The sequence below is a fragment of the Sus scrofa genome, chromosome X, assembly GCF_000003025.6.
Source record: "Sus scrofa isolate TJ Tabasco breed Duroc chromosome X, Sscrofa11.1, whole genome shotgun sequence".
Classification (NCBI taxonomy): Eukaryota; Metazoa; Chordata; class Mammalia; order Artiodactyla; family Suidae; genus Sus; species Sus scrofa.
In genome coordinates, this window is record NC_010461.5 from 90091859 (window position 1) to 90304091 (window position 212233).

Here is a 212233-nt window from a genome sequence, read left to right on the forward strand (position 1 = left end):
AATTGTAGAGACTGTGCTCCTGTCCACAGATGAGTCCTCCAGACCTAGTTGGTCATGTTGCAAGAACAAACCACAGGTCCTTTCAAACTCTGGGCAAGAGACAGAGTGGCGTGGAGTTTAGCTGGTCAGACTCTGCATTTATTTATTTATTTTATTTACTTTTATTTTGGCTTTTTAGGGCTGCACCCACAGCATATGGAAGTTCACAATCAGAGCGACAGCTGCCACCTACACTGCAGCTCACAGTGACACTGGATCCTTCACCCACTGAGCGAGGCCAGGGATCAAACTCGCATCCTCATGGATACTAGGCAGGTTCGTTACCACTGAGCCATGACGAGGCTCTGCATTTAGACAGATCTGGCTTGGAAACGCCCTTCTCCTCACTACCAGTGGAACCTTAAGCAAATCCCTTATCCTTTCTCTCTTTCTCTCTTTCTCTCTCTAAGCCTCGGTTTCCCTAAAGGGCTGAGATAATTCAGCACCTAAGCACTCAATAAATGATAGCTGTTATTACTGTTATCATCACCAATAACGTTATAATTCTCAGGTGTAGACTGGGATCTAAGTGTAAATTTAGAAGTTGATTGCTACTGTCACGCTTCCCCTCAAGAACTCTCGGAAGAGATGCAGATTCACCTGGCCCTGGACACTGTTTAACCTGCTCCAAGAGGGGATATTATTATCAGTACTGCTTAGATTTCATTGGACTTGAAATTAGTGTCGCTTCTCCTCAATCTGACTCCATTGCTGGAGCAATGTTCAAAGCTCTTGGGTCTCCCCATGAGGGACGGAATGGCTTTATCATCTTTTCTGTAACAGGGAGGGAGGCGCTGATGCCCTGAATGCTTATCTTACAAAGAGAGGACCAGGTTAGGGTAGAAGGCTTGCATAGAGCTAGGATGGATGCAACAACAGCTCTCAGAATCCCCCAGGGGTTCCCGAGCTAGCTTTCCAAAACTGCTTTTAGCATATTGATTTCTGACAGCGTTGCACTTCAGGAAAAGAGCAACTACAAACTGCCAGCTTGCCCACATCTCAAAATCAATTGCACATGTACCAGATGCTTAGTTTTCTTTCCTTCTTTCTTCTTCCTCCTCCCCTGCAGCAAAGTGTGTGGTTTCTAATAACACTCCCGCAATGTTATGGTGGGACAGGATGTCAGTTCCACCTGAGGTTACAGAAGTAAAAGGTTATTCTCTTCCACAGAAAATCAGCCCGCTTGACCCACTTGGGGTAGATCTGATTTCTGCTTTAGGATTAAAAGATGAATATCTGGAATTGGAAAGGAGGCAAATCCCTAAAGCAAACAGATACTGAGTGGCTTCCTTGCCAGACGGATGCTAGCTACTTTCCATATATATTACCTCATTGATCCTCACAACCACCCTGCAAGGTGGATACTTAGGTGGATACTTTGAATAGCATAACATACATGAGGAAAAAGCCTCCAAGAGGTTCAGTCACTTGCCTGGGGTTGCAAAAGCTCATCGATGGCAAGGAATGGAACCCGCGTCTCTCTGATTTCAGGTCTGATTTGTTTGTTTACTTTGTTACTCAAATATTGATTCAGGAAATAAAGCCACTACTTATTTTTATGTTACGTTCAGCATCAGGGACTTCAAATTTTTCTTGCACTGTTGGACTTCTGCAAAAACAAGAGAGGTGTGCTTATACACTCTAATGCTCGAAATATACGTTGCCCATGACATTTTCGTTATGAAATACCTGCTTGTACAGATTACCTGGTACAGAGTAGCCCTCAAGACATGCTTCCTGAAAAGAACCATAACGAAGGATGTGAGGAAATACAGCCGGCAGAAATGCTCCGCCCTCAGGAAGGTACTGGGTCGGGCGTCTTGCATGCACCTGTGACTAACTTAGCCTGGAACACATCAGCTTATGTCTCTGTTCAGTGGGGCAATTTCTTTATTACTGCATCGCAGAATAGTAATGATAGAGACACATGAACTAGATATCCAGGATTCCAAACTGAAGCTACATTTGGAAGGCCAGTGTTTTCACACCAACATTCCTGATTATTTTCAAGGACTATCAAAGCTAGAAGAGGATTTCAAGATGAGCAAGGGACTGGAATCCTTTTGGATTCCAAAAGAGAAAGCAGAAGCCCAAAGAAAGGGAGTGACTAGCCCAAGCTGATCAAATCCAACCCACGTGTCCTGGCTGCCACTTCTTTCTTGTGCTTTGACTCGTGTGACATTTGGCCCGGCCAGGCTTCCCCAGACCACGTCTGCCCAGTATGCCACAGCAAGTTTTTGGCTCTGCCTGAGCCTGTGACATTTGACCACAAACCTTACTTGGAACCCTTGGAAAAAAGACAAGCACCTGATTGGTTCAGGATTTAAATACCCAAATAATGCCAAATTGAATTTCTGATGACAGAGTAGGTGGTAACTTAAGACTTCAAGCCAAGAAAGCATTTCTCCACTAATAGCCTATTAGTGGAATGAAGGGAAAGTTTAAACTTGGAAGCTTAAGGAGTAATTTGTTAGTTCTTGAACTTTTTCTTCAACTTGGCTTGGGTTTTCTAGATCATAAAAAAAAAAAAGGTTTCATAATGTCAGTTCTGTTCAGTTAGATTACCCCAAAGCAAACACCTTATTTTTTTATGCTGTAGCTGAAGTTTTTCCTATCTTTTTTTTTTTTTTTTTTTTTTGTCTTTTTTTTTAGGACCACACCCGAGGCATATGGAGGTTCCCAGGCTAGGGGTCCAATTGGAGCTGTAGCTGCAGCTACACCACAGCCACAGCAACGCAGGATCCAAGCCGCGTCTGCAAGCTACACCACAGCTCACGGCAACGCTGGATCCTTAACCCACTGAGCAAGGCCAGGGATCGAATCCACAACCTCATGGTTCATTCGTTTCTGCTGTGTCACGATGGGAACTCCAAGTTTTTCTTTTCTTGGTGTGTACCTGATATAAAGGTACTTCTAGGTGTCTTCCCTTATGAAAGCATGACGTTCCCATTATTTTAGATTTAATGATGGCAATCATCTTTTGAATTTATATAGCAGCCAAATTGCAGAGAGCCTCAGGTGTATATTCTTATCTGTGCTGGGCATGTGTTTGTGAAGCAAGGAGAGGTCGGGATTTGTACCTTTCTGCCAAATATGAGAAAACTAAAGGGTGAAGTTGGTTGGGCAGCAAGTCAAGGGCCCGCGGCAAGAGCCTGGGTGCTTTTTTTTTTTTTATCTCTGAATACAGTGTTTTTCTCAACTAGTGGGTCAGGATCCAGTGGAGAGCAAGTAAAAATTGCTACTACAGGGATCAAGTAGGTTAGAAGTTAGGGAGCGAAACAACAAAACAAGCAAGCAAACAAAAAAAAAAATCCATCAGAAAACAAACAAACAAAAAAGAAAAAAAAATCCATCAGGGAGTTCCCTGGTGGTCTAGCAGTTAAGGATTCAGTGCTATCACTGCTGTGGCTCAGGTTTGATACCTGGCCCAGGAACTTCTGTGTGGCATAGGCGTGGCCAAACAAACACACACACACACACCCCAAAAACCAACAAACCATCAGATATTATGGAACCATATGGAAAAGTTAGCTTAATGTCTAGAGATTCCTGGAAACTGACAAATAAGGTCCAAATGTCAAAGTTCAAGGTTACAGACAGGAAACACTTAAAGCTAAGGAAAAGAGCACAATGATTATGATTCTCTGCCTCTCATGACTCTGATGAAAACACTCTATGCATGGTGAGAAGTTGGAGTTATTTTCGCCTCATGCTGGAGGCCCTGCATGCAGAGAGAGTAAAGCTGGGTCCATAGGACTAAAGCCATTCAGAATCATTTCTGGTTTCTGCCAGCCATGAGGAGAAGAGCTAGAACATAGCAATGGACTTAGAAAATCTAGAAATTTGGAATTATCTACAACAATAATGGACCTGAACACAAGAGGGTGGCATTAACTTGGGGTAGGAAAGATGAGGGGGGGAGGGGGAGAGTAGCTATGTCCAGTTTGTATTATTTGGGGGTCAGCCATGGTATTCTGGGGCTCAGCTCTGATGGGGAGTCGAGAGGAAGATGAGATCTTTATCAGACTTTCCTAAAGTGGGGTTGCACCAGAAATAGCCTCCCCATCTCCCACCAAATATTCATTGGGTTCTTTGTGACCTTTCTGAAACTGGGAGGACAGGAATTCTTCCTGGGGCTTCTGGAGCCCAGAGGCCAGGTTCATGGCAACATGCACCTCTCTCTGACTCCAGGAAGCTGGCTTCTGCTGCTTCTCAGATTGTATACGGTTAATATGTCCTGAACAATTCAGGAGAAATACAACATTGTTAATATCAGCAGTGAGAGCACAGCTGGAATTACAGTGGCAGGGGTGAAGGGCTTCCCAGTGACAAAAGTTCCCAACTCGGCAATGAAAGCTCTGAACCCTGATGGGTCCCAAGTGTGATGGGTTTAGCATCACCTGTACCCCAAGCATTCATTTCTCACCTAAGAAGTGATCTGATGAACCTCACAGTCAGATGGGTGAGCAAAATAAGGCAGAAACAATAAAAAGTACAGGTTGTATGATTCCATTTATATGGCATTCAAGATTAAGTAAAACGAATCCATGACGATAGAAATCACAGCGATGGTTGCCTCCGGGGGTGTGGATTGACTGGGGGGAGGGGCATGAAGCTCGGAGTGGTGATAACAGGGGTGTAAACATTTGTCAAATCCATGGAGCTGTATACTTAAGACGAATAATGCACCTTATTGTATGTACGTTAAGTCTCCATAAAAAAAGAATGTTTAAAAAGCAGTGATCTCCAGAGTTCCCATCATGGCTCAGTGGTTAACAAACCCGACTAGGATCCATGAGGATGCCGGGTCGATCCCTGGCCTTGCTCAGTGGGTTAAGGATCTGGTGTTGGTGTTGCTGTGAGCTGTGGCGTAGGTTGCAGATGTGTCTCGGATTTCACGTTGCCGTGGCTGTGGCATATGCCAGCAGCTGTAGCTCTGATTTGACCCCTAGCCTAGGAACTTCCATATGCCACGGGTGTGGTCCTAAAAAGCAAAAAAAAGAAAAACAAAAAAAACTCCCCCAAAAACAGCAGTGAGGACTTCCCGTCATGGCTCAGTGGTTAATGAAACCGACTAGGAACCATGAGGTTGTGGGTTCGATCCCTGGCCTCGCTCAGTGGGTTAAGGATCCGGCGTTGCTGTGAGCTGTGGTGTAGGTCGCAGACGAGGCTCAGATCCCGAGTTGCTGTGGCTCTGGCGTAGGCCGGTGGCTACAGCTCCAATGAGACCCCTAGCCTGGGAACCTCCATATGCTGTGGGTGTGGCCCTAAAAAGCATAAAAACAAAGACAAAAAATATGTAAAAAAAAAAAAGCAGTGATCTCTTTATCATCTCTCAGGAGCATCATCAGCCTATGCTTCACTAGCGGCATGGTTAGCTGACAGGCTATATGTGTATGTGCTCAGGCTTTAGAGTGAACCGATCTAGGATGAAGTCCAGCTTTGACACTTATGGTCAGCATGACTTGAGCCTCTATTTTCTCATCTGTAAAATGAGGATCCCAGCAAAAGTACCTAGCTCTCAGCGTTGTTTATCATGAGGCTTAAATGAGATGCCACTTAATGCTGTTTGATCAGCCTTAGATTTCCTTGCCGTAGTGACCAGAACCATAGTAGTTCTCAACCTTGGTTAAAAAACCGGAGTTCCCATTGTGGCGCAGCGGAAACATATCCGACCAGGAACCATATGGTGGCAGGTTCCATCCCTGGCCTCGCTCAGAGGGTTAAGGATCTGGCATTGCTGTGAGTTGTGGTGTAGGTCTCAGACGTGGCTCGGATCCGGTGTTGCTGTGGCTCTGGCGCAGGCCAGCGGCTACAGCTCTGATTGGACCCCTAGCCTGGGAACCTCCATATGCCGGAGGCGCAGCCTTGAAAAAAAAAAAAAAAAAGTACTAAGGCCCTACTTTTAGAGCATGTGTTGGTCTGGGGTGGGCCCTAAGAATCAGTATTTTTAGAAAGCTACTCAATTGATTCTGAAGGGTAGTTCTTAGCAAACAAGTTCCTGTGCCCCATACACAGTGAGGCCAAACCAACCCAAACTTCAGAGTTTGGAGCAGAGAAATGTTTATTGCAAGGCCAAGCAAGGAGAACAGAGGGGTGGCTCATGCTCAAAAACCTTGAACTCCCTGATCATTTTTCGGGGGGACGTTTTATAGACAAAATTTGGGGTGAGGGCTACAGGGTGTGTGCCTTTCTTCTGATTGGCTGGTGGTGAGGTAAGAGGGCAGTGCTCTTGGAATCTTGTGCTCAGCCTGAAGTTACCATCTTTCACCTGGGCGGGGGCCTTAGTTCCTGTAGAAGAATTCAAAGATATTGTTATGCATATCCATTAGGACCCTGCTTTAATCACTGTGCTATAGTTTCTTGATTGTTCTTCCTTTGTTTCAGCATTCCCTTTACTTCCCTGACTGGCAACTGTTTGCGTCTGCCCTTTGGTATTTCGAGAAGGTCTAGGAGGCTGAAGTCTTTTTCCTGCAAACGAGAAACTGGGGACCCAGAAAGGCTTTTATGGGGAGGGCCCCACAGGGTCCTGCTCAATCTCTCAGCCAAAGCTGACAACCACTGGCCCAGAGTCATTCACTTCTCCAATCAACTACCACCTCTTCCTTCATGAAGCAGTTCCTGGCAGTTCCTCCTCCAGGTATTTTCTTTTTTTCCTTTTTAGGGCCGCACCTCTAGCACATGGACGTTCCTGGGCTAGGCGGCAAATCGGAGTTGCATCTGAGACCTACGCCACAGCCACAGCCACGCCAGATCCGAGCCGCATCTGCGACCTATGCCACATCTCATGGCAATGACGGATCCTTAACCCACTGAGCAAAGCCAGGGATTGAACCCTCATCCTCACGGATACTAGTTGAGTTCTTAACCTGCTGAGCCACAGCAGGAGCTCCTCCTCCAGGTATTTTCTCTCTTCTCTGATCTTAAAAAAAAAAAAAAGGAGGTAGAACTGGATGCGGTAATGTGCAAAACCTTCAAGCACAGGGCTCTGTGAATGTTTACATACGTGGTTATCCATGTAACAGCACCCAGATCATGAGACAAGTATTGCCTGCACTCCAGAAGTCTTCCTTCAGAACTTCCTGGTCAGTACCCCCCCCCCCGCCCCCTCCCCCCGCCGCCGCAGGGTAACTGCTGTAGGAAAGGAAAAATAATGCTCCCTCTACTTTTCTAGGTTCTTGGCTGAGACTCCCTTGCAATAAAAGATTAACAGGAGAAAAACAAACAGACATTTAATAACATGTATACCTCCTGTATATGTTTCCAGACCGGACTTTGGCCAGCATTTTTTTTTTTCTTGTCTTTTCTAGGGCCTCACCCGAGGCATATGGAGGTTCCCAGGCTAGGGGTCTAATCCGAGCTACAGCTGCCAGCCCAAGCCACAGCCACAGCCACGCCAGATCCGAGCCGTGTCTGCAACCTACACCACAGTTCACGGCAACGCCAGATCCTTAACCCACTGAGCAAGGCCAGGGATCGAACCCGCCACCTCATGGTTCCTAGTCGGATTTGTTCACCACTGAGCCACAATGGGAACTCCCGGGGAAGGGTTTTTAAAGGCAACATTTGGATGAAAGACTGTAGGGTGCATAGCTTTCTTCTAATTGGCTGGTGGAGGTAATAGGATGATGTTTCTGGAATCTTAATCATCAACCTCCAGTTCCCACCAGTCTGGGTTTACGAACTTGGGTTCAGCAAGAAGTCACCATCCTCCACCTGAATGGGTGGAGGTTCCTGAAGAAAACTCAAAGATATATGTTAGCTTGTGAGGTGAGGTATATCCCTTGAGGAGGAAGTAGGGCTTTGTTTTATTCCTGAACTATTGTCATTACTTTTTAAAAAACAACTTTCGGCCGCACCCAGCCCAGTATGCGGAAGTTGGCATGCAGAAGTTCCCTGGCCAGGGATCGAACTCACGCCACAGCTGTATCCAGAACCACAGCAGTGACAAGGCCGGATTCTTAACCTGCTAAGCCACAAGGGAAGTCCAGGCATTACTTTTCTTGTGTAACTGCTTTTCCTCTGTTTCTGCATGCCCTCATTGAAACCAAGCAGGAGCCCTGGAGTCTCTCCTGGGTGCAAGTTCTTTCTGTTTTTTTCAGCCTCCTAGACCTTCCTGAGAACCAAAGGGCAGGTTCAAATAGTTGCTAATCCGGGAGGCAAGGGAATGCAGAAACAAAGGAGGAACTATAAAGAAACTAGGAGTTCTGGAGTTCCCGTTGTGGCACAGTGGTTAACGAATCCGACTAGGAACCATGAAGTTGATCCCTGCCCTTGCTCAGTGGGTTAAGGATCTGGCATTTCCGTGAGCTGTGGTGTAGGTTGCAGATGCGGCTTGGACCCCGCGTTGCTGTGGCTCTGGCGTAGGCCAGGGGCTACAGCTCCGATTCGACCCCTAGCCTGGGAACCTCCATATGCTGTGGGAGCGGCCCTAGAAGAGACAAAACAAAACAAAACAAAACAAAAAAAACCCAAAAAACTAGGAGTTCCTGCTGTAGTGCAATGGGGCCGTTGGTGTCTCTGCAGCTCTAGGACAAATGTTCGATTCCCGGCCCAGCGCAGGGGGTTAATGGAGCCAGTATTGTCCCAACAGCAGCATAGGTCTCAACTGTGGCTTGGATCTGATCCTTGGCCTGGGAACTCCATATACCTCAAGGAAGCCAGAAAAGAAAGAAAAAGAAACTGTAGAGCAGTGATTAAAGCAGAGTCCTAGAGTTCCCTGGTGGCCTAGTGGGTTAGGGACTTAGCGTTGTCAATGCTGAGGCTCAAGTTGCTGCTGTGGCTTGGGTTTGATCCCTGGCTTGGAGATTGTAACATGCTGCAGTCACGGCCCCTCCAAAAAAAAAAAAAAAATAGACGAAGAAGAAAAAGCAAGGTCCTGATTGCTCCTCAAGGGATACATAACATCTTTGAGTCTTTCTGCAGGAACTTAGGAACTAAGGCCCCCACCCAGGAGGAGGATGGTAACTTGAGGCTGAGCACTAGATTCCTAGAGTACCGCCTTCTTGCCTCACCACCAGCCAATCAGAAGAAAGGCATACATCCTGCAGCCCTCACCCCAAATTTTGCCTATAAAACTCCCCCCAAACCATTGGGGAGTTCGGGGTTTTTGAGCACCTACTGCCTGACCTGTTTTCCTGGCTTGGTCCTGCAATAAGCCTTTCTCGGCCCTAAACTCTGAGGTTTCACTTTGGCCCTGCTGTGTGAGGGGCACACGAAGTTGGGTAACATTACTTCCCTAATTAGTAACTGCTTGGCCTGCTCTATGTAACTTGGGGGAAGGCCTGGGAGACTAAGGGCTTTTTCTACAAACAAGAAATGGGGGAGGTCCCGTCGTGGCACAGTGGAAACAAATCCAACTAGGAACCATGAGGTGGCGGGTTCGATCCCTGGCCTCCCCCAGTGGGTTAAGGATCTGGCGTGGCCGTGAGCTGTGGTGTAGGTTGCAGACGCAGCTCGGATCTAGCATTGTTGTGGCTGTGGTGGAGGCCGGCAGCTGTAGCTCGGATTAGACCCCTAGCCTGGGAACCTCCATATGCCGTGAGTGCGGCCCTAAAAAAAACAAACAAAAAGAAATGGGGGACATGGAGAGGCTTTTGTAACAGGGAGAGCCCCTTAGGGTCCTGCTCGGTTTCAGTTTCCCCATTTCATTGATACTTTTCCATCCTGAGGGGAACAGGGGAGGGACAAGAAAGGGAATATAGTTTTAGATCAAGAGGTTCATGGTAAATGCGGCATGGAAACTCAGTTTTATGGGGACTCAATACATGGGAGAGCCAGGAAAACTGAGTGACTGCCTAATGTGGCACAAGCCATCACCTTCAATACCATCTCATAAAGACCAAAGATGTTGAGGGTGGAGGGAGCCAGTTATGCAAGCTGACCAGGAAAACCACAGTAAACAAGGGTTAGCTTGTTATGCAGAGTTAAAGTGTAGCCTTCTCCTTCGATAAGCATCTCTAGAGATTTGGAGTCATCCTTTTCTTCCTGGTACCAAGACTGAGACACCCCTACAAATGGAGATTTCCTTGCAAGTAAATATTCCCCTATACCTGTAACTTTTCCTATGTCTGCTGTTTGTTAAAAACAATCAGCCTAAGACAATCCGCATGCCAAAGAGGCATATATATATATATATATATATATATATTTTTTTTTTTTTTTTTGTCTTTTTGCCTCTTCTAGGACAGCTCCCACGGCATATGGAGGTTCCCAGGCTAGGGGTCGAAATCAGAGCTATAGCCTCCGGCCTACACCAGAACCACAGCCACGCGGGATCTGAGCCGTGTCTGCGACTTAGACCACAGCTCATGGCAACGCTGGATCCTTAACCCACTGAGCAATGCCAGGAACCCTCAACCTCATGGTTCCTAGTCGGATTTGTTAACCACTGTGCCACCAAGGGTACTCCAGAAGAGGCATCTTTTGGAGTGACAGATTTGGTTTCCTTTCACAGCCATGCTGACCTGTTCCCCCACAGATGAGTTTTGCCTGGTGTTGAACTACTGAATTGCTTTACCTCATTGCCCATGAGGCTCACTTGAAATATGCAAGATGGGCTCTGGTGGCAGCAGCTCTTACCCACTGGGTTTGTGTTTGTACCTCCTTCACTGTATAACCTCCCTCCCTCCCAACTTCCTTGTTTGTTCCTCTTGTCTCCCTGGCTAGATTTGAAGCTCCCTGAAGGCAGAGATTGCCTCCATATCTGGTATATTCCTATACACATAATAGAAGCTCAGGAAATAATTGCGCAATGAATGCTGGCGTTGAAAGAATGGGGGGGGGGCAGCAGTAAGCAGATAGATCAAGACAAAAAGGCTTCTCTCTTTATTCCCCTCCATACACCTGCAGCATATTTTGACTGACGGCACTTCTTATCAGGATCATACACTGTTTTTTGCTAATGGGTGATCATGCATGCTTTTGATTTTCAGGTTAGACTGAGTGGATTCAAAGAATATAAAGTGGAGGAGGAGAAGAGTCAAGATGGTCAAGTCAGTGAGCAAGCTTGCTCCGACCCATGCTTGTTGAAGCCCCGATTCTAGCCCTGGCTCTGCTACAAGCCTGTGTGATCTTAGGCGAGTCACTTCACCTTTCTGCACCTGCTAGTCCATGATATGACAGAGGTAATGCTTTCTGACTCTTTGCCCTCCAGAGGAGGTCAGCTGAGTTCACAGCTGGAAAGGGACGTTGGACAAAAGAATTTAGGGTAGTGTCTCAACAGGCAGAGAGGTAGCTCGGATCACCTAGCCAGTTAGATCAGCTTTCTGCCTTACAGTTCAAACCTGACTTGGATGAAAGGCAGGAAGGCTGAGTTCCTGGAGTCATGGACTCCTAGAGCCAGCAGGCAGCTTAGAAACAGTTCTAGTTCACTGCCCCCCGCCTCATTTTACCTGAGCACACAGAAGCCCGGAAAAAAATGCCTTTCCCCAGAGGTGACTTTCCCCACTGTCCACGTTCCCTTTTCACTGCCCTTCAAGCTTCTACTTAAAAAAAGCCGAGTTCGTTTGCTCTTGTTACTGTTTGGAGACAAGACGCCTTTGGCCTGTGTCCCAGCAAGGAAATGATCAGGACCTCTGCCTGAAGCTTTTTTTGAGTTTCCAAAATCCGACCCACCATTTCAGCTCAGTTTTTATTTGCCTTTTACCTATGGGGAGGGACAACATTCCCCTAGTCTCTGCTGAGTGCCTTATTGTTTGCCACTCTGCTAGGTGCCGAGATGGGGTTTAGAAAAGATGAAGACCCGTCCCTGCTGTCAAAGATCTGAGTGTGGGAGACAGAACTAACAATGAGAGAACAATGGAAGGCAGTATGTGATTCAGAATAAAATGAGTAGTGCAGGCAATAACGGCTGTTGAGGTTCAGAGGAGGGAGAGAGCTCTTGGGAGCTGGGGGTGGGGGTTGCGGAGAGTGCAATTTCACGTGGGCTCCGAAGCCTGGGTAGGCTTGTTTATGCAGATGTGGGGGAAGGCACTGAATGTGAGAGTGTTTGCACGTGTGCGGGCTTGCCTGCACCGATGTGGAACTGGATGAGGAGAACGGGGAGCATTTATTGAGCACTTTTTATGCACCAGACACTGCAGAGTGTGCTACCTAATTCAACTCATTTAAATGTGCATAATCCTAGGAATCAGATACTAGATAACTGACGACCCTTCAGCTGATAGATGGAAACTGAGGCCCCAAAGAGGTCAGTTGCCCAACTGGGAAGTAAGAGGAATTGAATCCTGGGTGGTTCAACACTTGGCTTATTCTACTTTTGGAAGAGAGGATTTTGTGCCTCAGGTGAGGAAGTTGGCCTGGCTCCAGTTACTAAAGAGGGTCATTTTGCAAACACAGGACCCTCCAGGCCAAAATCCCAAGGGAAGTTCAGCGGTAAGGAAGCCTTTTACTGAGTTATAACCTCATTGCTCCTTCCTTGAAGAGAGGAACCTAAGATCTCAGGCTGCAGTCAATGCCAGGAGCTCCACAGCTTTATTATCCTTAATGTTACGCTGCAGAGGATTTAACAAAACACCTATGAAAAATGAATTCAGTGGAGTGAGCTGCTAAACCAATTTTTTTTTTTTTTTTTTTTTTTTTAGGGCTGCATCCATGGCACATGGAGATTCCCAGGCTAGGGGTCGAATTGGAGCTACAGCTGCCGGCCTACGCCACAGCCATGCCAGATCCGAGCTGCATCTTCGGCCTACACCACAGCTCTCGGCAATGCAGGATCCTTAATCCACTGAGCAAGGCCAGGGATCGAACCCGCAACCTCATGGTTCCTAGCGGAATTCATTTCTGCTGAGCCACGACAGGACTCTGCCGCTGAATCAGTCTTGTTTGTCCTTGTTCTTTATTAATTAGCGTTTGAAGAGCATCAGGCCTATGGTAGATGCTGTACAAAGCTTGGAATTAGACAAGGCTACCTGGCTCTGCAGCTCTACTTGTGGGGAAAACCACACTTGTAAAGGATGGGAGGACAATAGCCTGATAACACATTAGACTGTATTTTATGTTTTGAGTCTGGCTTGCAGCCAATACCAGAAAGTGTTTCCCAGGCAAGGTGCCTAACCATGTTTTTCTGGATATTCTCCTAATTCTTTGTGAGTCTTCAATAAATATTAAATCAACACGAGGTCGATTCTATAAAGGTCTTTTTCCTGTTTCCTGCCCAAAGAAAAGTAAACCACAGTCTACGGGTAAAAGGCAGCAGGGAAGGGGGGCCCTGTTTCAATCAGCAGCCCTTATCCAATTCTTGGCCCCCACCCACACTGTCCTGGCCGGCCTTTCAGAGGCAGGACTCTTGGCCAAGTGCAGGTTGGGAAACAGCTGCTCCGTTGCAGGGAGGGGGGCAGGGAAAGAGGTCAGGGGAAGCTTCTTTTCCTTCAGCTCCAGTACGGTTGAGCAGGAAGGTGTGGCAGGCGGAGGTTAGAGGGAGAAACACCGGAGCAGAGCTGGAAGGGGAAGAGCCTAGCAAAGTAAGATGCCTCGTCCTAGGACTGGAGTGGAGGGTACGGCTGTGTCTAGAAAGGTGAGAGAAGATGCCTTCCTGGCCCTGCCCAAGTCGGCTGTTTTCCGAGTGGACCGGAGGAGAGGCGAGGAGTAGAAGATCCCACCCAACAAACCTCCCAAAGCCAAGCCTGCCCAGCCGCTCATCACTAGCAACGGCTCGTCCATTCCCCAAGAACTTGGCGAGGGCCGGCTAAGCGCCTACTAGGTGCAGGGCGTACAAAGATGTGTCCTGGGGAACCGGGTCATAGGAGGTGGAGTCGGTCAAAACGGCTTCGCGGAGGAGGCGAATTCCGTAGACCATGGTGCAGGAAGGTGGCCGTGCACGCGTGCTGGCTCGGCAAGTGCAGAACGCGAGGCAGGCCGGGGAGGAGGGGAAGGAGGCGGGGACTGAGCCCGGGGGAGGGAGGGGAGGGAGCGGAGAAAAGAGGGAGGGTGGGAGGTGTGAAGGGTGGGAGCGAATGTGGGGGGGAGGCCGGAGAGGGGGGAGGAGGCGCGGCGGGGTGGCCGCGGCTCGAGGGCGCGAGGGGGCCCGGGGCCAAGCCGGACGGGAGCGGGGAGGCGGTGGCGGCGGCGAGGGGGAGGAGAGAGGGAGGGGAAGAAGGAGGAAGCGAGCGCGGCTGCTGCAGGGGAGGAAGACCGGGAGGAGGAGCCGAGTGCGGCGGCCGCTGCGGCCGCCGGGGGAGCCGAGAGCCGGGGCGCGGGGAGCGCGGGGAGCCGAGTGGGCGCCCGAGCCGGGGCCGCGGGCCGAGCTGCCGGTGAGTGGAGCCCCGAGGGGCGCGGCGGCCCGTCCCCGGGGCCGGGCGGGAGGCGCGGGAGGTGCGGCGCCGGGGCGGAGGGAGCGGGCCGGCCGGAGCCCAGCCCCCGGCTGGCCCGGCCTCCCGCCCGCCTTCCCTCCCTCCCTCCCCGCTTCCTCCCGCCGCTGCCCGCGCGAGGGGGCAGGTCCCGGGCGGGCCGCGGGCTGGGGGAGGTGCTGCCTGGAGGGCGGGCGTCTGGGGCCGGGGGTGGAGCTGGGGGCTCGGGGGTGTACCCGGGGGCGGGAGGCTGGACCGGGACGGCTCTAAATTGGCTCGGAGGGGCCGGTCGGCGGCGAAGTTGCTCGCTGGGGGCAGAGACGGCCACGCGGTTGCAGGAGTAAGCGATCCCCTGTGGCGAGTGCGTGAGACGAGGAGTCCGGCGCCCCCGCCAGCCCTGTCGCCCTCCCCGCCTGCCCTGCCCCGCCAGCTCCCCTCCTGGCCTCCGCGTGTCCCTTCGCCGTCGCCCCCCGGTTCGCTCCCGCCGCGCTGCTGGGTCCCCTCGGCCCTCGCTCTGACCCTCCCGGCCTCCGACTTCCCCTGACCCCTCCCTGCTTGCTTCGCCACTGCCCCTGTTCCCCTTTTCCTCCCTCGCTAGTTACCCCTCCCCGCTTCGTAATTCCCGATGCAATTGCCTCTTTGAGACCTTTTTTTTTTTTCCTCTCCTTCCTTTTAGATTGGCCAACGGCTCGTTTCCACCCTGCCTCGTTGGTGGCCACTGGAGAAGCGCGGGGGGCTCCCCAGACAGCCGTGGGGACAAGTTAGAGCCAGCACTTTGCCCCGGGCCTCGCGTGTAGTTTCCCCGTCCCCTGCTCTCGGCGCCCCGGTGTCCAGAGGGGGTGCGGGTGCGGGGGTGTGCCCTCCGTACATGTCCCACCTCCAGGGCCACCCTCCGGGCTTGTGTTCCATCTCGCTCTTGCTTCCTGCACGGTGGTCGCGGGGAACCACCTTGCATCATGTCCCGGTATAGCTACCAAAGTCTCCTGGACTGGCTCTATGGGGGCGTGGACCCCAGCTTTGCAGGCAATGGGGGCCCCGACTGTGCTGCCTTCCTCTCTTGGCAGCAGCGGCTGCTGGAAAGTGTGGTGGTCCTGACCCTGGCCCTGTTGGAGATCCTGGTGGCCCTGCGGCACATCCTGAGGCAGACGAAGGAGGACGGTAGGGGTGGCCGTGGCTGCCAGCCAGAGCAGGTGACCCAGCGGCCAGAGGAAGGCAAAGAGAGCCTGAGCAAGAATCTGCTCTTAGTAGCCCTGTGCCTGACCTTCGGGGTGGAGGTGGGCTTTAAGTTCGCCACCAAGACCGTCATCTACCTGCTCAACCCCTGTCACCTGGTCACCATGATGCATGTGAGTCTGTTGACTTTTTCCCCGGGGCAGCCTCAGCCATCAGAGTCAGTTGTGTGCTCAGGACCCTTGGCGGTGTAGAACCCCTCATCCGTGTGGGAAGTGGGAGCCTTAAAAATAATTTGCCAACGAGGGGCTGTTTCGGTGCGGATTTTAGATCTGGCTTTCTACCACCTCTGCACCAGCCCCCCAGTGGAGGTGAGCCCAAGGAAAGACTGGCCCTCAGGCCGGCAGCCCCTCCCCTCCTAGGCCTGCCCTGGCCTTCCAGAAGCAGGAAGTCCAGCCCCAGCCAGGTGCCCTTTCTCAGTCACATCTAGGGACCACGGCCCAGGCACCCCCCCCTCCGCCGGCCCCTCTGCCACAGTTAATTTCCCAGCGGCCTAGTTGCATTCTTTCCTGGAGGTGGTCACAGAAGGTTCCCAGTCTCCACTGTGGTACTTTGGCGAAATACAGGTTTCTCTTAAGGACTCTTTCCTTGGGGAGTTCATGCTCTTAGGGTGAGGTCTGCCTTTGAGTTCTGAGGTGTGGGAGCAGCGCCAAGCTCCGACTCACTGCACTCTGAAACAGACCCCAGGCGGGCCCGTCAACTTTTTTCTCTGTCTGTGGCGAGAGGGTATTTATTTCCTGCAAACCTCTCCCATCTTCCCACTGAAATCTCCCCAGGACATGGTCCAGGGGTGCCCAGAGAGCGGATTTCTTTACCTCCCATTAGCAGTGCTAAGAAAAACAAATGAGATTGAAAAGGAAAGTTGCCAGATACATAAAAATAAACTGGGTGAGGACCAAGAGCGAGACTGCCTTTCTGTACTCAGCCTGTGCAGAGAGATATTCTAAAACTATAAAATCGTGGAGGAGGAGGAAGAGGAGAAAGGGGGAGAAACAATCTTTTGAAAATTTCCGACCGCGGAAAACCTGGTGTGTTTTATTCAGGGACAGTTTTGTAGCCTGTCACGAGCCTCCTTGTTGCTTTTATATTTGTAGGTTATTCTCAGGTGATTTGAACCGGACCCCGGTGTAGGGCAGGAGGTGGAGGTGATCTCCATTTCACAGGCCTGGAGGGGCCCCGGGATGGGAGGTCACTTGCCTGCGGCCAAAAGATGAATTCGCTTTCGGGTTTGGAAAGCTAACCCACCCTCTTTGGGATTGCGAGCTGTCAGCGGAATGGCAGGGCCGGCTCTGTGGGGAGGCTGATGCTGATCAGCAGGGCGCCGCCTCCTTGTGGCGGGGATGCTTGCGAGCTCTGTTCTAGGAACTCCTCTCTGATGGCAGGTTCTTTGGCGTCAGTTTCCCAATCTGTAAAATGTGCCCGATGGCCACAAGCCCAGTCTTGCAGATGTGGCAAGGAGGTATAGATAGATAGCTTTGGAATAAAGAAGTTCCTATGGACGGAATGGCTATAAGCATCCAGCAGGTCTGGAGTGTGTGGCAGGTTTTTTTTTTTTTTTTTTTTGCCACACACGAAGCATGTGGATGTTGGATGTTCCAGGCCAGGGATCGAACCCGAGTCGCAGTTGTGACCTGTGCCAACAGCTGCGGCAATGCCCACTCCGTACCCCTCTGCGCCACACGAGAACTAGGAGTGGGTAGCATTTTTTAAGAGGGCCTCTTGGGAAGCGATGCCATTCACAGGAAGCCCAGGGCTCTCCCAGTGAGACCTTCTGTGTAAATTTGAGCCTGTCCTCTTTCTTTCTTTCTTTTTTTGTCATGAATGGGCTTTTTGTTAATGAAAGGAAACAACGCATCTCAGCCACTGCTGTGTGAGGCTCTTGGGACAGGAGTGCTTTTTTTGGATGGCAGGTGGTGAGGGTCAGAGGGTGCCTCTTCTACAAAGGGGTCTTGAGGCCTCTGACAACCGCATGTCTAGAAGGTCAACAAAGAACTAAATTCAGCCTGACTGAGGCTGCTGCTGGGGTGATGACGTCAAATCTGGCAGCACCATGGTTCCTAGTGGAAAGGTTTTTAGAGGCTTTTAGAAGACTCTGGAGACTTCGTTCTGGCATTAATTAGTTGGGTGACTTTGGGAAAAGTATTTTTCCTGGGTCTCAGTTTGCCCAGCTGCAAAATGAGGCAGAGTGGTATTCCTAGCTCTTGACAACCTATGTTCTGTGATTCTTTTCTCCGTTAAGTACTGGCCGGGGGAGAAAGAGCCACAGAGAGCTCGTCTAGAAATGCTTTTGACCTCCTTACTGACTTCCAGTGGCCTTGTTCATCTTTTTTCATCCTTGGATCTTTTGCTCCCCATGTCTTTGCAGTAAAGTAAACCTGACCAGGTCCACCCTTAGGGGCATGTATGGATGTTGTTGGCACTTGGAGGCTGACGGCTGCAGAGAGATGGATGTTTGGGGGACTCTGAACTGACTTCTGTCACCTGTGCTTTTTCTCTTGGCCTGTGTGCTTAGCTTAAACTCTGAAGCTAGAAGGTGGCGCCGAAGAATAGAGTCATGCCGAGGAATTCTTGAGGCCAAGCAGCATTGTACTCCTTTGTCATTTACTCCTAAATCATTGCTTTGTGCCTTTTTTTTTTTTTCCACACCCATGGCATATGGAAATTCCTGGGCCAGGGATCAAACTTGTGCCGCAGCAGCGACCTGAGCCACTGCAGTGACAACACCAGTTCTTAATGCCAGTTCCTTAACTCTGCCACCAGGGAACTCCTGCTTTGTGTCATTTAAAGAGTAACGTCTGGCCTACTGGGAGACCTAGCCTCCGATGAACCCAGCATTCCATACCTTACCTATGGCTCTTCCTGGGAAGCGAGGAGGTATATGGGTTTTTAAAAATTGCTGTGAGTCCTTAAAAGAAATCTTAATAACAGATGGCTGGGAACAGTTTTCTGACTTGGTTATAGCAATGACTAATGATAGTAAGTATGGTTAGTAATACTCTACATTTATCTAGCACTTAACTGTTTATAAGACACTTTTCACATGCTTTATCTCCTCTGGGTTACGCTAGATAAGCTCGGGCCGGAGAGGGAGATGTTAAAATGTTCCCTGTGACTGTGTGTATTGCAAAGGGGAGATGTGTCGAGTACAAAGAAAAGCTTTGGCAAGTGAATTAGCTGAGTTAGGCTATATTACGGCAGTAAATTCTGTGGAGGTCAGAGGTCCTGATAAGGAAAGGGAGACATTAGCTGAAAAGAAAGCAGGAGCTTAGCAGAGACATTGCTGCTGTGTGTCTCTCAACTGCATGACTCAATTATGGCTTTATGGAAGGGCCTTGTTCCTCACAGTCAGTGTACGTTTGTAACAAGGACAGTATTGCTTTAGGCCAGCGAATGGAAGAGTTGGAGGGATATTGGTTAGTCTCCTTCCCTCCCATTATTCAGTCTGTAAACAGTTTATTCCCAAGGCCTGGATACACAGACCCTCGTCAGAGCCATACTGCCTTTGGGTGACTGCCGGCTTTAGAAGCGTAAGGAAAGGACAGTTCTTCCGTCTGGGCTCCGGCTCTTTTTTTTTTTTTTTTTTTTTTTTTGTCTTTCTAGGGCTGCACCTACAGCACATGGAGGTTCCCAGGCTAGGGGTCGAATTGGAGCTATAGCCGCCAGCCTACACCACAGCCACAGCCACGCGGGATCCGAGCCGCGTCTGCGACCTACACCAGAGCTCACGGCAACGCCGGATCCTCAACCCACTGAGCGAGGCCAGGGATTGAACCCGCAACCTCGTGGTTCCTAGTCATATTCGTTAACTTCTGAGCCACGATGGGAACTCCCGGGCTCCGTTCTTGATTAGTATTCCTGCGGTTGGCTTTCTTGCTATCTCAACTCAAGCTGGTGATGCTTGAGGGGTCTCAGGATCAGCAAGCACCAGGGTTAACCCACCACTGTTAACCCACTTGCTGGGTATCAGTGGGTGCTTGCACCGATAAGTATTTTTTCAAGCATGGCTGGTCTCTTCGTGCGTATTATTTTGGTAGGTATGGGTGACAGGGAATGAATGAATGTACTCACTTTTTGCTATTTACCCCCCAAATCACCCTGCAAGTCAGTGGCAGAGGCGGCTTTAGAACCGACCTGCCACAGTGGGAATTGGGGTTTTAGCAGGAAGAGATTCTCATAGCTATTAAGTCCTCAAATCTATAATTTCTTAGCAGAAGGGTTAAAATGCCAGATACTTTGATCATGTCCATAAAGACCAGTAGTCTTAGATTGCTGGCCTTTTTATCCCCTTAACGTCCAGTTTTAATATTGTCTCTGACTTGGGAACTTCTAAAAAGATCGAATTTTGGATGTCTAATTGGCCACTGCCGATTGGTTCTGTCTGTGTCTGTGAATATCTCCTGCTTGGGCACTGAACTTCGAGGGGCACGATGCATGCCTTTTAGCCCTCTGTGCGTCTCTGCCTAAGGCAGGCTGGATCTTGGTTGCGCATTTGGCAAAGTAATTGATACTGTTAACCCGGAGCCCCAAACCTCTGGTTATTAGCCTGTAATAGCGAGTGAGCCCCCATTCGTTTTCAGAGTTGCCATTGCTGTTTGATTTCTCTGTCTTTACAATATCTTAGAAGGCTGATTTCCGCCAAGTGTGGCTAGCCTGCTTTTGGTTCCCTGTTTGTTTTCTTCCTTCCCTCTTCGCTGGAAGTGTGGCATGGCACAGATTCACAAGGATCCTGAGTTTTTTGTGATACCTTTTGCAACTCCATTTGCTCTGTGATGAATTTGTTTTAGAGAAAACCTGAGAGGTGGGAGAACTAGGCTTTTTGGCCCCCGCCTCCTTGACTTCAGCCCAACCACACCTCCTCATCCCCATCTGTTGTCTGGAGCCCTGATAACTGCTCCTGCTTGCGATTGACGTCGGTGAGTAGTGGGTACAATGAGGGATCCAGCCATCTGCTGACGCCTTTTCAGATGGCCTGTGTCATCAGTCCAGGGGGCCACCAGGGGGATGATGTTTATATGGGTCTCAGCAGTGAGGCATGACATTCCTTTTTGGTTTGTCTTCTTTTTGCCCCCCAAGGAAATTTGCAGAGAATTTTTCCATCTTTCGTTGTTACAGTCTTTTTTGGGGGGGGCGTCCATTAGAAAGAGAAGTGTCGTGGATTGGTGGATTAAACAATCTGCAGACAGCCCTGGGATTTAAAAGGAGGATGCTAGTTTTGCCTAGCGGCTTACTAGGGAACCTGAGCAAATGATTTAACCTTTTCCTGTCTCCATCTTCTCCATGAACTGTGCCACAGGGAACCAGAGCATTTTCATCCTCTGCAGTAACTCTGTGGTCACTTAAACAGAAGCTGAGCACAGCTGACCAGAGCTGGCAGATGACCAATAGATTGTTCACCTCAGACTCAGAAACCGACAAACCTCAACTCCTTGTCACCTTTCTTGACAGCTTTCAGAATCCATTCCTCTAATCATTTCTGCTGCTTTTCTCTGGATCCTTGCCGTACCTGCACACCCTTCTCACATACAGCCTGTACCCCTGGATGCTGTGACCAGAGGTCCAGCCCACACCCAGCAGAGGGGAAAGATGCCCTTCCCAGCCTTTTCTGGCCAGGCACCTGTTAAAGCAACGCAGCGTGCAGCTTGCTGTTAGGTAACAGTATGCGGCTGGCTTTGGCTCAGGGGGTGACCCGCAGGCTCCCTAGATGTTTGTCCCTTTGCCATGGGTGTGCCTCCTTCGTTGCTCTCTTCCCGGGATCTGTCGTGAGTTCCTCCGTCTGTAGCTCCTGAAGATGATTCTCCTCTGAAACTTTCCAGATGACCTTGACTCCACAGTCATTCCACTCATTCCAGTAACAGCTTTTGTCCTGCTTTCCCAACCCTCTGAACACTCTGCAGAATGTTCCACTCTTTGACCTACACCTTTGTGTTCATGTAGGGGTAATTCTGTGAGTGTTTGACGGGGTTGCTTGTTTTTATGTGTTCGTTCATCTCTATCATTAGAGTGGACCCCTACCTTTAAGGACAGGAGTGGCGTGTTTTTTTTTTTCTCTATAACTCCCTGCAGAGCTTAATACAATACTGTACGTGCACACTAATTATTCAATGTGTGCCTGGATCATGCTGGCTGACTGACTGACCGACAGAGCTGAGTTTTTTCTTCTCTTTTTTTTTCTTTTGCCCGCTGGTGCCTCTCTGTTCCCTTGAGGTCTCTTGAGCCCTGTTCCTAGGTCTCCTGTGCCCATTAAGAGAATCTCCTGGTTTTTTTTTGAAATCACCAGAGGAGAGAGGTGGTTTCACCTCCAGCTTATACATCTTTTTGTTGAATTTCCATCACAAAGAGCTGGTTATTAGGAACTGTAGCCCACTGTCTGCCCATAGTATCTGCCCTCTTTCACGGCAATGAGGAAATTATGCTGTTGGATCTTGGTCTTAAACCCCTTGGTTAGACATCTGGCAAGGTCTGCTTTCTTCTTTTCCTTCTTTAATATCAGACACATTAAAAAGAATGTTATTAGAATGTCTTTCTCCCCTTTTGTGTTTTTTCAATGGGTATCTCGCTGTCATCCTGCCTCATTGAAATACCCTCTGCAAGAAAGAAGAGCCAGGCTTCTCAACTTCTGTTCTTTCATATCTTCTTTTTTTTTTTTACTTTTTTCATTTTACAAAGTATAATTGACAAGAGAATTGTAGGATATTTGAAGTGTGCACAACGTGGTGTTCCCATCGTGGCTCAACGGAAACGAATCCAACTAGGAACCATGAGGTTGTGGGTTCAATCCCTGGCCTCGCTCAGTGGGTTAAGGATCCGGCATTGCCATGGGCTGTGGTGTAGGTCGGCAGCTGTAGCTCCGATTGGACCCTTCGCCTGGGAACCTCCATATGCCGCAGGTGTGGCCCTAAAAAGACAAAAAGACAAAAAAAGTCCACAATGTGATTTGATGTACACATACAAACATTGTGAAAGCATTCCCCCCCCCCCGAGTTCATTAACACATCCATGGTCTTTCATATCTTTTGTTAAATTGAGAGCATCTTCTGCCAGTAACTGGCTGAGTGGACCTGAAGTGACTGTGGGTGTGGAGAGCAGTGATTCTTGGACTTTTCTTAGTGGAAGTTTCCCTTGGAAGCCTGTTCTAATGCAGATACTTAGTTTTCTACTCAGGGAGTCTGAGTAGGTCTAGGGCCTGGAGGATGAGGGCGGGAATCTGCATCTATTACAAGCTCCCGAGTGGGTCTGATGCCCGTGAGCACTGGACCCCACTTTGAGAGACATTACCTAGTGGCTAAAGTATGAGATAGGGAGGTCTCATCGTGGCTTGGTGGAAAACGAATCTGACTAGCATCCATGAAGAGTCAGGTTCGATCCTTGGCCTCACTCAGTGGGTTAAGGATCCGGTGTTGCCATGAGCTGTGGTGTAGGTCGCAGCCATGGCTCGGATCTGGCATTGCTGTGGCTGTGGTGTAGGCCGGCGGCTACAGCTCAGATTCGACCCTTAGCCTGGGAAACTCCATGTGCCATGGGTGCAGCCCCCAAAAAAACCAAAAAAAAAAAAAAAAAGTACGAGGTGGGAAGTTGGGTCAAATGCTCTCCTAACTGGCAGGAACCTGGTGGCCTGTGGGTGGGGCATTTAGTTTCCTGGCAGTACCTCAGTATTTTTGTGGGTGTGAAATAATGTGGCTGAAGTTAGAGGTTGAAGGCCCCGAATTTTTGTGAGATAGATTTTAAGGAGGCTTTAGGGTTCCAGTGACTTGTTGGGCACCTAGGAGCTTTGTCAGTGGAGGATTTTGGCCAGGCCTCCTTTGTCACCTTCTCATCCTTCCAGTCTCTGAGATCTTCGGGAACTAACAAGAGGAAATATTGACAGAGAGTTCTTGCATGCTAACTCTGCTGGCAAGACTCTTGTTTTAAACGTTCAGAGGAATGTATTCATTCTTGCATCCATTCAGCAAACATTTATCCAACGTGTATTGCGTGTCAGGCACTGTGCCAGGCACTGAAGGTTCAAAGATAAACAAGAAACATTCTTTGCCCTCATGTTGCTCACAGTTGAGATGAGACAGGCAAGCAAAAAGATCAACTAAGTTACAGCATGTATGGTAACAGATTTGAACACAGCAGAGAGGACAGAGGGTCTTTTTTTATTTTCCCTAGTGCAGTGAAGGAAATCTTCCTAGAAGAGGTGACATTTAAGTCACGAAGGAGACATGTTAGCTCCCTGAGAGCAGGGACCATCAGTTGTCTTGTTTTCTATTCCGGTGCCTCTAACGGGGTCCACCTCACTGTAGGTACTCAATAAACCTTTGTGACTGAGTAGGCGTTTGCTGGGAGTTGCAGGAAGGAAGGGAATCTAGGCATAGGAGACATACATGCAAAGGCATAGAGTTGCTTCCTCTTTGACAGGAAAGCTTTGCAACTGTTACCTGGAGTCATCATTTGTGTGTGATTCTCAGGGGCAGATTTTTTTTTTTTTGTATTTCTCCCTTGGCAAACCAAGTGAAGGTCAAGGAATGCTCAGTCATTTCTGGCTTGCTGATAAGACAGTTGCAGTTGCCCATGAATCCTCGAGATGGAGAATTGTGTTCTCTGTGCTGTCGCAAGGAGGGCCCACACTGTCAAGCACACGGATGAGAAGGAGTAGGCATTAAATGTGGGAAGTGAGGGAGTTCCCATCGTGGCTCCGTGGTTAACGAATCCCCCTAGGAACCATGAGGTTGCAGGTTTGATCCCTGGCCTCACTCAGTGGGTTAAGGATCCGGCGTTGCCGTGAGCTGTGGTGTAGGTCGCAGATGTGGCTTGGATCCCGTGTTGCTGTGGCTGTGGTGTAGGCTGGTGGCTACAGCTCCGATTGGACCCCTAGCCTGGGAACCTCCATATGCTGCGAGAGCAGCCCAAAAAATGGCAAAAAGACAAAAAAAAAAAATATATATATATATATATATATGGGAAGTGAGATAGCAGGCATCCCACCGTGGCCAGAAGATGGTTTTTAGTGGCTGGTGGGGTTGCTGCTCCCCGCCCCTCCTGAAGGTCCACAGCAGAACTGATGAAATGCGATGCTGTCCTCCTGCCACCTTTCTCTTTTCTATTCCTTGTCCCTGCTTCCAAGTCTTTCCCCCGCTGAGTCACCCCGGTCCAAGTTTGCCTCCTTCCAGAGTATTCCATGCTCCAAATCAGCCCCATCTCCATTTTCAAAATGCCTGTTCCATCAGAGGAAGTCATATCCCTGAGGAAATCAGGAAGAAAGCATTTCCATTTGGGAGGTTCATACCGAAGTATGACTGGCTGAGTCTCAACTGGGGCGGGGAGAGCAGGAGTTTTTATTTTTTTGTCTTTTGTCCTTTTAGGGCCACACCTGTGGCACATGGAGGTTCCCAGGCTAGGGGTCCAATCGGAGCTACAGCTGCAGGTCTACACCACAGCCACAGCAACGTCAGCCAAGCAGCGTCTGCAACCTCCACCACAGCTCACGGCAACGCTGGATCCTTCACCCACTGAGCGAGGCCATGGATCCAACCTGCCTCCTCATGGTTGCTAATCAGATTCATATCCACTGAGCCATGACGGGAACTCCAGGGCAGGAGCTTTTAAAAGGCCCTCGGACCCTTACTTGATCTCTCATTGCTGGGGTGTGTCCCAGTGTTTTTGAGCAGGTGGCCTTTCCCCATGTCCCTTAACCCACGGTTTTGGCCTCCCTCCCGCTCCACCCCGCCTCCTCCAAGAACTGGGGTTATCGGTATCTTGCTACGGTATTTGCTGGGACCCTCCCGCCCCGCCAGGGTAAGTCTCCCAGGCGCTGGGCTGCAGCGGTTAAATCCGAAGGCCTGTGGAGGACTCCTCCTCTTCTGGGCACTGTCGTCTCTGTTTACTCAGCTCTTTCCCAGGGAAAGCGCTGCCAGCTAAACAGGGCATGGCTTGCACATCTGTCAGTGTGTGGTGTGTCAAGGGACTCAGACCTGTTGCCAGGCTGAGATCCTGAAGGGGAGGGTTGGGGGCAGGTCTCCCCGTTGGCTGTGGTTCCTTAACAGCAGCTGTGGGAGGAAGAGTAGGATGAGTCTTATCCCGGGCCAGGTGCCTCTGAGGAAAGGGAATAGATGGCCAGAGAGAGGAGGGTTCGAGAGGCTTGGCCTGTTGGGGCAGAAACAGCCCAAGCCCTGTCCCATGGGCAGGTGTTCAGGTGGGTAGAGGAGGAAGAAATGAGATTATGTGGAGGGGAGAAAGGAAGCACGAGTCCCTTCTCGTTCCAGCCCAATGCCTCCAGTCTCCCTATCTCCATCACACCTCAGTGGTGGTATAAACTTGGGGTGTATTTTGCCTGGGAATTGAATCGCCTTTGCCAATCGACCAGCTGTGTTTGCAGAAAGACTCTGACTGTGCTCAGGCTGTTGCTAGCAAAGAGACATTTCATTCAGGTGCTGATTAAATAAGGCGCAGAGCCAGATTGCACATTAAGGCCCTTAACTATGGCTCTGGGAGCCCTGGGTAAACACTTATTAGATGTTCTGGGCAGAGTATTAGCAGAGGCTGCTGGATGGGAGGTGCTTTCTTCAGAAATCAGTTTAAGGGAAGATGGCTGGGAGAGACTTTGAGAAAGGGTCTTGGTTCCCTTTTCCTAGGTTTGTGAGCTCCAAGCTGCGGAAATGTACCTGAAGGGCTTCACACACAGGCTTCCTCATTGGCATTAACTTGTGAAATTCACCAGGACCCTGTAGGTTTGGATTGGGACACGGGAGAGCCTGGCTGAGTTAAGTCGGACAAGAGAAAAGCCTCCTTTTCCTTTTTTTTTTTTTTTTTTTGTCTTTTTGCTGTTTCTTGGGCCGCTCCCTCGACATACGGAGGTTCCTGGGCTAGGGGTTGAATCGGAGCTGTAGCCGTCGGCCTACGCCAGAGCCACGGCAACACGGGATCCGAGCCGCATCTGCAACCTACACCACAGCTCATGGTAATGCCGGATCCTTAACCCACTGAGTGAGGCCAGGGATCGAACCTATAACCTCATGGTTCCTAGTGGGACTCGTTAACCACGGAGCCACGGCGGGAATTCCAACCCTCCTTTTCTTAATGCAAGTCGAACTTAATGGATTGAGCTTTTGGACCATGTTTCCTGGGTTTGTATTTGAGCTCTATCACCATGCTACTTATTTGCTATCAACTTCAGTTTCACCCATCTGTAAAATGGGAATAATAATAGTACCTACCTAATAGGGCTGTTGTAAGGATTATATGAAATAATTTAAATCACGCGTATAACAGAAGTTCTGGCTCATTGCCCGCACTCAGTGTTAGCAGTTTTTCGTAGTACAGTTGGTTCCTCTGAAACTGGGTACAAGTTCTGCAGATTCCACCAATCAGGGACCGCAAATAGGGAAAAAGATTCCAGAAAGTTTGCAAATGCCAAACTTGAATTTGCTCTGCACTGGCAACTAGTTACATTGAGTTTACATTGTATTTCCAACTATTTACATAGCATTTACATTGTATTAGGTATTTTAAGTAATCCTGAGATGATTTAATTAAAGTACACCAGAGGATATGCATAGGTTACATGCAAATACTACACTATTTTATTTTATTTTTATTTTTTCCCTTTTCATTATGTACTTTTCTTTTTATTTAACATTTTTTTTCATTTATAATTTTTATTTTTTTCCATTATAGCTGGTTTACAGTGTTCTGTCAATTTTCCACTGTACAGCATGGTGACCCAGTTATACATACATGCATACATTCTATTTTCTCACATTATCATGCTCCTTCCTAAGGGACTAGACATATTTCCTAGTGCTATACAGCAGTATCTCATTGCTAATCCATTCCAAAGGCAATAGTTTGCATCTATTAACTCCAGACTCCCAGTCCCTCCCTCTCGGCAACCACAAGTCTATTTTCCAAGTCCATGATTTTCATTTCTGTGGAAAGGTTCATGTGTGCCGTATATTAGATTCCAGATATAAGTGATATCATATGGTATTGGTCTGTCTCTTTCTGACTGACTTCACTCAGGGTGAGAGTCTCTAGTTCCATCACTACACTATTTTATATAAGAGACTTGAGCATCCACAGATTTTGGTATCGGAGGATGCTGGAACCAGTGCCTGGTGGATACTGAAGGATGACTGTAGTAGTAGTACTATATGGTTCAGGGCATACCGGGTAAAAGCAGACTTGGGTAATAAAGGACTGGGTTCAAATCCTACCACTAGCTGTGTAGTTCCAGGCAAGTTACTTAACCTCTCTGATCCCTAGTTTCCACATTTGTAAAATGGAATAATAATTATTCCTACTCTGCAGGGCTGTTGTAAGGATTAAATGAGAAGAATACTAATAAAGTACTATCTAAGGTAGTAAATAGTCAATAAATTGTAGCAGCGATATGGTGATGATAATGAGCTTTCTTATCCTTATTATGGCTGCTGCTGCTGCTGCTGCAAGCTTGAAGAGCTGATGCAGGGATAAGATGATAAGGGATTAGATTCAGGAAGACAGCTTTAAGAATCTCACTCAAGAGAAGCTTCCCTGGCATCTTTGTTTCGTGTAGTGGGCAAGAAGATTGATTTTATGCAATTGGCACTCACATCTTTACAGGGTGGGTTTGCTTGGCTGTTCAAGGCCTAAGGACAGCTTTTCGGGGAATTCGAAAGTTAAGCTTAAATTACCCAGTCCGTCTGTCTGTCCTTCCTTCCTTCCTTTCTTCCCTCCCTCCTTTTTTTTTCTTTTTTTTTTTTCTTTTTAGGGCCATACCCATGGCATATGGAATTTCCCAGGCTAAGGTTCGAATAGGAGCTCTAGTTGCTGGCCTACACCACAGCCACAGCAACATGGGATCTGAGCCACATTTGCAACCTACACCACAGCTTACAGCAACGCTGGGCCCCCAACCCACTGAACGAAACCAGGGATTGACCCCTCATCCTCATGGATACTAGTCAGGTTCGTTACCACTGAGCCTCAACGGGAACTTCCAAGTCCTTTCTGAAGAATGTGGAGGCTGGCTTTTCAGGGACCTCTGGACTTAATTATTGCTGCTCTTCATCAATGGGCTGGCTCTCTGGTAATAGCAAGCTTGAGATCGGTAGCCTGGGGAACCAATGAGTACTTGACAAAAGCAGGAAAGGGGTGGTTTGAGGGTGGACAGAGACAGGTGCATGGACTTAGTTTTTAACTTTTGCATTAATTTCTTTGGACTGAGGGGAGTGCAGCTTTCTCAAGTGCTGCCTGTTCTCAAGGTTAGGAAATTATTGAAGGAGAAAAGGCCGTTGCCAGAGCTCCTGGGAGAAAGGCAAGTTAAGTGTAGATCAGTACTTTCCTGACATGTCAGCAAATGTATAAGAAAACAAACAAACAAAAAGACAATTCTTCCAATATATCCAGGATATGGGAAACCTCTCATTTTCAAGACCAGTTACGCATTCAGAGCTGGGGCCTCAGCTGCCAGTCAGTAAAGGGAGAGCCCCCTTTAATTAAGCACAGCTTTCTGGGGCCCAGGCCTGGGTCACATGATCTCATAGCCTTGGGTGCCCCATCCAGCAAGGCCACTGGAAGGCCCCCAGGCAAATTCCCATGCTCTGTGGGTAAATAGTTCCTTAGTCTTGGAGTTGAGCGCACTGAGAAGGCTAAGGTCATGTTTTCTGTCATAACCCTGGTTCCGTGGGAGGAGCTGGCGTGAAGGGCATTCCTCAAACAGACCGCAGCCCTTAGAAATTTGGGGAGGCCGTAACAAAGGGTCCTCTTCCTTCCTATCGCCCCTTGTTCCTTGTCACTTCGCTTTTGTCAAGCGTTTCCTTTTTTAAGTTCCAGGCACTTGAGTGTGTGCGGCCGTCTGTTGGCTGCACATTATTCCCGGAGCCCCGCAGGAATGTGGCTGAGAGTCATGTGCCTAAGTGCCTTGTTATCTTCAGCGCTTGTACACTTGGCCCCTTGGGCTGCTGCTGCTGCTGCTGCTGCTGCTGCTGCTGCTGCTGCTTTTACATGGACTTTGCTCCCTATTTCCTGGGCCCCCAGTCCCAGGAGGACTCTTGGGGCACTTTGGGGAAAGGGGCTGTTTTTTACCTTTGGATCACCGATCCCCACGCAGCAGCTCACTGGCCTTGACAGGTCAGCTCTCCTCAGAATAGCCCTGCCAGCCAGCACCAAGCCAAGGTCACGTTTCCCTGGTCGGCTGGTGGAGTTTCTGGCCAGTGAGCCAAGAGAACAGGTTGACCCCCAGCCCTGTGGCCGTCCTCCCTGGGCAGGGCTCTCAGGGCAGGTAGTGTCTTGGGCCTGGGAAGTCAGGGGTGACCTTTAGGCCGAGGCTGCATTCGATTTGTGGAGATGAATGAGAAGCCCTCCGGGTCACGGGGTCTCCTGCCTGGCTGAGTGACAGTCGGGCCATGCCTCATAGCGGTGCCGTGTTTGCTCAGATGGCCACATGTGGAAACCAGGCTGGGATCATCTTGCCACCTTTCTTCCTCCCCGCTTTGGGTCCGAAGTGGACAAACCGTTTGCAGAGTCCACTCTAGTCTGCACCTGTATTTCGTATCCCCCTTTCCATGGTCAGTTTGCAAGGAACGGAGGGTTAATCCTGGCTTCTCCCACCTACGATTTCTCTTTAGTTCCCCTTCGGGTTGGTTTCTCACTTGCCAGTCGTCACTGTCTATCGACATTAAGGACAGTTGGTGCCGCTGCTCCCTCAGGGTCCACCTCACACCTTTCCAACCCCGTCAAGCCGGATTAGGGTTGGACAAAAAGGAGTTAAGTTTCAGAGAAAGCGCTCATTACAATTTTTGGTGATCTCTGTACACTCTGAAAGTCAGGAATAGTAGTAATAATAATGCCTGTAACGTTTTCCAGCATGAATTATGCTCCAGGCACGTGCTTAAGTCTACTGCCTATATATTACCTGATTTGCAGCCTTCCGCAAAGGTCATTTTTGTTTTATCTAATTCCTCGTTCCTCCGGTTCTAGCCGATTTCTCCTTTGGCTGACTTATACATACTGGGAAAGTATTCTAGCAATACTTTTCTGGGTTGTTGAAATGGCCGAGTGACGCCAAGTGTCACAGCTGCAAAGAAACCTCGGCGATCATCTCCTCCCTTGTTTTTTTCTAGATGAGCACCCTGAGACCCAGAGAGGTGAAGGGACTTGCCCTAAGTCACCCAGCTAAACAGAAGCAGAGCTGGAACTCCCAACTCCTGGGTCACTCCCTCCTTCTATCCCTAACCGTTCCAAAATCAAAGGAGCTGGACTTTTATTCTCGCCCACTTGTAGAGAACCAGAAATCTTCTGGTTTTTTGAGCATCATTGTTACAGCCTTGAAAGCGAGGACCTCCCGGCCGCAGGCCACCTTTCTACCTGACTGCTATAGCAACTGCTTTTGCAGTGTGTGTTTCTGCCCTTGCTTCCTCTCTTCCGCAGGGGAACCAGGCCGTAGTGCCACCGTTGCTTGCCGCTTGACCTGGCCAGGTAGGCCAGGGAGTCGTGTACGCTCAGTGAGCCTGTCTCTAAAGCCAGTTGTGATTTGCTGTGAGATATTGGTTGTTTGGAAAGGGGACCCATTCAGCTGGGAATATAACTGAGGTCATCGTCCCCCCCCACCCCCTCCAAATAGAGGCCTGTGTGAACAGTTGTATGAGGCCCCACGGCAGGGGAGTGTCAGAACCCAGAAGCTTTGTCTAGCAGAAGTGACAAAGGTCAAAATAATCTGCCAGCCTAGTGGGAGAGGTCAATTCATCTTGGTAAACAATGTAGGGTAATAGAGCATGGGATTAAGTATTAGCCAGGCCTGGGCCTTGGCTGTAGGTGTCGTATGTAAATGGTTGGCAGAACCTAGTAGTTCTGGCTAGTCAGGTAGCCTCCGGCGTTGCCGTGAGCTGCGGTGTAGGTCGCAGACACGGCTCGGATCTGGTCTTGCTGTGGCTGTGGGGTAGGCTGGCGGCTACAGCTCCGATTCGACCCCTAGCCTGGGAACCTCCATATGCTGTGGGGGCGGCCCTAAAAAGATGGGAAAAAAAAAAAAAAGAAAGAAACAGGTTCTGAAGTCAGACTGGCCCTGTTCAAATCCCAACTCCGCTGCTCTCGCTGTGTTACTTTGGGCAAGTTATTTGACATCTCTGGGCCTATTTCCTCTGGAAAATGGGGACAGTAGTGTCTACTTTGTGCTTTTCTTGTGAGGATTCAACACACTGCCACCTGTCTTTAGATCACTGGTCAGTGCATAGCAAGGACCGAGTACGTATGCGTCATGGCTGTTGTCGCTGTAAGATAGGGATGAACTTTGCCCTTCCTACCTCAGAAAGTAAGTATGACAAGGGAAATGAAATATGTGAACATGTCTCAGGACTACCAAGCGCCATCTAAATAGGAAGAATCATCTTTTGAGAGCATGCACATTCAAAAGTTTATTAGCCCGTTGTTTTTAGGACGCGCTGTTGATGGATATTTCCTTGGCGATCTGTTAAGAGGAAGAACAGTACGTTTTATATGTAGGGTTATATAAATGCTGGGACCATCAAGCATAGCGTGTCCTGCTTTGTCCCTCCTAGTGTGCTTAAGGGTGCTTAAAAGCCAAGTAAAGTGGTCGGAGGATTTGGAGTAAAAAGCAAGGATTATGATACTCTTCCCTCAGGGCTCCCATCTTAGTTAATGGCACTGCAGTCCATCAGGGAGCCAGGTTAAGTCCCCTGAAACCTTGACACATTTCCGTTCCTCTCTTCCATCATCGTAGTCTGAGTCATTTTGATTCTTTCACTTTTTTCCCCCCATCTGTCTCTTCCTTTTCTTCTTTGATTGCTTTGCCCTAATTCATCTGGAGGTTTATCATCATCATCATCATCACCACTGCCACCACCACCACCAGATGGCTTATCACAGCAGCCTCCTGACTGATCTTCTCTTTTCTAGGCTGGGGGCGGGGGTCCTTTTCTGCTCTGCCCATCCTTTGCACCGCTGCCAGAAATGATACAAGGAAAATTACCTGTGGGGTCCCGTCATTCCCTTGCTCCAAAGCCTTCAGTAGCTCCCTATTGCTTTCAGCAAGGGTAGCAGACATCTAGACACATACACTTTAGGGTGCCCCAAGCTGACTTTGCTAATCAAAACACGAACATACTGGAGTTCCCGTTGTGGCTCAGTGGTTAATGAATCCGACTAGGAAACACGAGGTTGCGTGGTGGATCCCTGGCCTCGCTCAGTGGGTTGAGGATCCAGTATTGCCGTGAGCTGTGGTGTAGGTCACAGACACGGCTCGGATCTGGCGTGGCTGTGGCTGTGGCTGTGGTGTAGGCAGGCAGCTGTAGCTCTGATTAGACCCCTAGCCTGGGAAGCTCCATATGCCGCAGGTGCGGCCCCAGAAAAGACAAAAAAAAAAAAAGAGACAAAAAACATGAAATGCTTTCCCAATATGAGTCTCCATGTAGATTCAGAGTCATCTTTGGCATAGCATTTTCTTTTTTTCTTTTTTCTCACCTTTATTGAGGTACAATTGACAAATTTATAAGATATTTAACACAAACATCATAGTGATTTGAGATATATATACATTATAAACGATTCTCAATGCCGCAGGAGCGGCCCAAGAAATAGCAACAACAACAACAAAAGACAAAAGACAAAAAGACAAAAAAAAAAAAAAAAAAAAAAAACCGATTCTCACTGTCTAGTTAACACATCCATTACTACATTCAGGCATTCTATTTTTATTTTTTATATTTTTAATTTTTTTTAGGGCTGCTCCTTCGGCATGTGGAAGTTCTCAGGCTAGGGGTGAACTGGAGCCACAGCTGCCAGCCTATACCACAGCCACAGCAACGCTAGATCCGAGTTGTGTCTTTGACCTACACCACAGCTCACGGCAACACCAGATCCTTAACCCACTGAGCGAGGCCAGGGATCGAACCCACATCCTCATGGATGCTAGTTGGATTCGTTTCCGCTGCACCACAACAGGAATTCGTGGACATGTTTTTTTTCCTTTTTAATTTTTATTTTTTTTTATCTCTTGGCTGTATCCATGGGCATGTATGTGCTGTGAAATAGGGTTACAACTTTATTCTTTGGCATGCAGACCTTACAACATTTGAACCCTATTTGTCGCCCTCAACTTATGCTTATGTTGTCATGTGTTTTAGTTCTGTAATTATTTTAGCTTTTCTTTTCAAAATACAAGACATTATTTTATGTAAAAACATTCATTTAGACTTACCTACATAATTACCACTTTTTAAAAAGTTATTTTTATTTTTTGTCTTTTTAGGGCTGCACCCTCGGCATATGGAGGTTCCCAGGCTAGGGGTCGAATTGGATCTACACCGCAGCTACAGCAACGCCAGATCTGAGCCGCGTCTGCGACCCACACCACAGCTCATGGCAATGCTGGATCCTTAACCCACTGAGTGAGGCCCCTTATCCTCATGGATCCTAGTTGGGTTCTTTAACCGCTGAGCCATGAAGGGAACTCTATTTTATTGTATTTTTATTTACTTTAATTTGGCCACAGCATGCAGTTGCTTGATGTAGGATCTCAATTCCCAGAGCAGGGATAAAACCTGGGCCACTAGGGAATTCCCTTTAGCGTAGCATTTGGGGCAACTACCATCACTCAGTCAGTCAGCACATAGACCAGGTGTGGCAAATAGATAAAACCCTTTAATGAAAGCCTGAAGTCCTTAATGATAGGATTCAGGATCTTCTATGATCTTGGTTTCACCCTTTCGTCCAGCTTCGTCCTCTAGAACATTCTTCCGTATGTGCTCCGATGCAGCCACATGGACCATGAGCTTCCATGCTGCTCTGGGTTGATACTTTGTCATGTTGTACCCTCAGTCAGAAATACTTTTCTCTTCCTGTCCAGACGTCAGTCAGCATTCAAGGCTCAGCCTAAACATCCTCTCTTGTGAAGCTTTCTTCAAACCTTCATGCCAGATTTAGCCATTCTTGTCTATTTTAGCATTTTCTCCTGCCTCGTATTACATAATTGTTTATGTCTGTCCCCCACTCCTTAGTTTGTGTGTTCCGTGGATGCAAGGCCTATGTTTTATTAAGTTTTCTATCACTCAGCATCTAGTACGTACTAGACACCTAATTAAAAAAAATTGAGTCTAGTTCATTCCCTTTGTTTCTCAGATGAGGAAACAGAGGCCTGAAGGAAAGGGTCAGGCATTCATTTGGGGATTTGTTGAGACAGATGTTTGAGGCTGGAATGATGAACAGCAGGCAATTGAGATGTGGTTGGGCTGGCAACGGATTTAGGAAGCATTCACTGAGAAAAGGTGGAGGGGGAGAAGACGCAAACACGCAAGCCAGGAGAGAGAAAGAAGAAAAAGAGTCTGAAACCGCCTGCTTTTGGGGGCAGAGGAAAAGACTCAGTGAAGCAGAGGTGCAGACACTCAAGAGAGGACGGAGTTTCAGGAAGCAGGTCCTCTGTGTCACGTGAGATAAACAGGTTGAGACCAAGGCACAGTGAGAAAAGCCAGTTGGAATCAGTGAGTACAGGCTGGTCCTGTGAAGCCGTCCACCCACTTCTAGTCACCCTTGAAATGTTCCTGTGTGAAGGGTTGTGTGCAGGGATATGAGGCTTCCGAGAACATTGGGAAATGGCCCACCAGTGGCAGAATGGTCAGTCTGGCCAGTGGAGTGTTGTGCACCTCTTAAAAGGGAGTTTGGGGAGTTCTTACTGTGGCGCAGTGGAAATGAATCTGACTAGTATGCATGAGGATGCGAGTTCTATCCCTGGCCTCCCTCAGTGGGTTAAGGATCTGGTGTTGCCGTGAGCCGTGGTGTAGGTTGCAGACACAGCTCGAATCCCGCATTGCTGTGGCTGTGGTGTAGGATGGCAGCTGTAGCTCTGATTAGACCCTAACCTGGGAATCTCCATATGCCGAGGGTGCAGCCCTTAAAAAAAAAAAAAAAAAAGCAGAAAAAGGCAACAAAATAAATAAAAGGGAGGCTGATCTCTGTATTCCCTTTGCAAGATTTTTTTTTTTGCTATTTATTTTTTAGTGTATAGTTTATATATTTTTTGAATGATTTTTATTTTTTCCATGATAGTTGGTTTACCCCTTGAGGGATATCCATAATATATTGTTAACAATAAAAAAGATAAGCTGCAGAACAGTATGTATGCTAGGAACCCATTTCCTAAGAAAACAGAGAAGCCCTTTTATATGTGCGTGTTTATGAGCATGCTGTAACAGGCTCGAAGGTGCGCCAAATACTGTTTACTCCTAAGGGATTAGGGAGAAGGTGGACACCCTCATTTTATACTTAACCCATTTCTGTATTGTTTAAATTTGATGTAAGTACACATATCTTTAGTAATTAAGAAGAAATATTTTTGTAAGGAAACAAAGGAGGTGATTGGCAGCCTGGGAGAACAGTTTCAGTAGAAAAGAGTCAGTGGATGGGGAGTTCCGGTCGTGGCACAGTGGTTAACGAATCCCACTAGAAACTATGAGGTTGCAGGTTCAATCCCTGCCCTTGCTCAGTGGGCTAAGGATCCGGCGTTTCCGTGAGCTGTGGTGTAGGTTGCAGATATGGCTCGGATCCCGCATTGCTGTGGCTCTGGTGTAGGCTACAGCTCCAATTGGACCCCTAACCTGGGGACCTCCATATGCCATGGGAGCGGCCCTAGAGAAGGCAAAAAAAAAAAAAAAAAAAAAGACAAAAAAGAGTCAATGAATGAAGGAAGCCATCTCTGGCAACTGAGAAAACATCATGTGTTTGGGAGACTGTGCCCACAAGGCCCTTGCTGCCCATGCGGCTGGTGGGGGTGAGGCAGGGGCACCGAGAGATGGATGCTAGAACGAGGCAGCTACCCCACGGCCAGGAGGTTCAGCTGAAAGGGGAAGGATTAAGTAGCAGAGTAGCAAGGTGGCCAAGAGGCAGGCAGAGGCTGATTAAGAAGGAATTACAAAAGCAAAGAGGGTGTGTGTTTCTATGAGAGGGACTGAACCACAGAGGGAGTGGAGAACACTCACAGCTCTAAGGAAACATCCGTATGAGGCAGAGAGTAACGCAGTTGAGATGGGACAAATGAAACATCGATTTATTTATTTATTTATGGCCATGCCTGCAGCATGCGGAAATTCCCCAGGCCTGGGAGCAAACCTGCATCACAGCAGTAACCTGAGCCACAGCAGTGACAAGGCCAGGCCCTTAACCCACTGAGCCACCAGGGAACTCCCAAGCATCACTTTTAGGAGTAGAGGAGCTTCCCCCCAAAGGGTGACATCTCAGGCCTGTTAAGCCCCCGATAAAGAGAATGGGTGGGGCAGAGGCTGGACCAGCTAATTGCCATCTCCGACTAGCTGAGGGTTAAGTAAGCCCCGCTTTGTTTAAGTTTGGGTTGCCAAACATGTTTTGCCAGTGGCAGAGTTATCTTAATGGCCTCTGAGTTATCTCGGGACCTATCAGTAAGTTTGGGACCGGAGGTGGGGGTGAAGAAGGCAGGAGTCCTCAACCTGCAGCATTTAAAAAATACCAATACCGGTTCCCCTCACCTCATTCTTATCTCATTGGCTGGGCTGGGGCCTGGGCATCACCATTCTTTCAGGTTCCTCAAGTGGTTCTGATCTGCAACTAGGATTAGAAACCCCTAGCGTCGGAGACTGGATAAATTTAAGTGTTCTGAGCCGAAACTGGCCCTTGTAAGCTTGTGTGCGTGTGTGTTTAACAATATTTCACTACGCATATTTCCTCCTGTGTATTCATTCCCAAAGCCTATGGGTACGCAGTAAAGTGCCCATCCTGTTGTGTGCTAGTTAATTGTTAGCCTATCAGGAGAGACCGAAGATGTAAGATATAGGGAGTTCCTCAATAATAATAGTAGCTGCACTTACTGGGCCTTGCAAGGGGCTGGTTAACTGACTTGCCCTGAGTCATAAACCTGGTAGGACAGGTGCCAGCCACAGACCGAGGTCTGCCCCTTTTCCAGAGCAGAGCGCCTGGCACCTAGGTGTTCAATCCTTGTCACATGAAGTGACAAGGAGCTTTGTTTTCTTGTGCAATGTGCTTTATTAAAAGCCTGGGACTGCTAAAATCTGACATACTCGAAAAGTCTGCAGGGAGAGAGACTTGCGGAGAACTGGCATGTGAAAAGCTTATGACATGCCAGGCACTGTGTGGCGAATCTCTATCACTGGACATTTGTTATGCAGTTGCTCTGAGCTGACCATCATAGTTGGGACTGTGAGATACACAAGAAATATCAGAGATGGTTTCTCCTCCCCCAGGGAGCTTATTGTCAAGGCTCGTTTATAGTCTAATTATTGCATTTTTTTATGTGGAGAACTTAGAACAGGAAAATGCTAGAGGTCAGAGGGCCTTTCGAATTCCTGTAGTTCAAGGCCTTCATATCGCAGCTACAGAAAGAAGCCCGGAGCAGGAAGCTATTTGCCCAAGGTCAGACCACTTGGCGGGCTGGGCTGCATCCCTTTGAAGTCCTGTTACACTGTTCTGTTGATCAGTTGAAGGACAAGTGGACCTGATGGCCCACATCTCAAAACTTTAACAGGAATTCCACTTTGTGCTTTTTGCTCCCGGCTTCCTTCTTCTTTTTTTTTTTTTTAACTTTTTTATTATAGTTGATTCACATGTTCTGTCAATTTACACTGTACAGCAGTGACCAAGTTATTTATATATATGTGTATATATATATATACACATATACACATTTTTCCCCCCAACCAGCTTCCTTCTGATTGAGGGAGGGGGGTGGTATATTTTAGTCTTTCTTAAAACCTAGCCTGGGGAGGACCAGCACTGGTTACCACAGGTCCAAGAGGCCTAAAGGTGCGTAATTTCCTGTTACTGAAACAGTCACTGACTCTAACCCCTCGCTGTCTAATTATGGCACTTTTTCTACTTTTAGTAAGGGATTTCTCATGCTTAGTGTGCTTATGTCTCTTCTGCCTCAGTCACTCCATAGCCAGTTTCTTCTTTTTTTTTCTTTTTTTTTTTGCTTTTTTGGGGCTGCATCTGTGACATGTGGAAGTTCCCAGGCTAGGAGTCGAATTGGAGCTGCAGCTGCTGGCCTATGCTACAGCTCATGGCAACACCAGATCCTTAACCCACTGATTGAAGCCAGGGATTGAACCCACATCCTCCCGGATACTACTTGGGTTTGTTTCTGCTGAGCCACAACGGGAACTCCCAGTGGTTTCTTCTTTTAAACTTTTGTGAAACTTATTTCAGAGGTAGGAGGTACCCAGAGTTAGAGATGGGCCTGAGAAGGAGTGCGGTGGGCCAGGTTCCCAGTGGTGCCAGCATCAGGCTGGTTCTTTGAGAAATTCAGTTGCAAGTCTGCGGCTTTCTCTGAAAAGGCAGGTGTAATTCAAGGTAGAGATTCTGGGTTGCTCTTCCATGAGCCCCTTTGCCCCACAGACAGGATTTAGGGAGCTGTGACAGCCTTCTGGTATGCCAGGTTGTGGTAATAGCCACACCTAATATTTCTTGAACACCTAACCATGTGCCAGGCACCCTGTGTGCCTTCAGTGCTGTTACGGACATTCCCATTTTACAGATGATCATAACAAGATTCAGAGAGGTTATGTAACACGCCCACGGTCACACAGCTAGAAAGTGGCCATGCTGATAATGACAGCTAGGTCTGGCTGACTCCAAGGCTGGTGTTGTTAACTTTTAGGCGAATAGAGCTTGTCACTTCAAGAGATTACTCATTATATTCTTTGTAAGTGAATCGGCATTGAAGATGAAGAACAGTCTGCCCATTTCCTGCAAGCCCATTTAAAGATCTAGTCAGAAGGGAAGGGTCCTGGAGTTCTCTTCGTGGCTCATTGGTTAACGAATCCCACCTAGTATACATGAGGACGCAGGTTCCATCCCTGGCCTCGCTCAGTGGGTTAAGGATCCAGTGTTGCCGTGAGCTGTGGTATAGGTCACAGACACGGCTCAGATCCTGCGTAGGCCAGCAGCTACAGTTCTGATTCTACCCCTAGCCTGGGAACCTCCGTATGCCGTGGGTGTGGCCCTGAAAAGCAAAAAATAAAAAAAAGAAGGGAAGAGTACTGCGTAGACTTTGTTCCACTGTGGGACAGACTGTATTGGAAGACTGGCCAGTCACCAGCAATGCAGGGTCAAGTAAGTCACCTCCCTTCTCTGGGATTCACTTCCCGCACCTGTAAATGAGACAGTTGGATCAGATGATGTCTAAGATCCCTCCCTCCCAGTGGAGACACTGGTGACTCTTTGGTTCATTTCTCACTTCCTGGCAGAATGGAAAAAAGTCAAGGGACTGGATAAGGGACAAAATGCATCAGAAACGTGGGGAGAATCGATCGCATGGCACTCCCAGGAGCTTCCTGGATGGGTCAGCTCACCTCACATGGCTTGAGCATGCTTAGGCTCTGTTTTTCCTCAGAAATTTAGAAAGAAAACCTTTCAGTACAGTTAGCTCCTTACCACATCAAGAGAACTAGCTTTCAGGACTTCCCCAGTGGTGCAGTGGGTTAAGGATCCATTGTTGTTGCTGCGGTGGCTCTGGTCACTGCTGTGGTGTGGGTTTGATCCCTGGCCAGGGAACTTCCACATGCCATGGGCATGGCCAAAAAACCCCCCAGCTTTCTTAAAGTGGCTATATTTAATTTCAGGCCTTAATAGTCTCTAAAAGTATTTCTAAAGATCAAATAAAGATGGAACGATTACAGGGCACTTAAATATAGGGTGCTCATATTTTATTGCTCTGTGTTTGAATGACTAGAATTTGAGTTCTGGTTTGCAAGAAAGCTTTGGGAGACAGTAGTTTCTAGAAGAGAAGCCATCTAAACAGCAAGTTGTACATGTAACTTTTATCTCCCTTCAGAGTTTAAGAGCAGGTAGATATATAACTAGGTCTAATGTAATTGACCTTTCATTTATCTGCTTTGTCCTCAAAAATCATCTTGTATTCAAGAACCCTTAAGGTTAATAATCAATAAAACCTATGTAATGCTGCATATGAATGGTAGCTTTGATCTGAAAAGTATTCTTAGGTTACTGTTGGGGTGTGTTGGCCTGTGTGTTCTTGAACTTGGAGGCTCTCATTTTGGATCAGACAGGGCGCTGAGGGGCTGCCCCCAAAGCCAGGCTCTTGTCTCCTCTTTTGCCCGTTCACGTTAGATACTGCCATTAGGAAGAACAAAAGCATTTCCATGAAGACAGGAAGGAGAAGCCCTGACAGTTGGGCTATGATGACAGTGGTGCTTGGTGCATGGTCAGAGCAGCACAAATGTTAGTCTTTTGCTCACTGGTCCCAGGTCAAAGACCTTGGGATATTTATCACTTGTGGACATCAAGTCTGTTAGCCTGGCGGTGTCGCCATCCAGGAGTTGGCATCCAAACCCAAGCTGTAAGCACATCCTGTTCTTTAGCCACCAACCCGATTTTACCTTGTTCTCATGTAGGTCTGCATAAGCTCATAGGAGTGTATGTTCCGGCCATGAATATCCTGGTTTTCAGAACAAAAAGTGGGTGAAATGAGGCCACCCAGTGGCAGTATTTCTGTGGGTTTTTTTTTTTTTTTTTTTTTTAAATATTGCTTAGTCATGCCACGAAATGGCAGCACCATTTTCTCTGGCTACATCATAAACACTGACTTGGATACCCTGCTGGTTTGCTGATTTTCAGTCTTCTGATCACATAATGTGTGTTCGCATTCCCATTGAGTTTTGGCCTCTGGTCTCAGAAGGACAATTGAAGTCCATAGCTTCATACACATGGTACCCTCTTCTCTCCTTTATTTCTTCCTCTTCTAACCTGGGATAGGACTTTGCAGACAAATCGGGGTTTGAAGCTAATTTCTGTCACTCATGAACTCTGTGCTTGAAGTCGCCTAATCACTGTCGCATTTGTCAAATGGGGCTACGAATTCTATCTGTGTCATCCAGTTATAGAGAGAATTCGAATGAGTGAATCTTGCTGAAGCCCTGAGAAAAGCACGTGGAACGCTATAGGTGCTCAGAACAATATGAGTGACTCTCTTCCTCCTTGCCTCCAAGAAGTGGAACCAGTCACAAACCACAGCCTTTCTCCACATATCTCTAGAAGCTCTCCTGGCATTAGTCCACCCTAAGGGGCTGATGTTTGCCTAGTCCTTTGATGTTGAAGAGTGGCCGTCAAGAACTCTGGCGTTCCTCCTCCCACGAAGCTTGGAGTTGTTGACTTTCACTGCCAGTTAAAGACGTGGTGAGACTGGGGCGGAAATCTCCAGAGAAAAGATGTGTGCCTTTGCTAATTGTGCTGTAGGCAGCAGGGTGTGTGGTAATGAGCCACGCGTTGGATGTGGGAGTTGGCCGCCCATCCTAAGGGAGAACATGGGTGAGTTTCATTGGCTCCTGGAACAGGTGGCTCCCTGAGTTTTTACCCTTGAGAGGTCTTGGAGTCCAATAGTTTGAACCTCGGGGCTCTTGATAATAGGCCTCTTAACTGCTTCTTCACAGTAATAGTAATGGCTCCCATTTATTTAGCTCTTACTTTGTTCCAGGCACCCGGTCTAAGTGCTTTACCTGTATTAACTCATTTAATCCTCATAAGAATTCTAGAAGGTCGGGCACAGAACAACTACATAGCTTGCCAATAGTCTCACAGCTGGTGGTGGAGCTGGGTTTAGAAGCCAGGGAGTCTGACACCAGATCCAGGGCCTTTACCCTGCAAAGTCTCTGCAGTTTTTTTCCCTCTCTATTTTTCAACTTAGAGGTTGTAATTAATTGACAGTTGCTGTCCAGAAATACAGTTGATTTTTTTTTGTTCCTTATTTTTGTACCCAGCAACATTGCTAAATGCTTTAAAATTAATTACAATTAACGTTTTCTGAAGATTCTTTAGGGTTTTCTCTCTGTTAATCATAAATCCGTTAACTAATGAGACTTTCGTCTCTTCCTTTGCAGTTCTTTTATTTTTAATATCATTTTCTTGCCATACTGTTCTGGTGAAGGCCTCTATAGTATTTAATAGAAGTGGTAATAGTGGCTGCCCTTGTGTTGTTCCCTATCTGAATGGTATGTCACCATTAAGTATGATGTTTGCTGTAAATTTCCTGGTCGATATCTTGTTATCAGACTGTAGACGTTTCCTTTCAATTCTGAGTTTAAGGTGCTTTTTGTTTAGTCGTGAGTGGCTGTTCTTTTTAAAATTTTTTATTAAAGCATAGTTGATTTACGGCGTTGTGCCAGTTGGCTGTTGCTTTTTATCAAAGGCTTTTTCATCTGTTGAGATGATCATATTGCTTTTGTTCTTTAATCTTTCAAGGCACCAAATTACATTTATTTTCTAATATGAAACCAACTTTGCATTCCTGAAATCAAATCACCTTGATTATGATGTATTATTATCTTTCTTATTCCTGGGTATGGTTTGCTAGTAGTTGATTTTTCCAGCTGTGTTCATGAATGAATCTGGCTCTGATTTTCCTTTCTCATACTTTCCCTGTCAAGTTTTGTTATTTCTTTCTTTCTTTCTTTTTCTTTTTTTTTTTGATCTTTTGTCCTTTTAGGGCCGCACACACGGCATATGGAGGTTCCCAGGCTAGGGCTCTAATCAGAGCTGTAGCCACCAGCCTACCCAGAGCCACAGCAACTCGGGATCTGAGCTGCATCTGTGACCTACACCACAGCTCACAGCAACGCCAAATCCTTAACCCGCTGAGCGAGGCCAGGGATCGAACCCGCAACCTCATGGTTCCTAGTCGGATTCGTTAACCACTGTGCCACGACGGGAACTCCAAGTTTTGGTATTTCTGCTAGCTTCCTCAAGTGGATTGGAATAGTTGGCATGCGTTTGGAGTTATTTGTTGCTCGAATGCTTGCTGGAACTTGTCAGGGCTTTGGTATCTTCCTGTGGGAAGATTTTGGACTACTGATTCAATTTCTTTCGTTATAGGAATTTTCAAGTATTCCATTTCTTCACCGTTGGTAGTTTGTTTTTTATAGGAGTATGACCATTAGGTCTGAATTTGCATGTTTATTGGTTTAAAATTGTTAATAGCCCCTTAACTATGGAAACTCAAGATATTAGATGATAACTCTGGAGTTCCTTGGTGACTCAGTGGCCTAAGGATCTGGTGTTGACCCTGCTGTGGCTCAGATTGCTTCTGTGGCATGGGTTTGATCCCTAGCCTGGGGATTTCTGCATGCTATGGGTGCGGCCAAAAAAGGTAAATAAAGATAACCTCCTTTTCATTCATGATATTACTTGTTTACAAAAAAAATCAGTCTCACCAAAAGTGTATAAGTTTTATTTATTTCGCCATGCCCTTGGCATGCAGGGGTTCCTGGGCCAGGGAATCAAGCCTGAGCCACAGCAGTGACAATGCCGAGTTCTTAACCACTAGGCCACCAAGGAACTCCTATTTATCTTTTATAGGAAACAATCTGGGCTTTGTTAATCCTTTCTTTACTATGTTAGTCTTCTATTTTGTTAATTTTTGCTCATTAAAAAAAAATTGCTGGAGTTCCCGTTGTGGCTCAGTGGGTTAAGAAACTGACACAGTGTCCCTGAGGATGTGAGTTCAATCCCTGGCCTCCCTCAGTGAGCTAAGGATCTGGCATTGCTGTGAACTGTGGTGTAGGTTGCAGGTGCAGCTCGGATCCCGTGTTGCTGTGGCTCTGGCGTAGGCCGGAGGCTACAGCTCTGATTAGACCCCTAGCCTTGGAAGCTCCATATGCTGAGGGTGCAGCCCTAAAATAGCAAAAAAAAAAAAGGGGGGGGTTCTAAACATTTCAAAAGTTATGTTGTTGTTGATGTCTAGCTTAACAACACTGTGATCAGAGAATGTGATCTCTGTGGTCTGTTTCTTTGAAATTTGTTGAGACTTGCCTCATGGCCCAGCATGAGGCCAGTATCCAGTAGATCGACCTTGTTAATTTGCTGCTCTTGGAAAATCTTACCCAATTTTTCCTGTTTGTTATTTGTTGGGAGAGTTGTTAAAATTTACTGCCACAAAAGTGGTTTATCTATTTCTTCTTTTAGTTCTGTCAACTTTTACTTTATATATTTTGAAGCGATGTTATTGGGGTTAGTAAGTTACTTTCTGCATTTCTTTGTTATGCGCATTGATCGAATGCTCAATATAGGCGTTCCCATTGCAACTTAGCCTGTAGATAGATTAATAAGGGTGACTTGGTGAAAGCAAAAGCATCCCTCTAGGTGGGCTGGGTAAATTGGATTTTGAGCTCCCGGGAAGAAACACATTTAAAATCAGAATGGCACCTTCCCAGTGATAGCATTAAATTCTTAAAGCAATTTGACTTTGCCAAACAAAATTAACACCCTCGTATCCTCAAGTGCCAGAGGCTTCTGTCATCATTAAAACAGTTTTGAAAGCTGTATTCCTTTCGGGTTGGGCGAGAGGTTGGGAAGGAGAGCTTTAGTTCTCCTCTTGGGCCTTATAGGTATTACTATTGGTTGGTCAGACATGTTTCAGGCCCTTAGGCACAGTACTTCTTATTGCCTAGCATTTTCTGTGGGACCTGGCTCCAATCCCGTTCCCTCTCTGCCTTTTAGTGTCAGTGGCTATAATTATGTGGGTAGTATTTATCCACCTTCCACCTGACAGGGGTGAGGTGTGCAGAAATTGAGATAATAGTTGCATAGGGATTCTAAATAATTAATCAGCTCCTCCGCTCACTCTGCAGACAGAAAATAAAGTCTGTGGGAGGCAAGTGCTCACGAGGACCAAGCGACAGAAATGATGGCAGCGACTACACCTTTTATTAGATTTTTCGAGTAGAATCAGACCACATGAAGCTGGAAGTCGTACAGAGAGACAAATTACATTTGGTCACATTTCGGTGGGAATGGAACTTTTCAGCTCCAGCTCTCGAGCCGGTGTGGTTCTGTGAAATCTCATTTTCAGGCTCTGTTAGGGCAGCCCCTGATTCTGAATATTTTCGAAATAGGCACTCTGAACTGGTCCTCTTCGCGAACGCCTCTTTCCCTCCCAGAGCATTTCAAAGAAAGGCGAGCAGGTGAGCCAGTTAGGACCAGCTTTTATTATTATTATTATTATTATTATTTTTATGGCAGCACCTGCAGCATATGGAAGTTCCCGGGCCAGAGACTGAATCTGAGCCACAGCTGTGACCTGCCTTGCAGCTGCGGCAACACCGGATCCTTGACCCAGTGTGCCAGGCCAGGGATTGAACCTGTGCCTCTGCATCAGTCTGAGTCATTGCAGTTGGATCCTTAACCCTCTGTGCCACAGTGGGAACCCCCTATTATTATTTTTTGATTATTGAAGTAACGTGCTTGCAAATAAAAAAAACCTTAAAAATAGAGGGATATGTAAAGAAAAAGTGAAATTTCCTGGATGTCCATGTCCTCAACCCCATACTTTTCTTTTTAAAAGACTTTGGCTAATGTCAAAGAATCTCTCCTCCCTACCCTCTGGCTCTTGCCAATTTGCTTTTGTTACTGAAGTTTAGTGCAAAAGAAATTCCAACCTAATGGGGGGCTCTAGCTTCTATAGAATACAACCGCATGAAAGAAAGGTCAGGGTTTGAAAGAACTGGATTTGGAAACACCAGTTATTCATTTTTATTGAAAAAGGGATAGGAGTTCTCGTTGCGGTTCAGTGGTTAATGAACCTGACTAGTATCCATGAGGATGCCAGTTCAATTCCTGGCCCCACTCAGTGGGTTAAGGATCCAGCATTGCCGTGAGCTGTGGTGTAGGTCGCAGATGCAGCTTGGGTCTGGCGTTGCTGTGGCTCTGGGTGTAGGCCGGCAGCTGAGGTCAGATTCGACCCCTAGCCTGGGAACCTCCATATGCCGTGGGTGTGGCCCTAAAAAGATTAAAAGAAAAAAGGGGGGGGTAGAGAAGCGGAACTTCACCTTGGAGAGATCAGAACAAGTGTAACTTACTACCAATGTGCACAGTTAAGTAACCTGTTCTATGTAAGGAATTGAAGAACCATATAAGTAAGCATCATCTAGCACTGCCTCATACAATAAAGTGGGTGACAGCACTGTATAAACTGTAAAGCTGGGTAATAATGCAAAGGATCATTGTCATCATGACTGGGGAGATGGGCTGTCACCCAGTGACTTAGCCGTGATATGCTTCCAGGCAATTCCACAAGGGTCCTATAAGCCCCTTTCCTGTACAGGTGCTAGAAAGTGCCATAGAAATCTAGTCTCCTGATGACTGTAAAAGCCAGGCAGCTAAATGTAATAAGACATTTGTCAAGAAGATGGAAGATAATGACCAATTTTTGGTAGACAGATAGTTGTCTGTAGAAACAAAGCCTGTATTGAACTATTTTGGAGTGGGAAGAAGCATTGCTATGACAACAAATTACTTATATTTGATTTAGAAGGAGGAGAGCAGTTCGGCTTAATGGTTCAGAAAGCTCATGAGAACAATTGTTGGCACTGGGTATAAGTTAAAATATAAAATGTTAAGTATGATCCGTTAAATACTTGAGCACCTCAGTGCCTTCTATGTCTTCTCTCTCTTGAACCAATAAAATACAACACAAATCAATTTTGCTAAAACAGCTAGAAGAGTTACATGCAAATTGTTCTGTTTTATAAGGTGCCCCCAATGAAATTCACAGCTTTAATTCACTGAAATCCAAAAAAGTATCACGAGTCTAAAAGGAAAAAAAAAAAACAAACAAAAAACCCCCCAAAAAAACCCAAACCCAAACCCAAACCCAGAGACCTATTTGCCGTGTTTTCATTCCATCCAGACCTGAAATTATGGTAGTTTGGAGTTTCTCGTTCTGTAGATGATTAATCTTTGTGACTGGTAGTGTGTTTATTTGAAACAAACAAACAAACTAGACTTCAGACCATTTGCATCCATTTACTGTGCTCATTCCTGAGAGAATGAGTAAACAGTGGTGTGTATGAACTGGTTGCTTGCAGTGCAGCTGGGGAAGTGGGCCTGAGGCAGGTGGTTGAAGGCGTGGGGAACCTGGAGAAGGCCTGTGAACAGGAGACTGTCTCTTTGAGAAACAGCTCTTTCTTCTTTTGAAGGATAAAACCACATGGACTGTATTCCCTGGAGTTAGGATTGAGGGCCTTAACCAGATTCTAAGGGTGGATAGATGTAGGGACTCCTCGAGAGCTCTTGGGACAGAAGCATCTAATAATTGATTGCAGTGATAATTCTCTGTTCTCACCTTTTGCCCCTTTCCCTGCCCCTCCTCCCCCTTGACCCAATGTCATCTCCCTATGCCCTCCTAGAATCGAAAAGTAGGAGACCGCCAAAACACTTGCAAGGTGAAGGACTGACATCATGAAGACAGGATTGCCCCCCTAAACAGCCTCTCCAGGCCAGAGTCACACATTTGCACATGACTTCCCCTTTCTTTGGAGGAAAAAATTTAATTGGTCATTACTACAGGGAGGAGACCATTTCATAGGGTTTATTCCAAGGAGGAAGTTTGAAAACAGTAACATAAGTTAACCTTCCCCTTCCAATGAGTGTCCCAGAGACATAGCTGTTGATGAGTCACAAACTTTGCCTGGCATGCACTTTAAATTCCATCCTCTTAAGTGATCTGATGTTCTGTTCACAGAACTAGTCGACATCATGTCGGATCATGTCCCATCCTTCTCAGAAACTTCTAGTACCCCCAATTCCTTCGAGAATAAAATCTCAAGTTGTGGGAATTCCCTTGTGGTGCAGCAGGTTAAGGATCCAGCGTTGTTGCTGCTGTGGCTTGGGTCGCTGCTGTGGCCCAGGTTTCAATCCCTGGCCCAGGAACTTCCACATACCATGGGTGTGGCCAAAAAAAAAAAAAAATTGTTAGCTGGCTTCTGGTGGCCTTTCATGATGTGGAAATAGACCTTTTAGAAAAAGATTTACAAAATAATACATGTTCTTTATATAGAAGATTTGGAAAATAGAAGGATTGGCAACCTTTTTATGTAAAGGGCCAGAGAGTAAATAATTTTGTCTTTGTCACTGTTGCTCAACTCTGCCATCACAGCACAGAATCAGTCTCAGGGACAGTACAGAAATGAACATGTGTGTTTGTGTTCTGATAAAATTTTATATAGAAATTTGTGGGTCAGATTTGGTTTATAGGCCATAGTTTGCTGAGCCCTGGTATAGAGAAGAAAAATCACCCATAATCAGAGTGTTAACATTTTTGCTTATTTCCCATTTTTATTAATATTTCACATGGTTGTGACTATATATTGTATCCAACCAAACTCATATCCTGATTCTTTTTCACATTAGATTCACATAAACATTTTCCATGTCATTGAAAACTTGTCAGAAGTATAATTCTTAATGGCTATATAATACTCCATCTTATAACTAGGTCATAATTTACCTAATCATCCTCTTACTTTCTGTTATAAATAATATTGCAGAAAACTGCTTTGTGCATAAATCTCCATATTTCAGATTATTTTGTAGGCCACTTTCCTTGAAGTGGAATCATTGGGTCAGGGGATATGAATGTTTTTAAAGAGCTTAATATGGGCTTTTCAAAAAAGTAGTACCTATTTACATTCCCACCAGCAGGGTCAAAGAGAATCTGTTCCATCTCGTTTTAGCCAAATCGTATTCTCACTAAAGCAAAATCTGTGACAATGGCGTCTAAGTTAATGTATTCTTTGATTATTAGGGTGCTGGGGAAAATTTTAAAAGATCATTGATTAGCCGTCATATTTCTTTCTTTTTTTTTTTTTCTTTTTTTCTTTTTAGGGCTACACCCTCGGCACACAGAAGTTCCCAGGATAGGGGTCGAGTTGGAGCTGTAGCCGCTGGCCACAGCCACAGGCACAGCCTCAGCAACACAGGGATTCTTAACCCAATGAGCGAGGCCAGGGATCGAACCCACATCCTCATGGGTACCAGTTGGGTTTGTTACTGCTGAGCCACAACGGGAACTCCCTAGCTGTCATGTTCCTTATTTGCCTCGCTCAGTCGTTAAAAACACCCTGGGCCCTAATTTGCTCCCCTTTTCACTTACAGTTTTCACCTTTCATCCTTTGAGTTCCTTGTCAAATTCTACTCATCCTTTAGGGCCCGATCCAGATCTGAAATCATCTCCCTGTCCATGCAGTCCTCCTTGTTCCTCCCACTCATTTGATCTCTGTCCCATAGCCCCTCTCTGATGGCCTTTATCCGTTTCTGCCTCGTTCTGTAGTTTTATGTAAATAGACTTTCTCTCCAGGGTAGGGACTGGGTCATGTTCTCCATGGTGGCTCCCAGAACCTAGCAAAGAGCTCGGTATACAGAGGCCTGACTAATCCTTCGTGGAAGGGCTCCTGAAGTCTGCTGCATATGACAGAAAATGAGATATTGTCATTACTTGTGCTGTTTATGGGGCTTGTTGGGATCTGTGATAAGAATGCTTTCCTGGTTACTTAAGATGGGCTGTATCTATAAGTCCAGTGTATTCCCTTTTGTCAAATCTGGCTCTTCATGTTTTCTAAGTGATGGTAAATAGCAACTTTAGCACACATTAGGCTGCTCCTCTCTTGCATGTGTAGTGTAGTACAGCACTATCCAGTGGAAGTTTCTATGATGATGGAAATGTTTTCTATTTCTACTTGTTACCAGAAGGTTAACAAATAGGCACTAGCCGCATGTGGCTACTGTGCACTTGACATGTGGTTACTGCATTTGAGGAACTGATCTTTTTCATTTTCTTTTATTTTATTTTTGGCCACAACCACGGCATGTGGAAGTTCACGGGCCAGGGATCAAATCTGAGCCACAGCTGCGGCAACGCCGGATCCTTAACCTGCTGTTCTGGGCCAGGGATCAAACCCACGCTGCCACAGAGACAAGCCAGATCCTTAATCCATTGCACCACAGGGGGAACTCCCATTTTACTTAATTTTAAATAACTTGACATTGCAGTAGCCATGTGTAGTAGTGGCTATCATAAGGGCCAGTGCAGGATCATACAGAATATTTAAAGGTGCAGTCCCCCTTTTTTTGTATGGCTAAGAGAAGCTCGGTATTTAGAGTCATCGACACTAACGTTGACATTGTGGCTGCCTAGAGTTTTGGAGAGGCAGCTCAGATCCGGGTAGTACTGTGGAGAGAGAGGAGGCTGTGAGTTTGGTTCAACATGGAAATTGCCTACAAGTGGGAAATCTTGCATTGGGAGAGAAGAGGGAGGTAGTGTCAGATTGGTACATTGGAGTCAGAGCGCAACCAGCAGGATTATCCAGAGGAGACATTTGGATTTGTTGAGGGTCAGTGATAGGGATCCATTAACAATTCATGAGCAGACAGAGAGACGGAAGAGAGACGCGCAAGCTACTGGGAGAGGATGTGAGTGAGCAGCCCCTCCTTTAAGGGCTAGGGCTGGGCAGTTGTGATTCATCAGCTCCATCAAGACCCAGCCCCATCAGAAAACACAAATGATTTATTTTTGCATTAGCTTCCAGTTATTGTGTGCCTTCCTGTGGCTCAGATCCACGCCAGCGTCAAGCGCCGAAGGCTCAGAGTTGGGAAGTGGGAGAGAGAGGCTGCCTGGGTGAGGGGTAACAGGCTGGTCACCCTTACTTAGTGCCTGCTGTGGCCCTGGTGTCTTGCAAGGTGTGTCTTGATTGGCTCCTTGATCTTCAAAAAGTCAGGAGCCCACCGATTCTGTTCCCACTGGATTGCTTCTGTTAAGGCCCAGTGGAAATTCTCTCTCTCTCTCTCTTTTTTTTTTTGTTAGAATGTTTTTAATCTCATTGCTTCCCCATCACACCCCACCCCACCGCTTTCCACTTAGGTTGAATGTTTCTATTTCTTCCTTCTATCTGCTTCTTACTGCCCCACCCTGTCCCTTATTATTACCTTGCTTGTATTTTTATAACCTTGTCCTGACCTTAGCACACAGGCATAATAATTGAGTGTCACTGTCCTAAAGATCTGTCTCTGACTCAATTTTAGGAAAAGGAAAAACACTTTCAAATGAACTGAGCCGCTCTTCACATTCCCCTTTGGGGGCAGCAAAGGCAGCTGCCGTACCTTCCTCTGATTTACCTGGACTCCCAACCTCCAGACCCAGCCTGGCCCAGGGAGACAGCCTAGTTCAGAAATGGAGTTCCCGTCGTGGCACAGTGGTTAACGAATCCGACTAGGAACCATGAGGTTGCGGGTTCCATCCCTGGCCTCACCCAGTAGGTTAAGGATCCGGCGTTGCCATGAGCTGGGGTGTAGGTCGAAGAGGCGGCTCGGATCCCCTGTTGCTGTGGCTCTGGCGTAGGCCTGCGGTTACAGCTCCGATAGGACCCCTAGCCTGTGAACCTCCGTATGCCTCGGGTGTGGCCCTAGAAAAGGAAAAAAGACAAAAAAAAAAAAAAACAAAAACCCCCCCCCCCAAAAAAACATGCTCCCTTTGGGGAAAAGGTGTTTTAGTCTTTCTTTCTTCTGATTTTTTTTTTTTTTTTGTCTTTTCTAGGACCGCTCCCGCGGCACATGGAGGTTCCCAGGTTAGGTGTCAAATCGGAGCTGTAGCCGCTGGCCTACACCACAGCCACAGCAACGTGGGATCCAAGCCATGTTTGCGACCCACACCACAGCTCACGGCAGCGTTGGATCCTTAACCCACTGGGTGAGGCCAGGGATGGAACCCGCAACCTCATGGTTCCTAGTCAGATTCGTTAACCACTGCGCCATGATGGGAACTCCCAAAGGTATTGTAGTAAGATCAAACCCAGAAGCCTTCAGAAACCATTGCTGAGCGGGCCCTGCAGACGTCTGGCAGAGTGCCTGTCCGCATCACTCACGCACACAGGGACTAGTTGCTGAGAGAAAAGGCGGCCCTGGGTGAGCCTCAGCTCACTTCCAGCTCTTGCGATACAGCTGGAATAACTGTGAGTAACACTCCCCTTGGAGTAAAGCAGCTTCCTCATAATTGCCCGATTAAAGGAAAGAGAAAAGATCGCGTCTTGAGTTACCGGTGGGGGGAAGGGCAAATTTTAAAAAGAAAGAAAGGAAAAAAAAAGGCTACTTAAGCTGCACAATTTAAAACTTTTTGCAAAATGAAGATCTTCCAGTGGTTTCTATCCCGATCACAGAGGTGGTGTAGTTTAAAGGTGAAGAGCCTGGATTTTTGCAACACAAATGTACTGAGCATGTATTATCTGCCAATAATTCTGCTCTGTACTGGAATCTGACATTGGTGGGTTAGAATTTGGGTTCTGCCAGTTGTTAAATATTTGAGCCTTGAGCCTGGATGAGTTTCTTTTCTTTTCTTTCTTTCTATTTTTGATTTTTAGGGCTGCACCCACGGCATATAGAGGTTCCCAGCCTAGGGGTCTAATTGGAGCTGTAGCAGCCACAGCAACGCAGCATCTGAGCTGTGTCTGCGACCTACAGCTCACGGCAATGCTGTATCCTTAACCCACTGAGCAGGGCCAGGGATCGAACCTGCAACCTCATGGTTTCTAGTCAGATTCGTTTCTGCTGGGCCACGACAGGAACTCCCATGGATGAGTTTCTGAACTTTCCTTTATCTGCCTCTAAAATGGGAGTAGCAATGCTGACCTTGTATGGTTCTTAGAAGGATTAGAGAGTATTTGTCCAGTATGGTTGCTGGGACCTAGTAAGGACTCAGTAAGGGATAACGCGTTATTATTAAGGCATCCGTTTCTGTTGGTAACAACCGTAAGGTTAAGCCTTGTTGGTCCAACTTTGCCTCCTCCTTCAGCATGCTGGCTTTTGCCTTTCAGAAGCTACACACCCGCAGCATAAAAGACATTGCATGTGATGGATTTAGTAAGAAAGATTTTCTTTATGGAAAGGTTTCTAGGTACCAGATGACTGAGGAAAGCTCTTGAAGCTACCTTCACTAAGGAAAGTGCATGTGTCTCTTTTAAGTAGAGTTTTGTCTGGATATATGCCCAAGAGTGGGATTGTGGGGTCATATGGAAGTTCTATGTGTAGATTTCTAAGGTATCTCCAAACTGTTCTCCATAGTGGCTGTACCAGTTTACATTCCCACCAGCAGTGCAGGAGGGTTCCCTTTTCTCCACAACCCCTCCAGCACTTGTTATTTGTGGACTTATTAATGAGGGCCATTGTGACTGGTGTGAGGTGGTATCTCGTGGTTGTTTTGATTTGCATTTCTCTTATAATCAGCGATGTTGAGCATTTTTTCATGTGTTTGTTGGCCATCTGTATATCTTCCTTGGAGAACAGTCTATTCAGGTCTTTTGCCCATTTTTCCATTGGTTGATTGGCTTTTTTGCTGTTGGGTTGTATAAGTTGCTTATATATTCTAGAGATTAAGCCCTTGTCCGTTGCATCATTTGAAACTATTTTCTGGCATTCTGTAAGGTGTCTTTTTGTTTGCTTTTGGGTTTCCTTTGCTGTGCAAAAGCTTTTCAGTTTGTTTTTTTTAGTTTTTTAAAATGATTTTTATTTTTTCCATTCTAGTTGGTTTACAGCGTTGTCAATTTCCACTATACAGCAAAGTGACCCAGTCATACATATATATTCTTTTTCTCACATTATCCTCCATCGTGTTCCATCACAAGTGATTAGATATGGTTCCCTGTGCTACATAGCAGGATCAGATTGCTTATCCACTCCAGATGCAATAGTTTTCATCTATTAACCCCAGGCTCCCAGTCCATCCCACTCCCTCCTCCGCCCCCTTGGCAACCACAAATCTGTTCTCTATGCCCATGAATTTCTTTTCTGTGAAAACGTTCATTTGTTATATCATATGGTATTTGTCTTTCTCTTTCTGACTTAATTCACTTGGTATGAGAGTCTCTAGTTCCATCCATGTTGCTGCAAATGGCATTATTTTGTTCTTTTTTATGGCTGAGTAGTATTCCACTGTGTATATATACCACATCTTCTTAATCCATTCATCTGTCTTTGGACATTTAGGTTGTTTCCATGTCTTGGCTATTGTGAATAGTGCTGCAGTGAACATACAGGTGCATGTGTCTTTTTCAAGGAATGTTTTGTCCAGATATATGTCTAAGAGTGGGATAGCTGCGTCGTATGGTAGTTCTACGTTTAGTTTTCTGAGGTACCCCCATACTGTTTTCCATAGTGGTTGTACCAATTTACATTCCCACCAATGGTGTAGGAGGGTTCCCTTTTCTCCACACCCTCTCCAGCATTTGTTATTTGTTGTAGCCACAACTCTTGAGTTCTGTTGGAATGAGGGTTCCCAGCAGCCTTTTCCTATATGTATTTTAAGGGGTTGTTTAGCATCGCTTCATGATGACAGAACACAGGGTAATGTGATTTAAAAAAAGAAAGAGGAATGGAATGAATCCTTTACTTGTTTACTTCTGCTGGTCTTTGCCTTCTCTTGTTTCACTGAACCTCCCTCACCCTGTGCTCACCCATCCTCTGAGGTTACCTGCTGGTTGGGCTCATAATCATGTTGCCTTTGAGGCTAGAAGACATACCCGAAAACCGATATTTGCATCCTAACGTTCAGCTCGATTTAAAGAGATGCTACTTAAATGTCAGCTTTTTATTTTTCATGGATTCATATGGTAGTTTGACCTTCTGGATAAAATACCTAGGCGAGCAGCGGATTAAATGGGAAATCTTTCTGTGAAACAAATTCGTATAATAGTATTACCTCGTATGACAGATGGTAACTAGACTTACCATGCTGATCATTTTATGATGTATCAAAATATTGAATCCCTATGTTGTACAATTGAAACTAATATAATATTATAAGTCAGTTATACTTGAATTAAAAAAAAAGCAGTAGTATTACCTTGTAAATAAGTAACAAACATGAACGGCTTCCATCCCTTCACTTCTGCTAGCCCATACAGCCTGAATGAGAAAGTGGATCTTTTTTTTTTTTTTTGTTAGCTTTTTAGGGCCACACCCACAGCACATGGAAGTTTCCAGGCTAAGGCTCGAATTTGGAGCCAGCCGTACGCCATAGCTCCCAGCAACACCGGATCCCTGACCTACTGAGTGAGGCCAGGGATCAAATCCACATCCTCATGGATACTCGTTGGGCTCATTACCGCTGAGCCACAACAGGAACTCCTGGAAAGTAGATCATTTTTGAAGTAAGTTAACAAAATCAGACACGCCCCCGATTGTACAGAAGTCCCCAAAATATTTGTTGCAGGTTGATCTAATAGGCCAGTTTGGTTGTCCACAGTTCCTCGAATCTATTTTGGTGCATATCATTGAGAGCCAGTAGTTAGAATTAGGTGGCATAGAGGCGGGTGAGGGCTCTTAATGATTTCCTTTCCCCCACCAGTATATTACAGTGAAAGCAGTTCAGATCAAATTCTCCCACACAAACATTTATTAATAATCAGGCACAAAACAGTCATACCACCTGATCTGTAGGCCCAGAGACTTTCCATCTCTTATTGTTGCCAACCACTATCTGGTGTGAAAGGTTCACTGGAAGTGGACGTGACAATATTCTAACCATGGGATTTGGCTTATCATCTAATTAAAGGGCACATCCAAATCCTCCATTAAGTGTTTGAACCAAAGACTTGTTGGGACTCTTGAGCCTAATGTGTCATTCCTGAGAGGTGGAGGACATTGGGCCAACTGAGTCTTCTATCCAATTTATGCAAGGGTGGGAGTGCCAGAATATTTCTAACTGATCCACTTGTCTTGAACACCAAGTTCCCCAATGAAATGTCATTTCTAGAATCCATTGCTGTAATTAACAAAGCATTTGAAGGATTTCATAGCTGAGGCATTTGAGTGTGGCTTGAAGTATGTTTTATAGATACTTTTTAGGATAGAGGTCACCCTTGAGTTTTGAAAAATGCATGCACCATAATCAAAATAGAGAAATGCTCTCATCACCCCCCTGAAATCCCCCATGACTTTCTTGTCTAAAGAAAAGCTTTATTATATGATATCACTTATATCTGGAATCTAATATATGGCACAAATGAACCTTTCCACAGAAAAGAAACTCATGGACTTGGAGAATAGACTTGTGGTTGCCAAGAGGGAATGGGGAGGGAGTGGGATGGACTGGGAGTCTGGGGTTAGTAGATGCAATTATTGCCTTTGGAATGGAAAAACAATGAGGTCCTGCTGGATAGCACAGGGAACTGTATCTCGTCACTTGTGACAGAACATGATGGAGGATAATGTGAGAAAAACAATGTATATACATATGTATGACTGGGTCACTTTGCTGTGTGGTAGAAAATTGACAGCACTGCAAACCAACGATAATGGAAAAAATAAAAATCATTATAAAAATTTTAAAAAAGCTTTGAGGTAGAATTTATATAATTTATATATATACAACTCACCCATTTTAAGTATATAGTCAGTGATTTTCAGTATATTATATTATTCATTTTTAAATAGATATGTGAAACAAAGTTTGCCATTTTAGCTCTCTTTATGTGTACAATTCAACGGCACTAATTATGTTCACCATGTTAGGCCACCATCACCTCTATTTCCAAAACTTTTTCATCACCCTAAATATAAACTCTGTACCCCTTAAGCATTAAGTAGTAACTCCCTATTCCCCCACCGCCAGCCCCTGTGAATCACGTTCTATTTTCTGACTCTGAACATGTGTGTCTTGCTACCTCGTGTAAGTGGAATATAATATTAGTTCTTTTTGTGTCTGGCTTATTTCACTTAGCACAATGTTTTCAAGGTTCACCCATGTTGTAACATATGTCATTCCTTTTTAAGGCTGAACAATGTTCTATTTTCTGGATACATCACATTTGGTTCATTTATTCATCTGTGGACACTTGGGTTGTTTCCCTTTGACCTTGTGAATAACGCTGTGATGAACATTGACTTAACAAGTATCTGTTCCGTCTCTGTCTTCAATTCTGTGAAGTATATACCTAGGAGTAGAAGTGTTGGGTCACGTGGTAAATCTTATGTTTAGCTTTTTGAGGAACTGCAGAACTATTCCACAGCAACCGAGCCCTTTTAATGTATAAAGGTTGCAATTTCTCCACATTCTTGCCAGCACTTATTTCTCATTTAAAAAATTATAGTCTTCCTAATAGGTATGAAGTTGTATCTCACTGTTGTTTTGTGTTGCATTTCCCTAATTTCTAATGACGTGCTCATTGGCCATTTGTATTTTCTTTGGAGAAATAACTGTTCAAGTCCTTTGCTCATTTTTTTTTTTTTAAACTGGATAGTTTGGGTTTTTGTTGTTGTTGAGTTCTTTTTTTGAAACAAGTTTCTTTGGACATAAAAAGTTTTGTATTGTCATTTGGATGATACAACCTACTGACGTACACATGGAATCTTTATAAAAATTGGACACACGATAGACCATAAAGCAAACCTCAGAAAATTTCAAAAAAATGCTAGGAGTCAGATTATGATCTCAGACCACAATGAAAAGTGTTATAAATCAAATGGAAAAAGATAAATTAAAAAGAAATTGCAATTGGGAGTTCCCACTGTGGCTCAGCTGGTTAAGAACCCAACTAAGGATCCGTGAGGATGTGGGTTTGATCCCTGGCCTCGGTGAGTGGGTTAAGGATCTGGCATTGCTGTAAGCTGTGGCATAGGTTGCAGATGCGGCTGGATCCTGCATTGTTGAGGCTGTGGCATAGGCCCAGCTCTGATTGGACCCCTAGCCTGGGAACTTCCATATGCTGTTGTGGTGTGGCCCTAAAAAGACAAAAAAAAAAAAAAAAAAAAAAAGACATTGTAATATATTTGGAATTCTATAAACATAAATATAATTCTAAATAGCACATTGGTTGAAAAAGAAAATAGACGTTTTAAAAATTATTTAAAACTAATCATAATGAAATGCTGCAAATTAAACTGTTATTGGATTCTTCACCTGGGGCTTTTTTGTGTTTTTAAATCTTTTTATGGCTGCACCTATGGCTAGAGGTTGAATTGCAGCTTTAGCTACTGGCCTATACCACAGCCATGGCCACCTACTCTGCAACTTGTGGCAATGCTGGCTCCTTAACCCACTGAGCGAGGCCACAGATCAAACCTACCTCCTCATGGACACTATGTTGGGTTCTTAACCCATTGAGCCACAATGGGATTTTAGCTATTAGATAATCACTTGTGGAGTATATATTCTTTTTTATGTTTTATTAAAGTATAGTTGATTTACAATGTTGTGCCAGTTTATGCAATACAGCAAAGCAACTCAGTCATATACACAGTTTTTTAAAAAATATTATCTTTCATTATAGTCTATGACAAGAGACTGGATATATTTTCCTATGCTATACAGTATAGGACATCACTGCTTATCCATTCTAAATGTAATGGTTTGCATATACCAACCCCAAACTCCCCATCCACCCCACTTCCTCTTCCCTCCCCCTTGGTAGCCACGTCCATGAGTCTGTTTCTGTTTTGTAGATACAGTCGTTTGTGCCATATTTTAGATTCCACGTATAAGTGGTATCATATGGTATTTGTCTTTCTCTTTCTGACTACTTAATATGAGAATCTCTAGTTGCATCCATGTTACTCCAAATGACATTATTTCATTCTTTTTATGGCTGAATAGTATTCCATTGTGTATATGTACCATGTCTTCTTAATCCATTCATCTATCAATGGACATTTAGGTTGTTTCCATGTCCTGGCTATTGTGAATAGTGCTGCGATGAACAAGGAGTGCATGTATATTTTTCAGTTACAGTTTTGGCCGGATATATGCCCAGGAGTGGGATTGCTGGCTCATATTTGGTTTTCTGAGGAACCTCCATTACTGTTTTCTATAGTGATTGTACCTGGAGTACGTGTTCTTAATTAGAGTTCTTAAGATGTTAATTAACAGCGATGTTCTGGTAAACATTGAAAGCCCTGAGTTATAGCATTTGCCAATTTGCATGGTCCATTTCAAGCTACGATCTGTCTTCACTAAAGTAACACAGGAGTTGGGAAGCGATCACAGCATCAACTCTTGCTAGCCAGCGCTGCTGGGTTTCCAGCACAGCAGTAAATGTTAACTAACTGCCCTACAGTGTAGAAAACTAATATACACACGTACCGCAGTATCTATGCTGAATGTGTCTGAAATTGTAGACAGTATAACTAAAAGTAAGTGAAAATGATTTTTAATTACCTACCATTTGTTGAGCACATCATATGCTAGACATGTTCCAAGTGTTTGATACTTAGCCATCAACAGAGGAGGAAACTTGAAACAAGTTAGGAGTAGGCTGAGACTTGAACCTGAACTCCAGAGCCACTGCGTTTGACCTCTGTGCCACACTGCCTTCTGTCTTATTATTCATGGAATTTACTTACTGAGCGTTGACACCCATAAATAGAGTGAATGGCTTTCTTCTAACCTGGAGACACTTCTGTGTTACTCTTTGCCCTCCAGCCTCTCCAGAACCTACAGATTAGAAGTGAAAACCCAAGTCGTGTTGGTACTACCTATCCGTGAACTACTGTAGAGGGTTAAAAACCTCCTTTACTTTCTTTTCTTTTTTCTCTTTTTTCTTTTCTTTTTTGTCTTCTTAGGGCTGCACCTGCAGCATATGGAGGTTCTCAGGCTAGGGGTCAAATCAGAGCTGTAGCCGCCGGCCTACACCACAGCCACAGCAACACCGGATCCGAGCCACGTCTGCGACCTGCACAGCAACGCTGAATCCTCAACCCACTGAGCAAGGCCAGGGATCAAACCCGTAACCTCAAGGTTTCTAGTCAGATTCATTTCCTCTGTGCCATGACAGGAACTCCAAAACCTCCTTTTCTTGATTGCAAAAAACTCCATGTTTTGTCAAAAGAATAAGTCAGAAATGGCAAAAAAAAGAAAGTGCAAATCCTCTGTAATCTCATCTACCGGGGTTGATTGTTTTTGACTGCTTGCATTTATTCTTTCAAGTCTTTTCTCTTTTTCTTTCTTTTTTTGTTAAAACAAAAAAAAAAACAAAAAAAAACAAAAAAAAAAACAAAAAAAAACCCTAAGGTGATTCCTTACAACCTGAAACTCTTCTCACTGGGCAGTAGAATTGGATGCCAGTACGTATAGCACGATTTCCTTCCTTTTAACAGCTACATAATATCTCTGGTGAGAAAAAGAAGCCTACATGATTTTGAAGGGCTCTTTTGACGAAGGGATAATAGGTAGCACATGGGACAAAAAGGTTGATAACTGCTGTTGGTTACCAGAAACAGAGCACCATTCTGTCTGCTCCCTCCTCCACAACTACCATAACTTACCTAAAGTGATAAGAGGCAAATCAATTAATGTTAAGAGTTCCAGGAAAGCTGTTCAGTAAACTAAGCTGCTCCGGGATAATTGTGAGATGACTGCGTATCAAATTCTTTCACAGGTCATTAGGGCTTTGCAGCTCCGGTCTTTGCAGCCCTGTTTGGAATTTCTTTCTTCACCTCCAGTAGGACCTGCTCTGAATTTGAGAAACAGTGTTTTCAAGGCAGCACGACCTTTTAATTTCTTTCCATCCCTTGCTCATTTTATAAGACGGCCACCAGCAGATTTTCTTGTTCTGATCCCTTGGTTCTCCGATGGTCTCAACGACTGGCAGTGTTTCTGTTTTCTCCGCTGTCCAGGCGCTTGTCATTAGCAAAGCTCCTACTGACTTTAGCAGGCGTGGCATTTATGATTGTTGCCACTGGGACTTGATGGGAGGAAAGAAGGTTACGGAGGGGAAGGTTTAGCCTAGAAGTAGCAGAAGTGTCTGACAGCCATTATTAGGTGGCTGTCAAAATAGAATGCTTCACTCTCCAGTGTGTATCACTCCAGGGAATGGAATAATCCAAGAATGATAAGCTCTCAATTGCCATCTGTCGGTTTCTGATGCTGCTTGCTTGTTCTAGTTATCATGGAGCACTGACCTCACATGCCACTTGGAGAAACTTCGAGGAAGATAAGATGATCATAGGGTGTAAAGCAAGCTGACTAAAGGCCTGTCAAGAGAGATGGGCTAAAGGCCAGTGGTATCCATTATCAGGATTTGTCTATCTTGTGCTTTTTTTCTGCTATTCCTCTGTACCTTAGGGAGCTGGCTGCATGGTGTTTTTCCCTTTAGTACAATCTATTTGCATTCTTTTACCAGTTTAAAGAAATAAGTTTAGTAGGTGTGGAAGGCTAAGAGGTCTGTGTTGGGATCAGATGCTGTTTTCTTAATTAAGAAGATAAAAATAGGGGTATTTGACGCTCCCGAATGGACATGACATATCTTTCAAATTATACGTGAAGCATCAGGCTTGTGCATATGTATTTAACTGTGCCTTCTGTTCCATGTCTCTTCAAAGGCAAACTCCTGTGCCAGCTGTGGGGGGGCGGGCCGGGGAGCAGTGGCTATGAAGTGTGCCACAGACCCTGACTCCCTGGCTTAGGTTGGTTGGATGGAGAGTAGCCACTCGTCCCCAGAGCAGCCCGTTGATCACCTGGCAAGCAGTATGGGCTTGATAAGATTAGCTGGGCCATTCATTTTCCTCTCCTGGGAAATTAGAATTGGGAAACTGAGAGATTAAATAAGACAGTTTGCAGCTGGGACAAGAGCCAAAAGATGTGGCAGGGAGGGGAGCAGTCATGGGCGGCCAAGTCCAGGCTGGTGCTCTGAGGAAACAGAGGGAGCTAACAGGAGTAGAGAGGCCCTGAGAGACAGAGGGGCTGTTCCTTACAACCACCTTGAACCCAGAACCACCTTTCAGTTCTCCTGAGGCTGAGTTTGTCTTGCACTAGGATTCTCATGGGATGCCTGGTTTATTACCATAAAACCTACCTTTTATTGAGCCAGCTTGAATAGGACTGTTTTCTTTCGATAAAAATTGTCAGATCTACACTTGTCTTTCCATTTCTTTCTTTCTTTCTTTCTTTTTTTTTTTGTCTTTTTGCTATTTCTTGGGCCACTCCCGCGGCATATGGAGGTTCCCAGGCTAGGGGTTGAATCGGAGCTGTAGCCACCGGCCTACGCCAGAGCCGCAGCAATGCGAGATCTGAGCCGAGTCTGTGACCTATACCACATCTTACAGCAACGCCGGATCCTTAACCCACTGAGCAAGGCTAGGGACTGAACCCGCAACCTCATGGTTCCTAGTCGGATTCGTTAACCACTGAGCCATGACGGGAACTCTGCCTTTCCATTTCTTGATGATAGCAAGAAAAAAAAAAAAAAGATAAGTGTTGCCATGAGCTGTGGTGTAAGTCACAGATGCGGCTTGGACCCCTCATTGCTGTGGCTGTGGCGTAGGCCGGCAGCTATAGCTCTGATTCGAACCCTAGCCTGGGACCTTCCATATGCTGAGAATGCGGCCCTAAAAAGACAAAAAGACCAAAAAAAAAAAAAGATAAGTGTTGATGAGGATGTGGGGGAATTGAAACCCTTGTACACTCTTGATGGGAATGCAAAATGGTACAGCTGCTGTGGAAAACAGTATGGAGATTGCTCAAAAATAGAACTAACATATGATCCAATAATTCTACTCCCGGGTGTTTAGCCGAAAGAATTGAAATCGGAATCTCAAAGAGATATCAGTACTCCGGTGTTCATTGCAGCACTATTCACAATAGCCAAGATGTAGACACCTTCCAAATGCCATTCATTGGTGGATGAATGGATAAAGAAAAGGTATATATGCACAACGGAATATTATTCACCCGTAATAAGGAGGGGGAAATCCCGCCATGTACTATGATGTGGATGAACCTTGAGGATCATGTGCTAAGTGAAATGAGCCAGTCACAGAAGGACAGATCCTTCATGATTCCACTTATATGAGACATTTAAATCGTCAGCTTCATAGAATCAGAGAGATGGTTACTGGAAGCTGAGAGGGAAGGGTTACCAGAGGCTGGGAAACTGCTCGTCAGTGGGCATCACGTTTCAATTACACGAGATGAACGAATTCTTGAGATCTGTGTACAACGCTGTGCCTGTAGTTAATACCGTATTGCACGTGGTACACTTTAAAAGATGTTGAGAAGGTGGATCTCCTGTTAAACGTTCTTAGCACAATAAAATTGTCAGACCAGATCTAGGTCCACAATCAAAAGTAGACTTTGGGGCTGAATCAACAACAGTTGGTGACCATTTCGGGTTAACACGAAGTGCTGAAGACTCTTCTGGGGATTATGGGGAACAGTGGAAAAACACAGATACCTGATTATTTCTCTCCAGCAAAAAGCGCTGACGTTCTGGGCTTTAAATCTGTGTTCCTGGCAAACAGTGAGAATGAAAAGAGGCAGGGATTCTGACTGTTCATTTATCACCTCATGGCTCTCAACCAACAGGGGGCCTTCTTTATCCTATTTAACCTCTCAGTAGACTATTTGCCTTTCGTTTATTCCGCTTTCCAGTCAACTCTTGATTATGTATGTGATAGAGGAAAAAACATTCTTGTGAGTAATAGAAGACCGCCCCACCTTGGCCTCCCTTCTCCACCACAACAGCACCGAGTTCCAGAAATGGAAACCAACCATCAGGAGAGGTAAGGAGGCTGAAAAAAGTTGGGGCAGGGCCAAGCAAATTAACGTTGTTTCTTCTCCCACTTTTATACCTTCCTCCTAAATGGTCTCTGTCGAGTTCCTTTTCTGGTGCCAGTAGGAGATTGCTGGAAAGGCAATGCCATCTGCTTGGATTAAAGTAAAAATACAGGCTTTGAAAAAGCTAAAATACAGGCGGGGGCAAGTCGACTAGGATGCTGTTTTCCTTTTTTTGCCTCTCGCGTCTGTTTTCTCCTCTGTCAGTGTCTCACATCAGAGCACCCAGCTTTCTGAGTGGCAGCTGTGATGCTCAGCTCTGGGTTTGGGGCAAGCTGCAGTATGGCTGGTGCTGTTTCTCAAGACTTGCTTCTTGAGCCATTTGCGTCAGTTGCCTTGGGTGCTTATTCAAAATGTTGATTCCTGGGCCCTACCCCAGACCTATTGAGTCCAGATAAAGGGGGAGGTTGAATGGACCTGGAATATGAATTTTAACCCACTCTTCTCCGGGTGATAATGTAGGCACATTGAACTTGGAGAATGACTTACTCTACTGTAAAGTAACCTGAGGGGCTTCGGAGGGCGGTTCTGGGACATTTTGATTTCCTTCATTATTAGGAGACCAAGTGAGGGAATGGGGAGGCTGGGGCATTCCTGGGGTCAAGAGGGTATTTTTCCGAGTGCAAATAGGGATTCTCTCCTGAAAGGAAAGCAACGAACAATGGAGATGCCGCCATGCAAAATTAGATGGTCCATCGCATTCAGATATTTATCGAGTTACTGCCTGGATAATTGAGAGTTGATTGGGCAAGGACACAAGAAGACTGTGTATAAATTACATACAGACTTGGTCTGCATCCATGTTTCCTTCTAAAGAGACCACCGTCTTCTCTGTTTCAGCATTGTCTTTATTTAAAGTAGCTGGTCATCTCCAACATATTTGGGGTTTTGTGGTAACTTAAATATATAAGTAGTCATTACACGATGCCACTCAATGGCTGTACCTAAATATAACGCTACTAATCAAAATGAGGAGATTGTGCTTATTTTAAGACAGTGGTTGTAGTGTTCCGTCTGTTTTTCAAGCGCTGGCTCCACGGAGGAAAGCAAGGTCTTGTGTTGCATTGCTTTCCAGGCATTCCCCAACAACTGTTGAATGGATTTTGTTCCAAAAGTTTCTGTGGAAGTCTGTTTAGAATTCAGATTGCATTTTCCCATGGACACGATATTCTTGGGGGTCCGGTTCCCAGGCCAGCTGGCAAAAGCCTGTTTAATCTGAAACAGAATGGAAAGACAGTCTCTCGGCCCCTAACTGAGATTCTGGGATTCCTCACGGCGTTTTGATGGGAAAAGGCACCAGAGTCGCAGATCTGTGGTCCTCGGCACACGCCCCTGAGTTTCACTCTCTGAGCAGAAGCACAGGCACTTACCGTTGGAGGGAACCATTTCAACTCCTTCACATCCCTTCCTAGACCTTGTGTGATCTGGCTTCTTCTCACCTCTCCAGCATCATTTCTTACAGGTTCCCGTGGCACTCAGTATAGAGTGTATATTTAGGCCAAAGGAGCTACCTTGAGTTCCCCGAACATGTCTTTGTAACCTCTTGACCATGGAAGCCTTGATCCTCGCACTTCCTTCTTCCTGAAACCTTCTCCTGCCTGCTGCCCAATGGTGGCTCTGTCACAGGCTCTCGAAACTCTGATCCCCATTTTATTATAGCAAGATTTGTGCATGTTTTATGTCATTTCTCTTCCCTCCTGCCAGACTAAATGCTGCACAGAAGCCAAGGTCATGTTTGTGTTAACTCGCTCTGGTTTCCCCAGCACTTAGCATGGTGTCTGGCAGGTAGTAGGTTCTTAATAATTTGGCAGGTGAATGAATGCTTTAGCCCAGGGGTCCTTAACCTTTTCGTAGCAGCTAGACACACGATGGAATTCATGTGTTCCACAGCCTAAGCTGTGGGCTGTGTCAATAGGAAGATAATATTAGGGTTATGTAGAATTCCTGACCGCTATATCTGTAACTCATTCTTGCTCTCTGACCTAAGAAAACATGTGAAAGCATCTTCATCTACCAATTTCTCCTCATAACATGTGGCAAAAAGCATTTTGCAAGTGCAAAAGGGTGAGTTATGAGAGGGATAAACTACAAATGAATAGATATGTAAATAATTTGTAAACTTTGATATTCTCTTATAATCACTTGCCTCAACTTTCTTGCCCCATGAGACATTATTAGTAGGCTGGTAAAGCGGGCTGAGAAGCATAAATCTGGTCCAGCCTCCTTTTACAGATGTGGACTTTGAGAAAGGGCAGCCTTTGGGCCCAAGTCTGTTCTTTAGTTAGCAGCTGTTCTGGAGATTAGAACCTGAGGCTTCTGACTCCCAGGCCGTGGTATCTTCTTCTAGAGGTATATGTCCTATAAATCAAGTTTGTATGCATTAAAACAACTTATCCTTCTGTGCATAGTTGAGGCAGTCTCTAATCACGTGACCAGGGTCACTTCTGGCAATCAATCGAGGGGAAACAGGAGGGTAACATGATGCAAAAATTATGTTGTGTGATTTGGGTGGGTTCGCTAATGCGGGGCCTGGGGGAGAATTCAGGAAGCACCGCCTACCCAAGGCACTGCTTACAGAATTGAGACATAACAGATGGCTCTTCATTATTCTAGGATTCCACATCTGCAGGGTGTAGAACACAACGGAAGGCTCAGTGGGTATTTCTTGATTATGTGATTTGCTGAAATCACTCTGCTGGTGTGATGCTAATACCATTTAGACTTTTTTATACCATCAAGCCCTGGCTATTAAAAATTACACAGGAACCTTAAATACTTGTTGCTTAATGTTGTTTGTGCTTCTGGTTATGATTCTTGTGGGTTTCTTCTGCTCAGAATAGACTCTGCCCTAGGGCTGAATTCAAGGACACAGCCTAATGGGTCACTTAAGTCAAGTTCAAAGGCATTGGGGAGAGAGGCCCATCTGTAAGCCTGTGACCCAAGGTTGTGTCCTTGTGGAAGGTATGTGGTTGGCTGGAGAGAATAGCATAGCTCATTTCTCACCTGCCTTCCTGTGGGACCCACTCCAGGAGTCCCATGTCAGGCTGGGTATTTTTCCCCGTGGTGAAGAAGACAGCCAGCAGGTTGCTAATTCAAAAGATCATGAGCCCCATAAGTCAACCTCAAAGGCTTGCAAGAGCCATGGCTCCTTCCACGGGGCCCCCCAAAGTCCTCAGAGACTGGTGGGCCAGTACCATAATGAATGAGAAAGAAAAGCACCATTCGGTGTGCCCCTTGAAGAAAAGGTAATGTATGACTTTGTATTCCCTCCAAACACCAGTGTTTTTGCTCCATCACAGTTTTCTGGCCATACCTCCTCTTTAATGGCACTCTGAATAAACTTGGGTCTGTCTGTCTGGACTTCGGGAAGCAGAATGAGTCACACACCACCAAATTCTGGGCCATTTGCATCTGCCTTATTTTCTCCCCATGACATAGGACAAAAAAGCGTTTGGTTCCAGGTAACAATGCAGAGCTTCCTGGAGTGAACCAAATGTGGAAAGTGTTGTAATTTGAGGCAGTTTTCAGAAAAGAGCCCCTTCTGTAGAGTAAAGAAAGACTCCTTTTCCTTTTTTTCTTCCTTTTCTTTCTTCTTTTTTTTTTTTTCATTTATGCCTCATCACATTTTGTCCAATTTCAGCTCATTGCAGGCTGAATTTTCCTTTTGATGTCTGCTTTCCAGAATAGCCCCTGACTGCAAAAAGGGAACAAAGGGCCAACTCCGTGGCTTTCAATTTGCAGCGTCCCCAGCCCTTTCATCCATCTCAGTGCTTCCCGAGTTGGGAACAAAACCTGAGCTCCAGGGTCAGAGCACATACGGAGGAAGAGTGCTTTTTCAAACTCCAAGCCCATGCGGATTTCATGTTTCATTGTCATTTCTGCTTTGCAATCCAGGGCTGGGTGCAGGTAGGGAAGTGAGAGAGGGCTTGGAGGAAAAAAAAAAGTTGGTTTGTAACCTCTGGCAAAGCAGACATTCCCGTATTTTGTCAGTTGAATTACGAAAGTATGTTTTTAAGGGTTTCATTTGCTAAGCCAGGGTTGCTTTCCATCTCGAGGCCGTATGTGTCCAGATACCCAGCCTGGAAGATGAAGCAGGAGTTTGATGTGCTGATGTTTGTTGTGCTCACTCGGACCTATGCCTTTTGTTCTCTAGTTTCCTGTCCATTCTTCAGTGTCCACTTTGCCTCTTCTGCCTTCTTTGGTTGCACATCACAGAAGACCTATCTCTTTGCGTTCCCAACTTGTTGTCTTGGTTACAGACATCTTTGGCCTGCCCCCTCCCCCCCTCTTAGAGGGGGACATACTGCTTATAAAAGAGTTTTAAAAATAGTGGCTGAGAGCTCTTTCTCAAAGGATACTGGGGTATTCAGCAATGGATAGGACTGGGGTTTGTAAAGCTGGCTATACCTTGAAATCACTCTGGGATGCTCTAAAATCCTGCTGCCCAGGCTCCACCCCCAGCCAGTTGAATCAGGATCTTGGCAAACGGGCCCCAGGAATAAGGATTTTATTTTCATTTAACTGCCTAATTAATTATTAGAATAATTACATTAGATAATAATTAGGCAGTTTAATGAAAACAAAATCCCTAATTACACCATTCTAATGTGCATTCAGCATTTAGAGCCATTGAGGTTTTTTTTAAAATCGTAGTTGATTTACAGTGTTTGAGGTGTACAGCAAAGGGGTTCAGTTATACATATCTATTCTTTTTCAGATTCTTTTCTTTTATACATTATTACAAGATATTGACTATAGTTCCCTGTGCGTTACAGTAGGTCCTTGGTTCTTTTATATCTGTAGCATATATTAATCCCCAATCCCCAATCCTCCCCCGCCGCAGCCCAGTTTCCTCTTTGGCAGTCGTAAGTTTGTTTTCCATGTGAGTCTATTTCTGTTTTGTAAATATGTTCGTTTGTATCGTTAGAGCCATTGAGTTTTAACAGCAAAGCCGAACACCTGGGTTCAGAGCTGCCTGTGATTGCCCTGTCATTGCTGTCACAGACAAAAGAATGGCTCCTTTTCTTCAAAAAAATATCCAGTTATCCAGCTGGCTTGGTGTCTGGGCTGTAACGGTGGCTTGAGGCACTCTCGGGGATTAAAATAAGTCTTTCCAGTTGCTTGAGGAAGGAGCTTATCTGTGGGGAGGCACAGCAATTTCACTTTCCTCAGTACAGTTTGGACAGAACTTTCCGGGTTTTTGAACCTGCCCCAACTCTTTGAGCTGACTCCATCCTCATACTCCAGGAAGTTAGCAGAGTCAGGCACCATGTTTTTATTCTTTGTGACCTTTCCCTTTCTAATTGTGTGTGTGTTTTTTTTTTTTTTTTTTTTTTTAACTTCAAGGCAATGTGACACTTATGGTCCAACACTGGAGACATTACGAGAATATGACGTAGCAAATGAAAATCCTTGAGAAGTCCATCTCTCAGAGATAACCACCATCGCATGTTTTTCATCAGATTTTATGTTTGGTCGTTATTTAAAAACTCAAACAATTTGAGTGTCGGAGGCCAGCTCCCGCGGCCAGGGAGCGTGCACTTCCCGATTGGAGAGGGATGCGGCTTCGGCGAATGTACAGCACAGAGGCAGCCTCTTTTTCCCTTCTTTCAGGGCGCTGGACTGCTCAAATTTTATTGGCATAAGTGGTTGATTATATAGCCAGCTTTTTGCTACAGATTACATCCCAGTGTTAAAAGTACATTGGTTAACTATTACATGGTATAGCAGCCATACATCATGTTTTAAGATCTGTTTTAACTAAACTCAGTGGGTACAATTTAGGGGCAATTAGGTACAATACATCACATTTTAAGATCTCTATTTTTACTAAACTTAGTGAGTACAATTTAAGGGCAATTAGGTACAATACATCATGGAAAGGAGGAGACTCAGTACAAATCATCCCATAGCCAGCCAGTCTTTACAATTTGAAGAGTTCACAGACGCAAGAATTTGGCATTCACAAACCTTGTTTGTGGACTGGTGCTTATCTTCAAAGTGTTACGACAGGGAGATAGTGTAAGTAAATATAAACCAACTTAACTAAACTAGCTATCACTTAAAAGCTTTTAAAATCAAAGACAAAACTCACAGCTAGGTTTTTTGGATAATATATGTCTAACTTCTATGGACCTCATCAAGATCCTAACTCTAAAGTTTACTATATAACTCGTTAATAGATAAACACTATATTTTAACTAAGTTGGATTTAAATAGGGGAAACTCCTTCAGGATGAAATTCTTATTACGTTATTGTTGTAACTTTGCTAAATCACAAATCACCACAGGAAAATAAGAATGGAAAATAAAAATAATAAGTAAATAATCAGGAAAGACTGAGGAAAACTGAATAACAAATAAAACAACAGGAAAGACTAGGTCACCCGAGAAACAATCCATGTTCTCCAGCGCAAACATGGAAATTGCTTTCCCAGGAAAGCCCCAATTCTTCCCCATCAACATCAAAATGAGAGCTGTGTAACCTGAGGCCTATACTGTGCAGGCAGGCTTTCATCCTGACCAGAGGCCCGCCTTCGGCATGCACTGTTCAGGTGAGCTTTTATCCTGACCAAAAGCCCACCTTTGGGTGGTACCGTTCAGGTGGGCTCCCTTTCTTGGTAAAGAACTGCCTTCAGCGTTTTTCTGCCATCAGGCAAGGTCCTTTTTTTGAGTCCCTGCATTTTTTCGGCTCCCCACATTTGAGGAGTTCCCATCGTGGCGCAGCGGAAGCAAATCCAACTAGGAACCATGAGGTTGTGGGTTTGATCCCTGGCCTCGATTAGTGGGTTAAGGATCCGACGTTGCCATGAGCTGTGGTGGAGGTCGCATATGCGGCTTGGATCCCACACTGTCTTTTGTCTTTTGACAAAAGACAAAAAACAAAACAAAAACAAAAAATAAACCCCCCAAAACCTCAAAGAATTTGAAAGGAATCAAACGAAGGGTGTGCGTGTATAATTCCTTCCAACCCCTGACCCTTAATCTACTATTTTCTCTGTCCAGAAGCAAGCCAGTATTACCAGTTTCTTGGAAATCTTGAGAGGCATTCTATGCATGAACAAGGCTTAACTTTTTTTTTTTTCCTTGTCTTTTTAGGGCTGTACCCGCGGCATATGGAGGTTCCCAGGCTAGGGGTTGAATTGGAGTTGCAGCTGCTGGTCTACACCACAGCCACAGCAACTTGGGATGGGAGCCATGTCTGCGACCTACACCACAGCTTATGGCAATGCTGGATCCTTAACCCACTGATCGAGGCCAGGGATTGAACCCACATCCTCACGGATACTAGTCTGGTTCGTTACTGCTGAGCCACAATGAAAACTCCAGCTTAACTATTTTAAAGTGACTTTTTGACTAGGTAGTCAGGTCTCTCCACCTACCCTAGAGACATCTGTTTGTCTCATTGATTCATTCAACGAGTGTCTGATGAGCATCTTGAATGTTTCAGACATTATGTTAGCTTCGGGATCTACAGTAAGGACCAGCACACAGCCCTTGCTCTCTAGGGGCTTACAGTCTAGTCTAGCAGGGAAAATTGGCATTTAACAGACACAGAGGTACTATCAAATGAGAAATGATGATGAGTACTGTAAAGAAAAAGAGCAGTGTTTATATGCGACACTCCCGAAACAGTGGTTGATAAGAGTCCCCTTCCCCAGTTTTCTGACATGGAGGGGAGGATGGGAGATTGGAAGCAAAGACATAAGCTCCAACCTTTATTCTTGCCAGCAGTTTTCTTCTTTCCTGCCAGGATTTTCATCTGACAAAATGACCTGCTGAGAGTTAGGGTAATCTGCTAGCCAGCTTTATAACTGCTTGACAGAGTGCTGTCACGTCCGCTGGATCAGAAACCCTTTGTCTGGCAGATTGTGAACTTCTTGCAGACGGCAGCTGTGTCCTGCATCCCGTTGTGTGCCCAGAACCCCAGCAAGGACAAACTGATGCGGGCACTCAGTGATAGGCCCTTTGTAATTTTTTTTCTCCTCGATGAATTTTATTACGTTTACAGTTGTACAACGATCATCACCACTAAATTTTATAGCATTTCCATCCCAAACCCCCAGTGCATTCCCCCCCCCCCCCGCCCCGCCATCCTCTCTCCTTTGGAAAACATATGTCTGTTCTGCAAAGAAGTTCATTCTGTCCTTTTTTTAGATTCCACATGTCAGTGATAGCATTTGATGTTGGTGTCTCATTGTCTGACTGACTTCACTTTAACATGATCATTTCTAGGTCCATCCATGTTGCTGCAAATGTCATCATTTCTTTCCTTTTAATGGCTGAGTCATATTCCTTTGTGTATATGTACCACATCTTCTCGATCTACTCCCCTGTTGATGGACTTTTAGGTTGTTTCCATGTCTGGGCTATTGTATAGAGTGCTGCAGTGAACATTGGACTACATGTGTCTTTTCGAGTCATGGTTTTCTCTGGATAGATGCCCAGGAGTGGGATTGCTGGATCCAATGGTGGTTCTATTTTTAGTTTTCTGCGGAGTCTCCATGCCGTTTTCCACAGTGGTTGCACCAATTTACATTCCCACCAACAGTGTGATAGGGTTCCCTTTTCTCCACACCCTCTCCAGCATTTATTGTTTGTAGATTTTTTGATGATGGCCATTCTGGCCAGTGTAAGGTGGTGTCTCATAGTGGTTTTGATGTGCATTTCTCTAATAATGAGTGATGTTGAACATATTTTCATGTGTTTTTTGGCTAGGTCCTTTTATTACATTCTTATTTTATGACTTACCAGCCCTTCAATTGCTTGGTATTCTCACTCCCATTTTTAAAGATGAGAAAACTGAGGTTTAATGAGGAGTATGTATTAAAAAACAGTTCCCTCTTGGAGTTCCTGTTGTGGCTCAGCGGGCTAAGAACCCAACTAGTATCTATGAGGATGTGGGTTAGATCCTTGGCCTTGCTCAGTGGGTTAAGGATCTGGCGTTGCTGTGAGCTGTGGTGTAGGTCGCAGATGCAGCTTGGATCCCACATGGCTGTGGCTGTGGCGTAGGCTGGCAGTGGCAGCTCCGATTGGACCCCTATCCTGGGAACCTCCATGTGCCAAAGGTGCGGTCCTAAAAAGAATAGCAAACAAACCCCCTCCCCCCAAAAACACAGCTCTCTCTTTTAAAATACTCCTGTGCCTCTCCTTCTTCTGCCAAAATCTGTGACCGTAGTCACACAGCTTCTCAGTGGCCGAGCTCTGCACACATTTGCCAGTCCACGTGGCGGTGACCCTGACACAGTTGGTTCCCTTCCTACAGGGTGTCGGCCACCACTCATCCCTCCTTTGATTTGACCTAGGTTCTGTCCCTTCAGAGTTGTCTGGAAGTTTTGAAGACAACAAGGTCCTCCTATTTCAGATATTTTTCTGGGATTGGGGTCAAGATAGCATCATGCTCCTTGATGGGTCAGAGGCGGAGGATGCCTGGGGCTCCGCTAGAGGTCATGACCGGCTGTACTCACTACCCCTGCCCCCCTCCTCTTCCAGCTTGTGTCTTGGGCTGGGCTCTGGCCAGAGGGGCAGAGTCACACTTAGTTTCCCTCCGTCTGACACTTGTCTTAGGCACTATGGGGAGTGGAGGAGGCAGGGGAAACTCCTCAAAAGAGGAATGAGGGAGACAAGAGCTAGTATTGGTGAGAAACACCAGCTTTGGTATCAGATAGTTCTAGGTTCGAGGCCTGACTCTTCTCCTTCCTTAGCTGGGTGACCTTAGGCAAAGTTATTTAACCTTTCCTTCGCTCAGTGTCCTCGCATGTAAACGGGGGTGGCGTGGAGTGGAAAATAGCATTTACCTCATAGGCTTGCTGTGAGGAACACATGGATATGGTGCCAGGCACATAGCGAAGCACTCAGTAAAAATAGTTGCTGCCACTATCATCATCATAGTCACCACCACCACCACCACCGTCACTACTACTGCTGTTGTTATTTACAATAGCAGGAGACTAGGGCATCATAAGTGTATTGCACCAATACGTGTGAACGGCGTTCAGAATCATTCCGATGAGGGTTATCCAGGAACTTTGGAGGAGGTAGAAGAAATGGAAAGAAATATGCCAGTAGAGCAAATAGGACAGTGGAAGGCTGAAGTCAACTGCAGTGGGGACAAAAAGGAAGGAACAGACCCAACGTCTGGCACCTTTGGACTCTGCTATTACTTACTGTCTTCAAGGCCAATCTTTCCAGCCCTTTATGGCTTCCAGTAGGGGTCCTCCATTCCTGCTCGGAGTTTAGATTGCGGCAGTCAGAGGGGGGCTTGTTGCTGGCTACTCTGGCTAGGGTTTGGAGGGTGTCTGTACCTTGGTGGAGTTGACATGAGTCCTAACGCTGCAGTTTGGTTGGTGGGTTCAAAGCCTGGTTTTTATTGGCTTGCGTAGGGATGTTGGTCTCAAACTCCCCAACCTTACAGAAGATGGCTCGATAAACCATAAGGTGGATGAATGGAGCAATGATGGGAGAGTCTTACGAGAGAGAAACTGTAGGTACCTCACACCTTTATATATTGACAAGAACAGCCTTTTCTTTCTCCACTGCTGGAAAACACCAATGACAGTTTTTCTTTTTGCTATTTCTGTTTTCTAGTTCCATGCAAACTGTGTGTGCTATGACCATGTTATTTTCCTGAGTTGCTTTTTCATCTTCTTCATAAGATTTGGAAAATACCCACTTTTCAGTAGCAGTGTAGTTAGTGATTTCTTCTAAAAAGAATGCTCTTTTTTTTTGCTTTGTTGTCAAATTCTTACATTTCCAACAGAGACGCCACGAATGGCTATGCACTGCACAACCCTAGGAGAGGGTGCCATTCACATAGACTATAATTGAATGGCGCCACTAGGGTTGTGCAGTGCACAACCTGCACAACTGTACTCGGCGGTCCTGGCATAACATAATGTCCGTTTCCTTCATCAAGAGCAAGTTTTGGGGAGAGGTACAAGTATGGAACCATGCTCAGGGACTTAGATGGGGGAGGGGCTGAAGCTGTGAGCTGCAGCTATAACTAGGAAAGGGAGAGCGAGGTGCAGTTGTGGCTTTTAGAAGATTATCATCTGGCGGTGGGAACCATCCTGTGGGAGGAATACTTAGCTTCATTCTTTCAGTAAGTACATTTTTGAGGGCCTACTATATGAGGGTTGAAGAGTAGGGCAGGTTTTGCATAGCAGGGAGCATTTGAACTGGGCCTTGTAAGAGAAGCGAAGCATAACCATGTGAAGATGAGTCGTGAGGAGAGAGTTCCAAGGTCAAGGAGCAGCAAGAGGAGAGACAAAAATGGGGAAGTGCATGGGGTATGCGGGTAATGGTAAATCATTCCATTTGCTTCCATTGAAAGGCACCTGAAAAAGGGTAGTGAGCAATCATGCTGGTGGGGGAGGGGGTTGGAATCATGCTGGGGGAGGGGAGGGGCTTGGATCCCAAATTAAGGACTTTGGACTTTATTCAGCTAGCCATAAGGAGCCATCTGCAGTTTATTTTAAAATATACATATAGTCATTTACCACATAATTCACCCATTGAAAGTGTTCAATCAGTTCTTTTTTAGTTCACAGTATGTGCAGCCATTAACCACAGTGAGTTGAGAACATTTTCATCACCTCGAAAAGAAGCTCCATACCATTTTGCTGCCACTCGCTCTCCCACCTGTCCTTCCGCCATTCCCCTAGCTCTAAATAACGACTGGTCTGCTTTCTGCTTCAATAGATTGGCCTGTTCTGGATGTTTCTGAGATGGAGTCCTATAATATATGGGCTCTTTTGACTGGCTTTTTTTCACTTTGTATAATGTGTTTAAGGTTCATCCCTGCTGTAGCATGAATAAGAACGTTGACTCTTCTTTTTCTTTTCTTTTCTTTTCTTTTTTTTGCTTTTTAGGGCCACACCCGTGGCATATGGAGGTTCCCGGGCTAGGAGTCGAATCGGAGTTGTAGCCACCGGCCTACACCAGAGCCACAGCAACTCGGGATCTGAACCATGTCTGCGACCTACACCCCACTCAGCTCACGGCAATGCCGGATCCTTAACCCACTGAGTGAAGCCAGGGATCGAACCTGCAACCTCATGGTTCCTAGTCGGATTCGTTTCTGCTGGGCCATGACGGGAACTCTAGAGTGTCACTCTTCTTTATGGCCAAAGCATATTCTATTGTATAGGTAAACTGTATTCTGTTTATCCATTCGTCCAGTGATAAGTATTTGGGGAGTTTCTGCCTCTGAGCTGTTATGAATAATGTTGCTGTTTTATAAATACAACGTATCCATGTATAAGTTTTTATGTGGCCATTTCTCTTGGATATATACCTAGGGGTGGAATTGCCGGGTCATATGATAACTCTGTTTCACGTTTTGAGGAACTGCCAAACTGTCTTCCAATATCGCAGCTCCGTTTTACACCCGTGCTAGCAGTGTGTGAGACTGCCAGTTTCTCCGCATCATCATGAACACTTGGGAACATCAGGAACTCTCTTTTAGCCTTCTTGCGCGTGCAAAGTGGTGTCTCGCTGTAGATTTGACTTGCATTTCCCTAATGACTAATGACATTGAGTACCTTTTCATGTGCACATTGGCTGATTGTTATGTCTTCTTTGGGAAAAAAATGTCTATTCAGATCCTTAGCCCATTTTATTTAACGTTTTACTGAGGTCTAGTTGACTTAACAAGGTTGTGATAATTTCTGTACAACAAAGTGATTCAGTCATTGCACATATCCATTTTCTTTCAGATTCTTTTCTCACATAGATTATCAGAGAATACTTCTCAGCACCCCCCCTTTTTTTTTTTTGCTATTTTAGGGCCGCACTCTTGGCACATAGAGGTTCCCAGGCTAGGGGTCCAATTGGAGCTGTCGCTGCTGGCCTACACCACAGCCACAACAACACTGGATCTGAGCTGCGTCTGCAACCTACACCGCAGCTCACGGCAATGCTGGATCCTTAACCCACTGAGCAAGGCCAGGGATTGAACCTGCGTCCTCATGGATACTAGTTGGGTTCGTTAACCACTGAGCCATGATGGGAACTCCTCAGCCCATTTTTTTAATTTGATAGTCTATCTTTTTATTGTTGAGTTTTGAGAACTGTCTATATATCCCACATACTAGACCCTTACCAGAGACAGGATTTGCAAAAACTTTTCCCCAATCTTTGGGTTTTCTTTTTACTTTCTTGATAGCATGCTTTGAAGCACAGAATATTTTAATTTTCCAGAAATACAGTTTACCTGTATTTCCTTTTGTTGCTCATGCTTTTGGTGTCACATCTAAGAATCTATTGCTAAATCGGGACCATGAAGATTTACCATTGTGTTTACTCTGAAGAGTTTTATAGTTTTTGCTTTTATGTTTTAGTCTTAGATTTTGAGTTCATTTCTGTGACTGGTTGTGAGGTAGGGGTCCAAATTTCATTCCTATACATGTTGTCCCAGCCAGTTCTCCCAGCACCATTTGTTGAAGAGACTTATTTCCCCTTTGAATGCTCTTGGCACCCTTGTTACAAATCAGTCGTGAGGGTTTATTTTTGGACTTTGAATTCTATTCCATTAGTCTTCTATGTCTCTCCTTCTGCCAGTTCCGCAGTGTCTATTACTGTTGCTTTGCAGTAAGTTTTGAAATCAGGTAGTGTGAGTCTTCCTACTTCATCTTTTTCAAGATTGTTCTGGCTGTTTAGGGTACCTTGCAATTCCATATGAACTTTAGACTTAGCTTGTTGGTTTGTATACAGGGGTCAGCTGAGATTCTAATAGAGCTAATCTAATAGTGTTGAATGTCTCATCTGACATTTTTAAGGTGCAGAACATGATTAGGGCTCTGCTGTAGGAATAGGACCCTGGCAGTACTGCATGAACTAGAATAAAGAAGGGCAGACCCTGGAGACCTGGAGATCAGATAAGAAACTGTTCCAGGAATTGAAGAAAAGGAGAGGGACTGAACTAGGAAAAGGTAATGCGTATAGAGCTGAGATTTATTGGAAAGGTTAGAGTGTCAAGATGACAGGACTTGGGGACTGACTACATGTGGGGCCTGAGAAAGAGAGGCGGCATCAAAGATAGCCCTGAGGTTTGATGATAGGCTAATTGATTGGGTTACAGTACCATGTTTTTTAACTTTGTATTTTATTTTATTTTAATTAAAAATACATTTACTGGAGTTCCCTAGTGGCTCAGTGCATCCAAGATCCGGTGTTTTCACTCCCGTGGCTCTGGTTACTACTCTGATGCGGGTTCTATCCTTGGCCTGGGAACTTCCCCATGCTGTGGGCATGGCCAAAAAAATAAAATAAATTTTGAAAATTGAAATATAGTTGATTTAGAAATTGAAATATATATGTTGTTTTCATATTCTTTTCTTTCTTTCTTTCGTCATTTGTCTTTTCAGGGCTGCACCTGCGGCATGTGGAGGTTCCCAAGCTAGGGGTCTAATCAGAGCTGTTGCCGCCGGCCTATGCCAGAGCCACAGCAACAACAGATCCGAGCCGTGTTTGCGACCTACACCACAGCCCACTGCAACGCCGGATCCTCAACGGACTGAGCGAGGCCAGTTATTGAACCTGCAACCTCATGGTTCCTAGTCGCATTCGTTTCCGCTTTGCCATGATGGGAAGTCCTCATATTCTTTTCCATTATAGTTTATTAAAAGTATTGAATATGGTTCCCTGTGGTCTTCAATAGGTCCTTATTTATTTTATATACAGTAGTTTGTAAAAACTTTGTGTTTTAAAATGATTTTTGATTTACAGAAGAGTTGTAAAGATAGTACGGAGAATTTCTGCGTACCCTTCCTTCAACTTCTAATGTCTACGTCTTGTATAACCATGGTAAAATTCCTAAAACTGAGAAATTAGCATGGGTACTTGAACTAATAGACTTTATTCTGAATTCACGAGTTTTTCCACAAATGTCCTTTGTCTATTCCAGGATCCCACATTGCATTTGTTGTTATGTCCTCGTAGTCTTCTCCATCCGTGACAATTCCTCAGGCTCCATCTTTCATTTTCTTGTTAATATCGAAGAGTGCTGGTCAGTTAGTTTGTAAAATACTCCTTCTTTAAACCTGTTTGACTTTTTTCATGATTGCATTTGGGTAATTTGGGCAAGTGATGCTGTCCCCTTCTTGGTGCATCATATCAGGGGTACATGATGATATGCATTATGACTGGTGACCTTAACCTTGGGCATTTGGTTAAGGTGGTGCCTGTCAGATTTCTCCACCATAAAGTTGTTGTTTTCCCTTTGTAATTGACAAATACTCTCCATGCAACAATGCTATTCTTTTCACTACTCGTCAGCATCTATCACCGGTTCTGTCCTATAGCAAGTATTGCCACAGCACTGCCTAGTGTTTCCCGCATGCCTTCTTTTGCCTTCATCAGTTGGAATTCTGTTGGAAGAGCTGTCCCTTATCTCCCAATTTTTGAGGGAACAGTTAGGGAAGAGGTTAAGGAAAGAAAATGGCAAGTTGAGATTTAGGCATGTCAGGTCGGAGACACCTGCGTGACATCCAGATGGAAACACCCAGAAAGCATTTGTTACCTACCTTGAAACAACGGTTGAGTTTAAGACCTTGGAGGCAAGTACTATTATTCTTTTCCATTTAGAATGTAGAAACTCAAGTTCAGGGTGAACATCTGAGACATAGCGGGAAATACAGCGTTGTTGAGGGCCTTCCTTGATTGCCCTACAAACAACGGTGGACTTTTTCAGTGACTCACCAATGCTGATTTAAGATTCATCAGGAGGGAACAATTGATAATCAGATGCTAGCTCTCAGTCTATTATAGCACTATGTGCAACCATAGGGAGCCATTTAATATCCCAAATTAAATAAAACCTGAGTACCTAATGAGTTGTACGGGCCATTGGCAAAAAAAAAAAAAAAAAAAAAAAAAAAAAAAAAAAAAAGAGGGGTGTTACCTGGATTTATTGGAGAAGGCTCTGTTGGGGAGATAGAACTTGCTATGGGCCTGGATGCAATTTGAGAGGCGAACAGAAAGGACATCCAGGAAGGACGATACTATGCATAGCTCGTACTTGGGTTATTCCTTACAATGTGCCAGGCACTGAACTAAGTGCTTCAAACCTTCAGTCCTCGCATCCACAATATGAGTTAGTACTAATGTAATCCCCATTTGACAGATGAGGAAACTGAGCCTCAGGTGTTTAGAATACTCTCCTTGTAGGCAGCTGCACCTGGGAAGCCAAGTAATATACTAGCACATTTATTATGCAGACATGGAAATAGAACAAGTGCAGGCAGAGGAATTGGAAGTTTGGTATGAGCCCTTGCTGGTACAGCTCACAGTAGGGATGACGTTTTCTTTCAAGAGCAGAATAATTATAGCTGCTATGTATTGCGTGCTAGCTATGTGCTAGACATTGTGCCAAGGACTTTGCTTGCTTTATCTCATTTGATCCTCTCCAAAGCCTCGTGAGACATAGGCACTATTTTTATTCCTATTTTCGAGGTGAAGATTCCGACAATCTCATGTCCGAGGTTACTGTGCTGGTGAGTGGCAGAGCCAGCATGTGGTCTAAAATCTGTCTTAACTCTAAAGTCTATCAGCTTACCCACTTAGCGATGCTACCTGTCCTGCTTCCATCTTAATAGGGATGAATTTGGCAATGGGACCAGAAAACTTGATGTTCATAAGCTAGGGTTCTCTGGTCCCTGGGTGGTGCTTAGATGTGGATACTGCCAAATATATACGCCTTTGTTACTGTCCTTATTCTATTCCTCAATGATCGGCCAACCTCATTCTTTGGGTATAATTCAGGCAGGTTACAGTCTGGTCTTTCAGGTCTGGGGACATTCTGGATTTGAAATGAATTTGCAATCTTTTAAATCCATTGTATGTTGATTTCGAAGCCTAAGAAATTTCTTAGTAGGTACTCTAATTTCCCTTTCATCTAAATTCATGAGAGAAGGCTCCTTATATTGACAAGAATAGTCATTTCTCAGAAAGAGATAAACAGAAGGAATTAATGAGAGGATATAGGAAATGGTGCTTTCTTTTGTAATTTGAAGAGTAAATATGAGGTAGCCTAAAGAAGACAGATGAGAAGCCCATTCTGGAAGCATGAGTATGATTAGCAATGATAAAATTTCTTGATATTAGAGATTTACAATTTTAAAATATTAGGAGTTCCCGTCATGGCTCAGTGGTTAACGAATCTGACTAGGAACCATGAGGTTGCAGGTTTGGTCCCTGGCCTCACTCAGTGGGTTAAGGATCCAGCGTTGCCATGAGCTGTGGTGTAGGTCACAGACGTGGCTCGGATCTGGCATTGCTGTGGCTCTGGTGTAGGCTGGTGGACCCTTAGCCTGGGAACCTCCACATGCCGCAGGTGCGGCCCTAGAAAATATAGGAAGACAAAAAGAAATATTATGAAAAAAGTTAGTGACTCTTTTTTTAATCCCAGGGTTGCAAAAGACTTTCAAAGCATGACATCAAAGGCAGAAGCCATGAAGGAAATGACACATATGTCTGGTTGCATAAAGATATAAAAATACTTCCATTCATTGAAGAAACAGAGCTATGACAATGGCAACATGGGAACAAATATATGTAATAAATGTAAATGGTCTATTAGATGTCATTAAAGCATAAATAGCTCTTAATACCCAATAAGAAAAAGAACATACCAGTTGAAAAAACAGGCAAAAGCCACAGGTGGTCACATCCCAAAAGAAGAAATACTGCTGGTCAAAAAACATGTTAGAGAGATTAATATTTCTGGTAATCTGAGACATGCAAATTAAAGCAATAAAGAGTGTGTGTGTGTGTATTGTAGGGGAGGAAAATTAATTTTCCTCTACCCTTCTAAATACTTGGCTGAGATCCCCTTGTAATAAAAGACAGCACACCAAGGGGAAAACCAACAGATGTTTAATAACTTGTATACCTTCTGTATACATGGGAGAGACCCAGGAAAATTGAGTAACTCCCTGAAAGGCTGGAGCCAAGATGAGCCTGTCTTTAGGGAATGCTAGACTCTGAAACCCGTCTGTGTAATATATACTTTGCTGTCCAGGTAGGTTTGTGTTTGGAGATGTCTTATCTCGTAGAGAGACTAGATTTGGTGAGTTGTGTGGTGACGCAGGTGTGAGGCCACTAGGGTGCCACCCGGTATGCCTTGGGGGGTCAGGGGGCAGGGCTAGCGGCTAAAGAAGAGAAGGCCCCGTGCGGCTGAGACCACCTCAGGTGTGAGGTGTGTTGATCTAAGGACATGGGTTCTTGCCAGAAAGATTATCAGAACCGTCCCCCTGTGTTTCTCCACCTGCAAAATGGAGTTTCCTAGCAAGGCCCCGCTTACCTCCCAGGCTAGGGGTAAATAGAAGTGCTTTGTAGCATTTCTCTGTATGCCGCCTTTGTTTGCACTTGCAAGTGTCTGCTCTTCCCACTCTGTTTGCAGCTGATGGGACAGTTGAGTTTTCCATCTGCTAGGCTAAAGCACATGCTACCAAAATTTGGAGGCAGTTGGCAGCCAATCAAAGAGAGCAGGGTTATGCAGGCCAAGGCTGGGGGCCTTCCGGCCTCAGAATTAACATGTCCTCACGAGACTCCTTTGGTTAATGGTGATTATGGATGTGGCTCCAGCAGGACAAAGCAGAGAGGTTCATTATTATAAATCTGTGAAGTCTCCAGAGGAGACTGAGTTTACGTCCTTTTCTGAATCTGCTTTTTTGATTAATGGCTACATATATCTGAGTTAAAGATTGCTCGAAAAAGCCCTCTATCCTGGTCTTTGGACTAGACGGGCAACACAGGGGAGGATGGCCGATGTGCTGGTTGGAATGACATGACCACACGAAAGAACTGTTGGAAACCTCATTTAGAGGCAGGACTAGATGTGTTGCCTTGCATGAAATCAAATCCATGATTGAGTTGGGCCTAGAGGCTTGCTTTCTTTGGTAGGTTTCTGGGCTTCTGGCATAGGGCTCGTGGATCAGAACCAGCTAAATAGAGCAGTTACAGGGAAATTGCTGACTTATTCCCCACATCTGCTTATTTATCTCCTCTTGGCTGTGGGCCTAGAAAGTAAGAGTTAACAGTGGGGCCTAGGGTCACATTTTTGCTTCTCTGTATTAGCATGTTGGAAATATCTAGGCTATTCGAGAAGCTCAGGAAGACTACTGGCATGGCTCTTAGGTGACTCCAGAAGGATTCTTTCCAAGGTGGTTGAGGGCCCCTGGCTACTTTCTATATACTGTAGCTTTCTGAGTGAGGCTTTGATGGGCCTGATGCTTGGTAGCTATCTATGTACAGCCTCCAACTTGGTTCCTTGGCTAAGGTGAGTAACTTTACTGCTGGGTCAGTGGTAAAGAATACAGCTTTGTTTCTTGCTTTTCTTGGGCTGCTCCTGAGGGGTGGGGTGGGGGAGTGGGGTTAAGTTCATGTCTGGATGTTTGAATCCAAGTTGACAATCCTTATCTCAAACCATTAAGGAAGGTCAGATGTATTTCCGAAGTCTGACTTTGCTGGATTTTAGAAAGGCAGTGGAGTGTTTTACAGACACTGCCCAGTGGGGGCTGGGACAGCACCCATGATCAAAACACATTCTTTTTTCAGAAAACATATGAATACTCACCATAAGTGAAAGAGTCTGTAAATAGCCTCAGCTCAGTTCAAGTCATATTTGCTGCCAAATTAGTTTTGAAAACAAAAAACAAAAAACAAAAAAAAAAAACACCAACCCCCCCCAAACCCCCAGACTCTCAGTTTCTTGAGCTTTTTGGATTTGGTGATTACAGATAAAGGATTGTGGACCTGTCGTGTAATTGTCATTGGTTTTGCACTTTTAATCAAATTGATCCACAGGGGAAAGGCACGTTCTCCATGGCTGTTTTCTTGGCAGGGTTCTCTGATGAGGTATTGTGCGGGCGATGGACTCCTGCCCGTGTTCCTTTCAAGTCCTCTTTTCTTTCCCATTCTTTCTCTTCTTCTTGGCGGGGATTCAGGCAGGTGCCATTACTTAACAGTGAGTTTCCTGATAGTACCCTTTCCTGCTAAATGTAGGTTCCGAGAGGGCTGAAAAACAGATTTGAAAGACTAGACCCCTGACAAAGCCAAACCAGCCCATAATGCAGATAATGTCTATTCACAAATGCTCACCACGAGAGAGGGCCCCACCTCCATGGATTTGGAAATGTGCACCATTAAGTCACTGTAGGCGAAGTAGCTCCATAAACATGAGTTGCATTCTTCTGTCCATCCTTTGGCATATCTGGCTGCCTGGAGTGGTTGTATCTCCTGGGGCGTTTGTTAAAACCCTTAGATTCCTGGAGTCCCAGACTTCAGAAATCAGCATTCCTAATTGGGGGTGGGGCGCAGGAATTGGCACGTTTTATAAGTGCTCTTGCAAGGGGTTTTTCTCTGGCCTTCTTGAGAACCTGTGCTTTGGTGCCACCAAACTGCCACAGCTGCAGGTTTTCAAAGGCTGTATGTAACCCAGGCTTAGATCAAACCCAGTAGCTTGGAACTATTTGTCTCATAGAAGGGCCAGGTTATTTTTGTTTGGTTTGATCAGGGTGGAAAATAGAAGAGTAACCACCTAGTCCTGCTTAGAAACACACCAAGCATAGGTGGAGGAGGAAAAATAACTTCCCCTCCGCCTGCTAGGTTCTTGGCTGAGACACGCTCCCTCCCAGCAATTAAAGACAGGTTAACAGGAGAAAAACAATGGAAGTGCAATGACATGTATGTCTCCTGTACACATGGGAGAGGCCCAGGAAGACTGAGGAGCCCCCTGAAAGGGTCCAAGCCCCCACCTTCAAAGTTAAAAGGAGGTTAGCAGCCTGAGGATGGCAATATTGATAGGGTTGCCAGATAAAATTCAGGATGTCTAATTAAATTTGAATTTCAGATAAACAATGAAAAATGTTTTAGTTTATGTCTGTTCCACGCAATATTAAGAATATCCTAAAGCGTGCATTGTTTATCCGAAATTCTGATTGCACTGGGCATCCTGTATTTCTGTTTGCTAAATCTGGCAATGCTAGGTATTGAATAACCCACCTTCCCCCTTGGGTAGCAAACCAGATGGCATTTGTGTACTTGTCCTATGCTCAGAATCTATTTTTACTTGTCCTGAGTTTAGAGCTTCTCATACTGGCTACTTGTTTCATACTGAAGTAGAAAAATTGAATATCTTCGAGAGGTTAAGAGGAAGTGTTATAGAGTCTGTGAAGGGGTTCAAGAGAAGCTTGTCCCATCTGTTACCCCCCCAACACTTATTTCCTCACTCTCCATCCATCTCTTTCCCTCTCTGTCACTTCCCTATCTCTTCCTCTCTCTCTCTCTTTCACACACACACACACACACAGAACATAAATGCACTCGCAGATGCATGAGCAAACACCAACATGTTTGGAAAACCGCCTGCTTGCCTTTTAAAGTTTTTTATATTCCATTTTTTGGTGTAAGAATTTGATTGTTATTATTAAAGTAACCCTATCTCACTGTGTCCAGCATTTCTCTTGATAACCCTGCTTCATTTTTTTCTGTTGCAGATCTTTCTACTGGCCTGCCCTCCATGCCCGGGAGCTATCGTCATCTTCAAGTAAGGGACAGTTGTTCTTCTGTTGCCATTGCTGAGCTGTTTGGTCTATTTGATAATAAAGGAGGATGACCACGTTGCTGTGACCACCAGTGCTTTGTGTCTGGGCTTCCCAAGGGACAAAAGCCTTTGAGGGCCCGATGACACAGGGAAATGCTGTAGGTGGAGATTTGGCCTTTTGTGCTTTTGTCAAGCCCTGACGCATCCTGTGGTGGTTTCTGGCCAAGGCCTGCTCCCTTGGCAGGTTGCTGTCCTCCTTAAGTTTCCCTTGAGAGCATGCTGGGGGCCAGACAGCTCCCCTCCTCTAGAGAATCTTTGTACCCTGGTTCAACTGCTCCACTGACGATACTTTGAAGGCCTTTGTTCTTCTTGTGTTTTATGGGTCTGTTGTTGTTGTTGTTACTGTTCAAGTGCAAATTAAAGCGAGGAGAGAAAAATATCACCTTAGTAGTACAAGTCCTGACTTCCTTTAAAGTAGCAAGCATCAAATCCATTGAAGTGTATTGTAAGCAAATCGTGTTTATCTGAAGGCAAGATTGCTTAAGTGAAATTCTCAAGAGTCTTGGAACTCTCATTTTAACCACGAGGAGTTGTGACCGTCTCACTTACCGAACCTTTTATTAGAGTTGCTAATGAGAAGCTAAATCCAAATTAATTTTGTCTCTTTCCTTCTTCTCTGGCCCCCATTTCGGGCTGGTTCTGAGCAGTGAAATGGCCACAAGCCAGAGGAAGGGGACGGAAAAGAGCCCAGCAGATCCGTGGATAATTGAGAGTGGTGTAAATGGCTTTCTGATTTACTTAAGTCATTAACGTGTTAGGTAGAGGAACATATAGCCCATTCTCTGCTTCAAATAGCTCCTGAGAATAGCCACTTAGTCTCTTGCCATAGGTGAGTAACTTTGTGCTGGATGAGGGGTAATGGATCCTGATTTCATGTGTCTCTTACTTGGACAGCTCCTAAGCACGAGGGATATTTAACTCCGCTTTCCTCCCTTGACTTCCCAAAACGGGCTCAGTTTTTCAGTATAATATTTTAAAGGTAACGTTTATTGGTTTTATCTCATTATCATGAGAGTAACTTCTCATTATAGAAGATGCAGAAACACATAAAGAAGAAAATAAACATCACCCCTAATCCTACCAAGAGATTATTTTGGTTACTGCCTTCCTGTTTTTTTTTGGGGAGTGGTGGTTAACAAGCAGAGATCATATTTAGATTTTTTGATTGTATGTTTTCTAAATTTAAGCCAAATACGTTTATACACATAAAATACATAGTGTATTGGGGGGTCCTTTTCTTCCCAGCTCCTTTTCCTTGTTTTGTTTGGCCCTTTCCTCTATAGTTTCACATCACTCCTATATATTACCAAACCAGTATGCTTCCTGCCATTTTTTTTCCTCCACGCTCAGAGATGTGCATGTGCCCAAAACACGAATGGGTTTTGGAATACTTTGTTTTTACCAATTGTTTTACAAAACTAGAATCCTATATATACTTGAATATATCTTTTTTTTCACTCAACATTATCTCATGGAAATCTATCAAGGCTGGAAAATATTTCACGAATGCCACTCCCGTGTTATATAGCCCTTCACGTGTTAATGACCGTTTGCATTCTTTCCAGATTTCTGCTGCTGTCAATGCTGAATTAAACATCATTTTACTTATGCCCCTGTATGCTTTTAATTTATACACACGCATACACATGTGCACACATACACACACACACGAGTGTTTATATATAAAAAGGAAGTAAAGACTTGTTACCATTTTGACTTACAGAAAGCAGCTGTTATAATTCACTTTTCCTTTTTGTATATAATATATGAGTTTATTCTTTTTTTTTCACATCCCTACCAACTTAAGGGCTTATGGTTCTTTTATAATTTTGATGACTTAATGGATGTATTTCCTTGGCTACTAATGGATTTCAGTGTTATCTTTGTCTCTCGTTTTTGGTCCAATTGAATCTGCTCTTTGAATTATCTGTTCGTTTTATCTGCTTATTTCCTATGGGTTGTTTTATATTTTTCTTAATTTGTAAGACCTCTGTATATTTTGGATATTGGTCCTTTGTCTATCATCTTTATGACAGATATCTTTCCCAAGTCTGTATGTATTGACTTTACCGATGGTATGTTTTTCCACATAATTTTAAACATTTTGTCATATCCAAATATGATTATTTTCTTATAGCTTCTGGATTCCTAGTCTTCATTAAGACTTTTCTTAAAGACAGACAACCAGTGGTATTAGCATAATATATTAAATAATCTACTTTCCCCTGTGAATTGAACTACCGTCTTTATCATCAAACTTCATATACTAGGAACCATTTATGAATTCTCTATTCTGTTTCTTTGTTTTGTTTATTTGTAAACCTAAATCATATTGATTATCTTGCATTGCCTAAAAAATGTTTTTCGTGGCTATTTGACATTTTTTCTTACATACAAATTTTAATGTCACTTCTTCAACCCCCCATCCTATTGTGATTCTAATTAGAATTGCAGGAGCTCCTGTTGTGGCTCAGTGGTAATGAACCTGACTGGTATCCATGCGGACGTGTGTTCGATCCCTGGCCTTGCTCAGTGAGTTAAGGATCCAGCATGGCTGTGAGCTGTGGTGTAGGTCACAAATGTGGCTTGGGTCCCACGTTGTTGTGGCTGTGGAGTAGGCCAGCAGCTGCAGCTCCTATTCAACCCCTATCCATATACTGCAGGTACAGCCCTAAAGAGGCAAAAAAAAAAAAAAAAAAAAAGAAGTGAATTAAATTTATATCTTAGTTTTGTGAGAATTGACTTATTAAAATATATAGCTCTTTTTTTTTCTAAGAAATGGTGTTCTTTCCATCTGTTATGATCTTGTCTTATTTATGCCTTTCTTGATACATTTTTTTCCCTAAAGAATTAAGAGCTTTTTTATGTATGGGATATTGTTCTCCTTTCCAGTCCTATGTCCCTCCTGTTTGAATAGAGAAAGTTTAATAATTTTTTTTGTGAGGGTTGCACCTGTGGCATGTGGAAGTTCCCAGGCCAGGGACTGAATCTGAGCTGAAGTGTAGCAACACCGGATCCTACTGTGCGGGGCAGGGGATCAAACCCATCCCTCTTTTTTTTTTTTTTTTTTTTTTTTTTTTTTTTTTTGGTCTTTTGTCTTTTGTTGTTGTTGTTGCTATTTCTTGGGCCGCTCCCGTGGCATATGGAGGTTCCCAGGCTAGGCGTCCAATCGGAGCTGTAGCCACCGGCCTACGCCAGAGCCACAGCAATGCGGGATCCGAGCCGCGTCTGCAACCTACACCACAGCTCACGGCAATGCCGGATCGTTAACCCACTGAGCAAGGGCAGGGATCGAATCCGCAACCTCATGGTTCCTAGTCGGATTCGTTAACCACTGCGCCACGACGGGAACTCCAAACCCATCCCTCTTCAGTGACCCGAGCCGTTGCAGTTGGATTTTCAACCCAGTGAGCCACAGCAGGAACTCCAAAAATTTATTAATTTTAAAAATAGTTCTTATGGAAGTCTCTCGGTGGTTCAGTGGGTTAAGGATCTGGTGTCACTGCTGTGGCTTAGGTCATTGCTGTGGTGCAGTTTTGGTCCCTGGCCCTGGAACTTTCAGCATGCTGTAGGCACAGCCAAAAAAAAAAAAAAAAAAAAAAAAAAAAAAGTTCTTATATCTAGCTATCTAGATAAATTTTGTTTTTATCTTTTAGGGCTGTACCCGCAGCATATGGAGGTTCCCAGGCTAGGGGTCTAATTGGAGATGCAGCTGCCAGCCACAGCCACAGCCACAGCAACTTGGGATCCAAGCCACGTCTGCAGCCTACACCACAGCTCACAGCAACACCGGATCCTTAACCCACTGAGCAAGGCCAGGGATTGAACCCGAAGCCTCATGGTTCCTAGTCAGATTCATTTCCGCTGCACCACAATGGGAACTTAGGCAGTTTTAAAAGGCAGTGGTTCTGTATTTTTCAACATTTAAAAAAATGTTCATTTTTCAACATTTAAAAAAATTGTTTTCATTTAAGTTTTTGATTCAGTGAATTAATGCCATTAGATCTCCTTGCTTTGAACTACTCTTATTACTGAAATAATGTAATAATATATTACTGTTTTGATACATTGCTGGATTCTGTTCGTCCATCTTTTACTTAGAACCTGGCCTCAGTGTTCATAAATGAGATTGCAGTCATTTTTCATTGGGTTCTTTTCATCAGGTTTAAGGATTAAAATTACGGTGATTATGTAGAAAGGAACTGCAGAATTTTCCGTTTTTTTCTCTGGCTTAGAATACTTTAATTAGCCTTAAAAATTATATATATATTTTTACTTTTAAGGTCAAAATAAGACTCAACCGTGAAGCTCAAATGGGAGGTCTCAGTGCCTTTTTGAATTGGTAGGCTCTTAATCACCTTTCCAGTCTTTTATATGGTAATCCATCTGTTTGGATCTTTTTGGGCGAGTTTTGGTCATTTGTATTTTGTTGGAAAGTATTTTAAAAATGTCACTGTGAATTTAGTTGAGCAGTGCTATCCTCTTGTTTTATAATTAAAAAGAACCTATCTTCTCACCTGTAGTCTTGTTTCCTTTCTTGTGCTTCATCTTAGCTGGTTTTGTGTTCTCTCTTACAGTTTACATTTTAGTCAGACTAGTAATCATTTTATTTTGGTTATTTTATTGAACCTTGATTTGGATATATTTATCCTTTTTACCTTACTATATATATGTGTATATATACATATATTTTTTATTACTTAATTTTTGACTTTTTATCTTTATTGAATTCCTTTTCCTGTTTTTTTCCTAATCTTTCAAGATTTGTATTTATTCCTTTACTTTCTGTCTTCTTTATCTATAGTTTTCTATTCTGCAGTGTTCACTTAATGATAATCACGGGTTTCCCCCCATTTGATCACAAACTCACATTGTCCCACATCATTTTTAAAGTTTTATATTTTGAGATAAGTATATAAAATATGATAAATATCATATATCGTATCATACCATACCATAATGTAGTAGTAGTCATGAGAAAAATAGATGCCATGTGCCCTTTAGCTAGTTTCCTCCAGTGGTAACCTACTGCAAAACTGTGGTACAATATCACAACCATACAGTCAAGATACAGAATAGTTCCGTCGCTATAAGGATCTCTGCTGTTGCTCCTTTGAAGCCGCATCCCTACCCTCCCACCTGTGTGCCCTATCTCTGACCCCTGCCAACTAATCTGTTCTCCATGTCTATAAATCTGCCGTTTCGGAGTTCCCATCATGGCACAGGGGAAACGAATCCAACTAGGAACCATGAGGTCGTAGGTTCTATCCCTGGCCTTGCTCAGTGCGTTAAGGATCCAGTGTTGCCATGAGCTGTGGTGTAGGTTGCAGATGTGGCTCGGATCCTGCATTGCTGTGGCTCTGACATAGGCCAGCAGCTACAGCTCTGATTAGACCCCGAGCCTGGGAACCTCCATATGCTGTGGGTGTGGCCCTAAAAAAGACAAAAGACAAAAAAAAAAAAATCTGCTGTGTCAAGATTATTATATAATATTATATAAATGGGATCATACAGTATTCACCTCTGGGATTTTCTTTTCTTTTCTTTTTTTTTAAACTTAGTATAATTCCTTGGAGGTTCATCCAGGTTTTTAACATAACATCATTTTTCACAGGTTCGTATTATGCCACTGTGTGAAAATACCAAACAGCTTTTAGAATCATAACTCCACACTGTATTAGTATAGCTTGGTTTACTGTTTTCACAGTACTTTGTCTTAAATGATCTCATCTAATCCTTCAAATGACGTTACGTGAGCTAGGGAATACATTAAATCCACCCTGCAGATTGAGCCCTTGGGGCCAGGAGATACTACATTTTGATTAGGATTACTTAGTGGCTGAGTCAGAATTCCCATTCCCTTTCCTGCTAATGCTTATAATCAGGTTTACTGCGTGGCTAGGCAAGGTGGGAAGCATTTAACATGGATTATCACATGTAATCCTTCCAACAAATCTATGTGAGAGGTACAAATAGTATCCCCAGTTAGATCAATGTAACAGGCTCGGAAAGTTTAAGTGACTCAAGTGTCTTGTAAGCGATGTACATGGGATTTGATCCAGTATCTCTGACTCCAGAGCCAGAGTTCTTCATCACTGCCTTATGCTGCTGAAGTGACTATTTCCTGCTATTAGGGTATACTATTTAAAGGCTTAAAAACCATGAGAACCTTCTATTTAAGATCTCATAAATTTCAGTGTATACAGATAGGCACTGCTGTGGTCTTTAAGCCAGAGGGTTCTATGGGTTTATTGACTAGTGCTATCTACCCACCTCTTGCTTTTTCTATCAGTCCTTTGCTGTGCCAGCCACACAGGAGTTTGTCTGCTTCCCAGCTAAGCAGGGGCTGGCATGCGCTTCACGGGGCCACCCAGTCACTGCAGGAAAGGGCTCTGGTGTGCCCAGCAGGCCGCATGCGCCACACTGGGCAGGGGCTAGCGATTCTCTTCAGGGTGGGGAAGGGGCGGGATTCTCCACAGGGTTCTCCTGGTGCACATGACAAGAGGGGATGACGGTTCCCCAGTGTTCTGGCTGAGTGCCCCTCAGCTGACACGTGACTTGCTAGGTCTGTTGCCAGAACTGACCGCCTAAGCAAAAAGCATGCATCTGAAACATGGAGCTAAGATATGAAGGGGTTTCTCCCTGGCCCACCACTCAGCAACCTGGTGCTCTTTTGCTCTTTAGTGTGTCCACCTCCCAGAATTCCAGGCTGACAGTGTTCTTATCCCTCCCCGTTCTAGGCTCCTCGCTGTTCTGGTAGACGCATCAGAATTGCCCGTTGTGTTGTGTCTGTGCAGGCCGTGTTGTTTTGTGTCTTTGAGTCTGAGCCCTTTTCTTTGTATTCAGCTGCCTATTTGGAGTGGTTCTCCTTTGAAGAGCTATCTACCATGTTCAACATCCAAGCCACAGAATTCTTTTTGTCATTCACGTTTGAGTGAAGCCAGTAAATCCTTAGGGAACCATTCTGTGCTTACTGTCTTACTACTAACTTAAAAAAAAAAAAAGGTACCTGTTTCAGCTACCTTTAGGAACGACAGCCAGCCGCATAATATGAACCAGCCTGCCTCTCAGATTCTTAATAAATAAGATGCCCTTTTGCAACCTACTGCAAAGGAAAGGGGGCTGTGTTGCAATATAGCCAGGTACTCCCCAGCTCCCCCCACATCTCACTGGTAGCTGTCCTTTTTCCTTGCCCTTTTCTTCTATTTTTCCCTTCAAATTTCATAGAAAATTCCAAACATATACATACTATGCTTATTACTAATTATATGTTTTAGTTGGTGAGTTGTAACTGTGTTCTTTGCCCAGTTTTTTTATATAAAGGTGTTGCTCTTCTTACTGATCTGCATGAGTTGTCCATATATAAAGAATATTAATCCCTTATCACCTTTGCAGTAAATGTTTTCCCCAGACTGCCTTCTAACTCGTTGATGATGCTCTGGATGTATAGGTTACATTTTCATTGGTCACATAGATTGGCTTCCAAAGCACCTTCAGACCATGGTAATTTCTCCCGGTGCTTTTATGCTTTTAAGACTTTAATAGAGTTCCTGTCGTGGCTCAGTGGAAACAAATCCAACTAGGAACCATGAGGTTGCTGGTTCGGTCCCTGGCCTCGCTCTGTAGGTTAAGGATCCAACGTTGCCGTGAGCTGTGGTGTAGGTCACAGACACGGCTCAGATCTAGTGTTGCTGTGGCTGTGGTGTAGGCCAGCAGCTACAGCTCCGATTTGACCCCTAGCCTGGGAACCTCCATATGCCGTGGGTATGGCCCTAAAAGGACAAAAGACCAAAAAAAAAAAAAAAAAAAAAAGATTCTTCTTTTATCATTCTAAGATCAGATAGACTAGGATTTTTAAAATATATATGTATATTTATAAATATTTAGATATCAGTTTATCTAAAAATGAGGTAGGGATATAACATATTCCCCCCCCGCCGGATTGTCATTTATTTGAGCACTATATGTCGATTAACTCTTTCCCTATGATTATGGCTGTTACATTTTTTTTTCCTTCTTTTGGCCGTCCCATGGCATATGTAGTTCCCAGATCAGGGATCAGATTCTAGCCACAGTTGTGACCTCTGCTGCAGCTGTGGCAACACAGGATCCTTAACCCACTGTGCCGGGCTGGGGATCAAACCTGTGTCCCAGTGCTCCAGAGTGGCCGATGATCCTGTTGTACCACAGCAGGAACTCCTACTTTTTTTTTTTATCGTACATACATTCTTGTATTTGATAGCATATGGGAGCAAAATTTGCCATCCCAAAATGTGTCTCTTTGGTATCAGGATTAATTTAGGTTGATCATTTTTAAGAAACAGGGGACTCTGGAAGTCTTTTCTTTTTAAAACCTCCTCCTTAGCTGCCTGAAGAATTTAGATAAAGGGCCTATTTTTGCCATAGAGCTATCATCAGAGATATCTGCAGGGTATGGGCTAGGCGTGGGGAAAGCTGGGCTGGCCCCAGAGATTAATATTCTCTGTGTCTTACTGTCTCTGCCTGTCCCGGCAAACATATGTTTACCTGACACTTGCTTTTCCATCTCCCTGTGACTTCTCTTGGAAATCCCAAACCCCCAGTATCCTCTTTTGTCTGAAGCTGAAGCTGGTATTTAAGGGGGCGATTTCAGCCACTTCGGAGAGTTACTCAGTTCTCCTGGGTCTCTCGCATGTGTACATGTTAGTAAACTTTTGTGATTTTCTCCTGTTAGTCTGTCTCACATCACTTGAATTCTGAGACCAGCTAGAAAAATCTAGAAGGGGAGAGGAAAATTTCTTCCTCCTTCCGCCGGCCTACGCCAGAGTTTATTGGAGTGGCTTGCTATCCCATCGATGCCTCTCATGGGTTTGCCACCAATTTCATACCCTTGTATGTGCAACAACCACAGGCCAGATTTCTCTTTGCCATTCTTCCCAGATTATTGCTAACTCTTTTTTTTCATAGCTAGTCTGAACCATTTTTTGCTTCCAAATGAACTTTGAATGTTTTTGTCAGACTCTCCTCCCAAGTCCTATTATTTTTTTATTGGGATTACATTAAAGCTAAAATTTCATTCATGTCACTACGATAGCGAATCTCTCTATCCAGGAAAAGACGTGGATAAAAGGCATCCTACATCTTTCTCATCAGCATCATTCCTGGACAGTTTGTGGTTTATGATCTCTTTTTTTTTTTTTTTTTTTGTCTTTTTTTGCCTTTTCTAGGGCCGCACCCGTGGCATATGGAGGTTTCCAGGCTAGGGGTCCAATCAGAGCTGTAGCCGCGGGCCTACGCCAAAGCCACAGCAACGCAGGATCTGAGCTGTGTCTGTGACCTACACCACAGCTCACGGCAACACCGGATCCTTAACCCACTGAGCAAGGCCAGGGATGGAACCCGTAACCTCATGGTTCCTAGTCAGATTCATTAACCACTGAGCCACGACGGGAACTCCTCTCATTTATTTATTATATTTTCAAACTAGTTGTTACTGGTAAATAGGAAAGATTTTGAGTTTTTTTTTCTTTTTGTCTTTTTAGGGCAACACTTGCGACATTTTATGGAGGTTCCCAGGCTAGGGGTCAAATCGGAGCTGTAGCTGCCAGCCTACACCACAGCCACACAGGATCCAAGCTGCGTCTGTGACCTACACCACGGCTCATGGCAATGCCAGATCCTTAACCCACTGAGCGAGGCCAGGGATTGAACCCACAACCTCACGGTTCCTAGTCGGATTTGTTTCCACTGTGCCATGACAGGAACTCCAGATTTTGATTTTATATGTTTATATTTGGCCACTGTGCTTAACTCTCCTAGTACTTTTTCAGTTGCTTTACTCGGATTATTTTTGGGAATTAATGGTATCAACTCCCACATGATAACTTTATCTCATTTTAAAGAGTGAAACTTTTTTCAAGCCTGATTGTATAGGCTAGAATTTTCAGGAAGAAGTTAAATAGTAGTGGTACTGGCAGGAATTCTTGCCTTGGTTCTGATTTTAGTGGAAACAATTCTAGTGTTTTCCCTGTTGACTCTGACATTGGTGCTTGGTTTAGATTAGACTCCTTTAAAATGTTAAGGAATTATCTTATTCCTTATTATCTTATTCTCTTCTATTTGGGCTTGCTCCTTTGACCTTGCCATTTGGTATGTTATACATGAATAGATTTCCTAATAACAACCTCCGTTGGCTTTCTAAAGTCAGCTTTCCTTTTCCTCTGCATGGCTGGGAGAGGTCCAGATTTGGCCTCCAAACTATGAATTTGATGGATTTTGCTCTTTGCCATCTCCAATGTGAAATTTAATTCTCCTGCTACAATAATATTTCTTTGTAATTCTTCCTTGCTTTGCTGAGCTCTCTTTTCGGTCCAACTTGGTGCCTTTCCTTCTCAATATGTTTTATTCCACTGGCATTCTGTACCTGTTTCAGAGCCCATTTCTTGTATTCCGTTGAGGATGCAGTTTTTAAAAATATTTCTCCTGGTTCAGACGTGAAATGGAGACTTTCGTGCTTCCTCTAAGTCTTCAAAATGATAAGCATTTCCTTTTGCTGCCAGAGGTTTTCATAGGAACCATGCTGTCTTTTGGGCATGTTTATGCGTATTCGAGGGAAGATTTATTTATTCCTTGGCAAACACACGGGGTACGTGGATCCTCATATTGTCTTTGATATTGGTTCGAATCCTTTCTCAGCTCCACTCCTCCTGGCCACAGTGAGGCACAGAGCTTCCAGGCCATTTTCCAGTGTCTAGCAGCTTCATCTGGTGGGTTCTACTGAGCCCATATGGAATCACTTACCCCTACCAGATCCTCTGACACTCTGAACATAAAAGGAGGTGAAAAACTACGACCTCCCACACGCACTGGTCCCCGAATTTTACTTGTGAAGCCTCCCACTCCCAGAATACAGTGTGACAGTAGCAAAGCCATCACGTCAGCCCTTTTGGTTTATGGGCAGAGCCTCCGAGTAGATATAGACCAGTTTTGGAGTTGTTCATTTCCCTTGCAAGCAGAAACTCTGTAGCTTATTATCTTATTCCTTATTATCTTTTTCTCTTCTATTTGGGCTTGCTCCTTTGACCTTGCCATTTGGTATGTTTTACATTAATAGATGTGTAATGGCTGTTCAGTTCGTTGGTTATTAAATGAACTGTCTCTTTCTTTTTTCTTTTTGTCATTTTAGGGCTGCACCTGCAGCACATGGAAGTTCCCAGGCTAGGGGTCTAATCAGACCTGCAGCTGCCGGCCTATGCCACAGCCACAGCCACACCAAGATCCAAGCTGTGTCTGCAACCTACACCACCGCTCACAGCAATGCCAGATCCTTAACCCACTGAGCAAGGCCAGGGATTGAACCTGCATCCTCATGGATACTAGTCGGGTTTGTTACCACTGCGCCACCATGGGAGCTCCTGAATTCTCTCCTTTTAAGTCATGAGGCTGACAGTGGTGTAAGCACTCAGTGTCTTCCTGTCTTGTTTCAGGTTTCTGCTGCATGAATGGGCTGCAGATTGTTTTCTCATCATTTCAGCCTTAGCTTTATTGTTAATAGAGATTTCTCCCAGATTCTTAAAACCGGATGGCCATTTGTCTTAAGTTTTCAGGCATGTGGAAGAGTTTTATCATCTTCTGTATCTTCATGGGTATTTTAGTGGAAAGCTGGGGGAGGCTATGTCAGTGACTGTTAAGTAAGTGCTATTTTTTGTTTGTTTTTGGCCACCCCTGTGACATGCAGAAGCTCCTACTACGCCGGGGATTGAACCTGTGCCAAAGCAGTGACCCGAGTCACAGCAATGACAATGCTGGATCCTTAACCCGCTGAGCCACGCGGGAACTCCGCAAATGCACATTTTAAACTAGAAACCCAGTATATATTTTGGTTTATAGCAGAGATCAGCAACCTTTTTTCTGTAAAGGGCCAGAGAGTAGAGGTTTCAGACGTTGTAGGCTATCCGATCCCTGTTTTAACTACATAACTATTGTAGCATGAAAGCAGCAGACAGTACTGTAATGAGTTTGGTTGTATTCCAATAACACTTTTCAAAAACAGGAGGACCAATTGAAAAAGTTGAGAGATGGATGATGGTGATGGTTTTACAATACTGTGAATGTACTTCCCGCTACTGAACTATATACTTAAAAAAGGTTTAGGTCGTAAATTTTATTTTATGTGTATTTTACCCCACAAACTGCCCCCCTTCCCATGCAAGCGTAGCAAAAAGATCATGATTTGCTGACCCTGAGTTTAGAGCCATCAAATCTGGCACACAGAAAGAGAGGTGGAGGGCCAAAAAATTACGTGTGTACAATAAGACAGGCCCTTTGTTAAAAAGCTCAAGGGCAGCAGGACAGCGTATTTAAAAGGAATATCATAGTTGGAGTTGGGGGGGTGGTTCTAGAAAGCTGCACTTGATCCTGGTGACAGTCGTCCCATGCCCTGTAGGGGCAGAGACCCACAGAGTTTATGGTCACACTTTGGCATAAGCATCAGAGCGGGGATTTTCTTACTCCCGAGGCTTGGGGGAACCATTACAGCTGTCACAAGTGTTTATATCAGATTCAGCTGAAAATCGGGCCAGTTCTTCCTCCTTGGTGACTGGGGATGCTTCTTGTAGATGATCTGGTCTCTTCCTGAGGCTAGAAAATCCTAGCTTTTTAGTTATTAAACCACAATGGGCTTGTTGAATAAGAAGGTGCAGCCCCTAGGCAGCTGTTTCTGCACCTCCTTGCCAAGGCTCTCGGCCATCAGGATTTACTTGTTAGTTGGAGACCTGGGCTTTTTGCATCTGAAAACAGCACTGCTCTCAGGACCCCCATGGTATGGGAAGGGTACCCCCACTTCCCAGTTCTAGCCTTCCTTGGCAGCCCTCAGCTTTTAAATTTTTTTTTATTTTTAGGGCTGCACCTGTGCCACATGGAAGCTCCCAGGTAGGGATCAAATCAGAGCTGCCGCTGCTGACCCATGCCACAGCCACAGCAACACAGGATCTGAGCCCTATCTGCAACCTATGCCACAGCTCATAGCAATGCCAGATTTTTAACCCACTGATCAAGGCCAGGGATTGAACCCGCATCCTCATGGATACTAGTTGGGTTCTTAACCCAGTGAGCCACAACAGGAAGTCCATTTTTTTTTTAAGCCCTCAGCTTTGACAAGACCTGAGCCTACAGTCCGAGCATGGTCTCCCATCTCCTCAGGGGTGGGGGGAAACAGGTCTCTAATGTTTTCATGCTGTTCTTGGAGCAGACTTGGCACATCAAGATCCACTGATAGCATTCTCCTCCCATCTGAAGCATGGAGGGGACATCTAAGAGCTTTCCCTTGCAGCTGATGGGTGGGGCTAGTGTGAACTGTAGGCGTGGCCAGGACCGGCCTTGGGCAGCCCTGAGTAGTTTGGAGTCTTCTGGTCCCTATGGGAATCTGCTCTCCAGGCTGAAGGAGGATGTCGTCATCACTTGGTAGCATCACAATCTATCCCCCCTTCCCAGTCTCCATGGATCCCACCACCGTAAAGGGCTCTGAGTGCCAGCAGCCTCTTAGGTTTTCAGATTGCTCTTTGGCATCCTGGCTGCTGTCTTTAGAAGAGGATGGAATTCTTGGTTTCACAAGGGGCTAAGAGACTCTTAGCGAAGCCAGCCTTTTGGGACGCTCCTCTCTCTGAGCAAGGGTTATTTTGAAGGAAGAGATGAAGGGAAAGGGAATGACGGTTCAGATTTCCCAGGCTTTGGGTTGGCAACAGCTCAACATGCCTGGCTATCCTAGCATGTGCTTGCAAGGGTTGGGGGGGGGGTCTTCTTCTGGAGTGAGTCACTGATCTGTGCAGTTGGAATGGCAGAGATTTCTTCCCCAGGTAAGACAGGTGCAGGGCTGGAGTTCCTGTCGTGGCTCAGTGGTTAACGAACCTGACTAGTATCCATGAGGATGCAGGTTCGATCCCTGGCCTTGCTCAGTGGATTAAGGATTCAGCATTTCTGTGAGCTGTGGTGTAGGTCACAGGCATGCCTTGGATCCCCCTTTGCTGGTGCCTGTGACATAGGCCGGCAGCTACAGCTCCAATTAGACCCCTAGCCTGGGAATCTCCATATGCTGCAGGTGTGGCCCTAAAAAGACAAAAGACGAAAAAGAAAGACTCAGGGCCCAGAACTGGCTTACATCTTGTGCCTCAGGAAGTGTAGGACATTTCCCCCCCACCCCACCCCCGTGCTGAAACCCTTAAATCTGCTCATTTTCATGCACGCATGGAGAAGAGTGGATCTCTGATGCAAGCAGGATTATTTGGTCATGACTATCTGCTGACTCAGTCTAGAGAGGCTTTTGAAGGAGATGAGATGAAATTTCATCTGTGCTGAAGAGAGCAGAGGATGCTTTGCTGGATGGAGAGAGGACTGAGGGCCGGGTATGAGCCAGGGTAGGCCAGGGAAGCATGGCGGTGCGTGAGCAGAATTAGGACAGCTTGACATGTGATCTTGGCATTGCAAGTTTGCTGCCCTGTTGGCCTTGGGGCCACATGATATTAGGAGAGTTCAGCAGCCCCATGACCCTCCCTTTTTCTAGATCCCATTGATTATTCTCTCAGATTTTTAAATAGCAGGACTCTTTCTACACCCTTTCTGGGTTCATGAGATGGGCTCAGGCTGAACCTGTTGTGTCTTAATATCTCAGAATGGTTTTACCATCTCTGTACCCCCTTTCCCAGTGCTCAACAGGCCAGCTGCTCTGGGACCCCCAAAAGAGCAGCCTTTTGGCATCTTCATCTCAGGGCTGGTTCCCTTTTGGTTTAGCTTCGGACTCATGGTGTTTGGGAGACCACCTCTGACCTGAGCATCTTTATTAAGACTCTTTTTGGCAAAGGAGAGGAAACCCTACTTGTAAATGCTACAGATTTCAAAGGGGAAGAGACCAGGAACTTAGAGAATCCATAGTAAATAAGCAGCAGTTCACGGAAAGCAAGTTCCTTTCTTAGGCAGAAGCTGCTCTGGTGTCTGCTATCCTCGTAGCCACTGCCAGGTTGCTGCCTTGCAACTGTACGTATTCATTCTTTTTTTTTTTTTGTCTTTTTTTTTTAGCTATTTCTTGGGCTGCTCCTGCGGCATATGGAGGTTCCCAGGCTAGGGGTCGAATCGGAGCTGTAGCCACCGGCCTACGCCAGAGCCACAGCAACGCGGGATCCGAGTCGCGTCTGCAACCTACACAGAAACGCCGGCTCCTCAACCCACTGAGCAAGGGCAGGGACCGAACCCGCAACCTCATGGTTCCTAGTCGGATTCGTTAACCACTGCGCCACGACGGGAACTCCCCGTATTCATTCTTAATGCTTAGAAGAGGACGGAAGCTTTCAGACTGTTCCCAGGTTATCCCTCCCCTTCCCGACACAGCAGAAGCCGCCTTCCTCCCCATGTGTACATGTTCCATTTTGTTCTCTACTGAGACCTTTGACTTCTATAGTCTTGGCCCACAATTTCTGATTCAGTGTTTTCAGATCCTCTCCTGGAAGTGCCTCTGTAGGTTTTTGGAACAGGGACTGCTTTTGTGTTTTTCTCCCTCCCTAGGCTGTTCTGCTTTCAACACGTGTTTGGATATATGTTATGGCCCCATAAAAACAAGGCTAGAGATATGGATGACTTTTCCCTTCTGGGGAAGCCTGGAAAGCAGTTCTCAGCAGAGGAATGGAGACCGATGGTTTTGGGCCTCTTTGTACTTTGTCAACCCACCGGGTCTTTTTGGAAGCCAAGTTCAGCATCTACTGTGCGAATTATTGGGCAAAAGTAATTCCGGGAGGGAAAAGCAGTACAGCATGATAGATAAGGTTTGGGTAAGATGTAGGAACTGTGCAGTCGGTAATGAATAAGTAGAGATGTTTCCTTCTTGGTATAAAAGTCATCTAAGCTCATTATAAGGAAAACATCTAACATTAGAGAAAACAATAAAGAAGAATAACTGGTAATGCTTCAGTTAATATGTTGGTATAATTTCCTCCCAGTCTTCTGTGTATATACCCATTTTTTAAAAACAGAATTGGGGAGTTCCCGTCGTGGCGCAGTGGTTAACGAATCCGACTAGGAACCATGAGGTTGCGGGTTCAATCCCTGCCCTTGCTCAGTGGGTTAACGATCCGGCGTTGCCGTGAGCTGTGGTGTAGGTTGCAGATGCGGCTCAGATCCCGCGTTGCTGTGGCTCTGGTGTAGGCCAGTGGCTACAGCTCCGATTCGACCCCTAGCCTGGGAACCTCCATAGTCCACGGGAACGGCCCAAGAAATGGCAAAAAGACAGAAAACAAAATTGGGATTATTCTATATGTGTTACTTTGTAATTAAAAGTTACCATGTCATGTTTATTACCCTGTGTCATTAAATATTCTTCTAAACGTGATTTCTAATAACTGCATTGTATTTCATCATTTGAATGATCCTAACATGATATATTTAAACAGTGCCCTGTTACTCAACATTTGGTTTGTTGGATAGGTGCGATTTGATGGAATCTTGAAGAGCTCAGTGCAAATAGATGGCTTTAGGTTATAGTTGTGGTTCTGCCCTTTAAGCCTTCTGAGCAAGACTTCGAGTCTTAGCCGCTATCTCCTCACTTGTCAAAGAAGGCCCTGAATAGTAACTACTTCTTTGGCAGTGACAATTAGATGAGAGATGATCCATGTTAATCTCTTAGCATGAAACCTAAAGACCAAGTAGTCAGTAGGTGTTAATAATATATAGCATTGTCCTTATCTTGATGCTTCATCATCTGTGTACTTACTTCATTGTTACAATGAGGATCCCAGGGAAAGAAAATTGCTTTCATGCAGATAAGTAGAATTTCAGAATGAAAAAAACTACTTTTGGATCAGTAACCCCTTTTATTAGTTAAGCACCTTCCTAAAATTCACAGGAAGAAAGGTTTCGGAGCCTCTGCAGTGGTGTGGCCCCATTTGGTCCAGAATAAGGAAGTGGGAAATCACCAGTTGCCACCAGGAAATTATCTTTGTGCTCCCAGGCAGAGCTATCAGGCCTTCCTGTTATGCTTGTTTGTTTTTCAGTTTCCAACCTTTTTTTTTTCTTTTTTTTTTTTTTTTTTGGCTGCACCTATAGCAGGTAGAAGTTCCTGGGCCAGGGATCAAACCTGTGCCACAGCAGTGACCTGAGCTGCTGTAGTGACAGATCCTTAATCCTACATCACAGGGGAACTCCTTATTTTCCACCTTTTATTCTGAAAAATTTCAAACATAGGGAAAAGTGGACAGGGCAGTACACCAGACACTGGTATGGCCTCCACTAGATTCAGTGGTTTTTGCCATGTTTTTTTGGTGAGTGAGTTAAAAGACGCTAAAAATCCTAACCGTGTTCCCTGCAACATAACAGGCTTATGCTGTGGGACCTCACCCAGTGGACAAAATGTATACACTCTCAGACCATGGGCTTATGGAAACAGAAGGTCAAAGTGGAAGGACCCTAGGCTCTGGGATGATGGAAATATATCTGTTGTTTTTATAGTAATACAAATTACAGAGAGCACATCTCAATATAGTTCCTGGCTGAAGGGAAAAAAGTAGACTCAGGTGTCAGTCAACGTGACAATGTGTAACTAATTTCTAATATACTCATACAATTTAATAATATACAGCAGTGGGAGTTCCCTGGTGGTCCAATGATTAGGACTTGGCTCACCACTACAGCCTGGTGCTATTATATGGGATAATACTATCCAGTAGTTAAATCAGTGATATAATAATCAAATAGTTAAATCGGTGATCTTGGAATATTGATATAATTGATATATGTTATTGATATCATGTTTATCATTGATATAAAAGGATAAATGTGAAACAACAATGTATGTGGTTTATGGATATATAAAATGTAATAATGTGTAAAAACAGGAAGGATTCCAACTCCTTCAGAATAAAGGTTCCATCTGGTTAGGGAGTGGAGGAGATGAATGGTATTCAGGAAGGGCACATGGGGCTTCAACTAAACCAGTGATGTTTAAATGTATTAAAGTGGGATGGTGGGCATTGGGGTTCTTAAATTATTTTTCTACTTTTCTGTATTTTGGAAGATTTTAATGTTAAAAAAATTAGAGTGAAAAAGCATTGTTTAAAAGGCTTAGAATCTTGGCTCTCTTACATTATAGGTATGAAAACTGAGGCTGGGAGAGAGTTCAGGGTTTTGCTTCTTATATATATTTAAAAATTTTTTAAAATTACACAGTTAATGTTAACTTTTTGGTATAGAGTTCTAGGAGATCTTTTTTCTTATTTTCATTAAGATAAAATGCACCGGATGTAAACTGTAACATCTTAGCCATTTTTTAAAGTGTACAGTTCAGCAGCATTAAGTACATTCACATTGTGGTGCAACCATCACCACCATCCATATCCAGAACGCCATTCACCTTGCAAAATCGGAAACTCTGTACTCATTAAACAGTAATTCCCATGACCTCCTACCCCTCCTCCTGCCCCTGGCAGCCATCATCCTATTTTCTTGTCTTTATAATTTTGACTCTTCTAGATAGGTACCACTTATAAATGGAACCATGTAGTATTTGTTCTTTTGTGACTAGTGTATTTCACCTAGCATAATGTCTTCAAGGTTCATCCATGTTGTAACATGTGTCAGAATTTCTTTTCTAAAGCAGAATGGTATTTTGTTGTATGCATATACCATATTTTGTTTATCCATTCATCTGTTGATGGACATTTGGGTTGCTTCCATGATTTAGCTATTGCTAATAATGTTGCTGTGAACATGGATGTGCAAACATCCCATAGAACCCTTACTTTGAATTCTTTTGGGTACTTGCCCAGAATTGGAATTGCTGGATCATATAGTAATTCTGTTTTTAATTTTCTGAAGAACTGGCCTACTGTTTTACACTGCAGCAGTACCATTTTACATTCTCACCAACAGTGTATGAGTCCAATTTGTTCATACCTTTGGCAACATTTGTTATAGTCTGTGTTTTTGATGATAGCCATTCTAATGGTATGTGACAGTATTTTATGATTTTGATTTGCCTTTCATTTCCTACTTTCCCTTGTGATTTCTTCTTTGATCCATTGGTTGTTTAAGAATGTATTTAATTTTCACAAATTTGTGAGTTTTCCCATTTTATAGTTGACCCATGAACAACATGAGTTTGTAATGTGTGGGTCCACTTACACATGGAGCTTTTTCAATAAATACTCCAGTGCCATACAGTCTGAGTTTGGTTAAATACTGTGGATATGGAACATGGGATATGGAAGGCCTATAACTATAAAGTTATATGTGAACTTCCACTGTTTGGGGCATTGGAGCTCCTAATTGTCCCCTCCCCACCATGTTGTCAAGGGTCAGCTGTACTTTTGTTAATGATTTATAACTTCATCTCATGGTTAGAGAAGATATTTTGTGTAATATCTATCTTTTAACATCTATCAAAACTTAGTTTTCTACTTAATATATGGTTTGTCCTGGAAAATGTCACTCATGCACTTCGGAAGAATGTGAATTTTGTTGTTGTTGGGTAAAGTGTTCTTATATATGTTTGTTGGGTCTAGTTGGTTTATTGTGTTGTTTAAGTCCTCTAATTTCTTGCTTTTCTTCTGTTCGATTGTTCTTTTTATTATGGAGAGTGGAGTATTAAAGTCTCCAACTGTTATTTTAGAACTAGTACTGTAGAATTTCCCTCTTCAATTCGGCGAATTTTTGCTTCATGTATTTTGATGGTCTGTTGTCGGGTATGTAAATATTTATAATTGTCATATCTTCATGCTGTATCAAACCTTTTACTAGTAAATAATGTTCTTTGTGTCTTGTAAACTCTTGTTTTCCAATTTCTCTGATACTAGTATAGCCATCTCTGCTCTCTTGGCTAACATTTGTATGGAATATCTTTTTCCATCCCTTCACTTTCTGTCTTGGGATCTAAAATGAGTCTTTTGTAGATAGCATATAGTTAGATCATGATTTTTTAAATCATTTGCCATTCTCTGTCTTTTGACTGGAGAGTTTAATCCATTTATATTTAAAGTAAATACTGAGAAGGAGGGGCTTCTATTATTTTTGCTGGTTATCTTCTATATACTTTGTCACTTGTTGTCACTCATTTCCTGAATTACTGTTCTCTTTTGTGTTTAGTTGATTTTTTTTTAGTAGTGTAACAATTTAATACTCTAGTTATTTCCTTCTGTATATATTCTCCAACCGTTTTCTCTGGGGTTATCATGGGGATTACATTTCACATCCTAAAGTTATAACATTTTACATTGAATTTATATTAGCTTTCTCTGCTTTACAGTTTCATCTCCACCCCTTTCAGTTAGTGATGTCGTAAAATTACATCTTTATGCATGTATGCCCCCCAAATTTAATCATTTTAAGTGCATTAGTCTCTTAAATTATGGAAAAAACAAAATGTGAAGTTATAAACCAAAGTTAGAGTAAACACTACCTTTTAGACTAATAATTGGATTTTTAAAAATGTATTAATCTCTTAATTCATGTAGAAAAATTGGAGTTGCAAAGTATTGTTACACTAATACCAGCTTTTATAATTGCCCATATATTTACCTTTAGCGAAATCTTCATTTCTCCATACTACCTCAAGTTACTGTCTGGTGGCCTTTCATTTCAACCCACAGAACGCACGTTAGCATTTCTTGCAGGGCAGATCAAATCTTAACACACTCCCTCAGCTTTTGCTTTGCTGGAAATGTCTTAATTTCTCTCTGGATTTTGAAGTATCATTTTGTTGGATCCAGGATTCTTGGTTGACAAGTCCTCCCTCCCTGCCCCCGTTTGGCATGTGGAATATGTATCAGTCCAGTGCCTTCTGGCCTCCAAAGCCTCGGATGAAAAATTGAATTCCTCCATCAGCATGGGTCTGTTTCTGAACTGTTCTGTTTCATCGATAATGTCTTTTCTTGGCCAGTATTGCATTGTTTTGATTGCTATAGTTTTATATAGTAAGTCTTAAAATCAGGCAGTGTGATTCTTTCATCTTTCTTCTACTTTTTCAAAATTATTTTAGCTATTCCACTTTCTTTGCCCTTTCATATACATTTTAGAGTCAGATTACCTGTATCTACAAAATATCCTGCTAAAGTTTGTTTTGTTTTGTTGTGTTTTTTGTCTTTTTAGGGTCACACTTGGGGCATATGAAAGTTCCCAGGGTAGGGGTTGAATCAGAGCTGTAGCTGCCGGCCTACACCACAGCCACAGCAACACCATATCCCAGCTGCATCTGTGACCCGCACAGCAGCATATGACAACGCTGGATCCTTAATCTACTGAGTGAGTCCAGGGATCGAACCTACATCCTCATGGACACTACGTTAGGTTCCCGCTGAGCCACAATGGGAACTGTTAAGGTGTTTTTTTTAAAATCAAAACTGCATTAAATCTATAGATAATTGGGTGAGAATTGACATCTTTCCCATGTTGAGCCTTTCACTCCGTGAACGTTATATATCTTTTTATGTATGTATGTACGTATGTATGTATTTGCTTTTTAGGGTTGCACGTGCAGCATATGGAAGTTCCTAAGCTAGGGGTCAAATTGGGGCTGCAGCTGCTGGCCTACACCACAGCCACAGCAACCCCAGATCTGCATCTGTGACCTACCCCACAGCTCACGGCAATGCTGGATCCTTAACCCACTGAGTGAGGCCAGGGATTGAATCCATATCCTCATGGATACTAGTTGGGTTCGCTACCTCTGAGTCACAACGAGAACTCCTCTTTTTATTTATTTAGATCTCTGATGTCTTTAATCAGCTTTTTGCGGTTCTCAGCATACAGATTCTGTACGCATTTTGGTAGACTTATACCTAAGTATTTCAGTTTGGGGGGAGATACTGTAACTAGTATATCTTTTTGAAAACTTGTTTCCAGTTTTACACTGCTATGATGTAGCAATGTTAGTGATGTTTGTGTGTTGACCTTGCAATTTTGCAACCTTGCACTTTTGCAACCTTGCTTAAAATCATGTATTAGGAATTCCCATTGTGGCTCAGTGGTAATGAACCCAGCTAGTATCCACAAAGACGAAGGTTCAATACCTGGCCCTGCTCAGTGGGTTAAGGATCCGGTGTTGTCATGAGCTGTGGTGTAGGTGAAAGATGCGGCTCACATCTGGTGTTGCTGTGGCTATGGTGTGGGCCAGTGGCTTCAGCTCTGATTTGACCCCTGACTTCCATATATGCCACAGGTGCAGGCCTAAAAAAGTGAAAAAAAAAATGCATTAATTCTAGGAAATTTTTTGTTAATTCCTTGAGATTTTCTACAGATACAGTTCTTTGCAAACAGAGATAGTATTATTTCCTCCTTTCCAATCTCTGTTATTTTTGTTGCCATGTTGCACTGGCTAAGACTGCTGGTATGATGTTGAATTGGAGTGCTGAGAGTGAGCACACTTGTCTTGATCCTGATGTTAATGTGGGGAGCGTTTAGTCTTTCATTCTTAAGTATGATTTGGGGCGTACTGTTTTTTATAAATGTCCTTTATCAGATTGAGGAAGCACCCTAGTTGTTAGTTTGTTGGTATTTTTTTTTTTAATCATGAAAAGATACTGGATTTTGAAAAATGCCTTTTCTGTGTCAGTTGATCTGATCAACTTTTTATTCTTTACACCGTTAATTTGGTGGAATTCATTAATTGAATTTCAGATATTGAATCAACCTTTCATTATGAGGACCGAAAAAAAAAAGGGGGGGTGGGGGGAAGTACCCGTCATTGCTCAGTGGTTAACGAACCTTACTGGCATCCATGAGGACGCAGGTTCAATCCCTGGCCTTGCTTAGTGGGTTAAGGATCTGGTGTTGCCATGAGCTGTGGTGTAGGTCGCAGACATGGCTTGGATCCCGAGTTGCAGTGACTGGTGTAGGCCGGCGGCTACAGCTCCAATTGGACCCCTAGCCTGGGAACCTCCTTATGCCACAGGTGTGGCCCTAGAAATGGCAAAAAGACAAAAAAAAAAGAAAAGAAAAGAAAAAAAACTTCTTTCATTATGAGGACAAACCCCACTTGGTCATAGAGTATTGTTCTTTTTATGTTGCTGCTTTAGATTTGCTAACATTTTATTGAGATTTTAGTGTCTGTGTTCATAAGGGAAATTAGTTTAGTTTGAGATTTCCTCCGCTTTCTCCTCTTCTTCCCCTCCTCCCCCTCTCCCCTTCCCCCCTGCTCTCTAGTTTTTGTATCTGGGTAATAATAGCCTCATAAAATGAGTTGAGAAAAGCATATTTTGGTTCTATTTGGACCAGAGGATATAAATATTTGGTAGAATTGGTCACTGAAGCCATCTGAGTTTCTTTTAGAGGATCTTAACTACATTTTTTTTAAATCAAAGTATAATTAACATATAAGATTGTGAGTTTCCAGTATACAACATAATTGATTTGATATTTATATATATTATGAAATGATCACCACGATACGCCTGATTAACATCCATCGCCACACATAGTTGCAGATTTTTTTCTTGATTTTGTTTTCTTGTGATGCAAAACTTTTAAGATCAGCCCTTGCAGTAACTTTCAAATATAATATTTTTAACTATAGTCACCATGCTTGACACCACCATGACTTATTTATTTTATACCTGGAAGTTTGTACCTTTTGGCCACCTTCAACATTTTTACCCCTACTCCCTGCTTCTGGCAGCCACTAGTCTGTTGTTCTCCAGACCTATGAGTTTGGTTCCAGTCTATTTTGTTCATGGTGGTTAAGCAGTTAGTTGTACTTTTGTAAATTTTGTAATTTTGGAGAGGAGGTGAGCTTAAGTCCTTCTATTTCACCATCTTGTCTCTGAGTCTGTTTTTTAGATTCTGCATATAAGTGAGACCACGTGGAATTTGCCGTTTCTGTCTGACTCATTTCACTTAGCATGATGCCCTCCAGGTCCATCCATGTTGTTACAAATGGCAAAATTTCCTTTTTTGTGGCTGAATAATATTGCATTTTATATGTATTCAGTTTTTTAAATGGGACTATTCAGATGAAACTATATTTCATCTTTGGTGAGTTTTGGTAGTTTATGGTTTGAGAGGAAATTCTCTATTTTATCTAAGTTGTCAAATTATCCTTATTATCCTTTTAATTCCTGGGAGTCTATAGTGATATCCCTTCTTTCTGTCGTGATAACGTGCACTCTTTCTTTTTTATTTATTTATTTATTTATTTTTGTCTTTTTGCTATTTATTTGGGCTGCTGTCGCGGCATATGGAAGTTCCCAGGCTAGAGGTCGAATCGGAGCTGCAGCCACTGGCCTACGCCAGAGCCACAGCAACGCGGGATCCGAGCCGTGTCTGCAACCTACACCACAGCTCACGGCAAAGCCGGATCATTAACCCACTGAGCAAGGACAGGGATCGAACCCGCAACCTCATGGTTCCTAGTCGGATTCGTTAACCACTGCGCCATGACGGGAACTCCGCACTCTTTCTTTTTATCCATGTCATTCTGCCTAGAGGTTTATCAATTCTATCATCTATTTCAAAGGCAAGCTTTTGGTTTCATTGATTTTATTCTCTTGTTTTTGTTTTTACTTTCATTGATTTCTGCTGTTTATTATTTCGTTCCTTCTGCTTCCTTTGGCTTTATTTTGCTTTGCCTTTGCTGGATTCTTAAGGTGAAATCTTGAGTTACTGCTTTGAGACCACACTTTTTTTCCTCATAAAATAATTTAATGTTAGAAGCATCTCACACGTTTTGGCATGCTGTATTTTAATTTTTGTCCAGTTTAAAATATTTTATAATTTCTTTTGAGAATACCTTTCTGTGAATTTTCCTTTCCAGCCATTAGACAACTTTTTATCTGTTCCTTGTGGGTTGTAATCAAGTGATAAATTCAGATATATGTCATCTCATGAGTGGTTTTTTTTTTTTTTGTCTTTTTGCTATTTCTTGGGCCGCTCTTGCGGCATATGGAGGTTCCCAGGCTAGGGGTCGAATCGGAGCTGTAGCCGCCGGCCTGCGCCAGAGCCACAGCAACACGGGATCCGAGCCGCGTCTGCAACCTACACCACAGCTCACGGCAACGCCGGATCGTTAACCCACTGATCAAGGCCAGGGACCGAACCCACAACCTCATGGTTCCTAGTTGGATTCGTTAACCACTGCGCCACGACGGGAACTCCTCATGAGTGTTTTTAAAAGCTTCATTTCTTGTTATGAGTAATAATGTGATATTTATTTACCTTGGTTTATTAAGGGTTATAGTAGTTATCATGTATGGAGTCCTTACTATGTGTTAGGCACTATGTCGATCACTTTATATGGTCTTACCTCATTAACTTCTCTCAACAACCCTTTTCATTTGTACTCTTATTAGCCCCATGGTTGAGGAGACTGACACACATTTTTTTTCTTTTTTTAATTTTATAATCGTTTTTATTTTTTCCATTACAGCTGGTTTATAGTGTTGTGTCAAATTCATACTGTACCGCAAGGTGACCCAGTCACACATACATGTATACATTCTTTTTTCTCACATTATCATGCTCCATCATAAGGGACTAGATATGGTTCCTAGTGCTACACAGCAGGATCTCATTGCTTAGCCATTCCAAAGGCAATAGTTTGCATCTATTAACCCCAAGCTTCCGGTCCATCCCACTCCTTCCCCCTCCCCCTTGGCAACCACAAATCTGTTCTCCCTGTCCATGGTTTACTTTTCTGTGGAAAGGTTCATTTGTGCCATATGTTAGATTCCAGGTATAAGTGGTATCATATGATATGGTATTTGTCTTTCTCTTTCTGACTTCACTCAGAATGAGAGTCTCTAGGTGCATCCATGTTGCTGCAAATGGCATTATTTTGTTCTTTTTTATGGCCGAGTAGTATTCCATTGTGAATATATGCCACATCTTCTTAATCCAATCATCTGTCGATGGACATTTGGGTTGTTTCCATGTCTTGGCTATTGTGAATAGTGCTGCAGTGAACATGCAGGTGCATGTGTCTTTTTCAAGGAAAGTTTTGTTCAGATATATGCCCAAGAGTGAGATTGCTGGGTCATATGGTAGTTCTATGTAGAGTTTTCTAAGGTACCTCCATACTGTTCTCCATAGTGGTTGTACAAGCTTACATTCCCACCAGCAGTGCAGGAGGGTTCCCTTTTCTCCACACCCTCTCCAGCATTTGTTATTTGTAGACTTATGAATGATGGCCATTCATACTTACACACTTATTTTAAGTGACTTGTCTAGATTCACTCAGCCAGTAAGTGGTAGAGCTGGGATTTGAATGTAGGTTTGATTCCAAACCAAGTTCTTAACCATTATACTACATTTCTTCTAGTTATTTAATTTCTTGCCTTCTCAATAAGATTGTGAGATTTTTGAAGGCAAATACTATGTAAAAAAAAAAGAAAGAAAGAAAGAAAGAAAATAAAGAAGGGAGTTCCCTTTATGGCTCAGTGGTTAATGAACCCAGCTAGGATCCATGAGGATGCAGGTTTGATCCCTGGCCTTGCTCAGTGTGTTAAGGATCTGGTGATGCCTCGAGCTGTGGTATAGGTTGCAGATGGGGCTTGGATCCTGAATTGCTGTGGCTGTGGCGTAGGCTGGCAGCAGGAGCTCCAATTCAACCCCTAGTGGGTGCAGCCCTAAAAAGCAAAAAAAAAAAAAAAAAAAAAATAGACAAATACTGCATCTTAATTATATTGATCTCCTTTACATCACCTGCAATGATATTAGACACACACTAATGGATTGATTAATGTTTGTGAACCAAATGAAATTGGTCTTGAAAGAGAAGTCAACCCATAATACTTGCCATATTACCTCAGATTCTTACTAAGTACGCTAACTTAGCATAGTATCCTCCACAGAAACAAAAAAGCTGACAAAGTATTTGTGACAGTGGTAATGGCTAAGTCTTTGAGCTGGCAAGACGATTTCTAAGTTTGACCAACTGATCTAGAGTCCATCTGGCTTTCGAGCTCTCTGGCCTCTTTCTCATACTGAGGTGTTTTATGTTTTTTGGTTTTTTGTTTGTTTGTTTTTTGTTTTTTTTTTGGGCTGTGCCCACAGCATGCAGAAGTTCCCAGGCCAGGGATCGAACCCATGACCACAGCAGCAACAATGCCAGATCCTTAATCTGCTTTGCCACCAGAGAACTACCACGTTGAGTTTTTAAAACTATTTGACATTCCCATGTGATTCCCTTTTAATCTTGAGGCTTTTAGGTGAGCATTTCGCCATTTAAGAAACATGTATATGAGTCTCATTGTATACCATGTGTTTTTCTAAGCACTTTATGCTTATCAAGTCCTTATAATAATTCTGGGAGTTCGTACTATTATTTTTCTCATTGTACAGTTGAGGGAACTCTTAATGGACTAGTGGCTCATTTTCCATTTTTAATATCTAACAGAAATCTGAGTGGCAGGCCAGTGGTGGTTTAAAGCAAAAACAAAAGCCCTTGCCTCTGATGTGGTCAGTCATTTACCCACTGAGCTGCGCTCTGGGCCTGTAGAGGGCCGTGCAGCTGTGTAATTGGGGCAGTTTTGCTGCAAAACACACAAGGAGTTACATTGCTCTTAGGCATGAGCTTCGCTACCCTCCCCGCCCCACTGCAAGCATGCACACACGCGCGTGCACACATACATACACCACACACACAGAGGGAACATGTGTCATTTTCATGTCATGGATGTGAAGTGCAGGGTCCAGTGGCCAAAACACAGGCTTGAAACTTGGTAAAATCTGCGTGTGACTTCTCCCTCCCTCTGCCACTTATTATCTGTTTGATCCTGGCCAAGACACTTAATCACTTAGTGCTTTGGTTTTCTCAGCTATGAAATTGGAGAAGATGATACTGATTGTAATAAAAACTGTGACGATTAGATGAGATGATGCATTTGAATACTTAGCAGTGATTGGCACTTGGAAGCGCTCATTTTACATTAGATATTTTTGTAATTATTGGTATGCAAGGCCTTTTTATGTATTAATGATCATTCACCCTTTGGCCTATATGTGGCTTGTGAAACTGAATTTCAAGGACCCAGAACAAGGCTTGTATTTATATAGGAATTTATTAGTCGTTTTGTATCCTGATGTTGGTTTTATCTTTTTTTTTTTAAAGGCTGAACCTGAAGCATATAGAGTTTCCCAGGCTAGGGGTCAAATCAGAGCCACAGCTGCTGGCCACAGCCACAGCAACTTGGGATCTGAACTGCGTCTGTGACATATGCCACAGCTCATAGCAATGCTGGGTCCTTATCCCACTGAGCAAGGCCAGGGATCGAACCTGCAACTTCACGGTTCCTAGTCGGATTTATTTCCGCTCCCCTGGTTTATCTTCTTTATCTTTGGCCTTCCATGGGCCTTTGGGATCAGTTCCATCATTCTCAAGATTTAACTTTTAGAGCCCAAATACATACTTGGCCTTGTATAAATGCCAGCATTCTTTTAAGGTCAGTGGCAAAGCTTTACCTGAACTACCAGATTTTTCCCCTCCCAGGGTGAGTGTTTATGTTGTGGCTGTCACCTAGGAGGGTCCAGGGGAAGAGTTAGGTCACTTCACCCCAGGCCTGGATGACCCCTGCTTCAGGTATTGAGGCTAGAGCCAGAGTCAGTTTCTCCGAGCATAGGGTACCCCCCAGAAAGATCCTGTTGTAAAAACGTGGTAGCCTGGCCAAGCTGAAGAGGCAGGAGTGACATTGCATTGGTTGTCTCCTCCCTTTGAAGGACCAAGCTAAGCCCTGGCAAATGTTGCCTTGTTCTTTTTTTAAGGGCCGATCCTGCAGCATATGGAAGTTCTCAGGCTAGGAGTCAAATCGGAGCTCCTACTGCCAGCCACAGCCACAGCCACACCAGATCCAAGCTGCATCTGCAACCTGCACCACAGCTCACGGCAACGCTGGATCTTTAACCCACTGAGCAGGGCCAGGGATTGAACCCGCCTCCTCATGGATACTAGTCTGGTTTCTTTCCACTGAGTCACAGTGGGAACTCTAGCCCTGTTAAACTCTAGGACCTCTGGCCTGGCCTGGCCTAGGAGCATTCTCCCAACAGCCATCTCCTGACAGCGTATTAAGCCAGAAGGTGGTAAGAGAGACCCCTGAAAGCAGAAGGAAGGAAAACGGAGCATCTCTAAGCTCTCCACCAGAGGTCATTTTTGCAATGGAAGAAGGGAGGTGGGCTGTGAAACAAGATAGTGCGAGGGACATAAGAGTTTGGGGTCTGGAGTCAGATCAACCTAGGTTTGCATTGTGGCTTTACTGTCCTATGTGTGACGTGGACGAAGTCACTTCTCTGAACTTGGTTTCCTCATCCACAAAATGCAAAAAATAATTGCAAGATGGCTGTACAAATTCCGTGAGCATTTACATAAAGCAGTTCATTCGATGCTTGCCTGGAATATGTTAAGTGCACATCATCTCTTTGGTCATGGCCTTGGTAACACTGAACGGCAGTAGGAACTGGACTGGGAGAAACAAAAAGTGACCTGGGGGCTTCCGCGCTGTTCTCTTGGAGCACCTTATAACATCTCTTAGTCTTCGGCACACTTCGTGGGCTCCTGGTGAAGAGCTGACATTCCTCTAGGTCCTAGTCAGGGCCTAGGAGAGATCCGGGTATCACAAGGCTACTGTGTGAGTGTGTGTAAGAGAGAGCCCATGAGTGAACTTGAGGTCTAAAAGCCATGTTGACTCAGCGGTGGTTGTACGTGACCCATCAAATCAGCTCTGATCCAGGAGGACCAGACTGTCATTCTGTGCTTGTACCTCAGTAGTCCTTTACGTCCCTTTGCCTGGGACGATGAAGGAAGCTGTTTCAATCCACACCCATAGCTCACACAAGCAGTTTGTTCCTGCCTTGGCTTGTTCTAGACTTAGAAAGGGTTCCTAGTGTGTGTTTTAACAAGTCTGCCTTTTGGGGAACAGTCTCACTCCCTGATGCTGGAGACCAGTGCTTTTCTTCTTTCTCTTCCCCCCCCCCCGCCTTTTCTTTTTTTGTTTGGCCTTTAAGTCACCGAACCTGGTATGTAAAATGGATCAAAGAGAGCTTGGAAGGCTGCCACTTCTGCCCTCCCCACCTCCTGAAGCAGCCCCTGAAGGTATTTCTAAGAAAGCAAGGCAGTGCATTTGCAAAACATTGCACTTGGCTCCCTGGGTTGTACCGGCCCGCCTTTTTATGCCCAGGTCCACCGCTTGGGGAAAAGGATCAGAAATGGCTGTGTAGATAAGCAGCCTTGCTCTCAGAAGCAGGTGTCTGCTGTCATAACATGACACCTGGCTCTCCTGGTTCCCCTTTGTAATGCTGCCTGAGCTGCAGCCCTTGGAGCGGAGATTGCCACTGACCGAATGCTAGGGGAGCCCGGTGCTCATTCTGCAATGAAGTGTTGGAACCGCAGCATGTTCGCGAAGTGTCTGGGGGATTTTTTCAGTCCGTGCCGATGCTCCTCAGAACATTGCCATTGATGCAAAATGTGCTGCTCTTAATTTATGATGCATGTGTGCCAACGCCAGTACCATTTTACACAGAGAGCCGCTTGTTTACATGCTCTCCCATCTGGCATGGCCTAACCTGACACATTTTTGTCTGCCTCCACCTCAGAATCAGAGCATGACCTGCACTTTCTCTTTTTTGCTCTCCAGGCTACAGATGCACATGTTGAATGGAGCTCTTCTGGCCCTGCTGTTTCCTGTGGTAAATACACGGCTGGTAAGTAGCTGCTTCTGAAAACGTACCAGCAACATACGGTATTTGCTTGCTCCTGTGTTATCCAGTGCTTGTCCTCATCCTCAGCCCATGGGGCCGTGTCAGTTTTTATTTTTCTAAAGTATAGTTGACTTACGATATTGTATTAGTTTCGGGTGCACAACGTAGTGATTCAGTATCTTTTATAGACTAAACCCCATGTAAAGTTTTCATAAAATAGAGGCTGCATTCTCAGTGCTGTACAATATGTCCTTATAGCTGATTTATTTTACATGGTAGTTGCTACCCCTTAATCCTCTACCCGTCCATGTGGGTTTTTCAGTATCTTACACATTTACTGTGGAGGTTTGAGGCAGTCCTGTCTGGATGCTGTGGAGCTCGACAGGGGTGAGCATATTGTCTGGAACTCTGGAGCTTTCATAAGGGTTTAGACCAGAACCTGAAGGGAGCAAAAACACCTGCAGATGCTCTTGGAAGGGTTAAGGAAAGGGGGCCCCACCCATTAGACAGAGCCTTCCAGGTACCCTAAGGGTTTCTCATGTGGACTCAGCCACACTGGTCCAGAATAATCTGCTGGGGAGCCTCAAAGCCTGACTGCTTAGCCAAGGGCCCCATTGGGCAAGATTTAGATTCCTCCAGACCCATAGGGCAGCTGGGCCCACACATCTCCCCAGTGGCTAGCAGGTAGAATGGCACTGTGGCAGGGGGCTGGGTGATGAACCAGCACAGAGAGAAGCAGGAGCTGCAGGGCTCGGGTGTCAGGGCCCTGTCCTCAGACTCCCATCCACTGGGCTGGCTGCAGGAGGGATGAGCAGGTCAGGCGAGAGAGCTCAGGGAAAGAAATCACCTGTAACAATTCTTCCTACTGCTCTCTGTTTTCTTTTTCTTTTGTCTTCTTGTCTTTTCTAGGGCTGCACGCACGGCATATGGAGGTTCCCAGGCTAGGGGGTCCAGTTGGAGATGTTGCTACCCGGCCTACACCACAGCCACAGCAATGCGAGATACGAGCTGTGTCTGCGATCTACACCACAGCTCAGGGTAACATTTTATAGGTTACAAGGTCTTTTCAAATAACAGTTGTTTGAGGGCGAGTATCATGGCCTCTTGTTACAGAGGGAGAAACTGATGTTCAGGGCATCACAGAAATTCTAAGTGGCAGAGTTGGGAGCAGGGCCCAAGCCTCCAGATCCCACAACTGCAGCTACACTTCAGGCACTCCAAGGATTTGCTTGCTCCCTTTCCACAACTCTCATGTATACCCTTATGGTTGTTTGACTTATCTAGGTGCGTGTTATTTATCTAAAGCAGTGATTTGTGAACTGTCAGCATGGTCTAGGCTCACCCAGGACACTTTAAAAGCAAGTATGAACAGGTTGTTCCCGTTGTGGCTCAGTGGTAATGAACCTGACTGAATATCCACAAGGACAGAGGTTTGATCCCACGCCTCACTCAGCGAGTTAAGGATCCGGCGTTGCCATGAGTTGTGATGTACATCGCAGAGGAGGCTTGGATCCCGTGTTGCTGTGGCTGTGGTGTAGGCTGGTGGCTACAGCTCCGATTGGACCCCTAGCCTGGGAACCTCCATATGCTGCAGGTGCAGCCCTAAAAACACCAAAAAAAAAAAAAAAGAAAGAAAGAAAGAAATTGAAAACAAGTGTGAACCAACAAACAAAAACCACACATGCCCTGACCCCATCCCTGGAGAGTCTGAGTTCTTCATCTGTGATGCAACTTGGGCATAGTGTTTTAAAAAGTACCTTCTTTTTATTTTTTGCTGCACCTGTGGCATGTGAATGATCCTGGGGTAGGATAGGGATTGAACCTGCGCCACAGCAGGGACACAAGCTGCTGCAATGATAGTGCCAGATCCTTAACCTGGTGAGCCACAAGGGAACTCCCTAAAAAGCACCTTCTAACGTGGACCGCACAAAATCTCGTTTTGCAACTGAATATCCATAATAGTCATCTGAAAAGTTAAAAACGGATGCTTGCCAGACCCCATCCACAGAAGGTCTGGTTGCGAGGATCTGGGGTGATGCCAGGAAATGAAGATCTGTAACAAGCCCCGAAGTGAGATCGACTGCTGGGGTCCTCAGACCACTCTTGGAGAATCAGCGTCCTAGGTGCTCATAATTCAGTTACACCAAGTGTGTAACTCAAAGTGTGGCTGAGGACTCGGACCCGCATCATGTGGGTGCAGCTTGTTAGAAATGTAGAATTTCAGCTCTTCTACAGACCTCCTGCCTCAGAATCTGCATTTTTATAGGATCCCCAGGTGACATATGGCCTTTCTTAAAGAGTCAAAAGCACTGCAGAGATAGACCCTTTAAGCTCCTGAAGTAGAGAATGCCGGGGTGGGAAGAGGGCAGGCACATAGAGGTGACATCAGTAGTCCCCTGTGAGCTGGGGGCCACAAGCCCAGGCTGCTGAAGGAGGTCCCTTTGCTCTTGCTCCTGCATCCTGCACATGTTGTGGCTTCCCTGACTTCACCTGATGAGCTGCAGAATTGCAGTGCCCGCCTTGGTCCCAGAGCTATAGCAGATAGTACCTAACGCTGGTATAGGCCTAACAGATTGAAAATCTGTTCCTTCCTGGCTCTGGGATGTGGAGCAGTGCTGGAGCCAGTTACTCCTGGCCTCAGATGTAACCTCTTAGGCAGAGAAGCACATCCAGGGCTGCCTCATCCTATCTGTCTGGTCACCCTGTTCCTGTTTTCTCAGGAGATTGACAGGGCAGGCAAAGCAGGGAGGAACATGCTTGCTTTCTCCATTTTCTGCAGCTCTATCAGATTCCAGGATAGGGAGGCGACAGCAGAAAATGTCCCCCTGGGCTCCTGGAGTTGGTGATCTGAATTTGAGTCCTTCTAGCCCACAACCCTGGCCAGTCTCAGCCATCAGCTGAGGTGGATATGGTTCCTCTAAACAGGTCACCTTCATCTCTCTTCCTAGTGGGACCTTTCCCCCACAGGAAGCCAAATAGTCTTCTCCTTGTAGAGCCACAGAGCATAAGCAGAGACTGTGGGTCCCACTGTGCAAGCTTGATGATAATAAAGGCCCCCAAAGGCCCATTCACGTACCTGAAGTCAGTTGGGAAGCTGGCAGTGAAGTTTTCATTGACTCCATATCGCGTTATCCCAAAGCTGTATATCTTCCCCAGGACCGTGATGTTTCCTTGGTGCTTTTAGCAACAGCAGTTGGCACTTCTAAGGTGCTTATTTACTCTGTGCCCAGTACTGTTCTAAGTGCTTTTACATGGACTGGTGTTTATTTAATCCTCACAATCAACTTATGAGGCAAGGTATTGTTATCCCCAAGGTCAAGGTGCCAGCAGAGCTGGTTGCCTTTGAAGCCTCTCTCCTTGGCTCGCAGATGGCCGCCATCTTGCTAGGTCTTCTCGTGGACTTTTCTCCATGTGAAGCATATCCTTTGTGTTCCTCTGTGGGTCCCAATTTCCTCTTCTTAAAAGGGTACCAGTCATATTGGATTAGGGCCCACCCTAATGGCCTCTTTTAAATTTCTCACCTCTTTAAAGGGATCATCACCAAATACAGTCACATGCCGAGGCACTAGGGATTAGGGCTTCAGCGTGAATTTGGGAGGGGGCGAAATTCAGACCCACACAGCGTTATTACTCTATGCAGAAAACAGTATTTCTCCCTCATTCCCCCTTTCTCTCTTCTTCCTTCTCCCTCCCTCCCTCCCTCTCTCCCTCCCTTCTTTAAAAAAAAAAACAAAAACCTTTGATTGATTGATTGGCTGTGCCCATGGCATGCAGAAGTTCCCAGGCCCCTGCAGTGACATCAGATCCTTAACCCTCTTAGCCACCAGGGAACTCCTCCCCCCCCCTTCTTCCCTTCTTCCCAAGTTCCCTCTCTAATGGCAGATTTGCTATCATGTTTGTTAGGACACCTAAAACTTTCCAAGTAAATGTCAAGCTATAGCCAACCAGCTTATCAGAAATGGCCCAAGCTACTCTCCTTAACACTGAACCTTCTTTGACGAGCTCTCTTAACTAGTGATTCCGATCACTTTAGTCCATCATCTTGGTGCTCTCTTTCTAAAATGAAGCTAATAAAAGCTCAGGGTGGCTGCTCCTTTTGCATCTGTCTTGACAGTTGCCTTTGTTCTGGTGTCTGGATATTTTAAATGGTTGGGACCCCCTGGCTACCCTGGCCCTTCAGGACTTTTTGCTTTGCAACCCTTTATTTGAGCTACCCTGGCCCTTCAGGACTTTTTGCTTTGCAACCCTTTATTTGAGCTCAGATTGACTTTAAGTAAGACATAGGAGGGTAGACGATGCTTTAAGCCCAATGATCCAATTAGGCAGGAAGTCAGCTTTTGACTTTGCTTTTGCCCTTCCTTCCTTCTTGGCTCTTGATCCTTTTAATCCTCCCCCTCTCACCCCATTAGCAATAATGAGGAAACAAGGAAAATAAGATGAACTAATTGGTGTGTATGCCAGTAACGTAGACATGCGTACACTCACATATATAAAGAAAGAGATTGAGGGAGTTGGAGGAAGCTGCCCCTGTCAGCTAAAGGATTTGGGCCATTGGTGAATTTCCACATGCCGTCGCACTCCACCCTGGGCTTTGCTGGCATGGGGCCTGCAGAACAGCTGGAGAATGCCCAGGTCCCTCCTGGTTCTCCATCTTAGAAGCTGATGCCTTAGAAGAAAGAATGCGATTCCAATGGCCCACATGACAAGTAAGTGCTCTTTGCCACCACGGTTGCAGACTAGGTCTCTTTCTGGCTTCAGGTGATGTGTCTTAAGGGTGAGTTCACTTTTGTTTCTTCAGGGAAGGCCGGGAAATGCATCATGGAAGTATTTATTTTTAGCTTGTCTGGTCTAATCTCATCTTCTCAAGGGGGAACTTAGAGGGATAAATGACTTGCCTAAGAAGCCAAGGTGGGTGCCCCTAGAACCCAGGTCTCCTGCCTCAGACTTCAGAGCCCTTTTCCAGTTGTCTGATTGAAACCAGGGTGAGTTTGAACCTGGTTTGAGTGGAGGTGCCACTAAGCTTCTCTCCATCTAAAAGTGCTGGGTCATAGGCTTCTTAGTAAGTTGAAGAGGACTACAGAGCCTCTTCCAGATGCACTGAGACCAGTTTGCACACAGTTTCAGGAGGGACACAGACCACCGCCTCCTGCCCCTTTTACCCACAAGCCCATCCGTGGATCCCATGTTAAGCCCAAGCTGTCAATAGTCCACAGTTTGAAGAATAGATGAGCTGCCTAGTTTGTGAGTTCCTTGTTATAGCTGGTGGCTCTTTGGCCTGATAGTGGTGCTGGGTTTCTTTCTATTTTCTTTCTTTCTTTCTTTTTTTGTCTTTTCTAGGGCCACACTCCTGGCATGTGGAGATTCCCAGGCTAGGGGTCTAATCGGAGCTGTAGCCGCTGGCCTACACCACAGCCACAGTAAGGCCAGATCCAAGCCGCATCTGTGACCTACACCACAGCTCACAGCAATGCTGGATCCTTACCCCACTGAGCAAGGCCAGGGATCAAACCTGAGACCTCATGGATCCTAGTCGGGTTCGTTACTGCTGAGCCACAATGGGAACCCCAGTGCTGGGTTTCTTATCTATGCTTGGGCCTTAGCAAAGAATATCCATTCCAGGCTAAAGCACCTTCTGCAACATGGTTGCTTATTTGCTTTTCAGATATAGCTCTTATCTTGAAAAGGTGGTGGTCTGGTCCTCAGAATGAGGCACTGGGCCCAAGCTGCATCCCAAGCCTGGTGCCTTTTGCCCTCAGATGCCCATGACAGTTGCTTATGAACGCAAAGTGTTCTGAGCAAGGGGTAGTGCAAACAGAGAAGAAACTGAAGACACTGCCAGCCCTCCTCCCAGACCACAGACTCAAGCCTGGCCTATATTTGTGTTTTCAACCATTTGTCTTCTGCTAGGATAAGAAGAAGAAGAATGATAATGATTCTTTTCATCAAGCTCCTTTCTTCCTCAAGCCTCAAAATCACAAGTATATTATTTTCTCATTATCAAAATTGCCCAGTATTGTGTATCCATGTTGATCTAGCACATTCGTTCCCTTTACTACCTCTCTGCTTCTGCCCAGTTTTTTTCCTCCGTTAGATGGTTCTCCTGAATGTTCCTAACTCCCAGACTGAGGGGGAGAGGTTAGGGATGACATTTTTCATTTCTGGACCTGCTACCCCTCATCCACCATCATTACCTCAGTGTTCTTGGGCCGTCACTCTGCTGCCAGCACATCTTGTACCTGTGTGTGCTGCTGGGGAAACTTTGCTGTCACCAATGCTAACAGGTTTGAGAATCTCACTCTTTGCTAATTGGCACATCGAAACGTGCTAATTGATCTAGAAAAGTTATTTCCGTGACTGGCAAACTGAGCTATTTAAGAACGTTATGGTTTGGGTTTTGGGCCTGAACTAGGGACAGAATGTCCCTTTGCTTTCTTGAGAGTACTTAAAATATAAAAAGCTTGTTTTCAAAAGATGCCTTTAGGAGTTCCTGCCATGGCGCAGTGGAAACGAATCCGACTAGGAACCATGAGGTTGCAGATTCTATCCCTGGCCTCGCTCAATGGGTTAAGGATCTGGCGTTGCCGTGAGCTGTGGGGTAGGTTGCAGACACGGCTCAGATCCCACATTGCTGTGACTGTGGCGTAGGTTGGCAGCTGTTGCTCCAGTTGGACCCCTAGCCTGGGAACCTCCATATGCCGCAACTTTGGCCCTAAAAGGCAAAAAAAAAAGACTCCTTCGTTTTCTGAAGAATCAATTTGGGCAAAATTGTGCCTCAACCTTCTCCAAAGCCCACTGGGTTTCTGATCAGATGTATGCAAAATGTACGAGGATGCGGAGGGTGTTGAAAAAGAGCCTAGGGTTCCTGGAGAAAGCCAGATTTTAGGGGCCTACCCTAGACTGTGTCTAATTTGTGCCCTTATTTTATCATTAATCTTTGAGAGTCTTACATCTTTCATGAATCCAGCACAGCCACACCAGTCAATCCAGATTTTTATTGAGCACTCTAGTATTATGTTATATGCTGCAGAGGGTGCAAAAGCAACCAGAGTACGTCCCCTGCTCTCGAGGAACTTGCAGTTTAGTTTGAAAGATAAGGCATAAAGGCTTGAGAAGTTATGGCAGTGTTTGAGTCCAGATCATGAAAAAGGAAAATGGCGAGGCAATGTGGGCTTAATTGTTAAATCACAATTGTTCCGAGTTCTTAAAAAACCGGGAAGAGGATTAATATTAGCAGTTATTGAGCACCTACCCTGTGCCAGGTAATTTGTGGATGTTTACCTCTGGGGAAGCCGAGGTTCAGAGAGGCTAAATGACTTGCTCAGTTACATGATTTGTAAGCATAAAGCTACACCTGAGGACTTTGCACTTCCTTGCACTGCCTCCTGGAGACTCATTGGATGAAGTCTTCCAGGAAGGCTTGATGGAAGAATGAAGCCTGAATTGAGCCTTAAAGGTTGATGAGAATATGCATGCAAATTGCAGAGAAAGGAGGCAGTTCAGCCAAGGGAATGCCCTGGCCAGAGGCGTGGAGGTAGGAAATAGTCAAGTCCTGATTGAGCGTCTGAAGAGCGGGATGGAGAGGCATGAAGTCCATTTCTTCCAATCACTGGAAGAAATCCTGTGACACTCTCTTCTTCTGTCACGTCTTATAGCCCTTGTCGTGTTGAAATTTTCTGTGTCTTCTTAGCGTTTCCACCACTACAAGGAATTCCTTACCCGTAGATGAGGCTTTGTGACCAGAGAAGCTTTGACAAATATAAAGATCTCACCCTGGTGTAGTTGTTAGGACTATGGACTCAGGAAGCGGTGGTCCAGGTTCATACCCTGACTGTGCTGTGTGTTTGTGTGTGTAAAAGAGAGGGTGGGAACTTGGCCAAGTTACTTAACCTGTATGGGCTTTAGTTCTCCCATCCATGGTATGGGAGAGGTTATAATAGTGCCTCTCTTCTAAAGCTCTTCTGAGGATTAAATCAGGTAATATGTATAAAGCATGTGCCATAACACCTAGCAAATAGGAAGCCTTCAGTCAGCGTTAGTCATTGATTATTAGTCTTCGATCATCACAGAAACCCTGTGAGGTGGGTATTGGTGTTACTGAACTGGGCGCATTTGCCTGATGCGCAGCAAGCACGTGCTGAGACGCTGAGGCGTGCAGCAGAGAAATGGTTATTCATAGGTGTTCCCTAGTGGCCTAGTGGTTACGATTCGGTGCATTTATAGCTGTGACCCAGGTGCAGTCCTTGGTCTGGGGATTGCGATCCCCATCAAATTGAGGCACACTGGAGTTCCCGTCGTGGTGCAGTGGTTAACGAATCCGACTAGGAACCATGAGGTTGAGGGTTCGATCCCTGCCCTCACTTGGTGGGTTAACGATCCGGCATTGCCATGAGCTGTGGTGTAGGTTGCAGACGCCGCTCGGATCCCGCGTTGCTGTGGCTCTGGCGTAGGCCGGCAGCTACAGTTCCGGTTGGACCCCTAGCCTGGGAACCTCCATGTGCCGCAGGTGCGGCCCCAGAAAAGGCAAAAAGACAAAAAAAAAAAAATTTGATGCACACTGTGGCCAAAAAATAAAATCAGGAGTTCCCGTCGTGGTGCAACGGGAATGATCCCTCGCCTTGGCTCAGTGGGTTAAGAATCCGGTGTTGCTATGTCTAGATACTCATGTCGCAACAGAAGAAAGGGTGGGGGAAAAATTGTAACTGCAATGTATACATCTAAGGATAACCTGACCCCCTTGCTGTACCGTGGGAAAATTAAAAAAAAAAAAAAAAAAAAAAAGAATCCGGTGTTGCTGTGAGCTGTGGTGTGGGTCGCAGACGTGGCTCGGATCTGGCGTTGCTGTGGCTCTGGCGGAGGCCAGCAGCTGCAGCTCCGATTTGACCCCTAGCCTGGGAACCTCCATGTGCCAGGGATGCAGCCCTAAAAAGCAGTTTGAGCTGGGCAAGACTAGCTCCATGTTCCTGAAAAACAAGTCAAACCACCCTTACTCTGGGAGGTATTGTCTGTAAGGTTAGTTAAAGGAATCTTGTGATATTGTCTCTGAGCTACAAGAAGCTTAGAGGGTGTACATTTTGTGAGAACAAATCAAGGTGAAGTTGGTCAGTGAAGACAGATGACAGGCTATCATTTTTTAAGCAAGTTACAGTTTTAGGGATGTAGCTAATGATTGTCCTTGCTCTCATTAGTACCTCTGTTTTACAGATTAAGACTTAAAAAATTTAAATAACTTTCACAGGGACACACAGGAATTGACAGAACTGACCTGAGAACTTTCATCGTTCTATTACCAAAGCCCATGGGCATCATCCCTCCTCTTTTCTAATTTTTTAGATTGATTTTCGAGAATTAAGCCAATTTAAGATTTTGTATAAATGTTATACAATACCCGTTAGAGATTTGGAGGATTGATTATACTTTCAGGAATTTTTCTTTTAACAAAAATAATATATGCTTGGCGCCCTTCTGGTTCCACAGGTTAAGGATCCGGTGTTGTCACTGCAGCAGCTTGGGTCAGTGCTGTGGCTTGGATTCGGTCCCTGGCCCGGGAACTCTACATGCTGCAGATGTGGCCAAAAAAATCATGCTCATTGAAAAACCGTTAAGTCAGAATAGTATAAAGAGAAAGCTATTCTTTTAACCCCAGTGACTTTCAGTCCTAAGTTGTGTCTTTTAGTGTGTATAGGTTTCCATATTTTTCTTGTGCTCATAATTGTAGATAAAGATGTTCACATTTCTAGGGTTGTTGGTTGGTTTGAGTCTAGGTTTCCTGCGTAATTGGCACCGCACCATAGACATTATTCCAGTATGTTTCCCCTTAACCTAACAGTAGACTCTGTAATCTCTCCAGGAATGGATGTAGCTCATTCTTTTCTAATAGCTGCTCAGCATCCCATAGTTTGGTTGGACTGTATATTCAGCCTGTCCACCGGTTCCCAGCATTGCCATCATAACTAGTCTCTGTGGGCAAGGGCACCTGGCCCGTGGTGGGGATTCATGGATGATAGAGTAAATGAATCAGTGAACCTGAACCTCTGTGTTGCTCAGAGAAAATCCAGGATAACACCTTAGGTGTGAAGACAGGGGAATGACAGATGGTGTTTTCTCCAGGCGAATTAATTTTTTTGGCTGCACCCATGGTGCATGGAAGTTCCTAGGCAAGAGATTGAACTTGTGCCACAGCTGTAACCAGAGCCACAGCAGTGACAACACCAGGTCCTTAACCCTCTGAGCCCCCAGGGATCTCCTGAATTAATGTTAAGACCACTTAAAATAGTGATGCTTTCCTGGGAGTTGCCGTTGTGGCTCAGCGGGTTACAAACCTGACTAGTATCCATGAGTGTGTGGGTTTGATCCCTGGCCTCACTAAGTGGGTTAAGGATCCAGTGTTGCCCTGAGCTGTGGTGTAGGTCTCAGTTGCGGCTTGGATCTAGCATTGCTGTGGCTGTGACGTAGGCTGGCAGCTGCAGCTCCGATTCGATTGACCCCTAGCCTGGGAACCTCCATATGCCACAGGTGCGGCCCTAAAAAAAAAAATGTCGTGCTTTCCTGATTACACAAAAGACATATTTACTGATGAAAATTTGTGAAATACAGAAGATTAGAAATAATACAATGACCACCAATTAATGCAAGTGGTTATTTTTTGTCATAGTAAAAAAACGCCACAAAGCATGAGGCTTTTGTGCATCTGTCTTTACAACCGTGTAATGTTTTCTTTACAAAAGTAATATATTCGTAATGGAAAAAAAAGAGAAAATACAGAAAAACACCAAAATGAGAGAGAAATCATTGAGCAGTGGTTTGCAGCGTATTCTCAAAGTCTTTGCCTTTGCATGGGTGTTAAGTGTTCACATAGTGTAGTGGCCAAGTTGCTGACCCTGGAGCCAACCTGTTCTTGCTTTTGTGGCTGGCTTTTCTCTTTGTTTTCATGTGATCTTGGGTAGGTTACCTACCTTCTGTGACTTCATTTTCTTATCTGTAAATTGGTGCTTGAATGAATGGACATAGGTGGGGCACTTAGCCCAGTGCCTGGCACATAGTAAGGGTTAAGCGCCAGCTGCTGTTGTTGTTACTACTGTTCCTGACATCATCCTAGAAATCAAGGCACATTCTGATGGACACCTGCCTTTTGATGGTAGCCGTCCGCGCCTTGGCCCCAGCTCCCTGTGGTTGGGTGATGGTGAAACGTAGGGGGCTTTGTTTCTGAATTAGCCTTGCCGAGAGAGATTAAAATTCCCTGGCAGGATTTCTTTTCCACATGGACTAACAGTGCCTTTGTTTTTTTGCATTTGATTCCTGGACAGTCTGTTTGATTAGGGAGCTGGCCAGCCCTCTCTCCTCCCTCCTGACAGGTGAATTAGGCCCGCTCTGGGGTTTTTCGTCCCATTTGAATAAAACCGGACCTTTGGGCCTGTCTGTGACGCCCAAGGCGCCCAACCTATGGGGAGAGAGGCTGCTGTGAATGACAGTGGCAGGCAGTAGGTTTTTGCCTCCAGGGCCTAATGGGTCTTTCTTTACCTTGGTTCTGTTTTCCTAAAAGAAGAGAAGGTACAGCCTCTGGCTTCTCCTTGAGCCTTGCACCACTACCCCAAGCAATGTTTCTCTCTCTCTCGTCTGTGGACCAGTGTTTCTCCACCCTGGCTGCAGGACTAGAAGCACTAGAGCCAGTTTCAAAACGTGATCATTTCTAAAAAGCACTGCAGGCAGTTCCAGTGTACAGCTGGTACAGTGCTGCTCTGTGCCCTGCCCCGGGCCCATGGTTCCTCGCACTGGGACTTGGGCTGACCAAGTTCACCTCATCAAGGATCAGTTTCCTCATGTGGCACATGGGATTAGTGACACCTGTTCTCTCTACTGCACAGCTAGGTTATTGAAGAAAAATTGCAGGTAATAAAAGATCACCAAAAAGAGTTAGCAGAGAGCTTTGAACATTTATTTATTTATTTATTGTCTTCTTTGTCTTTTTAGGGCTGCTCCTGCGGCACATGGAGGTTCCCAGGCAAGGGGTCCAATTGGAGCTACAGCTGCCGGCCTACGCCACAGCCACAGCAAGCCGCGTCTGTGACGTACACCACAGCTGACGGCAACACCGGATCCTTAACCCATTGAGCAAGGCCAGGGATCGAACCCACAACCTCATGGCTCCTAGTCGGATTCATTAACCACTGAGCCACAACGGCAACTCCAGCTTTGAACATTTAAAAGCATTCCGCAAATGAGGCCTTGCTTTGTTCTCTCTCCCTTTAGTCATTTGTTTGGGAGGGGGGTTTAATTGGATAGAATTTCCGCATTACAAATTTATCTTATTTTATTTTTTGGCAGCGCCTGCCGCATGTGGAGGTTCCTGGGCCAGGGACTGAACCTGTGCTACAGCAGTGACCTGAGCTGCTGTAGTGACAATATCAGATCCTTAACTTCCTGTGCCATAAGACAGCAGTGTTTTAAATTCAGTGTTTAGTGTACTACAGAGTTGTGCAACCATTACCACGATTTACCTTTAGAATATTTTCATCATTCTCCCCACAAGCATTGTATCAGTGGTGTGTCTGTACTCTCCCCTCCCTAGACCCTGGCAACCACTAATCTCCTTTCTGTTCTATGGATTTGCCTCTTTAGACATCTTGCGTAAATGGAATCACATAATACGTGGCCGTTTTCCGACTGACTTTTTTCACGTAGCATGAAGTTTTCAAGTTCATCCCTGTTGCTATATGTATCAGTACTCCATTCCATTTTCTGGCTGAATAATATTCCTTTGTACAATATACCACATTTTGTTTATCCATTCATCTATTGATGGAGATTTGGGTTGTTTCCACCCTTTGGCTATAGTGCATAGTGCTGCTACGAATATTTGTATAAAGGTATCTGACTGTCTGCTCTTGGCTACGTACCTGCAAGTGGAATTGCTGGGGCATATGGCAACTCCATGTCTAACCTTTTGAGCAATTGCCAGATGACTTTCCATAGTGGCTTTACTGGGTTTTTTTTTTTTTGGTCTTTTTGCTATTTCGTGGGCCGCTCTCGCGGCATATGGAGGTTCCCAGGCTAGGGGTCGAATCGGAGCTATAGCTGCCAGCCTATGCCAGAGCCACAGCAACGGAGGATCTGAGCCGCGTCTGCGACCTACACCACAGCTCACGGCAACGCCGGATCGTTAACCCACTGAGCAAGGGCAGGGATCGAACCCGCAACCTCATGGTTCCTAGTCGGATTCGTTAACCACTGCGCCATGACGGGAACTCCCGCTTTACTGGTTTTTATTGCCACTGGCAAGGTATGAGGGTTCCAGTTTTTCTGCATCCTTGCCAGTACTTTTTATTACCTGATTTTTAACATTATAACCATCTTAGAAGGTGTGAAGTGATACCTCCCTGTGGTTTTGGTTTATATTTTCCTCGTGACTAATGATGTTGAACACCTTTTTATGTTCTTATTGCCCATTTTTATGTCTTCTTAGGGGAAATGTCTTTTCAAGTCCTTTCCCATTTTTAAATTGGGTCATTTGCTTTTTATTGTTAAATGGTGTTAGTTCTTATGTGTTGGGATATTGGACCCTTATTTGGTATATGATTTGAAATATTTTCTCCCATTCTGTGGATTGCCTGCATTTTGTTGATAGTTTCCTTTAAAGCACAAAATCTTTAAACATTGACGAAGTTTAATCTCTCTAGTTTGTCTTTGGCTGCTTGTGCTTTTGGTGTTATATCTAAGAAACTATTGCCTAACCCAAGGTCATGAAAATTTATGACTATCTTCTAAGCGTTTCATGGTGTTAGCTCTCACACTAGCTCTATGATCCATTTTGAGTTAATTTTTTTTTTTTTTTTTTTTTTTTTTTTGCTTTTTAGGGCTGCATCTGTGGCATATGGAGGTTTCTAGGCTAGGGGTCGAATCAGAGCTACAGTTGCCGGCCTACACCACAGCCACAGCAACGTTAGATCCGAGCCGAGTCTGTGACGTACACCGCAGTTGTGGCAACACCAGATCCTTAACCCACTGAGTGAGGCCAGGGATCGAACTCTCAACCTCATGGTTCCTAGTCAGATTTGTTGCCGCTGCGCCACGATGGCAACTCCCATTTTGAGTTAATTTTTATATATAGTGTGAACAAGGGATCCAAATTCATTCTTTTGCATGTAGATATCCAGTTGTCCCAGCACCATTTGTTGAAAAACTCTTCTCTGTTGCAATGTCTTGGCCCCATAATAAAAAAAATGTATCAAAAGTAAGTATAAGGGCTTATTTCTAGACTGTCAGTTCTATCCATTGAGGTATATGTCTGTCCTTATGCCAGCACCATCCTGTCTTGATGATCACTGTAGCCTTGTAGAAAGTTTTGAAACTAAGCAGCTTGAGTCCTCCAAATTCGTTATTCGTTTTTGAGATTATTTTGGCTATTCTGGGACCCTTGTATCTTCATAGGAATTTCAAGATCATCTTGTTAATTTTTGCAAAGCAGTCAGCTGGGATTTTGATAGGTGTTGCCTTGACTGTAGATTAGTTTGAGGAATATTGTCATTTCACCAATATTAAGTCTTCCAATCTACGAACACAATATCTATTTATTTAGGTTTTCTTGAATTTTTTTCAATGGTGTGTTGTAGTATTTAGAGTATAGATTTTTATTTTTTGTTAAATTTATCCCTATGTACTTTATTATTTTTTTGTTTTCGTTTTTGTTTTGTAGTTTTTTTCTTTTTTCATTATTCAAATGAATTTATCATATCTATAGTTGTATAATGATCATCACAGTCCAATTTCACAGGATTTCCATCCCACAGCCCAAGCACATCCCCCCCACCCCCCAAACTGTCTCCTCTGGAGACCATAAGTTTTTCAATGCCTGTGAGTCAGCATCTGTTCTGCAAAGAAGTTCAGTCTGTCCTTTTTTTCAGATTCCACATGCCAGTGAAAGCATTTGATGTTGGTGTCTCATTGTATGACTGACTTTATTTAGCATGATAATTTCTAGGTCCATCCATGTTGCTAAAAATGCCAGTATTTCATTCTTCTTAATGGCTGAGTCATATTCCATTGTGTACATGTACCACATCTTCTTGATCCACTCCTCTGTCAATGGACATTTAGGTTGTTTCCATGTCTTGGCTATTGAAAAGAGTGCTGCAATGAACATCGGAGTACATGTGTCTTTGCCAGTCGTGGTTTTCTCTGGATAGATGCCCAGGAGTGGGATTGCTGGATCCAATGGTGGTTCTATTTTTAGTTTTCTGGGGAATCTCCATACTGTTTTCCACAGTGGTTGCACCAGTTTACAATCCCACCAACAGTGTACTAGGGTTCCTTTTTCTCCACACCCTCTCTAGCACTTGTTGTTTGTAGACGTTTTGATGATGGCCATTCTGGCTGGTGTAAGGTGGTACCTCATAGTGGTTTTGATGTGCATTTCTCTAATGATGAGTGACGTTGAACATCTTTTCATGTGTTTTTTGGCCATCTGTATGTCTTCTTTGGAGAATTGTCTGTTTAGATCTTCTGCCCATTTTTGGATGGGGTCGTTTGTTTTTTTGGTCTGGAGCTGCAGAAGGTGTTTATAAATTTTGAAGATGAATCCCTTGTCAGTCAATTCATTTGCAAAGATTTTTCTCCCATTCTGTGGGTTGTCTTTGTTTTGTTTAGAGTTTCCTTTGCTGTGCAGAAACTTTGAATTTTGATTAGGTCCCATTTGTTTATTTTTGTTTTTACTGTCAATACTCTTAAGAGGTGGATCTGAGAAGATGTTGCTGTCGTTTATGTCAGAGAGTGTTTGGCCTATGTTTTCCTCTAAGAGTTTGATAGTGTCTGGTCTTATATCTAGGTCTTTAATCCATTTGGAGTTTCTGTTTGTGTATGGTGTTAGGGAGTGTTCTAATTTCATTCCTTTCCATGTGGCTGTCCAGTGTTCCCAGCACTACTTACTGAACAGGCTGTCTTTTTGCCATTGTATATTCTTGCCTCCTTTGTCATAGATGAGTTGGCTGTAGGTGCATGGGTTGAATTCTGGGCTTTCTATCCTGTTCCACTGATCTATCTTGCTGTCTTTGTGCCAGTACCATAAGGTTTTGATGACTGTTGCTTTGTAGTATAGTCTGAAGTCCAGGAGCCTGATTCCTCCAGCTCCATTTTTCTTTTTCAGGATGTCTTTGGCTATTCTGGGTCTTTGGTGCTTCCAAACAAACTTTAAAGTATTTTGTTCAAGTTCTGTGAAAAATGTCCTTGGTAATTTGATAGGGATTGCATTGAATCTGTAGATTGCCTTAGGTAGTACAGTCATTTTGATAATATTAACTCTTCCAATCCATGAGCATGGTATGTCTTTCCATCTGTTTGTGTCATCTTTGATTTCTTTCATCAGTATCTTATAGTTTTCAGAGTACAGGTCTTTTGTTTCTTTAGGTAGGTTTACTCCTAGGTATTTTATCCTTTTGGATGTGATGGTAAACTGGATTGCTTCCCTAATTTCACTTTCTGCTCTTTCATTGTTAGTGTATAGAAATGCTGTCGATTTCTGTGTATTAATTTTGTATCCTGTGACTTTGCCAAATTCATGGATGAGCTCTAATAGTTTTCTGTTAGCGTCTTTAGGATTCTCTAGGTATAGTATCATGTCATCTGCAAATAGTGATAGTTTTACTTCTTCCTTTCCCATTTGGATTCCTTTTATTTCTTTTACTTCTCTAATTGCTGTGGCTAGGACTTCCAGAACTATGTTGAAGAGTAGTGGTGAGAGGGGACATCCTTGTCTTGTTCCTGATCTCAGCAGGAGTTCTTTCAGCTTTTCACCATTGAGAATGATGTTTGCTGTGGGTTTGTCATATATGGCCTTTATCATGTTGAGGTAGGTTCCTGTTATGCCCACTTTCTATTTCATCTTGGTTTAATCTTGGAAGATTGTACTTTTCTAAGAATTTGTCCATTTCGTCTAGGTTTTTATCAGAAATGGGTGTTGGATTTTGTCAAAGGCTTTTTCCACGTCTGTTGAGAGGGTCATATGGTTTTTATTCTTCAGTTTGTTAATGTGGTGTATCACAGTGATGGATTTGCAGATTTTGAAGAACCCTTGCATTCCTGGGATAAATTCCACTTGATCATGGTGTACAGTTCTTTTGATGTATTGTTGGATGTAGTTTGCTAGTATTTTGTTGAGGATTTTTGCATTGATGTTCATCAGTGCAATTGGCCTGTAGTTTTCTTTTTTTGTGGAATCTTTGTCTGGTTTTGGTATCAGGGTGATAGTGGCCTCATAGAATGAGTTTGGGAGTATCCCTTCCTCTGCAATTTTTTGAAATAGTTTCAGAAGGATAGGTGTTAGCTCTTCTCTAAATGTTTGATAGAGTTCGCCTGTGAAGCCATCTGGTCCTGGACTTTTGTTTGTAGGAAGTTTTTTAATCACAGTTTCAATTTCAGTACTTGTGATTGGTCCATTCATCTTTTCTATTTCATCTTGGTTTAGTCTTGAAAGATTGTACTTTTCTAAGAATTTGTCCATTTCTTCTAGGTTTTCCGTTTTATTGGCATATAGTAGTCTCTTATGATCCTTTGTATTTCTGTGATGTCCGTTGTTACTTCTCCTTTCTCATTTCTAATTTTATTGGTCTGAGTCCTCTCTTTTTCTCTTGATAAGTCTGGCTAGGGGTTTATCAATTTTGTTGATCTTTTCAAAGAACCAGCTTTTCGTTTCATTGATCTTTTCTATGGTTTTCTTTGTTTCTATTTCATTGATTTCTGCTCTGATCTTTATGATTTCTTTCCTTCTACTAACTTTAGGTCTTGTCTCGTTTTCTCTCTCGAGCTGCTTTAGATGTAAAGTTAGCTTGTTAATTTGAGCCTTTTCTTGTTTCCTGAGGTGGGCTTATATTGCTATAAACCTTCCTCTTAGAACGGCTTTTGCTGCATCCCGTGGGTTTTGGAGTGCTGTATTTTCGTTGCCATTTGCTTCTAGGTATTTTTTAATTTCCTCTATGATTTCTTCAGTGATCCATTGGTTGTTTAGTAGCATGTTGTTGAGTCTCCACGTGTTTGTGTTTTTTGCAGTTTTTTTCTTGTTGTTGATTTCCAGTCATATAGTGTTGTGGTTGGAAAAGATGCTTGATATGATTTAAATTTTCTTAAAGTTACCAAGGCTGGATTTGTAGCCCAGGATGTGATCAGTCTTAGAGAATGTTGAATGTGCACTTGAGAGGAATGTGTCTTCTGATGCTTTTGGATGGAATGTCCTATAAATATGTATTAAGTCCATCTGGCTTAATGCTTCATTCAGGGCCAGTGTTTCCTTATTGATTTTCTGTCTGGATGATCTGTCCATTGCTGTAAGTGGGGTGTTGAAGTCCCCCACAATGATTGTGTTATTGTCAATTTGTCCTTTTAAGGTTGTTAGCAGTTGCCTTATATATTGTGGTGAACCTATGTTGGGTGCATAGATATTTAAAATTGTTATATCTTCTTCTTGGATTGATCCTTTGATCATTATGTAATGACCTTCTTTGTCCTGTAAGATATCCTTCATTTTAAAGTCTATTTTGTCTGTTATGAGTATCGCTACTCCAGCTTTCTTTTGATCCCTGTTTGCATGGAACATTTTCTTCCATCCTCTCACTTTTAATTTGTATGTGTCTCTAGAAGTGAAGTGGGTCTCTTGAAGACAGCATATATATGGGTCTTGTTTTTGTATCCATTCAGCCAGTCTATGTCTTTTGGTTGGGGCGTTTAGTCCATTAACATTTCAGGTAATTATTGATATGTATGTTCTTATTGCCATTTTATTAATCTCTTCTCATGATTTCTGATTTTGGTGGCATTAATTGTGCATGGATGATTTTGTATCTTTACTGTATGAGCCTTATCATTTGTGGTATTTTTGTTTCCTGTTGCTGTCATTTTTTTTTTTTTTTTTTTGCCTAGAGAAGTTCCTTTAGTATTTGTTGTAAGCCTCGTTTAGTGTTGCTGAAGTCTCTCAACTTTTGCTTATCTGTGAAGGTTTTGATTTCTCCTTCAAATCTGAATGAGAGCCTTACTGGGTCAAGTAATCTTGGTTGGAGGCTTTTTCCTTTCATCACGTTAAGTATATCATGCCACTCCCTTCTGGCCTGCAGAGTTTCTGCTGAAAAATCTGCTGATAACCTTTTTGGGGTTCCCTTGTATGTTATTTGTTTCTTTTCCCTAGTTGCTTTCAAGATTTTCTCTTTGTCTTTAATTTTGGTCAGTTGGATTAATATGTGTCTCGGGGTGTTCCTCCTTAGGTTTATTTTATATGGTACTCGTTGCACTTCCTGGATTTGAGTGAGTGGTTCCTTTCCCATGTGAGGGAAGTTTTCGGCTATTATCTCTTGGAATATTTTTTCTGTCTCCTTCTCTCTCTCTTCTCCTTCTGGCACCCCTGTAATAAGGATGTTGGTGCGTTTCACGTTGTCCCAGAGTTCTCTGAGACTCTCTTCATTTGTTTTCAATCTTTTTTCTCTTTTCTGTTCGGCATTTGTAATTTCCACTAATCTGTCCTCCACTTCGCTTATTCATTCTTCTGCCTCCTGTATTCTGCTGTTAGCTGCTTCTAGTGAATTTTTTATTTCAGTTATTGTATTTTGCATCTCTTCTTGTTTAAGTTTTATATCTTGTATCTCATTGCCCAGTCTTTCCTGTAAGTTATCCATCTTTGCCTCCAGTTTATTTCCAATGTCTTGCATTATCTTCAGCATCAACAGTCTAAAGTCTTTTTCCTGGAGGTTAAGAATCTCCTCCTCACTTAGCTGATTTTCTGGGTTTTTTTTCCTTTCTCCCTCATCTGAGTTATAGTTCTCTGTCTTTTCATTTTTATAGGTTTTTGGTGTGGTGACCTTTTTACTGATAATAGAGTTGTAGCCTGTCTCGCTTCTGGTGTCTGCCCTCCTTGTGGCTGAAGTCAGTACGGGGGGGGGGGGGGGGGGGTGGGGGTGGTGTTGCTGTAGGCTTCCTGATGGGAGGGGCTGATTCTAATCCTTCTGGTGGGTGGGGCTTAGTCTCTGGATGGGATTAGAGGCAGCTGTGTGCCTGAGGGGTCTTTAGGCAGCCTGTTTACTGAGGGGCGGGGCTGTAACCCACCTGGATTGTTGTTTGCCCTGGGGCTTCTCAGCATTGATGGGTGGGGCCAGGTTTTCCCAAAATGGCCACCTTCAGAGAAAGGCATGGCTGCTGAATATTCCCGAGAGCTTTGCTTCCAATGTCCTTCCCTCACAACAAGCCATGTTCACCCCTGTTTTCCCAGGATGTCTTCCAAGAACTGCAGTCAGGTTTGACCCAGATTGCTATGGAGACTTTACTTTGCCCTGGGACCCAGTGCATGTGAAAGTTTGTGTGTGCCTTTTAAGAATGGGGTCTCCATTTCACCCAGTCCCATGGAGCTCCTGCACACAAGCCCCACTGGCCTTTAATGCCAGATGCTCCAGGGGCTCTTTCACCCAATGCCAGATCCCCACATGTGAGAGTTTGACGTGGGGCTCAGAACTCTCACTCCTGTAGGTGAGTCTCTGTGAACCAGTTAGTTTTCAGTCTGTGGGGCTTGCCACCCGGGAGGTATGGGGTTGTTTATATCACGTAATTGCCCCTCCTACCTCTTGATGTGTCCTCCTCTTTGTCTTCTGGAGTAGGTTATCTTTTTTAAAGTTTCCAGTCCATTTGGTTGAAGATTGCTCAGGCTTTAGTGGTAAATTTTGTTGTTTTTAGGAAAGTTGAGCTCCAGTCCTTCTATTCTGCCGTCTTAATCCCATCTCCCCAAAATAGCAAGAGGTTGTATTTCTGGAAATTTATAAATGTTGCTCTTGAAACCCTGCTTAGTCGATTGAATAGAGTAAAAAGGGGAAGATTCCAAATTAAACACTGTCTGTGTATGAAGGTTTTTCTGCAGGCTGTGGCGCACCAGCATGTCGCATGCGCAGGCTGGGGGAAGATTCCCGGTTCCCGGCAGGAGAAATACCCCCTTTTGAAGCTGTTCCTTTGTGCCCTAGAACAAGTAGCCCCAACGTGAGAGAAACAAAATGTATTTCTGTACTTTATTATTTTTGATATTAAAAGTGTAATTGTGTTTTTTTTTTTTTTTTGGTCTTTTTGCTATTTCCTGGGTCACTCCTGCGGCATATGGAGGTTCCCAGGCTAGGGGTCGAATCAGAGCTGTAGCCACCGGCCTACGCCAGAGCCACAGCAACGCGGGATCCGAGCTGCGTCTGCAACCTACACCACAGCTCATGGTAACGCCAGATCCTTAACCCACTGAGCAAGGCCAGGGACTGAACTCGCAACCTCATGGTTCCTAGTCGGATTCGTTAACCACTGCGCCACGACGGGAACTCCTGTAATTGTTTTCTTAATTTCATTTTCAGATTACTCATTGCTACAATACAGTTCCTTTTTCTGTATTAACCTTATAACCTTTCAGAAATTTTGTATTACTGCTAATATTGTGTGTGTGTGTGTGTGTGTGTGTGTGTGTGTGTATTTTTAAAAGATTTTCTATAGGAGTTCCCATCGTGGCTCGGGGGAAATGAATTTGACTAGGAACCGTGAGGTTGTGGGTTTGATCCCTGGTCTCACTCAGCAGGTTGAGCCGGCATTGCCTTGAGCTGTGGTGTAGGTTGAAGATGTGCCTTGGATGTGGTGTTGCTCTGGCTTTGGCTGTGGCTGGCAGCTCCAGCTCCTATTAGACCCCTAGCCTGGGAATCTCCATATGCCATCAGTGCAGCCCTAAAAAGCAAAAAAAAAAAAAAAAAAAATTTCTATAGATAATAGAAAATGACAGGTCTTTTCTGTAGATAAGTTCATGTTATCTATGAATAGAGATAGTTTAAATTCTCCTTTCCAACATAGATGCCTTATATTTCTTTTTCTTGCCCAATTGCTGTGGCTAGAACTTCCAGTATGGTGTTAAATAGAAGTGGTGAGAGTGGACATGCTTGTCTTCTTTCTCATCTTAGGGGGAAAGCGTGTAATCTTCCGTCATTGAGTATGACGTGACATTAGTTGTGGGTTTTTCATTAGATGCCTTCATTGGGTTGAGGAGGTTCCTTTAATAGCCTTTAATCAATATCTGGTGTTGGGGAACTGACCGAGGAGTCATTCAGAGTATGGAATATCTTAGGGTGAAAAATGTCACTTCTTCTCCAAAGGAGGCAGTATGACGCTTCAGAGGTTCAAAGTCATCTACAGTGAAATTAAAATATGGAAACTTAAATGTATTTAAAAGAACAAAGCTAATAAAATTTCTATTAAAGTACAGTGCTATTGCATTGCCATGAGGGAACTAGAGGAGAGTAAAATACTTCAGAGCCGGCATACAGTAGTAGCTCAATAAATGTTAATTGGATATGTGGTATGCTTAGGAGAGGTGTAGTAGTCAGCTCGGACTGCCGTAACAAAACCACGAACTGAGTAAGTTCAACAACAGAAATTTTTCGCAGTTCTGGAGGCTGCAAGTCTGAGATCAAGGTGCCAGCAAGGGGAGGTCCTGTGCTTCTGGCTGACCTGCTATGAATTGGAGGTTCCATGACCCGCCACCCCCCCACAAGGTTCCATTAACTTGTTAGCGCTGCTCTCTGAACTCAGAGGAACATTTACTCCTGTTTACCAGTTTTTTAGAACATAGGCTTTAAAGGCCAGATAAACAGCCAGAGGAAGAGGTATGTAGGAGGGTCCCAAGCCCAGGAGCTTCTGTTCCCTTGGAACAAGGGTGCACCACCCCTCCTGGCATGTGGTTGTGTTCACCAATCTGGAAACTTATCAACGCTTACTGTTCAAGAGTATCTGTAGAGCTTAATCTGTAGCCACCCTTTCCCAGAGATCTGTGAGCACAGCTAAAAATTCCACCCTCCTTATCACTTTCTGGGCACCAGCCCCATCCTGTGGTTATCTAGGGGCCCTACCCTAAGTATCTCATTAGCATAAACTTGGGTGTGCTAGAAAGGTGCTCCTCATGAGTACCAAAGGTGCCATGTAGAAAATGCCAAGACTTTTATGCCTGGAATGAGGACAAATACCAAATATACATATTCCTTATTATGCCACAGATGCCCTTGGGTAGCAGCTGTTCTTTGGAAGAGACTTCGGGGTTTAGTTAAGCTACTTCACTCGGTTTCCTCATCTGTAAAACAGGAATTATAATGTTACCTACATCACAGTTACTTAAGGATTCAATCCAGTAATCCTTTGTCAGGTGGTCACTGAGAAGATGAATGCAGTTTTCTTTTTTCTTTTTTTTTTCTTTTTTGTCTTTTGTTGTTGTTGTTGCTATTTCTTGGGCCGCTCCCGCGGCATATGGAGGTTCCCGGGCTAGGGGTCGAATCGGAGCTGTAGCCACCGGCCTACGCCAGAGCCACAGCAACACGGGATCCGAGCCGCGTCTGCAACCTATACCACAGCTCACGGCAACGCCGGATCGTTAACCCACTGAGCAAGGGCAGGGACCGAACCCGCAACCTCATGGTTCCTAGTTGGATTCGTTCACCACTGCGCCACGACGGGAACTCCTCTTTTTTCTTTTTTTTTTCTTTTTCTTTTTAGGGCTGTACCCACGGCATATAGAGGTTCCCAGTCTAGGGCGCCAATCAGAGCTACAGCTGCCAGCCTTCACCATAGCCACAGCAACACCAGATCTGAGCTGCGTCTGCAACCTACACCACAGCTCACAGCAACACTGGATCCTTAACCCACTGAGCAAGGCCAGGGACCGAACCCACAACCTCATGGCTTCTAGTCGATTTGTTTCCGCTGCACCACGATGGGAACTCCTGAATGCAGTTTTCTGTTGCCTCATGATGCCCTCCTCTTACCTCATCACCTGTCCTCCTAGCCCTCCCTTATGTCACACGCACCAAAGTGACTTGAGACCGTAAGACAACCTGAGGGTTTAGTAAGTCCAAGGGGAAGGGGTGATCCTTTCTGAGTCCCAGTACTGCATGGGTACCAGTTGAGGAAAGTGATGGTAGGAGCCGACCTAGCGATGAAGTTTGTGGCAGGGAAAACCTTGCCGAAGTTAGGAGGTTGTAAAATGAAGTAGATAGATAGTATGTGTATAATTTTGTATTGTAGAAAATTGAAAAATATGTGAAAGTGGAAAACTGAGTGCATCTATTACCCACTTGCAACATTTATCAACTCCGCCCAATGTTCATAAAGTCAGTATACCTCACTCTCCTCTTACTACCCCCCCCACAACCTGGATGATTTTGAAGGAAATTTTATGTAATTTTAACTGTAGATATTTCATTATACATCTTCAAAATATAAGGACGTGTCTCTCTGTATTTATGTATGTATGGAATCTCAATGTCATTGTCGTATCTATAATGTTATCAATAATTCCTTAATATCATCAAATACCCAGTCAGCAGAGCACAGGTTTCTAATCCTGCCAGATCACAGCTTCCGCAAAACCAAGAGCCCTTCTCTGAGCCTGTTTCATATTGTAAAATGAAGACAATCATAATAATTTCAAAATCTTCCATAAGGTAATGCGTGTAAAGTGCTCACCACAATGCCTGATGCAGAGTAGTAAGTGCTCAGTAAAGATTAGTGAAGATTATTATTTATTAACAATATAAAATAATTTGAGTTGCTATTAAGGTACCTTTATGGATGCTTTTGGCTTAGAGTCAGGAAGCAGATTTGGAGACCATCCAACAGATTTTTTGGAGGGAACCCCCCACCCCAAACCCAAAGGTAGCCCGGAAAAGCCACAAGAGATCATTGGTGTGAATTGGAGCTAGAAATGATAGGGTCCTCATCATTTTCCCCCAGTGTGTATAGTTATTTCCCCTGAGATGCCCGTTCATGGCGGTAAAAGCACGTGCATACTGAACTGCTGCCCTCCTCCCCTGGAAGAGTGGAGAGGAGCTGGAATGTGAGTTGCTGTGTCTGTAACAGATTCAGGGAAGGGAGGGGCACTGCCAGCAAGAAGGGGCCGAGATCCCTAGAGTCTTTGCTCCAGAAAGGAAGCCCTGGCGTTCCCATCGCGGCTCAATGGAAATGAAACTGACTAGCATCCATGAGGATCCAGGTTCGATTCCTGACCCTGCTCAGTGGGTTAAGGATCCCGTGTTGCCATGAGCTGTGGTGTAGGTCGCACACATGGCTCGAATCTGATGTTGCTGTGGCTGACAGCTGTAGCTCCGATTTGACCCCTAGCCTGAGAATCTCCATTTGCCATGGGTGTGGCCCTGAAAAAAAAAGAAAAAAAAAAAAAAGAAGAAAGGAAAGCCCCAAGTAACTTAGGCAGTCATGGGCTTAAAGCTCCACCTTGTGGGGACTGGTGCCTGAGCAGCCCTGCGTCTGCATTTGAGGTCTGGCAACCAGACGCAGCCTCCTCCTCCTGGGTTGCCATTCGAATCGTCCCCCTGCCTCTGGGGCGGCCTTGCTCTCTGCTGCCTGTTCCAGCCATCGGCTGACAGCTTTTTAATAAAAATTGAACCCAAAGGGGGAATGATAAGGAATCTGATTTTAACCCAAAGTGAGAGAACACCAGATGTTTTATTCTGTCTGAATTTTCGAGGAAGGAAAAGCAATTAGCAGCTGCTACTGATTTAGCAACAGACACCTGCTAAATGAAAATCTGTAAAACCGGTCAGGCTTGGCACCAGAAGCGTGTGCACTGCTCCTCAGGCATTTCTGGGAATTGTAAATTATGTTCGCCTGAAATAGGTGGGGATGGGGGTGGGGTCAGGGGTGGTGTTCTAAAGAAAGGGAACATGTCCATATAGGCCAAGGAGTTTGTTTTTCTAAGATGACAGCCACTTAGAGATGGCTGTTTGGAGGGTGAATGAAGAGGAAGAGAAGATGGTGAATTTTTCAGAAGCTGCCTGGTCCTTCCCTGCTTCTGATCTGACTCATAGGCTGCCTGGTTGGGCTGACAGAAGGGTAGAGGGAATGCTGCTCCCCCCACCCTGCTGATCCAGAGCCCCCCACCCCCACCCCAACAGCACCACGGGCAGTGAGTCTTAGAACAGGAGGAACCTTCAACTCAGGACTCACAGCAGCTCCTGCTCTGTGACAGGTATAGACTCTTGGCTCCAGGAGCCATCAGGACATCTTCAGCTGAGAATGAGGTTGATCCATGGCTTTCTGATTTCCAGAATGCATTTCCAAGTAGATGTTAACTACTGCTCTCCAGTTCCACTTTCTCAAGGCACATTGAAACACAACCAATGGAAACAGGAATTGATGAGGAAGGCTTTAGGGGGGTGTGTGTGTGAAGAATGTGAGGACACAAGGTTCTCGAGAAAGTGGGTATTCAAGACGTGACTGATGAGAAAGAAGGCCGATTTGTAGGTGATCTAGACAGTGTTGAAAGAATGGGGCCCCTCCCATTTGGGCCTCAGACCACATTCACGGTAGGTAACTGCTATTTCCCAGTCTCCAAACTGGGCCAGAGATCAGCTGCAACTTGGGCCAAAGGGAAGGGCCCTGTTCTCTTTCCAGCTTTGAGCAAAAGGATGGCGACTTGCCCTATGGAGCAGGGGCTGGTGAGGGTTGCTGCTGGCCGATGCAGGGACAGAGCTGTCCATGAGAAAATGCCATCTGGAACTTTATCCTGGCAGGGTGTTTTAGTGTGGTTAAAGATTAAACTCACTTCCAAGGTGGAATCAAGGGATTCTTTTTCCTTTAACTTGAGTAGGCCCTTAGGCAAGAACAGTCCTTCCAGAGGTGTTTAAATTTTACTTCCCCTTCCCTATGGTACCAGTGCCAGCAGGGAAAAAGGAACAGGGAGACCAGGGTAGCAGGAGAGCAAGGCTCTCCACGCTCCAGCCAGAATGTGGGGGAGCCTTCTCTGGTCAGGGGATAGACAGCGTTCCCATCAATCGGCTCCAATACGTGGAATACCCACAGCACAAATCAAATACCTGTCCTGTGACAGCAGGCTGCCCTAGAGAGAGAATCCAGGGACCCTGTCTATGATGGCTTATGCTGGGTGCACTCATGCCTCTTAGGAAAGCAGCCAGGCATTTCTGGACTCAGCCCTGTGTGAGCCCGTCATCCATTGATGTGCTAAAAGTACATTCCTAAAAACCCAGTATACTTTTTTTTTTTTGGTCTTTTTAGGGCTGCACCTGCAGCATATGCAGGGTCCCAGGAGAGGGGTAGAACTGGAGGTGGAGCTGCAGGCCTGTACCACAGCCACAGCAACACAGGATCCAAGCTGCATTTGTGACCTACGCCTCAGCTCATGGCAACGCCGGATCTTTAACCCACTGAGCGAGGCCAGGTATCAAACCCACATCCTCATGGATACTGGTTGGTTTCATTACCCCTGGGCCACAACGGGAACTCCACCAGTACACTCTTCATTCAAACCAGCTTGTGTGTCAAAATTCAGATGACTTCTCAGCACAGAATTACTCATTTTCCTTCAGAACCTAAGACCCATAGGCCTCAACTAATTGGAGGAATGCTTTTGATCCCTGGTGACCAAAGGGACGTGTCCCATCCCAAGGTGGTATTTGCTTGGTGGGCCCAGGCCTTGCATGAGGAGTTTGTTTCTCCAGGGACCCTGTTCATGAGGGGCATTGGGCAGGGTGTGAGCCTCCACTCGTCCCACACAGAAGAGCCTGCTTCTTAGCATAGATGTGACTGTGTGACTGCTGGGTGTCACTTGGTCTGTTGTAAACTCCCGGTTGGAACATTTTTTTGTCCTTCAGTCTAGCCTTTTTGGGGGATTTATTGGATATTTCCTTATTGTTCTACTTTCCCTTTACTGGTTTAGACATTATACACACTATTTCAGTTACTGTTTTTTTTTTTTGTTGTTGTTGTTATTCTACCAGAGTTGACGTAAATACCTACCCAGATCTAGAGTCAATCAGTATCTTTTTTCTTAAGTAATGTAAGGATCTTATGACATTTTTTTGATCATAGTTTTACTGAGATATAATTCATATAACATAAAATTCACACATTTAAAGTGTAGAATTTAATGTTTTTTAGTATATTCATAGAGTTGTACAACCATCACCGCAATTAAATTTGAGAACATTTTTATTAACCCCAAAAGGAAACCGTACTGTTTGACTATCATCTCTCTGTCCCCTTACAGCCTCCCTTCCACCCCCTTCCCTTCCCTGCCCAAAGTAACAATTGATCTAATATTTATCTCTAGAGATTGGCCTGTTCTGGACATTTCGTATTAATAGAATCATAAAATATTTGTCCTTTTGTGTCTATCTTCTTTCACTTAGCATAGTGTTTTGAAGATTCAGCCATGTCGTAGCTCCTATTAATATTCCTTTTCTTTTTATTGGCTAATAATAATTAATAGGGACATATGTATTTATTTATCCATTCATCTGTTGATAGTCATTTGGTTTCTACTTTGTCTTGTTGTAAATGATGCTGCTATGAACATTTATCTATAACTTTTCATGTAAATTTTTTTTTTTTTTGCCTTTTCTAGGGCTGCACCCAAGGCATATTGAGGTTTCCAGGCCAGGGTTCTAATCGGAGCTGTAGCTGCCGGCCACAGCCACAGCCACAGCAATGCCAGATTTGAGCCACGTCTGCGACCTACACCATAGCTCATGGCAATACCTGATCCTTAACCCACCGAGCGAGGCCAGGGATCGAACCCACATCCTCATGGATGCTAGTTGGATTTGTTTCCGCTGTACCACAACAGGAATTCCTGGACATTTTTTTTTTTTTAATCTCTTGGCTATATCCATAGGCATGTATGTGCTGTGAAATAGGTTTACAACTTTATTCTTTGGCATGCAGACCTTACAACATTTGAACCCTATTTGTAGCCCTCAACTTATGCTTATGTTGTCATGTATTTTAGTTCTGTAATTATTTTAGCTTTTCTTTTCAAAATACAAGACATTATTTTATGTAAAAACATTCATTTAGACTTATCTACATAATTACCACTTTTTAAAAAGTTATTTTTATTTTTTGTCTTTTTAGGGCTGCACCTGCAGCATATGGAGGTTCCCAGGCTAGGGGTCAAATCCGAGCTATAGCTGCTGGCTTATGCCACAGCCACAGCAGCTCAGGATCCAAGCTGCATCTGCGACCTATACCACAACTCACGGCAACATGGGATCCTTAACCTACTGAGCGAGGCCAGGGATTGAACCTTCGTCCTCAGGGATAGTAGTCGGATTTGTTAACTGCTGAGCCACAGTGGGAACTCCTAATTATCACTTTTCTTAACTCAATGATTTTTATTACATTTATAGTTGTACAGTGATCATTGTAGCCCAGTTTTATAGCATTTCTATCCCAGCCCCCCAAATTACCACTTTCTTTGCTTACGAATTTTTATTACATCTCAGACCTTCCATTTTACATTAATTTGCCTTTGGAGGAATTATATCCTTTAGAATTCCACGTACAGGTGATCTGTTGACGATAAACTCTCTTGGTTTTTCTGTACCCAAAAATGTTTGTATTCATTCCTTCTACATTTTTGAAAGTTATTTTCGCTGGATATAAAATTCTTGGCTCACAGTTATTTTCCCACAGCACAATGAAGATTTAATTTCTCCATATTCTGTCTCTATTGTTGCCTTGAAAAGTCATTGGTCAGACTTAACTTTTACTTCTTGGAAAGTGATCTCTTTTCTTTCTGATTGGTTTTAAGATCTTTTTGGTGTTCTGCGGTGTGGGTAATATATGTTTCAATATTGATTAGTTTTGGCCTATTCTGTTTGGGAGTCTGAATTTTTTGAGTCTGTGGATACATGGCTTTCATCAGGTTTTCTGAACATTCTTAGCTCTTATACCTTCAACTACTGCCTTTGTCTCATTCTCTTCTTCTAGGACTAGTATTCATATTTTTGACTTCTTTAGTTTACTATGTTGTATTTCGGATAATTTCTTCAGCTCATATTTTACTTATCTCTTTAGTTGCCTATCAATAACTAAATATGTCAATTAAATTTCAGTTATTTTTCATTTTTCCAAACATAGCCTGTAACTATTACGAAGTTCTCTTTTTTTTCCCTTTTTTCTTTTCTCTCTTTTTTTTTTTTTTTTTTTTTGGTCATGCCCACAGCATGCAGATGTTCCTGGACCAGGAATCAAACCCATGCCACAGCAGCAACCCCAAGCCACTGCATTGACAGTGCCAGATCCTTAACCCACTGCACCACCAGGGAACTCCTATGGTTCTTCAAACTCTGTTTTTACTGGTTCTTAGCTTATTTCCTTTCATGTTTAGGTTTTGTTTTAAATATTACTGTTCTTTATTTTCTTTAAATTTTTTTTCGTAGGAATTTTTTTTTTTAAATTAAAATGATTTTTTTTTTAGGGCTGCACCTGTGGCATATAGAAGTTCCCAGGCCAGGGGTTGAATTGGAGTTGCAGTTGCCGGCCTATGCCACAGCCACAGCAATGTGGGATCTGAGCCATGTCTGCAGCCTACACCACAGCTCACCACAACACTGGATCCTTAACCCACTGAGTGAGGCCAGGGATCGAATCCATGTCCTCGTGGATACTAGTCGGGTTCATAGCCCACTGAGCTACAACGGTAACTACTGTGTAGGAATTTTTTGAGTCTTGGATTTCTCTAGACAGGACTCATCTTTGTTCTTGCCAGGTACTTGAGGGCTACCAATCTAGAATCATGCTAAAGAAACTCTCAGTCTAACATTTTTGGAGGATACAACTAGTGTAAATTTAGATTGCAAACCCACATGAGGGGGCTGCCTTGTGGTTCCAAGTGTTTAGTGGAACTAACTAGTTTCTCTCACTTCTATCCCAACTCATTGTTAAGATTTGAGATGGGGCCTTCCTTACCATTCTAGAGGTGGGATACTTTGTATTTACAGTACATCTTTACCCTGAAATGTGGGTCTTTGTGCAGATCTCTTTAAGTACTGGCTTCTGTTATTACCAGAAATGGGAAGTCTAGGTCTTGTTTTCCAACCCTCTTATGGCTGTGTCCTTCCTGTTGGGAGTAGTCAGGAGGTTGTTTTAATTCTCTTTGTTAGTTTGGCCATCTTTCTTCTCTCCTGAAATCTCTCTCTAGAAGTTAATAATTACCTACTATATGTCTGTCTAGTATTGTACTTAAGTTCTTTGAGGCATCTGGTAGCTATTTAACCCATGTAAGTGACAAAACATTAATATTAGTGGCTGTTAACCCTTGGAACACTGATTTAAACCATCTTTTGATTTCTGAGCCCTTCTGAAACCTAGAAATCAGCATGTGATGTGAGGTGGGTATAAGTGCATGGAGACAGGGACCACTTGTATCTTGTTCATAATAGTTAACACATTATGAATAGTTGCTCAGTAAATATTTGTTGATTGATTGAATGATTGACTGAATGAATGAATAAGTTGGTGTTCCAGGACCTTGTTGGTAGATTCCAGGGTTGGTGGTTTCCCTTGACAACATAATTAAACCATTCAGATCTGGTCTCACATGGTGGGGATGGAAGAAAGAGGATAATATTTCAACAACAGGGGCTCAAACCATCATAGATTTGAGTCATTTGTAAATCAAAGGCTTCCTCTATACTATAAAGAGCCTTAGCACACTTCATGGTAGTGATGGAATCAGATCGCCTGGCTTATATCCAGGTCTGTAATTAGCCATGGGCCAGTCACTTTCTCTCTGTCTTAATTCCTTCATCCAAAAAATGGTGGTATTATAGCACTGCTATAGAGTTGTTGTGTTAGTGAATACAAGTACTTAGGACAGTGCCTAGCAGAGAAGTGCTATGTACCAGCAATTATTAATTATTATTACCGTTATTATCTTTACTGTTTTGAACACTGGTCACATCATTATCCTTATCAGTACATTTTTCCTGGGAACTGCCTGTCGTTTCTGTGAGAAAACATTCTAATTTCACACCTACCATTGAGACTTTTGGAAAAGGCTGACCTACTGTAGTATTTCTCCACGTATAGTTAGGTACCACTGCATCTGTATTACCTTAGGGAGCCTCATTCAAAGATAGAATGCTGGGCCCCATCCCAGGGGGTCAAAAGGATTCTTTCTCTAAAACTCTGTGATGAAAATAAAGATTCTGCATATTCTCTGTGTGTTGGCTTAACTAGGAGCCGCTGTGAGACTAAGTTTATCAGCCTTCAGTGCTTGTAGACTGCCTGGGAGAGTTAAACAGAGGGGAAAAAAAGAATAGACGGAGAAAGAGAAGTGAGCAGCATTGACTCAGGTCAGGAGGTGGGCAAGTCCCATCTCTTGGCCTCTTCCCAAGGGTCATGCCTCCAGAGGACATGGGACATTTGCCTTCCCTTGATTTAGGGATTCATGAACCTGGCCCCAGCTTGTAACAGAGGTGATGGGCCTCTTTGGGGGAAGACATTGGAGGCAGCAGGGTAGGGAGACCTGCCTTATAAATGGCTGCCTGGCCCACTGGTTGCCTTCAAGCAAGGGACCCAAGGAGTAGAAGATTAACCAGGCTCCCTGCTTGGTTGGTTGAGGGCGGTAGCCTCCTGGGAACTGCGTGCCCTTGAGCTGTTTTCACTGGCTATGAGCCAAATCTCAGAGGTGTTTGTCCCTTTCTTTGCTCTAGTGCTAGTGTGGGGTTGGCCTTATTTCAAGCCATCTGATACTCAGGTCCTTTGAAGGCACTAAAATAGAGCCGGTGGCATTGCAGGCTGCCTGGGCTGATGAGGGACTGGAAGTTGAGCAGCTTTCCTCTCGTCCCTCCCATTCTGCATGGCTTCTATTTTCTGCGTGGCATCTGTAACCCGAGGCAGAGGAGAATGAGGCCTTGATCCTGTCAGGGCTGCAAAAGGCCCTCATGGGGCCCCTTGTCACACCCCCTGAGCAGGAAGGCCAGCCCTGGCTCAGTCATTCTGCAGGTGTGGTTTGGCCTCCGCACACAAGCTGACTGTCTTGACTTGGGGCTGCCCTGCTGCTTCTGTAGGCCTTTTGAACCATCGTCTGTCATGAGCCTTTCCCCTGAGTTCTGTGAAGAGAGCTGCACAAATATTTACCTTCCCTCCTTGAGTAAAAAGTCAAATAACATGTTCAGAGCAGGACTTCTAAGTCCTGAAGTACCTTCTTGTGTACTCAAAGCTTCTTTCCTTTTCTGCATGAAATTTGAATTTTGGTGCAGTCTGAAGAAGTGGTAAATCTAGCTTTGGTGACTTCAGAGCCCCCTGGGTCTTGGATGGCTGGTGCCTCTGTCGTGGTACCTAGCTATAGGGTCTGGCCTTCAGGCTTCAAGGTGGACTCTATTTCTTTTCCATCAGAGGAACAACCTGGTCTGTAGAACAGACAGCAGTAATTCAGATGATTCCTTCTGGAGTCAGATCGCCTGGGTTCACATCCTGGCTCACCCTTGAGACCTTTGGCAAGTTATTTAATGAAACCCCTACTGTTTTTTCTTTTAAAATGGACCTTGGGGAGTTCCCGTTGTGGCTCAGTGGAAACAAATCTGACTAACATCGATGAGAACGCAGGTTCAATTGCACAGTGGGTTAAGGACCTGGCGTTGCTGTGAGCTGTGGTGTAGATTGAAGATGTGGCTCGGATCTGGTGTTGCTTTGGCTGTGGTGTAGGCCACCGGCTGTGGCGTAGGCCAGCGGCTATAGCTCTGATTCGACCCCCGGCCTGGGAACCTCCATATGCCACGGGTGTGGCCCTAAAAAGAAAAAGTAATAGACCTTGGTTGCACATAATTGAGTTAATCGTACTTATAATTCTTTTTTTAAATTTTTGTCTTTTTGCCTTTTTTTGGGCCGCTCCCGTGGCATGTGGAGGTTCCCAGTCTAGGGCTCCAGTCAGAGCTACAGCTGCCAGCCTTCACCACAGCCACAGCAACACCAGATCTGAGCTGTGTCTGCAACCTACACCACAGCTCACAGCAACGCCGGATCCTTAACCCGCTGAGCAAGGCCAGGGACAGAACCCACAACCTCATGGTTCCTAGTCGGATTTGTTAACCACTGAGCCATTACGGGAACTCATATAATTCTTAATTCATAACAAATTTCAACACTGATTCATACATGGCATGCTTTAATTTTATTTATGAATACATTTACTTATTCATGGATTGTATTATTAACAACTATGAACTCCACCCAAGAATTGGCTACATTGTTAATAAGTTATAGATGTAAGCCTATATGCTAACCCCATGCTGCGCCCTACCTCTCTACCCACCACAACTAGCCTTTTTTGTTTTTTTGCTGGGTTGGTTTTGTTTGTTTGTTTTTCTGAACTGGCAGCATGTGAGCTTGTAGAAGTTCCCCGGCTGGAGATTGAACCAGTGTCACAGCAGCGATCCGAGGCACAGCAGTGACAATGCTGGATCCTTAACCCACTGAGCCACCGGGGAACTCCAAGTCACTAGCATGAATTTTGGTTATTATTCCTTTCCTTTTTTAAAAAAATAATCTTATCTCTCGTATACACAGCAAGAATATATAAATAATAAAATTACATTATCTATAAAATAATCCTAAATGAGAAATTATTTCATTTTAGTTGCTTTCTGATCTTTAAAAAAGGGCATTCTGAGAGTTCCCATCCATGGCTCGGCAATAATGAATCCGACTAGTATCAATGAAGATGCAGGTTCGATCCTAGTGGGTTAAGGATCCGGCATCGCCCTGAGCTGTGGTGTAGGTTGCGGGTGCGGCTCTGATCCCGCGTTGCTGTGGCTGTGGTGAAGGCCAGCAGCTGCAGCTCCAATATCACCCCTAGCCTGGGAACCTCCATATGCTGTGGGCGTGGCAAAGAAAGGGGGGACATTCTGTTGTATATAGTCTTCTGAGCTGTGCTTATTTTACTCAACATTGTATTTCTGAGATTCATCCCTATCATTGAGTAGAAGCGTAGTTACATTTTCACTGTGGCAGCGTCTTTTCCCATCCCGTCTGAGATGGCCATTCAGTCGTTGCCAGTCTTTTGCTATTACAGGATCCTCTCTGTGCCTCAGTTTCCTCATCTTAAGACTGGAGAGTAAAAATAGGAGCTCCCTCATAAGCATGTGACGGAGATGAAAGCAGTTAACGTTTGTGAAATGCTTAGAACAGGGCCTGGCTCAGAGCATACAGTTCGTCAAGTGTGTTCGTTTCCTCGGGCTGCCATGCCTAATCCTTCAGGCTTTCGTCACAGCTTGAGAGTGTCAGCAGTGTTAGCCTCTTCTGAGGGCCTGGCTCTTTGACTTATAGGCGACTGTCTTCTCCCTGTGTCTCATATGGTCTGTCTGGGTCCTCGTCTCCTCTTCTTAGACAGATAGCAGTCCGATGGGATCAGAGGCCATCCATATAACCTTGTTTTATCTTAATTACCTCTGTAAAGGATCTCCAAAGAGTCACATTCCGAGATACTGGGGGTTTGGACCTCAGCATGGATTTGGAGGAGGCACGATTCGGCCCATAACAATCAGGAAGTATTGGAGTTCCTGTCGTGGCTCAGTGGTTAACAAATCCAACTGAGAACCATGAGGTTGAGGGTTCGATCCCTGGCCTTGCTCAGTGGGTTAAGGATCCGGCGTGGCCGTGAGCTGTGGTGTAGGTTGCAGATGCGGCTTGAATCCCGTTGTAGGCCGGTGGCTACAGCTCCAATTGGACCCCTAGCCTGGGAACCTCCATATGCTGTGGGAGTGGCCCTAGAAGTGGTAAAAAGACCACAAAGAAAACAAACAAACAAAAAACACTCAGGAAGTATCAACGATTCTGACCGTCATTGTCTGCATCCTCTCCTCATTATTACAGCTCTGAAAAATGCAGCAGACTTAGTTCTGACATATCCCCTTGGAAGCCTCAAAACTTAGCTCTTATTGCTTGCTTACCACCACCACCACCACCACCACTACTAGTATGACTATAGCTACTACTATTACTGTTTGGTCAGAAGCCCAGAGTTTTCTTCCCTGCCTTTTCAGAAATGACTCCTTTTTTTAAAAAAATTTTTATTGTTTCTATTATAGTTGATTTACAATGTTCTGTCAATTTCTGCTGTACAGCAAAGTGACCCAGTTCTATATATATGTGTGTATATATATGTTCTTTTCCTCACATTATCCTCCATCCTGTTCCATCACAAGTGACTAGTTATAGTTCCCTGTGCCAGACAGCAGGACCCCACTGCTTATCCACGCCAAATGCAATAGTTTGCATCTACTAATCCCCAAAGTCCCAGTCTATCCCACTCCCTTCCCCTCCACCTTGGCAACCACAAGTCTGTTCTCCCAAGTCCATGAGTTTGTTTCTTTTCTGTAGATAGGTTCATTTGTGCCATAAAATAGATTTCAGCTATAAGTGATATCATATGGTGTTTGTCTTTCTCTTTCTGACTTACTTAGTATGAGAATCTCTAGTTTCATCCATGTTGCTGCAAATGGCATTATTCTCTTCTTTGTTGTGGCTGAGTAGTATTCCATTGTGTATGTGTACCCCATCTTCCTAATCCATTCATCTGTCAGTGGGTGTTTAGGTTGTTTCCATGTCTTGGCTATTGTGAATAATGCTGCAGTGAACATACAGGTGCATGTATCTTTTTGAATTGTAGTTTTGTCTGGATAGATGCCCAGGAGTGGGATTGCTGGGTCATACGGTAGTTCTATATTTAGTTTTCTGAGGTATTTCCATACTGCCTTCCACAGTGGTTGTACCAATGTACATTCCCACCATCAGCATAAGGGGGATCCCTTTTCTCCATTTGTGAACTTGTTAATGATGGCCATTCTGATCGGTGTGAGGTGGTACCTCGTTGTAGTTTTGATTTGCATTTCTCAAATAATTAGTGATGTTGAGTATCTTTTCATGCGCCTGTTGGCCATCTGTATATCTTCTTTAGAAAAATGTCTGTTCGGGTCTTCTGCCCATTTTTTGATTGGGTTGTTGGGTTTTTTTGCTGTTGAGTTGTGTAAGTTGCTTGTATCTTTTAGAGATTAATCCCTTGTTGGTTGCATTATTTGAAACTATTTTCTCCCATTCCATAGGTTGTCTTTTTTTTGTTTGTTTGTTAATGGTTTCCTGGGCTGTGCAAAAGCTTGTCAATTTGATTAGGCTACATTGGTTTATTTTTGTTTTTATTTCTGCTGCCTTGGGAGACTGACCTAAGAAATAACTCTTGATACCAGCAGCAAACTAGAGTGGCACTTGGTGGTTTCCCAGGATGACAGGCCCGCAGCTCCTTAGTCTGTTAGAGGTGGGAGGAGAGAAGTGAGGTTTCCCTGTCACATTGGTTGAAGGAAAGTAACTAAGCTAATAACTGAGGCCTTGCAGGCTATCTGATGGCTGACTGACCCAAAATTGCCACTCAGGGAAGTTCTCTGGGCTTGCCAGGCCGAGGCAAGCAGGCCCCAGTTCCTATATCTTTGACACCAGGAAATACACAAGTAACTGCACCACCAGAGCAAACAACATCTTTCATGAGCGCAACATACTTTGTTTGACATTAGGGAGCTGGCTGGAGGCAGCCACCTGGCAACCACAACTCTGTTTTCCTACTGTGTCTCTGCTCAGAGCACCAAGGAGGAAGTCAGGAGTGGCCCTGCTAGGACACGGACTCTAAAGGGAAGGAGAAGACCCCCCGCCCCCCGCCCCAGTTGTCCACCCCCTCCTTCTCTCCACATCAGACCTTAAGTGGATCGTAGAATTCCAAGTGCCTGGTGGGGCTGTTGGCATCTGTCCCTACCGGGGATGGGAGTTAGGTCATAAGGAAAGATACAAAGAGAACAAGGGACTTGGCGAGGGGTCTATACCGTCCTCGGATACTCTAAGAGGGAATTCTTAAAAGCTATAGAAAAAAATCACACTCCTCCTGCTCAATAGCTTAATGCATCCTCTGGATTGAGGATTCCTGCAATGAAGAGATAAGAAGAATAAAACATTCTGCCCACTCCCCAGAGGTGATTAGCACTGAGAGGTACATTCCTAGTTGGCCTTTTTTATTTTTTTTTTAACTTTTACACTTTTAGCTGCATGGTTAATAAATTAATACATTGGTTTGTTGCGAAAATCCAACTATACGAATATGTAAGATCCAAGTCTAGGTCTCCCCTTCTCTATCCCAACCTGTTCTCCCCAGTCTTATTCTCCCACCCAGTTTGGTAAATATCATCCCAGTCCTTTCTCTCTGCATTTATAGACATCTAAAAGTACAAAGAGGGAGTTCCCATTGTGGCTCAGCAGTAACAAACCCGACTGGTAACCATGAGGACACAGGTTCAATCCCTGGCTCTGCATAGTGGGTTAAGGATCCGGCATTGCCATGAGCTGTGGTGTAGGTCACAGATTCCGCTGGGATCTGGTGTGACTGTGGCTGTGTATAGGCCAGCAGCTGCAGCTCCGATTCCACCCCTAGCCTGGGAACCTCCATATGCCACGGGTACAGCCATGAAAAGCAAAAAACAAAACAAAAGTATAAAGACTGATTTGCTTTTCTTCTTCTACAAAAAGGATCATGCTTTGTTCAATATAGATTTGCTCAGTTTTACCTGCAAATGGTAGTGCCTTCTTTTTTGTAAATGGCTGCATAGTCTTCTAGAGTATTTTCTATGACTCTCCTACCTGTGGACATTGTTAGCTTTTTTGTTATTAGATATTTTCGTTATTACAAATAATGCTGCAATGAACATCTTTATACAGACAGCTTTGTGCATGTATCCAGGTATCTCTCTTAGTATAAATTACTAGAAGTGAAATTAGTGAGTCAAACTGAGTTGGTATTTAAGATTTTTTAGAATATATATTTTATATTGACAAATTACCCTGCAGAATGAGTACAGCTTATTTTTTCTTCCAGTTAATGTACCTTAGGATTTCGCGATATTCATACAGATTTACTTTTTGTAGATTCAGTTCAGTTTTAAAAATTTCCCAACTTTTTATCCTAAAAATTTTCAAACATCCTGAAGGCTTGAAATAAGAGTTTAGTAAACAACAACTGTATACCCTCCAGCTAGATTCAACAATTACTGTTTTTCACTTTATGTAAGTTGCTGAATCATTTCCCCAAAAGTTGCAGACATCCTGACTCTTCAGTTCTGAATACTTCAGCCTGCAGCTCCTAAGGAAAAGGACATTCTCTTGTATATCCACAATACCATAATCACACCAAAGAAAATGACCAATTCTAGTCATTTTCTTATCTACTTTGTCTAATAATCTGTTTACGTTTAAATTTCCCCCATTGTCCCAAGAATGTCTTTTTTAACTTTTTTTTTTTTTAGTCAGGATTCAGTCAAGTTTCAAGATTGCTTTTGCTTGTTCTCTCTCTTCAGGTTTTGTTTATTTACTTTTGCAAATCTAGGAGGAGCAGTTCCCCCGGCCCTCTCATTCATGACTTTGACGTTTTGAAGAACCCAGGCCTATTGTTTTCCAGAATGTCCCACATCCTGGATTCCTCTGCGGGTTTCTTCCTGGCACCTTGTTGTTTTTCATGGCAGCGTGGTATTCTGTTCTGGGAATGTTCTGTGGTTGATTTTAGGTTGTGGGCATTCCTTCTGTGGCTGCTCTAACGAGCGGTATTTCGTCCCAAGGAGTTTGCGGCACCCGTAGCCACAGTGGAAGCCTGCGGTCAGTTAATGAAGATAAAGTGTTCCAAAGCCAAACTCGGTGGGCAGGCATTACCAAAGGCTGCTTCCTTTCCTCTTTCCTTTCCCCTCGAAGGGAGATGGATTATTGTTTTAGTCTGTTTGGGTTCCTATAACAAAATACCATCGACTGCATGGCTTATAAACTTCCGGAATTGGATTTCTCCCGGTGTTGGAGGCTGGAAGGCTGAGATCAGGGTGCCAGCAGGATCGAGTGAGGCCCCTCTTCCTGGTCTCAGGGTGGGAGGGGCTGGGGAGCTCTCTGAGGCCTCTCATTTCATCATGGCCTAATCTCCTAGTGGCTTCACTTTCTAATACCATCCTATCCGTCATGAATTTGAGAGGGCGACAAGCACTCAGTCCACAGCAATGATCTGTTTTGCTTCTCTGGTTTCTTTGGAAAGGCTGCAGTTCGGGGCTGAGCTGGACCAAAATCCTCTGTGACCACTGCCTCGCTTTGTACTCTATCACTAGCCCCGGACCCTTTGGATAACACAAGTCTCCAGCCAGGCAGTGGCAGCTCCTGGCTTGTGAGCTTCCTCCACTTCCAGGATGCCCGTGCCTCATATTCAACTCTCACTTCATCCTCATCTCTTGGAGCCCAAGGCTAATCCTCCTCTGTGTTCTGGGTCCCACCCCTCCTGCCCGCCTCAGGACTGCTCCCCAGCCAGCACCTCCTGCCCCTCTTGCTTCTTCAGTCTCTCTCCCCACTGGTTCCTTCTTTCCATCTGTAAAGAAATTCAAGTCTCCCCCATTCTCTCCATCAGGGCTCCCCTTGAGTTACGACCTCCACCTCTTGCCACCCATTCACTCTTGAAAGAGGACCAGGGACCAGGAGTTTGCAAAGTCTTCTTTTGGGGTGTTTAAAGAGGATATCAGCATTTCTGTGCCTTTTAGAATTTCATCCTTTTAGTTTTCTGTGTTTGCAGTTTATCTATCTATCATCTATCTATGTATCTTTCTTTTTTTAGGGATGTACCTGCGGCATATGGAGGTTCCCAGGCTGGAGGTCTAATCGGAGCTGTAGCTGCCAGCCTACACCACAGCCACAGCAACGTGGGATCCGAGCCGCACCTGCAGCCTACACCACAGCTCACGGCAACGCCGGATCTGTAACCCACTGAGCGAGGCCAGGGATCGAACTGGGGTTCTCGTGGATACTAGTTGAGTTATTAACTGCTGAGCCACAAGGAGAACTCCAGTGTTTGTATTTTATATAGATGTATATCATTTGCCTTTCAACGCTTCTTGTCTTCTGCAGCCTCCTTGAGACCCAGAACCACAGTCTCACTACGTTATGGGCCTTTCTGCCAGGTTCTTAACGCTGGCCTCGCAAGCTCAGCCTGGTCTCAGCTTCTTATGCCCCCCCCCCCCCGCCAACACCCCAACATCCTTCCTTAACCGTAGGCCCCAACTTAGGGAGAAGCCCCAACATCCCACCAGCCACCTAGGCCATCAGCTTGGGGGCCATCTTTGACCTCTCCTCTTACTCCTGCTGATTCCTGTCCATATCAGTTACTTAGTCCTGGTGATTCGATGTCCTTATCTGCTTTCAAACCTGCCCCGCCCTCCATTCTCTTGCTGCCTCTGCCTTCAAGCTTGATTTAGACATTGCCATTGTCAGTCCCTAACTGGTCTCCAGCCTCCACTAGCATCCCCGGCACACAGCCACCAGCAGGAGCTCTACACAAGTCTGCATTGCACAGGATTGTCCCCTACTTTCAAAGAAAAATCCAACCAAATCTAATGCTTGAGAGACGGGTCCTTCCATGCTCTTTTGCTGTGCTGACTTTATCCCTTTATATATTTTCTCAACCAGATGATGAACTCTTGTAGGGCAGGGACGGTGTCTTCATCATTGCCGAATACCCAGAGCCAGGCATATCACCTGCCGCCTAGGAGTTACGGTGGGTGAGGCCCAGTCAGACAATGGTAGGATCAACAGATGTGGGTTCCAGTGAAGTTGGAGGATTGTTAGAGTTGGGCTGTGAGGGGATGTGGAGTCAGTTGGGTAGATCGGAGGCGGTGATTGGAGAGTGGGGTGCATGACAGAGTTTGTGGAAGGGTTGTTGGTGTTGGTAGTTACAGGCCTCACCATGGGAATAAAGGGCTGAGGTGAGGTGGAGATGAGACCTGTGAGGGATGGGATGAGGTCAAGGCATCGAGAAACCAGCGTATGGCTAAATCGTGAAAACACAGGAATTTTGACAAAGGCATGTTGGAAAGCAGTGACAGGGAGGGTCCATAGTTGAGTGTGACAAGGAAAGGAGTGGGCGGTAGATGCCGATGATTTGAGGTTCAGGATGGGAGGTGTGCTTAGGAAGGAGGCAGAGAGAATGGTCTGGAAGATACAGCGATTTATTTATTTACTTATTTGGCCACACAGCGATTTATTTATTTACTTATTTATTTGGCCATACGGATGTGGAAGGTCCTAGGCCAGGGATCGATCACGTGCCACAGTCGCGGCCTCTGCCACAGCTGGGGCAATGCTGGATCCTTAACCTGTTGTGCCGCACAGGGCCTTCTGAGACTGCGATTTGGAAGCAGCAGTGAGGAGCAGACAGGACCCCTCCTGGCCCAGTGATACGAGGCAACATGGCGGGGGGGGGGGAGGCACCCACCACTCGAGAGGGCTGTAGGGATAGCCGTGTCCTCAGAGCGGGGACCAGGTTTTTGTCACAGAAGGAAGAGATTGCTCAGGGAAGACTTTGAGGACAGAGGGGATTTGGCTAATGGCAGTGGCTTCCAAAGGCTAGAGGGAAAGGGTTTCAGGCACTGGGGAGCAGGGGGCGATGGGGTCAGATTCAGGCTTGTACAGGACCGTATGGAGATTTGAGTTCACACGTTGGGCGGTGACCTGGGAGCCTTGGCTTTTTGTGCTGCCTGAAGTAACAGAGACGCAGGGCAGGCACACTGGGATCGGCGGTCTCCATGGCAAGAGTGTGGTGGGAGGGCTGTCAGGGTGGAGGGCTGGGAAGGGTCTTGCCATGGATGGAGCCTATGCACCTCATGTGTCAGGCAGGCAGTCGGACTCCAGAAGCCTGGAGAACTTTACCAGTCTGCCTTCTAAAAAAAAAAAAGATGACTTGGATGTGAGAAGGAGGTTACAACCTATGTAGCTTAAGACATTTTTATTGCTTTTGGCTTTCATTTGCAGTGATCGTAAGACTTTTGGTCTAAAGCCTCAGGAATCCTCCAGCTGAAAAGGAGCCCAGATATGTACGTTAGAGTGGAGCTGCAGATGGGAGTTCTGAAGGGTAGAGATGAATTAGCCAAGGTGAACTGCTTCTGGGGGAAGGATGACATTTTACAGATAGTGTTTATAAAATGGGGAAAACAGGGTGGGGAGGCTCCACGAGCAAGTTCCTGGGACTTGGCACAGATTCACCGCTCAGTAAAGAAAGCTGCCTTTTTTGCTGCTCCATAGCTGAATGTCCTTCACTCCACTGCCCTGCCGCTTCTCCTTTAGATTTTTTTTTTCTTTTTTAACATCTCTGTGCCTTCGTGTCCTTTTCTGTCAAGTGGGGATGATCACAGCCCTTGCTTCGCAAGCACTTTGCAATAATTAAATGAGATAACACAGGTGAAAGTACTTAATGCACTGCATGGTCCCTAAGTACTTAATAAATAGTCTTTGTTATTAAACGGTCCCTGATAGGTTCTTGCTTGCTTTCAGCGCCCCTCTTCCTGCCACATGTGTAGTTTTCTTATGTTACAAACCACCCCTTCTCTTTCATCCCCTTCCCTTCCTCTCCCTGTTTTCCCACACTTTCTCCTCCCTGGTCCTGGCTGTCAGTGGTGCCCACACCTAGTTGAATCCTCTCTGTAGCCTTCCAGGTGGGGAACTCTTGAAAAGGGGGGAGGGGGCGCCCTCAGAGGAAGGATGCTGCTGGTGGGGGCAGTCTCCCGGCCACCCCAGCTGAGCTCTGTGACCGAGGTTCCTCCAGAGCCACAGGGCAAACGGGGGAGCCTGTAGTGCAGGCCAAGCTTGGCCACTGTGTGATGTGGGGCCCGGGGCCACAGTGGGGGCAGAGCAGGCTGTGAGGGTGGGGATCGGGTAAACTGGGCCGGACTGGGCCCGGCCCCCAGGTGGAGGACGTTTGGGATCCTGCTGTGGCTAATGTGCTTCTTTACCACGCGCTTGTTAGCGCCGGCTCCTCTCCACTGCGCAGCTCCCGCGCGCAGCTCCTCTGCGCATCTCCACTGCGCAGCTCCCAGGTGTCTGGCCTTTGCCAGAGGGAAGGAGCGGGCGGTGGGTGGCGGAGCGTGTAGGTTACGAGGATAAACTCCAGAGCTGGACTGCCTGGAGTTTGCAGCCTGGTTCTGTCACTGATGTGCCCTTGGGTGAGTTAGCCATCTTCTGTGTGCCTCCATTTCTCACCTCTAAAATGGAGTTCGTGGGAACATGGTGCCAAAACCGGGGTGGAGAGGTTAAGCGACTTACCCGAGGGCACGGGGCTATTTAGCCTCAGAGTCAAATCTAGGGCAGGGATTTGCCAAACTCCAAAGTCCGTGCTTGAGGCCGCAATGCTGAACTGCCTCCCTGGCCGCACACATGGGGGACTTTGCTTTCCAGGAGGGTGGTGGGGAGGGGAGAAGCGTGTGGGGCAAAAGCGGCTGGAGTCTGAGAGTTCAGCAAAGGTAGTGGGGGCCTGGCTGGGATCGGGTCAGTGTGCCCGCGGCCCGGTTCTCTGCTCCCTGCTGTAGGAATGCAGCCTGGGTGCCCAGGCTCCCATTCAGGGAGCGGTCGAGCCCCTTAGGTACCTGAAGATTCGCAATATAGGCACAGAGCTGGGCCTTCCTGAAACGTTGCCTCCTTTCTGTGTCAAGTCATTTCCCCTGCCGCCACCCCCGCCTTTCCTCATCTCTCAAATGGGGATAATGATACTTTACCTGCCCACCTCCTGGGGTTTTCCAGAGGACCGAGGAGATCATGGATGTGGGGACGTTAGAAAAAGCATAAAGCAGCACCCAGATTTCAGCTAGTGGAGTGATCCCAGACCCCATCACCGTGAGGTCTCCAAAGTTACCTGGTGCGGGTCATGTCCACGTGGTCTACGGAGACGCGTGGACCCTCATTTCTTGTTCTTGGTTTTGCTCTTTCTTTCCGTGAGCATAAAATCATGGTCGAGCATCAGCTGGGGCCGTGGGAAATTTTCCTTCTGCGTGAGTTTCTGTTTTCAAGCTCCAGAGCAGGTGACTCTGGCCCGGGTCTGCGGTCATCCAGGCTCCCATGGCTGGGAGCTCCGCAGTCTTTTGGTTTCAGTTCTGTGCTCACCCTGGAGGGCCCAGGGAAGCAGCTGATCCTTGCCCTGGGTGTCCTTGTCACTCTGGGCTTCCCTTTGGGGAATGTGTGTGTGTGTGTAGGGCTGTGTAAGCCTCGGATGCCAGGCCTCTTGCCAGCTGCTGCAGTTCTTTTCCTGGAATTGAGTTGGCCTCCCAGCTGTTTCCACTCTACCCGCTGCCAAGCATTACGGCGCGGTCCCCATGCCAGGTTGAAAGCACGCTCTGCTTTGGTAATTTCGAGCTTCCATTTTGAGAGAGATGGGAAACACCAGTGAATGAGTGGGCGTGTTGGTGGAAGGAGGGTGGGGAAGTTCTTTTTGGCAAGCCGTCCCAGAATTGGCCCAGGCGCTTGGTCTTCACCCAAAAGTAGGGCTAACCCTGGCCTGACCCCAAGTATCCAGTGGCGAAACTCTTTATTCTTGGATCTAGAACTAACCAGACCTAGCAGTCAACTTTTTAAAAAAAATCTGAAAAATGGGGATAATAAATCCTACCCCATATAAATCCTAGCCCATATATTGTTCCTGTCAGGCGAGACATAAGCTTTTAAAGTAGTCCCGTCACCAGGAGCAGGAAGCAGTGTGAGGTTGTGTTTCCTCAAGCACATTCTGCAGAACATACACAGAAGTGCTATGTTTTACAGAGGCGCTGGCTAAGTTTGGGAAACAGTAGATAAACCTTTTCTTCTTTTTTTTTTTTCCGGGTCACAGGGTGCGGGGGCATGACGTAGGATGTAGGATTCCCAGACTAGGGATTGAACCCAGGCCATAACAGTGAAAGCACCGAGTCCTAACTGCTAGACCACCAGGGAACTCCTCTAGATAAGAAATGTTAAGCAGCCTTCTTGTAGAGACAACATAGGTCCTTAATATGCCGCTGATATACATGGTGGCCGGTCTCCAAGGGGATGAAACATTTGTTACATTTTTAACCAAACTTTCTGGGTGGAGCATTTTTCAAGTCCTATCTCCCAAAATACACTTTGGGAGATGCTGGCCTGGGCCATAGGTGTATTTCATTTGTTTTTGTCTAATGATGAGGGGAGTTGAACTAGCTGAAGCACACGGGGTCGAGCGAGGGCATTCACCTTGAGAATCTATTGAAACAAGTGCTTCCTGCTCTGAAACACCTCTCTCCCTCCTGTCCTTGCAGCTCCCCTTTGAATTGGAGATTTACTACATCCAGCATGTTATGCTCTACGTGGTGCCCATCTATCTGCTTTGGAAAGGAGGTAAGGCCCGCAAAGCCCGCCCGGGTGCCACCCCCACACCTAGCCGCTCCCTTCTGCTTGGGGGGCCCACAACCTCTTGGGTGCCTATCAGGACCTTAAGGGGCTGCCAGGCTGGGTCTCTGCAGCACGTTTGATGCCAGACACCAGGCAGTGGGGCAGTGGGCCTGGATGAGGCCTGCAAAGAACCTGGTGGCTTTGCAGAGCCACCCTTTGTGTAGGTGGGCTCCGTGCTACTTGTAGCCTGTCCTCGGGCCCAGGCCTTGTGCTCTTCATCTGTGATGGCACGGGGCTTGCACAGAGTCCCCCCCCCACACCCTCTGTCACTCACTTCTGCTGGTCCCTTCTCCCTGCCTCGGTGTACAGTACAGAGAGAAGGACCTTATGCCTTGGTTCATTATATCTATCCTCAGAACCAACAAGGAATTGACAGAACGTTGTAAATAAACTATAATAAAAAAATTTAAAAAAACCAACAAGGATATTGGAAAGGGCAAGAAGCCCAAGAACTATGGGATCAAAGGAGGAGGCAGATGAGAGGGGAGCGACCTTCCTGTAAAACAAGCCATGGAACCCTGCATTAGGTCCTGAGGGTGAGACCACCAGCTTGGTAGAGACAGCCTAGAAAGGAAGCTGATATCTTTGTGACCTCACCGTGACCCTTAACTCATCCCCTCCCTGTATCGTGTAGTAGACAGAAGGGAAGGGGAGTTCTGTTCCTTCTAGACTAGTTGTGAGAGCCCCGCTCTCAGTGCTCCTGCCTTCTGAAAGGCCCTACACCTGGAAGACCGCCTCTTCCGGTCTTGCCATCAGCCTCTCCATCTTGGTGGCTGGAGACCCTCCTTACCCCAGACAGCAAGGGTTTCATTTCTATCACATTGAAAATGACACGAGGAAGTTCCCGTTGTGGTTCAGTGACTAACCAGCTTGACTCGTATCCATGAGGGTGTGGATTCGATCCCTGGCCTCTCTCAGTGGGTCGGCGATCTGGCATTGCTGTGAACTGTGGTGTAGGCCGCAGACACGGCTTGAAACTTGTATTGCCGTGGCTGTGGTGTAGGCTGGATGCTGTAGCTCCGATTCGACCCCTAGCCCGGGAACCTCCCGATGTCACGGGTGCAGCCCTAAAAAGATAAAAAAATGACACGAAGTCACATGGATGCTAAAGCCCACTGAAAAGATGGTTTGGAAGTTGTGCTCCCTCTAACTTGGGACTTCTAGCAAATCTTAAGAACTTCTGGCATGGCATAGTCTCAAGGACCAGTCAACCCAAGGACACGCTGGTGGGTGGGAACTGTTGGTCTCCATGGAGTCTATGTACACTCAAGAGATTTGCCCCTGTCCCTGGTTTCTACCAGTTGAGGAGACTCTTCTGTGATCTGAATATTCTTCGAGGCTGTTTTTACCCTGTGCAGCCACTTGGGGTCTCACCCTGTCAAAGAGCACTTGCTTTTAACTTGCTCTAAACATACTGTTTTCCCTGCTGAGCCCTAACAGAAGCCTGATGTTCCCGTATCCCGGTGACCTGTGCCATTTCTCAGGTCTGTCCCCTGTGGCACAGGAAACAGCTTGCTGTTGATATTTAAGTCTCACAGACAGACTCATTCTGAAGGGAATCAGGCAGGAAGCTGTCCCAGGGCTCCAGACTCCCCACCACTGCAAGTTCTGGACAAATGTGCACAGCCGTTAGTTAAACCTGTCTGTGCTCTGAGATGCCATACAAACCTGTCAGGTGGCTGAGCTGACATAGAAAAGACCAAGTAGTCTTTATCTCTCCCCCACCTCTGCAAAAAAAAAAAAAAAAAAAAAAATCCAATTATCTGAGAAGCTATGCTTTGTAGAAGCGGCTGATTGCACTGCAACCAGCTATTGAATGTACCGCTGCCCTTACTGTCAGTGAGTGTCTCCCCTCTTCTCTGGTACCTGACCCTGAAAAGAGGCTGAAATAAGAGTGACAGAAATCACAACCGCAGTAACTATTAATGCCTACTTTTTCTTGAGTGTTTTCCGTGTGTAAGATACTGATCTATATTTTTCCCATCACAACTGTCTTAGTGGAAAAAACTCTCCTTCTATGGGAGAGGGGGGAATTAAGGCCCAGGAATGTTCGGTACCTGGCCCATGGCTCAGATTTAAAGCCTGGCGGGAATTCTCTCGTGCACCACATTGTCCTAAAAGACAGATAGATGTCTGTCTCCTGACCGCCTCAGGCTGGGCCTCTCCCCTCCACCTCAGCCAGCTCTAGCCAGTCACTCAACACGGACCAGCATACCTCATTTTATTGCATTTGGCTTTATTGTATGTGTGTGTGTTTTTTTTTAAACAAATTAAAGGTTTGTGGCAAGCCTGCATTGCCAGAGGATGGTTAGCCTTTTTTTTTTTTTTTTTTAAGCAATGAAGTATTTTCTAATGAAAGTATAAATTGCTGTTGCAACTTACTAGACTACAGTGTGGCGTAAGCATAACTTTTATATGCACTAGGAAACCAAAAAATTCATGTGGCTCATTTTATTGAGGTATTTGCTTTATGGCTGTGGTCTGGAACTGAATCTACAGTAAACCCTGAGGTACGCCTGCATGTGTTCAACATACCTACTGTGTGCTGAGCATTTGTACTAGGGCATCAGAGACCAGACAGGCCCGGTTCTTTTACAGCGAGTCCTTGTCTGAGGCAGAAGACAGACAGGTGTAATGCAGCGTGACAAGGGCAACTGTGAGAACATGATTTTCGAAGCCTCCTTCGCCTTCCCTGAGGCACCATTTCTGGGCTCTTGTGTGGTCTCAGGTTCTTTGCTGGCTCTTGGCCGCCCTCTGCTGTTCGCTTGTGGCGAATTAAGAACATTTAGAGGGGGGGAAAAAAAAATCTGGATTTCCTGAGGTTGGTTTCACCTTTACAGGAGCCTTAGATGTAGGCGTTGCAGAGGGGGTGTGGATCCAGAGTGAACAGAGGGACGAATATAACCTGTGATCCCCAGATCTGGGTGTTTGGGGCTTCTCTTCCCAGTTTCCCAGGAAGACTGGCCCAGGAGATTTTTTACCCAAGGCCAGACAGCTCTCCTTTAGATACCTCCCCTGCCCAGGAGCTCTGGCTCCGGGAAAAGGAGGATCCTGCTTCTCCTGTGGTTTGGGGGGTGGCTGGGTGGTGCTTAGCAGGAATCCCGTTCCTACCTCGCTCCTATAGTCCTTCAAACCCACCATAGTAGCGCTCGCTTCGGTAACACATATACTAAAATTGGGACGATAAAGAGAAGATCAGCATGGCCCCTGTGCAAGGATGACACAACAAATTCGTGAAGCTTTCCATATTTCAAAACACACACACACACACACACACACACACACACACGCATGCATGCAGACACACACTTATAATAGTAAACGTGACCTCCCTTGTCCATACTGCTTTTTTCTTTCTCCAGCGTGGCTCTTTTTTTTTTTTTTTTTTTTTTTTTTTTTTGTCTTTTTGCTATTTCTTGGGCCGCTCCCGTGGCATATGGAGTTTCCCAGGCTAGGGGTCTAATCGGAGCTGTAGCTGCCAGCCTATGCCAGAGCCACAGCAACTCGGGATCCAAGCCGCGTCTGCAACCTACACCACAGCTCACAGCAACGCCGGATCGTTAACCTACTGAGCAAGGGCAGGGATCGAACCCGCAACCTCATGGTTCCTAGTCGGATTCGTTAACCACTGCGCCACGACGGGAACTCCCAGCGTGGCTCTTAATTGCTGTTTTCTTTCCTCCCAACTCTGACTCTGGCCCTCTGGAGCTGTGTTTTGTACAGACCATGCCCCCATTCCCAGCTCTTTGCAGGACACAAGGTCTTCCTATGTCTTGCCTGAAACTCCCTTGAATGGAGGCTGTGCTCTGGGCCCGACCCGTGTGCTGCCCCATTCTCCTCCACTGTCTCTTCCAGGCCGGTGTTTCGTCTCTCCCTTACGTGGCTCAGGCTACCTTACATGAGAAAGCTCTACCATTCCCTTTACCTCTTGTCTCCATCACCACCATGTAACCTCTTGGTCACTTCCCGTGCATTCCTAGATGCCTTTGGGCCACGGCTCTCTTAATATTTTCATCACAACTCTAGCCAGCATCCTGAGAGACGTCGGGTGAGGACCGTTCATCCCACCCCCAGCTTCTCAAGGTTTGGGCTTCTCTTGCGTGATTTTTTTTTTTTTTTTGGTCTTTTTAGGGCCACCCCTGCGGCATAGGGAGGTTCCCAGGCTAGGGATCCAATCAGAGCTGCAGCTGCCGGCCTCCATCACAGCCACAGCAACACGGGATCCGAGCCGCGTCTGCGAACTACACCACAGCTCACAGCCACACTGGATCCTTAACCCACTGAGCGAGGCCAGGGATGGAACCTGCGTCCTCAGAATACTAGTCAGATTCATCTCCACTGAGCCACGACAGGAACTCTGGGCTTCTTAATTGCAGTGACCTCTGCATCCCTTTCAGCCACTCGGACCCTTGCTTTCCGCCTTCGCCTAACATTCCTATGTCTGAGCACAGAAGCCTCTCTGTCCCTTTCTTTGCCCCAAATCTCCACTCCTTTCTCTTTTTTTTGGCCATCTCTTGGGCCGCTCCCATGGCATATGGAGGTTCCCGGGCTAGGGGTCTAACTGGAGCTGTAGCCGCTGGCCTACACCAGAGCCACAGCAACGCGGGATCAGAGCTACGTCTGCGACCTACACCATAGCTCATGGCAACGCCGGATCCTTAGCCCACTGAGCAAGACCAGGGATCGAACCCGCAACCTCATGGTTCCTAGTTGGATTCGTTAACCACTGCGCCACGACGGGAACTCCTCTCCACTCCTTTCAACCTCCCCCCCACCCCCGGCCCAATCAGTTTGTACCACTATGACCAATTACTAGAATGTTCCTTTCTCCAGCTCCTTTTTGCCCTCTCACCAGTCTAAGCTCATCCCTTCCACTGGGATTAGTGTCCAATCCCAGTGCCCAGCCTTGGCCTCCTGGAGAAAATCTCCCAAGTCCTTCAGATGTTGGGCCACTGACCTGCCGTGCTCTCTGTTACAACGGGGCCCTCAGCCCGCAGCTCTCTTGTTTTCGGTCTTTGACCAGCTCCTCCACACGTTGTCCTCCCAAGTCCTGTCCCAAAGCTTTACTGCCCTCCCCGCACTTCCGGTCCCCTCCGCTCTCAGTAGGCGTTCTCATGATGAATAACAGGGAAGATAGAGGCTTTCAGCCGGGAGTTCCCTCAGCTACGTGCGTGCACTCGGTAGGCTGCTTTACCCACAGCCATTGTTGCATGTTGTTCCTCCTGCCTGGGGCCGGTCACACCCCCGTGTGGGTACCTCCCATCCCTTGTACCTCCTCTGGGACCTCACGCCATCAATTAGTCCCGTGTTTAACCTGGATTTTGGGTGCTTCATTACTGGCTTTTCAGGATGCTGGCGTCTTCCCTATTCTAGAAAACTCTTACCTCCACACGACTCGATCTTTCCTCTTCACTTCACACCTAAGCATTTTTGGTAGTCCAAACAGTATTTCCTAGATTTCAGTTCTTTGGACTTAATTCTTGCCTTATCCTTGTAATCGCCTATATTTTTATTATATAATAGTAAATCTATTCGTTTTTTTTCCCCCCTAAAATAGCTTGGTTTTTAAGAGAGGCTTTCTACTCTCCCTGAAATCCTGGATTCAGTACACTCGTTATCTATTTTAATACACTTTCTTTTTTTCTTTTTGGCTGCGGCCACAGCATGTGGAAAATCCTGAGCCCAGGGATCGAACTTGAGTCACAGCAGTGACCGAGCGCTGCAGTGATGACAGTGGATCCTTGACCTGCTGTACCACAAGAGAACTCCTGTTTTAATACACTTGAAATGTGTAACTTTTAAACTAAAAGTGAAATGTATATGTTTCCCACTTGAAATCATCTCATGAGGAGGACATAACTTTGACACTTGGTCTGCATCCGATGAGCCCTCTTCTCAATGATGTCTATGCGCACTGCCCCTTTCCTCACAGAAAAAGCCCTTCTCAACGTTGCCAGCAATACCTCTGTGACCAAATCCGGTGACCATCTCTCAGGCTTGCTTCTCGCTACGTGGAACATTGTTGATCACTCCTTTTTGGAATGTTCTAGTCTCAGGGCTTCCGATACACCCCCCTGCCCCCGGCTGGCCCCCCTCACCCAAGTCTCCTGCAGGAGTTCTCTTTCCTCTGTCGTCTGAGACGTCGATTTCCCCGGAGGTCTCTTCCGGGCTCACCTCTCGCCCTGCTGCTCCGGGTGCAGTCTCGGGTGCTTACACAGTTTGGCCTCCAGTCTGCCCGGTCATGGCTGCCACGGCGCTGTCTGCAGCCTGGATTCTTAGGTGATTCCGTGTCAGATGGTTTTCTCAAGCACCTCCACCTGAGTGTCCCAGGCACAGCCCAGCTCAGCCTGTCTGTGCGCTCGCTACCTTCCCCAGCAGCCCTGCCCCGCTTCCTGCTGTGTGATGGCACCACCCAGTCACCCCGCATCCGTTCCATCCATTCATTTAACACACATGGAGGCTGGGAAGTCTGAGGTCAAGTCGCTAACATGGTCACCTTGTTGCGAGACCCCTCGTCCTGATTCATAGCTGGTGCCTTTGCGCTGTGCCCTCACATGGTGAAAGGGAGGAGGGATCCCTCTAGAGTGTCCTTTATATTAGGAATGTAAGAGTCCTAATTCTCAGAGTTCCCATTGTGGCTCAGTGGGTTAAGAACCCAACTAGTATCCATGAGGATGTGGGCTCGATCCCTAGCCTTGCTCAGTGGGTTAAGGATTCAGCCTTGCCATAAGCTGTGGCTTAGGTTGCAGATATGGCTTGTATCTGGTGTTGCTATGGCTGTTTCATAGGCCTGCAGCTGCCAATTTGATCCCTAGCCTGGGAACTTCCATATGTTGCAGGGGCAGCCCTAAAAAACAAAACAAAAAAGCAAAAAACACTAATTCCGTTCATGGGGTCTCCATCCTCATGGCCTAAAGCACCTTCCACAGGCCCGACCTCCACATACCTTCACATTGGGGCTTCGAATTTCACCATGTGGATTCTGGAGGACACAAATATCAAAACCATAGCAGCACATACGCATGCCTTCTTTCTGCCAGGCCCTGTGCTGGCCATTAAAGCGCCTTGATGAGTGAAATCAGAGCCCACCCCTTCCCCTCATAGAATTCACAATGTAGTGCGAGGAGGGGGGAGCCAGATATGAATGGAATAATCACACGTGCGAATAATGTGTGACTGCGGTAAGTACTCTGAAGGAAAGCAGCATGCCTTTATGAGCGCTCAGAACAAAACAAGCTGACTTATTCTGGAGGTTCTGGGGAGAGTTTTCTGAGGACATGACATTTCAGTTGAGATCTGAAGGCTGAGTGGGAGTTGACTTGTCACTCGTAGGATTGGGGGAGGTGAACCCTTGTAACTGGATGCAATGGCAGGTACAGCAGAGTAGGAGCCACTGACTCTGGGTCCGAGGGGCAGGTGTGGAGGGCTTCGTGGTCAGGGGTTTGGCCCTCATTCTGGGAGCTGTGGAAAACCAGTGAGTTTTAAGAACGGGCATGATATCAACTTGTTTTTCCTTTTTCTCTTTTTAAGGCCACTCCCGCGGCATATGGAGGTTCCCAGGCCAGGGGTCGAATCGGAGCTGTAGCCGCTGGCCTACCCCAGAGCCATAGCAACGCGGGATCCGAGCCGCGTCTGCAACCTACACCACAGCTCATGGCAACGCCGGATCCTTAACCCACTGAGCAAGGCCAGGGATCGAACCTGCAACCTCATGGTTCCTAATCGGGTTCGTTGCTGCTGAGCCACGACAGGAACTCCTGTTTTTCCTGTCCATTCTTTGCTTGTGTAATTCTTTTATGTAGCTCAAAATCTAAGATTCTAAAGAAGCCATTCTGTGAAAAAACATTGTCCCCCCCCTTCCTTCCATGCAGTCCCCACCCCAACCCCACAGGTTGCCATTAATTGTTGCTTTCCGCATGTCCTCCCAGAACTTCTCTCTTTTTTTGCATACATGGGTAAATTTTCAAAGTATTTTCTTTTCTTCCTTCTGAAGACACACATCCCCAAATAGCGTCCCACACAACCATTTTGTTCTCGCTGTTAGTCACTGTTTTGCTTAGCACTGTGTCTTAAGGAGCTTTCCAAGTGAGCCCACAGGAAGCTTTCCCATTCTTTTTCACAGCAGAATGTGTTCCATTGAGCGGATGATAGAGTAGAGTGGAATTAAAAAGGCAGCATTTTCTGTAGCACTCTGATGCCCCGGACACATACATTGACTCCTGAATCCCTACCTCAGTCCCATCAGGTAGCTGTTAACTGCTACCTCCCTTTTACAGTTGAGGAAACTGACATAAATAGTCAACCCAGGATTCAAACTCGGTGGTGTGGCTTCCAGCACAGTGCAAGGCAACAACCCACTGCCATCATCTGTCATTTCCACCTCATCTTGATAGACATTTAGGTTGTTTCCAGTCTCTTGCTGATATAAATCACACGGCACTGAACAAGCTGGAACCTATGCCATCCTGCATGTGTGCAAGTGTATCTAAAGAGTAACCCCCCACAGTGAAATTGGTGAATCAAAGTGTATGTGCATTTGTAATTTTTTTGGGGGGGGGCCACACCCGTGCATATGGATATTCCCAGGCTTATCAGAGCTGCAGCTGCTGGCCTACACCACAACCACAGCCACTCCGGGGTCCGAGCTGCGTCTGCAACCTACAGCACAGCTCACAGCAACGCTGGGTCCTTAACCCACTGAGCAAGGCCAGGGATCGAACCTGCATCCTGTATCCTCATGGATACTAGTTGGATTCGTTTCTGCTTTGCCCCAATGGGAACCCCTGCATTTATAATTTTGCTGGGTATTTCCAAACCCATGAAATTTATACCAATTTAAATGCTTCTGAGCAATGTGGGAGAGGTCTGTTTCCACACAGTCTCACCAAAAGCATATTTCAACCTTTCCACTTTTTGCCCGTCTGATGGGTAAAAATAATGGTAGATTGATCCCGTTTTAATTTGAATTTCTCTTACTTTGGAGGTTGAGCCCCTTTTTACATGTTGAAATTGGCATTCGATTTCCTTGTCGTTGAATTATGTGTTCCTCTCCTGTGCTCGTTCTTCTCTTGTTGGTCTTTTTTCTTTTTCTTTTTTTCAACAAAATTGAATCCTGGGGGCCTCTTTGTCAATATTAAGAGTTAGCCTTTTGTGATATGAGGTGCAGATACTTTCCCCACTTTGGTCATTTCTTTAACTTTGCTCATGATTTATCCGTGCTGTGTAGGATGTTTACCTTTCTGTGTATTTTATCTATTCTTTTGTGGGTTCTGAATTTTGAGTCACAGCTAGAAAGCCCTTCCCCACTCCAAGGTCATAGAAGAATATAGCCCATATTTTCTTCTGCTGTGTTAGTAGTTCCACTTATTTGTTTTTTACCTTTAAGGCTTCGATGCACCTGGAATTTATCCTGGTATTCCGTGCAAGATAGAGGGTCCAGCTTCATTTCCACATGGTTTCTCAGTTGTCCCACCGCACTTTATCACGGCGTCTGGCATGATGCGATCGGAAGATCATGCTGGTGGTGTGCCCAGAGATCCCCACGGTCTCTGGCTCTTCCCTCCTAGAGGGCTCTCTCATCTCCCTCCCCTTCCAACCATCTTTAGGGCCACAAACCTGGCCTGAGCCTTCCGCCTCTCTTCCTGCCACCGAGACAGTGGGCTCTGTGTGATCTCCCGCCTCCAGCCTCCCCCAGCTCCCTTCTCCCTGCGGCTTCCAGAGCTCATTCTACAGCCCCCATTAGATGATAGCACTTCCAGAAACCACCAGTGCTCCTCCTCATCCCCAGGGCACCACACAGACTCCTAGAGGCCCAAAATCTGACCCGGCCCTGCCCCTTTCCCTTCAGGCCTCGCCTTCTCTCTTGGACTGGGCCCTCTGGTGATACCCAAATCTTTGGGGTCTCCTGACCTTACCTTGCCACTTTCAGGCCTCCATGCCCTTGGAAATGCCGTGACTTCTGCCAGGAATGCCCGTCTCTAGCTTGTTGGCCTGGAAAGCATTCCTTCTTCAAAGCTCACCTCAGCCGTCACCTCCAGGCAGCCCTCTGAAACTGTTCTGTTGCAAAATTTGTTTACGTGCCTGTCACCTCGGAGGTGGGATTTTTCTTTGTTCTTGATAACGGCTGGTTCTCCTCCTCCTCCTCTGGCTGTTTCTCCTTGGGCTCCTTCGCCCTGCCTGGGCCAGAGGTGCTGGCATGCCCCATCTGTCCATCCAACTACAGGCTCAAGAAGCACCACAGGGCCTTCAGAGGAAACGTGCAATCAGACTCCTCCACGTCAGACTCCTCCTTGCACCTTGCTCTTCCTCTTCCTGTGTTTCCTGTCTTGAGTGGCACCACCGTCCATCCAGTGCCCAGAACCAAAGCACCCAGACAACTTCCTGGATCCCTTCCCTGGGCTCATCTCCTGTGCCAATCAGTTGCAAGGTTCTGGAGGTCCAAACACTCAAACTGTTTGCAGATTTGGCCCTTCCTCTCTATCCCCACCACTCCTGTTCTAGTCGAGGCTCTCAGCCTCCATTGCTGGGGCTAGTACTTTGTTTCTTCTCTCATCTCCCTGCCCCCTGATTGTCCCTGCCTCCTGCCCAGTCTGTCCTCCATCCAGTCTCCAGAACACCTTTCTAAAGAAAGAGCCAATTGGATCAGAATTTGCTCCACTGCTTAGAAATCCCACACAGAATGAAGACCAGGCTCCTTTACGGGGCATTCAAGACTGCTCATAGTCTGACCCTTGCCTGTCTCTTTGACCTCATTTCCTGTCACTTAGATTTCTTTTTTTGCCTTTTATTTTTCTTTAGTGATTTTTAAATTTGTCCCATTATGTTTGGTTTACAGTGTTCTGTCAATTTCTACCATACAGCGAAGTGAGCCAGTCACACACATACATATACATTCTTTTTCTCACATTATCCTCCATCATGTTCCATCACAGGTGACGAGATACCGTTCCCTGTGCTGTACATACACAGCAGGACACTTAGATTTCAACTCCTATTACTTCACCTTCTAAGTCCATCTGCTTCTGCCCCCACCCATCCCGTCCATATGCACTTGCTTCTCAACTTGGGCTTAGCAAACTCCGTGTCCTCCTTGACGAGTTAGCTCCAAGGTGCTGCTGCCTCTCTGGATCTGTCTGACTGCCTGGGCAGCCTAAGGCACGCTTTGCAGCAAGTTCCTTACGCTTTTTATATTCCCTATCTAATTGTTTATCCATGTTTGCCACGAGGTGGCAGCCTTGTCCTTTCATCTTTTCAGGCGATGGTGACGTCTACAGTTAAGATGTTTTATTTTCATTTAACTTAATAGTCATTACATTGATAGTGTTTGTATCTAAGACGTGCTAGAAGAGCGAGGGGATGGATGACGTCTTCTGAGGCCCCAGGATTTTGGGCTGGGTGGCTGTGCAGGGGGACGGGGTGCCCCTAATGGAGAAGGGATCACAAAAGGAAGGAGCACGTTTTAAGGAGGAAGATGATTTTGCTTGAGTTTTGAGATGTCCAGGAGGCCATCGGATGGAATATTTGGGAGCTGTTTAGGGGAGTCCGGGCTAGAGGCTGACGCCGAGATCATTGGTATTAAAGGTGCTGGATAAAAAACATGGGAGGGGGTGAGATGGTCCCAGGTAACTCTGTAGGCGGGGAAGAAGAGAGCTTGGGAAAAGGGCCATCAACCTGCTGAAAGTGGATGGGAGGAAGACTGCAAGGAGATAGCAGGACTGGTCAGAGCCATGGGAGGAGGGGCTAGGTGTCTGGAAGCCAGGGCGGTAGAAATGACCATCAGAGTGCTAGTGATCCAGAGCGCCACGTGGTTTCAGACGGTTCCAGGGAGGTAAGGCCCTTGGAGACGTGGGGGTGGGAAGGAAGCAGTTAAGGGCATGAAGGAAGGAGGGGTGATGGGCCAGCAGAGGGGTGTCTCACACTCTTCCCCCCCCCCCGGGCTGGGCACACACTGCTGCTAAGATGGAGGCTGGTCGGGAGAGGGAGAAGGGGGGGGTGGATGACTTATGGGGTGCTGACAAGCGCTAAGAGTGAAGGCGTGATGGTAGACTGAGAAGGGTAATGACAAGAGGAGTAAGTGCTGCGGGAAATGGGAGAAGGAGATAAGTCTAGGCTCTCAGTGCCGTCCAGCAGCCTCGTCTGTGCTGACAGAGGTATTCCATATCTGCTCCGTTCATCATGGCAGCCACCAGCTCCCGTGGCTTCTGAGCAGATGAGAGGTGGCCAGTGGGGCTGAAGAACGTCGACGTCTAACGAACTTGAAATTGAAGCAGCTGCTGTTATCAGCAGCTTGCCCTCGGAACCACAGGAATGGGACACAGCGTGGAATAGCTGAGCAGGTGCCTAGCACCTCAGTGCAGGCGGGGCTGGCTTTGGTCTTGACACCCGAGTAAGCTTCCTGCACTGGATCCTGAGGCTCTGAGGTGGTCAGATCTGTCGGGCGGGCCTGAACTTCTTTCCAGTCACAGGAAAGGAGAAGTTGGGGGGAGAGAAAGATGAACAGGTCTGGCTGCCCAAACAGGCCACTGCTTCTGAGATGTGCCCTGTGAACAGTGCGTGCTGCTGCCCATTGTGAAGCTGGCCGCCTGCTTTCACGTCTTGGTCCTATTGCTTAGTGGCTGTGTGACATTGGCCAAGTTCCTTAACTTCCCTGTGCTTCAGTCGCCTCACCTGTTCAATAAAAATGGTAGTACAGTTGACCCCTGAACAACTCAGAGGTTGGGGGTGCCGACCCCCTGCACAATCAAAAATCCATAGTTACATTTGATTCTCCCCAAACTGAAATGCTAATAGCCTACTGTTGACTGCAAGCCTTGCCAATAACATAAACAGTTGATTCACACATATTTTGTATGTTGCATATGTATTATATACTGTATTCTTAAAGTAAGCTAGAGAAAAGGAAACGTTATTAAGAAAAAAATCAGGGAGTTCTCATCGTGGCTCAGCGGAAATGAACCTGACTGGTATCCATGAGGACTCATGTTCGATCCCTGGGTTCATTCACTGGCTCAGGGACCTGGAGTTACCCTGAGCTGAGGGGTAGGTTGCAGATGCAGCTTGGATCCAGTGTGGCTGTGGCGTAGGCTGGCAGCTATAGCTCCCATTCGACCCCTAGCCTGGGAATTTGCATGTGCTGCAGGTGCAGCCCTAAAAAAAAAAAAATCACAAAATCATCAAGGAAGAGACAACACATGTGCAGTGTATATGCATGTATTTACTGTGGAAAAAAATCCACATATTTGTGGATCCACACAGTTCAAACCCCTGTTGTTTAAGGGTTGTGATGAACGGTCAGTGTTTCCATGTATATAAAGCACTTATAAGAATGCCTGTCCCTTGTTTCACAGTATATAAGTTTGCTGGGGTTTTTTTGCCTTTTTTTTTTTTTTTTTTTTTTTGGCTGTTTCCATGGCATGAGGAAGCTCCCAGCCAGGGAGCAAACCTGTGCCACAGCAGCAGCCTGAGCTGCTACAGTGACAATGCTGGATCCTTAACCTGCTGCGCCACAAGGGAACTCCAAGTTTGTTATTAGTATGGTTTCTGCTTACTAACGGGCCAGGACTCTGCCTGCAAATGTAATAAAATGTGGTCCCTGTGGTTTCTTAGCTTGGGAATGAGCTAGTGGAGCTGGAGGGATAAACAGTGCCCTCGACCTGCCCTAGGGGTAGGAAGTGGCATCCAGGGGTCAGAGGTCACAAGGAAGTCTACGGCTGGGCCATGCATGTGCATGATCGGAATGAGGATATGAAAGATGAAACTCTGGGAGGTTGTGGTCAGATGATCCTGCCTGGAGTGGGGCAGTTGGCAGTGCTGACTGAAGCCGGTTGTGGGGAGTGGGGTCGAGTAGAGGTGCAGATTGGCAGAATTGAGGAGGTTCAAGAGGCCATGAGGTTAGGGTGTTGGAAGTGGCACCCGTGTGGATGTTGAAATCACCCAGGATGCTGGCAGCAAAATCCCGAGGTGGAAAAAGACTGCGAGCCGAGCGAGACTGACCTGGGATGAATCTGATCGTGTCCTGGAGGACAGCGGGTGACAGTGATAAGGGAGAGAAGCTAACGCTTGAAAGGAGGAGAAAAGAGTAAATATGTAGAAGCAGTAACAGGAGCTGGAGGAACCCCCTTACCACCCCCACCAAAAAAAAAAAACCCTTGCTTTGAGAATAGGATGAGAAAGAATAGCCTCTGCACAGAGCAGCCAGAGGGAGAAGCAGCATCCTCAGAGGGGAGCCAGGGCTCCTTAGGGTGAGGAGGAGGAAGGGCCATTCCGTGCAGTGGCGGCTGGTATCGGTGGATGTGTCAGTGGTGGGGCCGCCGTCACGGGTTTCCATGGGTTTCCAGTGGGGTGGCTTGGATGGCCGCCAGCTTGATGGCCTGCAGGGCTGGTGGCGCACTTCCCCGCTTGGGAACTCCCCTTTCTCCATCCCCGTGGCTTGTTTTTGGTTGGTTCACTGTGGTGGTTTTTATTTAAGCAAGGTTTTTTAACCTGGGGTCTGCAAAGAGGAATTAAGGGGTCCATTAATGTGGATGAGAAAAATAATCACAGCTTTGTTTTCACTAACCTCCAGGAGAAACGCAGCGCATGAATGCAGGTATTAGCCATACCTGCGGCTTTGTTGTCAATAGCAATCGCAGATGGCTTCCTATCACGTTACAGTCAGTTGCAGACAGCTCAGAATCCTGTTTATGCTCATCACTGCTTTGAAATGATGGTAGTTGCCAGCTCTTATTGTTAAACACATTAATAAAGAAACATAAGTACTATATTACAAATGTGCTTAACTATTTTCATAACCATGTATTAATGTTACTGGTTTCTTTTGTAACCCTGTGCCTTTTATGTTATGCGTTTAAAACCTTGTTCTGAGAAGAGATTCATCAGTGTCCTCATGTTTCCAGAGGGGTCCCTGCCAGGCGCCAGGAAGGCGAAGAAGCCCCGCCTCCAGGCTGCTTGCAAACCCCTCTATGTTTCCCTAGAGGGCGCTCTTGTTTCAGACTTGGGGAACAGCGGACTTTGCGGCTTGCCGTGGGGCTGACCAAGTTGTTTTGAAGTCCAGGCAAATCAGACGCCCTTTGGGGACATTTCAGGAAACTGGCGTGTCAGAACCCCAGTGTCGTTTGATCCGGGCAAGCCACTTCTCTCTTGAGGGGACTCTAAGCTGTCTCCTGCAGGATGAGGGTTGAGATACAGCCCCTGTGCCAGCTTCTAAGAAGACAATTAAAGCCAGAGCACTCAGGCCTGTGATGGCTTAAAAACTGTCCCCAAGTTTTCATACAGACTCAGCTCCACGTTAGCCCACCGTCCTGCTTGTCTCTAGCCTTCGGTTGCTGGGAAAGTACTCTTTCATTAGCTTCGCGGGGCCGCTTTGCTGGTCAGGCGGGCGGCAGGGAAAAGGATGAGGGACTCGAGTAGATTCTGAAGGCTCCTGAGGGGTTTGTGGGTGAGGAAGGAGCTGGCGGATTTGAGACGTTGGCCCAGGGCTGGCCTTGCGCTAGAGGGTGGATAGATGAGTTTGGGAAGACTGTGGGGTTTTCCCTGCTGAAGAAGAAGTATTTGGGGCCCAGGAGTGCTTTGTGGGAGCAGGGGATTGAGGCAAGGACTTCCTGCCTTAATTTTGTCAGCTTCCAGGAGACACGTCTCCTCACAGCTAGCCAGACTGGGGGCCCCTGTACAGCTAGCCAGACTGGGGGCCCCTGTACAGGTAGCTCCAGCACTGTGCCTAAGGCAGTGTGGCTGGAGGACAGAGCATCAGAATTGCCTGAGATGGGAGTTCCGTTGCGGCTCAGCGGTAATGAACCTGACTAGGATCCATGAAGACGCAGGTTCGATCCCTGGCCCCGCTCAGTGGGTCAAGGATCCGGCCTTGCAGTGAGCTCTCAGACGCAGCTCAGATCCTGTGTGGCTGTGGCTGTGGTGTAGGCCAGCAGCTATAGCTCTGATTCCACCCCATAGCCTGGGAACTTCCATATGCTGCAGGTGTGGCCCTAAAAAGACACCCCCCCCCAAAAAAAAAAGAATCACCTGAGATGGTTGTTTGTCAGATGGAAATTCCAAGATCTCCTGAATTCTAGTCCCTGGTGCAGAACCCGGGAATCTGCATTTCCCGTGGATTCTCTAGGACAGGGGTTCTCAAAGCACGGTCCCTGGAACCTGGGAACCTGTTAGAAATACAGATGCTCAGATTCTTGATTCTAGGCCCTGTCCCAGACCTACTGAATCAGAAACTCTGGGGTGGGCTCAGCAAAGCTTCCTTTTATAAGCCCTCCAGGGGATTCTGATACGGATGGAAAGTTTAGCCTCATTGCCTCCTTTGATCCAAGAGCTGGTTCCCCCTTGAAAGTTCACCGAGACCCAGGGAATACTAACTGCACTGTGCACTGTTATGTGAGGCCCGGTGGCGGGTCCTGTTAGTTGTTGTTGTTGTGTTGTTTTTCCTTTTTTTGGCCACCCCACACTATATGAAGTCCTCGGGCCAGGGATCAGATCTGAGGCACAGTTGTGATCTACGCCACAGCTGTGGCAATGCTGGATCCTTAATCCACTCTTCTAGGCTGGGGATTGAAGCTGCGTCTCAGCACCCTAGAGATGCCACTGATCGATCCCCTTGCGCCCCAGCGCGAATTCCTGGCAGGTCCTATTTAAATAGCACTTGTCCCTGGAGTATCTCTGGGCTCCTTTAGCATTTCTTTTCTTACAGTGCTCCTGCAAGGCAGAAAGGGCCTGGGAATTCGCTGCCAGCAGGACTCTGATGCTTAGAGGAGTTTGGATGCTCATGGGGTGGCGGGGGGCCGGGTGGAGCCACACAGTAGCTTGGGACGAGTAGGGGCCTGGGTCTCTGGGCTCCAGTGCTTGTTCACTAGGCCAGGTCCACCTTGCCAATGGGAAATTGGTCAGTCCAGCTAAGAAAGAATTAGAAAACTGTATTCAAGCCAAATTTGAGGATTACAACTGGAGAAGAGCATCTCGGGGAGCTTTAAGCACTGTTCTGCCCGTTAGAAGTTGAGACGGTTGATTTCAGTTTTTTGAGACAGAGGGCTGTACGTAGTATTGGCAGTTTACACAATCCAGATCTAAGGTCACCCTGGTGGGTCGTGAGACCTCTTACAAGATCAAAAGGGAAAGTTACCTTTGAGGCGCTGCCTTGCTGATGCTGGGAGAAGGTTGCTCTTTATGGTTGAGCAGGTATTCCTGCCAGCAGGGGGCCCTGGCCGCTGCAGAATGCAGACACACAGTGCACAGTGGGGGAGAGCGGAGGCCAAAGGGCAGAGAATGTTTGTGTTTGCATTTTTCTTGTCTTGCCACAAAATAGGAATTTTATTTCCCAACCCGTTGGAGTCTTTGCTAGCCCACCGTCCTCACTCTGTGTGCCGTTGGCAGAAGGCTGGCTCTCTGATCCTCATGGGTAAAGGTGGGTCTCTACGCTGCCTTCGCTGTAGGCTTAGGTGGCCCCGTCAGCCCCCACTAGGCGCTTTGAAGGGCCAAGCCTGGTGTGCCTGGGCTGTCCAGCCCCTCAGGATAGGTTAGCAAGGTGGCTCACAAAAGATAGAAATGAAAGTGTCTCATTTCGAGGGCACCAGAGATCGGCTGGCATTGTCGTTGGACCTTGGACTTGTCATTCGCTTGCCTGACTGCACACCTGCCTGCACCTTCTCTGATGTTCCCCATCCCACTGAGGGGTACCACCACCCACTCATCACCCAGGCCAGGAATCGAATCATTGGCCCTTTACACCCCCACCCCACCCCATCCAATCAGTGACCAGATCCTGTCCATCTGACCTCCTGATCATTTCTCGAATTCATTCCTACCGCTCCCATTTTATTGAGTTCCGATCATCTCTGACTTGGGCTATTACAACAGCCTCAACACTCGTCTCCCTGCCTCTAGCCTCGCCCTACACATTTCAGTCAGTAGCCGGGTCGGGGACTCTGTCCCTTGCTACGTAAAGCGTGGTCTGAGGACCAGCAGCACCTGGGAGCTAGTTAGAAATGCAGAGTCTCTGTCCCCCACCCCCCAGAGCAACTGCAGCAGAACCCACCTTTTAACACCATCTCAAGGGGATTTTGTAAAGTCCAAAATAACATCATGTCACAGACAGACTTCCTCAAGAACGGGCCCTCGTCTCCTGTTTATCCCTTTCTCCTCCATAATAGTCCACTGACGCTGAACCGTATAAAGTTATTAAACACGCCAGGCCTCTTGCTTCATTCTTTGAGACTCTTATGTGTTGACGTGTCAGGCACTCGCTGGGGAGAAAGCGGTGACTAAAGCGGGTGCATATCCTGGCTTCCATGGAGCTTGCATTCTTTTATGGGGGGAGACAGTGAAGAAGTGAGTAAATAAGAAGTAAGAAAAATTCTGTAAGCAGTCAGATGATGTTAAGTGTCCAGAGGAAGAGCGGAAGCAGCATAAGGGGGCAAGTGCTGCCAAGTGGGCGCGGAGAGTAAAAGAAGGCCTTGCTGAGACTGATGTTTGAGTGTGGGCTCGCAGGCTTCTGGATACCTGGGGGAAGAATATGCCAAGCGGGGGAAGTGACACGTGGAAAGGCTCTGAGACAGGAGTGTCTCTAGAATATTCCAGCAACAGCACGTAGGTCAGTGTGTCCAGAGCCACGTGAAGGAAGGGGAACGTGGTAGGAGATGAGATCAGAGAGATGTTATACATGAGGGGCAGATGACACATAGGTCCCTGTAGACCATTGTAAGAACTTGACATTTTCTCCTTAGGGAGATTGGGGGGGCGGTTTGAGCAGACGCCTGACATGATCTGCATTCATTTTTCAAGGGATCCTAGAAGTTCCCTTGTGGAACAGCGGGTGAAGGCTCCAGCGTGGTCACTGCAGCAGCTTGGGTTGCCGCTGTGGCACGGGTTTGACCCCCTAGTCCAGGGATTTCCACATGTCCCGGGTGTAGCCGATAATAATGATAGTAATTTTTCAAGGGATCACTCAGGCGCTGTGCCGAAATTTGTCTGTAGGGGCACAGAGATAGAAGTAGGAAGACCTATAAATTATGTTTGTAGCAGAAGAGGAAGGAGATGCTAGTGGCTTAGGCTAGGGTACCAACCGGAGAGGCACAGAAAAGTCGTTGGATTCTGGATACATCTTTAAAGTACAGCCAACAGGATTTGCTAATGGATCAGATGTGGGTTATGAGAGCGAGAGAGGGGTCAAGGATGAGTCTAAGGTTTTTGATCTGAGTGACCTAAATGAATTACTGTTTATTGAGATGAGGAGAAAGGGCTTTTGTGCTTGTTTAATGCTTTGTTGGAGCAAGGCAGGTGGCGAAGACGTGCTCTTTGGTTACCTACTGTTGTGTCACAAACATCCCCAAAACTCAGTAGCTTAAAACAGTGACTTAATATTTTTCGCAGTTGTATAGGTTGACTGGCACATTCTCTGTCGTGAGCTTAATGTGTCCTCCCCTCCAGTGCATATGTTGAGGTCATAACCCCTAATGTGATGTTTTGGAGATGGGGCCTTTGTGAGATAATTCGGGTTGAATGAGGTCATGGGGTGGGGCCTTCATGAATGGAGCTAGCGCCCTTCTAAGAAGCAGCCAGAGAGTTCCCTTCTGCCCTGAGAGAACTTGGTAAAAAGTTGGCTGTCTATGAGCAATGAAATGGGGTCTCCCAAGGGGATCCTGTGGATCCCGCCACCATGCTGGATTGAGCCGATCCCTAGGGGATCCAGTGGATTCCAGCACAACACAGGATTCTTCTGATCCCGAGGGGATCCAGTGGATCCCGCCACCACTCAGGATTCACCCAAGTCTGCCAGTGCCTTGATCTTGGACTGCCCAGTCTCTGGAACTGTGGTTTAAGCCTCTCAGTCTGTGGTATTTTGTTATGGCTGCCCTATGACATTTTCTGATGGTCCTGCCTGGGCTCAACTGGGATGGCTGGGCTTCTCTATCCACAAGGCCTTTCATGGCAAGGGAGTCTCAAAGCAGCATTCCAAGAGGCCAAGCCTCAGCACATGAGAGCGTTATCAGGCTTCTGATTGCATCTTTTTGATGAAGTCCCAGTGACCAAAGCAAGTTGCGTGGCTGAGCCAGATGGGCCATGTGGCCAAGTCAGTGTGGGAGATGCATACGTAAGGGTGTGGACGCCGGGAGGGTATGCTTCACTGGGAGCCCGTACTGTGACAATTTATAATAGGAGCCAAAATCAAAAGCTGAGTTTAAGAATGAGACGCCCACTTAAATATTCAAGTGTAGATATTGAATACATTGTGAGCTATGCGAGCCTGGAGTTCAAGGCAGAGGTCCAGGCTGAGATACAATCGTTGGCGTCATCAGCACATTGATTGTATCAGCGCCATGAGATTGGTTGAAATCACCAAGGGAATGCGGTTCTATAGAGAAGAGGAAAGCTCTGAGTTTGTGCAGTCTCATCCTCTCCATCATTTAGAGGTCAAGGAGACCAAGAAGAAGCAGGCTCTAAGGCAGGAGGAGAACCAAGAGAGCAGATATCGCAGGAACCAGGGGAAGAAGGTTTCCAGAAAGAAAAGGTGCGTAAGATGAGGCCTGAGAATTGACCTTTGGATTTAGCGATGAGAAGGTTATTAATGATCTTGGTGGGAGCTGTTTTGGTAGAGTGGGGGCTGGGAGGTAAACGCGGAAGGCTGATGAGCTCTGGTTGAGAGAGAACGGGAGGAGAGGGACTGCAGGCAGGGGAGTATAGGCAACTGCCGTCCAGTAAAAATATGTAAGCCACATGTATAATTTCAAATGTTCTAGTGGTCACCCTAAAAAGAGGTAAAAGAGGAGTTCCCTGGTGGTCTAGCGGGTTAAGGACCGGGTGTTGCTGTGGCAGGGGTTCGATCCCTGGCCTGGGAATTTCCACATGCCAGGAGGTGTGACTAAAAAAGAAAAAGAGGCAAAAGAAACAGTTGAGATTGGAGTTCCCATTGTGGCTCAGCAGCCTAAGAACCTGACATAGTGTCTGTGAGGATGTGGGTTCGATTCCTGGCCTCCCTCAGTGGGTTAAGGATCCTGTGTTGCTTCAAGCCGCAGCAGAGGTCTCAGATGTGGATCAGATCTGGTGTTGTCATGGCTGTGGTGTATGCTGGCAGCTGCAGCTCTAATTCACCCCCTAGCCTGGGAACTTCCGTATGCTACAGATGCAGCTGTAAAAAGAAAACAGATGAAATAAATTTTAGCAGTCTAATTTAACCCACTATATCTAAAACATTATCATGCCAGTATAATCACTATAAAATCATTACCAGGATATTTTACATCCTTTAAAACCCAGTAGTGTAGTTTACACTAATAGCACATCTCAATTCAAACCAGCCACATCTCAGATGTTAAATAGCCCCGCGTGACAATGGCTACCATATTGGATGGGACAGGTATATATAGATCATTCTCTCAAGGAGTTTTGCTCTAAAGATGACCACAGGAATGAGGTGGTTGCAAGAGTGAAGTGAGGTCAGGTGTGCGTGTCTGTTTTTAGAATGGGAGCTGTGACGTATGCTCGTTTCTGTGCTAGTAGGAATAATCCAGTAGAGAAGAAGAAACTATTGATGTAGGAGAAAGAGGAAACAGACTCTCGAATGATATCCAGAGCGGACGGGATTTGGGTACAAAAGAGAAGGCCTGTCTGGGCTAGGATCTTGGGCACTTCATCCAGGGCAACAGGGCAGAGAAGTGGTTAGATTTGATCTGATTCCTTTTTTTTTTTTTTTTTTCCTCAGTGAGGTAGGACTCAGGGTCATCACATCTGAGAGTAAGAATGGGATAGGAGTATCGAAGGTCTGAGAAGAGAGGAGAAAAATACTAAATTGTGGCTTGAGAGAGGGAACGGATTGGCTGGCAGCATGAAAGATGCACTTAGGTTTGTGATCACGGCTCTAAAGTGAGAACAGTCAGCACCGTTGTTTTTCTCCAGCCACGATTGGGAGGTTGGGACTTTAACCAGGGCTGGGGTTTTTTTTTCCCCCAAGATGAGTGCGGTTATGAGAGGGGCCATGGTAGCCCCAGGGACCCACCAGGGGCGATTTGAGCAACGGGCCATGGAATGCACGGGGGGAAGAGGGAGCTGTGAGGGACAGCAAGAAAGAGGGTAGGACCCATGGATCACAGATTCCTGTGGGTCCCAGATTCCGGTTGAGGTCAGGGTTAGAGCGGACTAGCTGGAAGGACAGAAGTGGTGGTTGAAGAGGGCATGCGTGACTTAACGAGGGCCTGCAGATATTCATGACTGTACAGTCTCAGGCATGACTGGCCGAGGTGACATGGGGACAAAATCATTGAGAGGAGGCTCAGGAGCTGAGAGGCCGGGGCCTGGAGGCATATGTTGACCCTATCAGGCGGTAAGGACAGGACTGTTTTTGGAGAGAAAGGTACTGAGCCAAGCGCTAACGTCCTTGAGGAACATCAAGGGCCTTGACCCAGGGGTCTCTAGACAACCATAAAGGGGAAGGGTCGTGGGTGGCATTGCAGGCTTCTCCGGAGAAAGGAAGCCCAGTGGTCTGGAAGTAGCACTGCAGAGAAAGAGGTGACCTGCTCTACCTCTAGGGGCTCAAACCAGTGAGTACTTTGGAGGGCGGGCTAAAGGCGAAGCAGGCTCTGTGTGAGGAGACGGAGGTTAGGGAAGGGCAAAAGGATGAAGAGGGCATTCAGAGAAGTGATGCAACTACTGGGAATTTAGCTAATGACGTCTCTGTGGATTTGCACGTTCGGTTCCCCTTTCCTGGAATTCCCGTCCTGTCCTTGTGCACCTGGACAGCTTTCCTTTATCCTTTACCACCCGGCTCCTGCAACACTACTTTCCTGAAATTGCCCCAGCAGAGATGCCCAGTGGCCAGCAGGTTGCCAAAGCCATTGGACGTGTTTGTCTTTATTGAAGCTCTGTAGAGAAATGTGTTCCCAGTGGAATTTTCTATGACGATGGGAATGTCTTATCTCTGTGCTGTCCACTATGGTAGCCACCAGGCCTGTGTGGTTTATCGGGCACCTAAAATGTGACTGGTGCTATTGAGGAATGAGATTTCTAATTTTATTTCATGTTAATCCATTTAAATGTAAGTTGCCACCTGTGGCTCAGGGCAAGCTTTAATTTTGTCTTCCATCCTTCTCTCTCTGTCTTTTTTTTTTTTTTTTTGGCCATATCTTTGGCATGTGAAAGTTCCTGGGTCAAGGATCGAACCTGTGCCACAGCAGCAATCCAAGCTGCTGCAGTAATGCTGGATCCTTAACCTGCTGTACCACAGGAGAACTCCCCAGTCCTGGTCTTCTAATGAGTCTTCTTTCTCCTGGTAACTTTTGGCTGTTTCCCAGACTCTGTCCTTGGTCCTTTAATCTCATTCTGTAGATTCTTCCCATGTTGATCTTACCTATACCCTAAACTCTGTTTCTGGGCCGTCTCCCTCTCCAGAGCTCAAGATCTGGACTCCTATAGCCTGTTGGAGATGTCCGCTCGGGTAGCCTGTAGGCGTTCAGTGTCACCATGTCCCCAACCTGAACTCTTCTCTCCCCTGAATCAACTCTGGGTTACTGAAGTCCTAGACTTGGGGGTTACCCTAGATGGCACCTTCGTGTCTGACGAATTGCCAGGTCATCCACCTCTGCCTCAGCATCCGAACTGGTCTTCAGTCTTGTGCCTCTCCTGCCCAGTATCCACCCTGCTGCCAGAGCAGTCTAGCCAGCTGCAACATAAATCTGACCTTGACTCCCCGGTTTGAAACCTCTCAGTGGTGTGTCATTGTACAGAGGATGAAGGCCGAGTTCCCGGGCGCAGCACGAAGGCTCTTCATGACCAGAGCCTGCTTGCCTGTCTCTCCGGCTTCCTCTCTTGACACACGGCCCCTCCCACATGATGCTCCAGTAACACAGACCTGCTTGGTACAACACGCCAGCGGCATGCTGGTTCCGGCCACCATGCCTTTTCACAGACTACTGCCCCAAATGTCTTTTCTTCTCTTTAAGCTCCTGTCCCCATCTTCTCCTCCTCCAAAACTCACCCCAACCGTCATCTTCTCCAGCTCCTCTTCCTCAGTGTCCCCATTACTCAGCGTGCTTACTTCATCGCACCATCTTCTTGGTCACGTGTAAGCTGCAGGGTAGGTCCCAAGTTGCTTCTCTTTCATGGGGTCTGGTGCCTGGCGTGCACCCAGTCAACGCTGAATGAATGGGGAGCATGTAAAAGTGAATGAGTTGAAGGGAGCAGGAGGAAGGTTGGAGAATAGGATGCTGCCCTCCCCAGTCTCATCTCTGTGCTCTGAGTCCTTCCCTGGTGGGATCAGAGGGTAAGAGAAAGGGCCCTTGAGACAGGCCTCTTGGGGATCAGTCTTGGCTGCTGGTGGCGCAGTTGACATCTCTCTCAGCACTCATAAGGCTTCCTTCTGGCAGAAATTGATTTCAGAAAAAGCTATTATCTCGGTTTCCCCCTACCTTTAGAGCTGGAACACTTCTAGCCTCCTGGGATGGAAGATGCTAGCAGAAAATGTCACATTTATTTTTTCTTACAGTTAAAAAAAAAAAAGTTTTATGTGTTTAATTTTTCCGAAAGTACTTCAATTTCTATTTTCCTTTAAAAGAAAAACTGGTCTTTCACTGAGATTTTCCCAAGGGCTGCATCCAGGTATATAAAAAAAGAATGATGTGCGTTTGCATATCATTTGCATATATCTGTGTAGACTGGGTCATCTGTTCTCACAGTGCTTGCTTTTTTTTTCCCTTGTTTTTCAAAGAAATTGAATATTTGATCACCTTTGCAATGAAAAGAACCAACAATAGTGAAAAGGCAGGGGAAACCACAGTCACCATTCCCCTTCATGGAAAAAGCTCATCTCTCTCCCGGCTTCCCTGTTGTCGTCCAGTCTTCTTGGAGGTTCGGGGTGGCTGTGGCTGCCATGGTAAAAATAGCAGCTGCCATCTGTGTGCCAGGCTCGCTGCTGTATTTACTTTTTTATCTCTCTTACTCCACTCAGCAGCCCCAAGAGATAGATGTTACTCCCTCCACTGTGTACACAGGAAAATATGCTTAGAGGGGCAGCACAGTGTGCCCGAGGCCACCCCTCTGGGCAGTGGCGGGGGCTCAAACCCCAGGCTGTCTGACCCCAGGGCCCTTTTTTTGAACCACTAAGCTGCGTTTTCCATCGATGCACTGTTTGGCGTTCCGTCGTTTACACTTGCCATCATGAGCCAGGGACTTTTCTACAGAGGTATATAGTTTGTCCAGTTGTTATTTGAATGGCAGTGGATCATTGCAGAACATCGAGGCACCAGAGTTTACTTATCTCCCCAGTTGGTGTGTTTCCAGTGGTTCAGTCTGATAGGTAGCACAGGTGTAAATATTTGTGTGCCCATAAGGGCCGTTTGTTGCGTGTTTGGGGTATGTGATGGTAGTCTTCACAGTTGCATTGTTGAGCTAAAGGGTTATAGCTCTATGGACGCTCCAGAACGTCTGTGCCTTTCATTTCCCAAGCAGTGGTTATTTTTTGAGTGTCTGTTATGTGCCTGGTGCCGGAGGTGAAGAGGCGATTCCGAAATGGCCCCTCCCTCAGAGAACTGGCAGTCTGATGTGGGGCAGATGATGTAAGACAGCACGAATGGTACGAACATGGGGTTTGGACTGGAGGCAGGGAGAGCACTGAGAAACTGGGTGTTCCTTTCCCCCCACAGCCTGAGGCAGGACAGGGTCAGGGGCTTTAAGTGAGAGGGTCAGGGAGGACCACTGAAGCCCTGCTGTGAGGACACTTCCCCCTCCCAACCTCTTTCTGCACCCCCCCCAGCCCCCTGGGCCCTGCAATACTGCCGAGCTGCCACCAGGGGGAGCCAAGCAGAGGCCGGAGGGAAGGGACCCTTGGGGAAACCAGCTGGAGGCTCTAAGCACCTGTCGGTCCTCCGGGTCCCTCTTCCCCTTTAGGCTCCCAGCCACCAGGGTGACCACACGGTGCCCAGTTCCCACTCATTCAGCAGCCAGGAAAGTGCATGCAGTGGGAGCGCACTCCAGGCGCTGTGCTAGATGCTGGGAACACGGAAACAATCCCACTAGGTTCTCCACCCCAGGCGCTCTTGTCTGGACAACTTGGTGCAAAACTTCATATACAACTGGGTGCGATGCAGGTCTGGACAAGTGGCAGTGGGGGTGTTGAGCACTGAGGCCCCTGGCAGTGCCTGAGAGCCCAGTGCTCCACTGTTGGGGCTGTGGCCTCGGTTTATCTATCTACGAAATGGAGGTCAGGATGAGCCCAGTGCCCCCAAAGGATCTTCTGACTCAGATGTGCTGTCAGCTGCGTTTTCTTCACAGAGCCAGCCCGAGCTTCTCCCCCGGAAGGCCCAGCGGGCTCCAGTCACCCCAAATCGCCCCCTTCTGAGGTCTGCATATACTCCTGTGACTTGGGTTACTGTTGTGTCCCAACAACACCTATATCTGGATACTCAGCCCTGTCCTTTTCACGGAGCTTGTGATTCATATAATAATGAAGATAATCAGTCCTCGTTAACGCCCACACATGGCGCTTCAACCATGGCTTAAATGATCTCATCTACCCGGCAACCCTGTGAAGTAGGCAGCGGCACTGCACTTAGTAGATGAGTGAAACTGAGGTCTAGAGATACTGAGGCTCCCCAGGCCCTGAGGTCAAACCGGCAACAAGAGCCGGGATTTGAGAACCTATGTCTGCCCAGCTCCAGTGCCCACACTGTCACCCGTCATGCCACATTTCCCAGAGTGACACCTTCCACTTGCCTATTTCACAGACACCTCACTTTCAGCATGTCTGAAGTGGGCCTCATTTCTCCCCAAATCTGCCTTCTCCTCTCTTCTCCATCACAAGCAATGGCACCATCAACCCAGTGATGCCCGACTAGAACCCTGGGAGTCTTCCTAGATCTGTCCTTACCCTCCCTTCCCAACGTTCGTGTCCTGGTAATTGTTTGCTCCCACTTGTCACCAGCCCTACTGTGGTTATCCTCAAAGCCGTCCATCCTCCCCGCTTCAGGTTCCTGAAGCAGTCTCCCCGCCTCCCCTCTGCTCCAGCCCATCCCCCGCAGCCTGGCCAGGCCGATCACATCACTTCCCAGCTTCAGACCTTCCACCACTTTGTGTGGCACTGTAGCAGAGCTCAAAGCGTGGCCACCCATGGGCTGAAATCCATCCAAGAAGACATGTTTTGTTTGGTCCGCTACACATTCTTAAAACATTTTGAATTATTTGCCAACATTTGAAAAATCAGGAAATACCATATGAAAGTTCCTATTTCTGGCTTCTGCAAAAGCGAAAGACTGGCAACTCTTGGGCCCACAGCCCCTTAGGGCCATGTTTGGGAGGAGCTGAGTGGGGGGCTGCCCTCTCCACAAGGGGCCTGGGCTTTCCATTGGGCTAGTCTCCAGCTTCCCTAGTGTCTCTGGTCACTGCCCTGCGCTCAGTTACCTGCCCGCCTGAGACTTGAGGCATTCAGGGTCATGACCCTGCAGCACACAATGAAGCCCAAAGCCCTCAGCATGGTTTCTCAGGGCCTGCCTGGCCCAGCTTGGAGCAGACCAGCCCTGCCAACCTCTGACTCTTAGTCCTGCTCACTGCCCCATTTCATGGTCGCCGGGGGCCCCAGCCCTTCCCTGGAGTTCTCTCAATTGCCTCGCTCCCACAGATGTCCGCCTTCCTACAGGCTGCTCTTCTGGAATGCCAAGGCCCTCTGTTAGTCCCATTTGCCCTTCAGGACTCTGCTCTGTGCCCCCTCTGCCAAGCAGCTGTACTCCCCATGCCCAGTGCCGTTCTCCCGTGGCACTCGACACAGACCTTGGTCGTGGCACCCATCAGACGGGGTTCTCCTTGTTGCTTGGCTTGTCTGCCTTCCCCACCTGATTGTGAGTCTGAGGCTGCAGGGAGCCTGTCTTCTTTCTATTCCTATTCCCAAAGCCTGGTACAGGGCTTCGTATATGATAGGTGCCTAATAACCGGTGAATGAATAGATGAATCGTGAAAGACGGACCTGGGAAAAATGCTACTCCAGGATATCACGTTGCCACCTACTTGCGTGGGGTGGAAAGTTGCAGGTTCTTTTCATTGTGGAGGCTCCCCCATTGGAGGAGGCACACCCCCGTAGCATCCTGTAAGCCACACCCCTGCTCTGCAAGATCTCAGATACATCCTAGCCTATGGGGATGGCAGGTCCTAGTGACGAGAGAGGGAAAATATATGATTCTTGCTGTTCTAGGAGGAGCAAATTGTCTAAGGATGAGCAATGTCACAACAAGTGGATATGACCCATTCTGTAGTTATTTGAATAATAGTGGTGATGCAGCGGTGACAGTACCTGACATGTGGCACAACAGCTCTAAGAAGTATCCCCACTTTACAGACGAGTAGACTGTGGTTCGTGGAGTTTAAACAACTTTTCCAGGGTCACACAGCCCGTAAGTGGTAGAACCCGGGTTTGAAACCAAACCCGTCTGACGTTCTCAACCCCCATGCCATACTTTCCCAACGTTTCTCTTTACAAACATAAGGAAGTGATTAAAATTAGGTGGAATTGAAGGATATACAATTATATATACAGTAAGATTCCAATTAGTAATCAAAAAAAAAAAAAGTGAAGGAGCTCCCGGGGTATAGAGAAAGTAACCAAGGAGACACACCCCTGTGTTAGCAGGGGTCACATTCAGCTAGTAGAGTGCTGGTGGGGGGTTTTTTTTGTTGTTTTGTTTTGTTTTTCCTCTTATCCTCCATCTCATTTCTACTTTGGAACATTTTCTAAATTTCCTGTAGTGAGCATATGCAGTCGTCCCTGAGTATCCAAGCGGGGCTGCTTCCACGACCCCTGCAGGTACCAAAACCCGTGGATGCTCAAGCCCATGATGTAAAACGGGGGCGTACCGTCAGCCCTCTGCATCTGTGGCCTTCACCTCCACAAGTTCAACCAACCATGGGCCAGTCAGTCCAGTTGGTTGAACTCACAGATGGAGAGGGCCAACTCTTTCTTTTCTAATAATCATTTAAAAAAATCCTCTCTTTGTGGAGTTCCCGCTGTGGCTCAGCAGCAAGGAACCCGACTAGTATCCATGAGGATGCAGGTTTGATTCCCCAGCCCTGCTCAGTGGGTTAAGGATCCAGCGTTGCCATGAGCTATACTGTAGGTCGCAGACGTGGCTCGGATCCTGCGTTGCTGTGGCTGTGCCTTAGGCCAGTGGCTACAGCTCCGATTGGACCCCTGGCCTGGAACCTCCATGTGCCGCACTTTTGGCCCTAAAGATAAAAAGTCCTCTCTTTGTAATGGGCCTGCATTATGTGGCAGAACTGAGGCAGGGAAGGGGTGGTACAAAGACCAGCCATCAGCAGGGCTGTCCTCTGGGCAGCGGGAGCGGGTGATGAGCAGATGGCGGCCGTGGCCTCAGCACCTGTGCCCTCACGGGGTGAGGGAGGAGAAGTGAGTCCCCAGCTCTGTTGTCTGACCATCTGCCCTCTTCCTCCAGGTGCCTACACCCCGGAGCCCCTCAGCAGTTTCCGGTGGGCCCTTCTCTCGACTGGCCTCATGTTCTTTTATCACTTCAGCGTCTTGCAGATCCTGGGCCTGGTAAGTTCGGTTCTGTCCCCTTCTATCCCCTCTGTTTGGATTTCTTCATAAATCTTGATAATCCTGGTTGGCGCTGGTGTATCGTTCTGTTTTGAAAATATAAGATGCCAAAGGCCAGGCTGTCGCATGGTTGTGTCTGGGTTGCTGATTTATGATCCACAGCCTGGGCCTCTCCAGAGAGTTTTCTGAATCCTTCAGTAATGCCTGTTTCTTTCATCCCTGGAGAGGCAAGGAGGCCCTTCGCTCATGGCCATTTGGGTCAGAAAGAGTGAGCTGCTCTGGAAAGTGGTTTGCCGTGGACGTGACGCCACGCCACGGGGAGGCTGGACCCTGGCCCTGGGCCTGGCTTCTGACCTCGGGTCCATTACGGGTCTCCTACCGGGCTCCGAGCTGTGTGGCCAGTGGAAGCGTGGTATCGGGGCATCCCCATGGCATTCTGGGGTGTGCAGACCCGCCTGGAGTGTGGATGGTGGCCAGACTCAGTAGCTGAGTTTTCCGGAGCCCGCGGTTGCCGAGTGCGTGGGTGTCTCTCTTGGCGGCGAAGTGAGTGGCAAGGGCTTGGGGCTGGGGTTGGGAGACCCAGGCTCAAGTCCCGGCTTTGCCACCGCTCTGGGTGAGTTGGGCAGCGCCCTGTCCACCCGTCTGTGACACAGTCCAAAACGCCACCACCTCTCTGAGCCGGGGTGAGGACTTGTCGTTAATGTGACGGGCCGCCGGGCTTTGGAAAGGGCCGGGGCTGTCCTCGGGACAGGGGTGGCACGTCTGGCTTTGTGCGCGCGCGGCATTAATGTAGCATTAGCCGTGTGGAGCCTCGTGGGCCCCGGCCGGCCTAGGGCACGTTACTGATGTCACCAGCACTTTCGTAGAAGCAGTCATTTTCTCTTACCCTCCCTGGCGCGTTGCTCTGCTCGGGTTGGCTTCGGGGGTGGTTTGGGCGCCTTGCCACTGGCATGAAGGCTCCCTGTGCTCGGGGAGGAAGTGCGGTGACCTTCAGGCCCATACCTTTCCACCTGCTCTCCGCTGGGACTGCTGGATTCCAGGGGAGTCAGCGTCCTCATGTCACCACGCATTCCGTGCTCGGTCTCACCTCCGGGCCTGGCTCCGGTCACGCCTCCTACAAGGAAGGCTCTGTTCACACCATTCCTCGCCATGACCCCCATCCATCCTTCATGAGTCCATTCAGGTGTCACTTCCCATGAACTCTTCTCTGAGGATCCGGCCCCCATTCTGTGCCCGCCTCCGACGTCACGGTTTGAGGTCCACTGTGGTAGGCCGATCACCCCAACTTGCTTGGTTGCTAGTTAGCTGGAGGCAGGGACCATGCCGCTGACGGACCGCTCTTCACCCCGAGACAGCCCCCCGGGTCGAGGCACCTGGGGAAGGCTTAGGACTGGCAACGGGCTCTGGGCCCAAGCAGAAGGCAAGACTGAGCAGGCCCACCCGGCTCTTCCCCTGGACGGCCTCCCCTAAGACCTCCAGAGGGCTCTAGCCTCTCCAGCCTTGACCCCCTCAGGAACCCTAGGGGAGAAAGACCCTGCTATGAACAGGTGGGGATTTGTCAATCCCTCCTTGTCTAGCCCCCTAGGTAGACCCGGCTGAACTGGCAGAAGCCAGAGAAAGCCTAAGGACGGCGAACGCTCACTCTGCCTCCCTTGTCCCTGCAGGTCACCGAAGTGAATTTGAACAACATGCTGTGTCCGGCCATCTCAGACCCATTCTACGGCCCCTGGTACCGCATCTGGGCCTCGGGACACCAGACTCTCATGACCATGACCCACGGGAAGCTGGTTATCCTGTTCTCATACATGGCTGGGCCCTTGTGTAAATATCTGCTGGATTTGCTCCGGCTTCCAGCCAAGAAAATAGACTGAAGGTGCTTGCGGGGTTTTTATTTTTGTTTTTTTCTTTTGTTTTGGGGTGGTTTGGTTTTTTTTTTTTTTCTTTTTTCTTTTTTTCTTCTCCCCCTGAGGAAACAAGTCCTGACTTGACTTGGAGGACACCCAGTTCTTGATGAAATCATGGGAGAGGGCAGTAGGGTGTTTGGTGTATTTCTCTTCCCCCCCCACCCCCGTCCCTTTCTTCCAGCACTTTTTCCTTCACCAGCTCTTCCCCCAGGACGGAGGCTCCGAGAGCCTGGCGGGGGTGGTAGTGCTGAGGGCCGGACCTTTCCTCCTCCCCTCTGGCGCTCTCTCCCTGCTTCTAGTGGCCTTACATGGGGAGACGGTAGTCAGTGGCTGTCACTCTGCTTGTTGGTGCTTTAACAACAGCTGGTTGAGGAGAAAGGGAACAACAAGCAGCAGGAGTTGTTTGGGCGTCGAAGCAATGCGATTGGGTTGTGTTTCATTTCTCCACTGCCAGGGACCTCCAGCCTTCGGCCGGGGGTCCCCTTCTGCCTCCAGCACAGCCCCCGCCGTGAGGGGACTGAGGCCTTGTTTCTATACCAGCGGCAAGCCCAGAGCCAAGGGATTTCCCAGCTCGTGGCCAAAATAGAACTGGCCAGATTCTTCCCACTAGTGTCCCATGACTCAAAGCAAGCAGCCAACCAGCCACTCCCTCCAGGATACTGCCAGCCGTGGGAGGTGGGGGCGCTACCCAGCCCAGGGGCTAGATCCTACTGAGCCCTGTTGCAGTGGCAAATCCAAAGTGAACAAGGTTGAAATGCCCACTGGCTCATACTAGGCAAGACCTTGGGTAAATTCTGCCTGAGAGCTGAGAGGTGACCCACATCCCAATCAGAAGTGAGCACAGCAGTTAATCAACAGAAGTGGTAACTCGAGAAACCTATGATGTGAATCATGCTTGCGTTCAGTTTAATGTTGATAATAGATGGTGTTTTCATTGTGAGTGCCCCTTAAATGTCTCTCTTTCTCTTTTCAAAAGGCAGCTTCAGGGCAGGATGAGCTAGAGTTGGGTTTGTTTTTTGTTTTTGTTTTTGTTTTGGCTTTTTGGGTTGTGTTTGCTTGTTCCTTTGTTTTTTTGTTGTTTTGTTTTGTTTTGTTTTTGTTTTTGATGTGTGCATTTGGAGAAGCCCTGCATTAGGGCCTGTCTCTGGAGGGACTCCTGTCGGCCCACTCGGTGGTTTGACAGGCTCTGTCAGCATCCAGGGTTTGGAAGATACAGATCCTGCAGCCTCGTTTGCATAGGGCCAGATGTCAGTCACTGTGCCAAAAGGCAGAGCGGAATTGCTTAGGGCGGGAGGCATCGCAGGCTGTGCACCCTGCCCACCCCCAAAGTCCATGTCTAGGTTGAAAGGGCCGCACCAAGGAATCAGGTCCACATGGGTGGAGGAGGTTCAAGAGCTCTGAGAGGAAGTCATTGTGTTGCAAGACAGCTTCAGTCCTACCTGGCCCTCAAGAAGGGAGGCCGTGGCTGGGTGTCTGCTGACTCTTCCGTGGCTCTTCTGAGAGTAGATTTCTTAAGCATGGAAAAGGTCATTCCCCTGACCTCCTGATGGGCCTCCCTCCCCTCTCCCAGTCCAGGCAAGCCAGTTGTCCCCGGGTCTCTTTGGTATTTCAGGTGTTGCCTGTGTCGGACCCAGACTGAGTTGTAGTGGTTCAGCGGTCATGAGTTTAGCAGGTGGGCCTGCGGCGGGCAGCAGAGTGGAAGAGCGCCTCTGGGAAGAAGGCAGGGCCTTGCCCCTTGGCAGAGGCGCGCCGGCACCGAGGCCACCAGTCCCTCTGGTGTGGGCTTGCAGGAGGGAGGGACACTGAGTGCTCTGGCTCCCCATGGGCCCCTCGTGATGCATACCCTCATTTTCTGCCACCTTGGAGGGTTTGGCCGAGTTTTTCTTAGTGCCGCTCATCCCAGGCTCACCCTGGCGGAGGCACCTCTTGAGTGGCTGGATTTGCTCCGCCCACCAGCCACATGGGGGCGTGGCAAAGGAGGAAATGTGCCAGGTCGGGGGTCCGTGCCCATGACCTCTTCACAAAAGGAAAGGTGTGAAGGAGGAGCCCCCGGGGGCCTGTCCTGTCCCCTGCCAGAATGTCCCCGGCCAGAACACAGAGTCTCCGCCTCAGCCGGGGGCCAGCTGGCCAGGCACATTGGCAGAGCGGCCCTGTGGGCTCGCTCTCCCCCTCCCTGTGTCCATGGTCCGGTGCCGGGGGCCGATCGGCCCCAGCTTTGCTCGCGCTGGCCGGCCTCTAAAAGCTTGCCTTTGCCCTGGCTGCAGCTCAGCACCCCACACTGGCTGGCACTTCGCTGCTGCCTGGAAGGAAAGAAGAAAGTGGAAGCCACGTGCCTGGCTTGGTCAGGCCAGAGGCAGGTGTACCTGCCCAGGGCAGGGGGAAGCCAAGGGGAGGGAGATGCAGGACTTCTGGGGGCCAGGCTGGCTCCCGAACATGTAGTGGGGGAGGAATGGATAGCAAGCCCTGGCCACGGGCGCCATGGGGAGTTGCGGCCAGCATTTGAGGTCCTGGGGGAGCAGCCGGCATCTCGGTTGGCCTGTCCTTGAGGCCCATGTGGAGAGGTGACCTGGCCAGACCCTCAGCGGCCTGCCTAGGGGGTGCCCCTCCAGCCCTGCTTGTCTGTGAGTGCACAGGGGGTTCCCCAACCAGCCTGGCCAAGTTTCCACATGCTCTTTGCCAGCGTGTGGGAGCTCTGTGTGTGTCTGAGACGGTGTTTGTGGAAGCTTCTTTTAAACCGGCCCTGGGAAGGGAGAGGAGTGTTCCTTCCAGTCCCCAGGTAGCCTAGGCTAAAGATTTGGGCCCATGAGAACAGTGTGCTCAGCTGGCCAACTCGCAGCATCAGCTCACGGTCACAGAGAGAAGGTCATGCCTGCTCGCGGCCCCCCCTCCCCCACCCCCGTATTTGGTTCCTTACACCAAAGATGATCGGGGCCCATCTTCTTCCCGGAGGCCCAGGGCCACGTTCCTCTGTCAGCTTGCGAGGAAGCCACCGCCTCAGTCTCCCAAGCCAACCGTCTCTCTTTCTCCTGCGACTTCTCAGCATCCACAGAAGCTGCTCGCAGGGCGGTCGGTTCCCTTTCTCATCCGGTACCCAAGTCCAGCTCTCACATCATCCCTCTGGCTGCAGCCTCCATTGGGCCTTGGTTCTTCGTGCTTGTCGATATAATGCAGTGTTTTGTGGTGCGAGCGCAGCTGCCCACACATACATCGCAGGGTATCAGCACGTCTCTGTGTGCTGGTGGTAGGTCTGGGCTGACAGAAGCCCCTCCCTACCTCTCCCTCGGCCAAAAAGACTGTCTCGGACGCCCATCCCGAGTCATCCAAAGTGGAGAAGGGGAGGTGGGCGAGGGGAGAAGGGCTGGTGTGGCACTGCCCTGGCCTACTGGGAAGGAGCGCCCTCACTGCACACCCCGCCCTGCCCTCTGGGCGGCGGGTTGGGGTCCTGAGAGGGAACGAGCCTTGCTCTTCTGTATATAGAGTCGAGCCACTCCTGCTCAGGAAAACCTAGTCGCTTGTCGTTGCCCTTGTGACATTTTTGTACACTGGTTTGCTACTCGTGGCACGAAACAAACAAAACAGAGGCGTTTTTCAAGCCAAGCTGTTGTTTTGGAAACCCGCTTTCTTTCAGTGTCCGTTTTGTATTATATTTGGAAGAATTCTTCATTTCTCTTGGTGTCATTGTGGTAGACAGGATAGGATAGTCTGACTTGTGATTCTTTCTGCCAGGAAAATGGCAGTGCCTCTGTCATTCCCCCCACCCCCACCCCAGTCCTTCCTCATTCCCAAGGTGGGATTGCTATGCACTGGGCAGACCCCCCCCAACCCCCATCACCCTGTCACCCGCCCCCCACAGTGGCTTCCTTTCGAGCCAGCCTTTGTGCCCCCACTCCCCCTCCCCCCAAAAAAGGCTGCAGGATGAGTATTTTTGCCAAGCTGGTTCTTGGGTGCTCTGTGCCCGCCACCAGTTTGCTCACCTCTTGGGGCATTTTGTAATGTTTTCTGTTTTGTAAAACCTTTTGATTGTACTGAAATGGTTTCTGCGGTCACCTTTGGAAATAAATGGTCATTAATTTGTGTACTTAGCATTCTGAATTTTAGTCTGAGGTGTTTCTGTTGTTGAAGATCCCTGAATGAAAAGGAACCCTCACCACGGGACTTTACTGTTAAATCTTTACTTCATTTACTGTTATTAAAAGATTTATGAGAACCCGGGAGTCTTGGCCTTGCTTCCCAGAACCCTCTCAGAAGGGCTTCCGCTTTGGAAAGTAGACAAAAGGGGCCACCGGTGGCCCAGGCCGTGGAGGGACCGCCGAGGGACCGCTGGCATGCTCAGCACAGCTCTGCCCCATGAGTTGCGTGGCCGGATGTGCAGCCTCAGATTCTCCTGCACTGCTTGCCTCCACCAGGGCTGCAGGGAGCTGGCAGGCCTTTAGCTCGTAGCAGGGCTTGTGTGTCGGGCTCGCGGGGTCCCACGTGCGCTGGGCCAGGCTGGAGGTCCGGGCTAGAGCAGGCAGCTCTGAAACCAGATGTGATCCGGCTCCTTCATCCCAAGTGTCCCGAGGGCCCCTCTGCTGAGCACCGGTCAGATCCTCCCCGGGGGGGCGGCGGGGAACAGGCCTGCCTGGGGCTTCCCGCTGAGCAACCCCTGGTGACTGATTAGCTCGGCCCGCCTTTAAGCCCAGTGGAGGCCCTACTCTGTCTTTTGACAGTGCGGCTGCTTCTAGAAGGGACACAGCTAGGCACAGCAGCCCCAAGGGCAGGTGCAGCTAGCTCCTCCTCGCTGGCCGGGGTTGGGCACCTAGGCTATTGGTGAGGCTGGGCCACAAATCCACTGGCAAGATTTGTTCGCTTGCAACCCCAGGTTCTCCATCAACAAAGCTATAGCTATAGCCGTGTGCTGCGGCTCCGTCACACGCATTCGGGATGGAATGCCCTCAGATGTGCGCCGTGCTGCCTGGCATGCTATCTCCATGGAACAGGCAGAGAAAGCCGAGGCTCAGAGCCCATCGATGAGAGAGCTGGCCTGGGAAGCCAGTTTCGTGGGGCTCCAGAGCCTCGGTGCCGGGCACTCTCCCCTGGACTCCGCTGCCTGTCTGGGGTGCTGGGATGACCGGGTAGACCCTTGCCCAGGACCCCCAGGCCAGAGAGGAACAGGAAGAGAGCCGGGCAGTGATGCAGAAGGCAAGGCAGAGGCAGGGGAGTCAAGCCCATCTTTTCTCCCGCTGCCGCACCGGTAGACCTGACCCTGGCGAGCCTCCGAGCCCCTGCAAGGCCTACGAGTAAACAGAATGGGGATCAAGGGGCCAGGCCTTGCCTGGCCCCGGGGAGAGGCTGCCAGAGGGAGGCAAGGAAAATAGGCCCTGTGGTCTAGGTGTGTGTGTGTCCCGTTTCAGAAAGAGCTAAACACCCATGACCTAGGCCGTGGCCCCCTCTCCCCTGGGCTAATGCATCTGCCCCCGCCGAAGGTCTCTGCTCCAATCTGTACCCTCTACTCCAGGCAACAGTCTTCTCGGTGCCAACCTGACAGCATCACTTTCTGGGGCTCATCTCACCCCCACCTCTCGCAAAGACCCTCCCACAGAGTCCCTTGTGCTCCAGCCATGCGGAACTCCACTTATTCATTCTCTGCCATTTCCCGCTTCCTCGCCTTGTTCTTCGTGCTGTTTCCACAGCTACCCCCTCTCCCTGCTTGTCCAGAGGCCTCAGCTCAAGTGCCAGCTCCTGTGCCCGGCCTTCCCCGTCCGCTCAGCTCCTACAGCCCCTGGTACTCACTGTGAGGCCCCCATTTGCCTCCTAGTGTGGAATTCATCATGGCGCGCCTCCCGCTCTCCCTCTGGAGACGCTGAACTCCTTGAGGGCAGGCTGGGTTGTGCCTCATCCTCCAGCCCCTGGCCCAGACCTGGTCCTTGGAAGGTGTTCAGTCAAGAGTGCTCTTATCCCAGAGTCCTGCAAAATGGTGGGAGGCGCCGTGGTCCCCTAGTGAGAAACCCTGGCCCCACAGGCTCTTGCCCATCCCCTGAGTTCTGCTGCATGGGGCTGTGTGTTCGGATGGCCCAGGCACCTCAAGCTCCAGCCTGTGGGCCTCCTGGCGGGGGGTGGGGGGGCATCCTGCTTCTCTACTCTTACCCCCCAAGCCCCCTCCCCCCTCTACCCCCTGGGAGCCAGGATCCAGGATGATGAGGCCGTGTTATCAGGAAAGAGAACAGAGACGAACCCTTCCCTAGACCGCTGGGCAGGTGGGCGGGCAAGACAGCCAAGGGCCTTAATGCATCTCCGGTAGCCACTCATCCCCCCGCCCCAAGGGTTTCCCCCATCCACTCTGCTCCTGGAGCAGAGTCGGTGTTTGTTTGCGTGACAAAAGCCCCACCAGCCCGTGGAATGTGTCACCTACCCCTCTGAGCCCCAAGGAGTTTTCCCCTTGTCCTGGTTTGCAAAGGCCGGCAGGGGAGCAGTGATCCCCAGATGTCAGGCTGACAGATGCAGATGCGTGTGGTGTGCTAACCTTGGCAACCAGCAGGGCCGGCCCAGTCCCAAAGTCAAGGACTCTCTGTTAGTGCCGGTACCCACCTCTCTCCCAGGCAGCCTCAGCCCAGCCTCTAAGCTGCACAGCTTGGGTGTTTGAGCTGTTCCCAGGGAGGCAGTAGGGAAGGCTGCCCCTTTGCTGATGGAGAACACACAGGGCTCAGCCCTTCACAGCTGACTTCCTAGGCCAGCCGCTCGCCTCGGAGTCTCCCTATGCGGCAGGTGATGATAACGAGGAGGGCCCCTCCTTGACAAAACTGATAGGTGACAGGGCACTTGTCCTCCTTTCCAATGACCCATCTCCAGCTGTACCACTGCTCCAGCTGTCCGCCCCTTCCTTCTCCTCGCTCAATCCAAGGGGCCTGCCAGAGGTGCCACCTGCTTTTATCGGCCCTTCAGCTGCCCCGTCCCTACTTGCGGAGAGTCCCCAGCCTCCTTATGTTTTGAGAGAAACCCTGGGTGCCTCCAGTATTCCCCTGCCGAGTGTGGAGGGGCCCTCCTGTGGGCAGCAGGACATACCCTCAGGCTTCCAGAGTGTTGGAGCTGACAGAATGCCACCTTTGAGACAGGGGCTTGTAAATTGTCCTGCATGTCAGAATCCCCTGGGGACCTTAAAAAAAAAAAAAAACCACACCTCAATGCCCAGGCCTCACCCCAGCTCATAATTCAAAGCAAACTTTTTGTTTTGTTTGGACTTCAAGCTTCCAGATTGTGAGTCGTCTCTTTGACTGGCTTGTCTACGCCAATGCCACTTTTTTTTTTTTTAATGAAAATTATAAGACATACCGAAAGGTATGAAAAATAGTATTGAAATGAGCTTCGGAAAAAGATCACTACTGGAGTTCCCTGGTGGCTCAGTGGGTTAAGGAGCTGACGTCACTGCTGTGGCTTGGGTTGCTGCTGTGGCGCAGGCGTGGCCCCCAAAAAAATTACCAGGAGAGTTGAGGCACCCCTTACCCCAAAGTTTGGAGATTGTTCCTCAGAGCTTCAGGGAGTCAGGATGAGATGTGGGCAGAGTGGCTGAGCTTCCGGCCTTTCCCCTTGCTTCACCGAGAACAACTCCATTTTCTTTCATTTTTTTAAAAGTTTGATTGAAGTCTAGTTGATTTACTGTGTTGTGATCATTTCTGCCGCACAGCAAAGGGATTCAGTTATACATATACACACATTCATTCTTTTTCAGATTCTTTTCCCAAATGGATTATCACAGAGTAGTGAGTAGAGTTCCCTGTGCTGCACGGCAGGTTCCCGTTGGCCCGTCCTTCCATGTACCACAGTGTGCATGAGCCAAGCCCAGACCCCCAGGCCATCCCTCCCCTTCCCCGTCCCCTTCGGTAACCTTCCGTGTCTTTGCAAAGACTGCGAGTCTATTTTCAGAACAAATCCAATTTTATTCCACTTTGTACTTTGAGGTTCTGCAAATAATTTCATTGCAAAAAGGGTTTAAAAGCCACTTAATCACACCCTCGCTAGTTCTGTCTCCACCCTCTCTGGCAGAGTGGTTGTCCCGTGTAGTCACTGGGAAAGCCTGGTGGTAGGACTCAGCGGTTGGGCCTGTAGTCCCAGCTCTCTGTCCACTCTTAGGTCCTGGGTATTCCTGTCAAAGTCAGACCTCTCTGAACTCCAGGGCAGCTGGGAGACGTCAGCGAGATCCTGGGTGTGAGAGGGCTTTATAAACTGCAAAGTCCTGTCTGATGTAAGGGGGTCCCTTTGCAGACAGTGTGGTTTCCAGGCTGCTTCTCGGAGCATACAAGTCGGTTTGGGTCTTGACTACACTTGTCCACTGTGCCTTCCTGTGCCCTATGTATTTCGGCGGGTCGGTGCGGTGTGAAAGAGAGGTGGTACCTCAGTTTTAAGGCGTTCTCTGATATTTCATGGACTCTTGAGACACTTTCTGAACAAAGCATTTGAATGTCTCCAAATTTGGGATGCACCGGACCGTCGATGGCGTGACACTGTTGAATCGGCCACTTATTTTTCTTTCAGCGGTACAATCTCAGGGGTCTTAGAATCACTGAAGCGCTGTCATAATTTTGATTCTTCTTCCTCTTCCTCGTGAGAGTCACCTTCCCGGTAGAGAAAAGCCATTTGGGAAAACTTGGAAACCAACTTTTAGCGGAGAGTCTCCTGACACTCCCCGCTCTCTTTCTTCCCTGCCAGCATCCACCCAGGCCAGGCAAGCTTTCTGCTTCCTGACCACGGGAAGCCCACTTTGTTGAACCGTCCCTGGGGGGGCAAATGTTTTGGGGGCCGGGAGAGAGAGGAGGCCAAGTGCACCTGCCTAGGGGAGCCCACCATGCCAGCTGACAGGGAGGGAGCCAGACAAGCCAGGCCAACCGCCCCCCAACAGCTCGGGTTTCTTTCCCAACCACAGCCTGGCCAGGCAGCTCAGCCCGCTTCCCCAGGGAACTCCCAGGGCCAGTCAAGGTAGCAGAAGGGTCAGGCAGCAGACCTTTCAAGGAAAAGCGGCACCTTGGCAGCACCTAGGGGAGCCTAAGCCATGGCCATCCACTGCCCTTGGAAATCGCCACCAACCTTCCCTCAGTCCTGGCCGCCACTCTAATTAAGCTCGGCCCTTGTCGCCTTGAGGCCAAGCTCTTCCAGAAGGAGAAGGAGTGTCCACCGTGAGACCCAGGGATACGTGGGCACAGGAAGTAGTTTTTGGACATTTTTCCCACCCCCCGAGAGAGCTTAGCAAGACATGATCAGCCCGGATTACAGCTGCCCTCATGTAACTGGGTTAAAGTGTTGGCCTACTTAGGCCCCTCCTGCAGTGGCCTCCTTCAAAGCTGATGAGGCCGATTAGGGGGCTATTTCTGAGCCCTGGTTGTGTACCCAGAGGCTGGGGCTGTCCTCCCATGATGAGAAAGGCAGTAAGAAGCCGCAGCGCCAAGGGCCGAGTCTCCCCTGCGCCGTGGGAGAGCAGTGCCGCCAGACCCCATGTGTTCTTGTGAAAGAGAGTCTGGTAACATCAGGTCGAAGTCTCTGGGTTTGGAACTTCCAAAACCAAAACCAAGCCATTTCCAGGCAAAGACCTTGTCCTGTGTCTTGGCCGTCTTCAGCCCTAGAGAGAGATGGTGGGTAGTCAAAATGAAGTCTTCAGCCATAGTGACCAGCCTCTCTTTAGTAGGTTCTGTGCATTTGAGGGAGATGGTTCTTTTACCTGAGCCTCAGTTTGCTCATCTATAACATGGCGATAGCAGTAGTAATTCCTCCTTCACAGCACAAGTGTCAAGATTGGATAGATGAGGCACCCGGCACAGTGCCTGACCCATCGTAAGCACTCCTTCCATGAATGTTAGATGCCATCACTGCTGCCATTCCCACCGCCATCGTCACCATCATCTTCATCTTCATTAAGACAGCGGAGCGAATGATAAAAAGCTGTCTCTGGAGCCTGACAAGCTCCGTTTGAATGCTAGCTCTGCCCCTTTGTAGCTAGGTGGCTTTGGATGACTGATGACTTCTTTGATCTGGGTTCTGGAAAATGGGAAATGCATAAGGCTGTTGAAAAGTGTCTGACACGATCCTTATTGCAAAGTCTGCACTCAATAAATGTTGACTATTATGATTATTTAAAAGGGGTGATCAAGATTAGTAGTTACCAGGAGTTGGAGGTGGGGGAATGAAGAGGCGAAACGGGGTTTTTAGGGCAGTGAAACTTCTCTGTGTGATACTACAATGGTAGATACATTTCATTAGACATTTACCAAAACCCATAGACTGTACAGCATCAAGAATGAACCTTAATGTAAACTCTGGACTTTGGTATCAGTGTAGGTTCATCAGTTGAAACAAATGGACCACTGTGGTGTAGGATGTTGATAACACGAGAGGCTCTGTGTGCGTGAGGTGGAGGAGGCGGGGCAGGGAGTATATGGGAATTCTCTGTACTTTCTGCTCAACTTTGCTGTGAACCTAAAACTGCTCTAAAATTACAGTCTTTTTAAAAGGAAAAGAAAAATAGATCAAACTAGATTGTTATAAATTGAGAATGTTAACTCTATCTCCATGGTAACCACTAAGAAAATAAGATACAGAAAAGGAAATGAAGATGGAATCAACGTGGTACACTAGGAAAAAAATCCATCAAACACAAATGAAGGCTGTATTGGAGGAATTGAAGCACATAAGAGATATGACACGTAGAAAACAAATAGCACAGTGGCAGGAAAAAAAATTTCTTCATCAGTAATCACTTTAAATGTAAACGGGTTAAACTCACCAATTAAAAGATAGATACTAGCCAAGTGGATTTTAAAAAGACATGCTCTAGCTAGATGCTGCTTATAAGAGACTCAATTTAGATCCAAAGACAAATAGGTTGAAAGCGAAAGGATGGAAAACGATATTTAATGCAAATAGCCAAAGGAAAGTGGAGATGGTTATATAATACCGGGCGAAGGAGATTTTAAGTGAAAAACTGTTACGAGAGACAAGGGCATTTTACTGATAAAAGGATCAATTCATCAAGAAGATACAACAATTATATATATATTTATACACACACACACATACACACACACAAAACAACAGAGCTCCATAAAATATGAAGGAAATGTTGACAAAGTTGAAAAGAGAAATGGACAGTTCTACAATAATAGGTGGAGACTTCTATATCCCAGTTTAAGTAATGGATAAAACAGACAATACATCTGTAAGGAACAGAAGGCTCGAGTAACACCTAAAAGGCATACACAGGATACGCTACATGACAAGAGAACACAGATTCTTCTCAAGTGTAGATGGAACATTCTCCAGGATAGATCATATCTTAGGCCGTCAGACAATTATCAATAAATTTTAAAAGATTGAAATTACTCACGGTATCTGCTCTGAGCAAATGAATGAAGCTAGAAATCAAAAACAGAAGGAAAACCGGTAAGACCGTAAACACGTGGAAATGAAACAACACACTTAAACAACCAAAGGGCTAGAGAAGAAATCGCTAGGGAAATTAGAAAATACCCAAATTTATGGGATACAGTGAAAGCAGCATTCAGAGTTAAATTTATAGTTGTAAATACCTATATTAAAAAGGCATCTCTGAAATCAATACCCTAACTTTACACACTGAGGAACTAGAAAAAGGAGTAGGCTACCCTTAAAGCCAACAGAAGCAAAGAAAGAGGAGTTCCTGTCGTGGCGCAGTGGTTAACGAATCCGACTAGGAACCATGAGGTTGCGGGTTCAATCCCTGCCCTTGCTCAGTGGGTTAAGGATCCGGCGTTGCCGTGAGCTGTGGCAGCTCAGATCCCACGTTGCTGTGGCTCTGGCGTAGGCCGGTGGCTACAACTCCGATTCGACCCCTAGCCTGGGAATCTCCGTATGCCGTGGGAGTGGCCCAAGAAATGGCAAAAAGACCAAATAAAAAAAAAAAAAAAAAGGAAAGAAAGAATTAAGCTTAAAGCAGAGATAAATGTAATAGAGAATAGGAAAAAAACAGAATCAATAAAAACCAATTGTTGGTTCTTTAAAAAGATCCACAAAATGGACAAACCTTCAGCTAGACTCAGTAAGGATTAAAAAAAAACCCACACAGCTAAAATTGGAAATGAGAGCAGGGATGTTGCCACCAACCTTACAGAAATGAAAAGCATTATAAGAGAACACTATACACAGTTATATTTGCCAATGAATTAGATGGTCTTGAAGAAATGGAGAAGTTTCTAGAAACATGCAAATTACCAAAACTGACTCCAGAAGAAAAAGATCTTTTGAACAGATCTGTAACAAGAGCTTGAATCAACAAGCCAAAACCTCCCAACTCAAAACTCCCAGCTCGGGTTCATCAGTGAATTCTACCAAATATTTCAGGTTTTAACACTAATCCTGTTCACAATCTTTCAAAAAGTAGAAGAGGAAGGAACACTTCATATCACATCCTATAAGGTCAACATTACCCTGACACCAAAGTGGGCCGAAGATCCCACAAGAAAAGAAAACCACAGACCAGTATCCTCAACACAATACCAGCAAGCTGTATCCAGCAACACACTGAGAGAGGACTCTACACCGTGACCAAGTGGAATTTACCCTGGGAACACAAGGATGGTTCAGCCTAAGAAAACTAACCATTGCAGTACAGCACCATGCACAAAAATTAACTCAAAATAGACCAACAACCTAAATCCAAGGGCTAAAAACGATTAGAAGACAACACAGGGTAAATCTTCATGACCTAAGATTTGGCAATGGATTCTTAGATTTTTGACGCCCAGAACAAGAGCAACAAAAGTCCATGTATAAATTGGACTTCATAACCATTTTGAAAATATTGTCTACCAAAGGACATTATCAAGATTGTGAAAAAGACAGCCTACAGAATGGGAGAGAATATTTTCAAATCATATATCTGGTAAGGGTTTAACCTCCTGAGTAGATATGAAGGACTCTGAAAATTTAACAGAAAGCCAACACAATTAAAAAGTAGACAAAAGGAGAGTTCCCACTGTGGCTCAGTGGAAATGGACACAACTAGTATCCATGAGGATGTGTGTTCGATTCCTGGCCTCCTCAGTGGGTTAAGGATCCGGCATTGCCATGAGCTGTGGTGTAGGTCACAGACGCGGCTCAGAACTGGCATGGCTGTGGCTGTGGTGTAGGCCAGCAGCTGTAGCTCCGATTCGACCCCTAGCCTGGGAACCTCCATATGCTGCGGGTGCGGCCCTAAAAAGACAAAAAAAAAAAAAAAAGATAATAACAGGTATTGGTGGGGATGTGGAGAAATTGGAACCCTCATACTGGTGGGAATGTAAAATGGTACAGCTGCTGTGGAAAACAGTTTGATGGTTTCTCCAAAAGTTTCAAGGTAGAATTACCATATGACCCTACAATTCCATGCTTAAGAATATTCCCAAGAGGAGTTCCTGTCGTGGCGCAGTGGTTAATGAATCCGACTAGGAACCATGAGGTTGCGGGTTCGGTCCCTGGCCTTGCTCAGTGGGTTAACGATCCGGCGTTGCCGTGAGCTGTGGTGTAGGTCGAAGACGCGGCTCGGATCCTGTGTTGCTGTGGTTCTGGCGTAGGCCAGCGGCTACAGCTCCGATTCGACCCCTAGCCTGGGAACCTCCATATGCCACAGGAGCGGCCCAAGAAATGGCAAAAAAAAAAAAAAAAAAAAAAAAAAAAAATATTCCCAAGAGAAATGAAAATATACATCCACATGGAAACTTAGACACCTGTGTTTGTGGCAACATTATTTATAAGAGCCAAGTGATTGACATGGCTCAAATGTCCATCAGTGGATGAATGGATAAATAAATTGTGATATATCCATACAATGAAATATTATGCAGCCAGCAAAAAGAATCATGTCCGGAGATATACAACCAGGGTGAACCTCGAAAATGTTATGCTAAGTAGAAGAAGCCAGTGGATTTCCCTCCATGGCTCAGTGGGTTAGTGATCCAGCTTGTCTCTGTGGAAGCACTGGTTCGATCCTCTGTCTGGCACAGAGGGTTAAGGACCCGGCACTGCTGCAGCTGTGGCGTAGGTTGCAGCTCTGGCTCAGATTCGATTCCTGGTCTGGGAACTTCCATATGCCACGGGGGCGGCCAAAAAGAGAAAAAAAAAAGTGACGTAAGGTCACACATTGTATAACTCCATCGATATGACATGTCCAGAATAAGCAGACTCAGGGCAACGGAAGATGAGCGGTTTCTGAGGGGCTGACCGAGGGAGAATGGGGAGTGACCTCTTCCTAGAGATGGAGTGTTTTCTGGACTGATGAAAAAATTTTACAGTTAGCTAGAGCTGGTGGTTGCACAACATTGTGAATACACGAATACCACTGAATTGCGCACTTTCAAGTGGTGAATTGTGCATTATGTGGATCTCACCTAACTTAATGTCAAAACAAGGAAGTGAGGCGTTCCCATCATGGCTCAGCGGAAACAAATCTGAGGTCGCAGGTTCCATTCCTGGCCTCGTTCAGTGGGTTAAGGATCTGGCATTGCCGAGAGCTGCAGTGTAGGTCGCAGAGGCTGCTCGGATCTGGCGTTGCTGTGGCTGTGGTGTAGGCCAGCGGCTACAGCTCCAATTCAACCCCTGGCCTGGGAACCTCCATATGCCGCAGGTGTGGCCCCCAAAAGACACACACACACACAAAAGGAGGTGAAGAGAAAGCAAATTTTTTACAATTCTTCAGTGTGCTGTGCACCCCGCTTACCAAACTCACTCTGTAACCTTCCCAAGAGCACATGCGTTGCCTGCACTTTCTCAGCCTGGGGCTGACCATTAGCAGTTTTCTATTTGACCTGCAAGGCCACGGATTCTTCTGGAGTGGTACGATCCCAAATGGGGGAGGACGTGCCGGATGAGGCCCGTGTGCTCCGCAGGAGCAGCCCCATCCTCTGTGAACATTTCGATTAACTCCCTGTCCTGCTTTTCCACCCCGTTGTTCCGACCACATGGACCACGCATGCTAGGCAAGCTGAACAAGAACCAAGTCACCCAGGGCCATGGCTTCATGGGCACAGGTCACAAGGGCCACTTGCTGCTGTCCTGGACCATGATTCTGGGAAAGGGGCCATTGCAGAGGCCTCTGCCCGTGGGGTGACAGCGTCTCTCCGCCGGAATTGGTTTGGAAGTTTGAATAGCGAAGGTTTAGGGCACCGTTTGTTCCCTCACAGAAGTACCGTCCTCCACACAGGAGAGGGGATCCCTGCTCTTCCCAGTCCAGAGACCCCCTTTCTACCCCGCTCTAGGATGCGTGGGAGTGGGGCCTCTGATTGCCGCCCCGATCTCCTGTGCCGAGCCACTCCCCCATGTGGACCCCTAGGCTAACCTTGGATCATTCCCGAATATCATTTGCAATGGAAATGCTAGTTGGAGGGCACGTGGCCATAGCAGCTCCTAGTCTCAAATCTGCCTGGCGTTTGGGCAATGGCTGCCACTCTCAGCAGCTTCCCGTCCAGTTCAGATGTGATTGAAACCTTCTATTGTGAACCAGTCGCGTTTCCTGTTTTACAGTATCCAAATTTAATACTGCCTTCCTGCCCTTTCTAGGTAGCGGGTGATTCAGAGAGTGACTCTGATTTCCCCGTCTGGGCGGGGCGCCCCGACTATCCTCCCTCTCCTCCTGTCCCACGAACGGATGTTTTTGCCTATGGGTCATTTTTCCAGAAGCAGGCACGCTGCAAACTTTCTTCAGGCCTCCAGGCAGCCTCTTCCAGCAAAGGGCCTAGCCTCTCTTTGCTTGTTTCTCTCCCCAGTCACGGGACAGGGCTGCTGCCTTTCAGAGGGCAGTTTCGTCGTAAGAAACAAAACTTTCCGCCTCCAAAGGCCATGGTGCATGTACGTAGACAGTCACGTCATTTGTCTCCCAACCCCCTTGGCCTGTTCCTGCTCTGGAGCAAGACAGCCTCGTGGGAACAAATCATTGCCTCCACTCAAAGAACTGCGACTGTGCCTGGTTTCGGGGTGGTCTCCCAACCGGGCCGCTGCAGCTCTGCTCTAATGCCACTCTGAGGCAGGGAGCCATTCAGGGAAACCCTATAAAGCCAGCCCGAAGTCGCCTGGGCCCCCGTCTGCATGACTCTGGCCAGCTAGACCAAACTGGTATGCCGCTCACAACTCTTAGCTCAGGGTGCCCTGTTAATTTGTCTTACAAAATGATACTGTCTTCATTCTGAAACCAAGCACGGTGCCATGCCTCAGGGGGAGGGGGGGGGCGGGACAGGCACTCAGTAAATATTGATGGATCACGTTGAGCCTGACATTTGGGAGGAAAAGGCCAAAATGGAAAAGGAGATGAAATGACGCTTTGCCAAAGGCTCTCAAAATAACTGGGCATGTTGGGCCTGCAGCAGTGGTTTCCAGATCATCCCGTGGGACCTGGCATTCTGTTGGAACGGATTGAAGTTTCCATAAACATCCGATTCAAAAAAAAATGTGTGTTTAAATGCATAATATTTTAAAACGGTAATAAAAACGGAGAAAAAACCCCACCTAACGCAAACAGCTAATGCGTTTACGTTCAGAGTGGCAACTGAAGGCTGCCAGTGGGTCAGCAGGACCCATCGGGTTGGTATATTCTGTTCAGACCTCAAGAATGATGCTTCTCCTGCCCAAACTTCGTGCAGGCCTTGTCAGGCCCGGCTCCGAAGGTTGTGACTGCACCAGGGTTTCATAAATTAGGCCAAGATGGACTCGCCTTCACAAAACTGTACAAGTAAGATACCACCTCTTCTTTTTGCCAGTCAGGACCTTCTCGCTGCTGTACAACCCAAGCAAGACGGAAATCAGCGGAGCGCTGAAACCGTGACTGCAACTGTCACCTGTCGTCACCCCAGTTACCCGTTTTTATAGTCACCCCAACAGCCTTGTCATTCTCATCCCCCTTCCTAAATACCTGGTATACATTTGTACTTTATAACAATGAAATACTCTTTTTTTAAAAGTCTCCTATTTGTAACCTAACGAGCTGCCAGCTGAGATCTTGATTAAAAAGCGAAGAGGTTCTCCCAGCATGGAGGGAGCCCAGAGACTGAACAAATTGCCAGCCCCTCGTGACTCGGCTGCGTCCTTCTTGAGTGGGCGCGGGAGCCCGAGGACACCAGGGCCATTGTGAGCAGAGAGGCACGTAATGCAGCCACCGCCCAGCGCGCTCCAGACTTAGCGCACCCTCCCTCCATCCAACCTCTGTCGGGCTGATGTGATCATCCGTCACGATGGAAGTCTGCGAGCTCAGGTCAGTGTTTGTTTACATAAAGCGCATGCCCTCCACCAGCCCTCTGGGTGGGTCCCTTTAAACAATCTGAGACGCAGAGTCAATGTACTCAAAGTAATAAATATTGTGTCTTTTTTTTTTTTTAACTCTTTTTTTGGCTGCCCCACGGCACATGGAATTCCCGGGCCGGGGATCAGATCCGAGTCACAGTCATGACCTATGCCACTCGCAGCTGGGGCAACACTAGATCCTTAACCCACTGTGCCGGCCAGGGATTGAACCTTCGTCCTGGCACTGCCGAGATGCCCCTGATCCCGTTGCACCACAGCAGGAGTTCCTAAGGGTCACTTTTAAACATAGTTATAACTAAGTTCTTGGGATGAGGCGGTGGACTGGCTTGGGCGCTGAGGCGTTGTTTCTGATTCTTGAAAGATTCCTTCCAACAGGCTTGGGGTTCGGACCAGGGGAGTGTACCAGGGGCTAGAGATCAAGGAAGGCCTTTGAATGGAGGGGCCAAAGCCGTGTACCCCGGGCCTGCCTCAGTTGCATCATCCCATTCAGCTATTGCTCCAGCCGGTGAAAAGCCTGGGCAAACAGATGCAAAGCCATCGGGGCTTGGTCCAAACCCTCGCTTATCTCGGCTCATGGGGTCAGAGCTGTAACAAGTGGGAGAAGCCAATCCCTGCGTGGCAGTCATTCACCGGGCTGTCCTGACGGGTGGCTCTGAATCTCGCTATGATTTCCTTACAGCAGGTTTCCCCCTAGCTCCAGCGAGGGGACCCCTTGCCTATAGATCGTATTTTCCAGCAACAGAGAGGAACTGACTGCTGCATCGCACACAGTCATGCCCACCGAAGCAGTGGAGTCGTTTAAAAGGTGCCCAGTGGGGCATGAAGGCTAAAGAGGAAATGCTGAAACTCTGGGAAGAATCTCGGTAGGCGGAGTGTGATTACTAAAGGCAAAATCTGTCCAGACCACGAGTTAACCACTAACGTTACAAAAAAAGAATGTTGTGGGCTCATGAAATTACTTCATTCTACCTGAGCCTATTAATATCATTTAAATCATTAAAAAAAATCCTGTGTGCCATTAAACATGAGTGATGAAACTGGCCCTGAGCAGATGGCTGCCCTGATGGAGCACTGTTCAACCCACAATGGTCCCCTAGATCCGAGATGGCAGTTTTTAGCCACTGTGATTGACACAAGCACGTGTCATCAAATTCGCACGGGGAGCGAGCGGGGCTTTGGGGGCAATGTAACAGAATTGCCCTGAATAATAGTCACTAGCAATTAATCCTGAAATATGCATGATGAAACCGAGGCAGCAAATGATTTAGAAAGAGCCAGAGGTATTTCAACAATGTCCTTGGTGGCCTTCCTGTAGAAGAAGAGATAAGGCAACAGCTGATGGAGACAGTACACCCAGAG

General features: G+C 46.3%; 1 protein-coding gene and 1 non-coding gene across 7 annotated transcripts; both read left to right on the forward strand.

Moving 5' to 3' along the window:
• On the forward strand, window positions 13435-197816 carry TMEM164 (transmembrane protein 164). 6 transcript variants are annotated; one of them, XM_021080003.1, is made up of 7 exons: window positions 14149-14291; window positions 15004-15673; window positions 85389-85438; window positions 116062-116128; window positions 162052-162130; window positions 191605-191705; window positions 193370-197813. In XM_021080003.1, the coding sequence occupies exons 2-7, from the start codon at window positions 15284-15286 to the stop codon at window positions 193574-193576; spliced, it is 894 nt and encodes a 297-aa protein (XP_020935662.1). In that variant the 5' UTR covers window positions 14149-14291; window positions 15004-15283; the 3' UTR covers window positions 193577-197813. The 6 variants fall into 6 exon arrangements, with proteins under 6 accessions (XP_020935663.1, XP_020935662.1, XP_020935664.1 ...); XM_021080002.1 differs by lacking the exon at window positions 14149-14291 and adding an exon at window positions 14549-14667 and having other exon boundaries at window positions 193370-197701; XM_021080001.1 differs by lacking the exon at window positions 14149-14291 and adding an exon at window positions 14552-14688 and having other exon boundaries at window positions 193370-197816.
• On the forward strand, window positions 74667-74749 carry MIR652 (microRNA 652). Its single transcript, NR_049178.1, has one exon. It is a non-coding gene; the product is annotated as a microRNA 652 (primary transcript).

Bases quoted from the DNA above. Each gene is read 5' to 3' on its own strand.
- TMEM164 (XM_021080003.1), top strand. From the start codon at position 15,284: ATGTCCCGGTATAGCTACCAAAGTCTCCTGGACTGGCTCTATGGGGGC. The intron at 85,439-116,061 runs GTAAGGGACAGT...TTTGCTCTCCAG, and splicing joins GGAGCTATCGTCATCTTCAA to GCTACAGATGCACATGTTGA. The intron at 116,129-162,051 runs GTAAGTAGCTGC...CTGTCCTTGCAG, and splicing joins CTGTGGTAAATACACGGCTG to CTCCCCTTTGAATTGGAGAT.